General features: G+C 42.6%; 1 protein-coding gene across 4 annotated transcripts; it reads right to left on the bottom strand.

Annotated features, from left to right (window-relative positions):
• Positions 1–26,939: 26,939 nt before the first annotated feature.
• LOC126101105 (myotubularin-related protein 3) lies at positions 26,940–179,735 on the bottom strand. 4 transcript variants are annotated; one of them, XM_049911778.1, is made up of 14 exons: positions 179,582–179,735; positions 166,184–166,494; positions 163,157–163,528; positions 152,352–152,604; positions 150,798–150,988; positions 139,029–139,224; positions 138,599–138,784; positions 123,503–123,664; positions 120,506–120,813; positions 120,093–120,324; positions 109,629–110,111; positions 102,274–102,381; positions 38,687–38,877; positions 26,940–29,799 (listed from the first exon to the last, which is right to left on the bottom strand). In XM_049911778.1, exons 2-14 carry the CDS (start codon positions 166,486–166,488, stop codon positions 29,484–29,486), a joined length of 3,303 nt encoding a protein of 1,100 aa, XP_049767735.1. In that variant the 5' UTR covers positions 166,489–166,494; positions 179,582–179,735; the 3' UTR covers positions 26,940–29,483. The 4 variants fall into 4 exon arrangements, with proteins under 4 accessions (XP_049767735.1, XP_049767736.1, XP_049767734.1 ...); XM_049911779.1 differs by having other exon boundaries at positions 109,629–110,108; positions 166,184–166,497; XM_049911777.1 differs by having other exon boundaries at positions 166,184–166,497.
• Positions 179,736–288,358: the final 108,623 nt, after the last annotated feature.

Genomic DNA, 288,358 nt, shown 5'->3' on the forward strand with positions numbered 1-288,358 from the left:
ATATATCACTAAGAACACCTACAACAAAAAGAGCCTGTCAATAGCAACAAAATTAAAACACTACAAAACAGTCACTCAACCAGAAATAATGTACGCAAGTGAAACCATCTTCAAAACAACTAACACTGCACAAATAGACAAAATACTCGAAATAGAGAGAAGACTCACCAGAATGTGCATCAACAAATTGTACCAGAAAGATGGACACTGGAGAGTAGCTACAAATGAAACAGTCTACAAAGAAATAGAACCGGTAATGAGTACAATCAGGAAGTAACACATTTCATTTTTTGGACATCTAATCAGAACACCAAAGAACAGGATCATCAGGAGAATAATAGAAAAACTGTGGAATAGTAGGTGCAACATTAAGTGGATTACAGAAATCAAGGAAGATATGGATGAGCTAAAGATTACATTGGAAGACCTAAGAAACAAAACTGACAAAATCAGGAAACTGACAGGCGAACAAACCAGATTACAAACGAGAATCACCAAACAGACAATAGGAAGGGTGATTTCCTATGGAGAAAGAAGGCTGAGATCTGAGAGAACGAAGAAGTACTGGGCTGACAGGAAACTGAAAAATTCTTTGTATAAAGTTGGCTAGAGTGATCCAATGAAGGCCATAAAATGTAAATAATAATAATATTAATAATATTCTGTCAGACTGGCAATCACTGATTCTGTAGATTTCCTCTTTCTGAAACCATGCTGTGTTGGTGTAAGAACATTGTGTTTGTCCAGATAATCTATCACACATAAGCATATCCAGAATTTTTGAGAAACCTGGTATCAGTGAAAGTGGCCTGTAGTGGGGATCATTCTTATCACCTTTCTTGAACACTGGTAGCACCTTGCTAATCTTCTGTTTCTCTGGAAAAATTCTGTCTCGGAAAGAGCTGTTTGCTATGTCCAGCAATGGTGAGATTATTTGCTGACTTACTTGCTTTATTATATGATCTGATATTTTGTCATCACCAGCTGATTTCTTGGACTTTAGTGTTTGTATATTTTTCCTCAGTTCATCCTCTGTGACTGGTTTCAAGAATATGGTTGTGCTTGATTTTTTTGATAACTCAGTAACCTTCTTTTGTAGACTATTTCTTTCGAGTTTTAAATCCTCTACTGCATTTATATTGTTACCATTGAGTATGTTAGCTATCTCACTGTGTTATCTAGTTTCACTGACCTCATACGAGGGTTGGAATTTAAATTGTGGCAACTATTTATTCACAACTGATACAAAAAGTGTTACATGTTTGCACCTGTTACTGTCCTTTAAAGTAGTCACCAGCATTGTGTAGAACTTGTTGCTAGCAATGTGGAAGGCATAGTATACTATTAGCAGAGCCTGTTCTGTTGATGGTGTGAACACAGGTTTGCCTTTCTTCAGTCTGTATTTTAAGACATAGGATCAATACTGTTATGTGTATACCTTCCTACCCTTCTCCACATCTGAGACTCATCAACGCTGCGGTCAGCTTCTAACTGTTTTTCCAATTCGCCTCTAAATAATGTGAGACAGTATTTTGCAACTGTGACTTCTGTAATACTCTCACCTGTGAACACCTGCTGTCTTTGAAGTTGCTGCAGTCTTCTAGCAGCTTAATTGTAATTTGGCTTTCTGATATGCACATCTTCAAACTGTGGACCTCACAATGTGGTGGGGCAACTTACATGCATCAGTGATGCAGACAGCTGATGGAACCATATTGGAGGGTTATCTGTGGAGAGGCCAGACAAATATATGGTCCCTGAAGTGGGATTGCAGCCTTTTCAGTAGTTGCATGGGAAACATCCAGGAGGACCAATTGATCTAGCGTTGTAACGTTAACCATGAAACCCTAACAGTACTGTGGGGAAAACTTAAGCCAGATTACGTTCGGTCATCCACACATCGTGTTCTGGCAGTCTTTACCTGAGGGAGCCTTGGGGAACACAGAATGAGTCAAGTCGTGCATCAGCAACTGGGAGCTGTTGCTTCTTTATGGTATGCTAGTGAAGAATTATCATTATTGCTGATGTACTAACACAAAAAATTGTCAACATTATTTCTTGATTAGTTCGCATATGTTTAAGGGGCAATCAAATGAAAACAAGGCTGATGGAAAAAGTAAGTAAACTGTTTATTATTTAAAAAGTAATCAACATAAATGTTTATTCATTTATGCCACTGTGAGATAAGCAGGTCAATGCTTTCATCGAAAAATGTTAGCAATTGCCTTCAGAACCGTGATTGTACCTGGCGTGCAGCTTTTCGTCCAAAACAAATTGACAGCCACAAATTTCTTTTTCAGGACTGTGGAGATTGAGACTGTAAGGAGGATGTATAAGGGATTCCCAGTGAAATTTATGCACTACAGACAAAACAACCTCAGCAAGATGTGGGTGGGCATTATTCTACAACAGAATGACACTGTCAATCGGCATTCTTCGGTGTTTGGACTTGATGGTGCATTTCAATTTTTGGAAAGAGTCCACATACCAATGTATGTTAATCGCGGCACAGTGTCAAAGTCAATAAGCAGAAAGTCAGTAAGCAATGGGGCCTTGCAGTCAAAGGAAAAGGTAATCATGACTTTCTCAGAGATGGCATGCACAGCTTTGGCCTTTTTCGGTGTGTGGGGGGGGGGGGGGGGGGGCGAATATGTGTGCTTCCATTGCTGAAAGTTGCTTTCTGGCTCAGAATGGTGACCCCATGTTTCATCTTCCACAGCAATACGGGATGTGAAATGATGGACTTCATCGTGATACCATTTCAGATGCTGCAGTGATGTTGACATTATGTTAAGACTTCTGCTCCTCCATCAAGTAGTGGGGAACTCACAGTGCAAAGATTTTCCATAACTTCAGATGCGCTGGAACGATGGCACGAACAGTACCGTGACCGGTGTCAAACATGAGCTGAGTGTCTTCCATAGTCTGCAGTCGGTCATTTGTGATGGCAACACCCACTGCAGTAATGACATGAAGAACCTGACCTGGCCTACTGCTGTCTTTCAGTGATGCCTGACCACCTCAAAATTGATTATTCAATGCTAACATGTGCACATGCGACATACTGAGTTCGCCATATACGGCAGACATTCGGGCACGAATTTCACTTCCCGACACTCCTTCGATAATCAAAAACTGCACTACACCTCACTGTTCCCCTTTCCCCGAACACACGACTCACTGACCTCACATCGAGAACATCTGACAGACAAATGACACAACAGTGAATATTTGTGCTGTTCTTTCCCAATTTCCAATAGAGAGCACTTCTAGACACACACGTACCTGTGTTACCAATGTCTATGCTTTCCTGTTATGTATTCTGTCTTAATTTGAATGCCCCATTATATATTAGATGAAAAATAACTGCTTGCTTTTTTTCGTGTACTATTCAGCTGCTGTTTTCACCCAGCACGCACTTCAAACAAAGCATTTACAGTAGAACCTCATTAATCCGGCCTCGGATGATCCGACTCTCCACTTAGTCTGACCACACCGTTTCTGATGTTCGCTTACATGCACAGGCCGCTGCTACAGTCAGGAGTGGACTTTTCATCCACGACTCATTGTAAGCGATTCGAAATGGAGCCCAGTGACACGAGTGAGTGGATCAGCACAACTGACACTGACTGCACAATGGAAGCAAAATTAACTGATGACAAACTCACTGATGCTGCAACTCGAACAACCAATGTGAATGAGAAAGAAGATGAAAACAACAAAGACCATGAACATATGGCTCGAGTATCACATGTAGATGCTAAAAATGCATTTGATATAGCCCTTCAATACATTGAACAAATATCTACGTTTACCACAACAGACATTAGGTAATGCTGGAATGTCGCAAAAAACCTAGGTTGTCATCTGGTAATCTAAAGAACATCCCAGTCTTTTGTCATTCTGCTTAAGAACAGAACATTTTTTTACCGTGTGATTTCTTGGGTTTTAACAATTAAGTGCAAATCAGTTGTGTGTCAATGCAGTACTGTAATAAAGTATGTACAGATGTTAAATTTTTACTCGCAGTAACAATATCTTACTGTACAATACAGACGTATTTTACAATACAGACACTACTGTACATTACATTCCAATTAAAATTTTTTAGTATGTGAACATTTTCTTTTTGTTTTGTTACTGGAATATGGAATAATATTTCAGATAGTATTTTCAGTTGAAAACTAAAGTTGTACTGTACCATATTGTGATGTTACGGGTCAATAAAAGTGCTCCTCTGGTAATCTGATCGTCTGTTTACTGGGGTCGAGATCTATCTAACACAGCTATTAGACTCATCTGCGCACTGCACCCCGAATTCGAACAGTCTGATAAATTGTGGCTAATGAGACGTACCTTTCGTTTGGTTTCGAATACCTGGGGTTTGTTCGGTGTTTGACCGGATGTCTACTGGCAGCCTATTGTGGACTTCCGCACCGAACTATAAAACTCTATTCCGAAACCCAGAGCTGCACGTGTAGTCGGCACAAAATTATTTTTACTTCTAGTACCGCGATTACGAGCCAACAGCCTTGCCGAGGTGGTCACACTGGTTCCTGCCGGATCACCGAAGTTAACTGCTGTCGGGCTCGGCGAGCCCTCGGGTGCGTCACCGTCCGGGTCTGCCGAGTGCTGCTGGCAAGTGTGGCGCAGTCAGCCCTTGTGAGGCCAACTGAAGAAGAGCTACTCGACTTGTAATGTCTCTTGCAGCGGTCTCTCCGCGATATTTTCAGAAATTTTATAAATTATATAACTCAGTACATATCTCGAAATATCTCTTCTTATCTTACCGATTACCCTGTTCTACAAAAAAAAAAAAAAAACTTTTGTTCTATTTCTGATAAAAAATATTGTGATCCTAGTTGTATTTTGAGTGCTGAATTGAAAACTGTTTTTGGTTTTTTTCTGTCAGGGATAGTTTATGAGTAATCACAATTTTATTTCTCTTTTCAGTTTCTGATATAGTGCAGCAAACGTGAGGTGAAATTCGACAAACAAATCACATTAATGGTGGGTGGGATCCAACATATAACACAGTAACCTTCGTGTATACACTTTGAAGCATTTATTTGACATGAGAAATTACAGAAAATTGACAAACAATGAGCTACTGCCTTGTAATGCACATCACTTTTTTTCTCTTGTATTGTGAATCTTTCTTCTCTCGAATGATATTCCAGCAATAATCTGCTAACATAGAAGGTACCCACTTCCCTTCATAGCGCCTTTCTATGGTAGAAATGTCTTTATGGAATCTTTCCCCATGTTCATCCGATACGTCACTACAACTCTCTGTGAAGTAGTCCAGATGAGAGTCCATCATATGTACTTTCAAAGACATATTGCACCCCAAATCCTGATATGCTTTGATCATATCCTCCACCATTGCTTTGTAGTTAGTAGCTCTTCTTCTTCCGAGGAAGTTTTCTGACACCATCTTGAAACAGTCCCATGCGGTTTTTTCTTTATCAGTTAAACATGCTTCGAAATTTGCATCTTTCTGCAGCTCCCTGATTTGTGGGCCCACAAATACACCTTTATTTTTGCAGCTGAAAGTCGGGGGAATTTGGTAGCTAGGTATGCAAACCCACAGCCTGTTGGATCCATGGACTTCACGAATTGTTTCATCAGGCCAAGTTTGATGTGAAGCGGTGGAAGTAGTATATATTCAGGAGCTACCAGACTTTCACGTTGTACATTCTTTTTACCAACTTTCCATCTTCGCCTAGGCCATTTCTTTTTCACGTAGTGAGAATTTCGGTCTCGACTATCCCACTCGCAACTAAAACAGGCATACTTTGTGTAGCCTTGTGGCATTCCCAGTACCACAGCAATTACCTTGAAATCTGCACATATTTTCCATTTATGTTCATTGTATTTTAATGAATTTAGCATCCTTTGTACAAATTCGTAATTCTCTTTTGTCAAACTAGTGTAAGCTACTGGAACAGAGGGTATTTTATTTCCGTTATGGAGCAAAACACCCTTCAGACTTGTTTTCGATGCATCTATGAAAAGTCTCCACTCCTGTGAAATATAAGTGAAGTTCAGCACTCATCAGACCAGCAACGTCATTGCAAAATGTCAGTGCTTCGTCAGTTGAAAAATAAGAAATAAAGGCATGTTCTCTGTGCCTAAACACACTGATTTTAGTACTTTGGTGCAGTAGATTATACTCTTGTAATCTTGAACCAAGCAGCTGCGCCTTTTGTTTACTTAGTCCTAGATCACGTACTAAATCATTTAAATCTGCCTGTGTTAACAAATGTGGCGATGACTCACTCGTGCAGTGATATAGAGAACCATCATCTGTGATTTCTTCAGTACTACTTATTTCACTGTCACTCGGAATTTGACCTCGAGCTCTTGAAGGTACTGGAAGGTTGTCGGAATGCTGCACTGGCATTCTCGCTGAAGGCACATCTGGGTAAACAATGTGCCTCTTCGACTTTTTGTTTGTAAAACACTGAATTTTTGTTAGACAGAAATAACAATCAGTAACATGGTCCTTAGGCTCCCTCCACACCATGGGAACAGCAAACAATGCCACATTCTCTTTATCTTTCCACCACTGAATTAGTTTGCAGTAACATGTAGCACAGCAGAAACGTGGTGCCCATTCTTTACCTTGGTCTCCTACCTCTACTCCAAAGTAATGTTTGTATGCTTTCTGTATGACTGAAGAAATTTTCTTCCTATTTCTGGCAAAAGTGAACTTCCCACAGATGTAGCAGAAGTTGTCCGGCTTATATCGACATCCACGACGACGTGGCATTTCTGCAAATTTAAAAATACCACTTTGGTAATACACCTGTATTAAATTAATAGTAGGGAACTAGAGGAACGCTGATGTGTAAAAACAAGCAGTCGTTTTACCTTCAGCACCAGGCTCAATCAGTTTGCACACAGGAACTAAAAAATTCAATCGTGCTCGGAAATATGACAGACAGTTACTTGTCAGCCAAAACACCCACTCGTTAAGACTGACACAAATTGTGGCTAACACCACTGTCGTAAACTCGATGCACCTGTCCCTAGGAGGCATGAAGCTTTACTGCCGGGGCAGCGATCGGCTGTCGCCGTTAGAGTTAATGAGATGTTTCAGGTGGTCTTAATGACATAGGTGTGGCAGGGGATAACCTAATGATGTCTGATTCTTCCCACCTGCTGTTGCACAAGAAATTATCGTGTTCTATCACTACTGGATGTGGCAACATACCCGTATTTCTCTATAACGTCTCTGTGTTTGCCATGAATTGTGTGAATATATATATATAAACATATTACATAAAAGGTATCCCTGACAACGATATTTTGTTTACATATTTGAATTTCCCATGGTAAAATGGTCTAGAAGCACATACTTTAATATCAGAAATAGAACCCATGTCGAACAGTGTTATCAATGCAAAGTAGTTTCAAGCCCAATTATTCCTTGTAGTGTCCATTTACTCCATGGAATAGCTTCTCTGCTATCTATGTTTTCTCTTATGAAAAGAATAGGGGACTTCTTGCCGATTAGTCGTGAAAGAAGGATGTATATGTATGTATTGTTGAGCTAGTCGCCATCTTGACGAGATTCTGTATGAGAAGGAATTTAATACATGAACTAAACTAAAGTAAGTGTGTTCGCGTATTATTTAACTGATTATTATTGACAGTGTCTGCTTACTACGCTGTGTTGCACGGGATCAGTGGGGAACGTCTGATTTACACTGGACGAACCTGCCGTTTTGTATGCTCAAGATATCCAGTTACTTCAAATAAATAGGCTAACACGGTCTTACCAGAAGATCTCCGGTCTTCCCCATGTGATCACTGAAAGTTAATAATTATTACAAATGTTTCCAGGAGATCGACTGACAATTTTCGTCGCACCGAGACTTCGAAATTGCTTCACTGCCTTATGGAATTTAAGTTAAGCTCAATTTAATCAGGATACAACAGTATTGAACTGTGTGAATGTGATAAGCCTGCTTTGTCAATGAAAATTCCCTTAATATACGCATGTTTTTACTATCCTGATCAGCGAAGCTAAATCAGGCCGGTGTGAGAGAGGTTTTTAAATTTTTGATCCCACACAAAAGATATTAAAGACTGATAAGTAGCGGCACCTGTCACAAAAACTGACAACGGCCGAGAGAGTGGTGTGCCGATGACCACGTGCCCTTCCTGATCCACACCCGGTAACACCTATGGGCTGAGGATGACATGGCGACCGGCTAGTACTGTTGGGCCTCTGAGGCCTGTTCAGATGGTGTTTGTTTGTTTTATACTGTAATTATGAATTACAGAGTCCATTTCACGTTTGGTCTTGTTAGCAAATACAATTAAAAAGTATACATACCGGCAAAACAGAGTAAGAACCCCTAGGTTGCTGCACAGTCATCTGCACCTTGTTCAGTTATCAACTTAAATAAGATTTGTAACACACACTCCTTTACAATAAATCCTACACTCAAGTTGGCTGTACTGCCTCAGAACAATTATGCCATAGGATGTTACTGAGTGGAATTGTGGTAGGGATCCTGCATCTAGGTTAAAACAATGAGAGAGATTTCTAAGTGGAAAGCAGACAGAACTGATCTTTTTGATTGACTTAACTTCATTCTGGTGACACCTCAATTTATCATCAATCTGAAAGTTCAGGAACTTCATACATGGAGCCTCATCCAATTATATGCCTACTGATCTACGCCCCTGTGACCTGTAACCCATTGTGTGTGTTTTATTTGCATCTGCATAATACAAGTTTCTGAAAGATTAAGGTTTAAGCTATTGACTCTGAACTACTTGTACGCCTGTTCCATTATGGTGCTGCATGCAATTGGGCCTTTATCAGAACACTTGTCAACAGCAAATATTACAGCTATTGAATCATCCGGTGCCACAGGTAAATCATTTCTGCAGACCAAGAACACATGCCAGTCTGGCACTGAACCTTATGGCACACCATACTTCACTCTGAATTCAATCTTACTCCTGTTGTGTCATTTGCTAATTTCACCAACATCCATTCAAGGGGAAAACCTTAATCATCATATGGTGCCATTTTGGTTTCCCTACTGGAACTTTATTATTACACACACAAAGTCTTGGCAAGATCACAGGAAATGCCACCACAATAATTTTTCACCTTGACTCAGGTGAATACAGACCGTAATTAGAGACTTTTCTCCACCAGATAATTAAATATTAGACATTTTGTGTGACAATGGCATTGCCATAATGAAAATGCAGTGTTTCTGGTTGCTTTTCCAGGTTTTATCCACGATTGTGGCTGAAAAACTGTCCAGCGCAACCAAAAAAAGTAGTGATCCTTTTCGTGGAAGCACTCTGTCAATGGCTCTCGATTGGTACTGACTCATTTTGGAGTACACGAACAGTCGACTGTTCTTAGTTTCTGGCTCGTACAAATGTATCTAATTGTTGTCTCCTTATTGTGTGTTGTGTACGAATTTTTCAATTTCTCAGTCACATTTTTTGAAGTCTGGTCAAACTATTCAGGATCTGCTAGGAACAGATCTTTTCAGAGCTAAGTGTTAATGAAAAATCTAATGTAATGCAGTCTCTGATAAGCCTAAGTCTGGCAGTAAGTTATACGGTGATCCCCTCACATTGCAGTGCATTTGGCACTGCCATTCTGGAGCAACAATTCTCCCACTGGCTGGGTGAAAGAGTGATAGTTATTTACTGTGGCTCTGTTTATAATTGCATTTTAAAGCAATAATTAATATGGTGACAGTCCCCAATGCTAAAATCTATCTAGTGGAAGAATAAACCCACAAGTTTCAAAAACGTTCAAATGAGTGTGAATTCCTAAGGGACCAAACTGTTGAGGTCACCGGTCCTTAGGCTTAGATACTACTTAAACTTACTTATGCTAAGGAAAACACAGACACCTATGCCCGAGGGAGGAGGCGTGCAACCTGTGACACGGCGCCTCAAACTGCGCGGCCAATTCACGTGGCGCCACAAGTTTAATGCTAACAAGCTGCGACAAGTGAAACACACTACTCCAATCATCTGACCCTGTCTTGGAAACATCTATTTCAATGTACGAGTTTCTACTCAAATCAGTATCATTTTGGCATCCTGCACATATCTTAAGAGATTTAAGGAAAGTTTAGAAACATGTACTGTAAACTGCAGTTATGGCAAATTAATAGGAAATGCATTTCAAATTATTCACAGGGCATAATCAGACAAAATGTGTAAACCCACAGTTTCTTCCTTTGCATCTTTGACTACAATCATTTCTGGTCTGCACCCTTACAATCTTGGTTTGCTGTTTCACAGTTGTCTTCTGCTTTATTATTCAGTGATATACAACACAAATTGTTCGTTTCAGGACTGATCACAAGAGCATCACATATCAGTGAGAATATGTAAGGACTGCGACTACCAGACTGGCAAACGGTACTCACCGTACATCATCTGGTGGCTTGCAGAGTGTGGCTAGAAGTTGCAGATATAACTGTAGATTTCATTAACAAGTAATAATGAATTTATTATCACCTTTCCTTTAAATACTACGTGTTGGAACTTTTAAATAAATATGGAGGTGAGTTCAAACTTGAGTCTTTAGATGCTGTTCCAGTTTTGGAAATTTTTCTTGGAATTACTTTTTAGAGGATCAACAAGAATACTGTGACTGCAACAGATGCCAATAGTAGTAAAAACTTGCCCATCCATTAAAAATAGTCAAACACAGTTTAGTTTCACTCTGCCTTGGTTCCTATTAAATTTATCACAGGTTTCTGAAATTACTATATGATATTAATTCATATGTAGGTGGTAAGGAGTTCCAGTCATTCTGTCATTGCTGTTATATCACTGCCTCACCAATGGTCACTCTTTGATTTTTTAAATGAGATGTAACAATATTCAGTGGCTACTCTATAAATTGCATGCAAAAACTCAGTTTTATTACCTATACTTAACTATTCAAACTGCTATCCTGTACATACATTTTTTTTATATTCTTCAATGATAGGTGCAGCATTAAAAATACCGAGTGGAGGACAAAAATTTACTTGCACACACTGCAAGATATTTTATTTGCGCTTCTAAATACGCTATGGTGTCCTGTAACTGCCGATGTTGTTCAATACCCTGGAGAATATTTTAAATAAATAAAGCCATTCTAAACAAATCAAACAGTGGAGAAAAAAAAGTCAGGTCTTCTGCATTTAATTCACTAGTGCAATGAACACCTCTGAGAGTGCCACCCTTTGTAATAATGATTCATATGTCAGAAATAACTAGAGCTGCCAGGCAGTACTCACAGCAGAGGCAAAGTGGTGAAGTGTGTTGCACTGCAGTACCTGCATAGCTTCCAGAATGAGCAGTTTCTTCATCAGTAAGGAGACTGGGGCAGTTCTGGGAGGGTTAGAATGAAGGAGCACATGGTGAGGGGAGAAACCACCCCACTGTAGTCTGTTGGCAGTGCAACAGATTTTGCCACCTGGAGGCAAATGGAGACCAGCAGTTCTGTCTCATAAATTTATAACTTTAACCAAGCGAATATAGACTGAAACATTCATGAATTCATTGCAGCTGGTGCAGACAGGCAGTCTTGCGGGGTATTTCTGAAGTTTCATGAAAACTGCCTTGAGCAGCTAGTTCCAACAACCCACATCCAATGGAAATGTTTTAGACCTTGTAGATATTAAAAGGCCAAACATTGACAACGCCAATTCAGAGTGACCAAATTATCATTTCAGGGTTGGTTGCTAAAGATAATAAAGCCATCAAGAAGTCTAGGAAAATATTTATGCTGGAAAGAGCAGATAAGCAGTATTAGCATCCTATTTAGACAATGATTTGACATAATGTAGTTCCAATATGATGGGTGTAGAGGAACTATGAGAAACATTTAAACTGATTGCAAGACATGTCCTGGAGAAATGTCTGCTTGTGTCTGTGTATATGCGGATGGATATGTGTGTGTGTGCGCGAGTGTATACCCGTCCTTTTTTCCCCCTAAGGTAAGTCTTTCCACTCCCGGGATTGGAATGACTCCTTACCCTCTCCCTTAAAACCCAAATCCTTTTGTCTTTCCCTCTCCTTCCCTCTTTCCTGACGAGGCAACCGTTGGTTGCGAAAGCTAGAATTTTGTGTGTATGTTTGTGTGTCTATCGACCTGCCAGCGCTTTTGTTTGGTAAGTCTCATCATCTTTCTTTTTATATATATATATATATATATATATATATATACCTAAAAACAAAGATGATGTGACTTACCAAATGAAAGTGCTGGCAGGTCGACAGACACACAAACGAACACAAACATACACACAAAATTCAAGCTTTCGCAACAAACTGTTGCCTCATCAGGAAAGAGGGAAGGAGAGGGAAAGACGAAAGGATGTGGGTTTTAAGGAAGAGGGTAAGGAGTCATTCCAGTCCCGGGAGCGGAAAGACTTACCTTAGGTGTCTGTATATGTGTGGATGGATATGTGTGTGTGTGCGAGTGTATACGCGTCCTTTTTTCCCCCTAAGGTAAGTCTTTCCGCTCCCGGGACTGGAATGACTCCTTACCCTCTTCCTTAAAACCCACATCCTTTCGTCTTTCCCTCTCCTTCCCTCTTTCCTGATGAGGCAACAGTTTGTTGCGAAAGCTAGAATTTTGTGTGTATGTTTGTGTTCGTTTGTGTGTCTGTCGACCTGCCAGCACTTTCATTTGGTAAGTCACATCATCTTTGTTTTTAGGTATATTTTTCCTTCGTGGAATGTTTCCTTCTATATATATATATATATATATATAGAGAGAGAGAGAGAGAGAGAGAGGGAAACATTCCACGTGGGAAAAAATATATCTAAAAACAAAGATGATGTTACTTACCAAACGAAAGCGATGGCACGTCGATAGACACACAAACAAACACAAACATACGCACAAAATTCTAGCTTTCGCAACCAACGGTTGCCTCGTCAGGAAAGAGGAAAGGAGAGGGAACGACGAAAGACGAAAGGATTTCTTCCTAAAATTCACAAACCCAATAATCCCGGCAACCTCATTGTAGCTGGTTACCAAGCCCCCACAGAACGTATCTCTGCCTACGTAGATCAACACCTTCAACCCATTACATGCAGTCTCCCATCCTTCATCAAAGACACCAACCACTTTCTCGAACGCCTGGAATCCTTACCCAATCCGTTACCCCCGAAAACCATCCTTGTAACCATTGATGCCACTTCCTTATACACAAATATCCCGCACGTCCAGGACCTCACTGCGATGGAGCACTTCCTTTCACGCCAATCACCTGCCACCCTACCTAAAACCTCTTTCCTCATTACCTTAGCCAGCTTCATCCTGACACACAACTTCTTCACTTTTGAAGACCAGACATACCAACAATTAAAGGGCAAGGCCATGGGTACCAGGATGGCCTCCTCGTACACCAACCTATTCATGGGTCGCTTAGAGGAAGCCTTCTTGGTTACCCAGGCCTGCCAACCCAAAGTTTGGTACAGATTTATTGATGACATCTTCATGATCTGGACTCACAGTGAAGAAGAACTCCAGAATTTCCTCTCCAACCTCAACTCCTTTGGTTCCATCAGATTCACCTGGTCCTACTCAAAATCCCATGCCACTTTCCTTGATGCTGATCTCCACCTGTCCAATGGCCAGCTTCACACGTCCGTCCACATCAAACCCACCAACAAGCAACAGTACCTCCATTATGACAGCTGCCACCCATTCCACATCAAATGGTCCCTTCCCTACAGCTTAGGTCTTCGTGGCAAATGAATCTGCTCCAGTCCGGAATCCCTGAACCATTACACCAACAACCTGACAACAGCTTTCGCATCCCGCAACTACCGTCCCTACCTGGTACAGAAGCAAATAACCAGAGCCACTTCCTCATCCTCTCAAACCCAGAACCTCCCACAGAAGAACCACAAAAGTGCCCCACTTGTGACAGGATACTTTCCAGGACTGGATCAGACTCTGAATGTGGGTCTCCAGCAGGGATACGACTTCCTCAAATCCTGCCCTGAAATGAGATCCATCCTTCATGAAATCCTCCCCACTCCACCATGAGTATCTTTCCGCCATCCACATAACCTGTGCTCCCTGCCGCCGTTGGATAAGCAGCTGCACCAGCAAGTCGTATACTCCTAGCTCATTCATTTGTTACATAGTTTAATTCTTAATTTCTTTGCGTGTTTTTGGTACTTGCATTGTTTAATTCATAAATTTCGGGCGTATTATAGTATTTGAGAGTTGCAGCATCGTGTTTTAGTACCTGAATAGTGTAAATTCGCGTAGTCGTCTGTCTTCTGTTTTTGTTTTGAACGGCCAGTGTCGGTTGGTCACAGTCAGTGTGCTCCCTGCCGCCGTTGGATAAGCAGCTGCAGCAGCAAGTCGTATACTCCTAGCTCACTCATTTGTTACATAGTTTAATTCTTAATTTCTTTGCGTGTTTTTGGTACTTGCATTGTTTAATTCATAAATTTTGGGCGTATTATAGTATTTGAGAGTTGTAGCATCGCGTTTTAGTACCTGAATAGTGTAAATTCGCGCAGTCTCCTTCCGCCGCCGAGCAGTGTGTCAGCAGTGCACAAGTGGCAGCATACTGCATTTACTAGGCAATCTTGTATTTTAATAACCGTTTCAATTTTGTGTCGTTTTGTTTGCGCTCTCTGTAGACTAGTTCAGACGTTCTTTGCACAACAGTTTTTAGCATGGATAGGGACTGCAACTGCTGTGTTCGGATGCAGGCTGAGTTGGCATCCCTTCGCTCCCAGCTTCAGGCAGTGTTGGCTTCGGTCACACAGCTTGAGGCTGTTGCCAATGGGCATCACTGTGGAGGTCCGGATGGGGGTTTGTCGGGGACGGCCAGCTCGTCCCACGCATCCCCCGATCGGACTACGACTGTGGTTGCCCGGGATACTGCCCGCATTGAGGCTGATCCCTCACCTGTGGTAGAGTGGGAGGTCGTCTCAAGGTGTGGCAGGGGGCGAAAGACATTCCGGAGGGCTGAATGGAAGGCCTCTCCAGTTTGTCTGACGAACCGGTTTCAGGCTCTGTCTCAGGCTGATACTGATCTTCGGCCTGACATGGCTGCTTGTCCTGTTCCAGAGGTTGCCCCTCAGTCTGCAAGATCCGGGCAGTCGCAGAGGGTGGGCTTACTGGTAGTTGGGAGCTCCAACGTCAGGCGCGTAATGGGGCCCCTTAGGGATATGGCAGCAAGGGAGGGGAAGAAAACCAAAGTGCACTCCGTGTGCATACCGGGGGGAGTCATTCCAGATGTGGAAAGGGTCCTTCCGGATGCCATGAAGGGTACAGGGTGCACCCATCTGCAGGTGGTCGCTCATGTCGGCACCAATGATGTGTGTCGCTATGGATCGGAGGAAATCCTCTCTGGCTTCCGGCGGCTATCTGATTTGGTGAAGACGGCCAGTCTCGCTAGCGGGATGAAAGCAGAGCTCACCATCTGCAGCATCGTCGACAGGACTGACTGCGGATCTTTGGTACAGAGCCGAGTGGAGGGTCTGAATCAGAGGCTGAGACGGTTCTGCGACCGTGTGGGCTGCAGATTCCTCGACTTGCGCCATAGGGTGGTGGGGTTTCGGGTTCCGCTGGATAGGTCAGGAGTCCACTACACGCAACAAGCAGCTACACGGGTAGCAGGGGTTGTGTGGCGTGGGCTGGGCGGTTTTTTAGGTTAGATGGCCTCGGGCAAGTGCAGAAAGGGCAACAGCCTCAACGGGTGTGGGGCAAAGTCAGGACATGCGGGGACCAAGCAGCAATCGGTATGTTAATTGTAAACTGTCGAAGCTGCGTTGGTAAAGTACCGGAACTTCAAGCGCTGATAGAAAGCACCGAAGCTGAAATCGTTATAGCTACAGAAAGCTGGCTGAAGCCAGAGATAAATTCTGCCGAAATTTTTACAAAGGCACAGACGGTGTTTAGAAAGGATAGATTGCATGCAACCGGTGGTGGAGTGTTCGTCGCTGTTAGTAGTAGTTTATCCTGTAGTGAAGTAGAAGTGGATAGTTCCTGTGAATTATTATGGGTGGAGGTTACACTCAACAAACGAGCTAGGTTAATAATTGGCTCCTTTTACCGACCCCCCGACTCAGCAGCATTAGTGGCAGAACAACTGAGAGAAAATTTGGAATACATTTCACATAAATTTTCTCAGCATGTTATGGTCTTAGGTGAAGATTTCAATTTACCAGATATAGACTGGGACACTCAGATGTTTAGGACGGGTGGTAGGGACAGAGCATCGAGTGACATTATACTGAGTGCACTATCCGAAAATTACCTCGAGCAATTAAACAGAGAACCGACTTGTGGAGATAACATCTTGGACCTGCTAATAACAAACAGACATGAACTTTTCGACTCTGTAAGTGCAGAACAGGGAATCAGTGATCATAAGGCCATTGCAGCATCCCTGAATATGGAAGTTAATAGGAATATAAAAAAAGGGAGGAAGGTTTATCTGTTTAGCAAGAGTAATAGAAGGCAGATTTCAGACTACCTAACAGATCAAAACGAAAATTTCTGTTCCGACACTGACAATGTTGAGTGTTTATGGAAAAAGTTCAAGGCAATCGTAAAATGCGTTTTAGACAGGTACGTGCCGAGTAAAACTGTGAGGGACGGGAAAAACCCACCATGGTACAACAACAAAGTTAGGAAACTACTGCGAAAGCAAAGAGAGCTTCACTCCAAGTTTAAACGCAGTCAAAACCTCCCAGACAAACAGAAGCTAAACGATGTCAAAGTTAGTGTAAGGAGGGCTATGCGTGAAGCGTTCAGTGAATTCGAAAGTAAAATACTAGGTACCGACTTGACAGAAAATCCTAGGAAGTTCTGGTCTTACGTTAAATCAGTAAGTGGCTCGAAACATCATGTCCAGACACTCCGGAATGATGATGGCATTGAAACAGAGGATGACAAGCGTAAAGCTGAAATACTAAACACCTTTTTCCAAAGCTGTTTCACAGAGGAAGACCGCACTGCAGTTCCTTCTCTAAATCCTCGCACCAGCGAAAAAATGGCTGACATCGAAATAAGTGTCCAAGGAATAGAAAAGCAACTGGAATCACTTAACAGAGGAAAGTCCACTGGACCTGACGGGATACCAATTCGATTCTACACAGAGTACGCGAAAGAACTTGCCCCCCTTCTAACAGCCGTGTACCGCAAGTCTCTAGAGGAACAGAAGGTTCCAAATGATTGGAAAAGAGCACAGGTAGTCCCAGTCTTCAAGAAGGGTCGTCGAGCAGATGCGCAAAACTATAGACCTATATCTCTGACGTCGATCTGTTGTAGAATTTTAGAACATGTGTTTTGCTCGAGTATCATGTCGTTTTTGGAAACTCAGAATCTACTATGTAGGAATCAACATGGATTCCGGAAACAGCGATCGTGTGAAACCCAACTCGCTTTATTTGTTCATGAGACCCAGAAAATATTAGATACAGGCTCCCAGGTAGATGCTATTTTTCTTGACTTCCGGAAGGCATTCGATACAGTTCCGCACTGTCGCCTGATAAACAAAGTAAGAGCCTACGGAATATCAGACCAGCTGTGTGGCTGGATTGAAGAGTTTTTAGCAAACAGAACACAGCATGTTGTTATCAACGGAGAGACGTCTACAGACATTAAAGTAACCTCTGGCGTGCCACAGGGGAGTGTTATGGGACCATTGCTTTTCACAATATATATAAATGACCTAGTAGATAGTGTCGGAAGTTCCATGCGGCTTTTCGCGGATGATGCAGTAGTATACAGGGAAGTTGCAGCATTAGAAAATTGTAGCGAAATGTAGGAAGATCTGCAGCGGATAGGCACTTGGTGCAGGGAGTGGCAACTGACCCTTAACATAGACAAATGTAATGTATTGCGAATACATAGAAAGAAGGATCCTTTATTGTATGATTATATGATAGCGGAACAAACACTGGTAGCAGTTACTTCTGTAAAATATCTGGGAGTATGCGTGCGGAACGATTTGAAGTGGAATGATCATATAAAATTAATTGTTGGTAAGGCGGGTACCAGGTTGAGATTCATTGGGAGAGTCCTTAGAAAATGTAGTCCATCAACAAAGGAGGTGGCTTACAAAACACTCGTTCGACCTATACTTGAGTATTGCTCATCAGTGTGGGATCTGTACCAGACCGGGTTGACGGAGGAGATAGAGAAGATCCAAAGAAGAGCGGCGCGTTTCGTCACAGGGTTATTTGGTACCCGTGATAGCGTTACGGAGATGTTTAACAAACTCAAGTGGCAGACTCTGCAAGAGAGGCGCTCTGCATCGCGGTGTAGCTTGCTCGCCAGGTTTCGAGAGGGTGCGTTTCTAGATGAGGTATCGAATATATTGCTTCCCCCTACTTATACCTCCCGAGGAGATCACGAATGTAAAATTAGAGAGATTAGAGCGCGCACGGAGGCTTTCAGACAGTCGTTCTTCCCGCGAACCATACGCGACTGGAATAGGAAAGGGAGACAATGACAGTGGCACGTAAAGTGCCCTCCGCCACACACCATTGGGTGGCTTGCGAAGTATAAATGTAGATGTAGATGTAGATGTAACCTTCGTAACCTCTTAGTTCATCCCTATGAAATCCCCAAACCACCTTCCCTACCCTCTGGCTCCTACCCTTGTAACCGCCCCCAGTGTAAAACCTGTCCCATGCACCCTCCAACCACCACCTACTCCAGTCCTGTAACCCGGAAGGTGTACACGATCAAAGGTAGAGCCACGTGTGAAAGCACCCACGTGATCTACCAACTGACCTGCCTACACTGTGACGCATTCTATGTGGGAATGACCAGCAACTAACTGTCCATTCGCATGAATGGACACAGGCAGACAGTGTTTGTTGGTAATGAGGATCACCCTGTGGCTAAACATGCCTTGGTGCACGGCCAGCACATCTTGGCACAGTGTTACACCGTCCGGGTTATCTGGATACTTCCCACTAACACCAACCTATCCGAACTCCGGAGATGGGAACTTGCTCTTCAATATATCCTCTCTTCCCGTTATCCTCCAGGCCTCAATCTCCGCTAATTTCAAGTTGCCGCCACTCATACCTCACCTGTCATTCAACAACATCTTTGCCTCTGCACTTCCGCCTCGACTGACATCTCTGCCCAAACTCTTTGCCTCTGTATATGTCTGCTTGTGTCTGTATATGTGTGGATGGATATGTGTGTGTGTGCGAGTGTATACCCGTCCTTTTTTCCCCCTAAGGTAAGTCTTTCCGCTCCCGGGATTGGAATAACTCCTTACCCTCTCCCCAAAACCCAAATCCTTTCGTCTTTCCCTCTCCTTCCCTCTTTCCTGACGAGGCAACCGTTGGTTGTGAAAGCTAGAATTTTGTGTGTATGTTTGTGTTTGTGTGTTTATCGACCTGCCAGCACTTTTGTTTGGTAAGTCACATCATCTTTGTTTTTAGATATATTTTTCCCACGTGGAAGGTTTCCCTCTATTATATTCATATAATTAATTTGAACCCAACAATTACGTTTGTTATTGTCACTGTTGCATTTCGAAATCTTTCGTATCATCTTATTTTCTCTTTGTGTTTTTGCAAGTAGTTTTACTTTGTATTCACCTTCTCCTCATTACCGAATCTACCATACAATTTTATCCCGCCTATATATACTCAATAATATGTAACCCACTTCCAAACCATAACCAAAAAATTTTTTTCCGCTTTCAACACTACCGCTGCTATAAAATCCACCGTTTCCAGTTCACAAACAGTTCCTTTCAGCTATTAAACAGCCATTTAAGCTAGTTCTAATAACTTTCGACTTTTTTTCCCACATCACTGATCTCTTTTAGCCCCTTCCCACATGTTTTAACGTCATTATTTCTTCGTCAGACAATTGTTAGCCTCATTTTCACAATCTGCCACCACAAAACCACTCTTTTTATACATTTTCATGCAGTTCAATCAAAATTTTCCCGAACTGCTCCACCCTTTTACGTGTTTTGGCGGCAACACAGCCACCTAACCTTTGTGCACATTGTTGTCTACCTACACAAGTTCACCACAGGATCAACAAGCTCAGCTATAACCAACACTTTTTCGCCTTTTTTCACACCAGATCTCCAGGATCTCCAGTTGCTTTCCAGTTCACCTTTATCTCTCCCCATATATTTATATTTTTATTTTCATTTTCATTTCAGCCTCATGTTACACTTTCCACCTTCTAATACCATGTCACCCTCACACCATCCCCACAACGGCCCCATTAAGTTTTATTTACATTCCCTCCGCAAACATGCCTTCGCCCTAGCCAGATTACACTCCCATACTTTATTTTCTCAAGCTTGTCTGACATTTGGCATTACCCCCAAAGGCCTCACACTCACAGTTCCCATCTCTGGCTGTAACCCTTCTTTCCATCAGTCCCTATACCAGTTCCAAATTGAACAATCCATTGCCCTCACCCACCTAATCCTTCACCTACACATCAACTCAGCCAATGAACACACCCATCAACTCCTATCCTTAATAAAAGTCCTCAGTCTTTCCTCTCCCACATCCACACCGGCTGTTCAGAGCATCCTCCTACATGCCAACTGCAAATTAGAACCACATGCCACACTCCACCTCAAAAAACTATCCAATCTCCTGGTTTCCTCACTCACCCTTCACAACCTTTCCAGCAAACCTCAACCTCCTCTCATTGCACACAGACCCAGTCTCTCCCATCTACTCAATCTCCCACTTCCAGCTCCACTCCCCCCAAAACCTCAAAATTCCAATCAACACAATCTGGAACCAAAACACCCTAATTCAGTAGTTAACCTTTCCTCCAAACCTCTCTCCCAATCCGAAACCTCTGTCCTATCCAAAGGCCTCACCTTCAGCCCCACTCCCAGATTCAACCAAACAGCCCTTGTCAAAGATTTACTGTCCTACTCCTGTACTCTCTGCTGGAAATATCACTTTGCCACGAAGAAAAATGATTCTAATCCTACTCCTAATGATCCAACTCCCCAAGACACTATCCAAATTGAACCCTGCCTGGAACAGTTCCGTCCTCCGTCACAGCGGGACCCACCTCCTCTTCCTCAAAGTCACTCTCTCCAAACTTTCCAGGAATTTCCGACTTCCAGCCTTGCCTCAATCCTTCTTAAAAAACCTTAATCCTTCTCCCAACATCACCTCTGCTGAAGCCCAGGCCATCTGTGATCTGAAGGCTGACTGATCCATCATCATTCTTCCGGCGGACAAGGGTTCCACGACAGTGGTACTTGATCGTCGGGAGTATGTGGCTGAGGGACTGCGTCAGCTTTCAGACAACACTACTTACAAAGTTTGCCAAGGTAATCGCATTCCTGATGTCCAGGCGGAGCTTCAAGGAATCCTCGGAACCTTAGGCCCCCCACAAAACCTTTCACCTGACTCCATCAACCTCCTGATCCCAGCGACACCCGCACACCTACCTTCTACCTTCTTCCAAAAATTCACAAACCCCATCATCCCGACCGTCCCATTGTAGCTGGTTACCAAGCCCCCACAGAACGTATCTCTGCCTACGAAGATCAACACCTTCAACCCATTACATGCAGTCTCCCATCCTTCATCAAAGACACCAACCACTTTCTCGAACGCCTGGAATACTTACCCCCGGAAACCATCCTTGTAATCATTGATGCCACTTCCTTACACACAAATATTCCGCACGTCCAGGGCCTCGCTGCGATGGAGCACTTCCTTTCACGCCGATCACCTGCCACCCTACCTAAAACCTCTTTCCTCATTACCTTAGCCAGCTTCATCCTGACCCACAACTTCTTCACTTTCGAAGGCCAAACATACCAACAATTAAAGGGAACAGCCATGGGTACCAGGATGGCCCCCTCGTACGCTAACCTATTCATGGGCCGCTTAGAGGAAGGCTTCTTGGTTACCCAGGCCTGCCAACCCAAAGTATGGTACAGATTTATTGATGACATATTCATGATCTGGACTCGCAGTGAAGAAGAACTCCAGAATTTCCTCTCCAACCTCAACTCCTTTGGTTCCATCAGATTCACCTGGTCCTACTCCAAATCCCATGCCACTTTCCTTGACATTGACCTCCACCTGTCCAATGGCCAGCTTCACACGTCCGTCCACATCAAACCCACCAACAAGCAACAGCACCTCCATTATGACAGCTGCCACCCATTCCACATCAAATGGTCCCTTCCCTACAGCTTAGGTCTTCGTGGCAAACGAATCTGCTCCAGTCCGGAATCCCTGAACCATTACACCAACAACCTGACAACAGCTTTCGCATCCCGCAACTACCGTCCCTACCTGGTACAGAAGCAAATAACCAGAGCCACTTCCTCATCCTCTCAAACCCAGAACCTCCCACAGAAGAACCACAAAAGTGCCCCTCTTGTACAGGATACTTTCCGGGACTGGATCAGACTCTGAATGTGGGTCTCCAGCAGGGATACGACTGCCCTGAAATGAGATCCATCCTTCATGAAATTCTCCCCACTCCACCAAGAGTGTTTTTCCGCCATCCACCTAACCTTCGTAACCTCTTAGTTCATCCCTATGAAATCCCCAAACCACCTTCTCTACCCTCTGGTTCCTACCCTTGTAACCGCCCCCGGTGTAAAACCTGTCCCATGCACCCTCCCACCACCACCTACTCCAGTCCTGTAACCCGGAAGGTGTACACGATCAAAGGCAGAGCCACGTGTGAAAGCACCCACGTGATCTACCAACTGACCTGCCTACACTGTGAAGCTTTCTATGTGGGAATGACCAGCAACAAACTGTCCATTCGCATGAATGGACACAGGTAGACAGTGTTTGTTGGTAATGAGGATCACCCTGTGGCTAAACATGCCTTGGTGCACGGCCAGAACATCTTGGCACAGTGTTACACCATCAGGGTTATCTGGATACTTCCCACTAACACCAACCTGTTAGAACTCTGGAGATGGGAACTTGCCCTTCAGTGTATCCTCTATCTCGTTATCTGCCAGGCCTCAATCTCCGCTAATTTCTATTTTCATTTTGCTGCCGCTCATACCTCACCTGTCTTTCAACATCATCTTTGCCTCTTTACTTCCGCCTCGACTGACATCTCTGCCCAAACTCTTTGTCTTTACAAATGTCTGCTTGTGTCTGTGTATATGCGGATGGATATGTGTGTGTGCGAGTGTATACCTGTCCTTTTTTCCCCCCTAAGGTGTCTTCCGCTCCCAGGATTGGAATGACTCCTTACCCTCTCCCTTAAAACCCACATCCTTTCATCTTTCCCTCTCCTTCCCTCTTTCCTGACGAAGCAACCAGGGGTTGCGAAAGCTCGAATTTTGTGTGTGTGTTTGTGTGTTTTTTATTGTGCCTATCTACCAGTGCTTTCCCGTTTGGTAAGTCATGGAATCTTTGTTTTTAATATATTTTTCCCATGTGGAAAACCAAAGAAGAAGACGCAGAAATGTCAACAGGCAAAAGTCAGTAGAGATTTCTGCATCTATAAAAAGATCGTTGCGGGAAGCATACAGCTTCCACCATTATACCTCAATGAAAGGTCTTGTTGAGATTCTGAGTAATGCTGGTCCTGCATAAAGTCACCAAGCAGGTTGAAGGCTTCTATCCAGTCACTGATCATCCAGTCTGGTGTGGCAACGAAAAACAGGAAAAGGAAAGCTGAAATTCTAAATTTTGCTTTTAAAAAATCATTCATCCTGAAAGACTGTATAGACATACCATCATTTGACCATTACCCAGCTTCCTGTACGGAGGACTTAGTAAAGAGTTCAAAACAAACGAGTCGTCAAGTCTAGATGGAATCCCAATTCCGTTTTACAGAGAGTACTCAATGTGACTGGCCTGTTATTTAGCTTGCATTTATTGTGAATGTCTCGGCCTATGAAAAGTGTCAAGTGACTAGGGAAAAGTGCAGGCGACTCCTGTGTATAAAGAAGTGTGAAAGAGTGGACCTACGAAATTACAGACTGATATCTGTAACGTCAGTTTGCTGCAGGATTTCTGAACATATTATAAATTCAAATATAATAAATTTCCTCGAGACAGAAAGTCTTCTGTGAGCAAATTGACACAGATTTAGATAGCATTCTTCATGCGAAACTCACCTTGTGCTTATCTCATCCTGTTAACCACAGGTGAACGGCAAGAGGCAGATTCCATATTCCTCGATTTCCATAAAAGGTTTGACATAGTGGCCCCCTGCAGACTGTTCAAATATGAGTGTATGGGTAAGGTTCCTGAGTATGTGAGTGGCTCAAGACTTCTTAAGGAATAGAATACAGCCGGTTTTCATCAATGGTAAGTGTAAATCAGAGAGAAGGGCAGCATCGGGAGTGCCCCAGGGAAGTGGGATAGGACTGCTCGTTCTGTGTATACAAAAATGACCTGGCAGAGTGAACAGCAATCTATGGCTGTTGCTAATGACACTGCAGTGTACAAAATATTGATTAAATCACGACTCTAACGTTGCAAACAAACATAAAATGGAAACAGCACATAAGGATGGTGGAACGGAATTGTACACAGAAATGGGTAAAAAAGGTGAAAATTATTATTGTATTCTACTTCCAACCTTTTAACCCAGCCTCAAGCAACCGTGTGAGCAGTTACATAAACTACTCCACAGTACTTGTGGCCGGCTCCCGTGCTATTATGCTGAGCTAGGGACACCGCCACAAAACTGCCGAGTGAGAGACGCCAACTTTCTGCCACAAACCCATGAATGGGAGGATCGGATGCCGTCATGCAAAGTAGCGGCCACAACAGTGGATCGTTCTCTCACCTGCCAGCTGCCTTACCCTCTGGACGTGTCCACCAGTCCTTCCTATTGAGGGCAAAATGCTCTTTCTGACCCATAAACTGTTCACTCTGCAGGCGTAGCCAGTTTTCGTGAATATTGTATACCTTAGTGGTAGTTCTTGGGAATAAAACCCATTTTTCTCTAAATTTGGCATTTCTCAGTTTATGTGTAGGTGAAAACTCCCTGGAAGCCCACCTGAACTCCTGATACCATCCTGACATGTATGTAAGGCAAATTATGACTTCAGAGAATTTTAGGAAAGTGTAGCTCATCTATGAAGAAGACTATATATAGAACACTAGTGTGTCCCATTCCTGAGTACTGCTCAAGTGTTCAGGATCCTCACCAGGTAGGATTACATCTACATCTACATCCCTACTCCACAAGCCACCTGACGGTGTGTGGCGGAGGGTACCTTGAGTACCTCTATCGGTTCCCCCCTTCTATTCCAGTCTCGTATTGTTTGTGGAAAGAAAGATTGTCGGTATGTCTCTGTGTGTGCTCTAATCTCTCTGATTTTATCCTCATGGTCTCTTCGCAAGATATATGTAGGAGGGAGCAATATACTGCTTGACTCTTTGGTGAAGGTATGTGCTCGAAACTTAAAACAAAAGCCCATACCGAGCTACTGAGCGTCTCTCTTGCAGAGTCTTCCACTGGAGTTTATCTATCATCTCTGTAATGCTTTCGCGATTGCTAAATGATCTTGTAACGATGTGTGCCCCGACCGGGACATGAACCCGAGATCTCCTGCTTACATGGCAGACGCTCTATCCATCTGAGCCACCGAGGACACAGAGGATAGCACGACTGCAGGGATTTATCTCTGGCACGCCTCCCGCGATACCCACATTCTCAACGTATTGTCCCGCACTACATTCGTAGTGCCCCCACCCATTATACTCATTACTCGCGGCGCATTGCCGATTCCTGTAAGAGTTCGGGCACTGTTAGTGCATTCGCACAGAAGAAGATGGTCAAGTGGCCGGTGAGTCTTAACTATATATATGTCTGAAAGAACAGATACCATCTTAGTATAATCACAGCATTTACCTGGGAACCCTTGTCTATGGCCCTCCGAGTCTCGTGGACGAATAGCACGAGCTGGGTTTCACACGATTGTCTTTTTCGAAACCCATGCTGATTCCTACAGAGTCTAGTCTCCAGAAAAGTCATTATACTCGAACACAATACGTGTTCCAAAATTTTACAACTGATCAACGTTAAGAGATATAGGTTTATAGTTCTGCACATCTGTTCGACGCCCCTTCTTGAAAATGGGGATGACCTGTGCCCTTTTCCAATCCTTTGGAATGCTATGCTCTTCTAGAGACCTACGGTACATCGCTGCAAGAAGGGGGCAAGTTCCCTCACGTACTCTGTGTAAAATCGAACTGGTATCCCATCAGGTCCAGCGGCCTTTCCTCTTTTGGGCCATTTTAATTGTTTTTCTATCCCTCTGTCACCATTTCGATATCTACCATTTTGTCATCTGTGCGACAATCTAGAGAAGGAACTACGTGCAGTCTTCCTCTATGAAACAGCTTTGGAGAAAGACATTTAGTATTTTGGGCTTTAGTCTGTCATCCTCTGTTTCAGTACTATTTTGGTCACAGAGTGTCTGGACATTTTGTTTTGATCCATCTACCGGTTTGACATAAGCCCAAAATTTCTTAGGATTTTCTGCCAAGTTAGTACATAGAACTTTACTTTAATGGAAGGCATCGAAGCAATTCAGATGTGTGCTGCTAGATCTGTTACTGGTAGGTTTGATCTACATACATGCATTACAGAGATGTTTTGTGAATTCAAATTGGAATCTCTGCAGGGGAAACAATGTATTTTTTGCAAAACAATATTGAGGAAATTTAGACCAGGTAAGAAAATCAGGGCTTGCACAGAGGTGTGTGTGTGTGTGTGTGTGTGTGTGTGGGCGGGGGTGTTTGTTTCTTAGGCAACATGCTCCTTTCTATGGGTATCCAATGAGTGAACCTCATGAGCTACTGAACACTCCTCCAACTTATTTAGTGAGTAACAGAAGAGAGAACAAAATAGAATGTTGTGTGGAACACGAATTTACGTATTAGTTTTACAAAAGCAAAAACATTCAAGTTTCTCTTCACAACAAAATCAAACATAATTTCTCTAGTACAATAAATTTATTTACACTAATAATAAGTCACAAACTCATACCTGAGCCACATCACATTCATTTTCAGTATGTCTACATTATTGATGCAGCACTGCTACGTCCTTTCCGCTTATGTACAGAGTAATGTACAATGACAGTCTTTTACATATTGACAGCCGCTTTCGTGCTCAGTCCAGCAAGAACAAAGCTGTTCAGTTTATCACATTAAATTCCATCACATTTCTTAATTGAAGCCCATTCACAGAAATTTACATGACAGAATAATTACATTTTGTATCATTATTCAGTCATCATCAGAGAGGGGAAAAGGCAGCTGTTACACAGTAAAGCATCCTCTTATATTATTATATGAGGGTAAATATTAAATTACAGCCTTAGATTTTTTTGTAATACAGCTCTGCACAATGAGGGCTTATAATGCTAATGAAGAGGTCCAACAGCTAAATAACACTGATAAAGAGGTTTCCTTTAACTTACACTTACGACTAATTACCATAAGTAATATCACAAAACCACCAAACATTTTGGTATTTGGGAAGAACACAGCAATGAATAAATCTAAAAAAAGTTTTATAACACTTTCTAAAAGATTTTGAACACTGGGAGCAACTGTTCCATGACAACTATTTCTTATTCAAAATTAATGGATAACAAATGAATGGTGAATTAAAAGAATAATGTTTTGCATTAAAATACTTCGACATTAAGGAGACAGATTCTGTAGCACACCAATACAGACATTTCCAAAAATGAAACAAATGAATAAATAAATGAATGGTGGGCTCCATGTGGTTCGCAAGTCATGCAGCGACCATAAACCATAAAATTACCAAAGATGCAGCAACCAGTCACAAAATCATGTTTTATTTATTCTCTTCTGCAAATAGATTTCAACTGATTAACAGCCATCATCGGTGCTTTCAACCAATATGTGCCCTGAGTAGTAATACCTGTGCTTAAGACAGTATTACTACTCAGGGCACATATTGGTTGAAAGCACCGATGGTGGCTGTTAATCAGTTGAAATCGATTTGCAAAAGTGAATAAATAAAACATGATTTTGTGACTGGTTGCTGCATCTTTGGTAAGAATAAATACATTTTAAAATGGAGGGTCTTTAATTTGAAATACTGTTTGGTAAGCTCATCATAAAACTCCTGCAGGCGAAATAACTGCATTCCACTTTGCTAATGATAAGACTTGGACAATTTACATTTATATATGAAATAAAAGTAGAAAAATACTGATATACCACTTACTGTATTTAAAATAGAACCATATTACTGAATATTTATTGCTCGCCCCACCCCCCCTCCAGAAACAGCCTACTGTAATATGAATTACACACTCCTTAAACTTCAATTTATTATCACATACATTACCACAGCAACCATTAGACCTCAACTCTGAAAAATTTGCGAGACACGAGGCACATTACTATGACAGATGCATCAGTATTTTCTTCAGAATGCATCTGCCGTAGCACATTTAACGAAGAATGTTACCAAAGACCAGCTAGATCTTAGTGATGAAGGTTTTACACAGTAAACTCACGGGCATATAAAGTTTACAATTAACAATCTGTCATTTTCAATCAGATCAGCGTGTAAATATTCATATTAGAGGCATGCAATATTATCTAATCACAGCAAATACTGCTACCTAAAAATATAAAATTACTACAAAGAATTCTTGCATGTTTATAAAATCTTTTCTACAAGAGGCTGTTTATTTTATCACACTTGGGAAAGCTTCAGAATAAAAAGTGCCTGCACCACTAAATGTGAAAGGGCACACTGCACAATGTACACATATAACAACGGCATTATATTCTGTGTCAACTAAATGCTTTTACAGCTAACACACCAAATATAATTTCCACAGGAACTGAAACAACAAAATTAATGTTATAAATAAGACAAAAAAGTTTTCTGATCCTTTGTCTGTTTCTGAAACTACACACAGAAATAACTGCAACTATAGTACCTCTCCAATGGAACAAAATGCTGCAGTATAGAAAACAATTGTGTGATAAAAATACTTTGTGTACACAATTTTTTTACATTTGAATCATGACAAACATTCCCATCTTTAGCACCCATTTAATAGAATACTTTCATTTCGGACTGTCGGAAATGCTATTCATTTAATATTTACTTCTGTACAGAAAGGGCTTTCCCGAAGTAATATCGAAAATGGTACGACCTTTAAATATAAAATGTCATGTTACTTAAATGAAAAATACATTACTAGAGATGAGAAAATATATGTAATTCAGCAGTACTGGCATAATGTGCTAATGTGGCACAGAAAGAGACTTTCAGGAACTATATACTCTGTACAAATGTGTAAATTTTGCCCCTGCCACATCACACAGCTGCAAGATCAGTATCAAAAACTGAATGTACAGCAAAGGGGAAAACTTTTACAGAAACACAGGCATGTGTTATTGCACAGAAGTTTCTTTTGCCTAGTTTGTGCACAGTGAGCCTGGGTCACAATGGAGGAAAAATTAAAAAGGAAACAGTGCGCCTACGTGGACGCCGCCGTCACAGCCGACTTGGAGCACTTGGCAACGTGATCCGAAGCCGTGGCCTGCTTGCAGTTCTCTGCAGGTGGCCCCGGTCGCAGCGGGTACGCCCCGCTCTCGCTGCCCAGAGAAATACCCTGCTGTGGCCTGGCCAGAGAGACTTGCGGCAAGGCAGTTCGCGAAGATGGCTGTGGCACTGTGGTTTCTTGCAGACGTGCAAAGCAGCCCGTGCAAACTCGCACGGGGTCATATAATTGTTCATTTGGCAGAGGCATCACAAATTCTGAGCAGTCGTAGCAAAATATCTTCCCGCAGTTCCTGAAAAAAGATTAATTCTTATGTAAATACAGCAATATCAGTGAACGTAAAAGTGAACCTATTGATCAACTTGGAAATAATGTGGAAAACATGTACAATAATTCCAATTTCCTGTTTTGGTGTACACGTTTTATTTGAGAATGTTGAACACTTAGCACAATCCTGTGGAAAGCGTGATTAATGATCAGTCTGATCTAAAACTACCCAAGTTCTACAATGGGTTTCTTCAGTTACTTGATTTATTGCATTAATAATGCATGAGCAAAATAAGTGCCACACAAGTTATCTTATTAATATTAATAAATTAGAATATTTTATGGCAGCTGTTGTTGCTCATGCATTATTAATATAATAAATCTAGTAACTGAAGAAACCTCATGCAGAACTTGTTCTCTTTTAGAAAAGATTGGCCATTAACCACATTTTAACCAGGATTGTGCTAAGTCTATGTGTGCGTGAGAAAGAGAGAGAGAGAGAGAGAGAGAGAGAGAGAGAGAGCACCATCCAAATGTTTTTAGAGACCCTCCGTGTCATATGGAAGAATTCTCTGTGCAGTGATAGACAATTCGAAGAGCCAATGTACATACGTAGGTTTAAAGAGCAGCAGAGCCATCAGTATTCGTAACGCGTGTGAGATTTACACTATGTGATCAGAAGTATCTGGACACCCCCAAAAACATATGTTTTTCATATTAGGTGCATTATGCTACCACCTAATGCCAGGTTCTCAATATTAGTGACCTCAGTAGTTATTAGATACTGCGAGAGAGCAGAATGAGGCGCTCCACAGAACTCACGGACTTTGAATGTGGTCAGGTGATTGGGTGTAACTTGTGTCATAAGTCTGTACGCGAGATTTCTACACTCCTAAACATCTCTAGATCCACCGTTTCCGATGTGATAGTGAAGTGGAAACATGAAGGGACACGTACAGCACAAAAGCATACAGGCCGACCTCGTCTGTTGACTGACAGGGACCGCCGACAGTTGAAGAGGGTCGTAATGTGTAATAGGCAGACTTCTATCCAGACCGTCATCCTGGAATTCCAAACTGCATCAGGATCCACTGCAAGTACTATGACAGCTAGGCGGGAGGTGAGAAAACTTAGATTTCATGGTCGAGCAGCTACTCATAAGCCACACATCATGCCGGTAAATGCTAAACGACGCCTCGCTTGGTGTAAGAAGTGTAAACATTGGACGATTGAACAGTGGAAAAATGTTGTGTGGACTGATGAATCACAGTACACAATGTGACAAACCGATGGCGGGGTGTGGATATGGCGAATGTCCAGAGAACATCATCTGCCAGCATGTGTAGTGTCAACAGTAAAAATTCGGAAGCAGTGGTGTTATGGTGTGGTCGTGTTTTTCATTGAGGGGGCGTGCAACCCTTGTTGTTTTGTGTGGCACTATGACAGCACAGGCCTACATTGATGTTTTGAGCACCTTCTTGCTTCCCCGCTGTTGACGAGCAATTCGGGGATGGCGATTGCATCTTTCAACACGATCGAGCACCTGTTCATAATGCACGGCCCGCGGCAGGCAGAGTGGTTACATGACAGTAACATCCCTGTAATGGACTGGCCTGCACAGAGTCCTAACCTGAATCCTGCAGAACACCTTTGGGATGTTTTGGAGTGCTGACTTTGTGCCAGGCCTCACTGACTGTGTGAAGGCATTGCTAATTATGCATATAAAACTTTTTTCGTGATTTTCTTTAGATTTCTAGTGTTTTTCTTTTGTTCATATGGGCATTTCTAATTGTGATTATGTAACATTCTACTGTGGTTTTTAAATGTAAAGATGCAATTGTGATCATTTTGTTTCCCAATGGATAAATATGTTTCTTTCTTTGTACCTGTGGTAAAGTTTGTAAAGTTCTCTTTTGGAATATTATTAATTGTGAAAAATGCAGTCAATAACATTTATAAAAATGTAAGTGATTTACGATAACAATATAACATCTATAGACAGGGGACAATGATAGTGATATCGATAGTCGAAAGGTTGTTTTGTAGTACGTGGGATGACGGATGGTGTGTCTGTGAAGCGTGTGCAGAAAAATAGTACTGTGTTTTATGAAAAGCATACGTAATTGTACAGACCGTGATACTGAACTATCAGATTGTTAATTCTCTTTACCACTGCGGTATGTAATGCCATCACCAGCGAACTTTAAGAGCAAATAAACCGGACTGTGGAAGTGCCGCTAACAATACTTTGTTGTGGACGACACGAACAGTGCTTTTATGCGAATGAACTTTGCTGGTATTGGATTTGGGTGGTGGAACTGTTGTCTACCACATTCTATCAAGCCGTGAAAGTGAAGACTTTAATTAGCTGTGCAATATAAATGACTTTCAGTGACGTTGTCGAAGTTTGAAACATGAGAACAGAGTGGACGTTGTTTATGGTGTGCTTCACACACAAGAACAATTCTATGAACTGTGTATTTGTGGCTAAGACTATATGAATGTGACGAACTGTGTAATTATGGACGATAGCGTCACGGACAGTGCATAAAGTGTAGAGCGATGTCTACGTAATGTACTTTGAAAGGGAGGACATGTCAACAACGGTCGTATACTGGCGTCTTGTGGTTTGTTAATCACCATGGGGTTAATGATACAGCTGTGCCGGAACTTTATTGCGTTTCGCCGGAGAATATTAACCAGTGGAACTGCCTGTATCCTGCTCTCATCATCGTAAACCCCCCGACATCGTGCTGCCCAACGCAACGCTTCGTATGCAACAAAAAGTTAAGAGATTTCGCCGAACGCTATCCCCTGACCTAGAAACTTTCTTTCTCTATTAAAAGTATAAGAATTACAGACTCTATTCAAATAAATTCTTTGTTTAGTTTATGTTTGCTTTCTGCTAATGAAATAAAATTACAATCAGTGAATTAAAAGTTGCCTGGTAGTCATTGTTGAAACACCAGTAAATATAAACTTCTTCCTCTCATTAGAACTAATTCTCCTCACATGTCAAAATTACTGTAGTTATTTTATGTAGTTTTATGTATTGTTATGAGACTAGATATATGACAGTGACTAATAAGAGTATTTTGTCGCGAAATATGGCTTCGCGCGAAAATTACGGCGACCGCCATAATTGCTTGCGTTCTGACCAATAACGTAAAACCTGCTATTCCTGTATTGGTGCATTTCCTGACGTGAGTGTGAATTATAAATGTCAGCTGTCAAATCACGTAGGGACTGTTTACCAAGTAATAAAAGTTTTTGATATTATATTGCTACAAGTCATAGTATTAAGAGACACTGGTTGTACTCAAAATTGGGTAGATGTATGGTGAACCCCCCCAGTGTTCATGCAATTATTAACAGTATTGTGTGTGTTGCACGAAATTTTGTCACTTTTTGTAATTCCTTTCAGATATTGTCTTAGATGTCTTTGAAGTTTCAGAGAATATATACACAATTCTGTTGGGTCAGGTTAATTTCAGAGCAGTTTCTCGTGAATATTAGAGTTTTCAGTTCATAAACAAAGTGGGATCGTGACCAATTGAGAAGTATAACAAAGAGTGTGGTTTTCTAACTAGAATTTTGGATGACTTCACAGTTCAGATTTTGATAATTATTTTTCCTGTGGGTTGAGGTCATCACATAGGTACACCTACATCTACATCCATACTCCGCAAGGCACCTGACAGTGTGTGGCGGAGGGTACCTTGAGTACCTCTATTGGTTCTCCCTTCTATTCCAGTCTCATATTGTTTGTGGAAAGAAAGATTGTCTTTATGCCTCTGTGTGGGCTCTAATCTCTCTGATTTTATCCTCATGGTCTCTTCGCAAGATATACGTAGGAGGGAGCAATACACTGCTGGACTCCTCAGTGAAGGTATGTTCTCGAAACTTCGACAAAAGCCCGTACCAAGCTACTGAGCATCTCTCCTGCAAAGTCTTCCACTGGAGTTTATCTAGCATCTCTGTAACGCTTTCGCAACTACTAAATGATCCTGTAACGAAGTGTGCTGCTCTCCGTTGGATCTTCTCTATCTCTTCTATCAACCCTATCTGGTACGGATCTCACTCTGCTGAGCAGTATTCAAGCAGTGGGCGAACAAGTGTACTGTAACCTACTTCCTTTGTTTTCGGATTGCATTTCCTTAGGATTCTTCCAATGAATCTCAGTCTGGCATCTGCTTTACCAACGATCAACTTTATGTGATCATTCCATTTTAAATCACTCCTAATGCCTGCTCTCAGATAATTTATGGAATTAACTGCTTCCAGTTGCTGACCTGCTATATTATATGATCATTCGATTTTAAATCACTCCTAATGCCTGCTCTCAGATAATTTATGGAATTAACTGCTTCCAGTTGCTGACCTGCTATATTAGAGCTAAATGAGAAAGGATCTTTCTTTCTATGTATTTGCAGCACATTACACTTGTCTACATTGAGATTCAATTGCCATTCCCTGCACCATGCGTCAATTCACTGCAGATCCTCCTGCATTTCAGTACAAATTTCCATTGTTACAACCTCTCAATATACTACAGCAACATCCGCAAAAAGCCTCAGTGAATTTCTGATGTTATCCACAAGGTCATTTATGTATATTGTGAATAGCAACGGTCCTACGACACTCCCCTGCAACACACCTGAAATCACTCTTACTTCGGAAGACTTCTCTCCATTGAGAACGACATGCTGCGTTCTGTTATCTAGGAACTCTTCAATCCAATCACACAATTGGTCTGACAGTCCATATGCTCTTACTTTGTTCATTAAACGACTGTGGGGAACCGTATCAAATGCCTTGCAGAAACATGGCATCTACCTGGGAACCCGTGTCTATGGCCCTCTGAGTCTTGTGGACAAAGAGCGTGAGCTAGGTTTCACACAATCGTCTTTTTCAAAACCCATGCTGATTCCTACAGAGTAAATTTCTAGTCTCCAGAAAAGTCATTATACCGAACATAATACATGTTCCAAAATTCTACAACTGATCGACGTTAGAGATATAGGTCTATAGTTCTGCACATCTGTTCGATGTCCCTTCTTGAAAATGGGGATGACCTGTGCCCTTTTCCAATCTTTTGGAACACTATGCTCTTCTAGAGACCTACGGTACATCACTGCAAGAACGGGGGGGGAGGGGGGGGGGGGGGGGAGTTCCTTCGTGTATTCTGTGTAAAATCGAACTGGTATCCCATCAGGTCCAGAGGCCTTTCCTCTTTTGAGCGATTTTAATTGTTTTTCTATTTTCTGTCGTCTATTTCTATATCTACCATTTTGTCATCTGTGCAACAATCTAGGGAGGAAACTACAGTGCAGTCTTCCTCTGTGAAACAGATTTGGAAAAAGACGTTTAGTATTTCGGCCTTTAGTCTATCATCCTCTGTTTCAGTACCATTTTGGTCACAGTGTGTCTGGACATTTTGTTTTGATCCACCTACCGCTTTGACATAAGACCAAAATTTCTTCGGATTTTCTGCCAAGTCAGTACATAGAACTTTACTTTCGAATTTATTGAACACCTCTCGCATAGCCCTCCTCACACTACATTTTGCTTCGCATAATTTTTGTTTGTCTGCAAGGCTTTGGCTATGTTTATGTTTGCTGTGAAGTTCCCTTTGCTTCCATAGCAGTTTTCTAACTCGGTTGTTGTACCACGATGGCTCTTTTCCATCTCTTACGATCTTGCTTGGCACATACTCATCTAATGCATATTGTAACATGGTTTTGAACTTTGTCCACTGATCCTCAACACTATCTGTACTTGAGATAAAACTTTTGTGTTCAGCCGTCAAGTACTCTGAAATCTGCTTTTTGACACTTTCGTTAAACAGAAAAATCTTCCTGCCTGTTTTAATACTGCCGCATATCGTCATTGCGACAGCTAAAAATTGGGACATTTCATAATGAGTGGTACTAATGTACACAGGGTGTTAAATGAAAAATGTTAAATATTTTGACAGCTGGTAATACCACCGAAACGAGAAAAAAGTCCAGTAAATATGGGAGCAAAAATGTGTATCTTGAGAGATATGAACACTATTTCAGTAGAAGAGATGTGTTTCACAGTAACAAAGATGAACAAGTGCTCCTAACTCTGAAGGTATTTATTTTAGCGCCAGTGTTTACTAGACTCTTTTTCTTATTTTGGTAGGTACCTCTCAAAATATTCAACACTTTTTTTTAAATACCCTGTACATACACACTGAAGGACTTAGTTTTATGAAAATGAATATATCTTTGGATTTAATAAAGTATAGCCCCTTTGTGTTTACATTAAATTTCAGACACACTTATGTGCAAGATTAGTGAGAGGGTAGCGAATTAAGTCATTATGAATATTATTATTATTATTATTATTATAGTTGAAACTTCCTGGCAGGTTAAAACTGTGTGCCGGACCGAGACTCGAACTCGGGACCTTTGCCTTTCGCGGGCAAGTGCTCTACCAACTGAGCTACCCAAGCACGTCTCACACCCCGTCTTCACAGCTTTAATTCCGCCAGTACCTCGTCGTCGTATTACAGTTATTACTAACATTATGAAAGTATCCATTTTCTTACACACTTAAAATTTTTTCCAATAGCGGCGGCTAAGAAATATGGCTTACAACTAAGTAGACACAAAGGAGACTGTTGAGGCTTTCCAGAATGGCGATGCTAGTATAAATGACACATGCAGGAAGAATGACGTTCCAAACCCCAGTTTGCAGACGAGACCTCTTCTGAAAACGTGAAATCAGGTGACGGTTTCATGAAATTTGGACGTGGTACAGACCAACTTGCGGAGTTTGTGGACCAACCGGAGTGTCACACATCCTGCTACTTGGATTTAGCAGGAGCAAATGGGATCACAAACAGATTTAAAAACAGCATGGCAGGAAAACAGTGTTATTACAGCTTCGTGCCTGGGCATTCTGAATTATCTCTGTGCCAAACAGGAGCGACTTCAGCAGTTACAGCATTCGGCTTCAACAAAGAAACCATTTTGAGGCTACGCAGACATTCAATATGGACAGGACTAGGTATCCACAGCAGAGAAACTTTGAAAGATCACTGCACGAACACGGAAGCACCAAGTGGTGACTATAACTAGTTCAGAAAGGGCGGGAGGGAGGGGGGGGGGGACGCCACATGTGTCTGCTTTTGATGGCTTCTGTGTGCATGTGCCTCTAATGCTAGTATTTAAGAGAAACAGATTTTCTGACAATTTAAAACTGAAGCTCTACCTGGCACCAAATTTGCTGTTTCAGCCAGTGGTTGGATGACTAGTGAATTGTTTATCCAGTGAATGGAGCACTTCATTGAAACAAAAAATCCAATTCTAACACAAAGGTTTATGCAGCACATAAGCCACTAGACTTTGCATTTTAAGCCACTTGCAACTTATTACAACAAAACAGCTGACAAATGGCTTCCCACAAACCCTGATAACAATATTAGTCGCTTCTCCAAAAAAGGAATCTGGCCACTGGATCCACACATATTTTTCAGGACTCTTACTTCATGGAATCTAAATGCAATCCAGAATCAGAAGCTGGAAACGGGGAAGAAGAAATGATTGGACTGGCAACGAAAAGACTCCCAGGGAATCGAGACAAACTAAAGGAAATTAAGTATTCCTGAATCTTTCAACTTCCACAAAACAAACCTGTAGTATATGAGTGTCAATAGACCTGCAAGATATCCGCCCTTTCCCAACTAAAAATGTCTTCACTTCGAGCTGGTTCTGCATGATCTGCAAAGTCAATGAGGACACTGAAGTGATTAAGTTGACAAAATGCTGTGTAAGATTCTATTCCCTGTGTGCAAAAATAAGTGTGAAGAAAAAAAAAGTATTTTATTGTGAGAGTTGAATCGCTGATTGAGTAGCTATTGCAGAAACTACTCATTGTTAAGTCCAAAAGTAGCCTAATATTTTAGACAATGAATACACATTAAGAGTTTAAATTTATTTATTAATGTCTTAAAATTAAAATAAATATAGGTCATACCTATCAAATTTCTGTATTGCTTGCTACAGTTGCAAAAATCTTTAATGGTGTAACTGATAACCCTAGTGGTACTATTTAGAAGACCTGCTAATAAATTGTACCACTTTGCACCTCTCCACGTAATGTCTATTCTTTTAAATTGCAGAGAATTTATTTTTGAAACTTTTGCTATGTGTACGGGTATACATTCGCGCGCACACACACACACAGGGATATGTGTGTGTGTGCGTGCGAGTGTATACCCGTCCTTTTTCCCCCCCTAAGGTAAGTCTTTCCGCTCCCGGGATTGGAATGACTCCTTACCCTCTCCCTTAAAACCCACATCCTTTCGTCTTTCCCTCTCCTTCCCTCTTTCCTGACGAAGCAACCGTTGGTTGCGAAAGCTAGAATTTTGTGTGTATGTTTGTGTTTGTTTGTGTGTCTATCGACCTGCCAGCACTTTTGTTTGGTGAGTCTCATCATCTTTCTTTTTGGATATATTTTTTGCACGTGGAGTGTGACAGCCTTTTTGTTGTGCCTATCCGCAACTCAACATCTCCGCTGTATGGTGAATAGTAACTTTCATTTTCATAATATTATTCATAGTACATTTAGATAATGTATGTTAGATCTCAGTAATTTCAGAAAAATGCTGAAAGTGGTACAATTTATAAAACTTTGCCCAACCGGGGCATGTTAACAGCATTTCACCTTAACATTTGGCACAGTTCTGACAGAATGAAATTTATATGGCTGCTTCATACATTGTTGCACCTAGATTCCTCCCCATGACCCCCAACTAGCTGAAGCTATTTATCTATTTACAGTAAAACATGTTGATTCTACAATACTTATTTTTTATGTTTTCTCTGAAATAAAACCAATTCCATTACTGATTTCTGAAAAGTTACTAGACAGCGACTCACCTGCAGTGATGTTTGCGACGGCCGAGCCAGAATTCTGTGTCGCACCCCATGCACCGATTGACAGCGTGGTCGGGGACCCACAGGGTGGGCCCGGCATCGCGCTCCTCCAGGTTCTCCCACGAGACGTCAGAAGGCAGGGACTCCCCTGCTGATGGCTGTTCTCCACTGCATACCGACTCTGGCAAGGAGCCCTGCACACGAAATGGACAAGACTGACTTACAAATAGTTTTTGCGAGAACATTACGAGACATACAGAGATGATCCCGTCGAGGCAAATTCTGTATATATTTTCCATTTTAAGAAGAAAGGTAGTTGCCGGTTAAACTGGAACGAGTAACTACGTAAAGCATGCACAAAGACCATGAAGAGAATATACGGCAGGATTATTTCGGAGGAATCCACTGAAGTTTTTTGTTTTCAATCCATCAAAATAAAAATCATCTAAAATTTAAAAATGGAACCGTATCTGCCTATATACATTGCGTTACGTAAGTAGACTCGAATGGAATATCTGACATTGCAAGTTCTCTGTCAACCCACAGGTACACAAGAGCAGACATCTTAGGTAACAGCAACAACATGTGCCCAAATTGCACAGACCAAAGATGCCAGTTATTCCAGAACAAATAATGTTGGTCACATCTTGTCCCCCTCTAACTTCCTTTTCAGTTGGTATTACAATACCGATTATCCATCACAATTACATACAAGTATCTGGCTAGATATACAATAAAAATACAACAGATATACAATAAAGAGTTTAAAACTAAACTCTGAAGTTATTGTTTTACAACTGGGACTCTTTACAGAAAGTCCCTGGCAATAGCCCAATCGTTGCATTTAACAAAGACAACAGACAGGATTTGTTATGAGCGGAAAAATGGGGAGGTCATCATTAGTAACAGATGATACAAAGGGGTTGTGAATCAACAAAATATGATACAGTACAGAGAACAAAGCTCTTGTTCCAATAGCACTGCTCTTGACAAAAAATATTCACTCTTGACAGAAAATATTCATAGTTACAACACAAATTACTTATGACATCTGAAAGCTGAATGCAGTCACAGGATCCTATTCTTTGGGATATGAGTCCACTCTTATGGGAATGAGAACAACTACAATGTTTCTTTAACCTATTAACTGTCTAACACTTTTTCCTTCAATCTACATTTATTTCTGGGTTGCCTAATTGACATAGAGACTGGGGGGGAGAGAAAAAAAACCCTCAAGATAAATGCTACATTTTAGTCGATCCCCAAATGGGGATCATGGCATAATCCACTCTCTTTTTACAGTTTCTTTTTTTTGTGCCAGGAAACAAAGCATTCAATACGGAGTCTCACACTGCACACAGCACACTGCTTCTTTGCATTTTTAATTTCACATTTTCTTTCTTTCCCCAATGTGATGCATTCAATCGAGTGTCTGGTTCGAAAAGTCCTGAATTCAACTGGAACAAGTGAAATGGATGCCTTCGGGTACTATGGACATCTTCCCCATTTTGGATGAGAAGCAGCAGATGATTGAGCAGAATATGCCCTTGCCACCATCCTTCTTAACTGGAGCAGCAGAATATTTTGATTTGTGAACCAGTAGATGGCGGGAACAGTATATGACCCATTATTTGAATCTGTATCTGATTCGTTTCCCACAAATGAATTGTTTTAGATAATAGTGTCCATAATATCGAACCATTTTCTCATCAATGCTCAGTCTGTCAAAAATCTAAAATTTCATGAAATTCTTATTCAGCAAGACCATCATGAGAAAGATTCTGAAAAATTTATCCCTTTCTGTTGAGATGTGCATTATCATTGGTACATGATTTTCAGATACCTGTTGCGGATCATAGTGTTGTACACACATTCAAGTCCTCATCTTCATTCCAATATAACTGTTCCTGTGGGAGACCATGCTATCCAATGAAGACCAGTATGTCTAAGAACTGTTTTATACATTCACTGGATCAAAGGTGTGATTACTGTTCTGTGTAGCATACAGGACACTTTCAAGGGCACTTGAGTCCAGTACTCCTTGATCAAAAATCTCTTCAAAGCAATCAACTACAGACTTTACTTCCAGTGCCACTACCAAATGGCGTTATGGTGTTCAATATCTGCTATGTCAGGGTAGGTTTTACAGTAAGTTGCTTGTTTAGCTGTTCAACTAGAAGTGATATTAGCTTTCATTTTCCTCGTCCTACCTTTCTTCATTAATACGATATTCCAAGCTACCTGGGACATCAACTCTGGAATCATTTCTCAATAGATTTTCGTCGATACCATCACAGTCAGACATCTCACCTACGCGATCTGGAGGGAGCTTGACGTCAAAGGTCTTATTCACTTAACACTCATCATCAGAGAACACCAAGAATTTGGATCATTTACAATTTCTTCAATTTCCCTAACAGAAAGTGCTTTATAGGGACTCATTCTTGTGGAGAAAAGAAAAACAAAATGTTGTTTCAGGCAGGACACACCATGAGCCACAAACGGGGGACGAAAGTCAGAGAACCATCAAGCGAAAGCAAAATAAACGCCGAAAATAAACAATCGATAAACATATTATAAAACCATTTCAGAAAATGCCAGTACACAGAAGAAATTATTTACTTAATAAAATAACTTATGCTGTTTTGAAAATGTTCAACTCTTGTAACTCTGAAAAACTTTTATTTCTTCATACAAATAATTCTGTACAGTTCACTTCTTTAAAAACTGACTATCAGTGCAAAAGCTTCACAAAAGTCTAGATAACCATGAAAAATATAGTAACAATTGCCAATATAATGAAAAATGCAAAATTTCCATTACAAATCCCCAGATGGGGATCATGGCAGTTAATACGTTAATACTACACATAGACTGAAATAACTTTGTCAGTAAGGTTTCAACGAGCTGAGTGGTACATGCAGCTGATCACAGTTCCTTATCGAGTGCCACGCGCTCACTGCACTGTGCTATTCTGCCACCTTTGCAGAGTCACGTTGAGCACGCCCAGCTGCACACCGGTGTCAATGCTACCACCCCCTGCTACCACACTCTGTCTATCACGAATTACTTTATTCGAGTTACAGTTTTGCTTACATTCAACTATTGAGGATTTTTCAATGTAATTACCTGAGTTTCTATTTGACTACATACTACAATATCATTAACTGACCACTGCTGCTCTAGTCATTCCCTCTCATAAGAAATCTATTACACAACATTTTCAATGAAAATGTCTAGGACTGACTAACAACAATACTATGATGAGGATAGATTGCTACTCACCATATATAGGAGACAGTGAGCTGCAGACAAGTACAACATTTAAGCTTTCAGCCAATGGGCCTTCTTCCGAAGTAGAAAACAGCACAGATACAGACAAGCACAACTCGTACACACATGACCAATGTCTCTAGCCGCTAGGTGGTGGTATTTGGGGGGGAGGGGGTGCTGAAAAGTAGGTAAGGTGAAAAAGACTAGTTTGTGTATTAGTAAGGTAGAAGGCCATTTAGTGCTGCAGTGGGAGCAGGGAAGGGAATAGGTGGCTTGAGGCTAGTAACTAGCAAAGACTGACACCAGCGGGGTTATAGGAACGTAGGATATATTGCAGGAGAAAAGTTTATGTTGGAAGGAAGGATCCAGATCGTGCAGGCTATGAAGCACATTATGTTGGATGCGTGGTCAGCAACTGGCTAGTCTAGCTGTCTCTTGGCCACAGTTTGGCAGTGGTCATTCAGGCGAAAAGGCAGACTGTTAGTTTTCATGCCCGCATAGAAAGTAGTACAGTTGTTGCACTTAGTTTGTAGATCATGTGCCTACTTTCACAGGTGGCCTCACCTTTGGTGGGCAGGAGATGCATGTGACACGACAGGACTGGGGCAGGTTTTGCATCTAGGTCTATTGCAGGAATATGAGCCGTGAGGCAAGAGTTTGAGAACTGGGGTGGAGTAGAATTGGACAAGAATACTGCTAAGGTCCAGCTGGTGGAGGAATACCACTGCGCAATGTGTGTAAAAGATGGTGGGTAGGATATTGCTCGTTTCAGGGCACGATGAGAGGTAGTTGAACCCTGGCAGAGAATGTGATTCTCCTGCTCTGCTCCTGGGTGGTACTGAGTCACGAGTGGGCTGCTCTTTTGTGGCCATACAGTGCATATGTAGGCAGTGACAGGTAACTGGAGAGACAGGGCACAGGAAATATGTTTCTATACAAGGCCTCAGTGACACCCTTCGTAAATTTGTAAAAGGTCTGTTTGTAAATACCGATGCAATTACCTTGGATGGCTGGGGGTGTGGAAGGGACTTCTTGGTGTGGAAAGGGTGGCAGCTGTTCAAGTGGTGGGAATTGCTGACGGTTGGTAGGTTGACATGGGTGGAGGTACTGATGCAGCCATCCTTAAGGTGGGGTGAACACTGAGGATGGTGCCTTGTTGGCTAGAGGAGGAACAGGTGAAATGAAATGGGAAGAAGGTGCTGAAGTTCTGGAGGAATATGAATATGGTGTCCTCACTCTCAGGCCAGATCACAAATATGTCATCATTAAATATGAACCAGGTGAGAGGTTTTGCATTCCGGATGGTCAGGGAGGATTTCTCTAGATGACCCCTGAAAGGCTGGTATAGGATGGTGCCCATCACAGTACCACAATTTTTTTTGTAGGCGAACCCTTCAAACAAGAAGTAATTGTAGTTGAGGATATAGTTGGTCATGGGGACCAGGAAGTTGGCTGTAGGTTTGGAGCCAGTTGGGAACTGGAAAAGATAGTGTTCAATAGTGGTAAACCTACAGGTATTGGGAATGTTAGTGTAGAGACAGGTGGCATCAACAGTGATGAGCAGGGTACCAGGTGGCAAAGGAACAGAAACTGTGGATAATTGGTGGAGGAAACTGTTGGTGTCCTTAATATAGGAGGGTAGGTTATGGGTTATATGATGAAGGTTTTGGTCCTTGATAGCAGTGACTCTCTAAGTGAGGGCACAGTATTTGGCTACAATGGGGTGCCCTGGATGGTTGGGTTTATGGATTTTAAGAAGCATGTAGAAGATATGTGTGTGTGTGAGTGTGGGAGGAGAGGGGGGAGGGAGGGAGGGAGGGAGGGAGGGGGAGAGATAGATAGATAGATAGATAGAGAGAGAGAGAGAGAGAGAGAGAGAGAGAGAGGGGGGGGGAGAAAGAGAGAGAGAGAGAGGGAGAGAGAGAGAGGGGGGAGAGAGAGAGAGGGAGAGAGAGAGGGGGGAGAGAGAGAGAGAGGGAGAGAGAGGGGGGGAGAGAAGGGGAGAGAAAGAGAGAGAGAGAGAGAGAGAGAGAGAGGGAGAGAGAGAGAAAGAGAGCGCGATTTGGGGGAGAGGTTCTGTGGGATGGGAGAAGGGACTGGAAATCCTGTTGGATTTATGGAATGTGGTTTTGTGTCAGGATACATAGGAAGATTAATCTGACACCAGGCAGAGCCGTCTGCCAAGAAATCCCTGCAATTCAAAGTCACAGTGATGGAGGCTTTGTTGGGGCAGAGAGTATTATACAGTCTAGATCAATTTGAGGGTGAGGGAAAAGGGGAAGGGGTAGAGGGGGAGGGAGGCAGAGGGGCTAGGGGTAGGGAGAGGGAGATGTAGGAGGTGGGGGAGAGGGGTGCAGGAGGTGGGGGAGAGGGGTGCAGGAGGTGGGGGAGAGGGGTGCAGGAGGCGGGGGAGAGGGGTGCAGGAGGTCAGGAGATGGGTTGAGGGATGTAGGGGGGGGTGAGGGAGGTAGGAGGGGGGTGAGGGAGGTAGGAGGGGGGTGAGGGATGTAGGAGGGGGGAGGGAGGTAGGAGGGGGGTGAGCAAGGTACGACGGGGGGTGTGAGCGTGGTACGACGAGGGGTGAGTGAGGTACGACGGGGGGTGAGCGAGGTAGGAGGGTGGGTGAGCGAGGTAGGAGGGTGGGTGAGCGAGGTAGGAGGGGGGGTGTGAGCGAGGTACGACGGGGGGGGTGTGAGCGAGGTACGACGGGGGGGGGGGGGGTGTGAGCGAGGTACGACGGGGGGGGGGGTGTGAGCGAGGTACGACGGGGGGTGTGTGTGAGCGAGGTACGACGGGGGGGGGGGGTGAGCGAGGTACGACAGGGGGCGTGAGCGAGGTACGACGGGGGGCGTGAGCGAGGTACGACGGGGGGCGTGAGCGAGGTACGACGGGGGGCGTGAGCGAGGTACGACGGGGGGCGTGAGCGAGGTACGACGGGGGGCGTGAGCGAGGTACGACGGGGGGCGTGAGCGAGGTACGACGGGGGGCGTGAGCGAGGTACGACGGGGGGCGTGAGCGAGGTACGACGGGGGGCGTGAGCGAGGTACGACGGGGTGTGTGAGCGAGGTACGACAGGGGGTGTGAGCGAGGTAGGACGGGGGGGTGAGCGACGTAGGAGGGGGGGGAGGGAGGTAGGAGGGGGGGTGAGTGTGGTACGACGGGGGGTGTGAGCGTGGTACGACAGGGGTGTGAGTGAGGTAGGAGGGGGGGGTGAGCGAGGTACGACGGGGAGGGGGGGTGAGCGAGGTAGGAGGGGGGGTGAGCGAGGAACGACGGGGGGGGGATGAGTGAGGTAGGAGGGCGGGCGAGCGGGGTAGGAGGGCGGGCGAGCGGGGTAGGAGGGGTGAGAGGGGTAGGAGGGGTGAGAGGGGTAGGAGGGGTGAGAGGGGTAGGAGAGAGGTAGGAGGGGGGGAGAGGTAGGAGAGAGGGGGAGAGAGAGGGGGGAGAGAGAGATGTGGGAGAGAGATGGAGAGAGAGGGGGGAGAGAGATGGGGGAGAGAGATGGGGGAGAGATACGGGGGAGAGAGAGGGGGGAGAGAGATGGGGGAGAGAGATGGGGGAGAGATACGGGGGAGAGAGATGGGTGAGAGATACGGGGGTGAGAGGGGGGAGAGAGGGGTGAGAGAGGGGTGAGAGAGGGGTGGTGAGAGGGGGGAGAGAGAGGGGGGTGAAGAAGAAGACCAAAAGTATCAGCAATTTATTAATTACCAAGATTTGTAAAATAGCACTGGTTAAAATTAGTTTTTAAGGTCAGACTTTTTAAGATATGTGTCTCCTCCGTTTACAAGCATTCCGAAAGGCCTGAACTGTAAGAGACAGCATTTTTGTAGTTATTTAATAAGGTGACAACTTAGCAAATATGTTTAATAGAGCACTATAAGAAAATTGATGTATTACCTGAAAGATAAATTTGCACTGTCATTGTTGTTGTTCTGTAACTGAGGTATTTCGTAACAGTTGTTGCATTATGAAGTATTAACCTTTTTGCAATTAGCTATCTGTGTATTTACTCCACTAGATGAAGTAACTGTACATATTTTGTCCTAGAAGTACTGAAGGATGAAAGAACAATCCTACACTTATTCCAAACAAAATGTAACCAGTATCGGGCATTGTGACTAATCCATGGTAGGTTGGAGTTTTATACTAATTTTTATTGGTATCTCAACTAATTGTATTGGGAACACTTCCCATCAAGACAAGAACTAAGCTGAGATAGTTTTATTTTCTCTTTAAATTACGGCGTACCAATGCCCATCTAAGACTCTGTGAAGAGTGTAAGCATGTGCAATGCACATTAAATATTTTGTCTGCAACTGATCACTGCGTGGTTGTACGGAGGTATTTCAAATAAATTCATCACAATACATTGGCACACCTATTAAGTTAGTTGCAGTAGCAACATATGTCAATAGAGATATTTCTGCTAATCATTTCATTAGTATTAATGAGTTGTTATGAATAACTGCACTGCTCACAATTTTCTTTCCTTGAAGTCTAAGATCCACTTTTTAACTGGATATCCATTATTGCCCATAAATGACTTAAGACCACTGTCAACATCATGAAATGAAAATCAGCACTGATTCTATGTATACAGTGGAAATCTTGTATGTTTTATATTGTCATCTGTTTTTTAATCTGAATATTTTTTTCTCTTCTTTTACAGTAAACTCAATCTCTTATCACTACATATTTGAAACACATTCCCTTCTTCATCACCATCCCCTTTCATTCTAGTCCATCATTAATTTTCAATGCAAGTCTGTCAGTGTTGGATAAATAACAAATTTCTATTGTCGCGAGAAGCTGTCGAAGGGGTGTTTTCAATACATGGCAGCTTTCCAGCCTGTCACGCACACGACAAGACAAGACGTGGCACGACACAGTCACACGTGCTGTTGCTCCTCTGGGCAACCAGACTTATCACATTTTAACCCAACCTCTGTACTGTCCTGCAATGGCACCCAGTAACTGCTTCCTCTTTCCTCAGATTTAGTGGCACACATTTCCAAAAAGATGACAAAGCGGTTTATGAGGCAGAATGTTTCTCGACAGTCAAAATGCAGACTCCTATAATTGTAGTTTATGCTGAGCCACCCATCACTGGGATAAATGTATTGCATCAAAGGGCAAATACGTTGAGGAAGACAGACATGGTCACAGAGTTTCACATTTGTAGCTTTATTTTTTTAGTGACTGCCAGTTATCCCCCAACATAAATAAATGTAATGCAATGCAGGGGGAAAAGAAACCAATACTACTCAACTATGGAATCAGCCACTGATCATGAAGGTGCAGTACCTAGAGTAAGAGTCTGTCTCTGTGCACACTCAGTGTGGAGTGATGGCATAAATACAGCTGTGTGAAGGCATATTCAAATTTACTGGAGGAATCCTAAGGAAGTGGCGTTAGGTGTGAGATGCAAGATGTAATCAACAAACAATAAGTTGCTTACGAGACCCTTGTTTGACACATTCCAGAGTATTGTTTGTTTATCTGGGATGCTTACCAAGCAGGACTAACAGAAGAGACAGTTGAGGGGGAGGAAGGGAGGGGGAAGCAGGAAGAAGAACAAAATGAAGAGACAGTTGAGAGGGAGGAGGAGGAGGAGGAGGAGGAGGAGGAGGAGGAGGAGGAGGAAGAAGAAGAAGAAGAAGATACAAAGAGGAGCTGCACCCTTCATTACAGAATCACTTCTATTACTTCCTCCGTCACACATAAAAGACTGAAGATAAAATCAGTAATATACAGGCTTCTGCAGAAGCATATACACAAGTTTTATTCCTGCATTACATCCACAAATGGAACAAAGGAAGCGGGTAAAACGAATCTGGTGCAACATGCACCTAGCGCTCCATCAGGTGTCATACAGTGACCCGTAGAGAACACACATATCAATAAGATTTGCAACAGTAAGAGCACACAGCAAAAGAACAGAAAGGTCACTTTCAGCAGAGGGCTCACTTTTCAGTTTTTGTCAACAGATAATTAATAGGTTTATATTGGACAGTTAAAAACTGGCATTCAACACTGTATCTGATAGCAAAATATGGCTGCCCTGTGATGAATGACTTGAAATATCTCTCTTGCTGGTTTAGGATTTTATGCAGCTGCTGGCTCACTCCTTGAAGTTGAAGCTGAGTCAGAACACTTCACGAGATCTGTCACCTGATGTAATTTTGACATCATTATCTTTCTACGACATTGCAGGGCTGGTGTTATACTGATGACGATGCACTGCGGCAACCACAGCCATTACAAAACACATCCGATGAATTCGCAATTGCGAACAGTGACTGCCATCAACTGTAAAGTGAAATGACGACAATCAAAATTTGTGCCGGACTGGAACTCGAACCCAGACTTCCCGCTTATCGCGAGCGGTCACCTTACCATTTGGCTATCTGTGCACGACTCAAGGCACTGCAATATTGTATTTATCTGCTGATACTGGGCATGTGACTTTGAAACACAATGTCTGATTTGTACGCATAGTGGATGTGCGAGTACAGATCGTAGACATATGGTTGACGACATATGGAAGTTTGGGTCTGGCTGTGAGTTGTGCACAGATAGCCAAATAGTAAGGTGATCGCTCGCGATAAGTGAGAAATCTGGGTTCGAGTCCCAGTCTGGCACGAATCTTCATTGTCGTCATTTCACTCTACAGTTGATGGCAGTCACTGTTCGCAATTGCGATTTCATCTGATATCTGTACCTTTTTATTTTAATCTGGTCACCTTAGTGGATTCTCTCGAAGTAGAGGTCCTGTTTGTTAGTCAGTGCCTCTGAAATAATGTTTGCAGCCGAGGACAGGCTTGACTTCTTCATGTACTGCAGCTGGTATTGGAGCAAAAAAAGATAACTTCTACTTGTATCATGAAAAAGCATGTTGACTACTTTCCTCTTACAAACATATATTTCCTTGAATGGGTGTACAGATCATGAGAGTGACTCCTGAATTAGAGAGGAACACAACTTTTAATACTACATACACCTTGAAGACTCAACATGACAGTCAAAATTACAATATATTTAATTTATCACAAAACCATCATGTCTCGTTTTCATTTCTGGGGAGTGCAGTTGCTCTTTGATGGTCAAGCCACTGCCAAACCATGACACCAAAATATAAAAGGCTCCACCCACAGCAGATGAAGCCATTTACTTGTTGTCACATCTTGTAGTTTTCTTATATTCGAAATTTCCCATTTAATGTCTGCACATACGAAAATAAAAACCCACACACAGTTTATGTTCCGCAACTTACTCCCTACTTAATTTTATTGTCATGATCATCTTTCCTTGTACTACACAAGGAGTGTGAATGTTGTTTGCCTTAATGGCTTATAACACTTCAGCATAGTCTTCCAATAACTAAGGTATACCTACACCTATTCATTGCAAGGTTTCTCTGAGTCTGTGGCGGAGGGTACATAATGCAGCACCATTTCCATCTCCTTAGGGGACAATAAATAAATATGTATTACAGTATGTTGATAATTTTTACTTTTGTACCATCTAATTACAACCAATTTAAACACAGTTTTCTTGCCATATGCATTCCACCTTTATTCTTTGCAAAGAATCTTCAGCGGCCTGGAACTTGCACATATTTTTGCTCATACTATTTAGCTTATATTTAGGATGTTGTATATATAGGTTAGAAACAGTTCTGGCAGTTTGCTTTTCAATGATATAGTAATAATTTAAAGTTTTACTTACAGGATTCATGGATGTTGTTCTACATGTTGTGTTTTTGTTCATATGTTTCTGAAATAAAATGTTTTACAGCAATAGTCCCATAATTTTATAGCTACTCCTCATATGTAACATGTTGCACAATTTTTCTTGCAACATAGTTATCTGATATTTAACAAGGAATGTGTCTGGCTCGAACAGTGATTCAGTTTTTGTATATAACACAAATGGCATCCCAGATGGTTCGATGTGGGTACGTTACTACTCTGCTGGTTACATATAAATAGTCTCACATTACTGAACTCCAAGTAATTATCTTTGCTAAAAGTGAAAGTATCATAACAAAGCACACCACAGATACAAAAACAGAAGTAATGATAGACAAAATTATACTAAAATTACTGTTGGGTTTCCTGTATAAGGATGATCACTTAATAAACTATCTGTAGATATACAACTTTGATAATAACTGAACAAGAGGAAGGCAATTTATAAATAACATGCCAAAATTACTTGGCGAGCATCTAAGAACTTTTATCTTATATTCAACCAATAATTCAGTAACTTCTATTCTGTATGGAAGTTCAGGATTTTGTGATTACCATGTCAGAAAGTTTATTTTGTGTGCTGCTACTCACATGAAATAAGCCTTTGCAACAAATTTGAATGCAGACATACAATGTATTCCACAACAGTGTGCAGCAGCTTCCATACTTGGTGAACAACTTTAAAGCAAGATTTCACAAGTGTGATATATGGATCAGTAAAGTAACATATACACTACTAGCAATTGCTAAATATGCATCGGAACTGGCCATTTATTTGCTAATATGGGGTATCCCGACAACTGTCGGGATGCACACATCGGCTTCTTGTCGCGACTTCACACACCGAGTTCGTTTTTATTTTTTTGTACACAATACAATTACAAAACTTCAGAATATGCAACATTTATTATTTTGGATACAGTATGGTAAGAATATGAAACAGTTTTCTGAAATGCCAGTTCAAAAGGGCAACATAAAACTTTCCACTTGAGAAACGCTGATTGTAAATCAATTCCGATGTACCCGAATGCCTGGCCTTGAGCCTTCTTTACTGTTAGTGCAGACAAAACACCAACCCGCTTAAACTGAATGGGTAAATTGACTGGGATTGCTGGTGCACAGGGTGTGTGAGAGAGGGGCCTCCCCAGCTGCCGGATCTGCGACTGTACTATGCTCTGATGACATTATTTTGCAGTTTTAATCTGCAAATAGGTAACATTGCAAAGTTTTGTACAATTGTGGAGTAATATTCTCACAGACTAATAAGCCATAAATAGAACTGCTAGGAAGAAAATTAAAACACACAATTTCACAGCACAGCACAGCATTTTCTTTCTTGCAATCTTTAACAGAAACCAGCATGTTGTCATTTAGGAAAATATATAAGCCACATCCATCTGCACCTTCATTAGGGTATTATGTAAGAATTGAAAGTAAATCCATCAAGAACTCTGAATTTTTCCTAAAAATCTCTCTCCTTTTTTATATTAGTACAGAATACTGCATCTTTAGTTCCCTTGGGGGTATAATTTTTTTTTTCTGCATAATTTGTTCATTTCCATATCAAAGTAGCATCAAGTCACAAATAGTAGAGGTACTATTTATTCCTACAGTTATATTTGCATTCTCTAAAACTGTTTAAAGCTGTATACTACCTATTAACATCAGATGCAAATAGTGAAGTAAATGTGTAAACAAATTGTAGCCACATGCCAAGGAGAAAGGTGTGCTCATATGATGTTAGGCAGTTGGACTCTTACGGAAGATGGTCATTATTAATAATAATAATAATAATAATAATAATAATAATAATAATAATAATAATTATTATTATTATTATTATAATTTTAATAATAATAATAATAATAAAAATTATTATTATTATTATTTCATGTTGCTCAATGGCCTAGTGCAAATCCTTTTTTTTCCTCTTCAATTGGACACCACTTAATCAATCATTAACAAACATTCATATCACTTGCTTGACAAGTAGGTACCACTGTCCGTGCATACAGTTACTTCCTTTGCGTATTTGTCGTAAACTGACTATTTTCAGTCGATGCAAGCAGATGCAGTTGAGAGTAGAGAGTGTGCGCAAAGGTGGGATTTAATTTCGTTGACTGCAAGGGCATGCACAGCCAAAGGGCGGGCAGGAGATATGAACTGTCGACCAAAGGTTCCACAAACAATTTGTTATAGTATATATACTTAAGCCCACTGAGGTATAACTCCTCTTTCTCATAACATGACCAAATTACACCTTGACAAGTACCAAATTACATTAGAACATTCACCAGATTTGACTGCAACAAATTTCATTCCCTAATTTAGAGAGAAAGGAACGTTTGTGGGTATAATTTTCGACTCAATGGAAGGAGTTGGGCATGCTTATGAAGCATTCTTAAACAATGTTCCCTTGGAGATGTATCATTGATGCTTATTTTGTGGTTAGAGAGGATGCACTGGTGGCAATGATGATAGTGTTGTGATCTTTAATCTGAAGACTGGTTTGATGCAGCTCTCCACGTTACTCATCCTCCATGTTACTCCGTCCTGTGCGAGCCTCTTTGTCTCCGATTAATTGCTGCACACTATATCTATTTCATCTGCTTACTGTATTCATCCCTCGGTCTCCCTGTGCACTTCTTGCCCCCATTTTAATCCTCCATTAACAAACTGGTGATTCCTTCACATCTCAGGATATGTCCTATCAACTTGTCCCTTCTCGTAATCAAGTTGTGCCGTAAATTCCATTTTTCCCCAGTTTGATGCAGTATCTCAATGAAAAGTTATTTGATCTACCTATATAATCTTCAGCATTCTTACATAGCATTACATTTATATAGTTTTGAGTGAACTGCTTACTATCCTCATTTCACTTAAGTATAAAACTACATTGTGGACAAATACCTTAGGAAAGCTTTTCCTAACACTTAACTTTATATTAGATGTTAACGAATTCCTCTTTTTCAAAACCGCTTTTGATGCTACAGCCAGTCCGCATTTTGTACTGTGTTCTATACTTTGGCCTGTTATTTTACTGCCAAACAGCAAACCTCGTCTACTACTATTAGAATCTCATTTCCTAATCTAATTCCTTTTGTACAACCTGATTTAATTCATCACCTTATAACTTCTTTTCAAGACACTATTCATTCCATTCAATTGTTCTTCCAAGTTCTTTGTCGTCTCTGACAGTATTTCAATGTCCTTGGCAACCATCAAAGGTTTATTCCTTCCGCCTGAACTTTAATTACCTCTCCAAATTTCTCCTTGATTTCCTTTACTGCTTGCTCACTGTACAGATTGAATAACATTGGGGATAGGCTACGAGCCTGTCTCACTGTGTTCTCAACTGCTTTCATTTCGTGTCCTTCAGTCTTTGACTTCCATTACTGTAGTCTGGTTTCTGCACAAGTTGTGAATTAGCTTTCACACCTCGTATTTTATTTCTGCTACTGAGGTGCAACCTGTAGCTTGTCCAGAAGTTCAAATTTCTTGATGTCAGAAAAAAAAATGGTTATGTAATAGCATAAGTGGCTTAGTAACAAGTTTATATGCAAAAATGTGCCATGCCATCACTACTTGTATGTGTTTTGGACATCTCAGAAAAGAAGACATAAAGTGTTATAAAAACAAAAGAGGACTGAAAAATGATTTGTTCAGTCAATACTGAGTTGAACTTTGGCCTCTAGATGTGAAAAATACATTTAGATACGTGTTGATGTAACGACTTGGCAATTTGAGATCTGTTGCAGTATACTGTAGACTGTTCAAGACGATTTAAAGTACAACAGTTTTGTGAGCATGTTTAGCTATAATTTTGTAGCTGCTGGCTGTATTTAGAACTTTCTTCCAGTCTTCACACCAACTGCATTGGAGAAGAGCCATAAACAGTAACCAGTGGCTTTGATTAGCAAATGCACATCATCAGGAAATTGTCAAAATGTGACTGTAATTGAAAGGAATTCAAGGTAGAACTTGCGCAAGCTACCAAAAGGTGACAGAACCTAAACAACCATTATTAGTCACAAGGAGAAACAACACACTACCTTCAGAATTTCAAGGTGTGTATTCCAATCAACACAGTCAAATCTTTTTCTGAGTCTACAAATGCTATAAACATGGGTTGGCCTTTTTATAACCTATCTGCTAAAATAACTGGTAGGGTCAGTACTGCATCACAATTTACATTTCTCCAAACTGACTTTCCTCAAGGTTGACTTAAATGAGTTTATCCATTCTTCTGTAAATAATTTGTGTCACTATCACCCAGACATGACTTATTTAAACTGATGATCCAGCACATTCACACCTGTCAGTGCCTGTCACCTTTGGAATTGGTGTTATTATATTCTTCTTTATGTCTGAGGATATTTCGAATTTCTCATATCTTACACACCAGGAGGACTAGTTTTGTCCCAACAACCTCTTTAATTCGGATTAATGTCTTCTGCTCAAGCGGCCTTATTTCAACTCAAGTCTTTCAGTGCTTTGTCAAATTATTCTTGGTGTAGTTTATCTTTCAACTCATCTTCATCTGCTTCCTATTTCCTTTGTACACCCCTTCTTTAATTGCGTCTACCTTTCAGCTTTCCCTTCTTTGCTTAGAACTGGTTTGCTATCTGATCTCTTGGTATCCATACAGCTGCTTCTCTTCCTCCAAAGGCTAATTTTACTTTCTTGCAGTCAGCATCCCCTAGTTATGCATGCTTCTACATTCTTGCACTTCTCATCTAGCCATTCCTGCTTTACTTTTTTTTTTTTTTGTCAACCTAATTGGTTAAATATCTACACTCCCTTTTCCCTGCTTCATTTTTGTATTTTATCCTTCATCAATTAAATTCAATATCTCAAGCATTATCCATAGATTATTACTGGGCCTCATCTTTTCACCAATTTGATGTTCTTTTGCCTTCAATAATTCATCTATCATAGCTACTCATTCGTCTTATGGTGTCTTCCTTTCCCCCGTTTCACTCAATTATTGTCTAATGCTCCTTCTAAAACCTTAACTATCTCTGGTTCTTTCAATCTGTCTAGGTCCCATCTCCTTAATTTCCTACCTTTTCACAGTTTTAATCCGTAGTACATAAACAATAAATTATGGCCAGAGTCTACATTGCCCCCGGAAATTTTCTGCAGTTTAAAAGCTAGTTTCAAAATCTTTCTTACCGTGTCATCAGTCTGAAATCTTTTAGTGACCCTAGTATCTTCTATTACACAAATTTCTCACATGATTCTTGAACCACATGTCACCAATAATTAAACTGTCCTCTGCGCAAATTCTAACACATGTGGGAGCCCTTTCATTCCTTTCCCCCCAGTCCATATTTTCTACTATTATTCTATCTCTCTTCCTTTTCCTACTGTCGATCACAAATTATTGGCTCCTTTAGCTACCCAAATAACTGAATTCTTTCAATTTTTTCAGCTGCACAGCTAGGTGGCATATAAACTTTTGCTATTGTTGTGGGTGTTGGCTTTACATTTATCTTAGCTACAATAATGTGCTCACAATGCTGTTTATAGAGGTTTACCTGACTACCTATCTTCTTAGTCTCTCTTTTCTTTTTCACTATTAGACCTATTCCTGCATTAACTCTATCTGATTTTGTATGTATAACCCCGTATTTAGTTGACAAGAAGTGCTGTCGATCCTGCCGCTGCACTTCACCAATTACCACTATATGTAACTTCAACCTGTCGATTCCCCTAACCAATTAAATGATCTTCCATTCTCTGACCTGTAAAACATGTATTTTTTTTTTTCTGATGATGACACCCTCCTGATCAGTCCCTGCCCAGAGATCTGAATGCAGGACTATTTTATCTCTGGAACAGTTTAGCCAAGAATATGCTATCATCATCAAGCCATACACTAGAGCTGCACATTCTTGGGATGGGGGTGGGGTTAGGGGTTTGGTTGGGGGTGTGGAATGATACATGCCACTTTCTCCGTTATTTTAGCCTTTCGCAGTACCATCTTGGCAATGCGATGTTAGCTAATGTTAAGAGGCTAGACCGGGCAATCATCCAGACTGTTGCATCTGCAACTACTGGAAAGGCTGCTGCTCCTCTTCAGGACCCATTTTTGTCTGACCTCTCCACAGATAAACCTCCATTGTGGTCACATCTACGGTGCAGTTTCCTGTATTGTTGAGGCTCTGGTGTATGCTACTAAAAGATGAATACTTAAGTATATATGAAGATAATTTTTCTGGAAATCACAATTAAAATATCTTTTTCAAATATTTGTTCTGAAACCTTTACAGCCTGAATTAGCATTACAACATACAGGAAAACTGGCTGCCATTGTTCAGAGTCAGTTGCCTCAAGTGGAAGATGTGCTTGAAACAGAGCACACTTGAACGTCCCATCTGTTTGTATTGCACCCCATTAATAATTATTTTTACTCATTTTTAAGTTTTTATTTGAGTACCTATGAAATACATAAGTAATATGTACCTGAATTTATCAAAAATTGAATCCAACATTGCCTCACTTAAATTCATTAATCTGACTTTTCTTTTCATCATTCTGATTTCATTACTGTAAGTAATTTTGATGAAAACCGTCTTAATTACAAATTGTTAATAACTGAAAACTTTACTGCAGTATGTAATATGGAACTTTGACTGAGCTGAACAGTCGAGTTAAGCAAGCTGACAACTATTAGAAACACTGGAATTATGACCTTTGAATAACCGATTTCAATGTCTGTGAAACTAATAAACTTATGAAATAACCAATTAAAATTCAAATAACCTAAAGTTACTTTTACAATCTGTACCATTCTGCCTGTTACATTCCAGATTTTACTACTGTACTTTTGTTCTGTCTTTTTCTGAATAAGATCACACCTTTCCCCAATTAATTAAGTCATTGAGAATTTGCATCAGGGATCATAAATATAAAGATGGGACCCGTATTCATAAATGGGTTATCACCAACAAAAATGTACGGAATGCTTCCTTTATCCTTCGTGTCTTCCTAAACTACCATACGTTTATAAACCAGCTCGCTGTTGTATAATATAGCCCATTCAAATTGGCGAGATCTAACCTAGCCATTTTTCAAACCAAAATGAAGTTTCCAAAATCACAAACCGTTCGTATGACAGCTATTATATAGCACCCCCCCCCCCCTGAAAGTGAGAGTCCTGGCTTGGAAATCATTACAGTAACATCTATGTGAAACGCTGTTGTTAGCCGTCACCATGCACACATGTCCATGAAAGTCTGGGCTCAGATATCGTGACAGTAATACCTACGTAAAAAGTCTGTGTCCAGTAATCACACTACTAACATCACTTGGAAAGTCTGCTGCCTATGCATCACTATTTTAACATCTTGTATTTTTCATGTTCTGAATATCTCTGGTCAAAGTTCAGTTCACACTTAAACATTAACAGTGCAGTACTTCCAGATAACTGTTAGTTTATATTTTGTTTATATACTGTATTCATTTTCTGGAAGTATTTGTATTGAGTGTAGCCATGTATGGAAGTGAAACGTGAACGATAAATAGTTTAGACAAGAAGAGAATAGAAGTTTTTGAAATGTGGTGCTACAGAAGAATGCTGAAGATTAGATGGGTAGATCACATAACTAATGAGGAAGTCTTGAATAGAATTGGGGAGAAGAGGAATTTGTGGCACAACTTGATTAGAAGAAGGGATCAGTTCATAGAACACGTTCTGAGGCATCAAGGGATCAGCAATTCAGTATTGGAGGGAAGTGCAGAGGGTCAAAATCGTAGAGGGAGACCAAGGCATGAATACACTAAACAGATTCAGAAGCATGTAGGTTGCAGTAGTCACTCGGAGATGACGATGCTTGCACAGGATAGAGTAGCAAGGAGAGCTGCATCAAACCAGTCTCTGCACTGAAGACCACAACAATAACAATGTTGTATTAACTGCTCAGTGTTAACTAAATTCATTTATGTGCATCTTTATATGTCATCTTACTGTGCCCAGTAACTGTGTTATTTAAAACCAACTCTGATACTCATCTGTGATATTTTGGATGTAAAAGAGCACTGTCGATTGTCTTGCCACAGTCAAACAGTTTTGTAGGAATGTGTGGAAGTGTCTAACTGTAAAAAACTAATTCATGGAAAAACTGGAACTGGTCATCATACTACTTATAGTGAGAAAAAGGTTGGAAAAGTTGCTGTAATTAAAAACTATGTTTTGAATACTATTAAGAAGTTTTCCTATAATACAATGGATTTGATTAATGTTTGTGGTTTTTACTATTTGGAGTGGGATAACTGAAGCTACAACATCTTTGGCACACTTGTAGAAGATATCATCAAATTAGCTACATAAAAATTTTAAACATTTGACTTCCGAGTGTTTCCTTTGTCCAGAAGTCTCCACGTGCAGATAAATCTATCCCAAATTCTAAATTACTACAGTTTACAATCAAACTAAATGTACTGTCAGCACCACTTCACTGACTTTACAAACACACATGTCGCGACATACCGTGTAGTTTTCAAAGGTTATGAGTGCCCTGCAAACTTCGTATTATAGTGTCAGTAGCAGTCATCTTGTTCATTAAATCCTTCTGCCCTAATATCAGTAACTTTCTGCAAGATTAATGGTATATTTTTGAGAATTTTGGACGCTTACTTAAATTGTGGTTACCGTATTTACTCGAATCTAAGCCACACTTGAATCTAAGCCGCATCTGAAAAATGAGACTCGAAATCAAGGAAAAAAATTTTTCCCAAATCTAAGCCGCACCTGAAATTTGAGACTCGAAATTCAAGGGAAGAGAAAAGTTTTAGGCCGCACCTCTGAATCGAAACAAAGTTGGTCCATTGTAATATGAGAAACAATTTAGGTCGAATGAATGACGATACAGCTACAGTAGTTTGGTTCGAGTCGTAAGCTTAGCAGTTAAGCTTTACCAGGTAGCCATTGCTATGCGTCAGGCGCTCCGTCCGTATTTGTACGGATACCCTTCCTTTTTCACATGCTTCGTCTGGTTTGAATTGATTGCTTATTTTTCTTTGATCAGATAAGTGCCGTTGTCTTTGTTATAGGTGTTTATGTCACCCTAAGCTGAAAATGCATTACTGTACTGTCATGCATTGTTTGTCGGATTCTGATAATGAATGTTTACGGCCTATCACCGCTCGAGAGAGAGAGAGGAATCGTCTCATTAGCGAGACAATGGCAAGCGACTGCTATTTGTTGTTATTTACGCTGCTGCTTTCTTTGATAATGTTCAACAAGAACCAAAGAATAGACTGCGTATGATAGATGTTCTGAACGAGAGTTTACCGAAAATTTTTCTCCGTTTGAAAATCTTTGCAGACACCTCTTTAGTACTTTACAGTCTGCACAGAAATTAGAGTCATCTTAGATTTAAAAATCTAGTCAATTGCCGTGCTTCATTTCTGACTATATCACTATTAGACATAAGAATAGTACGAATAAAAACATGACATAATATGTATATTCTTCAGAGTTCGCTGCTGCCTCACTCTAGTTTCGTAGTTTATTAGGCAGACAGGATTTAAATGAGATAGCAGCAAACCCGAAAGAATACATGGCAAAATGTTTATATTCGTATTATTCTTATGGTGTAGAGAATACTGCATGTGATTCACAATTCATAAAAGTTCCTATTAGCAACCATCTCTTGTCACAGGTAGGAAAAAATTCAGAACGTAGAGTTGGTCTTACTGACAAACATCCCAAACAGTCTTGCCAGTCGGATTTTCATAGTACATTGAAATGCTGCTACATTTGAAGACGAACAATACGGAATTTGTATTTACTTCGTTGGATAATGTATAAAATGCAGTGGTCGAAACTAGGGGTGGAGAAAAAAGCTCGTCTTCCACCTTTTTTTTTATTTATTTACTGACACAGAGGTTTTGGCGCCAGGATTTATCTTTGTGCCTGCAAAGCATGCCTGTGTAGCGCTACATATATTCGACGGCAGAAATTACTTGCGGCGGCACCTACCAACATTTTTCAGAACTTCCGCTTACTTTGCACTCTATTCTAAGCTGCAGGCGGTTTTTTGGATTACAAAAACTGGAAAAAAAGTGCGGCTTACATTCGAGTAAATACGGTAATATAACTTGTATTACGGTAAATCGAGCTACTGCTGCATATTCAACAAATTTTGCCAGCAAAATGTTGTTCATAAAGTCATTTCTCGTAATAGCAGTGATGATTAGTGCAATATCTCCACTTTTTCCCATCAATGATCAGTTTGGTCTAGGAGAGTGTTTGAAAGTTGATATATTCAGTTAATTTAATGAGTTAAGTTTTAATTGTAATTTCTTAAATTTAACTTCAAATAGTTTCAGAACCTATTATGGTGAGGATATATAAGGGTCCAATTTTTGGTCCCGAGACAGTCAGTCCACGGCCAAGTTTCAGGCAAGAAACCTGTGTTGGTTAGATCAATAACAATGCATCAACTTGACTGTGAAACAAGCGTTACACCAACTGGTCATGTGTTAAAACAATGACAGTGACTGTTCAATTTATTTGAAAGACTGTGAAATGTGTGGTTAGGTTTTTACTGCTCATAGATGTATAACAGTAAACTATTGCAGCAGTATGTGGACATTTGCTGGCAGCCTATTAATGAGGCTTATGGAAAGTTAAACAATAGTGCATTGGCCATATAACTGTGTACTATTGGGGGGTTGTGAACAGTGAAAGTAAAAAACAGTAAAACGCAAATGTGCACCTCTCGGGCATTAGTTACAGTAGTCAGTGTCAAAATTACAAACCCCATTTTTCAGCCAGTGTAGCAATGCAGTATGTTGACACCAAGGACAAAGAAATAAAGCAGCCGAACGTCACATTTGGTGCCCCGGGTGGGGACTATTTTATGTGGGCACCAAAAACTAGGACTCATGAACTTTGACAGTGAACTTGAGTGGTTTACAGTACAGTTTTAAATTGAGGAAGATGCAACAGCCAATCAGGGCTGGGGTTTCTTGGCCACAGTAAGACAGCAACCAATCAGTGAGCGGGTTCTATGGAAGCAGCCATTGAGTACAGGAGCAGCCAACAAGCAGGCAGGTGGACACAGCTGCCTGGGTTAAACAAGACACCTCGCCAACAGAATTACAACTTGCAGCAGCCGTGCAGATGACAAATCGAGATGACAGCAGCAGCAGAGTGATTAAAAACAAGGTAATTCATAGTGAAGGCCGTTTTATATTAAGTGGCCATAACGAACAAGACAGTGTGATGAGAGACAAGGGACAACAGGAGACTGGTTTGTAGACCATGGTGGTTATAAATCAGACATGAATGTAACTTTGAATGATGGGGACGAAAGTCTTATAGTAGGTGAAATGATTAAAGCGTCATCTACACTGTGTGGTGATGTGAGCGAAATGGACAAAAACAGTACTGAAGTGGATGTAATGATTAGGGTTAAGAGGAAGGAACCTAATAGTGAAAGTCAGCAAGGGCAAAAGTTTACAGCAAATGAAAAACTGGAAGCGATGTTAAAGCAAATTATGAGTGGTTTGAGTAGTATGTGTATGAAAGAAGACATTAATACGACGGAAAAGAGTATGAAAGAAGACATTAATAGGGTGGAGAAGACAACTGACAGCATTAGAACTGACATGGTTAGCTTAAAGGATGAACTGAAGAAAGTAGTTAAATAGGAGATTCAGGTAGTCAGCTCTCATCTTTCAGAATTAAATAACAAGGTTGAGGCAGTGTGATGAAAAGATAAAGAAAGAAAGTAGTACATAACATGAATGAGAAATTAACATTGATGAGTAGTAAATGTGCAGGAGACAGAGAGAGAGAGAGAGAGAGAGAGAGAGAGAGAGAGAGAAACATTGTGGTTGACTATAGTAGGAGGGTGGAGGCATCTGAGAAATTTGTGCTGGAAGTAGAGTTGAACTTGAGAACCAAATCAATCACATTAAAAATGATTCAGAAGCTGAGGTAGAAACCAAGAGTGCAGTAATGGCAGAGGAAAAACCGGTAAAATGAAATGAAAATGTAGATTCAAAATTGACTGAAATGGAGATAAACGTAGAAGACATACAAAATCTAAAGCATAGAGAAAGTGACAGAGGGTCTGATTCTGACAGTAGCTGTAATGATGACACCAATGACGAATCCAGTAGTGTTGAGAATGGGGTATTTGAATTTATAATTGATAATGAAGGCAATGTGTTAAGTAAAGAGAGAATTAATGAGGATCTGTTGTATGAAGAAGACCACATGGTAAGCAAAAAGGAAGTGTGTAACCCTGTAATAACAGCAAGTGTACAAGGTATACATGTTCAGTGTTTAGTGGACAGCAGTAGTGATTTGAATGGCATTTCACAGGCATGTTTTGAATCTATTAAGAACACAGACGGTATAGTGGCGTTTCTGGAATAAAAATTATTGGTGCTACTGGTAAGTGATCACAGAGTGTGACACAAGAGGTACTATTAACTGTGGAATTGGCAGGACAGCTGTTGGAGTACAATTTCTTGGTAATTCAAAATCTCAGCATTGATGTAATATTTGGGACTGAGTTCTTGTGCAATTAGCAAGTAGGAGGTTCAACATTCTGTGTTGGATTCATTAAGTGGCAATAATGCTTACCCCAGCTGTCTGTCTCATTTTTCATGTTTGCTGAGGCAGTGTCATGAGAGGATGGAAGAAAGCAAAATGGTACTATGGTTAAAGAATTCTGTCAAACAAACAAGAGAAAATGAAAGGTGTCAGCATGTGCCGAGGATAATTAACATCTGAAGTAATCAGCTCATTGGTGCAGCAGCAGAGGCAATATGCAGTGTAAACCATCTTGAATACTAGATCTTAATATTAATTGTTGTGATATAATCGAAATGTTTGTGTTCAGTGCAATCAGTATATGAAGATAACTATCTGCCCATAGAAGTGTGTCATGGTACAACCATTTCTAATATTAAGGAATTACAACATAGTTGCCTGGAGTAATGTGTGTGGAAAGAATACGCACGGTTTGTATGTATATCATCCTTCAGGCTAGAATCTTACGCAATATGATGGAATACAGTGAAACAGTAGTTTTTCTAAGTGATAATTTTGTCTGATCAGTAATGAGAGTTAAGTTTGCCTCAGATTAAGGATCTTTTACTGTGGAGTGTTTTTCTGTAGAATCAATTTTACATTAGGTAAGCAAAGCATGTGTTTATCAGATAATAAAACAATAATGATATAATAAAATAATGAATAATGTTGTGGTCTTAATGGTTAGGGAGCCTGTATCTGCAGTAGGGATATTTTTTTTGAGAATGCGCTCCACTAGTTAATGAGGTAAGAAAGGTAAGTAAAATAATGGAGCTGACAGACATGATTAATGAAAACGGTAACTGTATAAAAACAAATGTGGTGTAACTATCTTCATGATCTATTTTTGAACTAGGCAACCTTGAGTATTGTGTATATCGTGCAATTCATGATACTGCAGTTGGGAAAGAGCTTAACAGATAGAGCAATATTTTAGTGAGGTACAAGTCATATAATGCTGCATTATTGGATATATAGATTATCTGAAAACTTCTATTTGTGTTCTGAGGAATTATGGGCTTAAAGTGATAACACTGGAACGAAGAACAATAAGTCTGCTGATTAACTAATAACTGCGGTGCTAGAGTGAAGTGAATATTCTGACAGGTCAACTATTTGGTAACATTTTGTGAGGATTTAATTTTCTGTTTGAATGAGAGTAGTGCTCAGTTGAGTACAGAAATGGGGCAATGATTTGGTACAACTTCCATCCCCTTAATTTTGATCTGAGTAGTAATTAAGTTACATGAGGATGACTAAATTTTTTCATAACGTAACGATTAGTAAAGCTATGCTACTGCACATCTTGAGTTTTTGCTATTTTGAAAATGGGAAATAGATCCAAATCTTTCAAGTTTAACCAGTTTCTGGCAGTTACGACTTAGAGTAATGTTTTGTAATGTAATAAGCACTTGATTTAAAATTTTTACTAGTCACCACTGTTCATACTATAGTCAATTTTAGTGCTAATTATTTTAATGTTTTGAGAACTATGTAATGTATTTATTTATGATGTAATGAATATTATTTGCCATTAGTGTTAAATACTGTTTTCTTAGACTTAAGTTAGAAGTAAAAGAAAGTGTACTAAAGTAGAGTATTTTGTCTGATTTTTTCATGCACTGTGGTGGAGGAGAACCACCTCCAAGGGAACTGATGGCAGTGCATTTCCTTGCTGACTGCCACCTGGACCTGTAGAAGGTGTGGACAACTTGGTGAGAAAATGTCTAAAAGCTAATTAAAAGTGTGAAAGTGCTTGTGAAAAATACTGAACATTGAGCAAGTGAAATTTTCTGACTAAAACGTCAACTGCAATACGCAGTGTAATATAACTTATTGCAACCTATGAGGATTTATTATTTGAAGCAAGACGGGACTTGTATCACGTGGTATGTATCTTAGAATGTAATCTTTGTTTATTTAAGGAGGACATCACTTATGATGAAGATGCCTAATTTTTATTAAAATTATAACTTGTGGATATTTTGTGCAAATGTACAATACACTGTATGTAAATATTTTATATGGAGATTTGAATTGCCCAGTTAGCTATTTGCAATATCTATCGGGTCAATCCAGTGAAGGGGTGATGTGATGAAGCAAGCTGGGATATTTTTACTTCCCCTCTTGTTTTGCCATCTGCCTCCTTAAATTCGTTTTTTTCCCACTTTTAACTAATTACCATTAACATATGTGAGTATAACCTGCACTTTCATAAAAGAGAAAGGTAGGCCCTCAGTTTTAAAGAATTTATCACCAGATCTAATCTTGTGCTTAGTTTTATGTATGTAATTGATTTTCTAATTTATTTTAACTATGCCTAGTTAGTATCTTTTGTTATAGGGTGTTTCGTAACTTAAATTCTATTGTTGTCTTATAAGCAAATATAAATTCTGTACTAATTATAAACACTTGGCGGAACAACTAATAGTATTCTTAAAGGATCTATTTGGCTCTATTTGAAAACATGGTAGCAAAGGCAGCCCTTAATTAATTCCAAAGCAATTAACAGTGTTGTCAAAAGTATTGTTTGTGTAACAATATTTGTTTATTTCATGATTTAAACAAATAATTCAGCTTAACCCTTGCAGTAGAAGAAACTGTTAAAAAGAAGGAAGTTTTCAATGTATTCAGTTAATTTAATGAGTTAAGTTTTAATTGTAATTTCTGTATATTTAACTTCAAACAATGTGTAGCTTCAGTACCTATTATGATGAGGATATATAAAGGTTCGATTTTTGGCCCTGAGACAGTCACACCATGGCCAAGTTCCAGGCAAGAAACCTATGTAGGTTAGATCAACAACAATGCATCAACTTGACTGTGAAACAAGCGTTACACCAATTGGCCATGTGTTAAAACAATGACAGTGACTGTTCAATTTATTTGATAGACTATGAAATGTGTGGTTAGGTTTTTACTGCTCGTAGATGTACAACAGTGAACTATTGTAGCAGTATGTGGATATTTGCCAGCAACCTACTACTGAGGCTTATGGAAAGTTAAACAATAGTGCACTGGGCATATAACTGTGTATTATCGAGGGCTTGTGAACAGTGAAAGTGAAGAACTGTAACACGCAAATGTGTACCTGTCAGCTAAATTATTTACAGTAGTCAGTGTCAAAATTACAAACCCCATTTTTCAGCCAGTGCAGCAACGCAGTACGTCGACACCGAGGACAATCAACAAAGAAATAAAGCAGGCGAACATCACAAGCAGCATAATATATCATTAGCATTTGTTGTAATTTCCACTATTTCTTAGTTTGTTACTATATACACTATAAACTAAGATTCCCCACCATGGTGTTCTGCCCATCTATGCAGGCTAATGTCAGGAACTACTGTAGTGTTTCTGATATAGTTTTCACTAAGATACAGACTGATTCACAAGGAAGGTTTGTGTATATTAATTTGTAATAATAGTAATGACAAGTGTGTAATGTATGTATTGTTACATACTTCATATTTAATTGGCTTTTGGAGTGGCAATGATGGGAGTTACAAGCTGGTAAACTAGAAAGACAGTATCTGGCAGTTAAGATAGACCAGAAGCTATATGTATTATAAATTAAAGTCCGACACTGTGCTTTTCTATCTGTAAGGGTAATCCGAGGAACTACTGAAAGGATTTTAATACAGTTTCACTAATAGATAGATTTATTTGCAAGTATAGATTTGTGTGTATAATTCATTACCATTATACTGGCCAAGTTGTTTGTCGGTAGATATTTAGTGCTAATCGTGCAGAGCTGGTGTGGACTGCCTGTGCAAGTCTTTATGAAAGTGCCTATGTAAATGAGAAATGAACCCAACTTAAATAGTAATTTTGTGGAGAAATGAATTTATGATTACAGCAGTGTTGAATAAGGCAACAGGAATGCTCAACGTAAAGAGTGGGAAAAATTCACATGCGAAATGTCAGACATACACACACTCACAGTTACTGGAATTCATTTCATTTATTTGTGGAAGAGATACAAGCTGCGCAACTTTATAGAAATACATAATATGGTCTTCTGCAAAATATGTTAGCAAACTGAAACAGTGATAAGCTAAATGTAATATAACACAATCCCCCCCCATCAGTCCCAAGTGCGATACCAGGGCTGCACTCTACCAGAAATCACACTGACAGTCCAGTCACTCGCTTGCATGTGAGAATTTACTTTTTCAGTGTAATAGCAGATTCTTCAGTATGTAGCTACATACGAGGGCGAGTCAGAAACTAAATCGCAAATGCCATAATCCCGGATATTGTTTTAAATTTCTCGCCAACATCTATCAAGAACGTGGTAGCACGTCACATGACAGGAAGGCGATACACTGTATTTTGTGGCCGACGCTTAGTAGTCTGCATTTACACAAGGTCGGCACGTGTGCTATAAGTGTGTACTGCCTAGGACAATGAAATTTTTGTCTGCCAAGGGATTGTCTGCAGATGACATTCGGTGCAAAATTTGTCTTGTGTATCTTTAGGACCACATTTCGTGGAAATTTTTCAACTGGAAACAGGAATTCAGCAAAGGACAAGAAAAAGTCACAAACAAGGAGTGTCCTGGCCGCCTTTGTTGTCCAGTGATACCACATTTAGGGATATTTTGCTATCTCCAGGACACATCAGCTGTGTGGGTAGCAGCAATTTAAGGAACCAAATAAATGTGTTATGGCCCATGAGATCACCGATTATATCCGCATGTTCATCACATGAATTCTATGCTGTAGGCTTTTGACACCTTGTCATCCTATGGGGTAACGGTTTAAGTTTGGAGGGGAAGTATGTTGAAAAGTAAAATAAATTTCAGGCCGGTAGAGACAGCGCTTATGTCTCTACTCCAGTTTGAGACTTTTTTATTGACTCGACTCTGAATATACTTCGTTCTGCCAAAACAGTGCTCCTCTTGGGCTAGGAAAGAAACTACAGAGCCACTTTCAAAACTCAGTCGTATTTTTTGTAGGTCACAATCCCAGGCTTTGATGCGAGTTCTCATTAGGGTGGTCTACATTGTACTGCATAAATGACAGAGTAGACACTGTTATGAAACCATATGAAGTTATGCAACACACAAGTGACTAAGTTACACATCAATTTTGTTCACGTCACAGTTTAAGTAAGTATCCAAGACCTGGAACTTTGACAGTAAGGTACCAAAAGAACATACTATAGCCCTTCCCTCTCTAGATAATCTGTAATTAAATAGGCATCTTTCAGCAGTTAACTGTCTATGAGGGTATGGTCTCCTCACGTGATTTGTTAGAGGAAAAGCTTGATATGCAGCAATATAATAAGGAAATTTGCAGTTTTCTTGCACCAAAGCTATAATTTCTGGAAGCTAACTTCCGCATTACTCTCAACTGAAAGAACTTTCTCTTGCTGCTGTCCCACGTTGTTGTGGCCACGTTCCCCAAAGTTAATTGATATAAAAGTAAAACAATCCGCATTTGAAATAAAGTCTATGAAAGGAAAGTCTTTGTAATTACAAATTATTTATGCAGATTAAGCAGGAGATTTAACTCTGAAACATTTTCTGTCTATGCTCCCAATGCAGTTCAGTAGATTCCACATTCCCCACTAACAGTCACCTGTTTATTTCAGATTTCTCCAGTTGGTCTTGGTAAATATTCAGGCTGCAGATGTTCCCATATTGTCTCAACCAGAATTCCTCAAACAGTAGTGTCTCCTCAGAATAAAATAAAAGGAAAGCAGGACATGTATCCAACTGTCGAACAGCAAGTAATGGCCCCGTTAACAAAACCAAAGTGGGAAATAGGAATGATCACCTTGTACACTTTAAATGTGTGTGCTATGAGGTGGGGGCTCATATGACACACTGAAGATGCTGTTCTAATAGCCAGACAACGGTGGCAACCAGCTACAGATTGCATTAATTGTCAGAGCAAACACCACCCGTCATCCGAGGTTTGATTGTCTATTCTGAACATTCTGGTGAGTCATGCAGGTCGAGAAGCCTGCCCCCTCATGTGCTTTAACAGAGCTCACGTCAGGCAAAACTGTCCCCAGAGCTAACTGCGGTCCCCTAGTTCCGAGTTCAGTCGAGGGCTTCCAGCACAGTCTCTGTACACTCTGTGACAAGCTAGGCTGCAGCTACAGGCAGCTCTTATTATTAAAGTTTGATTTTTTTCCTTGTGCTACTCCCAATTTGGTTCTGTTACACAAAAAAATTATTTTGTATAATTTGGGCTCAATAGGAAAAGAGGAAGGAGTGCCTCTCAACCACTGGAAATGGGTGTGAGGGGGAACTACACAAAAATCTCATTTTCATCTCAAAATTTTGTTCATAAGTAGCTCATTAATCAATAACTATTACTTTAAACTCAGCTTTTCATGTCGCTACATTAATTTCAGTAATACAATCCATTACGCTACAACCTGCAACACTTCTGTGGCAGAGATGACAAGAAAATCAGAATATTTAAAAAATGGACACGCTGGTTCAATTACTCATTTTATTTGTAAATTATTCTATGAGGTTTCTCATCATAATCATTTACCACTTTCATACTACAAACTAAAACAAACTTTCACACAGGTATAGAGAAGTGACGAAATCTTCATCTTTAGGAATATATCCCTATATCCCTGCAATCAAATCTGGTAAAATACAAAATACTCTTAACAACAATATTATGAAAAGGACGGATTGCTGCTCACCATATGGAGGAGACACTGGGTCACAGACAGGCACAATAAAATACTGCTGTGCATTTAAACTTCCAGCCAAAACATCTTTTTTTTGGGGGGGGGGGGATAATAATAATAATAATAAGAATAATAATCTTACCAAACGAAAGCATTGGTACGTTGATAGAAACAATAAAAATAACAAACACAAACACACACACACACACACACACACACACACACACACACAAATTTCAAGCTTTCACAACCCACAGTTGCTTCATCAGGAAAGAGGGAAAGACGAAAGGATGTGGGTTTTGGGTCATCCTTTCGTCTTTCCCTCTCCTTCCCTCTTTCCTGATGAAGCAACCGTGGGTTGCGAAAGCTTGAAATTTGTGTGTGTGTTTGTGTTTGTTATTGTTTCTATCAATGTACCAATGCTTTCGTTTGGTAAGTTACTAAAACTTTGCAGTGGCTGGACTGCGACTGTCTGACGGGGACAGCAGTGTATGGGTGGGGAAGATGTAGTGGTGATTGTGGGAGCATACAAGGAAGTGGTGGGGGCATGATACAGCTGCTATGTGAAGTTGGGATGAAGTGGGCCTGAGGGCAGAGGGGAGGGGAAGAAGGAGAGTGGAGAGAAGTACAGAAGGTTAGAAAGACAAGTGAGTGTATTGACAGATTAGAAGGCTGTGTAGTGTCAAAGTGGGAGGGGGAGGGAGGGTGGGGAAGGTAGGTGGGCGGCATGGAAAAGGAAAGTCTGAGGCCAATGGAGTTATAGGAGCAAATGATAGGTTGAGTTCCCACCTTTGTCATTCAGAACAGCTAGTGTTGGTGGTCAAGGAGCCAGATCATTGCAGGCTGTGAAATGGTAATTAATTGAAGCATTTGCTGGGCAGCATGTTCATCAACTGTGTGATCCAGCTGTCCCATTCATTTGGACGGACAGCTTCTTAGTTTTCATGCCCACACAGAAAGCAGAATAGCGGTGTAGCTTAGTTTGTAGATCACGTAACTACTTGCACCGGCAGCTCTGCCTCTCGTGGGATAGGGCAAGCCTGTCACTGGACTGGATTAGATTGTGGTGGTGTGGTGGAGGGGAGGGGGGGGGGATGTATGGAACACCTCATGCATCTAAGTCTATTGCAAGGAGATGAGCCATACGGCAAGGGTTTGAGAACTGGGATGGAGCAGGGTTGGACAAAGGTATTGTTAAAGTCCAGTGGGCGATGGAATACCCCTGTGGGACAGGTGTGAAAGATGGAAGGTAGGCTATTCCTCATTTCAGGGCACGACAAGAGGTAGTCGAACCCAGGCAGAGAAAGTGATTTACTTGCTCCATTTGTGATGAAGAAAGCTGGGATAATTTTTCTTCTCCTCTTGTTTTTCCATCTGCCTCCTTAAATTAATTTCATTACTTTTAATTATTTACCATTAGCAAACACGAGTATAATCTGCATTTTCATGAGAGAGAGAGAGAGAGAGATTGGCCATCAGTTTTAAAGAATATAGCACCAGATCTAATTTTGTGCTTAGTTTTAGGTATGTAATTGATTTTCCAATTTATTTCGATTTTGCCTAGATAGTATCTTTTGTTATAGGGTGAAATCAGTAACTGTTTCGTAACTTACATTCTATTGTTGATGTAGAAATAAATATAAATTCTGCGCTAATTATAAACATTTGGAGACGAAACAATAGCAATCTTAAAGTATTTGATTAATTCCAAAGTAATTGACAGTTTTGTCCAAAGTATTGTTTGTGAAACTATATTTGTTGATTTAATGATTTAAACAAATAATTCAGCCTGACTCTTGTGGTAGAAGAAACTGTTAAAAAGACAGAATTTTTGATGTATTCAGTTAATTTAATGAGTTACGTTTTAATTGTGATTTCTGTAAATTTAACTTTGAACAATGTGTAGTTTCAGGTTAGAACAACAATGCTTCAACTTAACAGTGTAATAAGTGTTAAACAATTAGGCCACGCGTTAAAACAGTGACAGTGTCTGCTCCATACGTACCTGAGTATTCTTCAAGAACTGTGAAGTTTGTGGTTATGTTTTTAGTGGTCACAGATGTTCAACAGAAAACTACTGTAGCAGTATGATGAGGTTCGCCTGCAAACTATTAATGAGGCTTATGGAAAGTTTAAACAATAGCGCACTGCCCATACACATGTAACAGTGTATTATTAGGGGGTTATGAAAAAGTGAAATTAAGGTATTGCGAAACACCACTGTGCATCTGTCAGCTATGTTATTTACCATAGTCAGTGTACAAATCACAAACCCCAATTTTCAGCCAGTGTAGCAACACAGTACATCGACACCGAGCTCTCTCTTTTTAATTTAGGAATTTAGGAATCATGAATGAGGTAGGAGTGCCTGGATTCACAAGGTTGCAGGAGGGGGGGCGGGGGGGTGTTGGATGGATGCAGGGGGGGGGGGGGGGAGTGTGGGAGGGAGGGAGGGGGAGAGGCTATGTAGTAAGTTTCAGTACGCACCTAAGGATTTGGGATTTGAGGAGAGCCTGGAGATCCCGTTGGATTTCTGAAATGGGGTCCACTGTGGCAGGATTTGTATGTGGTGTTTCTCAGCCAGGTAATCCTTGTGGTTCAAAAACCACAATGGTTGAGCCTTTGTTGGCAGGTAGGATTATACAGTCGGGATCAGCTTTTAGGTGGTGGACTGTGGTTCCTTCTCTGATGTGAAGTTGGTTTCCATGTTGAGGGGTTTGGGAAACGATGGTGGGACAATGTTTTGAGGTTAAGTAATTCTGGAATGTTAACCAGGTATTATTGGGGGTGATGGTAATGGTGGTGGATCACGGTCGGATAGAGCAGCGTGAGTCAGGTAGAGTTCAGTAATGCTTTTGGGTTGATTCCGATTGGTGAGGTTAATAGTGAAACAGCATTTCCACTGCAAGGACCAGGAGATGGAGAGAAGGTCTTTAGCGAGTCCAGCATGATTCAGTTTGGGATTAGGGAGAAAGGTAAGTCCTTTGGGAGGGACTGATACTTCTGTGTGGCTAAGGGTTTTCGAGGAAAGGTTCACGACAGTGTTTTGGGTCTGCTGAGGTTCTGGATTCTGTATTGTGGGAGGTGGGAGTTTCTGAGGTAGTGAATATAGTGAGTCTGCAAGGCAGGGTTTTTGAGGGTGTGGCAAATGTAGTAGATCTGAGAGGCAGGATTTATCGGCAACAAGGGGATGTAGGGAGGTTCGATGGAAGCCCCTGCAGAGGTGTTGGATTGTAGTAGTTCAAGGCAGGAGTAGGTCAACAGGCTGGATAAATTGAGATGGCATTGCGTATGCTTTCTCTAGTTTCTGGAGGGCCATTGTTTTAATGTGAGAGATGGGATGCAAGATTGCAGTGTAGGAGAATTTAACAGATGGAGGGGAGGTATTGCAAGGAGGTTTTTTGGACTTGGTTTACATGGTTTTGCGTACTAGATTGGTGAGGGCTATGAATGGAATGAATTTGAACAGACAGAGGTCAATGGGAAAGGAGGGGTTGCAGACAGAGATAGGTGATTTGCTGGTCAGGGCATTTGGGTGGATTCTGTGAGCTAGACAACAACTCTGGAATACAATGTTGGATTGGATTTTGGGTAGGGAGGGAAACTTATCTTTATTGGTACAGATGGAAGAAGCAAGCACCCATAGTGAAGGATTTAAAAAAAGGATAAAAATTCACAAAAAGGATGCAACAGATTAAGTATGGGGAGGGGGACAGGCAAAACCTGAGGGATAGGGCCAATAGGGGAAGTTCTTTTTGCCTTTCAGTATTGGTCCTACTGCCTCAGGTTTCGCCCCCCCCCCCCCCCCCCCATACTTCATCCGTCCTTTTTTGAGAGTTTTTCCTGCATATTTTTATGTAGTGAAGATATCTTTGTGCGTTTTTCCCCACATATTTTTACATGTTTTTATTCTCTACTATGGATCCTTGTTCCTTCCATCTGCACCAACAGAGAGAAGTTTTCCTGTCCCTGCCCCTGCCCAAAATCCAATCCCGCATATCATTTGTGCATTGTTGCCTAGCTCATGGACCCCCCCCCCCCCCCTGCCAGTAGCCTGACCATCAAATTACTCATCTCCAGCTGCAACTCGTCCTTCCACAATGACCTCTACCTGTTAAAATCTCGGCACCCCATAGCCATCACCTCACCAACCTAGTGATGCAAAACCATGTAAAATCAGGCCCAAACCACCTTGCAGTACCTCCACTCCAACTGTAAAATTCTCCTGATCTACAATTCCATATTACTGCATCGCATCTTTCGAAGCGAAACCTTAGCCATCCAGGAACTGGAAGATAAGCACAACACCACCAAAAAAATTCTCCATCCTGCTTAACACCTACTCCTGCTTTGGACTAATGCTATCTAAGACCTCTACAAGAGTCTCCACCATCCTCCTCCGCTTTCCCTCATAACTGACAAACTCTGCCTCACAGATCTACATTTACCACAACCTCAGAAATTTCCTCTCACCACCTTTCAGAATCCAGAACCTAAACAGCTCTGAAACATAGTCATGAACTTTTCTGCCAAAAGCCTAAGTCTTGCAGAAGTATCAGTGCTTTCCAAGTGTCTTAGCTCTTGCCCTCCTCAAATTCAATTGTGTTGGATTTGTTAAAGGCGGCTCTCCTCCTTCCAGTCACTGCAGTGGAAACACTTTTTTGTCACCAAACCCACTACTCAGACTTGTCCCAAAACCAATACTGAAGCCTGCCTAACAAAGTTCACTCCTCCATCCAACCGTGATTCAGCCCCACTGCTCCCAAACCAACTCCTGTTAACACACCAAAATTTATTTATCTCAAACTTTGCCTCACTAACATTCCTCAAGTCCCTCAACATGGAAACCAACCATAGATTTGCAGAAAACCTGCGATTTGCCACCTAAATATCAATCCGAAGCTTATAATCCCACCTACTGACGAAGGCTCCAACTCTGTGGTTCTAAACTGCTGCAATTACCTGGTGGAGGAACTCTGCCAGCTGTGAGATTCGTCTATCTACATATCCAGCCACAGTGACACCATTCCAGAAATCCAAAATGATCTCTAGCCCCCTCCCAAATCTTTATGCCCATCCCACAACCTCTCCCCTGAGTCTCTCTCTCTCTCTCTCTCTCTCTCTCTCTCTCTCTCTCTCTCACTCCCTCCCCCTCCCTCCCCCCTCAACCCTACCACTCCCTGCACTCTTATCTTCTACTTGCTTCCTAAAGACCATAAAGCCAACCCACCCATTGTGTATATAACAAGGGTGGAAGAATGGACGACCAAAATTACCGACCAACAAATTTAACATCAATTTGATGCAGAATCCTTGAGCATTTGCTTAGTCTCAAGGAAATTTCCTCGGGACAGAAAAGCTTCTGTCCACAAAACAGCATGATTTCAGGAAGCATTGGCCTTTTCTAATATGATATCCTGTGGACTATGGACAACATGTAGATTCAATATTCCTAGACTTTTGGAAAGTGTGAGAGATGGTGCTCCATTGCAGAGTGTTAATGAAGGTTTGAGTGTAGGGAATAGTTTTCCAGGCAAGTGAATGGCTCAAAGACTTCTTAAGTAATAGAACCCAGTATGTTGTCCTTGATGGTGAGTTTTCATCAGAGACAACAGTATTATCAACAGCAACCCAGGCGAGTGTGACGTGACTGCTCATTTTCTATATACATAAATGATTTGGTGGGCAGGGTGGGCACACAATCTACAGCTGTTTGCTGATGATGCCGTAGTGTACTGGAAGGTGTCTTCATTGAGTGACTGTAGGAAAATACAAGATGATGTATACACAATTTACAGTTGGTGTGATTTCTACCAGACAGATTTCTACATCCTATCTACCAGACAGATTTCTACATCTTCATCTACAGATGACTGATCACTCAAGAAGAAATGTCAAAGACTCTTCTGAATTCTCAGTGGAGGTTGCTAACCTAGTGTGTTGTAACACAAATGGAATATCATTTATGGTACCTGCCTCCTGTTCTGTCACCTTGAATATTTTTGAAAAAATGAAATGAAAAGAAAATGGAAATGTTAAATGCATTGAACTGTGAGGCAGAACAGTCACATGAAAACATTGATAAGATTTATGTAGGAATTGATAAAATTTCTGAAAATATCATTAATTGAATTAAACTGGCTGACAATAATAAAATAAGAGTATATTTTTAAACAATGGAAAGCCAGGGTGGAATAACTAACAGTATTATGAAGAGGAAGGATTGATACACTGAAGCACCAAAGAAACTTATATAGCCATGCGTTTTCAAATACAGAGGTATGTAAACAGGCAGAATACAGCTCTGCGGTTAGCAACACCTATGTACGACAACAAGTGTCTGGCACAGTTATTAGATCAGTTACTGCTTCTACAATGGCAGGTTACCAAGATTTAAGTGAGTTTGAATATGGTGTTATAGATGGTGCATGAGTGATGAGACAGCATCTCTGAGGTAGCGATGAAGTGGAAATTTCCCTGCACGACCATTTAATGAGTGTACCGTGAATGTCAGGAATCTGGTAGAACATCAAATCTCTGATATCACTGCAGCTGGGAAAAGCTCCTGCAAGAATGGAACCAACGACTGAAGAGAATCATTCAACATTACAGGAATGCAACCTTCCGCAAATTGCTGCAGATTTCATTGCTGGACCATCAACAAGTGTCAGTGTGCGAACCATTCAATGAAACAATTGATATGGGCTTTCAGAGCCGAAGGCCCACTTTTGTACCCTTGATGACTGCATGACACAAAGCCTTATGCCTCGCCTACACCTGCCAACAGTGACATTGGACAGTTGGTGACTGGAAACATGTTGCCTGGTCGCACGAATGTCATTTCAGATTGTATCGAGTGGATGGGTGTGTACAGATGTGGAGACAACCTCATGAATCCCTGGGCCCTCCATGTCAGCAGGGGACTGTTCAAGCTGGTGAAGGCACTATAATTGTGTGGGACGTGTGCAGTTGGAGTGATATGGGACCCCCAATATGTCTAGATATGACTGTGATAGGTGACACGTGTGTAAGCATCTTTCCTGGTCACCTGTACACATTCATATCCATTGTGCTTGCCAACGGACTTTGGCAATTCCAGCAGGACAATGTAACACCCCACACATCCAGAATTGCTACAGTGTGTCTCCAGGAACACTCTTGTGAGTTTAAACACTTCTGCTGGCCACCAAACTCTCATTGAGCATATCTGGCATGCCTTGCAATGTGCTGTTCAAAGGAGATCTCCATCCCCTTGTACCCTTACAGATTTATGGGCAGACCTGCAGGATTCATGCCGTCAGTTCCCTCCAGCACCACTTCAGACATTAGTCGAGTCCATGCCATGTTGTGTCATGGCATTTCTGTGTGCTTGGGTGGTGGGGCAGATGATGTTAGGCAGCTGTACCCGTTTCTTTGGTTAGGTGTGGGCGGGAGGAAGTAGAAGGGACAGGAGAGAATTAGAGAAGGGGAAAAAAATTAGTCGATGCATTGGCAGAACAGAAAGAATGTGTGCTATTGTAGTGGGAGCAGGAAAGTGATATGCAGGCGGAGGACAGGAACTAGGGAAGGATGAGGCTGAGGGGGATTACAGGATCGGAGAATATTTTGTCAGGAGGGTTCCCCAATGCGCAGTTCAGAAAAGCTGGTGTTCGTAGGAAGAATCCAGGTGACACAGGCTTGATGCAGTCGTTAAAGTGAAGCACTTTGTATTGGCATCACGTTCAGTAACTGGGTGGCCCAGCTACTTCTTGGCCACATTTGTCTGTGCCCAGACTTGCTGACAGACAGCTTGTTAGTTTTCATACTCACATAGCACAGCGGTTGCAGCATAATTTGTGTACCACGTGACTACTTTCACAAGTAGCAGACTGGAGAAGGGGTGGTGAGAGAATGTGTGGGTCAGGTCCTTGCATGTAGGTCTGTTGCAGGGATGTGAACCATGAGGCCAGGGGTTGGGAGCGGGGGAATACCACTGTGGGAGGGGTGGGCAGGATAGTAGGTAGGATATTCCTTATTTCAGGCTGTGACAAGAGATCCCCCCCCATGGACCATGGACCTTGCCGTTGGTGGGGAGGCTTGCGTGCCTCAGCGATACAGATAGCCGTACCGTAGGTACAACGACAACGGAGGGGTATCTGTTGAGTGGCCAGACAAACGTGTGGTTCCTGAAGAGGGGCAGCAGCCTTTTCAGTAGTTGCAAGGGCAACAGACTGGATGATTGACTGATATGGCCTTGTAACAATAACCAAAACGGCCTTGCTGGGCTGGTACTGCGAACGGCTGAAAGCAAGGGGAAACTACGGCTGTAATTTTTCCCGAGAGCATGCAGCTTTACTGTATGATTAAATGATGATGGTGTCCTCTTGGGTAAAATATTCCGGAGGTAAAATAGTCCCCCATTCGGATCTCCGGGCGGGGACTACTCAGAAGGACATTGTTACCAGGAGAAAGAAAACTGGCGTTCTACGGATCGGAGCGTGGAATGTCAGATCCCTTAATCGGGCAGGTAGGTTAGAAAATTTAAAAAGGGAAATGGATAGGTTAAAGTTAGATATAGTGGGAATTAGTGAAGTTCGGTGGCAGGAGGAACAAGACTTCTGGTCAGGTGACTACAGGGTTATAAACACAAAGTCAAATAGGGGTAAAGCAGGAGTAGGTTTAATAATGAATAGGAAAATAGGAATGCGGGTAAGCTACTACAAACAGCATAGTGAATGCATTATTGTGGCCAAGATAGACACGACGCCCACACCTACTACAGTAGTACAAGTTTATATGCCGACTAGCTCTGCCGATGACGAAGAAATTGAAGAAATGTATGATGAAATAAAAGAAATTATTCATATAGTGAAGGGAGACGAAAATTTAATAGTCATGGGTGACTGGAATTCGAGTGTAGGAAAAGGGAGAGAAGGAAACGTCGTAGGTGAATATGGATTGGGGCTAAGAAATGGAAGAGGAAGCCGCCTGGTAGAATTTTGCGCAGAGCATAACTTAATCATAGCTAACACTTGGTTTAAGAATCATGAAGGAAGGTTGTATACATGGAAGAACCCTGGAGATACTAAAAGGTATCAGATAGATTATATAATGGTAAGACAGAGATTTAGGAACCAGGTTTTAAATTGTAAGACATTTCCAGGGGCAGATGTGGACTCTGACCACAATCTATTGGTTATGACCTGTAGATTAAAACTGAAGAAACTGCAAAAAGGTGGGAATTTAAGGAGATGGGACCTGGATAAACTGAAAGAACCAGAGGTTGTACAGAGTTTCAGGGAGAGCATAAGAGAACAATTGACAGGAATGGGGGAAAGAAATACAGTAGAAGAAGAATGGGTCGCTTTGAGGGATGAAATAGTGAAGGCAGCAGAGGATCAAGTAGGTAAAAAGACGAGGGCTAGTAGAAATCCTTGCGTAACAGAAGAAATATTGAATTTAATTGATAAAAGGAGGAAATATAAAAATGCAGTAAATGAAGCAGGCAAAAAGGAATACAAACGTCTCAAAAATGAGATCGACAGGAAGTGCAAAATGGCTAAGCAGGGATGGCTAGAGGACAAATGTAAGGATGTAGAGGCTTATCTCATTTGGGGTAAGATAGATACTGCCTACAGGAAAATTAAAGAGACCTTTGGAGATAAGAGAAACACTTGTATGAACATCAAGAGCTCAGATAGAAACCCAGTTCTAAGCAAAGAAGGGAAAGCACAAAGGTGGAAGGAGTATATAGACGGTCTATACAAGGGCGATGTACTTGAGGACAATATTATGGAAATGGAAGAGGATGTAGATGAAGATGAAATGGGAGATACGATACTGCGTGAAGAGTTTGACAGAGCACTGAAAGACCCGAGTCGAAACAAGGCCCCCGGAGTAGACAACATTCCATTGGAACTACTGACGGCCTTGGGAGAGCCAGTCCTGACAAAACTCTACCATCTGGTGAGCAAGATGTATGAAACAGGCGAAATACCCTCAGACTTCAAGAAGAATATAATAATTCCAATCCCAAAGAAAGCAGGTGTTGACAGGTGTGAAAATTACCGAACAATCAGTTTAATAAGCCACTGTTGCAAAATACTAACACGAATTCTTTACAGACGAATGGAAAAACTAGTAGAAGCCGACCTCAGGGAAGATCAGTTTGGATTCCGTAGAAATACTGGAACACGTGAGGCAATACTGACCTTACGACTTATCTTAGAAGAAAGATTAAGGAAAGGCAAACCTACGTTTCTAGCATTTGTAGACTTAGAGAAAGCTTTTGACAATGTTGACTGGAATACTCTCTTTCAAATTCTAAAGGTGGCAGGAGTAAAATACAGGGAGCAAAAGGCTATTTACAATTTGTACAGAAACCAGATGGCAGTTATAAGAGTCGAGGGACATGAAAGGGAAGCAGTGGTTGGGAAGGGAGTAAGACATGGTTGTAGCCGCTCCCCGATGTTTTTCAATCTGTATATTGAGCAAGCAGTAAAGGAAACAAAAGAAAAATTCGGAGTAGGTATTAAAATCCATGGAGAAGAAATAAAAACTTTGAGGTTCGCCGATGACATTGTAATTCTGTCAGAGACAGCAAAGGACTTGGAAGAGCAGTTGAACGGAATGGATGGTGTCTTGAAGGGAGGATATAAGATGAACATCAACAAAAGCAAAACGAGGATAATGGAATGTAGTCGAATTAAGTCGGGTGATGTTGAGGGTATTAGATTAGGAAATGAGACACTTAAAGTAGTAAAGGAGTTTGCTATTTGGGGAGCAAAATAACTGATGATGGTCGAAGTAGAGAGGATATAAAATGTAGACTGGCAATGGCAAGGAAAGCGTTTCTGAAGAAAAGAAATTTGTTAACATCGAGTATAGATTTAAGTGTCAGGAAGTCATTTCTGAAAGTATTTGTATGGAGTGTAGCCATGTATGGAAGTGAAACATAGATGGTACATAGTTTGGACAAGAAGAGAATAGAAGCTTTCGAAATGTGGTGCTGAAGATTAGATGGGTAGATCACAGAACTAATGAGGAAGTATTGAATAGGATTGGGGAGAAGAGAAGTTTGTGGCACAACTTGACCAGAAGAAGGGATCGGTTAGTAGGACATGTTCTGAGCCATCAAGGGATCACCAATTTAGTATTGGAGGGCAGTGTGGAGTGTAAAAATCGTAGGGGGAGACCAAGAGACAAATACACTAAGCAGATACAGAAGGATGTAGGTTGCAGTAGGTACTGGGAGATGAAGAAGCTTGCACAGGATAGAGTAGCATGGAGAGCTGCATCAAACCAGTCTCAGGACTGAAGACCACAACAACAACATGACAAGAGATAGTTGAAGTCCTGGCAGACAATGTGATTCAGTTGCTCCAGTCGAGGGTGGTACTCAGTCACAAAGGAAGGGCTCCTTTGCGGCCAGACAGTGGGTAAGTGGGAAGTGTTAGGTGACGAGAGAGAGGGCACAGGGGATATGTTTATATACGAGGTTGAGAGGGTGATTTCAGGCTCTGAAGGCACCAGTGGGACTCATGGTAAATTTTGAGAAAGTCTGCACGACACTACAGATGCAATGACTATGGCTGGTGAGGGTGTATGGGAGGGACTGTTTTGTATGAAATGGGTAGCAGCTGCTGAAGTGCAGGTATTGCTGGTGGTTATTAGGTTTGATAGGGGCAGAGGTACTGATGTAGTCAACCTTGAGGTAGAGGTCAACATTTATTAAAGTGGCTTATTGGGCGGAGAAGTGGCAGGTGAAGTGAATGGGGGAGACGGTAATGAAATTCTGGAGGAATTTATATAGGGTGTCCTTATCCTCAATCCAAATTACGAAGATGCATTAATTAATCTGAATCGGGTGTGGATTTGGAATTGTAGGTGGTTACGAAGGATTCCCCTTTGTGGCCCATAGATAAATTGGCATAGGATCGTGTCATGTGCGTGCCCACTGCTGTACCACAGATTTGTTTGCATATGATGCCTTCAGAGGAGAAGTAATTGTAGGTGAGGATGTAGGTGGTTGTGTTGACAAGGATGGAGAGTGTTGGGACTTTGGCACTGGAAATGTTAGTGTAGAGGGAGGTGGCCTCGACAGTTACGAGCTGGGTGCCATGTGGTAAAGGAAGTAGAATTGTGGAGGGTCATTTATATTGAAAGGTAGGCTACAGGTAAAAGGCTGAAGGTGATGTGCCATGACAGCAGAGGTTTTCTTAGTGAGAGTACACTAACTGGCCACAGTTTGCTTCTACATATGTATACATACTATATGGTGCATGGTGGGGAGTACCTCACTCCACTAGTAGTCATTTCATTTTCTGTTCCACTTGCAAATAGAGCCTCCAAATGAGCCCTAATTTCTCTTATCTTCATAGTCCTTACGTGAAATGTACATTGTCAGCAGTAGAATCATGCTGCAGTCAGCTTCAAATGCCAATTCTCTAAATTTTCTCACTAGTGTTCCTCAAAAAGAATGTTGCCTCCCCTCCAGGGATTACCATTTGAGTTCCTGAAGCATCTCCAAAAACCTGCATGTTGATCAAACCTAACAGTAACAAATGTAGTAGCCCACCTTTGAATTGTTTCAAAGCCTTCCCTTAAGTGGACCTGGCGGGGTCCAAAAAACACTAGCAATACTCAAGAATGGGTTGCACTAGTGTCCTGTATATGCGATCTCCTTTACTGATGAACTGCATTTTCCGAAATTTCTCGTAATAAACTGAAGTTGGCCATTCGCCTTCTCTAAGACAATCCTTACAGGCTCGTTCTATTTCATATTGCTTTGAAGTGAAATGCCTAGATATTTAATCGACCAGAATGTGTCAAGCAGCACACTGCCAACATCTTATTTGAGAATTATGGTATTGTTTTTCCTACCCATCTGTTAAGTATTTCTAACATTTTACCACTTACCCACTGTCTGGCTGCAAAGGAGCCCTTCCTTTGTGACTGAGTACCACCCTCGACTGGAGCAACTGCATCACATTGTCTGCCAGGACTTCAACTATCTCTTGTCAAATCTTATTGTTAATATCCTTTCACCCTGAATTTCAATCCCACTCTTGAACCTTTAATTTATGTGACTTCTTCTTTGAAGTACAGGCTAAACAGTAGGAATAAAAACTATTTCCCTGTCTTACAGCTTTTTAATCCCAGCACATTGTTCTTCGTGTTCCATTCTTAATGTTCCCTCTTGTTTCTTGTAAATATTGAAATATTGTACATTATCCATCTTTCATTATGGCTTACTCATATCTGTCTCTGAATTTATAACCTCTTGCAATATGTCTGCTTGGTTGCACTTTCCCCAATGATTTTAAATATTCTCAAGAAATTTTATCCAATCTCCTAAGTCTTCCATATCAACTCCCACTACTTCTACTATCGTGTCATGACACCCCTCACATACACCTTCACTGCACTCTTTCCACCTATCCCCTCTCGCCCTTTGCATTTAATATTGGAATTCCCCTTACACTCCTAATGTTGACTCCTCTGCTTTTAATAGATGTTCTGACTTTTCTATACGCTGAATCAGGCATCTGGCAAGTATTTCTTTTTCGATTCCTTTAAATTTTTTTCTGTAGCGATTTCACCCTGGCTTCCCTGCACTTCCTGCTTATTTCATTCTTAAATGAAACAGTTCTGTAGTCCTGAATTTCCCTAAACATTTTTGTACTTACATCTACCATCCATTGATTGAAATATTCATATTTTTTATCTCAAGGTTTCTTCCCAGTTACCGTACTTGTACCTATATTTGTCAGCCCAACTTCTATGATCGTCCGTTTTAGAGATCTGCATTCCTCTTCAACTGAGCTGCCTACTGTAGTATTTTTATAAACATAAGCAAACTACACATGTAGCACAGTGAATTGATCACAATAAAAATTCTTCACAAACAAACATTTTCAAGCAATAGGTATCAAGTCACTACTTCTACTATCGTGTCATGACATCCCTCACATACACCTTCACTGCACTCTTTCCACCTATCCCCTCTCGCCCTTTGCATTTAATATTGGAATTCCCCTTACACTCCTAATGTTGACTCCTCTGCTTTTAATAGATATTCTGACTTTTCTATACGCTGAATCAGGCGTCTGGGAAGTATTTCTTTTTCGATTCCTTTAAATTTTTTTCTGTAGCGATTTCACCCTGGCTTCCCTGCACTTCCTGCTTATTTCATTCTTAAATGAAACAGTTCTGTAGTCCTGAATTTCCCTAAACATTTTTGTACTTACATCTACCATCCATTGATTGAAATATTCATATTTTTTATCTCAAGGTTTCTTCCCAGTTACCGTACTTGTACCTATATTTGTCAGCCCAACTTCTATGATCGCCCTTTTTAGAGATCTGCATTCCTCTTCAACTGAGCTGCCTACTGTAGTATTTTTATAAACATAAGCAAACTACACATGTAGCACAGTGAATTGATCATAATAAAAATTATTCACAAACAAACATTTTCAAGCAATAGGTATCAAGTAAGATAGATAGCCCCCTGGAGCACTGAAAATTCTAAAACTTCAATTTATCTACCCTAAAATGCTAGTCTCTAAAAGAATCTCGAACAGAATAAATTACTTGATGCAAGTTTTCCATTACCCATCTATGTTGAAATCTGTTTGGAATTTATTAACATCGACAGTGACGTGAAAGGCATAGTATATCATTAGCACAGCCTCTTCTGTTGATGGTGCGCATGGAGCGTTCTACTGGAACAGTTCTGAAGCTAATGCCACGAAATGGTTCCTTCATCTTCAGAATCAAATCCAAGTCACAAGGACTTAAGTCCAGGGGATATGGTGGGTGGTACAGTACTTCCCAGTCGCATCGACCGAAGAGAGCAGCCACAGCTTGCACTGTACGCGTCTGCGCATTCTCGTGCAAAATAATGGGCGAGTTTGGCAGGAAGTGTTGCCGCTTCTTTCACAAAGCTGGTAGCAGGTGATGCTCCAAAAACGAACAGTAATACTATGCATTGAAGGTCTGCTGTGAAGGAAAGTAATGCGTTAGGAAAACACCATTAAAGTTGTACACGAGAATCACCATAACTTTAGACCCCACCATCAACAGAACAGGCTCTGCTAACGGTATACTACGCCTTCCACATCGCTGTAACAGGTTCTACACAACACTGGTGACTACTTTGAAGGATAGTAACAGGTGCAAACATGTAACTCTTTTGTATCGGTTGTGAATAAATAGTTGCCACTATTTAAGTTCCAACCCTCGTACATTTGAATGTAAGAGTTAGACGTACATGCTCTCTCTGATCTTTAAGACTGCTTTAGGTCAATTATTGAAGCTACTCTATCCTGGGCTGTTTCTGCATCTCTGAATAACTACCGCAATCTACATCCACTTGAACCTGTTCAGTGTATTCACCCCTTGGGCTCAGTCTACAATTTTTACACACCAGACTTCCCTCTAATACCAAATCGACAATTTGTTCACGGCTCCCCAGGATCTGTTCTATCAATAGATCCTTTCTTTCAGTCAACCTCTGCCATAAACCCCCCTGAATTGATTTAGTAGCTCTGAATGAGTCATTCAATCTCTCCATCTAATCTTCAGTGTTCTTCTGTGGCACCACATTTCATAAGCCTTCACTCTATTTTTGTTTGAGACACTTATCAGCTATGTTTCATTTACATAGAAGGCCTCCCTCCAGACAAATACTTTCAAGGAAAGATTTCCTAACATTTACATTAGCTGTTACTATTGACAAATATTTTCAAGGGAAGATTTCCTAACATTTACATTAGCTGTTATTATTAATTTGTTTTTCAAAAGTGCTTTTGATGCTATAGCCAGTCTGCATTTTACATTCTCTCCACTTTGGCCATTGCCAGTTATCTTGCTGGCCAAATAGCCAAACTCATCTACAGTAGAACTCCAGTTATCTGGATTAATTGGGATTGGACCCATTCAGATAAGTGGGTGTTGTTGTTGTTGTTGTTTGTTGTTTGTTTTTTTTCTTCTTGAAAAAGGGTCTACATTTCCAGAATGAGATTTTCACTCTGCAGCGGAGTGTGCGCTGATATGAAACTTCCTGGCAGATTAAAACTGTGTGCCAGACCAAGACTCAAACTCGGGACCTTTGCCTTTCGCGGGCAAGTTTTAATCTGCCAGGAAGTTTCAAAGGGTCTACATATTTTAATTACAGTAATTACATACCGTATGTAAAGTACTGTATGTTGAATACGGGAGAAAATAATATTTTTAAAGAAAAAGAGGTTTTAATGAAAATGCAACACTTTTACATACATGTTACAGCACAAACCATACAGTACGGGTGCTGAAAGTCATTGCTTGCTGAATATCTTGGTCAAAGTAAGCTGTTTGACTGTCTTTATCCGTTTTTGGGCAGCCAAGCCCCACATCTGCTTGAAGTGAGAAGTCACATGTGGTCACCCTCTGGCTCACACTCCATCCACTTGAACACAGTTTCAAGACTGGCAAATGGTTCACTGGTTGATGGTCCCATGTCTGCTTCAATTTCTACATTAAGGTCATCATCTTGCTCGACACTTTCTTCTCTCACACTTTTAATAAGTTCATCATCATTTAGAATTTGAAAACCACCGTCTGACAAATCACACATAATCTATTCTGCTATATCTTCAACACTAACTTCTGAACATCCAGGAATTTTCAAAATTGTTTCTTAATTTCTCAAGTGACACATCATCCTCATCTTCTCCTGTCTCTTCCATTTCCTTTTCTTTAGTTTCTTTTTCATTTTTCATCTTTTCCTTCTCTTCTTCAAATGGTATGCCTTTCAACTTTTTCCATGCACGTTTTAATTTGACTCCTTAACCAAAGTCCACTCTTCTGCCACCATGTAACGCAATCTTTCAAAGTGGTTTTTCCTTTTTTCTTTCTTTTTTGTGGTTACCCAACACACCTTCGTCTTAGCGCTCTACCAAAAGATTCCTTAAAAGTTACCTTTTATAAAGACATTTCATGGTTTCGATAACAGACTCTTCCAGTGGTTATAACAAGCTTGTGACATTTGGCAGTAAAAAGATTGTTGTAAACTGGTCATTCTCTCTTTCCAACAATAAAAAATACTTTACTGTCTTCTTTTATGAGAGATTTTGTTGATTTTATGTAAGGGTGAAAATTTCATCATATCACTCAGTAAACAATGCTGCGGTCATCCTAGCCTCGGGTTGGTTTTTATAAAAGAGGGGAAGGTTTTTCAGATTTTGAAATGCTCTTTGGTTTTTTGACTTCCCTATCAACAGAAGTGGTATTTAACGGCTTCCCGCACAGTTTGCACAGGTCATCACCATAACATGGTCTTTACTAACTTTATGTCCTGGAGCACTACACTCCCTTTTAGATACTAAAGTGGTTTTAGACAGAGCTTTCCAAACGGGCCCGGTTTCATCAGTGTTGTACAAAAACTCAGAATCGTAGGAGTCTGCTACAACTTTAAATTTTTCAATAAAATCTGCAGCTTTGAATTCTGCTGATAACTTCCTGTCACTTAAATCTAAAACACGGACACCATGCCTGCACTTAAAATTTGTTAGTCACCTGTTACTTGTTTTAAAGTATGAACAACCAAGAATCTGAGCTAAGATCTTAGGTGTTTCACAAAGAATCAAAACTGAAATTGGGTTTCCCATAGAATGTTGCTGCAAAAACCACTTGAAAATCCTATCTTCTAATTTTTTGTTTGTTGCTGCCTTCATTGTTTTTCTTGAAGAACTTCCATCTTTGTTTCCATACATCGGCACGAAGTTCAAAAGTGTAGGTTTGCTCCTTTTAATGTCTCAAATCATTGCTTGTCTCAGCCAACCGTTTACCCATAACTCCTTTATCTGAGTGATCTACAATTTTTAATTTAGCCGCTAACAATAACGCAGCACGTTTTCTTTTGGAAGCCACGGTGAATGACACAATGCACTCACAAACAAAACAACATGTACAGTCAGCAGGTCCACAACACACAGACTGGCTAGCAATCAAAAGGAACAGTTACAGGTGGGATGGGTCAGCCATCTGCCGACAGTGACGCACCGTCCCAATAATGTTCGCACTGCACCTAATCTAGCTTCTTGGAGAGATGCAAAACAGCGCGCATAGACAGAATCATTATTTTGCAATTCAGATAATCAGCATTTTGGACAGCCATAGTTCGGATATTTGGAGTTCTACTGTACTACCATTAGTGTTTCATTTCCTAATCTAATTCTTTCAGCATCACCTGATTTAATTTGACTACATTCCATTCTTGTTGTTTTACTTTTGTTGGTGTTCCTTTTATAGCCTCTTTTCAACACACTATCCATTCCATTCAAATGCTCTTCTAAGGTTCTTTGCTATTTCTGACAGAATTACAATGTCATCGGCAAACCTCAACCTGAACTTTGATTCCCTCTCCAAATTATCCTTGTTTCCTACACTGCTCACTCACTGTACAGATTGAATAACATTGGAGGTAGGCTGCAACCTTCTCTTACTCCCTTCTCAACTACTGCTTTCCTTTCATGTCCTCCAGTCTTTGACCCTGTACAAGTTGTACATAATCTTTTGCTGCCAGAATTTTATCCCTGACACCTGGAGAATTTCAAAGAATTTATTCCACACAACATTGCTGAAAGTTTTATCTAAATCTAGAAAAGATATAAATGTAGATTTTCCTTTTTCAGTCTATCTTCTAAAGTCAGTCATATTATCCGACATCTTCCCAATTTGTCAGAAATTCCAACGTCTCCCCTGAGGTCTGCATCTGCTTGTCATTCCATCATCCAGCAAATAATTCTTGTCTGTATTTTGGCAGCAGGACTTAGTAAACAAATGGGTTAATAATATTAAAACTTGTCAGCACCTGCTTTTTTTTGGACTGGAATTATTATATTAGTTTTGAAATCTGAAAGTATATCGCCTGACTTACATATACTGCATATCAAGTGTAACAGTTCTGCCATAGCTGGTCCTCCCAAAGAACTCAACAATTCTGAGAGTGTCCTCGAATCCAGGGGTCTTGTTAGACTGAAGTCTTTCTGTGCTATGTCAGATTCCTCTCACAGTAGTGTATCTCCCAACTCATCTTCATTTGCTTCCTTTTCACTTTACACAGTATTTTCTTTAAGTCTGTGTAGCCCTTCTTTATTTGCTTCCACATTTCATCTTTCCCTTCATTACTTAGTGTTGGCTTGCCATTTCAGCTCTTGATATTCATACAGATGTTTGTCTTTTCTCCAAAGGTCTCTACAATTTTCTTACAGGTGGCATCCATTATGTTCCCATTTATGCATGCTTCGACATTCCTGCATTTTTTGCTCAGCCATCCCTGCTTTGTCATTTTGCTCTTCCTATAAATCTCAATTTTTAGATGTCTGTATCCCCTTTTGCGTGGTTCGACTGCTGCATCTTTGTATTTCTTCCTTTCATTAATTAGACTCAATATCTCTGGTATTATCCGAGGATTTCCAGTGATCACTGTGTTTTTGCATATATGAACCTCTGCTGCCTTTACTGTTTCATCTCTCAAGGCTATCCATCCTTCTTCAATTGTATTCCTTATACCTGTTGCTGTCAATTGTTGTCTAATGCACCATTTGAAACTCTTACCAACTTCTGGTTATTTCAATTTATCCAGCTCTCATCTCCTTAAATTCCTGCCTGTCTACAATTTGATAGATACATAACTCATGAAACTGATCCTCTGCTCACTCAAAAACACACTTTCTCTGTAATTGGTGATCAATTTCATGCATGAATCTTGGTTTATCTTTCAAAAGTTTATGATCAAAAACTGGCTATGTTCTTCAGCACACCGAGATGTGTTACGTCCTCAAGTTTCTAACAAAATCTAGTTTTTTTGCTTAAGATCCTCCAGTATATCTACACTGCCAATTATCAATAAAAAAACTAATTCTTCAAAGGCTGTATCAGAATTCATGATTTTTTTTCTGATAATCACTTCTCATGCAGCTAGGGTAACACTCTCACACACAGTTAAATTACACACTGGAAAATTTTAAATGAATAATATTAAGTTTTGTTTGACAGATTATGTTTACTTACAGTTATTTAATGCAAGTCTAACTTGAGAAAACAAATTTTGTATTGCAAACAAACTGTATACCAAGACATTGCTGGGTGGTGTACAGGAATGGCTCGGCAGCTCTGACCCCTCAAGCACTGACCCGTTGTCTCACCTGACCACTGCTGTCTTTTGACATAATGGATTCAAATAAGAAAACCTAAGTACACACCCACATTAGGTAATTAATTAAGTTATCAAGCACGAGTAATGTTTTGCAATGTTAATATTTTCTTCTGGATTTTCCAATTTTGAACATCCTGGTGCACCACTTTCCCTTATTCTACAAAGCTCTAATTTCTCAGAGCTTATTTTTACATGGTGTGGAACAAAACTGACTGGCAGCCAAAAAGAAGTGTTGGGAATTTCAAAGAGCACCGTGTAAGAGGCACCCTAGAGTGACTTCCCAGGCTCGTGCCATGGTGTCAGGAACTGTAAGGTCCCCCTAAATGACTCAACTGTCTGCTACATATCACTACTGATAACAAACAGACCCGAACTTTTCGACTCTGTAAGTGCAGAACAGGAAATCGGTGATCATAAGGCCGTTGCAGCATCCCTGAATATGGAAGTTAATAGGAATATAAAAAAAGGGAGGAAGGTTTATCTGTTTAGCAAGTGTAATAGAAGGCAGATTTCAGACTACCTAACAGATCAAAATGAAAATTTCTGTTCCTACACTGACAATGTTGAGTGTTTATGGAAAAAGTTCAAGGCAATTGTAAAATGCGTTTTAGACAGGTATGTGCCGAGTAAAACTGTGAGGAACGGGAAAAACCCACTGTGGTTCAACAACAAAGTTAGGAAACTACTGCGAAAGCAAAGAGAGCTTCACTCCCCAAGTTTAAACACAGCCAAAACCTCTCAGACAAACAGAAGCTAAACTATGTTAAAGTTAGCGTAAGGAGGGCTATGCTTGAAGCGTTCAGTGAATTCGAAAGTAAAATTCTATGTACTGACTTGACAGAAAATCCTAGGAAGTTCTGGTCTTACGTTAAATCAGTAAGTGGCTCGAAACAGCATATCCAGACACTCCGGGATGATGATGGCATTGAAACAGAGGATGACACGCGTAAAGCTGAAATACTAAACACCTTTTTCCAAAGCTGTTTCACAGAGGAAGACCGCACGGCAGTTCCTTCTCTAAATCCTCGCACAAATGGCTGACATCGAAATAAGTGTCCAAGGAATAGAAAAGCAACTGGAATCACTCAACAGAGGAAATTCCACTGGACCTGACAGGATACCAATTCGATTCTATACAGAGTACGCAAAAGAACTTGCCCCCCTTCTAACAGCCATGAACCGCAAATCTCTAGAGGAACGGAATGTTCCAAATGACTGGAAAAGAGCACAGGTAGTCTCAGTCTTCAAGAAGGGTCGTGGTGCAGATGCGCAAAACTATAGACCTATATCTCTGACGTCGATCTGCTATAGAATTTTAGAACATGTTTTTTGCTCGCGTATCATGTCATTTTTGGAAACCCAGAATCTACTCTGTAGGAATCAACATGGATTCAGGAAATAGCGATCGTGTGAGACCCAACTTGCTTTATTTGTTCATGAGACCCAGAAAATATTAGATACAGGCTCCCAGGTAGATGCTATTCTCTTTGACTTCCGGAAGGCATTCGATACAGTTCCGCACTGCCGTCTGATAAAGTAAGAGCCTACGGAATATCAGACCAGCTGTGTGACTGGATTGAAGAGTTTTTAGCAAACAGAACACAGCATGTTGTTATCAATGGAGAGATGTCTACAGACGTTAAGGTAACCTCTGGCGTGCCACAGGGGAGTGTTATGGGACCATTGCTTTTCACAATCATTGTCGTGCCCCTCTCATCTTTTTCTTTCTCCTCTCCATCATAGCTTCGAATTTTACCATTCTATTTCTCCTCCTCTAACTTATCTACCTTTTCTATATCTCTTTCACCCCATTCTATCGTCTTATGTCTCTGCTTGATGAGAATAACTCACAAGCTGCAAGAATATAACGAGAAAATTCCCAACTAGCAATAGGACTGACATTCATAAAAGAAAAAATATGTTCACTTTCCTATACATAGTCATTACTATTATTATTATTCTTGATTATTATAATTACTTTTTGATTGTTATAATTATCATTGTAGTACTTTTATAATCTCTAATTTTTCTGTAACATTAATACTGTATAACATGTTATATGTCCTTAATGTTCTGTAGAAACTGAAATTTGTTGAATCTGAGTATGCCTGGTTAGGTGTAAGAGAGGGCCTGAAGGCCCTAATCTTGCCAGGTAAAATAAATGCATAAATAAATAAATAAATAAATAAATGACCTAGTAGATAGTGTCGGAAGTTCCATGCAGCTTTTCGCGGATGATGCTGTAGTATACAGAGAAGTTGCAGCATTAGAAAATTGTAGCGAAATGCAGGAAGATCTGCAGCGGATAGGCACTTGGTGCAGGGAGTGGCAACTGGCCCTTAACATAGATAAATGTAATGTATTGCGAATACATAAAAAGAAGGATCCTTTATTGTATGATTATATGATAGCGGAACAAACACTGGTAGCAGTTACTTCTGTAAAATATCTGGCAGTATGCGTGCGGAACGATTTGAAGTGGAATGATCACATAAAATTAATTGTTGGTAAGGCGAGTACCAGGTTGAGATTCATTGGGAGAGTCCTTAGAAAATGTAGTCCATCAACAAAGGAGGTGGCTTACAAAACACTCGTTCGACCTATACTTGAGTATTGCTCATCAGTGTGGGATCCGTACCAGATCGGGTTGACGGAGGAGATAGAGAAGATCCAAAGAAGAGCGGCGCGTTTCGTCACAGGGTTATTTGGTAACCGTGATAGCATTATGGAGATGTTTAGCAAACTCAAGTGGCAGACTCTGCAAGAGAGGCGCTCTGCATCGCGGTGTAGCTTGCTCGCCAGGTTTCGAGAGGGTGCGTTTCTGGATGAGGTATGGAATATATTGCTTCCCCCTACTTATACCTCCCAAGGAGATCACGAATGTAAAATTATAGAGATTCGAGTGCGCACGGAGGCTTTCAGACAGTCGTTCTTCCCGCGAACCATACGCGACTGGAACAGAAAAGGGAGGTAATGACAGTGGCACGTAAAGTGCCCTCCGCCACACACTGCTGGGTGGCTTGCGGAGTATAAATGTAGATGTAGATGTAGACACTGCTAACCTGATAGCTGTATGTATGTGGGGTGCACACAGGTGCAACTTTCCATCCAGTCTGGATAATGAAAGCTGTACCCCAAAATACAAAGAATAAGGTGCATATGTGTTAAATGCTTAAGTTCTTTCCTTTCCATTTCAGGCTGCTTTAGATATAATCCATTTAAGAGACCAGACCACAATCCATACACCATTAATAGATGTATTACAACTGAACATAATCAAGGAAAAGGGGGAAATCAAGTGATCAGACTCTGTAGGCAGGTACTGCTGGTCAAAAGGCTCTTCAACAAGGACTCTGGATATTTCACACTGTTATGTTTTAGGCTGTCACGCATGAGGCTGTGAGCATATAATCTAGCCTGCCATAAATTTTAGTAACTACTCATCACATAAGCAATTATAAACACCCTGTCAGTATGAGACTATATATATATATATATATATCTAAAAACAAAGATGATGTGACTTACCAAATGAAAGTGCTGGCAGGTCGACAGACACACAAACGAACACAAACATACACACAAAATTCAAGCTTTCGCAACAAACTGTTGCCTCATCAGGAAAGAGGGAAGGAGAGGGAAAGACGAAAGGATGTGGGTTTTAAGGGAGAGGGTAAGGAGTCATTCCAGTCCCGGGAGCGGAAAGACTTACCTTAGGGGGAAAAAAGGACGGGTACACACTCGCACACACACACATATCCATCCACACATATACAGACACCTGTGTCTGTATATGTGTGGATGGATATGTGTGTGTGTGCGAGTGTGTACCCGTCCTTTTTTCCCCCTAAGGTAAGTCTTTCCGCTCCCGGGACTGGAATGACTCCTTACCCTCTCCCTTAAAACCCACATCCTTTCGTCTTTCCCTCTCCTTCCCTCTTTCCTGATGAGGCAACAGTTTGTTGCGAAAGCTTGAATTTTGTGTGTATGTTTGTGTTCGTTTGTGTGTCTGTCGACCTGCCAGCACTTTCATTTGGTAAGTCACATCATCTTTGTTTTTAGATATATTTTTCCTTCGTGGAATGTTTCCTTCTATTATATATATATATATATATATATATATATATATATATATATATATATATATATGAATATAATAGAGGGAAACATTCCACGTGGGAAAAATATATTTAAAAAGAAAGATGATGAGACTTACCAAACAAAAGCACTGGCAGGTCGATAGACACACAAACAAACACAAACATACACACAAAATCTAGCTTTCGCAACCAATGGTTGCCTCGTCAGGAAAGAGGGAAGGAGAGGGAAAGACAAAAGGATTTGGGTTTTAAGGGGGTAAGGAGTCATTCCAATCCCGGGAGCGGAAAGACTTACCTTAGGGGGAAAAAAGGACAGGTATACACTCGCACACACACACATATCCATCCTCATATACACAGACACAAGCAGACATTTGTAAAGGCAAAGAGTTTGGGCAGAGATGTCAGTCGGGGCGGATGTACAAAGGCAAAGATGATGTTGAAATCCTTTTGTCTTTCCCTCTCCTTCCCTCTTTCCTGACGAGGCAACCATTGGTTGCGAAAGCTAGATTTTGTGTGTATGTTTGTGTTTGTTTGTGTGTCTATCGACCTGCCAGCGCTTACCCAACAAAAGCGCTGGCAGGTCGATAGACACACAAATAAACACAAACATACACACAAAACTCAAGCTTTCGCAACAAACTGTTGCCTCATCAGGAAAGAGGGAAGGAGAGGGAAAGACGAAAGGATATGGGTTTTAAGGGAGAGGGTAAGGAGTCATTCCAATCCCGGGAGCGGAAAGACTTACCTTAGGGGGAAAAAAGGACAGGTATACACTCTCCTTCCCTCTTTCCTGATGAGGCAACAGTTTGTTGCGAAAGCTTGAGTTTTGTGTGTATGTTTGTGTTTATTTGTGTGTCTATCGACCTGCCAGCGCTTTTGTTGGGTAAGTCTCATCATCTTTCTTTTTAAATATATTTTTCCCACGTGGAATGTTTCCCTCTATTATATATATATATATATATATATATATATATATATATATATATATATATATATAGAGAGAGGGAAACATTCCACGTGGGAAAAATATATTTAAAAAGAAAGATGATGAGACTTACCAAACAAAAGCGCTGGCAGGTCGATAGACACACAAACAAACACAAACATACACACAAAATCCTAGCTTTCGCAACCAACGGTTGCCTCGTCAGGAAAGAGGGAAGGAGAAGGAAAGACAAAATGATATGGGTTTTAAGGGAGAGGGTAAGGAGTCATTCCAATCCCGGGAGCGGAAAGACTTACCTTAGGGGGAAAAAAGGACAGGTATACACTCGCGCACACACACACATATCCATCCACACATACACAGACACAAGCAGATATATATATATATGAGGAGTGCATCTAGTGCACAATAAGGAAAATACCACTGTGGTGTGTATAGAAGAGTGTTGTGAAAAACATAAGTAAAGCATAGTGCTGCAGATCAACTAAAAATTAGACAAAAATTATCAGTGTCTAATGCAGAAGAGCAATGATGTGCTAGCAGACGGCATTTCCCGATGTAAGCGATAAATCAACCGAAAATCACCACCACAGATGATGCTTTACCTCAATAAAGTGGAATAGAGAGAGAGAGAAAGAGAGAGAGAGAGAGAGAGAGAGAGAGAGAGAGAGAGAAATCAAGCGTTTTTGTACTTGCAATGACAGAATAAGAATACCCTCAAAGGAGAAAATGAGCTGTAACATGGAAACAAAGTGGTTCTTGACCCATGTTCATATAACACAATTTCTTCATCAACATGTGAGGAATATGTCCTGCAGTTTGTGCCATACAATTTTGTTACACCCTACACCCTACACCCTACACACACACACACACACACACACACACACACACACACACACACACACAACCTGTTGCAGAGCATGATCTACAACATGAACAGCTGTTACTTTGGAGCCTGTTTCATCACACATGCGATTTGGATTCTCCCTCCAGACACCAGTTTCTCAGCACCCCACAGATGGAAACTAGCATTACTATGTGTCCTTGAATCTCGCCATCCACCTGGCCTTAATTTATGTTAACTTCTTTGGCTTTAGCATTTCTGCACAGTAATTATTCCTTTCTTCACTCCACTTAATTTTCTACACTGAGGTGACAAAAGTCATTGGATACCTCCTAATATTGTGTCACAAGTCCTTTTGCCCAACATAGAGCAGTAACTTGATATGGCAAGGACTCAAGTTGTTGGAAGTCCCCTGCAGAAATACTGAGCCATCCATAATTCCAAAAGTTTTTTTTATGTCAGATGATCTGAGTGGCCCAACAACGACAATGATACGATTTTCAAATAATGGAAAGAGTAAAACTAACTACTTATGTGAAGGTGAGGTATCGAGCGACCCCCCCCCCCTCCCCCCCCCCCTCTCTCTCTCTCTCTCTCTGTCTGTCTGTGTGTGTGTGTGTGTGTGTGTGTGTGTGTGTGTGTGTGTGTGTGTGTGTCTCTCTCTCTCTGTCACCCTCCTCAGTTTCTCTGTAGAAACTACCCACTCATTCATATATTCACATAGCTGCAACAAGACTAATACAGAAAATGGAAATCTACCTATCTGAAATGTTATATGTGACTTAAATTTTGGAGATGGAATGTTTTAAAACAGGGGACACTCATCACATCATATACTTCTTGTAGTCTACTGTGAGTGAGGTACGAGTGCTATACAATAGGAAGGGAATTCATCTCCACTAAGATTATGAGGCAAATTTAATAGAGAATGACAAAGTTCTTAACTTCAAAATATGAACACCTACATGAAAAACTGATAAGTTATTTTAGTGCAATGTCTTATTTTATTGTAATAACTTGCTGGCACAATATATGTTTCATGCTAACAATCAAGCAATATCAACTGCATTACAACTCACCTAACTGGAAATAACATGTTGATGAATCAGAATGATGCATCAGAAAACACGGATGAGCAAACAGATCAAATTAGAAAAATCTTAAGTTCTGACCTCCACAGTTGGAAATTTCAACTGTAGAAGTCACCGTGACTTTCAAATCACGTGCTGTAGATTTTACATTTGACAAGTACAACAACACGAAAAAGATACCTACATGCAATGCTTTCCAGAGTCCATATAAAAATTTAGAGGCTTTTTCCCTCATGTCAGGTAGCAAAAATGGTTACACAGCAAGTTATAACAAGGAGATTGCTTCAAATTTGCACAGGAATGACCATGAAGATTGTGCGACACTAAAACTTTGAAAGAAAAAGGGAACTGTTCTATTTACAACATTCGTAATTATTACACTTCATACTAGTTTTTGTTCTTATCATGACATCATCTATTTTGTTCATTTTCCCTCCAACATCCTCAGAATCAGAGTGAAGGGGAACAACAACAACAACAACAACAAAATAACAACAATAAAATAAGGCAATGGTACTGTTAGGTTAAGGAAAAAATTCCACATAAAATCAGTTTCTACACTTGTAATTTTGTGCAAACAGCAGATGCAACTATTGTCTGACTTGATTTGGTACAAGAACAAATCGAACTATAGTATTCAGAACAATTTCACCTATAAATAACTGACTGAACAGAAAAATAGAGGACAGAAAGAATATTACTGATGACTAATTCAATTACCTTGTAAAAGAGGAGTTGTAACTAAGTTTCAAAAGCAAACTGATGGAGATGTGAAAAGACCAATAGAACATAGGCAATGAAAGAACAGGGTATAAAGGTAAAATAATCTAGAGTCTTGCCAAGAAAAATTGACTCCCAATATCTAGATGCACTTCAGGAATATATCAAACCTTCTGTAGATGTCACTTCAGCAGTGTATCATCAAAATGCACAGTATATTTCATAAAAGGCATTAATAATGAGCTCAAAACCAAATGCAATAAAATCTTTTCTGTATTAAAAAGTGGTTTGTTGTCTACTTGAGAAAAGTTTTCCCTACTCATGTTATTCTTCTAGTAACTTTGTATGGGTTGTACAATAAAATAAAATATCCCTACATGCGTTTGGTTTGACACCTCAGTTGGTGTCACATTACCAAGTCCTTTCTTTGTGTGTTCTATACTCAATTGGTACTTTGTCATATTTTTTTTTACGTAACTGCCCAGTTATGCCTCAAATATGACAAAACAACATAAGTTGTGCAGTCACATAATAAATATAATAAAGCAAAATGATGTCATAGTTCACAAGTAACCTTAAAGACTCCATTAATGTAGTGCTTTAAAAACACAGAAATAACACACACACACACACACACACACACACACACACACACACAGGCACCTGTTACTTAAATCCCCCCCCCCGGTAATTAATATGATTTCTACCCGTCAAGGAGGATAAGGGAACACTACCTCCAGTAACATCATGACAGATAAATAAACTGATTCAAATCGATCTACAGATTATGGGCTGCTGTAGGTATGATCTTTTTATGGTCTTAAATGTTCATTAACCAATTTCCCTAACTTTTTAACAGTCTGGTGGCAACACATGGCACGATATAATTTGAAAAAAATTATCTGGACCTATTTACGTTTAGAAACATATTAAGTTTTGTGAAATATAAAAATGGGTAACCGATATGAGCAAGTTGGGTAAAGTTAAAAACCACACATAGTACTGATCAGTCATCTTTTGGATGTTACAGCTGTTCTTAATTTCCATGGTTGTGAAGAAAAATTGGTGAAAACTGCTGCCTTACCACTGTACTTGACATGCTACTTTGAGATGTTACAAAAAGTAACTTTTTCCACAACTGCTGTTTTAGTTATTCCACATGCACGCTAATGAAATGTAAGATGATGTCGAGTGCAGATGAGAGTAATATTAACATGACTAAAAGTTAGTTACATTGTAAAAAACAATGTTTGAGATAAGTGTAAATGTGAAATCAAGAAGTCTGGAGAGCTTTCAGAAAGTTGTTGATATTCAGAGGCAGCAAAACACTAATATTAGAAACAAAAACTGTGAGTCAGAAACACAGTTTTCAAGCAGTATTTGAAGCGGTTTACCAGGTAGAAAAATGATATGGGAAACTACAAATGGTATAAAACATTTGTGCACGAGTGGTTGCAGTGCACTAGTGGAGAAAAATTGCCAGAACCGTGTAAACAATTCAAACTTTCTTCCCAGTGTCAACGACAGTCAAACCTGTGCAAATAATTCAGTAACACTTCCCAGTGAAAACAACGGACAAAAGTGTGTAAACAATTCAAACACTCTTCCTATTTCTCTACAAGTGCCTAACCAAGTGATTAAGAATTAATATAAATATAATCTCACGTGCACAAACAGGTTTAGCTTGTCCATGACATTGTTTTTGCTCGAGTGTGAGCAGATGCAGCACAAACCTTGCACACGATTTTCTGATGTCCAAATTTTCAGATAATATGCGATGTACTGCACTTTTTGAAATATCTACTACGTCTGCTACCTTGCAGACTTTCAGTCAATGATCATCCAGTACTGCTTTGTGGATTTTCTTCACCATTTCTGGAGTCGTCTCCTCATTTGCTCGACCACTGCATTGCTCATCTTGGCAGCTCGTACAGCCACGTTTAAACTCAGCTACCCAATATTTTACTGTTGTCAACGAAGGAACAGACACTCCCAAAGTAGAATCTAGCTCAGCTTTAATATTGGCTGTAGTGAGGCCTTTAAAAAAAATTGTATCACATAACGATGACCAATTTCCTCCATCTTCACAAGTCCACTCACAACATTCACTATTGATGGATGCCAAACAAATACTAAACAATGTGGCGTCTTCAAACTTGAAACATATGCTTCATAGATCATATACTTTCTAATCCAGAGATATTTTTCAATAATGAGTGCCATCTCTCAGTCAGGCCTGGTACTTACGGGACCACCCTCGTAATTCTCACTTTATCGAACTTCGGGCCCTGATGAGACAGAATTTTTAGAAAAAGTAATACTTTAATACAGCACTTGTCCAAATATAAACAGCACAAAATTATAACTGTAGGTGATATCAACATTGATATAAGGGCAAGAAGAAAAAAATAATTCAATCTGTATAGTTAATTCTTTAAAGCCACTGAACTATTACCATCTCAATGAAAAGCCCACCAGACTGAATTCGTGTCTTGATTGGTAATACACAGAGACTTTCTTGAATGTGATGTTATAGAACTAGGAATATCAGATCATGAAATGCCATAGCTTCAAACTGAAAATTAGCTCTCAATATTGGATGAAGGGAAGTGACATATACACTACTATGAGAATCCAATGTAAACAATATGATAGAACAGTTTATCTCCTAAGAGAGATTAAGTGCATAGTAGAAAATATGTGCCCCACTGTAATCAAAAGATGTCATACACATAAGCAGTAGCATACCAACAAGTGGTACACTCCACAATTTAACAAACTCGGAATACCACTATTAATTCTGAAAGCTAAGTCCCATAAAAGTGACCAGGGCAAGAAAAATTACACAAATAATAAATAACTCAACAGATCTAAAATTAAAAAAAAATGCTACGTGCAGTGCAAATGATTAGTCTATTTTATATCCCAAAAGTTAATATAAAGCAGACTCTAATGTCATCAAAAAGGAATCAATCAAGAAAACAGTATCAATATTGACAGTGATACATTCATGAATATTCTGTAAATAGTGCCAGTGCTACTGCTCCAGTTAATAATCCTACCTTAGGTGCAGAAGCCCTATTAACTCATGCAAAAGAAACGAGAGAAATTTACATGGCTTCTAATCACATTCAAGAATCAATATACAATCTAAGGAAATCCCCAACAGAAGACTATTTTGGATTCAGTAATTTCATCATACAGTGTGCAGCAAAGGAAATCAAAATGCCACTTCTCTCACAGTCTGAAAGAAATTTTCCTGGAATGCCGTAAGCTCACAGTTACAGTAAGCTTCCAACATAACTACAGACCCGTTTCAATAGCACCAATCATATCCACGATAACAGAAAACTGCATGCGTAAACAGATATACAGCTATTTTGAAAGTAACAAAATATTAAATGAGCAGTGATTCAAATTCAGGTCTCACCTAGTAACTGTAAAAGTTGACGCTTTGTGAATATCGTTTATGAAGGGTATGAAAAAAGGTTATGTATGTCTGGAACACTTACTGATTTAAGCAAAGCATTTGACTCAGTTTTATCATTTAAGCAATAGTATGCAAATAAGCACAGATCAGCCATACTTCCAATTAAAAAGAAGTACCTCACGGCTCTGTTTTGGGACTTTCCTGTTTATTGTCTACATTAATAACTTTCTAATAAGAGTATGCTATATGCTTATGGCATGACATTAATAACCACAGGTGAGAATTTACAAAGTGTAGAAGCTAACAACAGACAATTGATGCAAATGAATTATCATCACTGGTGTCAGGTCTGTGAGCTGTGCATAAACCAAATAAAAACACAACAAATAATTTTTAATCTGAAGGTGACTAAAAATGAAAATAAAAACAGTAAAACTACTTTGACTGTTCATAGACCAAAAACTGTCTTGGGAAGAACACACAAATTATCTATGTAGCAAACTAGCTCGTGTACTTCTTTTATTCCATACATTAAGGAACAGTGCGAGCAAACAGTTGTTGCCCCACTTTTATTTTTCTTTCTTTCATTCTCATCTGCAGTATGGAATACTGTTCTGGGGCAATTCCCCAGGAGCTCTAAATGCATTCTCAGACGACAAAAGAAGACAAATATTTAGTAGGATTATCACCCAGACAGTCCTGCAGAAACCACTTTAAATGTCTTGGCATAATGACATTACCTAGCCTTTAAATGTATAACTGTTGAATATAAGCCAGAGAAAACCTGTAAAAATTCAAATAGTCACTTATTGGATTTACCTTCCTCAAGACTTGCCATAGTCCATAATAACTATAAATAACAGAGCATAAAATTTTCAATGAGCTACCGTACCCAGCTTCTACAGTACCATTAAATGAATATAAAAGCGTATTACAAACTTGGCAAAAATAATGAATTGTATTCAACTGAAGAATTCCTACAAATTAATCATTACAATATATATTTTTTCTGCATGATAAAAAATCTTTTAGTTTATAAATAAACTAGTTATTTTCTGTATATGTAACTGATTATTGTACGAAACTTGACACCACTATAAACTTTGACAAAGCCAGATGTATGAAAAATTCTGAAAGGCAAATAAAATATTTTAATCCATTCTATACAAGTGGTGGTGATAAAAACACTGAAGATAACATGTGAAGTGCTGAAACGTGTGTATAAGAACAATAAATGAATTATATCTTTCATAATGCTGTAATTTTTTTTTTCCTCTCTCCATGAATAGAGTATTAAAGTAACCGAAGAAGTGTAGTTCTATCATTAATTAACATCAGCTATTGGAGAGTAATATACAACAATATATACATCAAATTATTTCCCATGGAACAAACAAAACACACATTACAGACAAAGAGAATTAGAGTGGACGGCACAAAACCAAGTCATTGTAATTGGATGCAGCTCATATGACATTTAAAAAAATGTCCCCAAGAACCAAAAACATGCAACCTAATGGAGTGGACTTCAGAACCAAAAATAAAATGAAATCTTAAATCATTAATGGATGCTTTTAATTTTCATACTACAAAGGCACAAAATCAATCATTACGGCATGCCTTCAAGATATACAATTTACTGAAAACTTTAATTTACATACAGGATACTGGGTCAAACTGAAATAGGAGACAGTAAAATTCACACCAAGAATGTTTAATGTAAGGATGAGTTGTTAAATTCTACAACATATGGAAGAGTTAAGAGAAGATTATACACAATCATCAGGCAAGGCACACAGAAATATCCATACAAGCAATCCAAAATTAAATAAAATTATGGCTCTTAACTGCTTTGTACAAGCCTAAATGACAATGGCCAATGCATAAAACTAATGTATAGAGACAATATTATTGAAAAGTACATCTAGCAATATAACATATTCCTAAGAGAAACATCTGTGTGGCACCCATGATTGTGTTGTTAGCAGAACAAAAAAGATATACGGCTAAATTATTCAGTTGACTTACTACATCATCCGGCCTCTCTATATTGGTCTGGTTGCATTGATGACAGACTTGCTGCATTAATGCTAACCTAGTTGTGTGCAGTTCCCTTTGTAGTGATTCTTCCTTTGCCTGCACAAAATGTACCATGTTCCACGATATGATTTTGTTATAGGAATGCAAAGTTATTAAAATGTAATGAACTCTTAATTAACTGTATAAGTAATATTTTCATAAAACTTGTATAGTTTAAAGCATGACTTAAATTTCATTTTTAAATATGAGATATGAGTTGATATGGACACTGATAGTCGACTACTTATACAGGGTGTTAAAAAGAGGTATGGCCAAACTTTCAGGAAACATTCCTCACACACAAAGAAAGAAAATATGTTATGTGGACATGTGTCCGGAAATGCTTACTTTCCATGTTAGAGCTAATTTTATTACTTCTCTTCAAATCACATTAATCATGGAATGGAAACACACAGCAACAGAACGTACCAGTGTGACTTCAAACACTTTGTTACAGGAAATGTTCAAAATGTCCTCCGTTAACGAGGATACATGCATCCACCCTCTGTCGCATGGAATCCCTGATGCGCTGATGAAGCCCCGGAGAATGGCGTATTGTATCACAGCCGTCCACAATACGAGCATGAAGAGTCTCTACATTTGGTACCGGGGTTGCGTAGACAAGAGCTTTCAAATGCCCCCATAAATGAAAGTCAAGAGGGTTGAGATCAGGAGAGCATGGAGGCAACGGAATTGGTCCGCCTCTACCAATCCATCGGTCGCCGAATCTGTTGTTGAGAAGCGTACAAACACTTCGACTGAAATGTGCAGGAGCCCCATCGTGCATGAACCACATGTTGTGTCGTACTTGTAAAGGCACATGTTCTAGCAGCACAGGTAGAGTATCCCGTATGAAATCATGGTAACGTGCTCCATTGAGCGTAGGTGGAAGAACATGGGGCCCAATCAAGACATCAGCAACAATGCCTGCCCAAACGCTCACAGAAAATCTGTGTTGATGACGTGATTGCACAATTGCGTGCAGATTCTCGTCAGCCCACCCATTTTGATTGTGAAAATTTACAATTTGATCACGTTGGAATGAAGCCTCATCCGTAAAGAGAACATTTGCACTGAAATGAGGATTGACATATTGTTGTATGAACCATTCGCAGAAGTGTACCCGTGGAGGCCAATCAGCTGCTGATAGTGCCTGCACACGCTGTACATGGTACGTAAACAACTGGTTCTCCCGTAGCACTCTCCATACAGTGACGTGGCCAACGTAACCTTGTACAGCAGCAACTTCTCTGACGCTGACATTAGGGTTATCGTCAACTGCATGAAGAATTGCCTCGTCCATTGCAGGTGTCCTCGTCGTTCTAGGTCTTCCCCAGTCGCGAGTCATAGGCTGGAATGTTCCGTGCTCCTTAAGACGCTGATCAATTGCTTCGAACGTCTTCCTGTCGGGACACCTTCGTTCTGGAAATCTGTCTCGATACAAACGTACCGCGCCACGGCTATTGCCCCGTGCTAATCCATACATAAAATGCGCATCTGCCAACTCCGCATTTGTAAACATTGCACTGACTGCAAAACCACGTTCGTGATGAACACTAACCTGTTGATGCTACGTACTGATGTGCTTGATGCTAGTACTGTAGAGCAATGAGTCGCATGTCAACACAAGCACCGAAGTCAACATTACCTTCCTTCAATTGGGCCAACTGGCGGTGAATCAAGGAAGTATAGTACATACTGACGAAACTAAAATGAGCTCTAACATGGAAATTAAGCGTTTCCGGACACATGTCCACATAACATCTTTTCTTTATTTGTGTGTGAGGAATGTTTCCTGAAAGTTTGGCCGTACCTTTTTGTAACACCCTGTATATATTCTGTTTGTTTCAGAGTGCTCATCATATTTGGAAGACAAACAGAACAGTTTTATAAAATACACAATTCTATTAACTGTAGTTAAACAGACTGCAACATATGTGTGCCTTAATCTCAACTGATTATGCTCATGTCCAGTTAACTGGTTCAAATGCAGAGCTATCTAATGATACACCCACTCTTATTTCAGTAATGTTTGATACCTTCAGACAGTGACAAAATAGTGGAAGCTCATTCATTTGAACAAAAAAGTCTCTAAATACTATGACATGTCAGTATTATATATATCTACAAAGGGAACTACAGATAAATAAGTTAGCGTAGTCCCCCATTGCAACGAGTTTCAATTTTACACAACTATAGACTCAACACACACTCAAATGAAATAACTTTTGAGAATGAAAACGTATGTAATTACACCTTTTTGAAAAAGTTAAAAAGATAAATTGCCATAATTGTTAAATCAGCATTCCCGTACTTGTTTCTTGGGTAGTGTAACAAAAAGGATGAACAATGACTGTGAACGAGATGAAGTGCAAAAATTATCATGGAAATTGATGGGGAGTGATTAATTAGGCAAAAGGTGGTGATAAATTTAACTTGATAAAGGATAAGCCTCTTAACACACTTGGTGTCACCATCTAGTGAATGAGCTTACTCACACAACTAATCATTTTCAAAATCATCTGACAAATATTATATTGTAGTCTCAGCACAACACCATTTTATTAAGGATGCTTATGTATTACATGCTGTATTTCTGAGGTGAGAAACAAGCAGAAATACATACAAAAATATAAATGAAGCCTACTTAAACATTGCAAATTAAGAACATTGTGCCCATCCAATATCAGTTTGAATCTTTGTGAATACGCCTCATTCATTTTCTGTGTTGAACACAAAATTTTCTTTTCTGCACAGTTTGACTAATGACCTCAGAAGTTGAGTCCCATAGTGCTCAGAGCCATTTTCTGCACAGTTTGTTTACTTCCTAAGATTCATTTACAATTTATTGGTCTGCAGTTTACAGGTACTATGGTGACTATTTTACTCACTCAAAGTGTTTCACAGCCAGCAGACAGTAAACTGAAGTAACGTGTGTTCTATACAGTAATTTCAGAGTAATATATAATTCATTTATCTGGTCAATACATAATTTCCATTTCTGGCATGAATTCGTTGTACTTATTAACTGATCACATTTTGGTCACCCTGCTCTTCTTTTGTTTTCCATTTCAAGTCTGTTCTCCTATACTACTGATATGCAACTTGCAACATGCTTGTTTTCCCCTTTGGCTAATATGCAACTTACATCACGTTTGTCTTCCCCTTTGGCTATCGTAACTTTATGAGCACATTTTGCAAACTCCATTCGTGTAAATTCTACACATGGATGACTTTCTTCCATTCCTCCTCCTCAGTGCTTGAGCATTTACAAATACACTGTTGCAAGAGTTTTGTTCCTAAATCAGTAATAATAGACCAATAAAATTAATTGACCATTGCCCAATTTCCTTTATAACATACTGAATCTCTAGCCATAAACACCCAATATAACAAATTCGTCAAATAATTTTTTATGTGACGCCAAATGTAAATTATAGGTCCATAAATGTATTTCATTTGGTAAGTACTGAAGAAATGGCAGTTTGGCTCTCCAAAGAACTGTGGATTCATCTAATGATACACAATGCTACTAATCTCTTGCTAAAATATAGAGCCAATTCACAGGTCCTAGTTTGTGTGTGTCTTAAAACCTTCTCAGTCATTAGTGAGATTTCTTGACAATCAAAGAGCGCACTTCTCTGTCACGTTCACCGGAGTGCACTCATCACACAGCCGTGCTCCGTGTGTGACCACAGACTGCTCTGTGTACTGCTGTAGATCCCCCTCTCGTTTACTCCATTTCAAAATGCTGCGAGGGAAGAATGACCGAACAACTACACAGATGAGTTCAAAGTTATCCGAGCTTACTGTTGTCGTCGTCATTTCGTGAAATGATATATGGGAGGGAGTGGTATGCTGCTTGACTCTTCTTGGAAAGTACATTTTCAAAACATTCACTGTGATGCATAACAACACACTCTTGTTACCGGGCACTAGTCTCTATGAGCACCTGAGCACATCTACGAGGAAAGAGGCCATTATTCTTTTGACTATCTACCTCTTCTGCTGATGTTATGTAAAATATCTGAGCAAGTCGAGAAAGCTAGCTTCCTCACAGACGAATTACAATACCTCAGCGACATTTTTCCTTCCATTATTGTTCTGTTGTTTCTCCACTCCAAATTGCTCTGGACACATATTCCTAGTTATTCAACAACTATCACTCATTTATTGTGCAAGTAAACAATAATGGGCTTTCCATCTATGTAAACACAAAATGTTTATGCTGAGGGTAAAACACCATTTTCTGCATTAAGCACCTCTCTTTAGGTCCTTGTGCATTTCATTACAGTCTTCCGTCATAGCAATTTCGTTTACTTGTGACAGCATCACCGGCATACACACACATATGCACAGTGTAAATTGTAGCTGTTCACAGTGTACCACAGCAGTGTAGCAGTATAGGGGGAGTCGAGACACTGAGACAGACAGCCTGACACAGAACACTCGTGGCCCACAGAGCAGGTAGGTAGCCTAGACTGGCCTACAAGGGCTCCCTAAGCTACAGCAGATGCACGCCATGCGAGAGTTTTAATATCGTTGCGTGCCACTGGCTTACTCGTGCACTTACAAATTGTAAAACTGACCTTCGTGTAAATATTATCTCATAATATTGTGAATTTTAACAGATTAAAATTAATAATTGTGTAGTTTTGTTTCTCTGGTCGTCTTACTACAAGACAACTGCTCATAAAGCTTAAGTTTAGATCAAATTGGAAACTTAGTTTTCGCATAACACGTTCAAAAGTCTTTTCCTTTCATTACCCATACAGGAAAGGTTAACTCACTAATGTTATCGAAAGTCGGTGAGGGGATGTTAAAAATCTCTCACTGCATGTGTGCAGTGTAGCTCCCGCACAGTTATCATTTACAGGGTATACGTAATGAACGGTCACTGTTGCATTACACTCCCCCCGAGGTAAATCCAAACAGAATCCCACATCTGACATCCTCTTTTTAAGACTAATGTGCTGAGCTTTAACTGCCAGGAAATCACCAATGTAGCCATAAAGCTGGTCTGACATTCTGTTAACTCATAAATTATTCACTAACTGACAATGCAGAACTGTATCTGACACCTTCCAGAAACTGAGGCAAACTGCATCAATTTGGACAGCACTATGTATTGTCCTCTGGTCACGGCTTCAAGAAATGTAAGGGGAAGAGACACTGAGAAACTGGGGCCAGAACACGTACAGAATTTGGGGACAATGAAGGAATTTGGGTGATGGAGCAAGCAGAGGAGACTGAAGAGAAATGACAAAACTACGGTGTAAACAGAGTGGTGATGATGAGAGTGGACAATAAAATAATCTGAGGATCAAGTTAGTATTATCTTCATCTCACTTTCTCCTTTAAGTTATTGGATTAATTTCACCGAATTTCAACAATAATTAATCATTAATTTCCTTATCAAATATCAAACTTGTATTATTCAAACATTACATCTGTAAATGCATTCCTCATCTTAGATATTGGTTCTGGGGTTACTACATCAAAATTCATTGTCTTTAGTCATACACCTTATTTATAACACATTTTGAAAATGTATTATCATTTTTTTTTAAATTTTGAAGATCTCTGTTTACTTCTCCTTAATAGTCAACTGAATAAACAGTATTGTGTTAAAGGCTAGACATCACAAGAAATAAACCTGGCATGCTTAGTATTCAGAAGGAGTAAAAGAAAGCTACAGTGAGGGCGGTGGCAAGTACAATACACACACACACGCACGCAAAACAGCATGTCCAGTCTTAAAAGACATATCAGATTTGCTGATAATTACTTGAACTACTAATACATTCACTACTTTTCCACACAGCATACCACAAATTAACACAAAACCTTAAATAAAACTTTTCTCTGTTACAATGTGAATCATACTGACTGGGACATTAGTCTATCAACCTAATGTGACAGAATTAACGTCTCCAATATGCTCTGTCAACTTCTCTACTCAGTCGGAGAAAAACTACATTTGAAGAACACACAAGGCACTCTGAATTTACCTGTAAATGTAGGAAAATCTGTCTAAAACCCACCTCTATTCTCCCACAACAGTCTTGAATTTAACTACAGAACATTACTCAAGTAGTTAGATATGTCACACATTAATAACACTTGTTGTTGAACTGGGAGGGGGGGGGGGGGGGGGAGGTGAGGGGGTGAATCTACTGGTCAGCATAACAGCTATTATAGACTAATAAATCACGCACCTTACAAATTTCAAGCAAATTTTATAGCCTTCTGTTACAGAACTGTAATCTCTGAAATGGGCACTGAATTACAGGAACTATACACTATGTAACTTAACGAAATGTCTGGAGAGAAAAAAAAAAAAAATAAAAAATAAAAAAAAAAAATAGAAATACAAAACAGAATTGAAGTCAAAGGGGAAGAAATTGACAATATTCATGATCCAGTTTTCTTAGAGCAGTAAAGTGCACACAGGAGTTGACAGTATAAGCTGATGAAGGAAGGTTCACTTTTATCAATATATCAAATATAAACCAATTTAAATACAAACAGCGTAAAGAAATTAGCCCTGAATCATCAGTTATAATTAGCAGTTTGAATAACATAGGGGCTGCTTATAGCTGCCATTTACCTCAGCTAAGGTCTACTCACAGTCCACATGCTTGAAGATTTCCTTTGCTCTATTATCAATGGAGCACGATGTAAGCACATTAACGTCTGTGAAGTGCAGTTTGGTGTAGTATAGAAAACTACACTAAAATATCATTTTCGAAGTGGGTCATAAAAATAGTGCTACAGTGACATAACGACTGTGAGCAACAATGCCAAAAGTACCGTCAGTAATGAAATGTTTAGGCCTGCTGCAGAAAATTGGGGCCAATATAATCTAGGGTAGGAAACTTGACGCCAAAATTAGCGCCAACCATGCTAGTCATTTCTGCAAGCATTAATATGAACAAGCCACCCAAGTAATTAATACTCAAGAGAATACAGGTGATAGGAAAATAGAAATACGAAACTAGTATTAATTAGATTTACATCCACAAGGGCCTATATAACAGCAGTAGGAAAGCAGCCATTTGAAGCCGAATATCATCTGCTTGACCTCACTATGAGATTCCATTCCAAACTAAACTCCCATAAATACCGTCAACAGTTGTTAAATGTGTAACAATAATTTCTTCATGAAACTATGTAATTGGACAACATGTGTCAATAACAATTTGTACTATTTCTTTCAGTTCCTCTTGTTTGTGAAAGAGCTATTACTTATTGAATAAGGAAAATAAGTAAGTTAATACTGAATAAACGATTCAGTTAAGTACCTTGTGGTCAGCTATGATCTGCTGTAATCGCGTCTGCACTTCGTTGCGGACATGGGCGAGCCCGTCCACATCGTCCAGTCTGCAACCCGGTCCCGATGCAGACCCGGATATTCCTGTTCCAGTATTGCTCTGAGCCGGCCTGCACTCGTCCACTGGCGTAGCTGGATATCCCGAGCTAGGCGTTCTCGAGAGAGATGAACATGGCGGAGGTGTGGAATAACGAGACGTCTTGCCACTACCGCTGGCACCCGTTCTGGCTCGGCACGACTGGCAAACGTCAGCAGACAGGTGGGGTGGTGTTGATGAGCCCGAACTGCAGGGGGTGGGCACCAGAGCTTCAGCAACAAGTGTCTCTGTAGAGCTCTCTGCAACTGCTACAGCAGTACTGCCTGCAGCTTCAGATGGAAGTGCAACGTTCAATGCGTCTGCTGACTCGCATGCTGACTCCTGCGATGGTTCTGGTATGGTTGTCGCGCAAAGCTGCTAAAAATAAAGTGTGATTATACAACAAAGCTCAGTAAAACTGATCTGCGGTATTTTGTATAAAAAAAAAAAACCTAAGTAAGGACAGACAGCTATTCACCTGAAGGCAACTGACATATGGCATGAGAAAGGAGTCTTTAGCTTGGTGCTCACTCAGGTTGGGGTTTTGGGAAGGGGGGAGGGCACCTAAACTTTTACAGGGAGAAAAAAAGAGAGCAGTAACTTTTAAAGCAAGTGACATTTTACCGTGTTGCTGCGCATGCCTTTGTGCCACTCAACAACCCTTGCAAAAACAGACATAATGTCTGATGGGATACCGCAATCACCTGTTATACAATGTTACTTATAATCCGTCTTGATTGCAGAAATGTTTATTCACATGACCGGTTTCGGTTCCTCTAGAACCATCTCCATCCAACTTTTCCATTGTTTGATAACGTCTATTTTAGTATTTATGACGACTTACTGAAATGATCACTGTTGTGTAAAGAAGTCCAAGCTGAAGGATGAGAGATGATGCACCAGTGAAACAGCTGGAAGATGCGTGCAGCGCCTAGTGTCGTTGACGGGGTCCTCCTGCCGGTCCTCTTACCCATGGCGATGGACATCAGACGACTGAATGGCTCGCAGCACAACACCGAAATAGTGAGAACCATGGAAGCAGACCATGGAGGAAAACAAGTCTACACCAGCGCCATGGATATAGAAATCGCCCTTTGTTTTCAATCAAACAAAAACGATAATTTTATTGTGTATTTTAATTTTGACTAGTACAGATTTTAACCTTGACAACTACAGATTTTAACTAAGTATTTTTAGATATAAAAGCAAATTAGAAAAATCTACTTAATACAGTATGTGCATATGTAATGTAGCAAATGTACCAGACGCCACCTGTTGTATGAGTTTTATAATTAATATAAATGACGTGCATTCTGCCAACCAATGTAATGTGACGCAGCATGTGAAGGTTGCTGTGTGTGGACGGGTTACTCCTGTAACCAAAACTGCAGGTACGTTTTGGTACATTTGATGTTGATCGGATAGGATGAAACAGGTTTGCATTTGTGAAATAGTAAATTAGTATCATTGTCATTTCAAATCTGAAGATGGTTCTAGAGGAACCGAAACCGCTCATGTGAATAAACATTTTTGCAATCAAGACTGATTATAAGTAACATAATACTCAACAATCTGCTGCAGGTGAATGTTTGAACATAATTTATGTTTGAAGAAACGGTTGGTGTTACACATCAGGAAGATATACATGGGAGCTATGAAATATTTTATGAACATGAGCAAACAAGAAAACAATTACACCCCCCCCCCCTTTGCCAAATGAATGGATCAACAGAATAATGTGCTAAGAAAGAGAAAATAGTCTTTAATTTCCAAGCAAATGTTTTGGCACTGTTTGAGATAAAAATGTTTATTATTACTTACAAAGAGTGATAAAAAAGTAATGTGAATTTTTGATTTTCTTAAAAAGTCTTTATTTATTCATCAACATCAACTTTGTCCTGTTCAAGGTAATTACACTCAGATATAACACAATTCCAATCATGGAAGCACTTCTGGAACTCACCTTTCATTACGGTTTTCAGCTCTTTCAGCGACTGTGTTCTTATCTCATCAATGGTGGCACAATGACACCATTTCATGGTTCATTGCCCTCTGGAATATAAAGGAGTCATAATGGGCTATGTTCGGCGAATAAGGTGGCTCAAGTATCATAAGAGTTTTGTTTTTTGTAGAAAACAAAAAGAACAATTCAGGTGTGAGAGGGACCATTATCATGATGCAATTTCCACGAGTGGTTATGTGATAATTCTTGTCTTCTTCACATGTGATTGAACTTGTCAAACTTTTTTTCGGTCTTGGTTCTTCGGGCAGTATCCACTGGGGTGACTGGCCCTTGATTTTGATGTCATACCCATATACTCATATTTTGTCACGTGTTATAATTTGAAGTTTTGGATCATTGTACACTTCATTCAGCGATTCCTGAGCGAAGTCTATCTAACGTTGTTTATGATCGAAACTCAATAATTTTTGAACAAACTTTGCTGCTACATATTTCACCTCCAAAACATCTGAAAAAACTGCTTGGTATGAGCCAAAAGACATTCCAACACCATCAGCAATCACTCAAAACTGCTTGGTATGAGCCAAAAGACATTCCAACACCATCAGCAATCTCTCTGATGGTGATTAACTTATTTTCCAGAATCATTTTCTTTAGTTGTTCCAAATTGTTGTCAGTTATCAATGTGCTAGGGTGTCCAGGGTGGTCGCCATCTTCACTGCCTTCTTGACCATCTCTGTATCATTTATACCCCTCTGAATCCTGTCTTATTCATATCAGATTCTCCAAAAGCCACAGTCAACATTTTGAATGTGTTGCTGCATTTAATTCCATTTTCATGCAAAATTGAATGTGTATTCTTTTATCCATCTTTCTCAGAAGTAAAAATTCGCAGATCACTCGAAAGCACTTATAAACTTTTCAACTGTCAACAATAAACTAAATATTCAAAGCAGCTGAAAGTGCAAAGATACACCAGGAAAATGTGCACCAACAAAATTAAAAAAGAAAAAATGAAAATCATATGTATAAAGGCCTTCAAATTACAAATTCTCATTACTTTTTTATCACACCTTGTATTTCTATTATTCATAAAATGAGTGTGAAAGCCAAAAATAAAGATGATACACACCACAAGATATAGTTTAAACCTGTAAGTCAAGTTAAAACATAATTAGAAAAAACTTTTCTAGAAATAGAGACCATACAAGAAATACAGTAGAAGAAGTATGGGTAGCTTTGAGGGATGAATTAGTGAAGGCAGCAGAGGATCAAGTAGGTAAAAAGACCAGGCCTAGTAGAAATCCTTGGGTAACAGAAGAAATATTGAAATTAATTGATGAAAGGAGAAAATATAAAAATGCAATAAATGAAGCATGCAAAAAGGAATACAAACGTCTCAAAAATGAGATTGACAGGAAGTGCAAAATGGCTAAGCAGGGATGGCTAGAGGACAAATGTAAGGATGTAGAGGCTTACCTCACTAGGGGTAAGAGAGATACTGCTTACAGGAAAATTAAAGAGACCTTTGGAGACAAGAGAGCCACTTGTATGAATATCAAGAGCACAGATGGAAACCCAGTTCTAAGCAAAGAAGGGAAAGCAGAAAGGTGGAAGGAGTATATAGAGGGTCTATACAAGGGCGATGTACTTGAGGACAATATTATGGAAATGGAAGAGGATGTAGATGAAGATGAAATGGGAGATACGATACTGCATGAAGAGTTTGACAGAGCACTGAAAGACCTGAGTCGAAACAAGGCCCCCGGAGTAGACAACATTCCATTAGAACTACTGACAGCCTTGAGAGAGCCAGTCCTGACAAAACTATCATCTGGCTGCTAAATGGGTCTGGTGAGAAAGATGTATGAGAAAGGTGAAATACCCCCAGACTTCAAGAAGAATATAATAGGTTTGCAGGAGAGCTTCTGTAAAGTTTGGAAGGTAGGAGACGACATACTGGCAGAAGTAAAGCTGTGAGGACCAGGCGTGAGTCGTGCTTCGGTAGCTCAGATGGTAGAGCACTTGCCCGCGAAAGGCAAAGATCCCGAGTTCGAGTCTCGGTCGGGCACACAGTTTTAATCTGCCAGGAAGTTGCAAGAATATAATAATTCCAATCCCAAAGAAAGCAGGTGAAAATTACCGAACTATCAGTTTAATAAGTCACAGCTGCAAAATACTAACATGAATGGAAAAACTGGTAGAAGCAGACCTCGGGGAAGATCAGCTTGGATTCCGTAGAAATATTGGAACACGTGAGGCAATACTGACCTTACGACTCACCTTAGAAGAAAAATTAAGGAAAGGCAAACCTACATTTCTAGCATTTGTAGACTTAGAGAAAGCTTTTGACAATGTTGACTGAAATACTCTGACTCAAATTCTAAAGGTGGCAGGGGTAAAATACAGAGAGCGAAACGCTATTTACGATTTGTACAGGAACCAGATGGCAGTTACAAGAGTCGAGGGGCATGATAGGGAAGCAGTGGTTGGGAAGGGAGTGAAACAGGGTTGTAGCCTCTCCCTGATGTTATTCAATCTGTATATTGAGCAAGCAGTAAAGGAAACAAGAGAAAAATTAGGAGAAGGTATTAAAATCCATGGTGAAGAAATAAAAACTCTGAGGTTTGCCAATGACATTGTAATTCTGTCAGAGACAACAAAGGACTTGGAAGAGCAGTTGAACGGAATGAATAGTGTCTTGAAAGGAGGATATAAGATGAACATCAACAAAAGCAAAACGAGGATCATGGAATGTAGTCGAATTAAGTCGGGGATGCTGAGGGAATTAGATTAGGAAATGAGACAAAGTAGTTATGGAGGTTTGCTATTTGGGGAGCAAAATAACTGATGATGGTCGAAGTAGAGAGGATATAAAATGTAGACTGGCAATGGCAAGAAAAGCGTGTCTGAAGAAGAGGAATTTGTTAACAGCGAGTATAGATTTAAGTGTCAGGAAGTCGTTTCTGAAAGTATTTGTATGGAGTGTAGCCATTTATGGAAGTAAAAGGTAGACGATAAATAGTTTGGACAAGAAGAGAATAGAAGTTTTCGAAATGTGGTGCTACAGAAGAATGCTGAAGATTAAATGGGTAGATCACATAACTAGTGAGGAGGTATTGAATAGGATTGGGGAGAAGAGGAGTTTGTGGCACAACTTCACAAGAAGAAGGGATCGGCTAGTAGGACATGTTCTGAGGCATCAAGGGTTCACCAATTTAGTATTGGAGGGCAGCACGGAGGGTAAAAATCTTAGAGGGAGACCAAGAGATGAATACACTAAGCAGGTTCAAAAGGATGTAGGGGGAGATGAAGCAGCTTGCACAGGATAGAGTAGCATGGAGAGCTGCGTCAAACCAGTCTCCGGACTGAAGACCTCAACTACAAGAACAACGAATTTGGAGATTCAGAGTTTGATCAGTAGTAGCTTCTGCATCGATGTGTGGATGGGGGAGGGGGAATAGGAGGGGGGAAGGGGAGAGAGAATCTGGAGACAACATGTCATACCAGATGGCTGAACTGTTGTTCAGCTTTTGGGATGCAACCTTCCTGTCACCCCAACTGATTTGATTACCTCCTCCGTAGCATCTGAATCCCATAATTTTAGATAAGTTCTGGTGTCTAACTCACTTTTATCTTCTCCCAAAATGTCATCAGCCTTATTTCTATCACTCTTTTTGCACCTTACATATATTTATTAATGTAATGCAGTCTCGATCTCTCTGCACACAGTTTCCGTACTTCTGGAGCCCTGAAGAAAGATATCTGTAGCTGCCAATTTCCTTAGTACGAAGAGGTGCATGCCGCACTGACCATCTTGTCCCACACTGTGGTGAATGTATTAACAGTCATGGTGATTATTTTTGAACTAGTAGACTTTTTTTTATCTGATTGCCCCTTATATTTAATTTAGGCAGTTTTATCTAACCCTTTAACTGAGAAGCAGCAATTCAGAATTGGAACATAACAAACTTTCTCCGTTAGTAGAAGTGTTACTTAAAAACTAATGGGAACTCTGCAGAATTATATATAGAAAAATGGAAAAAAAATAGGATCTAACAGATGATGAGTGGGGTAAAGGCAACACCACAGGGCAGTTATAACACTGCACTTGATAACGGAAAGAAGACCTAAGGCAAATCAAAGGCACGTTTACAGGATTTATGAACCTACAAAAAGTGTGACAATGTGAAATGGTGCAAGATGTTTGAAATGCTCAAGAGAATAGGTGTAAGTTTAGGGAAAGACAAGTAACACACTAAATTTACTGGGTACTTGAATTAACTCTCACTGTTTGATGGACAGAAATTTTTATTTTAAAATAATGATAGTTTATTAAAAGTAGTGCCCTTAACAGCTAAAACCTTTTCCCAATTTTCAGGTACCAAATGGGTACGGATTAAATGGGTCAAGTGGCTCTGAGCACTATGGGACTTAATATCTGTGGTCATCAGTCCCCTAGAACGTAGAACTACTTAAACCTAACTAACCTAAGGACATCACACACATCCAGGTTGATTTCAAAGTTTACTTTGCTGTCTGTCAGACATTTTATATTCCTTGGTAAATTATCACAAACATTTGTTACAACATTATGCATCCCTTTTTGTGCTAATGTATATCATTTATTCTTCTGGTAATATAATTATGTAAATAATTGTTGAATTAACACATTGTGAAGCAGCCTCAGGATGCCCAACTCTTTATACAGATGTCTACAAGATGATCACGGGTATCCACACCATATTACTCTTGCAGCGCATATTTATTTATTTATTTATTTATTTTAAGCAATGAAAACTTTCTTTCTTCTAGAAGAGTTACTCCAGAACTTTATCCCTTATGACATTATTGAATGAAAATATGCAAAACATGCCAACTTATTGCTTTGTCTCTCTCCAGGATTTACAATATTTCTAAGAGCAAATGTGGCTGAACTAAGTTGTTTTAGGAGTTAAAAAACATGTTTTTTTTCCACTTTAAGTTCTCGTCAATATGGACCACTAATAATTCTAAAGTTTCCACCCTTTTTATTATTTCCTTGCCACGTGTTACTTATCATTGGTGTAATACCCTTAGATGTGCAGAACTCAATATGATGCATCTTTTTAAAATTGAGGGTGAGACTACTCACAGAAAACCAGTCAATTATAGTTTTACGAACACTATTTAAGATTTAATATACAATATATGCCTTACTTTGAGGAAGAATTTTCTAAGAAGGTACATCTGGAGCACAGCCTTGTATGGTAGTGAAACATGGATGTGGGAAAACCGGAACAGGAGAAAATCAAAGTATCTGAGATGTGGTGCTAAAGACAAATGTTGAAAATTAGATGGACTGGTAAGGTAAGGAATGAGGATGTTCTGGACAGAATCGGAGATGAAAGGAATATGTGGAAAACACTGACATGGAGAAGGGACAGGATGATGGGGCATATGTTAAGAAATCAGGGAATGATTTCCATGGTACTAGAGGGAGCTATAGAGAGCACAAACTGTAGAGGAAGACAGAGATTGGAATACATCCAGCAAATAATTGAGGAGGCAGGTTGCAAGTGTTACAATGAGATGAAGAGGGTGGCACAGAAGAGAAATTTGTAGCAGGCCGCATTAAAACAGTCAGAAAACTGACTTGAAAAAAATAAAAATCTTCTGTTTCTGTATGTATGCTTGGATTGACTACAACACTAGTGTCATCTGCAAAAAGAACTGATTCTGCTTGTTGTATATTAGACAGAGGATTGTTTACACATGTCAGGAACAATAGTGGACCTAAGCTTAAGCCTTGGGGAAGCCCATATATGTTTTCGCCCAGTCAGAATAATGTCCACAGATTACAACGGCTGAATGAGCAAGTACATTCTTTTGGTTAGGTACAACATTATCCATTGATCTGCTATACCATCAATACCATGAAACTCCAATTTATCTAGGTGAATACAGTGATTCACACAGCCTCAGACAGATCACAGGAAATGCCAACTGCCACTATTATATTATTTAATGCTTGTAAAATTTGGTGAGTGAACATGTAAAAGGCATTCTCAACACAGCAATTCTTCTGAAACCCAAACAGTGATTTGCTGAGGATGTTATAGCTGCTCATGTGAGATACTGTCCTAGAATACATCACTGACTTAAAAATTTTTGAAAATGTCAGCAGTGAAACAGGTCGGTAGTTATTGGCACATCTCTTTTCAACTTTCTTGCAAAAGGTTTTGACAATGGCGTATTTCACTCTCTCTCCAAAAATATCTAGCGTTAGTGACGCATTAGAAAACCAGATATTGTTAATAGATGCGAAGTGCTGTTTAGAAACCCCATGCTGCTCAGACCGAAACAAATGGTAACTGGAAGTGTCAATGCCCTGTGAATATGGCACGTGAAATTACACGTACCATCACATTCTCTTGCAGGTTTCCCTCACTCAGTTTGCAATACGCAGACTGGCACTGTCATGAAGTGAATGACTTTTGTGACATCTCTGAGCATATTGTAGACGACTGTCTTTAAGTGCACGATTCAAACTGAGTATTTGAGCACTGTGGCACCCAGTGTTCACTGTCTGAACCAGCTGCAGCAGTTCATGGTATACCACAGTGACCAGCATGCATTTTGTCATTCAAAGCAAAACTGTTGTCTTTAAATCACCAAAACCAATCTCTGTATGCTGTTTCTGACAGAGCATGTTCTGCATATGCTTGCACCTACAAATGTTGACTTTCTGCAGCAGATTTCTTGAAAGCAGATGGGCAACACTTCCCATAAACAGTGTTCTGACTTGTTCAAGGCATTAAATAGGCAAGTTGTTTGCACTCCACTCAAAGTCATACACAGATACGACAGTGTCATGTCTGTACTGTCAAATAAGTCCCGTGTCGCTGTCCACCACGCTGCATTAGTACAATAGTGCCTTCTTTTTGTCAACAGTGAGAATAAATTTGAGATCAAGCATGATAACCGAGCAAAACAATAAGAATGGAAGACCGAGAATAAAGTGCTCAGATTGAAAAGCACACAAGTCAGGGATGCAGTCTTTTGCCACTATTGTGCCATCTGTACACTGAAGCAGCATTGATCAAAATAACGGAGATTTAGGAGTGGGATTAAAATTGAGGGTGAAAGGATAATAATGATAAAATTAACTTATAACATGGCTATCCTTTGTGAGAGGAACCTGTTGAATGGAATTAGTTTAATGAGCAGATAAGATTGAGCCATGGTAAATAATGGAAGACAAATATAATGAGTAGAACAAATAAGATTAGCAATAAACTTAACTTCAAAATTGGTGACCAAGATGTGGCTGAAGTGAAGGAACTTTGCTACCTTGGAAGCAAAATAACACATGACAGATGAAGCAAAGAGGAAACAAAAAGTAGACTGGCACTTGTGAAGAGGACATTCCTGGTGAAAAGCAGTCTGCTGGTATCAAACACTGGTCTTAATCTGCGGGAGAAATTTCTGAGAATGTACTTTTGGAGCACAGCATTGTATGGTAGTGAATAGTGGACAGTGGGAAAACCAGAAAAGAGGAGAATTGAATTGTTTGAAATGTGATACTAAAGACGAATGTTGAAAATTAGGTTGAATGGGCGGTTCTCCACAGAGTCATTGACGAAAGGAACACATGGAAAACACTGACAAGATGGTGGAACATGTGTTATGACATCAGGGAATAATTTCCATGCTATTGGTGGGGATCTGTAGAGGTTGAAAACTGCAGGGGACAACAGAGATTGGAATACAACCAGCAAATAATTGATGGTATTGGATGCAAGTGGTACTCTGAGAAGTAGGTGTCGGCAGAGGAGAGGAAGTTGTGGGATCCACTCCAAACCAGTCAGAAGATGGACAGTAGTTACCGCAGATTTGTACTTTTGGAAGGAATATAGGAGTCCAGTACACACTAAGACAGTATAATGAACAATGTTCACTGTCACACAGTGTGTTGATGCAGTTGTAACCAAAAGCATATCAACAAATGTTTAGTAAATAAATACTATCGGAAAATAAGAAAAAGGCTCACGAGACATTAACAGTGGAATTAACAATTAAACCAACAGTTTGCTCAAATACATATTGAAGCTCTTGCAATCCATCAACTAAGTGTGGACTTTGCTGTCTTCTGTACAAATTCAGAGAACAGTCTTATCATGTTTAAGTGATGTTGCAGTATCTAATGATTTTGATCAGACTCTTTGCAAAAATAATATAGAAATGGGTGGGGGGGGATTGCAATACATCTGATGTCTCCACGGATGAACCACCGACTGTCCCGACAACTTTAGATTAAAATCGAAATTTCTTAAAAGTAATAAATACCATAGCTTTTTACATCTTGGTAGTCTCCTTGTAAGAGGAGATGAGAAAACTGAACGAGCATTACTAACCGTTGCCTCAGATCTGGACTCTGTAGTAGATTCTTCATTTTCATCATCCTCGTCGTCAAAAGCTGCACGTGGTGCATCGATGAAACCCGGGTCTGAAGTGCTGTCCGAAGAGTCTTCATCTCCCAGGCACAAGTCGTGCATAATTATCTGCTTCTGTCTGTTGTCAGTTTTTGACACGGCAGCAGCCGAGACTTCTTCTGCAGTTACCGCATCATTCAGTCCTTCCAGTTTCCTGGGGAAAATGAAACATACTACTGTAAGTTTAAAAAAAGCTCCAATGTCATCATCTAAAAATAAAATTATTTTGTCTTTGTTATATTAAAACAGTAAATAAATAAAGCATTCACACCACCACTGTTTGAATGTCACAATGCATTGGTGAGAAGTAGGAAGTAAAATTGAAACTGACTCACAAGAGATCAACAGCAATACTGGGGTCACTGGAACGTCTCTGGGAACGGTGGTCTGCAGCTACCATCAAGTCCCCATAAGAACGTGTTTTTGGAAGAGGAGAAGTAGGCACTCCCGAGTTGGCTCCCGATGAATGTCCACTGTCAACTTGGCTCGTTACGTCTGCTCCCACAATCATTCCCCCAGAAAGTGGTACACTTGTTGAGGTAGCTTCAGATCCTGCATGAGGTGTGGCTGTGGACTCTGATGTACCAAGATACACCTCACTCCACAAAACTAGGTCCCGCACACTGAAAGATGGCCACAGTGGCTGCAAATGTGTAAATACAATTCTTTGTTATTGGTACACCACAGGTACAGACAGCAAACAATAATTAGGAGTATGTACTGATGAGAAATTAAACTGGACCAATCATATCCTAGAGCTCCTCAAAACAAGTAGTATACTAGTGTAAGTGTACTTGAACTTAAGCTTATCACTGCACAACTGAGTGGAGCAAGAATAATAGGCAGGGTTGTTATATTACCTTTTAGACATCTTGACAACAGCTTTACATAACATTTTCTCCTACATATTTCATTGTAAATATGTCTGTAATATAATTTCCGTCACACAAGTTGCTGTACTTCACTGTCCGATTTTGTGAGGACAATATTTACAGTCTGGGGAAAATCATTTCCTGCTGTAAAAAGATACTGCTTACCACTATATCTGAGCATGTTTTGGAATGTTTTTCTTTGCCTACCTTGGTTAAGGAAAACTGTAAAAAACTTAAATCTGCATTGCCAAATACGAATCTGAAACCCGCTCTTCCCAAATATGAGACCAGTTCATTGACCACACCCACTTTGACAGGCAGCATTAAAATAGTTACATGAAATATTATCGAGGCATTCATTTCTTTTCTCTTAACAATGCACAGAGTTCATCATAAAGAGCCCATTTTAAGCATTATATGAGGGCGGTTCAATAAAGAAGGATCATAATTTTTAATGGTTAAAGTTTCTCATGCCAGAATTTAATCTCATGACATTTTATTACCTTAAATTGTAACAAACGCTAGTGTTTTTTGAGGGCTTTTGTGGTGTAACTGCTCCACACAACATCACGTACAATATATCACCCTGATGCTGTTCGTAGTAAGAGGTGCCTTATTCAATACTGAGGGTCGCCTTCACGTATTGTCTTGGTGCTGTAGTCCTGGTAAGCAATGCCCTTAATTTTAACTGGTGAATTTCATCTCCATCTTCAGAGGGTCGAGAGCTGCACAACAGCTCGTACTTTCTAGCAACTCGCTACAAAATCATGTAACCATCAGTTAAGGAACTCAATCTGTATTTAACTATTCTTATAACATGTTGCTACACAGAGTGCACACATCACTTACTAGAACGTGCTCATAGCTAATCTCTTCATTGCATGACATATAGACGGTATGTAAGTAAGTCAGGGATTACTTTAGAAAGCTTCTTTTGTTCTGGTGTGAAACCATTGGTCTCCAGACCAACTCTTCTCTGGAGTCCACAGCATCCCAAGGCCGCTACAGCAAAGTGTAAAAAGACTTTTCCATTGCAGGTAAAATCACTTCTTTGTCATCATGTCTTGTTAATACACTTTCTTCCTCTATATTTGCACATAAATCCAAAAAATGCGTACATCGTCCACTATTAATAACTACTCTGATATTTTTTCAACTCCCACAAACAACTTTCGATGGCCTAGGAGGATAATAGTGGAGCACACTTTTCCAGAAAATCTCATGTTACACTACAAAACGTGCCTTACTAGTTTCACTGTCATTATTCCCGTTTTACATCTGTGGAAGGCGGGCAACCTGAAATACATTCAGAATCACCTACTGCAACAATGGAGGAGATGCGCGATGAACAATATGCGGCTTAGAAGTTCTGCTTTCATCTCAACAAATCTTCAGCTTAGACCTATGTAATGTTGCAGGAGGACTATTGAGATTCTGTTCTTCCCTACCGCAAAGCTCAAAGATGGTTTAAAGTGTTTAAAGAGTGGATATGATCAATTTAATAGGAACGTGGGCCCGGCACTCCAGTTGCCATTCTTACAGAAGAAAACATGCACAAGAGTGTCACTCCACTATGTAGCAACTGTTATGCTATGAAGTGGCCATTCTGGAAGCTAGAAACGAAAGCTAAGCACACAGTAACTAAAATGTTCTTTGTTTATATAGACCTTTGAAAGAAAATAAGTCTATCAGTCAACACAGAATTGCTGAGAAAAGCTGGTTGAGTGTCTATCACCTCCAGAAGTTTTGAACACATTATTTCTTGCACCCCCAGATCTTTGGAAAATAACTGCTGACCAGCTGCATCTCCTAACGGTATCACTTCTTAATCAAATTCAAAATCTGTTGCAGATTTTTGTATGATACATTAAGAGCTAGCAAATGCCGATGAACTGAGCACCCTGAGTTTGGCTCGAAAGCAACTCTCACTGTCACAATGTTCTCTGGGGGTGCAAACCATACTTGGCCAGTCAGACGGTTCCCTGTACAAAGCGGGTGCCGTCAACCTCAACTATATCTCATAATCACTTTCCACAATGGAACTAATCCGTCCATTTAGCTGATGTGCACATGTTCCAGGAATGAACTACGTGTTCTTACAACATAATCATTGTATTTGAAAAACATTTCATCTGCAAAACAGGATGTTCACTCGCCTAGTCCTCTGTACTATAGTAACGTATGTGGTGCTGTGGGGCAAATAACTGATCACAACTGCTGAAGTTACCTCACAGTGCTTTTAAATGCAGCAGCTACATGACAGCTTGACCAACAATGATATGAAGTGTTCTTTCAAACATTATACACTTACAATATGTAGATCTAAGCTGTTACACTTAGACGTAACACTGAAAGTGGGTCACTGTTCACTAAACAATTTTTATAAAGCTTCTTGCACTATAGTATGCAACAGAGGTACAACATTATTCAACAAATGAACTCAACTAACAAGTTACTAACCTCATCTTTTCTCGTGTACAGATGGTTTCTAAAGTTTGGAGATTTTAAAAATTTCCAAACTGAGAAAGTTCTGCCGTGTACATTTGCTTTTTCCCGTTCCTGAGCTGTATTGCAGAGGAAGGTCCCAAACAGATTTGAGTATGTATGCTGAGCCAGTTTCACCTAAAACAGAAAACAGAATATGTCAGCAACACAAATGTAAAGTTGCAGTAGATGCACCTAAGTATTTTCTTTAAAGGAAAGTTCATTGGTGCAAGTAAAATAAATTTATTTTTCTTTATTAATTTGTAATCCTGAACATCTAATGGAAGGCAGGTGCCCTTTGTGTGTCTTAGCGAACAAGTCGTGTTTCAAATAGTTTATCTTTGGTCTGAATGACATAATATGTTGGCAAGATTACAGACAACAATTAACAGTTTGGCATACACTCATTACTGAATAGTCAGTAATACTGCAAAAGCCACAACTGAGTTTTCTTTTGGAAGGTAAGGTATTTCTTTAGTCAAAATTGTTTAAAGTGGACACGAGTTTGTTTTATTATGCAAGATACTTCTGTCCTTTACTTACAGCATATATTCTGTATTCTCTGTTAGAAGCAAAATAACAATCTGGTGTCAGCACAAGTGATTAGAACTTTGACTCAGCAATTCCCAAAGGCTTGAAGATGAAGCACGTTTTCCATCAGAAAGATGGACAGTGATTCAGACACTCATGGTCCATAGGATAATTAATATGCATCTTTTAGAATTTCACGTTAAGATAGACTACACAAGTGCTGATTTCTTTATTGGTTGTTATTGAATTCAGTGCAGTAAAACACTGTCACCATGCAGCAGAATTCAAGTACACAATATCTGAAAAGAGTCGAGGGACATGAAAGGGAAGCAGTGGTTGGGAAGGGAGTGAGACAGGGTTGTAGCCTCTCCCCGATGTTATTCAATCTGTATACTGAGCAAGCAGTAAAGGAAACAAAAGAAAAATTCGGAGTAGGTATTAAAATCCATGGAGAAGAAATAAAAACCTTGAGGTTTGCCGATGACATTGTAATTCTGTCAGAGACAGCAAAGGACCTGGAAGAGCAGTTGAATGGAATGGACAGTGTCTTGAAAGGAGGATATAAGATGAACATCAACAAAAGCAAAACGAGGATCATGGAATGTAGTCGAATTAAGTCGGGTGATGCTGAGGGAATTAGATTAGGAAATGAGACACTTAAAGTAGTAAAGGAGTTTTGCTATTTGGGGAGCAAAATAACTGATGATGGTCGAAGTAGAGAGGATATAAAATGTAGACTGGCAATGGCAAGGAAAGCGTTTCTGAAGAAGAGAAAAAATTGTTAACATCGAGTATAGATTTAAGTGTCAGGAAGTCATTTCTGAAAGTATTTGTATGGAGTGTAGCCATGTATGGAAGTGAAACATGGACGGTAAATAGTTTGGACAAGAAGAGAATAGAAGCTTTCGAAATGTGGTGCTACAGAAGAATGCTGAAGATTAGATGGGTAGATCACATAACTAATGAGGAAGTATTGAATAGGATTGGGGAGAAGAGAAGTTTGTGGCACAACTTGACCAGAAGAAGGGATCGGTTGGTAGGACATGTTCTGAGGCATCAAGGAATCACCAATTTAATATTGGAGGGCAGCGTGGAGGGTAAAAATCGTAGGGGGAGACCAAGAGATGAATACACTAAGCAGATTCAGAAGGATGTAGGCTGCAGTAGGTACTGGGAGATGAAGAAGCTTGCACCACAGGACAGAGTAGCATGGAGAGCTGCATCAAACCAGTCTCAGGACTGAAGACCACAACAACAACAACAACAATATCTGAAAATTCCAGTTGAACCAGTAAGATATAGTGTAAATGTCACTCTAAGAACGTACATAACATTTTCCCCCACAAAGAATGTTAGAGGAGACAGTGTACAGTAGTAATTTCGAAGGTAGGCACATTGCTAGCTGTGTTGTTGTTGGAGTCTTGAGTCTGAAGACTGGTTTGATTCAACTCTTCTGTGCCACTCTGCTGTGCAAGTCTCTTCATCTATGAATAAATACAGCAACCTACATCCATCTGAACCTGCTTTCTGTATTCATCTGTTGGTGTTTATCTAAAAATTTTACACTCCCCCCATCCTCCACTTCCCTCCAGTACTAAACCAACTATTCCTTGATGTCTCAGAATGGGTTCTATCAATTAATCCCTTCTTTTAGTAAAGTTAAGCCACAAATTTCTTCTCTTATCAATTCTATTCAGTACTTCCTCATTACTTGCATGATCTATCCATCTAATCTTGGCACCCCCCCCCCCCCAATAGCACCACATTTCAAATGCTTCTCTTCTTGTCCAGCCACAGAGTAGAGCACCATGCCCTCAGGAAAAGTTAATGGTTGTAGTTGCCCTTCACTTTCAGCCATTATTCACAGTACCAGCACAGTGAGGTCATGTTGGCTGATATTACATGGCCAGATTAGAGAATCATTCATACTGCTTCTCCTGCAACCCTGCAAGTACGGGAAAAGCTGCTTCCCCTCTTCAGGTAACGCTTGTTTGTCTGACCTCTCCACAGCCAGCCTTCTGTTGTTGTGGTTTCATCTACGGTACAGCTATCTATATTGTTGGGGCATGACAGCCACCCAACATTGGCAAGGTCCATGGTTCATTAAGGGGGGGGGGGGGGGGGAGGCAGTGTAAAGGGGGTGGAGGGGGAGGGAGGCGGTGCAAAGGGGGTGGAGGGGGAGGGAGGGTGGGATCTAGAAAAAAGAACTTACAGAATATTATGTCTCAGGAAATGAATGTATTGTTTGGATCAGACAAAATAAATCAGTGTTGCTTCCACTACGGTATAGACACTTAACGAAGATGTTGGATGGAACCTTAACAAATATTACAATGGATAATTATTTCACAAGTTTTCTGTCATTTGAAGAACGATGTACAGCAATGGGAATTTTGAGACAAAAGAACACGGAAAGTCCACAAGAAATGAAAGCTTCCAAATCCACAGAAGTTTTATTCTCCATATGTTGTTTTGAGGACAATTAGACAACTGCTGGTTATGTGCCCAAAAAGAACAAAAATGTCACATTATTCAGTTCTCTGCCTCACAGCACATGAAAGATGTAAAAAGGAGCCTAGAGAATATTAATTCAGGATATGATTCTCTTTGGCAGAAGGAACATACATACTTTTTCAAGATGGAACAGATCGTACTAGTAGGTGTCCATCAACTGCACCAACAAAAGTGAGGTAAATAGTGGTAATAATTGTAAGTTTTGTTATAAAAAAGGCTGTAATTGGTAGTTTCGTGAACACTGTTGCAAAATAAATATAAAATTGATAACTATGAATTACTCATGGTTGTCTGATGCTTGTGGGAAAAGAAAAAAAATGCTTTAAACTCTATCAGAGACCAGGACTCAAAGTCGAACATTGCAAAGTGACTGAAGCATTACATATGAGAAGTCCTCACCTACAAAACTAATGTAATATTATTGGAAACAGAAGTGGACAAAATTAAGTATTATGCAACATTTAGATCATGTGCATCAAGAAAAGCGTTGGGTCTGAAGAAATACAGAAAGACAGGTCAGAAAAATATGCAACAAATGGAGAAGAGAAATAATGCCCTAAAAATATCCAAATTTTAATCAGTGAAAAGTCTGTAACAGAGCATTCTATGGAATCAAAAGTTCAAATATTCACAGACAGCCACCTGCACAATTTTTCAAACTTGATATCAGACTCAGCTAAAGATATCACGAGTGTGTCAGCTACGAAGGGGGGGAAAAATGAGCTCGTTATCTTGCAACTGCTGTTGACTACAAATTTGATATTGACAAATTTACTGATGAGACTTTATCTGGAAGACCGATATTGCCTGAATAATGAAAGTGGGTGAATGAATGAAAATTAAAACACTTCTGTTCCAAGTTTAAAAACTTTAGACTTCCTGCCGCCAACAGATACAAAAGAAACTAGTTTCACAGTGCATGGACCACATCTAAATTGATCTATTAATAAGAGACTTGCATCAAATACAAAAAAGCTCTTGAAACAAACTGTGAAAGCAGTGGAAACTAGTGGAAGGAGCCAGTTCCAATCATATCTGGCAAGTATTAACAATCCACAACAATTATCCAATACACAGGTAGAAGTTCCTTTATTTTGTCATCAAACTAGTTTTAAAGATGTATTACCTGCTAATGTACCATATTTACCCAATTATCTGATGAGGTTTTTCTCCCAAAATTTATCATTCAAAAAATACGAGGAAGTCTTATTTTCACAGATTAAACTATTGCTGTCGAGTCAACATTTTTACACTGCTCAATATATGAATAGCATTCGTCTTACATTTACAGATGAAGCTTTGGCTATTGAGGTTTTGTACAAATTTATTTTGAACAATTCCAAATGGTAGGACATATCAGACAATAATTGTGTTCGAATAGGCTCAAGATTTAATGCTGACACGCTTGATAATGTGTCGACCTCGCTTGAACAATCATGAGACATTTGCCTCATAGCACTAGTGCAAGGGATATGTGAGAAACTACGAACTAGCCACTGCTACAATCTAACACTCTGCTTAAAAATTGACAATTTTGTGAAACACAGCAGGAAATAATATAAACTTATAAACTTTTGTTTTATTTGAACAGGTTTGCAAGAACATGTGTGGAGCCCATTTACGTACATTTATTCTGCTTTTTAAGTAAAGATAACATTCAAAGGCATAAATCTTACCCTTCAAAAACCTTTACTGAATTCTGAACACAAATCAGTATTTTATTTGGTTATGAAAAACTAATGATTTACAAAATGGGTTGCAAATGAAAAATTCCGTCACTGTACATGTATTAGAATACTAGAGAAAATTATTACCAGCTTTTAATTAGTTTTAGAACAAGATAGTGACATTCAGACAAAATGAGACAGAAAATTAAGCCAGAATCAAATGTCTAACAAACAAAATAAGTCATATGAAATTGACAGGAATTGTCACAAGAATAAATTACAGCGGAAAGACCCATTGTGAAGGTAGTATGAATGGATGTCACCAGGCTGCAGGATGAGCGAAAGTTCTGGAAAAGGAATGAATATGATTATGATCTTTAATTTATGTATTAGTTGCTGTTCTTACACACGACCTGCACCCTAGAAGATATTGTCATCCATGTTTCACTGTTTCTCAAGCACAGCACTGGGGGAAGTTGGAGAGAGAACAGTGACATAGCTAGGCGGTGAGGGACGTGTAAAGCACAGTTTACTTGAATCCATTTGCACTCGGAATTGAACTCACTTTAAAACTGGACAAATTCTCAAAAATAGTATACATTTCTGCAAAAGATGCAGAAAGTCTAGATTGAGGCCAGTGGCATACTTAGGTGTTTTGAGTAGCAATACTGTGAAATGCTCACCATGAGGTACGGCGGGAACTACTGGGGGTGTGTCAGCTGCTTGGAAGCAAGAGACATTGTAACATTCTCAAATCAGTGTAGAGGCGAAATCTGTTGTTTGTTCAGGGAGGGGGGAGGGGGAGGGGGTGTGGGGGAGGACTGTGTTCTCGGGTCACACGGTAATCACAACCTCATAAATCAGAATGTATTTACATAGTTTGAAGAAACAGCCAAATATTTGTGACAACAGAGATAAAAGTTTCACAGCTGTCCTGTTAGGATGATGATGATAGAGATTAAAAACAAGATACCACAGATGACAGGCTGAGTAAACAAAAAGTTAATAAAGATAAAAATTAATGCAAAGAATGTCTTTTTGTTTATTTCTCCTTGTATTATCAAAATATGGACATCAATAACTGGCATAAATGTAGAATTGGTGCAATGTTAACTTTTTAGACATATCTCTGAGATACAACAAAATATTGTTACTTTGATTAGTCAGAATATCTTAAAAATATTTTTTTCTGATGAAGCCACTTTAAAAAAAATGGGGTAGTATTATACTGAGGGTCGTCTTATACTCGGGTAAACACTGTGCTCAGCAGTAATTTCATTATGCACTTGGAACACTGGAGGTCCATTTGGAGGAATGACTAGCAGTTTTTATGATATGCAAATTCTGTTAGAAAGTATGAAACCATATACATGTCTAAGTGAACATTGGCTTCCCACTGAAATTATTAATCTCCTCAAACTTACGGGCTACAAACTGACTACCACCCTTTTATAGAGCTACCAGGTATGGAGGCTCTTGCCTACTACTTCATTTCCCAAAAAATATTAAATGTGACAGAATTTTAGCCAAGAACTTCTTACATCTGAAAGTTGTCTTAAAGAACTTAAAAGAATATGATGTTAATCTCAGTGTGTATTGCATCTCTGGTACCATTAAAGCTCTGTATTCATAGGTAACTTTGAAACATTGTTACATAAATCAAAACAGAAAAACTGCAGAAGGAAGCATTTATATGTGCTGACTTCAACACAGATGTACAAACTGATGACAAATTTGCTTCACTTTTAAGAAACAATATAGCCACAAACCATCTAAGTTTAAATTTTGTCCAATGTACAAGAATAACAGCAACTGCTTCAACATGTACTCTTAATATTGTTCACAGTTACAGGAGGGGTGGGGGGTGGGGAAGGGGGGTGGGGGGTGGGGGGTGGGGGGGAATTCTAGATGTAGAAGTGCCATGCAGCAATATTTGAATTACTATAAAAATTAAATTCAGCCTGCACAACCAAAAGATATATGCATTTCAGTCAAGCAAATGTGGAGGTTGGTTGGTTGGTTGGTTGGTTGGTTTGGGGGATGAAAGGGACCAGACTGCTACGGTCATCGGTCCCTTTTTCCATAGACAAAGAACACCCTCAGAGAATAAAAAACGAGGAACAGAATAGATCACAGACGATACAGAACAAGAGAAACTGAGACAAAGACAAGACAAAACGAACTAAAACCACACAGAGTGTGACAGTGGGTGGCCGACCATAGAAATAAAAAAGGAAAAGCCAACCACTTAGAAACACATTAAAAAATCAGTTTAAAATCATAGGCCAAATGCCAGAATCAGCACAAAACAATAAAATAAAACAGAAACACTCAGATTAAATGATAAAATCCCCCTGCCCGAATAAAACGTAAAACTAAGTCAGCCATAGTGGAGTTGTCTGTTAAAAGGGCAGGGAGCGTATCAGGCAGCGCAAATGTCTGCCTGACCACAGCTAAAAGGGGGCAGGCCAACAAAATGTGGGCCACTGTCAAAGCCGCCCCGCAGCGACATACAGGAGGGTCCTCCCGGCGCAATAAATAACTGTGTGTCAGCCGGGAGTGGCCAATGCGGAGCCGACAAAGGACGACTGAGTCCCTGCGGTTGGCTCGCATGGATGACCGCCTCACAGTCATCGTCTCCTTAATGGCATGGAGTTTATTGGCCGTGATCCGATCACACCATTCAGTGTCCCAAAGCGCAAAAACTTTTCGGCGGAGGACTGCCCGCAAATCAGTCTCTGGGAGGCCAACATCCAGAGACGGTTGTCTCGTGGCCTCTTTCGCCAGACGGTCAACACGTTCATTGCCCGGGATACCGACATGACCGGGGGTCCACACAAAGACCACAGACCGGCCGCAACACGCAAGAGTATACAGGGACTCATGGATAGCCATCACCAGACGAGAACGAGGATCACACTGGTCGAGAGCTCATAAACCGCTCAGGGAATCGCTACAGATAACGAAGGACTCACCTGAGCAGGAGCGGATATACTCTAGGGCTCGAAAGATGGCGACCAGCTCAGCAGTGTAAACGCTGCAGCCAGCCGCCAAGGACCGTTGTTCGGAATGGTCCCCTAGAGTTAGCGCATACCCGACACGACCAGCAACCATCGAACCGTCGGTGTAAACAATTCCAGAGCCCTGATACGTGGCCAGGATGGAATAAAAGCGGCGGCGGAAGGCCTCTGGAGGGACCGAGTCCTTCGAGCCCTGTGCCAAGTCGAGCCGAAGGCAAGGGCGAGGAACACACCACGGGGGTGTACGCAGAGGCGCCCGGAAAGGAGGTGGAACAGGGAAAAACCCAAGCCCGCAGAGAAGCTCCTTGACGCGTACGGCGATCGGACAACCCGACCGGGGCCGACGGTCTAGCAGATGGACGACTGACTGCGGGAACAGGACACGATAATTTGGATGCCGAGGCAAGCTTAGAACATGGGCAGCATAAGCGGCCAGCAAACGTTGGCGCCGGAACCGCAGTGGAGGTACACCTGCCTCCACTAGTACGCTGTCCACAGGGCTGGTGCGGAAAGCACCAGTGGCAAGGCGTATCCCACTGTGGAGAATTGGGTCCAGCACCCGTAACGCAGATGGGGATGCTGAGCCATAAGCCAGGCTCCCATAATCCAGACGGGACTGGATTAACGCCTGGTAGAGCCGCAACAGGGTGGAGCGGTCGGCGCCCCAGCGGGTGTGGCTCAAGCATCTCAGAGCGTTTAGATGCCGCCAACACGCCTGTTTAAGCTGCCGGATATGAGGCAGCCAAGTCAACCGGGCATCGAAAACCACCCCCAAACACCTGTGGGTCTCCACCACAGCAAGGAGTTCGTCGGCAAGATAAAGCCGCGGCTCAGGATGGACTGTTCGGCGCCGGCAGAAATGCATAACGCGGGTCTTGGCTGCCGAAAACTGAAACCCATGCGCCACAGCCCAAGACTGCGCCTTACGGATAGCGCCCTGTAGCTGACGTTCAACAGCTGCAATGCCAGTAGAGCTGTAATAAAGGCAGAAGTCGTCAGCATACAGGGAAGCAGACAGAATTTCCCACGGCCGCAGCAAGCCCGTTAATGGCTATTAAAAACAGGCAGACACTTAAAACAGAACCCTGTGGCACACTGTTCTTCTGGACGTGGGTGGAACTATAGGAGGCTGCGACTTGCACGCGGAAGGTACGATACGACAGAAAATTTCTGATAAAGATCGGCAGAGGGCCCCGAAGACCCCAGTCATGAAGCGTAGAAAGGATGTGATGACGCCATGTCGTATTGTACGCCTTCCGCATGTCGAAAAAGACAGCGACCAGGTGCTGACGGCGGGCAAAGGCAGTACGGATGGCCGACTCCAGGCTCACCAGATTGTCTGTGGCGGAGCGGCCTTTACGGAACCCACCCTGAGACGGAGCCAGAAGGCCCCGAGACTCCAGTACCCATTGCAAGCGCCGGCTCACCATCCGTTCAAGCAACTTGCAAAGAACGTTGGTGAGGCTAATGGGACGGTAGCTGTCCACCTCCAGAGGGGTCTTTCCAGGTTTCAAAACGGGGATGACAACGCGACGGAAACTCCCTCTCGACCCAAAGACGGTTGTAAATATCGAGAAGGCGCCGCTGGCAGTCCACTGAAAGGTGTTTCAGCATCTGACAGTGGATGCCATCTGGCCCAGCAGCGGTATCAGGGCAAGCAGCTAGGGCACTGCGAAATTCCCACTCACTGAATGGAGCATTGTAAGATTCTGGGTGGTTGGCGCGAAACGAAAAGCTCCGACGTTCCATCCGCTCTTTAATGGAGCGGAAGGCCTGGGGGTAATTCGCAGAAGCGGAACTCAGAGCGAAATGCTCTGCTAAGCGATTGGCAATGACGTCGGAGTCAGTACAAACTGCTCCATTCAGTGAGAGCGCAGGGACGCTGGCAGGGGTCCGATAGCCATAGACGCGTCGAATCTTGGCCCAGACCTGCGAAGGAGTGACATGGAGGCCAATGGTGGACACATACCGCTCCCAGCACTCCTTCTTGGCTTGGCGGATAAGGAGGCGGGCCCGCGCACGCAGCCGTTTGAAGGCGATAAGGTGGTCTACAGAGGGATGTCGCTTGTGACGCTGGAGCGTCCGCCGGCGATCTTTAATCGCTTCAGCGATCTCAGGCGACCACCAAGGCACAGTCTTCCGCCGAGGGGACCCAGAAGAACGGCGAATGGCAGATTCGGCGGCAGTAACGATGCCGGTGGTGACCGATTGAACCACCGCATCAATGTCATCAGTAGAGAGAGGCTCAAAAGCGGCAGTGGAGGAGAACAAGTCCCAGTCAGCCTTATTCATAGCCCATCTGCTAGGGCGCCCAGAAGAGTGACGCTGTGGTAGTGACAAAAAGAGCGGAAAGTGGTCACTACCACACAGGTCGTCATGCACACTCCATTGGACAGACGGTAAGAGGCTATGGCTACAGATGGAAAGGTCAATGGCGGAGTAGGTGCCATGCGCCACACTGAAGTGTGTGAAGGCACCATCATTTAACAGCGAGAGATCGAGCTGTGACAATAAATGCTCAATGATGGCACCTCGACCTGTTGCCACTGACCCACCCCACAGAGGGTTATGGGCGTTGAAGTCGCCCAATAGCAAGAAAGGTGGCGGCAATTGGGCTACCAGTGCAGCCAGGACATGCTGCGAGACCTCAGCATCCGGTGGAAGGTAAATACTGCAGATGGTAATAGCTTGTGGCGTCCACACCCGAACAGCGACAGCCTCTAAAGTTGTTTGTAGAGGTACAAGCTCGCTGTGAAGAGAGTTAAGTACATAAATGCAGACGCCACCAGACACCCTTTCATAAGCTGCCCGGTTCTTAAAATAACCCCGATAGCCACGGAGGGCGGGGGTTTGCATTGCTGGAAACCAAGTTTCCTGCAGAGCAATGCAAAGGAAAGGATGAAGGCTGATAAGTTGGCGGAGATCAGCTAGATGGTGGAAGAAACCGCTGCAGTTCCACTGGAGGATGGTATTAGCCATGGATGGGAAAGGCGTGAAGGGACTGGGGACGCAGATTACGCCTCCGAGGCCCCTGCTGCTACAGAGTCACCACCTGGACAACAGCCATCTATTGCGTCCGAGGGACTGGCGAGATCCATGTCCTCAGCGGACGCCAGGATCTCCACCTCATCCTCAGACGCAGAGCTTGTAGGAAGCGGTGGGATGGGTGCCACCGCAATGTCGGTAGCCTTGGGGAGTTTCTTCTTCTTCTGCTTCTCGCACTGTGCCTTTGGTGGTTCAGGCTGGGAGGGTGGCACTGGGTCAGTCTCAGGGACAGACGACGACCGTGTCTCCCGACGACCAGGGACCGGCGGTTGTTTAAGCCACTTGCAGCTGTCGGCCTTGGTACCAGTCGGAACTTGAGAGGGGAGGTCCCCAAGGGACCCCTTCCTTACGAGAGTAGCCGAAGAAGTCTTACGCTTCTCCAGCTGGGAAGGGGGAACTAAAGTCCCCGATTGGTGGAGGGGTGTTGCTCCCGAAGTAGATGGAGCAGGAGCAACAGGTTGGGAAGTGCCCCCCACAAGCAAGGGGGCTGGTGGATGCTGACCGATCTTAGAGCCGATTCGTGAGGACGGGAGAACTGGCGATGCAGCAGCGGCGTAGGTTGACGTCATCGCCACAGGATGGAGCCTCTCATATTTCCGTCTAGCCTCGGGGTAGGTCAGGCGGTCCAGGGTCTTATATTCCATTATCTTCCTTTCTTTCTGCAATATCCTACAGTCTGGCGAGCAGGGGGAATGGTGTTCTCCGCAGTTAACACAGATGGGAGGCGGGGCACATGGAGTATCGGGATGCGAAGGATGTCCACAATCCCGACACGTGGCTGGAAGTACAGCGAGATGACATGTGCCCGAACTTCCAGCATTTAAAACACCGCATCGGAGGAGGGATATATGGCTTCACATCACAACGGTAAACCATCACCTTGACCTTTTCGGGTAATACATCACCTTCGAAGGCCAAGATGAAGGCACCGGTGGCTACCTGATTATCCCTCGGACCCCGATGGACGCGCCGGACGAAGTGAACACCTCGTCGTTCGAGGTTGGCGCGTAATTCATCGTCGGACTGCAGAAGAAGATCCCTGTGGAATATAATACCCTGGACCATGTTGAGACTCTTATGCGGCGTGATGCTAACGGAAACATCCCCCAACTTGTCACAATTGAGCAACCTCCGTGACTGGGCAGAGGATGCCGTTTTGATGAGCACAGAACCAGAGCGCATCTTGGACAAGCCCTCCACCTCCCCGAACTTGTCCTCTAAATGCTCCACAAAAAACTGGGGCTTGGTCGACATGAACGATTCTCCATCAACCCGCGTACACACGAGGTACCGGGGTGAATATTCTCCACTGCCTTCTTTAGCAAGACGTTCCTCCCATGGAGTAGCTAGGGAGGGAAACGATCTCTGATCAAATTTCTTCCCGTTGAGGTTAGACCTCGATCGCTTAGAGACTGCTGGTGGAGGCCCACCAGCGATAGATGATGTACCACGCTTCATTGCGGGTCATCCGCCCTGATGCCACCTACTCCGACCAAGGGCCCTCCCCACGGGAGCCACCCAGCCGCAGCAATAGCCACCTGGCAGGAGGGCCATTGCCGGGAGTCCCGATGCCCCAGGGAGATGGGCATCTACTCTTTGGCGTACGTGGGGAGTTAACGGCGCAGGCATCAGTAGAGCAATCCCTGTGTTGTCAGGGGGCTACAACCAAGAGGGTACGTGGCGGCCCCACCACAACGGACTGGCTACCGTGCTGGATGTTAAGTGACATGTGATCCATGGTCGCCGTCAGTGCAGAAAAGGGCCCTGCACAGTGTTTGGCAGAAAGTGTACGCAGGAGCGTATCCATGCCCAAGCGATGGAGAGCGGGCAGGACTGCAATGCAACGATGAATAAGATGGCGAAAGTTCTCAACACAACATGGACACAATGCACCAAGTAAGGCGCCCTTCCCCAATCAGCTCGCTCTTCAGAAAAATTTTGAGATATGGAGGTCAAACCCGACAGGGGACCATCACAATAGGCCGAAACGTTTGAGACTCCTTTTAGTCGCCTCGTACGACAGGCAGGAATACCGCGGGCCTATTCTAACCCCCGAACCCGCAGGGGGAAAATGTGGAGGTATTTATTGAAAAAACTAAGCCTCATCATGTGGTTAAGCAGCAAACACACTTCATCAAATGACAACTACAATAATTTTTCAACTGAGTTAATGAATGCTTTCCTTTTGTAACAGTGTGGACTAGTCTAATAAAAGTAGATCACAGTATCAAAAGGAATTAGTGTGTCTCTCATTCAGAAGAGGAAACTGCGTATGGCTGCACAAATTAATCCAAGCCAAGCTTCTCTTAAAGACAAAGTACGTGAACCAGCAAAGGATACTGACTGACAAGAGATTCATTAAGAAAAATTAAAGGCTGTTTGATCTGTTATGAGAAGCAAAGTTGTCAGTGAAACAGGAAGAAAATGCCCTTATTAACTAAAGATAATGACAGAGCTGTGCGCGGAAGCGTTGTCGTGATGCAGGAACCACACGCCAGAATCCGACAAAGCTGGACGTTTTCACGACAAATTTCTGCGAAGCCGTTTCATAACCTCCAAATAGAATTGCTGGTTTACTGTCTGGTTTTCCGGGACAAATTCAGAGTGTACGATCCCTTTAATGTCTTTAAAAAAAAGAGAAGAAGATTAACATCGTTTTCACAATCGATTTCACTTGTTGAGCTTTTTTTGGTCGAGGTGAGCCAGGTGACTTCCATTGTGATTACTGTTGTTTACTTTCTGGATTGTACCCATAGCACCCTGACTCATCACCTGTGATGATTTTGTTGAAAAAATGTGGATCATCTTTGAACACAACGATCCCTTTGATCTCCGGTAAGAAGCTTCGGCATGAATTTTGCTGCCACTCTTCGCATTCCCAAATCGATGGTGAAGATGCGCTGAATTGAGCTCCAGGACAACCTGGACAAGTTCTTGAGTTGGTCGATTGTCCCGCATTGATCTTCACTAATGAGATCACAGATTTTGTCGATGTTGTCTTCGCTTCGAGCAGTTGAAGGTCGACCGGAACGGGGTTGATCTTCAACCACCATTTCTCCCTATTTAAACTGAGAAAACCATCCGTACACTTGCATTTTACTAAGTGCATGGCCTACTAAGTGCATGGTCTTTGTAGGCTGTCTGAATCATTGCAACAGTTTCTGCTGCGTTCTTACTGAGCAAGAAACAAAACTTCACTGCCGCACGTTGTTCGTTAGAACTAGCCATTTCCTCGTGTCACGTCTGCACTGTACGCATACTCAAAGAACTGCCAAAGAAACCACACTTCTCACTGTTGGGTGACGCTGCTTGGCAGAATGACTTCGCAGAGCTCCTACTACAACCCTCTGGCAGCACAACCTGCTGCTACAAGTACACGATGTGCAGCATTATGATTCCGGTTACTTTTGGGTTCCCCCTCGTATGTGAATCCTTCAATGACTGCTTCATAAATTATAACAAAATTGCTGACTCACCACCAAACAAATTCTAGTATGACAAGAAGTAAATTTCTCATATTTCAAGTTTTCCCATGCTTCTAGCTCTGATATGAAAATTAGTGATGTAGGAAAAATGTGACAAACACCACAAACAATATGGCAACCATAACGTGATGTTATTGGTGATTTTTTCAAATAGGCTAACTAAAGATCACTATCACAGTTAGGTTGATATATCATATTCATTGGCTTCTCTAACTCTCAACCAAACTGTCACCTTCTAACCTAGCCTACACTTGAGGCAAAGCTACAGACCTGTCTGTCGCCGCAACGAGGTTTTCTTAGTGTCACACTTGTTGGCTTTGCCAACTCACAACCAAACTGTCACCTTCCAACCTAACCTATACCTCAGAGTAAGCTACAGATCAATGTGTTACTAGAACCAGTCCCCCCAGAAAGGTGTGTTCGAAGGGTGTAGTACTTTTGTTCCATCTAAAATTTTTGTTTAATTATATTTGGTAGAAGTTCCAATGCAATACAACGTTTGGGTAACACCAGTTATTTATAACAGAACTTAATGTCATGTACATCAACAAATATCGATTAACATTACTAAGGTAAGAAAGTAAACCTCGACAGCTTCAGTTTACACGACTGTGAACAAATGAGAAGTTTCTCACAAACACAGTCGAAGGACACTATTTGTTGTTAAACTTCAACTTGGTCTGAACCCACCCGACAAGACGTGTACATATATGTGTGAACACATAATATGTGCAGTTATACCGTAAGGTAGCTCATTTCAAATGGTGTGCAAACAGTTTGAGCAGCTCCATAACATTACTTTTAACATACCAAGTATGAATGAGAAAACTGGAAATTGCAAGGATTTTGCAGCAGTATTTGGTGTACACAGTCGAGCCACTGCAAGAAAACAGGACACCGCTCATTCTGGTCGTCGACTCCAACGGTGTGGCCACATCTGTCTGCAAACTTGTGCCCGAAATCTAGCCACTCTCGTTCACACAGAACTTGAAAACCCTAAGCAGAAAGACACATCCGATTAGAACATTATTCTACATTTTGTGAACATAAGCTATGTACACTATAGCTAACATAAATAATACAACAATGTAACTAAATCTGATCTCGTCGCAGACTCAGCACTCGCAATATATATACTAGTAGAAAAACATACTGGATGTGAAATTAGGAAACCCTATCGTAACACCAGATTTAATCTCAAATACAAATCCCACAAGAGAACAACCGATCGCCTACTCACATCCAGGGTGCGGTAATGGGGGTCGAGCAGCAGCTCCGCGAGTGCGACTATCTGCGGCGTGCGGTCCCACCCGTCGGAGCAGTGCACCAGCACGGGCCGCCCGTCCACGTGCACGGCCGACGCCACGGTCACCGCAGCGCGCAGGAGGCCCGACATGTGCTGCAGCCAGCGTGTGCCTTCTAGGAGGCTGTACCAACTGTAAAGGTACCAAACTGCTGTTAGATGGCGCAATTCAATATTAAATGTACACCTGATTGTGAAAGACATTAGGCAGATTGTTTTCTTGTTGATATTGAAACCCAAACCTCATATTCTGGCAACATAAAGGAATTTCGTGTACTGCTTTTGGCCTCCTGACAGACCAAAACTGTCCAAACAACTGTAATAGAAGAAAAAGTGCCTCTCTGACATAAAAAACAGTCAGAATTATCATCATCACTGTCCAACTAGAGACTGTCGAAACCATTTAAAGGAATTAACTCATTTTTAACTGTAGTGACTATATTCCGAAATTCTGAGCATTTGTCATTTTATATTATATGAAACCAAGCTGCTGATGAGCTAGTTTTGGGTGGAGTTGTATTGTCAATATTGATGTAGCTACTTTTATAATTATGATACTAGTGGAAAGAAAAAAATTTTCAACCAAGCACAAAGATCTCTTTGACAACTATAAAAGTTTTGTTTCTCCAACACTGGTACATAATTTGCAATAATGTATGTCAAACAGCAACTTAATCTTTGTAGTAGTTCTTGTTATATAGCTTTTCTATGTGCAGCTATGTTGTGCTTTGTTTATGAAGCATGTTCAGAAAGAAATGTTGCTACCATGATGGGCGAGTGATAGAGGGAAGGGGAAGGCCTACGCAGACTTACATTGCAGTGTCCAAGTGTAAGCCACGTGGTGTGATCCACTTCTCAGTTGTGGAATGAGTAACACCTACTGAAAGTTTTTCATGAATGAAAATGGTTTATGGCAAATGTGCTGGGAGCAGACCGAGTGTGTTTTAGTGGTGTAAGGAGTTTAGTGAAGGCAGAACAAATGTTCATGATGAACAGAGGAGTGGAAGACCTCCCATTCTGGCTGACTAGTTGGTGGTGGTGGAATCAAGGAAACAGCTGACATAGTATCACAAGAAAAATCGGGTCAGTAGTACCAGAGAGTTTCTTGAGCAATTCGATATAGAAAGTGAGGATTTTCGGAGCTCTACTGTGACTGGAGATGAAACGTGTGTGGCTCACTGTACGCCTGAGACAAAAAAACAGCTGTCACAGTGACGTTACACCAATCCCCTTGTGCCAAAAAATTCAAAACACAATTTTGGGGGAAAAAATCTGAGCCTCAGTGCTTTGGGACTGAAAACGCAGAATTTTAGTCGAATTTCTGCCTCATGAGGAACCTTCAATGCATAAAAATATTATGAGATCATAACAATATTAACAGAAGGAGAGTTGCTACTTACCATATAGCGGCAAATACTGAGTTGTAGATAGGCACAACAAAAAGACTCTCACAATTAAAGTTTAGCTTTCAGCCATTGGCATTTGTCAACAATAGACACAAGCACATGCACACACACATAAATGCAATTCACACACACGACTGCAGTCTCAGGTAACTGAAACCACACTCACAGTGTGTGTGTGTGTGTGTGTGTGTGTGCGCGCGCGCGCACGTATGAGCATCTATAGTTGATGAAGGCCAATGGCCAAAAGCTTTAATTGTAAGAGTCTTGTTGTTGTGCCTATCTGTGACTCAGCATCTCCGCTACATGGTGATATGGTGAGTAGCAACTTTCATTCACATAATATTGTTACATTCCATCCTGGATTTTCCATTGTTTGATTTTTGTGAGACCCTAAAAAATTCTAAAGGAGCATTAAACCAAAAGGAGGGGAATGCTGATGCAAAGAGTGTGCTTGTTGCACTACAACGCCTGTTCCCACACAGCCTTACTCACTAAGGTAATTTTGGGCTCATTTGGTTGGGATGTTTCGATTACTACAGTACCAAGAAATGACAATGTACATTCCAAATTCTATTGGTTGGTTGATTTGGGGGAGGGGACCAAACAGCAAGGTCATCAGTCTCATCAGATTAGGGAAGGATGTGGAAGGAAGACAGCTGTGCCCTTTCAAAGGGACCATCCTCATATTTGCCTGAAGTGATTTAGGGAAGTTTGAAACACCGTCCTCTCAATTGCGCCACATTCTATGAGGCTGCAGGTACTGTGATGATTAATATTACAGAAGTTGGTTGGTTGAGGGGGAATGCAAATTTATAAAAAGTGTAACCACATAACTTGGGCAGACAGATTAAGATATAAGAAAAGTAACTGCAAAGAAACTGTGGATAACAGACAAGACACGATTGATGGAAGTTGGAACTACAAAAAAAGTCCGGAGGGGGGGGGGGGGGGGGAAGAAGAATGGCTGAATACAAGAACACATGACACTTAAATATTTAAACCAAAAGAAAGTGCAATGAAGTTGAAGTGAAATGGCTGCAGGAATGTGAAGAAATTGTTGTTGAAGGACACCTTCAGCATACAGAAAGGTCAAACACAGTTTGGAGAAATTAAAAGGAAAGGTTTCAGCATTACGAGTACTAAGGAAACTCCACAGCTAAACACAGAGGAGAGGGTGGATGGGCAGAAAGAGTGTATCTATGTCCTCTACGAAGTTGAGGAACTGTCTGTATGAAAACTACTAAGGAACAGAAATCAACTTTTTTGGAACTTCTTTTAACAGAAAACTACCCACACAATGTGGACTTTGAAGTTTTACATACTGTTAAAAACAGAAAGCCAGCCATGTTTTACAAGAGAAAATACTACATCCTTTCTCCCTTCTGTAAAATTAACTTAAAATTGTGTAAATGCCAGATTACAATAGTAAATTCAATATTATTGTTCCCTTTTATTAAATGTAATGATTCCTTTGTAATAAAATAATTAACACACTGTATGTCACCATTTTATTGATTATCTGTATCAGAAATATCTGTGTAAGTTGCAAGTTACTTTACCTGAGGTTGCATCATTCAGCTGTCACTTGAGAATGACCTGAGGAGATTATTATTATTATTATTATTATTATTATTATTATTATTACTATTATTATCATCATCATTTTTTAATGCAGCTAAGATAATATCGGTACTCCCCCCCCCCTGCAGGTTCTGATGATGGCTAAGGAATAGTGGCTGCCTGGATCTCGCCTCAGCCTACTAGACACTGCATTACTGCTGCCGTAGGCATTGGCACAGGCACTCGGTGGTGCTACTGCCAGACTGATGACCGTAGTGTGAAAGTAATGAATCAAACCTGAGGCAATTAGGCATCAGAATAAGATTTTCAACTCTTGTCAAGGAAAATCAGTTGAAACATTTCGGTCACATTGCCAGAGGGCAATGAGCAATGTTAAGAACAGTCAGAGTGGAAAGTCAATGGCCGAAGACCTAGGGGACGTGCGCCATTGTGGTGGATAGCACAGATTAAGAACCTGAGCGAGATGGGATTGCAGAAAGCAAGTCACTGTGCCCAAGACAGAGCTCTGTGGAGGCAGGTCGTCAAGTGGCTTTCCGTGCGATGCCACTATAACCTTGTGCAAGGTTAGACCAAAGAGCTTTAGAAGTATTTTGAAACTTAGGTGAGCTTATAAGAAATGAGCAGGTCCTCTGCAAAACCAGGGAGGAATCAGATACACGAAAAACACTGAGTAGAAGATGGGATACAATGACGGTACACGTGTTGAGGCATTGGGAAATAACTTCCACAGCAAAAGATGGGGCCACAGAGGACAAAAATTATGGGTGAAGACAGAGATTGGGCAATACACAACAAATAACTGAGGGCAACATAAGTAAATACTACTGGAGATTGGCACAGGAGCGGAACTTGTAATAGACCACATCAATCTGATCAGTAGACTGACAATTAATCGACATACAGAAAGTTCAGTACACTGACACAGTGGGTCATTCACATACAGCCATCTCATGTAAGGCTATAAAAGGAAACAAAGACGCATATATAATTGAGAAATACTGTGCAGGCATCAAATTTCAAGTCAAGAAGCAAATAATCACACACAGTAACAGCTGACACAAAAATAATCGTATAATAATTCAAAGATTTTTTTAACTAATTTAAGAACAAAGTATGTGTAGTTCAGATGAGGTGAATAAAGAAGTTCAGGGTATGTGAAGAAAGGAAAGGCACCTGAGGTGTTGGATCAGTATAAATGGTTATGGCTCAAGGCAAAGTAAAGTGAAAGAAACCCATAAAATTATTTATGCAGACGACATTTCTACAAAACTCCAACAACTACAAACATATAGGCTGCTTTCTGTTTATGTAGTCAAATCAATAAAAGTGTGACTGACTGCACATTAAAAATAAAGCATTAGATTTTAACTGTGCAACTTTTAGAAGTCACAAATGAAACTGCAGAAGGGGGGGGGGGGGGGGGGCGTGTAGAGTATGAATTACTGCTCTGTCTCAAGGTTCAAAAATTTTGAGATATCTCTTGATTCAATAGGCACCAATTCAACTCCTGGAGAATGTGTACAACCAATGTGACAGCTTCCATCAACTACCATTAAGGCAGGGGGCACTACTGAACTGAACAGGAACAAGGTAAGGATATTATATACAACCTCCAGACTTCAAGGCTTTGTAACTAAGTCTTAAGAAGCCGATCTTGAGTAGGGAATTGGACAGATCACAGGTGGCGAATACTGAACATTCCATCAGATACAGTGGATAGCTGCAAATACAGAATAAGTAGTGACGGATCAAGACAAAACAAAACCAAATCCACTTTGCGTCCGTCTTGTACGAGGGTTGCCCAGAAAGTAATGCACAGCATTTTTTTCTTTCTCAGCCAAAAACAATGCTAAGAATGCGAAACATTATGTATGTATTATTTGAAGTCTCCTGAATGTGCGTGCCAAGTTTCTGTCACTTCTGACATAGCTTAGCTGCAGGACAGTTTCAGAATGGCGTCTGTAGGTGATGTACGTTATACGCAACATGCCGTCATTGAATTTCTCACTGCAGAGAAAGAAACTATGAGGAATATTCACAAATGCTTGTGAAAGTCTATGGAGCATCTGTTGTTGACAGAAGTACAGTTAGTCGCTGAGCATGGAGGGTGAGGTCACCATAAGGCAGTTCAGCGAAGCTCCGTGATTCACAGCGGCTGGGGAGACCATCCACAGCTGTCACACCTGGTGACAGCCCTGACCTAGCCTCATCAGACTTCCACTTGTTTGGGCCATTACAGAATGCCATTCGTGGAAGACATCTTGAGGACAATGATGAGGTGATTCACACAGAAGCACTGGCTCCACCACCAGGATAAGGATTGGTTCCGACGGGACATTCACGCCCTTGTTTCACGCTGCAGGAAGGCCACAGAATGGGATCGAGATTACGTGGAAAAATAGGGTGTGTACATAAAACACCATTCTTTCAGGTGTGTAATTCTCACTATGTTCAATAAAGAACTGTTGAAGAAAAAATGAAATACTTTCTGGTCAACCCTTGTAGCAAGCTGCACAGTGGTCAGCGTCTGTTCACCAGTGGCGTGGCTGAAATTTATACAGGGTGTTTATAAATGAATATCAAAGTTTTAATGCTTTATAATATTTATTATATTAAACTTACAGTTATAAATGATATGTCAAATGAAAGAGCAATCAAACAGTTTTACCAAGAACCTTATAAATGTTCAATGTGAGCACCATTTGTCACACAGCACACATCAAGTCTATAGTCGAGTTCTTCCCAAATGTTGATAAGTGTGTCTTCAGTGATTGTAGCAACAGCCGCTTCAATCCAGTTTCTTAATTCAGGGAGGTCTGCTGGTAGTGGAGGCACATACACACGATCCTTAATGAAGCCCCAAAGAGGGGGGGGGGGGAGGGAGGTGTTAGGCCGGGTGAATGTGGAGACCACGCAAAGCAAGCCCTGTCATTGGGCCCCTTGTGGCCTATCCAGTGCTTGGGTACAGTAAGTTCAAGCAATCGCGTACTTTGCTTTGCCAGTGAGGTGGTGCACCATCTTGCTGGAAAATGAAGTTCTCTGGCTCATCTTCTTCCAACTGAGGGAAGAGCTATTGCTCTAGTGCATCAAGGTAGGAAGTGCTAGTTACAGTAGGTTCACCGAAAACGAAAGGCCCATAAACTTTCCACCAGGATACGGCACAAAAACAGCCACTTTAGGGGAATCTCGTTGCATCTGTACCACCTCGTGAGAATTTTCTGAACCCCAGATGAGCACATTGTGAGTGTTAGCATGTCCACTAAGGTGGAAGAGCCTGTAATAACTGTAAATGGTAGGGACGTGGTTGTACGCGTTTTCTTAAAACTTTCCAAACAGTCGACACGGGAACTTGTAATTCATGACTAGCCTTCTGGACTGATTTCTTTGGGCTACGAGTGGACGACTCTCTCACTCGCTCAACAGTCTCTTCACTAATTCTTGGTCGTCCTGTGCCCTTCCCTTTACAAAGGCAGCCAGTACCTTCTAATTGATGATACCATCTACAAATGTTATCACTTGGACGATCACAACCGAACTTCTGCCGGAACGCACAATGCACAGTAACTACAGATTCGGTCTTTGCAAACTGCAAAACACAAAACGCTTTCTGTTCACTAGTCGCCATCTTCACTACTACTGCTGTCTAGTGGACTGCGGTGGAAACATTGTGCACTGCACTTGTGCACTGGTGCCAAACACAACTGTTTGAGTTGCTCTTTCATTTGACATATCATTTGTAACTGTAAGTTTAATGTAATAAATATTATAAAGCTTTAAAATCCCGATATTCATTTATAAACACCCTGTATTCTGGAACTAACCCTTCCAGTCTTAACACTATGAGTTCACTCGATGAGTCTACACAGCCCCACCCAATTCCAGACACAATCATATCATGGAGCAGTTTGATAATCACAATATTACCCCAGGCGGTCAGTCCACCACCAGTATTACTGGCGCAACTGGTCTTTTGGATTCTGGAGCGGCCAGGTTAAAATGCAGTGTGATTCAGCAGAGGTTGTTTGAGTCCTCTGGCCAACTTAAAACATATTTTGCAACACTTAACATACAAACACCTTTTACTACCAAGTAAACTTCATAAATTGGGAGATAAGTGAAAAGAACAGAAGATTCAAATTTTGGGACTTCAAGAAACACAAATAACAGACAATAACACTATGGATTTTGGCAATTATAGTCTTTTCAAAAGTAAAACTAATAAAAGAATACTCCCAAAGCAATTCCCACACCTGGGAGTTGCTTTTGCAGTCTCCAAAAACATTTTAAATTCAATAATGAAGGTAGAACCCATTAACAATACACTAATGACAATTTCTCTTAAATGTGCAAATACAGCATACACTTTAATTAATGCCCATATGCCAGTCAATGAGGATAAGTGTAAAAAAACCTGAAAAAGTTAATGAAGCTCAGGAAATGTTACAAAGCATCATCATGAAAATTCCCTCAAACCATGTTAAAATTTTAATGCTCAGTTAGGTAAAGAGAAAAAAATATAAGAAAATCGTGGGTGGATTTCCTGCGCATAAATGGACAAACAAAAATGACAAAATGTAGAAACATGCAAAAATTATAACCTTAAAATCATGTCAACATATCTTAAAAAGAAACAAAAAGGTTGGAAAGCACCCAATACACTTATTGTGGAATTTCAAATCGATCATGTAGCAATTTCATACCTGAACTACAAAGAAATTTTGCATGTCCAAATTAGGAAAGGGCCTAATATTGATTCTGATCATTATTTAACATGAATAAAAGTAAAAGTTAAACCTCAAAAACCCTTCAAAACAAATAAAATGTTATCCTAAAATTTGACTGCTAAAATACCCCAACTCTAACATGCAAACTTGAGAAACACAGTCCAATAATTGGCAAAGCTGAAAAGAAAAGTTCATCCCAACAGCACAAAATTTAACTCCGCTGTAAAAGAAACAAAAAGACACTCGGCAGAATGCAGCTTGTGAAACAGCATATAAGCCCAGGCATGAGGCAACCAAAAATTGGAAATACGTACAACACTTTTCTAACTGTAAGAAAAGAAACATGTAAATTAATCCAACAGATTGAAAGAAACTACGAAAATATCCAACTTTAAAAAACCAAAAAAGACATCCAAGAGAACAATACAAGAAACATTTGTAAAACATTCAAAACAAAACTGACAGGTTACCAACCTCAAAGTCTTTACTTCAAAAATGAAAATGGCAGTTTGACTCTTAACAACCAGGAAAACTGTAAGGTACTTTCTAATTATTTTGAAAAACTATTAAACTGTCCAGAACCAGCAAATAAATTCCAACCACAGTAAACTAAAAACACCAACCCTAACTCTAAAGAAAAATATTATGAGAAGGAAAGTTGCTACTCACCATCAAACAGAGATGCTGAATCACAGATAGCAAGGCCTTCGTCAAAAATAGAACACCCCCCCCCCCCCCCACACACACACACACACACGTGTGCGACTGCAGTCTCAGCCATTGCATTAAATACAAAAATGGTTTCTCAATTTAAATACTTTGGGGAAATTGTACAAGGAAACAGTCTGGAAGAAGTTGCAAATGAAGTTCACTGTCAAAAAATGACAACTGCATTCAGATTAACATAAAATATTTATAGTAAAAATAACTTTCTAAATTCAGTAAACTTAGGCACTACAACACTGTAAACAGACTGAATGTCTGTATGTAGCAGAAACTTTAATTTTAAATAGAAAGAGGGACATTGAAGAAATATTATTAGGAAAATATTAGGCCCCAAAATTACTGATGGAGAAACTTATAGGCTGAGAAGTAACAAGGAAATAGAAGAATACACATACATACCGGGTGATCAAAAAGTCAGTATAAATTTGAAAACTTAATAAACCACGGAATAATGTAGATAGAGGGGTAAAAATTGACACTCATGCTTGGAAAGACATGGGGTTTTATTAGAACCACCCCACATTGCTAGACGCGTGAAAGATCTCTAGCGCGCGTCGTTTGGTGATGATCGTGTGCTCAGCCGCCACTTTCGTCATGCTTGGCCTCCCAGGTCCCCAGACCTCAGTCCGTGCGATTATTGGCTTTGGGGTTACCTGAAGTCGCAAGTGTATCGTGATCGACCGACATCTCTAGGGATGCTGAAAGACAACATCCTACGCCAATGCCTCACCATAACTCCGGACATGCTTTACAGTGCTGTTCACAACATTATTCCTCGACTACAGCTCATGTTGAGGAATGATGGTGGACATATTGAGCATCTCCTGTAAAGAACATCATCTTTGCTTTGTCTTACTTTGTTATGCTAATTAGCGGTATTCTGATCACACGAAGCGCCATCTGTCGGACATTTTTTGAACTTTTGTATTTTTTTTGGTTCTAATAAAACCCCATGTCATTCCCAGCATGTGTGTCAATTTGTACCTCTCTATCTACATCGTTCCATGATTTATTCAGTTTTCAAATTTATACTGACTTTTTGATCACCCGGTACATGGTGATGTGAGAAAATGAAGACTTGAATTTTATGGGCACATTAAAAGAATGGCACCCACTAGATTGACAAAACAAATAGTAGAATTCTACAAAAACAGAAGTAAGGCCAAAACTGAGCCAATTAAATGAATCACTGTGAATAAGGTGGATCTTAAAGTAGTCCATATAACTCGAGCAAGAGAAACATTCAGACAAAAGGTATGTCATGGGAAAGTTGTTCAGAGGGCAATTAGAAAACTGACTGGAACACCAGGGTCTGGTGAAAGAAATAAACTTCATTCTGAAATAATGAAACAAACTTGGACACAAAGGAAGGCCAACCATCAAAAGCAACATTGATTGATTGTACCTCGCTTGGTCCTATTGGGCCCATAAGTGAATAATAATAATTATATATAACCAGAACTATTCTCAGTAGTCCTAGAAGAATCAATACTTTATGTCCTAACGGAAGACATATATGCCACTTCCATTTTGATAACAATGTCCTACCATTTGTTTGCCTTTACTGCAGATAGACTTCAAAATGTAAGGGAAGAACTCAACACTGTGAATCTGAAAGTAGACCGAAAAACCAAATAGAAGTTAACAATAATGTAAAATCAACACACAGGGAGATTATTGTACAAACTAACAATGAAATCATAGAACCCGTTGTTCGAGTTTTTTTTACTTGGGACAGTTGAAGATGACGTCTGGGTGAGCAGTAAAAAAATCAAAAGGATTTCTGAACAGAAAGTTTACAAACTACATGTAATACTGGTCTAAGTTGTGGCTCAAAAACATGTAACTTTACTGTGTAAAGTATTCAAAAAACAAAGCTGCTCTGCAGGCAATGGAGAATTTCATCTCCGGAATTACTAGAAGGCAAAAGAAACTAAAGTAAACAGGGAACATACTGGAGTTGAATACTTAACTATGACTGACTGTATAGAAAGTGAAATAGGGTGGGTCATGCAGCCAGAATAATGGCCAGGGGAACTTCGCTGCCAGATTCTGAGACACGAGATGATGACACGATAGGTGGTGGGCCAATCACAGAAGCAGCTAGACTCGCTGACAGCCGAAGGTTGGATGTGACGTGAGCAAATACCCAGAGTTCATTATGTGGCAGTGGCTGTGGCTGTCAAGCGGCTAATATCGACGAAAGCTCGTGGTGTAAACTCAGTAAGGTGGTTTGGTTTTCTAGATTTTCTTCAGATCAGTAAAGTTTTACTTAGTGTTTGTTTAGTGACAAACCTAAATTTATGAGCATTTTTACATTATTTGAAAGATGAAATTCAATTGCTGTGAGTAAGTAGTTAACTGGTAGAGCCAGATGCCCAAATCTGCCACAACTGGACTACGATCCTTAAACTGGCTTTTTGAAGACCTTCCACTCTTAAGAAGTAATACTGGAATTTAATAACAGGAAAGAATGTTGAGCAAAGTATTAACACAAAATAAGAGAAAGTCAGAAAATGAGTGCAATGTCCTATGTTTACTTCAACTGCACCACCTCTTAACAGAAACTGCCTAACAGCTAACCTAAAACTTTCAGTATTATCTCTAACTCTTGCTTATACTACACACACAACAAATACCTACAGAAGCTGATTGTGGGTTTTTGCGTGGCATCTCGTAGTCGCAATTTCTAGTACACAGCAAAAACAGTACGAGAATATTTTTCCAGAGAGAATAATGGAGCCATCACTTTACAGGATCTTGCAGGTTCTCAGACATGACAAGATATTACTACAGCAAATAAACAAGTACTAGGCACAGAAAATTATGTAAGTAGTCAGCTCTGCATTTCACTAATGGCAGCATTAGTGAGGGCAAGACATTCAAAAAGCAAAAATCTACGGGACAAAGCTGTTTATTATCAAGAGCATTAATGTTTAATAAATAATCTCCACAGCAAACGTGAACTGTGGGAAATTTCCACACAGCCATTATACATAGCAACCACCATAATAAGATTACAAAAAATAAAGAAACACTAGAAATGATAATAAGAAGATAACATAAGTGAAGTAATGACTGACAGATTATGTGTGCATCTCTCTCTCTCTCTCTCTCTCTCTCTCTCTCCCCTCCCCCCCCCTCCCCCCGCCCACTCTCTCCCTGTGTGAGTGGGTGGTGAAGGGGGCATGGCTGCTAGTGATTACAGAGATATGCACCTATTTACATACACGCATTATGACACAATGGCAGAATAACATTTCACTCACTTAGGTTGATCAGCTGCAGTAGCACAAAGATTTCTGACAGCGTGGAAGCTCTTGCGAATGGAGTGAATGTTGGCGAGATTCATGAACTGGATGTCACAACTCGGATAGTACTCTGGGCATTCACAGCCACCACCACGAGCCCTGTTAGCCACAGCTGTGGTGTAAGATCGTGCATCCATTATCAGTACCTTCTGCAATACAAAAACACACAATAGGTACTTTAATATTGACCAGTGGCAATAACAATTCTAATAGTAACTATTAGAAGCCACGATCTTCTGAAAATTAAAACACTAAAAAAAAATGTGTAACTAATAAATTATTTAATAACTGAATAAGAATAGTAATGTGAATGTACCAGATACTATGAAAGGCTTGGGAAATAATGATTTAATAGTTGAAGTGGCAACAGAGAAAACAACAAAACATCCAATACAGCAACAACTCTAAGAATGCGCTCTTGAAGTGTGTTTTTGTCTTCGTCTTTTGCACATGCTCAGTTCACGTGGGAGCTTCATTTCCAAGTTTTAAGTATATAGTGGCAATTAGTTTCTTCTTAACAGCTATTTTTATACAATTATGTTACAAACTTTAAAGATAATGCAAGACTAAAGTTGCTGATAGGTATACACACACATATGGCACCTGTCTGGTTTTGCACAGGCTTTGCATGTATCCTCGTGTGTTTCATAGTCTATAAACTACATTCAACCACAGTTTGAAATTTTCAGAAAGTAATAAATTTTTTTCTGCACTTTCCTTTAAGTTTTATCGACCACAGCATACCCTGAATGTATGTCTAAATGATGAGCATTCTGGGGGAGCATTCAGGAGGGGCCCAAAATGAATTTTCAAGATAGTTTCTTATACTTTTGGGCCGAGCATGAAATCATCACACTGTGCTCTTTCATGGCTGTAGAGTGACCTTGATTAAAGACTCCTCAAAAAATGCTTCCAATCACTACCAATTATCAACTGATATTAGAACTGGGAGTATTATCCAAAGCTGTACTCAAGTTTGTTTTTAACATTAATATTACTTATGTGACCATCTCAAGAAAGAAAAATTTAAGTCTCATATTCTATTTTCATAGTTCAGCAGAAATGAAGAACTCTTTCAGTCATCCCGTACAAGATTCTAGCATATAAAATTTGTCACTGATTGCTTCTCGTCTTTTTATAGTAGTAAACGACAGGTAACAACTTCAAGTTAAGAAAAAAGGAAGCACCATAGCTGATAAAATAGACACAGGGTTACACTGACAGCAGTTTAATCTTTATATTCTTCATTATAAAGTAAAATAGTAACCAAAAGTAATTTAACAAATCTCTGCAGAATGCTCACGTTAACTCCATTACAGCGTGAGTGTGACACACACACAGAGAGAGAAAGGGATTCATATGTTGTTTTACATACATAAGTGGCAACTTAAAATGTTTTAATGACATACAGCCTGTGAATGAATTAAATCAAGAACAGTAGTCACAGCACAAAAGGACTACAAGCGTCAGAGAGAACTTAATCTTATATGAGAGGCTTTCCTGCATGTGTACCTTTCCAGGTTCATTAGGACTGCTGCTTTCCACGTGGTTACTGCTACCATCACAGTCATTAGGAACACATGCCGAGCCATTTTCTGTAGGTGTCGACGTGCCACCCAAGTCTAGCATCGTTTGTCGGCCACGATCGTAGGCACACGCATCTGCGATAGCCTTTATCAAGTCTTCATCTTCAGCTGAACGCCACCCTAACCACCCGACCTCAGGTTGACTGCAACGAGCAATGACAGCTCCGTTTCCAGTATGCCTGAAAATTTATTAAATTACACTTATGTCCAGCATGGCCATCATTCACATAGTTACTAGTGTTTCACGGGGGATATTCATTTGATTAATTCAAGAGACTCCTTGATATCTACAAGTCAAAACAATACATCAACCTTTCATCTACTTAAGACTCACAAAAAAGCATATAGAGTGTTTCAAAAAGAAACACACAATTTAAAAACCCAATACTTATTGATAAAAATATTCTACAACACAGAATGAATTGCAAAATAATCACAAAATCAAAGTTTTAGCTATGCTAATACAAATGCTCCAGCAACAGCAAGAACAGCATTTAGAAGACAGTTAAATTTGTCATAAACTTTACACACACACACACACACACACACACACAAAAAAAAAAAAAAAAAAAAAAAAAAAAGGCACGGGGTCACATCTGTCGGTTTTGGAGGCCAAGAATGCAGGGCAGTGTCTCAGGGTCTTGCAACACCTATACGTCATTGGCCCAGAGTGTAATTGAGAAACTGATGTGCATTGTTGCCAGTGTGGTGACACTCCATTCTGTTGGAAAATGAAATCTTTGAAGTCCTCCAGAAGTTGTAGAAGAAGCCATTCGAAGATAGCTCAGCACTGGGCAGGACACACGGGGACCCTGAGACACAGCATCATGTTCTCGGCCTCTGAGATCGACAGACAGTATCCCGTGTCATTTTCTCTTGTGGAAAAGTGTGAAGGAAAGTGTGTTTGTCTCCCCTTTACTTCGTGACCCAGAAGTGAAGACCAGAATAACAGCTGCCATACTGCCTGTAAAAGCAGATACACTGTGTAAAATTTATGATGAATTTACATATTGTCTCGATGTTGTTCGTGCTGCTGCTGGTGGACAGACAGTGCATTTCTAATGGCACAGCTAAAACTTTAAGATTTTGTGCATATTTTGCAATTCATCCCATGTCTGTAGAATGTTTTTATCAAAATAAATGAAGTTTTGTAATCAGGTCATTCTTTTTGAAACCCAAAGTCTTTGAACTGAATGTCTGTGTGTGGTAAATCACATCATGAGTAACAACTTCTGTTGGAAACGAAATGCTCGCCAAAACATCCCAGTGAAGCTGGGCATCCCTTAGTGTTTGCTGGCCCTAAGACGAGATTTCACTGAACTAGCAGGGTCTACTGACTAGGCATGCTGCATACTACCTACCCTAGTAAACTGACAGTGTTTTTAAACAAGAAAACACTTAGAATGAGTGTCTCTAAGCCAATATGGATATTTTAGAAGTGAATCAGGAACTTTAATTGGCTTAACTTACCCCCTTCTATGCACAGCAGACGACTGGATGATAAACAATACACTTTGCAAACAAATGTCACAGACAGCCCAAACCCTGCTGCCTCTCAGAGGCATAACCAACACAAAAACATGCTTAATGTTGCCAGGAAATGTCGGTGAAAATTTTGTCTCAAACTAAAGTTGATCCTCATGATGTGATCTGTCACCTCAAGATATTTGGTGCAAAGTAGTTGAAACATCCTTTACGCATACATATTTATATCACAAATCATTCCCATCATTTCATATATTTATCAATAAAAATAATCAATATCTACTCACGAAGTGGTGACAGTAGAAAACACACAAAGCTTCCTGAGCCAGTGGCTCCTCCTCCAGGCAGAAGGGGTGAAGGAAAAGGACTGGTGAGGTTTAGGTAATTTGGAGAGTTCAGAAAAGTTGCAAATAACCCCAGCTCAGTGGAAACTTATTGGACAGGATGAGGGAAGACTTACCAGATGAGATTTCAAAGCCAGAGAGAGCGAAGCTTGAAGATAGGGTAATACGCAAGGCAAAGTTTAGCGAAGATAGGGTAATATGCAAGGCAAAGTTTAGTGACAAAACTTCCTGCACCTATTAATAAGAGCAGAAAGCTAACTGCATTGTATGTCGTAGTATGTGGTAGAGATGGTGGGTGGGGAAAAACTGACAGTCAGAAAATGGAAGATATAGAAAACTAAAAGGAAGTGCAGAAAGGACCAGTTATTATGAAGAAATGCTGAGACCAAAGCAAGCAACGTGAATCAAGACGAGGTGGGTGGCGAGAACTAAGGACATGCTGGAACACCGGCACTGTTCTGGAAATCTGGTATCTTTGGGAAAGAATGCAGGTGGTACATGTGGTGAAACAGGCACCGAGGTCACAACCGTCAAGTTGTAGAGCATGTTCTGCAACAGGATACTGTGTGTTGCCAGCATACACTCTCTGCCTATGCCCACTCATCCTAGCCAATACCTTGGTGCTAGTTGTACTGATGTAGGTAGGAGGGCGCATAGGGCAAGTGTTACAGTGGGGACCGCCATAGGGGTAGGAGCCACCGGGTAGGGAAATGGGCGCATGACCATTTGTTTGTTTTTAATATGTTTAAAAACTGTGACACAATATTTTCCAAAGATTTTGACCTCAGAATTTCCTCTTATGTTCTCCTGTGTGGAAATATCTTGCTTGGCACAGGGATATACTGAATTAGGTGAAACGTACGTCTCTGTTGGGTTGGTCTGCTATAACGATCAGAAATACAATATTTATCTATTTGTTTATTTACTCAAAACAAAGATGATGTGACTTACCAAACGAAAGCCCTGGCACGTCGATAGACACACAAACAAACACAAACATACACACAAAATTCTAGCTTTTGCAACCAACGGTTGCCTCGTCAGGAAAGAGGGAAGGAGAGGGAAAGACGAAAGGATTTGGGTTTTAAGGGAGAGGGTAAGGAGTCATTCCAATCCCGGGAGCGGAAAGACTTACCTTGGGGGGGGGGGGGGGGGGAATTGGAATGACTCCTTACCCTCTCCCTTAAAACCCAAATCCTTTCGTCTTTCCCTCTCCTTCCCTCTTTCCTGACGAGGCAACCGTTGGTTGCGAAAGCTAGAATTTGTGTGTATGTTTGTGTTTGTTTGTGTGTGTGTCCATCGACGTGCCAGCGCTTTCGTTTCGTAAGTCACATCATCTTTGTTTTTAGATATATTTTTTTCCCCACATGGAATGTTTCCTTCTATTGTGTTTATTTACTCATTTATTTCAAACTATTACCCTCACCCGTTACACTTATTTTAAAGAGCAGAAGAGTTTTCACAATGTAAGTACTTCTTACAGGTGGACTACAAGGAATATTAAACAGTGGTTTGTGTGAGTGTCTAGGCTTGGATCCATTTCTTTTTTCTTTTTTTTCAGTTTGAATGTGCTGACAGCTGCCTTAGTTTCCCCAAAATTGTGGCCCCACAATTAAGGCAATAATGAAAACAGGCATGATGTGCACTCTTTGCTGATTTATCACTACAGTAGGATTTTAGTGAGCAAAGGCTTTTGTTCAGTTTTGCAGTTGGTTAGTCCATTTTACATTGCTTTGCAGCCATAATCCTAACAATTTGCTTTCTGCACTGTTACCAACTGGTTCATCAATTATCGAGATAAATGGGATGTACATATACTTGTCACAGCATTGTGAAATTTTAGTGCAATTTATAAAAACTGATTACTCTGTACACAATAGCTAAGTTGTTTTATGGCAGTGTTTACTTATTGCTGCAATTCTTCCTTACTTTCCCCTTTTAATAGAATTGCGCCGTCACCTGCAAATGAACACCTATGTTTAAGCTTAGACAATCAATGTACAAAAGGAACAGATGTGGTTCCATTACTGGTTCTAGAGTTACATCATGTTTAATTAGTATGGGAAGTTCTGGCAAAATGCAAATAATTTAGCAGAAAAGGCGATCTCTCATCGAATAACATATGTGCTGATGACAGGCCCACACAAACCAGAAAGAAAACTTGCTAGCTTTTGGCATAAACTCTCGTGCTACAGTAGAAAACCACACACACACACACACACACACACACACACACACACACACACACACACACACACGTACATCCTCCCAACGCTGTGCTGGCTGGACGCACGCTGCCAGTATTGCATTTCAGCAGGTGGACTAGGGTGGGGAGGGGGGACAGGTAGAGAGGCGGGCGGTAGTAGGAGGGGTCGGGGGTGGGTAGCTGGCAGTTCAGAGGAAGGTAGCGGGTTTGCTGGCAAGGAACGCAGGCAGGGAGGGGTGGCAAGAGCACCAGCCAGGCACACGGTACACGGGTACCACAGCCAGTAGGGTGCAGCACACGACAGTGGCACGGACTGGCAAGAGGTGACAAGACAGAGGAAGCGGGAACTGGTGTGCAGAAGGTGTGGGGACACTAATTTAACGGAGATCGAGGCCTGGAAGATTACGAGAGCAGCGGATGTGCTACGAGGGTAACTCCCACCCACACACTTCAGGAAAGCTGGTGCTGGAGGGAAGGATCCAGACTGTCTGGGTTGTGAAACAGGCACCAAACTTGAGCACGCCATGCTCAGTTGCACGTTGTGCGACTGGGTGGTTAGCTTTTGTTCTCAGCCACAGTGAAAAGTTGTACAATGAGTGCAGCAGAGATGGTATTAACGTGGCTACTCCTACCTCTGATGGCATAGGATGATCTTGTGACATGACTGGAGTATGATGGGCTGGGTGATTGGACAGGTCTTGCACCAGGTTCTTTCCATCCACTTCACTCGGTCCTACTCAACTATTGCGTCACCTTCTTGGACACTGACTTCCACCTCTCTGATGGCTCCATCCACACCTCTGTCCATATTAAAACTACTAACCACCAACAGTATCTGCATTTCAACGACTGCCACCCTTCCACACCAAAAAATCACTCCCACACAGTCTGACTACCCGTGGATTTCGTATCTGTTGTGACAAGAATTTCTTCGTCCAGTATGGTGAAGACCGAAGACCTTCCTTCAGGCTGGCACTACGCCTATACCTACTCCGCAAGCAGATATCTTGAGCAAATCTGGCCAACACCCTCTACCTACCAGTTTCACCTTTTACCTCTGCCCTGTCAACCCTTGCCAATCCAGGTTCCAACGTCACCTTCGTCATGCACTGCACCCTGTCGGCTCCAATACTCGCGCATCACGTGTGTAGCAGGAACACTTGCCACCCCCCCCCCCCCCCCCCCCGGGCAAATCCTTAGCCTGCAAACCTGCTGCCTTCCTCTGAGTTGCTAAAAACCCATCCCCAACTCCTCTTACTGTCTTTGGGCTTTTATTGGTTTTGTTGTTTTGTCTTGGGTGAGAGTGCTGATGTACACTGACTTACAATATGTGTGTACTTCATGAGAGCACAACAGAAAGTAATGCCTCCATATATTTCATGTGAGAACTGAAAGTTTTTTAAATAAAACAAAATTGATTACATTCTACATCTTTATCCTTCATGTCTACATATTTATTTCTCAGCATCGTCACCCTGGCGATGGACACATTGCTCCCAATGAGGGACTAGTTTACTGATCCATCACTGTTGAATGTTAGACGTCGTTGGCTTAGCCAGAACCTCACCTCTGCTTGCACTGCATCATCATCATAGTCAAGTCCTCAATAGTGCTTTTTAACTTCTGAAAACATAAAAATTGAATGAGGCCAAGTCGAGACTGTACAGAGGGTGATCGATGACAGTGGACCTGAGGTATGTGATCGTTACGTATGTCACAGTTCTCCTGTTTGGACTGGTATTGTCATGCTTAAGGAGAGGGTAGTCCGTGTGTGAATGAACAATTTTCTCTGAGGAGTTCATAGGGTGTATATGTGGACACACACACACACACACACAAACCCTCCCATGTTTTTCCCAGTTAAAAATACATTTTTTTTCTGGGTGAATGTACTTTTTTATGGGTGAAAATATGCTACATGATGCATGGAAGTACATCTTTTCCATATTAAGTGACTATATTCTTTCCCTCGGCGCTATAAAATGTATCAATTGTTTGAGTGGTAAAGGTTTTATATACAGGCATAGAACTTCCCGGCACTCCCAGCAAAAAGCAACACATTTTGGAATGATCTAAAATGTGCGGCAACATGCACACTGCATATTTTGGTATTACAAAAGTATAAATTTGAATTCAGCGAATACAGTGCGGTAGTTTCCCAACACCAAAATATAAGAAGTGCGATGCCCATCTACAACATGGAAATGCAGACCGTAGAAGCACTCCTAATGGCCTGGCAGTGAACTTCAAATTCGGGAAAACACAGGGTGTATCGAAACGAATCATTCGATTTTAAAAAATCAGAACTATTATGTCATTTGAGATACGTGCATCAACAACGTACTGTTGGAAAGAGCAAACTCTTGAGTTTTACATGGTTCCTGCTACGTAGCAGCAGTGTGCACCCACACCAGTTCTAGTAAAAATGGTGTTGGAACAACAGAAAGTGTTTTGTGTTCTACTTTTTACACAGTGTGGGTCAGTAATAACTGTTCAGCGTGACTTTCGTACTAGGTGTGGTGTGCATTCTCCTACAGCACAGAGCATCAGACAATGGCACGAACAATTCCAATAAAAAGGTTGTTTGTGTAAAGGCATATCGCTGTCCGTCCGCCAAGTGTCCGAGTCAGACGTCCAACACATCCTCCGTATTTTCACAAGGAGTCCGCAGGAACCCATTCACCATGCAGTTCAACATGCCCCTGATGTCTGGCATGTGTTGTGTCGACGTTTTCACATGAAATATTATAAAATTCAGCTACTGCAAGCTCTTTGTGAAGGTGACAAACAACAACGTGAGGCGTTCTGTTATTTTGTTCTTGGAAAGATGGAGGATGACAGTTTTCTTCCACACTTAGTGTTTAGTGGCAAGGCAACATTCCATTTAAATGGAAATATGAACCATCATAATGTGAGTATGGAGTACGGAACAACCATATGAAGTTGTACAACATGAGAGGGACTGTCCAAAATTTAATTTGTTTTGTGCAGTTTCACGGGAAAAGGTGTACGGTTCGTTTTTCTTTGCTGAGAACACTTTTATAGGAAGCACATATCTCGATATGCTTGAGAACTTTCTTTTCCCACAGTTGGAGACTGATTCAAATGGCATCATTTACCGACAGGATGGGGCACGGCATACGGAAGTGTGGGAATTTGAAATCATCTGAATGACAGATCGATCGCAAAGGATCAAATGATTCAGTCTTTCATTACTGGCCTCCAAGGTCAATGACCTGACTGTATGTGATTACTTCTTATGGGGGTTTCTGAAAGAGTCTGTTTATGTGCTTCAGTTACCAACAACAATGAATGAACTGAGACATCGCATAATGGCAACTGTGGAAGCTGTATCTCGAGACACGCTTGCTGCAATGTAGGAACAATTTGAATATTGCATAGCTTCTGGCGAGTGTGGTGGTGACCCGGAGAGACGTCGCATTCCTCCTACGTTTTGGAGATGCACAGTGGTGACACTCCTGGCATCAAACGGTGGTGAGCCATTGGGTACGACTTCAGGTCACGGCCTGTAGTGATTGAGGGAACTCCGACAGCACAAAAATATGTCAGGAACACCACAGGACATAATACCTCTGAAACGACCGTATCACGGTGCCAATTTTGAACACGACAACATTCGTGGACACACAGCACATGTCTCTACGGATAGTCTGCGTGATGTTGATGAGAACCCACAATGTCTCGCATGTGAAGCTATCATCCTATCCATTACACAACACAGCCAGACAATGTAATACAACTTTTTCAACATTACTGAGCAACACAAAAAATTCTGAAATTTGTGAATGGCTACAGTGTGTGATACCTGGATCTTAACCTACATAACCATACTGATGGCTCCAAGAAGTTGATCCCGCCCCTGGGAGGCTTCTCCTTGTTAGTTTCCATTTTGTAATCACCAACACATCACACTCCCTCTGAGCTTGTCATGTCTCCTGCATCCTCCTCTCCTTCTGGGTGGTTCACTTTCCTGTCTGTCAGTGTAACAGTCCACAGTCCTTACTTCTTTCTCTTAAGGACAGTCATTTTTTGCTCTCTGTTTGTGTACAGTTCATTGCAGTACTTCACTTTTTTGAATTTTCGCCATATGTATGAAAGTGGAAAGCCTATTGCAAATGTGAACCTTTCCCCATCTGTTTAGTTGCAGACCGTGTACGGCATATTCGTTTCTTTCCAGCTGTGCAAATTCAAAGTTCATCTCTTCCTTCATAAATCTGAAACAGTACTGATTTTTTTCCTATCGTGAAGTAATTCACAGACTTGATTTCGCCATTCAGGTCTTGGGTGTCATGTCTGAGAGATTGATACTGTATGTTGTTGATATTGGGTTAGTTCAGTGTGATTTTAAGAGAATTATTCTTGTTCCCCAAACTCTTTCAAATGCTCACCAATGTCATTTGAGCCATTAATAATTATTAATGCAGCCTTCAATAAGAAGTTCTTAGTTAATTTGTCCTCATTCTTCACAATTTCCTTGAATGGTGCACAATAAACTAATTACCTATCAGGTCCGGCAGTAATTTTCCACAATACCATATCTGACCATTTATGATAAGAAATTTGTCTCGTTAAGTATTTTTCAACAGTGCACTAAAATATTGCTTCCTAACATTCGACACATAATACAGATCATTACACAAATTACTAGCACTTCAAATTTATCGTGTATTGCAATTTGTTTGCTACGTTCTTAACTAGTAGTTAATTTAGCCCTAGCAGCAGACACATTTTCACACGCATCATAACTTGAATTTTTCACTACAGCTAAACCCTTCTTTTTTGCAGCAGGACACTTATTTTTGTAGTACTTTCACAGTTTCATTTTCACTTATCACTTTTTACCACTTATCAGAAAACAGTGATATTTTAGGGCAGAAAATTCTGTGTATTTTGCTTCATCAGTGATTCACATTTTGCTGCTGACTGTTTATTAATATCCATTTCAAGCACACTTGTGATAAATTGTAGGCTGGATACACATTCACTTAGTATCGAAATCACGTCCTTACAATTTGCACACACTTTCTCTTTGTCAGCAATATTCACTCCCCGTAAAGAGATGCACGATATACTTTCACACTGGCTGTCACCATGTTGTTGATTTATATAGCCAAAATAAAATCACTATTATGACACAATGTCAACTGAGGTTCACAAAACAAACAACATAATCAAATATGTACATCAATCAGTGATAGACTAAACAAATATTTAACAATAGTAGTTGTGTTAGTCTTTCGCTACCACCGCTCAAAGCAAACAGGACATTAGTCAAGATATTTATACACAATATGGTGAGGGAGACTGGACTACAACAGTTCAGTGATGGGGCACGAAATGAGAGAATGCATAGAATGGTGCAAGTGCCATACCCATTAAAACCAGAATCCAAAAACTGCAGTGGTCAGACACAACATAGAGGGGTTGGGGAGAAGTCGATAGTATAAACACTGCAGTCTCCACCAAATAACTACAGAGGTTCGAAGTAATGATGCGGGAAGCTGCAGAACTGAAATTAAAGAAAAGTGTGTGACAGGCATGATGGCTTCGTGTTGCCTGTGAATGATTCACAATCTTAAGGAAGTTAATGAGGATGGAAGCTGTCACAGGCAGCCTAAGGAACCACAGACAGCACAAACACATGTACAGAAGACAACTCGGCAAATGGGAACACCAACATAAACAAGAGTCAAGATTTGCAGTATAGCTTTTGGCTATCAAACACAAAATAGTCTCTATTGATTTCTACAAGGAATTATCTAATTAAAAAATTTCATTTATACATTAAAAACAGGTTTCCCATCTAATACAATGGGTACAGTTTGACAGAGCACAGTACTGCAACCAACTAAGTTCCGAAAAGTGACTACACATGTTTGGACACTCATGTTGTAGAGTGCAGGTCAAGAAATGATGCCAAGACCTCAAAACCCACAGAATTTAATTAGATACTTTCATTCCATCTCTGAAACTGACAGCTTATTTGAAATACACGAAGACCATTTGATAAAACCATCTGTCATTCGCTTCTCATATTCTGCACCTTATGGTTGCCCATTGCATGACACTACAACTCTCCACACACTGTAAGTTTATTTTTGTTTTTGTTTGCCTGTATAAGACTGGCAACTGCTGTTTATCTTCATGTTGGTGTTATAGGTTTACTGGTGAATAGCTTTTCATTTGTTTGAAAAAAATCAAACAATGGAAAGTCCAGGTTGGAATATCAATAATATTATGAAAAGGATAGATTGCTATTCACCGTAATAACAACATGTTGAGTTGCAGAAAAACATGACAAAAGGACTGTTACGTATAAGTTTTAGCTCAAAGCCATCTTCAGAGAAGAAAAACAGTTGCAGTCACACAAGCAAGCACCCCTCACACATACGACTGCTATCTCCGTGTGTGTGTGTGTGTGTGTGTGTGTGTGTGTGTGTGTGTGTGTGTGTGTGTGTGTGTGTGTGTGTGTGTGTGTGTGTTCGTTTCTGAATAAGGCTTTGGCTGAAACCTTATATGAAACAGTCTTTTCGTCATGCCTGTTTTCACTTGATTGGGTAAACCAAATTTATTTTCTCACATTTTGGACATTACAAAAAAATATTACGAGCCAATGTAAGCAATTAAATAAGTAAGACATTTCAAAAAGTATGTTGCAAATCACTAGGCTCCTACCTCCAGACGACTGCCGGGACACGCCTCGCACTGCGAAACCGTGCAGCACCTTCTAGCGTATCGTCAGATATGCACGCAGGCACGAGCAGTTGTCGAGGATATGACGGACACAGAGAATGATCTGCATTCGCTTGGGAGATACGCCATGCGCCGTGCACATCAAACTGTAGCCTTTCTACTTCAGCACGAAAGGTGCAGCTCTGCGACGGAGACGGCCCGCCGAGGCGTGAGCTCGTTTCCTCCCCTCCGGCCTCGTGAGCCCAGGCGTAGAACGCAAAGGCGAAGAACTGTTCTATGTTCTTCGGTGGGGACGTCAATCTGTGTAGACGTCGGTACCATTCCAGACAGTGTTCGTTAGTAGAAAAAGTGCACCTGCAGAACAAATTTTAAGCTATAATCATCTGGAAACTAAGACAAGCTGTATAAGACATCGAATACAAAAAAAGAATACAAAGTCAAACTAAACTGAATAATTCACAAAGAGACAGATGAGCAAGAGTCACAAACCTTCAGGAGCAACAGTTCCCAGTACAGCCAATGAAAACACTCAAAAATGTATAACGCTAGTTCCACCTTTCTAAGCTCCAAGTTTTATCTTTATGGAGGAAACGGGTATTGATAGTGTGAGGGTAGACACAGTGGGCAGATGCGAGACATGTTACTAAAACACAAACTAAAAGGAATCCACTGTGTACAAGGAGAAAGAGAGCCCAGGATGACATTCATCGGTAGAACATGATGACATTCACATCGGGGTCCAAACACATCGTGCCGACACAAGGATACCTTCACCACCAGGTCTCTGAAAGTGCCCTTTCGGCAAGCGACAATCACTGTCTCTTGTAGTCTTCAAAATACTCTTACCCTGCCATCATCTCGCGCCATGCCTCAAACATTTGATGCCAGTCTTGCTGGGACCTTGCCAATCTCTGTGCCCTGTGATACGGGTGAGCAGAGGCACATATGCAGGGTGCTGGCTTCTGTACCCCACAGTAAGTGCCCTTTGTGGGTGTGGTTGGTAATTTCACTGAGCAGTCATTGTCGCTATCATTCCGAGAACTGAACTGGTGAGCAATTTTCTGTAATGCGGTCTATCTCCTCACTGTTACCATCCACAGTAGTCAATGGCGACTTCTGCCAACAATAGTTTGTTTCCCAACAGAAAAGATTACTACAATTAAGGTTTTCCCCACGCCCAGGTATGTACAGAATACCCTTTACATGGAAGTATGTGCAAACTCCAGTACTTACTCCACCTCAAAGACACAATGGATGTGCTGGGCACCTGTGATCAGTCTGCAATAAAATTTCCTGATGACTGATATCTTAACGGTACATGGACTGACAACATCTCACTTGTGTGGTAAGCCAAAATTATTCCATTTGTCACTGCTACAGAATTCTCTCACTGGCTTAATACGTATTATGCTACAGCCTAAATTCTTTCGTGGTAGTAAGATAAATTACCCAAAGAATGGTATGTGATTAAAATGCTTTCCAGTACATCTATCTGCACCTCACACTCCAACAAAAATGTTATACTTAAAAGCTTCTTCAAAAGAACAAGAGGATTACATTAAAGTCAAAGCTGCTGTAATAAGGCATGTTTACAGAATTGGCGTTTAAATTTATACCTATTACGATGGACAGGTAATATAAAAAATAAGATATTTAGCAAATAGGCTTTTTGTAGTCCTACGAAATTTACAAATTAACAATATATTACATATGACAATTTTACTTACAAGAAGCCCAATGAGTGCGAGGTCGCATGTTTAATCTTTAGTGGCAAACTCCTTGGTAGTTACAAACCATGCATGACATTCAGCTAGGCATACACTCTTAAAGAATGCATATAGAATCGTAATTTGTGCAGTGGCTCCAAGTGGTACGAACTGCAATGTCACATACTTTTCTGGAGGGATAGTTTGCTCTAAAGGAGTATGATTTTTACACACAGACCAGGAATCAAGCAAAAGCAAGTTATTTTGACCAGCTATTGGCCAAAAGCAGCACTCGTACCATAGTTTGAGTTCTCTTACACCCATTTTCTCACTCTTGCTTGCCGTGACATAAATATTCCCTACTGCTCTTGCAAGATCACGTGCATGAGAAAGAAGCATTGCATGCAGAGCACCTCCAACTTCACACTGCAAAATAAATAACTTGCAAGCCAATTTACCATCCAGATTAAGAGTCAGCATAACTGTGTAGGAATGCATTAAGATACTGATGTTAGTTGATAGTGATACAACTCTCTTGGTACCTCTAATTTCCAGGGTTCATTTCATATGCATTTCCTCTTCAAATCCTGTTTGTTTGGAGATGGAAACAGATTCCTTACTGAATGATGGGATGTTTGTTTACATCATTCAAAAATTTTCATGCCAATTCCACTTAACACCCATTTCAATAAAAAGTTACACTTGTTAAGCAAGTATAGTTGTCACTGCACTCCTCATGTACACTGCCTGCACAGCTGAGCGTATAAAAACCACATATTTTGATAACTTGTCTTGCAGAAATACTAACATTTCATCCGCCACTTCTTTTTTACTCTACAAAATTCTTTGGCTTCTTTTCTGGTAAAGCGTCAACTTTGACAACTGCTGTTGTAGATATAATGCAATGTTTGTTTTGTTTATCATTGCCATAGCAGTGTTTGTACCAACACCACAAGCACTGTAGCAGGGTTTTGAGTTACTCCTCGACTACATAGTTCAACGACAGTCCATAGCTTCGTGCTGTTCTCGCCATAGGATACCTCCACTCCCGCCCCATTGCCATTAGCTGCCCATAATGTTGTTGCACAGTAGACAATACCTGGGGCACCAAATGCTGTAAACATTACTGAACTTCTGCAACATAGCACTCAAGAGGCTCCTTGTTAAAGGTTACGTACTAATTTTCACAATTGTCTTTTACAATTTTTCAGCGTAGTGTAAAATATTCACAAAGTCACCAGTGATTGGTACCTAGCTGAGAGCAATTTATAATTTACAATGTCAACAAAATTAAATAACTTACCTTACTGAACGTGCATCTTTGCACGCTATATGTAGGAAAAATATGTCTCTCACTTCGAGGAGTTCAATGAGTCCAAGTGGAATGTTATAGGAGGTGTCTTTAAGCTGTAGATATATTCGGTAGTTGGAGAGAGCTAATACACCCTCAGTCGTCCGTCCAATATATTCAACTGATTCACCACAGATGGGTTCGTACGGAACAGTCAGTTTCTCGTCCTCAATTTCTGGAGAGGACTTGGGAAAAAGCTCACAAGCTCTGACGTGACAGAGAGACTGCAGGCTCGAAGGCTGCTCAGAGCCATCCATTGCCACCTGCTAATGAGAGACAATGCATCATTAGATACACAAAGCAAACTGCCACACCAGTGAATAATCCACTATTTTGACGTTGCTAAATTAGTTATTTCACAAGGTACCCGTTTCCCTCAGAAAAGAACTGAATTTACTTATGGACAGTAAAAAGTACTCGTGCTATCTAATGGCATAATCTTCAGGCGCAATGCAGCTAAGTTCAAAAAAGTATACTTCACAGAAATATTCAGCAACAACATAGTGGTAAGTCTAATAAGAAAGTTTGCAGAAGCTTCTTTGGGGACCTCTGAGTTCTTACACTCTCTTGCCAACTCCCTCGTGCAATCAGTTAACAAATTCACAACCACAATACTTGAATCAAAATAATTTCCACACAGGATGAGACATTTTTTGGATTCTGAATGGTGTTTTACATTCTGGCGCAAAACTCCATAACATGTTGTAGGTAGACCTTAGGAAGTACCAAATATACAAATGTAAACTAGAAAGAGAACCTCATCATCCAATCCTTCCACAAGTTAACAGGATATTTGGACTTGGGGTTGTAAATTCTAATTACAACTCAGATTAAACAGGTTTTAACTTTCCTAGTACATAAGCACAGTCAGGAGGCTGTGCTGGATGGGTGGAAGGGAAAAGGAGACGAGAGAAGGCGTATTTAGTGCGGTAGTGGGAGCATTGATAAAATTCTCCTGCTCTGTAATTCCAAATTCCTGCATCCTGTCACCCAGACAAACTCTTGCCCTCCAGGAACTACAGCAGCATGCATACCACCACCTCAGAAAACTCTCCTAACTGCTTAGCTCCTGCACCTGCATTGGTCTGCCACTATCCACCACTGCTACGAGAGCCTAAGCCAAACTTTCCCCCCTCATTCTCTAGTAGCCGACAAACCTTCCCTCGCAGACCTACTACATTTACCACAACCTTGGAAACTCACTCTCACTACCATTCAGACTCCGGAAGCTAATCAGACCTGAAACACTGTCATGAACCTTTCCTCCACAAGTCTCAGTCCCACAAAAGTGTTACTTCTTTCCAAAGGCCTTAACTTTTGCCCCACTCCCAAATTCAATCATGTTGGACTTGTTAAAGATCATCTCTACTTGTCCCAGACCCTACAGTGTAAACTCCTATTCTCCACCAACCCTACCAATCTGACTCGATCCAAAACTAATATTGAACCCTGCCAAACTCAGTTCACTCTTCTATTCAACCGTGATATATCCCAACTGCCTCCAAATCACCACCTGTTAACTATCCAGAATTTCCTAACCTCAAACCATGTCACACCATCATTCCCCAAATTCTTCAACATGGAAACCAGCCTTACAATCACAGAAAGAACTACAATCTACAACCTATAAACTGAGCAACCCTTATTATCCTGCCTGCCAACAAAGGTCCACCATTGTGGTTCATAGCTACAGGGGTCACCTGGTGGAGGAGCTCTGCCAGTTGTCAGATTTATCCACCTACAAAACCTTCCACAATGACCACATTCTAGAAATCCATTAGGATCTCAGAGTACCCCTCAAATCCTTAGGTCCATCCCAGAACCTCTCCCCTGAGCCTTTCCCTCTCTCCTCTCACGACTCCCCAAATTTCTTCCTTCCACATGCTACAAAAAGTCCACAAACCCAACTGCCCAGGACACCACACTGGCCCACATAGGGAATCGCTGCTCTCATGGATCATCACCTCCAGCCTACACCTTTAACCTACCCTCCTATATAAAGTCACCACAACCAGTTCCTCCACCAACTCTCCACAGTTTCTGCTCCTGTTTCTTTCCCATCTAGCACCCTGTTGGTCACTGTCAATGTCACCTCCTTCTACACATGGCCTTGCAACTACTGAACACTATCTTTCCCAATGCCTGACTTACTCCAAACCTATAACCTCCTCCCTCGCCATCTATACCAACAATATCCTCACCCACAATTATTTCTTCTTCACCACCACAAATAGATAGTACAACGATTGACATCCATATGGCGCCATCCTATACCAACCTGTTCATAGGCCATTGAGAAGAATCCTTCCAATCACATACAATTCCAAAATACTCACCTGGTTCAGATTCACTGATGCTATCCTTGTGACCTGTACTAAAGGTGAACTCAACACCTTCTCAACCATTCATTTCATATGGTCCTCCTCAACCCAATCAGCCACCTTCCTAGATATTGATCTCTACCTCGAGAATGATTACATCAGTACCTCCAAACATATCAAATCTGCCAAGCACCAGCAATACTTCGACTACAGCAGCTGACACACACTCCATCCATACCAATAATCTCATTCCATACAGCCTAGTCACCCAAGGTTGTCTCATCTGCCAAGGGTCTCATTGAGGCCTTTACAGACCGAAATTACACTCTGAACCTTATCCAGAAACTATCTCATGCCTAGTCTATCCAGCCATCTACCACCTCCCACATACTCAATGTCCGGCCACAAAGGAGCATTCCTCTTGTGACTCAGCAGCACCCAGGACTGTAGTGACGAATTCTTGTCATGCCCTGAAATGAGGAATATGCTCCCCAAACATCCTACAGTGGCATTCAGCCACCAATGAGACCTATGCAATATCCTTGTCTTTGCCTGTTCCATGCCTGCTGCCATCCCCTGGCCTCATGGCTCTCTAGTTTTTGTAAGTTGTAAATTCATTCAGTCTGTAGTACAGGAGTCACTCATTTGTTTTGTTTTCTTTTGAAGACTGCTGTCAATTCATTTAGTAAGCCAGTTAGTAAGGCTCCATCTCTCAGCTGATACACATCTACAGAGTAGAAAGTTACATGTTTATCTTTTCATGCCTTTTCTTCTCAGTATATTTCTAAAACTTCGTTTGTGTTTCCATTCAAGAAAGGTAAGCTCGCATTTTGGAAGTATAGCTTAAGCAATCTGCAGTGCAGTTTTCATTTCTTCTGAATAGCCAGCTACATAATTTACACTGAGGCATCAGCATCCATTGGTGACAAATCAGGAGGGTAGCAAGTTGCACATCTAGGATTTGTCTGTGCATATAGTTTACTTTTTCAGTTAGCCTTAGTTTACATTTTTTATCCTTCTATAATGGGTAGGATGTGTGCATGCTGTGTGCGGACACAGGAGGAGCTGATCACAGTTCACGAACAGCTGAATGCGTTTTTGGCTATGGTAAGTCACCTTCAGGATTCTGCCTCTGAGTGTAGCGGTGGCAGAGGGTCTGGTGCATAGCAGCGGACACCTCAGATGTCACTTGGTTAGCCCATGGGCTCTGCTACTGAGACACCTCCTAGTGTACCCAATGCTGTGGATCTCCCTCACAGCAGAGTGAATGTCAGGTGCTAACATGTTCGCATCACTCGAGGTGGAGGGGCAATGCGAAGATTGATTGCCTGGCCTTGCCCCTTCACTCTGTGAGTGGACAGGTGACCACTCCTTCAGCAGGGACTAAGCAGGCACACAGAGGGAGGGGTTTACTAATTATCAGGAGCTCCAACATTTGGCGCGTTATGGAGCCCCTTAGGCTGATAGTGTTCACGGCTGGAAAGAAAGCCAATGTGCACTTGGTATGTCTGCTGGGGGTTTCATCGGAGATTTGGAGGCAGCCTAACCTGCGGCTATCATGCATGCAGGGTGCAGTCATCTGCAAGTTGTCACTCACGTTGGCACCAACAATGCCTGCTGCATGGGTTCTGAGGCCATCCACAGTTCGTAAAGGTGACTGGCGGAAATAGTGAAGATTGCTGGCATCATGCGTGGAGTGCAAAAAGAGCTCACAATCTGCAGCATTGCTCCTATAATTGATTAGGATTCTTTGATTTGGAGCCAAGTATAGGGTCTCAACCCAAAGGATTTGTTGATTCTGTGACAGCCTTGGTGGCTGCAGATTTCTGGACCTGTGTTATCTGTTGGAGATTTGCAGGACTCCCCTTGATAAGTCATGGGTCCACTACAAAAAGGAGGCAGCTACTTGGGTAGCAGAGTACTTGGGAAGTGCACATGAGGGTTTTTTAGGTTACGTGGTAGTTTGATGAACACACACCAGTTGATACACAGCAGCAGAAGTCACATTGCATTCTTAGTAATGACACTTAAGACTCAAAATTTTATCAATCAATTGTCAAAGTAGTCATAATAAAGATCCCAAATTAACTGCCTTCCAGAAAAGTTCTCGTACTCAAATTATTCTCGGGATCAAGAACTGGCTGAAACCCAAAGTGGAAAGCTCCGAGATATTTATTCAACCATGGAATGTACATCGGAAAGACAGATTAGAGGCCGTAGGAGTGGGAATGTTCATTACGGCTGACAAAAATACTGTCTCTATTGATGTCAAAGTTGAGTGTGACAATGAAGTTATACTGTCATGTACATCATGTCTAAGTGAAACCAAGTTATTGTTGGATGTTTTTATTGGGCACACGATTCTGCTGTGACAGTTCTAGTCATTCACTGAACATGTATAGACAGATGCATGTAAATACCCAGATCATGCATTGCTAGTTGAAGGCGACTTTAACCTACCAAGTATAGATTGAGATGTCCATGGATTCACTGCAGGGGGTACAGACAGACAATCATGCAAAGTACTTTTGAACACGTTTTCTGAAAACGTGTCTTGGGCAGCTAGTTTGGAAGCCCACATGCAACGGAAATTTCTTAAGACCTTGTAGCTATAAACAAGCCAGACCTTATCGACAAGGTCAGTAGAGAAATGGGAATTAGCGCCATGATGTCATTATAGCAACTATAGTTACGAAAGTTAATAAATCAGTCAAGATGGGTAGGAGAGTATCTCTACTAGAAAGAGCAGATAAAGAGTTTGTTAGCATCGCACTTAGACCGTGAACTGGCATCACTTAGTTCCAGTAAGATGGATATAGAGGAATTATATGCAAACATTACAGGGATTGTAAATTGTGGTCTAGAGAGTTATATGCCTAGTAAGTGGATTAAGGATGTAAGAGAACACCTTTCAATAACAAGATTCGGAAACTGCTGAGGAGGCAAAGGCTGTCGCACTCTTGGTTCAAAACAGAATGCGCAAATGATGACAAACAAAGGTTACTAGAGATTCATGTATCTTTGAAAACATCTGTGTGTGAAGCATACAACTACTACCAACGTCATATCTTAGCAGAAGATCTGGCAGAGAACCCAAGAAAATACTGGTCCTAAGTAAAATCATTAAGTGGGTCTAGGGCTTCCATCCAATCACTTGTTGACCCATCTGGTATGGCAGTTGAAGATAGCAAAACGAAAGCTGGAGCTTTAAATTTAATATTCAAGAAATCGTTCACACAGGAGAACCATATGAGCGTGACAACATAGAAATAAGCATACCTGGGATAAAAAAACAACTGAAAGATTTGAAAACAAATAAATCACCAGGTCTGGATGGAATCCCAGTTTGATTTTACAAAGAGCACTCTATGACATTGGCTTCTTTCCTAGCTTGAATTTATCATGAATCTCTTGCCCAGCACAAAGTTCCAAGCAACTGGAAAAAAAAGTATAGGCGACTCCTGTGTATAAGAACTAAAGAATGGATCCGCAAAATTACAGACGAATATCCCTGACATCGGTTTGCTACAGAATCCTTGAACATATTCTCAGTTTGAATATAACAAGTTTTCTTGAGACTGAGAAGCTTAAGTCCATGAATCAGCATGGGTTTTTAGAGCACTGGTCATGTAAAACTCAGCTAGCCCTTTCCTCACACTATATACAGCAAACTGTGGATGAAGGGCAACACGCACATTCCATATATGTAAAGTGTTCGACACGGTGCCCCATTGTAGGCTGTTAAAAAGGCACAAGAATGTGGAACAGATTCACAGATATGTGAATGGCTCAGAGATTTCATAAGTTACAGAAGGCAGTATCTTGTCCTTGATGGCAAATGTTCATCAGGGATAAGTACATCATCAGGAGTGCCCCAGGGAAGTGTGACAGGACCAAGAATATAAGATACGAGAAATTAGGGCTCATACGGAGGCATATAGACAGTCGTTTTTATCTCGTTCTATCTGCAAGTGGAACAGGAAAGGAAATGACTAGCAGTGTATAGGATACCCTCCGCTATGTGCCACAAGGTGTAGAAACCCCTGCAATAGATCTACAAAATATGACCCATATATCTTTCTCTGACACCTACTCCAATCCTGTCACATCCATCTCCTATCCCATTACAGACAGGGTCACCCGTGAAAACAGCCACATGATCTACAAATTAAATGCAACCACTGTACAGCTTTCTATGTGGGCACGAAAACAAGTTGCCTGTTCGCATGAATCGCAACTCCCAAACAGTGGCCAAGAGACTGCTGGACTGGTAGTGAATTGGGAAATACTAATTTCACAACTGATAGCCACATAATATTTTATGAAGGCTGTCAAAAAACAAGTAAGCAAACACTTTTATCATGCAATTTATCTACCAGTCTTCTTGCTAGTCTTCTTTCCTTGGATTTTCAAATTGAAATTTAAACATGCATAAGCAATTCAACTGAAGCTGACATTTACTACGTGATCACATTATTATTTTTTGGATACTGACACCTTCTTGGTGTTTTTTGGTTTTAATTTTAGGTAAACCATGATCAAAAGCCACATTTCCTTCAACACAAAAACTCTACAGCTCACATTACAAGAATCACTAGGAAGAGGAACAAACAACAGATTCAACCATTAATTTTCTCTAAGCAGGTAGTGTATGAGACAGCTTTAATTTATAATTATATGAGACCTTAGTGTCAGCTAACGTGCTGTGGATAATGCTAAAGGACACCACTTCTAAGGGTTTTCTGGAGAGTATCAGCGGCCACAGTGTACCGGACGATTAGACACTGCACAAAAATTATTTGAAATAGGTATATGAAATGATTATTGCTGATACTAAAACAGGTTTGGTGACAACTAGATCTGGCTTTCAGTTGATAAGACCATTGTCAGTTGTGGCAGATTTACAGCTAATGTCATGTTGGAGAAATTAGATTTCATGGCACCAGGAAACCCCATCTATTCCTGAATACAGGATTGGAGGAGACGAATCACAGTACTGTGACCCACACTGCCAGGGGTTCCCTACACTCCAATTGCCAGGAGAAGAAAGGGATAAGAAATTTTTGTTGTTGGTGACACACGTGCTGCCCATATGTTAAAAGCAGGAAGAAACACTGATAGAATTATATATCAATTTGGTAATTGCACCTGCCATGATGATGATGATTATGGTTTGTGGTGCACTTAACGTCGAGGTCGTCAGAGCCTGTACAAGTATCCAATCTTTTCAGTTCCAATCTCGCCACTTCCCGAATGATGACGAGATGATGAGGACAACACGAATACCCAATACCTGGGCGGAGAAAATCCCTGACCTGGAATCGAACCTGGGATCCCGTGATCCAGAGGTAGTAACATTAGCCACTAGACTACTGCACCTGCCATGCTGATGGTCTACACCATATAGCATCTGGCTCTTGGCAGCTTTATATTATACCAAACACTACCAAAAAGTCAGAGTTAGTAGATACAATCAGCTCTAGTGACTGAACTTTCTCAATTAAAGCCACGACAGCCCTTAAGAAATAATGAGAATGTTGCACCCTTGGCATTTTTAAAAGCTCACTTTCAGCATCCACCTGTTGCAATTCAACACACAGAGTCCACATCTCTACCAATGAAAGATGCTGCAGACGTGATCTCTGAAGTGCAGACGTATCTGATGGAAATACCTGGCTCAAAGGATACAGCACATGTCACTACATTGAGGAATATTCTTTCAAGGAATCTCGGGTATGAAGAAAGTGTCCGTAAGGATCAGAAATTGAAAGCAGACTGCAATGCGTCAATGAAGTACGCACCGCTGATCTCTTCTGCTGTTGAGAGATCTTTCTTGGCCTACAAAAATGAATTGAGACAGAACAGAAAGAGTTTTTCTATACAATGCTTACAAATTTGGTTAACTGTGTACTGCAATACCAAAAGCACCATAAAATGCCTTGTTAGTTTTAGCATGGATTATTGTTATACACAGGTATACATCTCAAGTGTGTGGTTTTTATGTATCATGCAAAAAGAATTTTTCAGTAAAAAGACTTTTCATAAAATATCAACAAAAGAGAATAGTTGTAGCACACGGGTAAATATCTCCATTGTTTATGCATTTTTTCAAGTGCTGATACAAGAAACAGTTAACATTTTATTTTGCATGGAGGACTAGTATAAATGTGTCAAAATTTTAATAATGCTTTCTATGTTGATATGAGTGTTCACTATAACATTCCAAAAAGGCTAAGTAGTTTCTTTAAACCTAACAAGGGCTACTCCAAGAAAAAAAAAGTTAAAATTCATTTCACAGTGCATTACCCAATGTTGTCGATACAGTCATGCTGCACAGAATAGCAAATTTACAGACACACAACTTCCTGAATTACACAAAACATAGTTTTCAAACAATCAGACCTAACAGGATAGCAGTGGAACTTGTCACATATATTATGTAAATGCATAAAACATTGTACTCTCTTATAATTTCTTAGTGTATTTGTTCAATACGATTACAATACATTGCTAGGAGATTGTTTACTACCCTTCATCTAATATCTGTTATCTTGAGCTTAGTACTTTAAATTCCCATTTCATATAGTGTGGCAAATAAGAAAGGAAATATACACTTCTGATGTATTGCTGTTTTTTTTAAATCTGTTATGGGAAGGAAGATGGTTGAGATTGACATAAACCTGTGTATTAACTATGAAGAGATTAACACTACAAAATGCCTGACAAGAACTGACTACTGTTGAAAGGCCATATTAATGTGTACAACTCATTATATTCAGCACAAATGTATAAATTTTGGTAGGAGCTTCCTGAATATCTGAATCTATGATAACCAATGTCTGGCAAGCTGAGAATAAGAACAGATTATGAATTGTGAACAGTTAACCATTGTACAGTATCTGTATTCTACAGACAAGATTTAACAATCCAGTGTGTGTACTGGGCATCCCATAAAAATGAAAGGGGGAAATTTGTGCGCTGTCCTAGCCCAGATCTATGAAGATCATAAAACTAGTGCCTTTAAAAAGGGATAAAAAAAGAAAAAACCAGTGGAATGCTTTGGCAAAGGCAACATCCCTTAAAAAATTTATGAGCATTCGAAGTTGTGGCATTATATAGACACAGTGCGCTACAAAATGCTTCCATAATTCAATTACTTCAGTAACCATTGTGCTGTTGCACGTGATAAAAAAGTTGTTGATTGAATATCAAACTATGAGATATCTTTAGACATGGCACCCATAAACTATTATAGGGTTGGGGGAGGATCACTGATAATTCGTGATAATACATTATGATTATTCAAGCAACTCACATGAAAACTTTTGCAGTGTTCAAAAAAGCAGTATATAATTTTCCACTAATCCAAAATGAAAAAGTTATGCCACAAGAGCGAAAGCATCTAATTGCATAACAACCATTTACTGAGAACAGAACATTTTGCAACGATCCCGAGCCCACAGTTGCTATGAAATTTCAGAATGACTCCACGATGCCTGCAACTGTTAATTTTTGTTTTATTTTTGTATGGTTGAAAATGGATTAGGGCTGAAAACTTGTAATAGTACGGAAATAAAACAAAAGTAATAATTGCAAGCATTGTGTAGTAATTATACAATGAGTATTTAAGTTACTGCCAAATGATTATGAGGTGTCATTGTATGTAGTCTGGTATGCTGTTACACTTCTAACAACAACTGACATGCTAAGACACTTGACTCCATGTCTGCAACTGTAAAGCCTGGCCAAACCCTTACATTTTTAGCATTAATGGAAATTTTAATCCCTCTTAAATAAGGGTTACACTTATAGCACCAGATGATTGCTGGTATCCAACTTGTTACACAAATATTGCAATATACACATGTGTATTGTGTAACAGATTTTCATGCAGTATAAAGAGCATTAAAATACTGGCAGATGTCAACTATAGAAATACGTTACACCATCACAAACACTCAAACCATTGTTGCAGGTTAAGAGAGAACTTAGAAGTTGGTAAATAAGGGATGAAATATTGGGTGATAAAATTCAAAGAATTTCCTAAATCCTTTTTTAAAATATTTTCTCTACTAATGACATAAAAATAGAACCACATGATTACTTTATGGAAAACTGTTGTTATTCCTGTATTTTTACTCAGTAACTTACTTTTTTTCCTAACTGTATACTTGTAATATTGTGTAAAATGTAACTGCACGCTGCTTTTGACATTTTATTCTTAACCTATTTACCAACATTAATTTTAAAAATAATTATTGTTGTTACTGAAGTAACTCTCCCTCATGTGTGATCTTATTGAAATAAGCTGAAAGGATAAGCAAATGACCAAATAACTGTTCTCTGGTACTAGGGATTCTTGCCAGCCCTGTCTTGGATACCACACAACCACCCCTTTTGGCTCAAAGAATTCATTACAAAAATAACCAAAGTGATCTCTTTAAAAACCAATGTCTGCGCAAGTGTTTCATAATGTATAGCATTTTCACTTAGACATCTGAATGTAATACAGGTAATGCACAATCACTGCACTCTAATGCCCCTCCATGAGCAACTACTGACACTGTTACGGCTAGTGGTAGAACAGCAGTCTGAAGAAACACATACAGAAAATCCAGGATGGAATAACAATAATATGAACGGGCAGATAGCTACTCACTACACGAGAAGGCACCGAGCCACAGACAAGCTCAATGATTTATTGTTACTACTACTACTACTACTACTATTATCATCAATATGTATTCCCAAAAATCAAATGTTCTATGATTTTATTCTCGTATCTTCAAATTTCATAAATAATAATAACAATAATAATAATAATACAAAGAAACACAATCGGTTTCTGGAGCATTTTGTAATTTCTCCTTACTGTACATTACTCTAAGCATTTAGCACCCAGCTCATGTACACCCCTAATATGAACTTTAGTGTAAAGGTTGACCAAACATGACCCTTAGCTTTCCAAATTTCTTCCATTACTAACTAACTCTCTTCAAATAGCTCTTTCCAGTCCAAGGAATCATCTGGACAGTATCTGTTGTTATATTTAAGTATATCTCCACTTGAGACAGCAGGCTATACCTGCCTTTTTCCTGAACATCTCTATTTCTTGTTAAATTTATTTCTTACTGACTTCTTGAAAATAATATATCTTTCACCAAGCAGCACAATTCACAGATTCAATACTATGATTAAGAACAAGATGCATAAAGACTTAAAGGTAATTATTTTGGTCCAGACATGGTACATTAGTCATGAAGACATGTCAATAAATTGTTAGAACCATGAAAGTTATGCTGCAGTTAAAGTACAGTTTAAGAGGAATCTGAAGGGCTTACTAGTTGGCAAGTCTACTGCACTGATTAGGCTTTTTTTAAGCAAAAACAACTGGTGCATCATGAATAACATCCAGTAAGGTGAATGCAATATAATATTCAACTACTGCATGCCTTAAGTGAAATGATATCAGTATTTATAAATTCTGTATTTTTCACATCTGATAATGCTTGGTTATAATAGCTTTGGTATTGTTTTATGTTCTTAATACATATGACAACGAAGGATGTCACCTTGATAATGAAAAGGATTTTTAATATTTACTTGCCCCATATTCTTTAGCACAACTTAGCATCTGTGAAACGGTCATTACGTCTAAATGCCGTAATTATTGTGGAAAATACATATTGCATATGTTTTTCTGACATTGCACAAGCAGAAAGCTCTCCTTACTATGGGCCTATGGAACTAACACATCTAATAACTTCTTGGTTTAGGGAATCTATATTTTTTGCCAACACTCTTTAACAATATAAACTTCATCAAGAACACATATAGTAAACTATGATGACAATATGCTGTTTCAAACGCTATATTTCTGATCAAATTCCAATTAAAGCCACTCAATATTCCGCCATATGCATAGGCCTACTTAGTAAATGAAACAATATGTACGGATTTACATGTTTTGAAACAAGTATTTCGTTGATCAAAACTACGTCAAACGTGATGAGTCTTCCACATCAAAGACACCATAAACTTCACAAAATTTATTTGTTTACCGCAGTTACATTGCTTCATATACACTATTGGCACACTCCATTATGCATGTTGATTAATAATTACTGCATCGTGCAGGGCAAGTTACTTGCAACCAAGTACTCCTGATGCGTAATGGGGCGAAATAAGATTTCGTATCTTATACAGATAAAAATGTTAATCTGATAGTTGTTTTACCGGTGATGCGAACTTTCCTCCTGTTTTGCTATTATCATACACGCCAGGCATCCTATGAGTCCAACGATTACAACTATCAGATAACGTATACAGATAAATTATCTAAAAAGGAGTACCTGCTGTCCACTAATCACCTTCATCCTTTTAATTCAAAACATGCTTCAAACTGGATATAATACGGCACCAAACATAATCCACTATGAACACAAACTCAAGTCCAGATGTATGGCTGTAGTTCAAAACCATAAGGCCTATACACTGCTTCTAAAAATACGTATCAAACACAATATGTTCATACATACGAAACTCACTCTCTGCGTAAATGTACTTCTCCCCAAGAACTGTCCAGCAATTTTAGTGTATTTATGCTGTCAATTATCTATGATCGACCAAAAACGTTCACCCACGAATACCCATACTATTTATCCAGCAACGCCGGCAACGTCTATCAAGTGCTTCACTCCGAGAGCTAGCATACGCAACATTGCGAATTGGGAAAAACCTACCTTGATAGAAACATAAATAAAACAATGCAACCAATGTTATTGACAGGACCTGGCAGACACGCCTACTCGATTATAGTCCCACTAACATTGAAATGTCATCTACAAATACTTTTGTAATATAAGGCCACACTTGTTTTCTCTGAGCATTAACACAGCAACGCGGAAGAACATTTAATCATAGACTACAAACTTTTTTTAAAAAAACTTCACATTCACTAGGTAACAAGTAATGTCCTACATTTCCGAAACGTCAAATCACTTCGCAGAGCCACTCAGAAAGTACTTACTCGTAGCGAATGTTGAGCTTGTAAACTCCTATCCGCTTGATACAATCTCCAGATGCCTTTAAATGCGTATATATAACAAAATAATTCAAACAGTATTCACATTTCATGAAAATTTACAGCTGATTTTACAATGAAGTTGTTATAATGGCGGACCATCGTGACGTCAGCTGATTATGGTGGTTTCGATACTTTCAATCGTTGTATATCGATATAAGCTTTTGTGATTTTTCAGAAACGAACGGTACTAAATCTAATGTCTGCAATGAAGTAGCATATTCTAACTCGAATTTCATCTGTCTGATTTTGATTAATGAATAGCCAACTTTTTTATGTATGCTATTTTCGGCGGAAAAAGAATTTTTTTCAGTACTTTAAGCTGTTACATTACCCAGTTCTAAGCTAAGAAGGGAAAGCAGAAAGGTGGGAGTATATAGAGGGTCTATACAAGGGTTATGTCCTTGAGGACAATATTATGGAAATGGAAGAGGATGTAGATGAACATGAAATGGGAGATATGATACTGCGGGAAGAGTTTGACAGAGCACTGAAAGACCTGAGTCGAAACAAGGCCCCGGGACTAGACAACATTCCATTAGAACTACTGACAGCCTTGGGAGAGCCAGCCCTGACAAAACTCTACCATCTGGTGAGCAAGATGTATGAGACAGGCGAAATTCCCTCAGACTTCAAGAGGAATATACTAATTCCAATCTCAAAGAAAGCAGATGTTGACAGATGTGAAAGTCACCGAACTATCAGTTTAATAAGCAACGGCTGCAAAGTACTAACACGAATTCTTTACAGACGAATGGAAAAAAGTGGTATACCTACGTTTCTAGCATTTGTAGACTTAGAGAAAGCTTTTGACAACATTGACTGGAATACTCTCTTTCAAATTCTGGATGTGCAGGGGTAAAATACAGGGATCGAAAGGCTATTTACAGTTTCTACAGAAACCAGATGGCAGTTATAAGAGTCAAGGGGCATGAAAGGGAAGCAGTGGGTGGGAAGGGACTGAGACAGGGTTGTAGCCTATCCCCGATGTTATTCAGTCTGTATATTGAGCAAGCCTTAAAGGAAACAAAAGAAAAATTCGGAGTAGTAATTAAAATCCATGGAGAAGAAATAAAAACTTTGAGATTCGCCAATGAAATTGTAATTCTGTCAGAGACAGCAAAGGACCTGGAAGATCAGTTGAACAGAATGGACAGTGTCTTGAAAGGAGGGTATAAGATGAACGTCAACAAAAGCAAAACGAGGTTAATGGAATGTAGTCGAATTAAGTTGGGTGATGCTGAGGGAATTAGATTAGGAAATGAGACACTTAAAGTAGTAAAGGAGTTCTGCTATTTGGGGAGCAAAATAACTGATGATGGTCGAAGTAGAGAGGATATAAAATGTAGACTGGCAATGGCAAGGAAAGCGTTTCTGAAGAAGAGAAATTTGTTAACGTCGTGTATAGATTTAAGTGTCAGGAAGTCGTTTCTGAAAGTATTTGTATGGAGTGTAGCCATGTATGGAAGTGAAACATGGACGGTAAATAGTTTGGACAAGAAGAGAATAGAAGCTTTTGAAATGTGGTGCTACAGAAGAATGCTGAAGATTAGTTGGGTAGATCACATAACTAATGAGGAGGTATTGAATAGGATTGGGGAGAAGAGGAGTTTGTGGCACAACTTGACTAGAAGAAGGGATCGGCTCGTAGGACATGATCTGAGGCATCAAGGGATCACCAATTTAGTATTGGAGGGCAGTGCGGAGGGTAAAAATCGTAGAGGGAGACCAAGAGATGAATACACTAAACAGATTCAGGAGGATGTAGGTTGCAGTAGGTACTGGGAGATGAAGAAGCTTGCACAGGATAGAGTAGCATGGAGAGCTGCATCAAACCAGTCTCTAGACTGCAGACCACAACAACAACAATTACATATTAGCGCCAATGGTCCTGAAAAACAGATGAAGTCGTTAAAAGTGAACAAAGGCTCAGAGCACGTTGCAATCCCTGTCAGAGTCTATGTCCCATTCGCGGCCGAGTTATCCCCTTTCACTACGGTTACATGCGACACATCTTCCGCAAGACGAAAACCGAATTTCGGAAACCGCTTTTCGGTGTCGTGCTCACACGTTAAGGTTTTAAGCGGATTTGCTAGCCCACTTAAATACGGCGTCCAGTTAGATGAGGTGTAAAAAGCTTTAGTCTAATTCATTTTATTGGTAGAATGCTAGGGAAATGCAATGTGATCCAGCCCAGAAATTGCTCAAGGGTGAGTGACCCGTAACAAATAGGAACCGCAGGGGATATTGGATGTACATAGAGAAGAGCAGCATGAATGGTCACTGGTTTTTTCGACCTACGGGAGAGAGTTGCTGACCTGATGAAAGAAATGAACTGGCAGACTCACGAAGATAAACCGTCCCGAGATAGTCTACTGACGAAATTTCAAGAACCAGATTTAAAAGAAGACTCTAGGAATATACTACAACTCCCTACATATTTCTCCCATATGGATCGCGTGGATAGGAGTAGATTAATTACAGCACGCACAGAAGCTTTTAAACAGACATTTTTCCCACGTTCCATATGTGAATGGAACGGGAAAAGCCATAATAACTAGTAGAATGGGACATACCCTCTGCTGTACACTTGACAATGGTTCACAGAGTCTCGAAGTAGATGATGTATATGTAGATATTATACTTCCAACCAACCATTGATCTCTGTAACCATCAACTAAGCAGAAAACACTTTCGAGGACACTTTCTAATAACATTTGTTGCTTGGTGAAACTTGGTTCTAAGTTCATTAAAGATATATTTGAGACATGGGCATCACTGCCATCGAGGGGGTAGGTGACGATTGGGGGGAGGGGGGGACGTGTCCCCACCCAACGCTCAAAAGTGGTTTCAATTTTTTCTGTCCTAGTCGACAAGAAATGACATTGTTCAACAAATATATCCAATTTCAACTGATTGCACACACTAAAGTTGTTTTGTATTGAAAATCAATGGTCTGCAAGATTTACTAATGTGCCAGTCAATCAAATCCATTTATATTAGCCAGTAAAAAAGATAGTATCCAGCTTTTAATGAATTGTGTTGGTACGACTATAACTGATGAAGGAGTGGGGTAGGTAACTAGGAATCTGTTTAGTTTTGTTGTAAGTTTGTAGAACGGTTGGACAGGAGACAGATGGCTAACAACCAAACGCCTCGCAACATTCACTTACAGTCCAGTTATAGTATCATAATGCCTACAGCCTTACCACAGTGGTAACACTAATTCCCATTAGACTGTCAGGCTTGGCTAGCAGCTCTCCCAAGCGTTGCTGGAATCAGGGTGCACTCAGTCCAAAACTGGCAACGACCAGGAGAGCAGTTGGTTTACCACATGCCTCTCCATGTCTGCATCCAGTGACGCATATGGGCTGAGGATGACACGGCGATCGGTCGATGCGGTCGGGTCTTCTGAGGCCTCTACAGATGGAGTTTAGATGAGTTTTTAGTTTTGTGTAGTAATAAAGTTATAGTCACTGCATGGATCGAGAGGAAATGCTATGGAGAGAGTTCAAGGCAATTCGTCAATATTGTCTTTTTTAGAAGGCAAGGGAATGAAGGCATGTACATATTCATTACAAAATATATTCCGATTTACTCAAATTTACCACTACTATGTAGTAGAAAACCTAGTTCATAGGCATTTGTCAACTCATGTAAATATAATGCATAGCCTCTTTAAGTTCTACACACACATTACTAGTTCTACACGCATTACTTTTCCTTGATTCTTCACCACAAAAAGATTTATAATGAACTGGCAATTTACTCACCACGTCTTCGAAAACCACGCATTGTGAATTTTTGGAGAGTACTCAGGGAAAGTAGTATGTTTTATAACGATATGTTTACGTAATGTGTATACATAAACATACAGTTATAAATGTCCCCGTTCGTAGTCGCTAATTATAACAATATGTTTACTTTTGTGCTGTAACATATAGCTATAATCAGCGGTGGAAATATATTTGCGAACGCCGGCCGTGTGCGGCTGTTTCTTGTTGGATCGTCTGATCAGTCGGAAGTTGCATTGCAGAGGAGAGTAAATGCCTATTCAAAATATAATTATTTTTGGATAGCTCAACATGAATTTCCTAAGGGACCGTAGTTTATCATGCATTTACCAGTAGAATATGGCGCGGAGAAAATATTTCGCCGCATACAACTTCCGTCCGATTTCGACGAAAGAATTCGTGACTGTGAACTCTTTATTTGGCAGAAACATAAAGAAAATTAAATAACTTCATGAAGGAGTGAGACATAAATTCTATATTAAATAAATAGTCCATACACCAATTCCATTTAAATCTGAATTTATGGCAATTAATAGATGAACTTACACTGCAATGAAAGATTTAACATGGATGCCGTTTTGACTGGCACTTCTCTTCTCGTAATAAAAATAATTCCTTTGACGTTTTCACATACACGTCGCACAATAAATCTACTGCTATGCAGTATTGCACTTTTAGTATTGCACTTTTACTTTACACTAAAATAATATTATTTTTAACGATAATAATACGGCGGCAAGACATGCGCGTCCGACACAGGTTACAAGAGAAAAATGAGTAAGTGTTCATCGAGAATATCTCGTACATCCAAAAAAAAATGTGTAAAAGTGTTCTTCTTCAGTCCGCTTTTCGCGCCGCAGTTTTCAAAGTCAATAACTCACTGCATCTCTGACGGCGCTTCGACAATAAACATGTTACGTCACAGGTCGTTCACCTTTTACATTCTCGCAACATTACTTGCTAACTGTAGCTGTTGCCGAGCGACTGCTCGATTAGTGAATGATTTAAAATGATAAGGCAATCACATAATGTTACAGTTTCCAGTGTTCTCTAGGTTTTAAAAGCGTAGGTCTGTACTTTGAACCACAAACTACACTCAGGTCGCAAAAGTCATGGGATTGCGGTATATATATATATATATATATAGATGTCATTTGTACTCAGGTGAGTCATGTGAAAAGGTGTACAACGTGATTATGGCCGCACGACGAGAATTAACAGCATTTGAACGCGAAATACTAGTTGGCAGCTAGATGCATGTGATATTCCATTCCTCAGATCGTTAGGGAAATGCAGTATTCCGAGGTCCGCAGTGTCAAAAGTGTGCAGAGGACACCACACTTCAGGCATTACCTCTCAGCACGGACATCGCAGTGGTCCACAGCCTTCAGTTAACGACCGAGAGCAGCGGCATTTGCAGTGTCGTCCGCACTAACAGAGATATCTGGCATCTCTAACATCGATCAGTTGTAGAATTTTGGAACACGTATTATGTTCGAGTATAATGACTTTTCTGGAAACTAGAAATCTACTCTGTAGGAATCAGCATGGGTTTCGAAAAAGACGGTCATCTGAAACCTAGCTCGCGCTATTCATCCACGAGACTCAGAGGGCCATAGACACGGGTTCACAGGTAGATGCCGTGTTTGTTGACTTCCGCAAGGCGTTCGATACAGTTCCCCACAGTCGTTTAATGAACAAAGTAAGAACATATGGACTATCAGACCAATTGTGTGATTGGATTGAGGAGTTCCTAGATAACAGGACGCAGCATGTTATTCTCAATGGAGAGAAGTCTTCCGAAGTAAGAGTGATTTCAGGTGTGCCGCAGGGGAGTGTCATAGGACCGTTGCTATTCACAACATCCATAAATGACCTGTGGATGACATCGGAAGTTCACTGAGGCTTTTTGCAGATGATGCTGTGGTGTATCGAGAGGTTGTAACAATGGAAAATTGTACTGAAATGCAGGAGGATCTGCAGCGAATTGACGCATGGTGCAGGGAATGGCAATTGAATCTCAATATAGACAAGTGTAATGTTTTGCGAATACATAGAAAGATAGATCCCTTATCATTTAGCTACAATATAGCAGGTCAGCAACTGGAAGCAGTTAATGCCATAAATTATCTGGGAGTACGCATTAGGAGTGATTTAAAATGGAATGATCATATAAAGTTGATCGTCGGTAAAGCGGATGCCAGACTGAGATTCATTGGAAGAATCCTAAGGAAATGCAATCCGAAAACAAAGGAAGTAGGTTACAGTACGCTCGTTCGCCCACTGCTTGAATACTGCTCAGCAGTGTGGGATCCGTACCAGATAGGGTTGATACAAGACATAGAGAAGATCCAACGGAGAGCAGCGCGCTTCGTTACAGGATCATTTGGTAATCGCGAAAGCGTTACGGAGATGATAAACTCCAGTAGAAGACTCTGCAGGAGAGACGCTCAGTAGCTCGGTACGGGCTTTTGTCAAAGTTTCGAGAACATACCTTCACCGAAGAGTCAAGCAGTATGTTGCTCCCTCCTACGTATATCTCGCGAAGAGACCATGAGGATAAAATCAGAGAGATTAGAGCCCACACAGAGGCATACCGACAATCCTTCTTTCCACGAACAATGCGAGACTGGAATAGAAGGGAGAACCGATAGAGGTACTCAAGGTACCCTCCGCCACACACCGTCAGGTGGCTTGCGGAGTATGGATGTAGATGTAGATGTAGATGCAACACTTCGTGAAATAACCGCAGCAATCAACGTGGGACGTATTTGTTAGGACAAAATTTGGCATTAATAGACTATATGACAGCAGACGACTGACGCGAGCGCCTTTGCTGACGACACGACATCGCCTGCAGCGCCTCTCCTGGGCTGGTGACCACATCGGTTGGACCGTAGAAGACTGGAAAAGGCGTGTTCTGGTCAGATTAGTCCCAATTTCAGTTGGTAAGAGCCGATGGTACGGTTAGAGTGTGGCACAGACCCCACAGAGCCATAGATCCAAGTTGTCAAGAAGGCGCCGTGCGAGCTGGTGACGGCTCCATAATGGCGTGGGCTGTGTTGACGTGCAATGGACTGGACTGGGTCCTCTGGTCCAACTGAACCGATCACTGACTGGAAGTGGCTACGTTCGACTACGTGGAGACCATTTGCAGCCATTCGTGGGCGTAATGTTTTCATGGCACTGCGTCGTGTTACAGTTATTCACGAATGGTTTGAAGATCATTCTGGACAATTTGAGCGAATGGCTTGGGTTCAAAATGGTTCAAATGGCTCTGAGCACTATGGGACTTAACATCTATGGTCATCAGTCCCCTAGAGCTTAGAACGACTTAAACCTAACTAACCTGAGGACATCACACAACACCCAGTCATCACGAGGCAGAGAAAATCCCTGACCCCGCCAGGAATCGAACCCGGGAACCCGGCCGTGAATGGCGTGGGCAGCCACATCACCCGACGTGAATCCCGTCGAACATTTATGGCAAGTAATCGAGAGGTCAGTTAATGCGCAAAGTCTAGCTCTGGCTACACTTTGGCAGCTATGGACAGCTATAGAGGCAGCATATTTCTGCAGGAGACTTCCAACGACATGTTGGATCCATGTCACATCGAGTTCCTGCACTACGCCGCCCAAAATGAGGTCCGGTCCGGTGTTAGGAGGTAGTCCAGGGCTTTTGTCACCTCAGTGTACATGTCGCCGACAGTGGGGTGTTTGGGCGCGACGGAGCAAGTGTGTGTGCCTGTCTGTTTTAGAAAGTGTGCTCTCTCTCTCTCTCTCTCTGTGTGTGTGTGTGTGCGTGTGTGTGTGTGTGCCTGTCTGTTTTAGAAAGTGTGCTGTCTTTCTCTGTTTTCTCTGAGATGTATGCTGTTTCACCTTTACATGGTCAAGACTTCTTATTGCTACCGTATACAGAATAACTGTTGTGAACAATAAAATCTGTTATAGTATTTGCTTCTGTGGCCTCAGTGGCTTCCAGTCTCGGATCCCCATGTCCTCTTCTCACATTCCGGTGGTAGCAGGTAGCGTGGTTATCTAGCTAAGTGGGCGATGATTTACGCGCTTGTAGTAACCAAGTGCTTTACTATATTTGATGTACTGTCGCAGTGCTTGAGTATCCTTCCTATTGCAAGCTTGTACTGTTTCAGATTGTACAGGGTGTCCGAAAAGTCTTTCCCTGATTACATAAATTGATAAATCAGGCTAGAAGTAAGATACAAATATGAAACTGGTGTCTAACTGTTTACAAACTATCAAAGATTTTTTTCACACATCAGTAAACTTCCACATGAGCACCCTTGGTAGCACGTAGCACATCTAGGCGATATTCAATTTCCGTCCACACATTAGCCAACATCACTGGAGGGATCGATTCAACGACTGTGGCTATCCGTTGCCGCAGGGTTTCAAGGTCTGGTACACGTGTTCGGTAGACCTCGTCCTTGACATAACCCCATAAAAGGAAGTCTAATGGGGTTATGTCAGGAGAGCTTGGAGGCCAAACCGTTGGCCCATCACGACCAATCCGTCGCCCAGGAAAGATCATATCGAGATAGGCACGGACGTCCAAACCCCAATGAGGCGGTGCACCGTCTTGCTGAAACAAGACACCGGGGTGATACTGAAGCAGCTGAGGAACAGCATACAGTTGCAACACGTCCAGGTACACTGCAGGTGTGATGGTAGCCTCAGCGAAGAAGAATGGCCCGATAATTCGGTCGTACAATAGGGCGCATCGAACGTTCACCTTTGGACTGCCTCTGGTGCACTCCATGACCTCGCCAGGGGGTTGTGAACCCCAAACGCGCACATTATGGCGATTCACTACTCCACTGACAAAAAAGGTCGCTTCGTCGGAAAAGGCAATTCGTTCAAATGGCTCTGAGCACTATGGGACTCAACTGCTGTGGTCATAAGTCCCCTAGAACTTAGAACTACTTAAACCTAACTAACCTAAGGACAGCACGCAACACCCAGCCATCACGAGGCAGAGAAAATCCCTGACCCCGCCGGGAATCGAACCCGGGAACCCGGGCGTGGGAAGCGAGAAAAGGCAATTCGTCTGAGATAACCATCATCGTCCTCAATACATGATAGCATATCGACCGCAAAGTCATATCGACGTGTACTGTCATTGGGCAACAAGGCCTGAACGATTTGCACTTTGTATGCACGAAAGAATGAACGTTTGTGTAAAATGTCACGGAGAGAACTTTTTGGCATCTGTAATTCACGTGAGGCCCTGCGCACCGACTTCTTCGGACTTCGCAGAAAAGACTGCCTTACAGCTTCCACCCTGTCTGCTGAGGTTCTTGGTCGACCAGGTCAGCAACCGATCCTGTGTTCTTGAACCTCTCATACCAGGCTTTAATGCTCTTGACGTCAGGTGGATTCCTTCCAAATGTTGTCTGGAAGTGTCTCTGCACTGTGGTTGGTGATCGTGTCTCGTGGTACCACAGCACACGCTGTGCCTTCTCCTCATTCGTTAACATGGCTTCTTGGGCACTGCACCTCATCCGCTACTTACGTACTGCGAACCTAATACAAAAAAACTTTGATAGTTGTAAACAATTCGACACAAGTTTCATATTTGTATCTTACTTCTAGCCTGAGTTATCAATTTATGTAATCGGGGAAAGTCTTTTCGGACACCCTGTACATTGTGGGAGTAAGAAGTGTGCTGGGCGCGACTAATATAAGGAAACAGTGCCTCCAGTAAGAATTACGAATGAGACAGCGGGCCGAGGGGATGAGTGTAGCCGAGTTGTGCCGAAGTCCGTGGACTGCCTCGAGCGTACCAGCTAACGCCACCGCCTCACCCACTGGGGAGGTGAGTTCAGCATGCTCCTCGAGTAGGGCGCTGCTCGCATATGTGCAGGAAGATGTTGCTGCGTTTAGAAGTGAGTTTGCCTGCCGTAAGCAAATTTTCCAGCTACAAGCTATATTAGACTGTCTGGCTCATAGGGTACAGGATGTCCGTTTAACTAATAGCGGTCTCAGAAACTGTCTGAAATTCAAATGTGGCAAGAGGAGGTATTACCTGTTCTACAGCAAGCGTATTTCCTTAGTTGGCAGGACGAGGACGACAGAGGACAGTCGGGCGGTAGCGATGTGAATCAGGGATTTGATTGTGGTGGACAATTTTGGAAGTTACCTAACCCATCCCCTGCTGTTGTTCATGGTGTTCAGCGGCTGTCAGTGGAAGGCGCCGAACAGGTGGTACAGTGTTTGTGGTCCGTGGCTAAACTACAAGTGCAACCTGAGCTGTTGCAAGTTTCCTGTAGTGTTATTTTCCAATTCATCATCATCATCAGTTATCTGCTATATTAGCAGGTCCTTTGCCTCTCCATTTTCTGCTATCCATTGCTTCCTTCTTAAGGCTGCTGTATGTTGTACCGTCCATCATGTCATCCAGTATCTGGAATCTCTTCCTTCCTCGCTTCCTTTTCCCTTCTACATAATCTTCTAAAACTGTTTTTATCAGTCCGTCATTCTTTCTTAATATATGCCCAATCCAATTTCTTTTTCTTCTCTTTATTACATCTAGTAACTGTCTTTTCTCTCCCACTCTTCTCAGTACCTCTTCATTTTTTACTCTGTCCATCCAACTTATTCTTTCCATCTTCCCCCATGTCCAGATCTCAAAAGCCTCCAGCCTTTCTCTGTCTTTTTTCCTCATAGTCCATGTTTCAGCGCCATATAGAAGAACACTCCATACAAGACATTTTATGAGTCTCTTTCTGAGTTCTCTGTCCAGACCGCTGCAGAAGATTCTCCTTTTCTCATAAAACGCCTCTTTTGCCATTGCTATCCTTGTTTTAATTTCTGTGGTGCACTTCCAGTCGGTGTCTATCCTGCTTCCAAGATACTTAAAATTTTGCATCTGTTCTAGTGTTTCTCCATTCAGCACAATTTTTATTTCCTTATTTCCTTCTAGTGCCAATACTTTTGTTTTCTTTGTGTTAATTTTCATTCCATATTTTTTCCCGTTAGTTGCAATGGTGTCCACCAAATCCTGTAATTCTTTTTCCCCTGTGGCTAGAAGGACCATGTCATCAGCAAATCTCAAGCACCCTACTCTTCTTCCTCCAATTTCTACTCCTTTGTCATCTAATGAGCATTGGTCAATCATATTTTCCAAGTACAGGTTGAAAAAAGTAGGTGATAAACAGCATCCTTGTCTTACTCCGTTGCCTAGTCTGATCCAGTTTGTACTTTCTCCTCTCACTTTAACTGAAACTTTTTGATTAAGGCATAATGAGTTTATTTCCAATTGCTTTGCCATTAATAGTTGGTAGTGGAATAACTTTGGAAACCTTGCAGATGTTTCTGAAGAAAATTGTATCGGAACATGTAGAAACTCGTAGGAGGAAGTAGTCGAGTGACCTGCTGTATTCAGGCCACAAGCATGTAGTGAGTCAGTGGGTGAACACGTTGACAGTGTGCGGATAGCTGTTGCGGCCCTCTGTGTTGTGGTTTCTGAGAACGATGGTGTGGGCAGAATTCTTGATGGCTTGTGTTCGGATAACCGTTTTAGGATACTGTTTTCCGATAGACCTCAGCCTTTCGCGGATCTGGATAAGTTGGTGGTGGAGATTGAGAATATCTGACACGAGATGAAAAGGTGAGCAGTCAGGGAGCTAACTCTTGGGAAGTAAGTTGTGTGGTAGGATCGATTGACCAAACTAAGGGGCAGGGCGTTCCGTATGGAGCGTGTTTTCGTTGGGTAAAACAGGAGCATTTTGTACAATACTGTGGGGTGCCACACAATAGACACCCCAACAGCTGGCGCCACTGAACAGGGCACGGCCGTGTGGTCACGCATCTCCACTGTTAGGCTGTCACACAGCTTGCACGCAGTGGGTGAGTTGCGTTCGCACTGCGTGTGCGCTGATCTCGGCTCTGAACCAGTGTGCACTCTGTTTCATTCTGGAAGTAATGCTTCGTTGGTCGATATACTGGTATTGTAGATTCCACTAATCAAGGGGATCCTTGATTTGCCAACTGTTAAGAAGAGAAGTTTGTGGCACAACTTGACTAGAAGAAACGATCGGTTAGTAGGACATGTTCTGAGGCATCAAGGGATCACCAGTTTAATATTGGAGGGCAGCGTGGAGGGTAAAAATCTTAGAGGGAGACCGAGAGATGAATACACCAAGCAGATTCAGAAGGATGTAGGTTGCAGTAGGTACTGGGAGATGAAGAAGCTTGCACAGGATAGAGTAGCATGGAGAGCTGCATCAAACCAGTCTCAGGACTGAAGACCACAACAACAACATCAACCAAAATTGCTGGTCAGTGGCTGGTTATCCAATATAGGTGATAGGGCAGGCCCGATTTGAAGTAAATATTTGTAAGTTAGCAACGCCAATAAAGGTTTTGGTGGTAAGTGGGTTAGGTATGAAGGTGTTGTTAGGCTGCATATCAATCCAGAAAACTGATCAGAGTCCAGTGTGGCAGGTGCTCTACAGACTTCCACTCTCTAACATCGAAAAACTGCGCAAAATTGTGAACCAGTTGCTGGATGATGCTGTTGTTAGACCGTCGGTGTCACCCTACGCGGCTCCGATATTTTTGCTCCCGAAACCGATTAGGGAGGGGCATAGGCCTTTGGTGAGCTATCGTGTGTTAAATAAGGTGATTCTGAAATCTGCAGCACTGTCAAAGTTATATATGTTTTACCTAATTCGCAGGAGCCGAGATGTTTACTGTGATGGATCTTTACTCTGGTGGATTTTAACTGAGCATACTATCAGACACTCCTTACTGAGGAGTTCAAACTAGTAACAGCATTTTGTGCAGATTACAACCTATCTGAATTCAACAGTCACAGGTGCATGTGCTGTCGCATGTGTTAGACTCGGTTCTGGGGTATATGAAGTCCAATTTCATGTACAGTTATCTGGATGATGTGGTCGGGCATAGTAAGGGTCTCGATGAATACTTGGACCATCTCAGGCAAGTGTTGGGCGTCTGAGAGAGGCTGGACTTACGGTTAAGTTCTCAAAGGTTAACCTGGCCCACTGGGAATTTTCCTTTTTGGGACACTTGACATCAGCCGAGGAGTCCAGTGTGATCACACCCACCACAGGCTATCTGTAGGTTGTTAGATCCTTACGACAAGAAAGGCATTTCCTGGGTTATTGGGATGGTAAATTTCTTTAGGAGCTTTAACCTGAATTTTACTCAGTCGGCAGACCCTCTCGTTCAGTTACAGAGAAAAACTGAAGGGTCCAATTGGGGTGACTCAGAGCCAGCAGCTTTTGACGCTTTAAAGCCATCACTGAATAATCTCCCATATTGGGCAATCCTAGTTTTAATTCTCCTTTCGTGTCACAGACCAACAGGTCGAATCCAGGCCTTGCGGCGGTTGCCCTTGAGGAGCTTGACGGAGAGTGGAGGCTGGGCGTTTCGTTGTGTTGGAGTCAGATACTTGGTGTACGAGTTGGAAGCTCTGGATGTCCTCTTTGCACGGGAAAAATTCAAGTTTTACTCGGGGCATATCAAGTTCCACCTGGAGTCTAATGACTAAAAAATGTTCAAATGTGTGTGAAATCTTATGGGACTTAACTGCTAAGGTCATCAGTCCCTAAGCTTACACACTAGTTAACCTAAATTATCCTAAGGACAAACACACACACACCCATGCCCGAGGGAGGACTCGAACCTCCACCGGGACCAGCCGCACAGTCCATGTCTGCAGCGCCTTAGACCGCTCGGCACTAATGACTAGGCTGTGTTGCACCTGGGCTGTGCAGATAAGGGTGTTTCAGTTTGAGGTGGTACATATTGGGAGGGGGTGGGGTGGGGGGGAGAGAACCAAGTGACAAATGCAAATGCGTTGAGCCGGATGTTTCAGGAGGCTTTCGATACACCCATACAGGATGAGGCAGCTGATCTCTCGTGGTCTCTGTGGTCCTTGTTGAAATACCAGCTCTGTTTACCAATCTAAAGCAGAGGGAAAAGGAAGGTTCAAGGTTAGGTGGGATTTGGACTAAGAGCGAGCAGGGCGACAAGCTGAATGACTACCCACTCAATGGGAAGAGAAGATTTGTTTGCAGACGAATTATGGTGGTAAACTAAAGGTTTGTCCTCACTTTTTTTCCGTTTTCCGTCGTTCGTTAGTTGCTTCAAAATTCATGTAGGTATGTTCCGTTTTTGCAACTGAATGAAATGCATTTTTTTTTGCCTTATGTTGTATTAAATGTGAATGAAGAAATACCGGATATCGGCCAGCTGGAGTATGGGGACCGAATGAACACGTCTCCTGGAACACACACATGGACTGACAACGGCGGAAATCGTTAAGTAACACCAAACGATACTTCAACCTCACGCAATTTACGCTACGAAAGTTGTTTCTATTATAAAAAAAACATTAGAAAAATAACATAGTAACATATTGTAACTAGTCAACAAAATTCTTCTGGGTTTGAGGGCGCACTGTCAACTATAAAATTCCGACGTTTCGGCGACTGTTGCAAGGCGCCGTCCTCAGGGTGTATTGCCGGTCGGAATTTTATAGTCGACAATGCGGCCTCAAACCCAGAAGAATTTTGTTGACTGTGACAACGGAACGGCCGCGGAAGCCTACGTTTACATATTGTAACTACTACACAAATCTTTCATTATACGTATAAAAAGCAACATGAATTACAGGCCACTGAAGATACTTCATAAATAAAATAAGCGGAACGAGTATGCAAAAAACAAACTGCCTTTCATACAGTTGCAGAGAGGAACATACGCACCCAAATAAAGGTTTGTCTGCTGGAGAGCCCGGTGTCAGCTGTTTTCAAATATTTTCGCTGTTCGTTGTCTGGGGGTCGCCTTGGCTTCCACAAGGCGAGATTCAAAATTAGGGGACAGCTTTCGTGGAAAGGTACGGACACTGTTGTTCAGAGGCCGGTAGCGCAATGAGAGGAAGGGTAGAAACCTCAGCCAACGCGGGAATTAAGCAGGATCTGTTGCAGTGTACCGGCGAGTACCAGCCGATAAAAGGGCTACCTATTGATTGTTTAGCACCCCTGGCCTGTACCAGAAATGTTAATCATTTCACAATTGTGGTGGTTGACATTGTAAGGGAATGACTGCAGCCCATCATTAGTACACTGTGTCTAAGTTCTGTTCATCTCGCTTTCAGTACGGATGCACGGGTTATCCCGGTTCTTTCCCTGCCGCCAGTCGGCTGTTCAACGACGGCCGCAAGACCCTGTAGTGACCTATTTCTGACAATCGATCCCTAAAAGTGTACAGTGCTTCATAAACATTCCGTGAAGTGTTAATTTACGTGCAGTGATATACAGGGCTATTACAAATGATTGAAGCGATTTCATAAATTCACTGTAGCTCCATTCATTGACATATGGTCACGACACACTACAGATCCGTAGAAAAACTCATAAAGTTTTGTTCGGCAGAAGCCGCACTTCAGGTTTCTGCCGCCAGAGCGCTCGAGAGCGCAGTGAGACAAAATGGCGACAGGAGCCGAGAAAGCGTATGTCGTGCTTGAAATGCGCTCACATCAGTCAGTCATAACAGTGCAACGACACTTCAGGACGAAGTTCAACAAAGATCCACCAACTGCTAACTCCATTCGGCGATGGTATGCGCAGTTTAAAGCTTCTGGATGCCTCTGTAAGAGGAAATCAACGGGTCGGCCTGCAGTGAGCGAAGAAACGGTTGAACGCGTGCGGGCAAGTTTCACGCGTAGCCCGCGGAAAATTGGCTCATGCCACAACTGGAGACCGACAGCGCCGACTTCATCTTTCAACAGGATGGTGCTCCACCGCACTTCCATCATGATGTTCGGCATTTCTTAAACAGGAGATTGGAAAACCGATGGATCGGTCGTGGTGGAGATCATGATCAGCAATTCATGTCATGGCCTCCACGCTCTCCCGACTTAACCCCATGCGATTTCTTTCTGTGGGGTTATGTGAAAGATTCAGTGTTTAAACCTCCTCTACCAAGAAACGTGCCAGAACTGCGAGCTCGCATCAACGATGCTTTCGAACTCATTGATGGGGACATGCTGCGGCGAGTGTGGGAGGAACTTGATTATCGGCTTGATGTCTGCCGAATCACTAAAGGAGCACATATCGAACATTTGTGAAGGCCTAAAAAAACTTTTTGAGTTTTTGTATGTGTGTGCAAAGCATTTTGAAAATATCTCAAATAATAAAGTTATTGTACAGCTGTGAAATCGCTTCAATCATTTGTAATAACCCTGTAGTTATTCTTTGACTTAGCTTTTGTTAATTATTCCGTGCTGTTCATGTCTACACAATTCATTCACGTGTGTAGTGTTAAGTTATTGCTAAATATATGTGGGAATAAAGGAATTGTTTTCTCCAACACCCACATTTGGTGACCCCGAAGTGATCTGAGCACGCATTAATAACGCGTTTGTCACAATCAGAGGCAAAACGGCTAGAGAAGCTACTGCGCACTGAAGAACTCTGAGGTCGCACTCCATCACAACTCTTACGACGTTTGCGCACACTGGCACGTAACACTGCAACTGATGATGTGCTACGAAATAAATGGTTGTCTCGGTTGCCATCAGATACTCAATAAATTCTCACGGTATGTGCGGGCTATTTAAAAGCACTGGCACAGACGGCCGACAGGTTAACTGAAATGTATCCCACATCAAGTGTCTCAACGTTAACGCCACAACAACAAAATTCGCCCACAGTGACGCTAGTCTCCCTACAATCACAACTGGCAGAGTTGACCGCACAGGTAGTTGCATTACAAACAACGCACAACCGCCAACGGCCACGCCGCCGACGGTCACGAAGTCGCAATCGATCACCATCACTGCAGAAACTATAGCTCAAACATTTTTTCGTGGTTGGATTGCCCGGTTTGGAGTTCCACTGAGAATTACAACTGATCAAGGACGACAATTTGAAGCCTACGTTTTCAAAGCACTGGCTACGTTATTAGGTACGAAACGCATACGCACCGCGGCATACCACCCCGCATCAAATGTCACGGTTGAGCGTCCTCATCGACAGTTAAAGGCAGCACTGAGACGTCACGCAACACCGAATTGGACAGAGACACTACCTATCGTAGTTTTGGGTCTACGAACGTCATTCAAAAGTGATCTGAAAGCAACAGTAGCAGAAATGGTGTATGGACAAACGTTACGCCTACCTGGAGGATTTCTGCACAGCATGGCAGATGATACAATCACAGCCTCAGAATTCGCCACAAGATTAAGAGAGCATATACGCCAATTGACACCAACAATGCGTAGAAACCAGCTTGGAAGACACTCGTTCGTTTTTGCGGAGCTAGACAATTGCACGCATGTATTCTTACACAATTTTACTGTGCGTAAACCAGTGCAGCCACCATATGACGGACCATATCTGGTAGTCGGTAGGGATACCAATACTTTCCGCATAATAATTAACGGTACACCCACCACAGTTGCAGTGGACCGTGTCAAGCCTGCATTTCTGGACGCTACAGACACCACAGCTACCACTGAACACAAACCAGAGGAGACAGGAGAAGCTACAAGATGTGTTCCTGTACCCCATGAACACCACAACGCTCAGCGAACACCAGTCACTGCAACACCAAGACCGACGTCGAGGACTACTACACCACTCCCTGACATAACCACTGACACACGTGACGCACCGCCCGGTTTCAAGAAAGAAGTAGTTACAAGAGCTGGACGGCCTGTGAAATTTAATCTGCGGTATCGTTAGCATTAAAGGGGGGAGTCATGTAGTGACCTATTTCTGACAATCGATCCCTACAAGTGTACAGTGCTTCATAAACATTCCGTGAAGTGTTAATTTACGTGCAGTGATATAGTTATTCTTCGAGTTAGCTATTGTTAGTTATTCCGTGCTGTTCATGTCTACACAATTCATTCGTGTGTGTAGTGTCAAGTTACTGCTAAATATATGTGGGAATAAAGGAATTGTTTTCTCCAACACCTCCTGGGAGGTACGTGCTGCCAGCACCCCTACCCCAATGTGCTTTGTTATGCTCTGTTTCTCTGCCAGCGCTGACCAGGAGTCGTTCTTGTCTATCAGGGTAACCCAGCCGAGTTTTGCACCTGAGTGAACCCAGCTCCACATTTCACACGCAAATGTTGTCTCCGCCAGCTCAACTCCATGACTTCCGTCATATATTTCAAGATACAGACATCCATGTAAAACTTCCGTTGGAAACCTGGCTCAAACCAAGTATTCTCACCTAAATCTACATCTTTCTAAGACGCAACAGATATAACAGACGAGGGGGTGGAGTAGGGACGTACACGCACTCCGATTTGTCGCCTACTGTGCTATACAGCCGGCCGCTGTGGTCGAGCAGTTCTAGGCACTTCAGTCCGGAACCACGCGGCTGCTACGGTCGCAGGTTCGAATCCTGCCTCGGGCATGGATGTGTGTGATGTCCTTAGGTTGGTTAGGCTTAAGTAGTTCTAAGTCTAGGGGACTGATGACCTCACATGTTAAGTCCCATAGTGCTCAGAGCCATTTGAACCATTTGTGCTATACACATGCCTCAACAATGAAGATAAACAAGTGGAATGCATGTTCGTACACATCAAATCCCGCAACAGAAAGTGCTTGATACAGGTCCTCTAAAAATCCCCTACAGTAGATCGATTTCCCTGCTTCTCAGCTCCTCTTTCAAGTCTCGAATCGGCATACGAGCGGGAAAAAAAAATGTTCAAATGGCTCTGAGAACTATGGGACTTAACTGCTGAGGTCATCAGCCCCCAAGAACTTAGAACTACTTAAACCTAACTAACATAAGGACATCACACACATCCATGCCGGAGGCAGGATTCGAACCTGCGACCGTAGCGGTCGCGCGGTTCCAGACTGTAGCGCCTAGAACCGCACGGCCACCACGGCCGGCACGAGCGTACATTTATAGCTGGTGACACTAACATAAATTTTCTATACAACAATCCTTCCAGTGTGGAAGTGGACGCTTTCTTCTAAAAACATGCCTCTACTTCAGTTTACTACTACCAATTGTACGAACAGTAGTCAGACTCTCATAGATACATTTGCAGCAAAACCCCCAGGGTAGAAATTGTTCTGCGGGTTTTGCTGCAAATGTATGTATGAGAGTGTGACTCAAATTTCTGCACTTGACATGTCCGCCCATGATAATTTTCGTGACGTACTAGCTAGAATGTCTCAGAAAGAAACCGCGACTGACTATATAACGAGACTTGAAACACATTAATTTATCTGAACTTGAAACTGAGGTGCAGGAAATAGTTTGTGGGACGTCTTCTATTCCCTTCCCGTCCGTCAATGAAAAGCTTCGTGGACTTACGAACAAACTTGCTCAACTATATGAGAAATATGCTCCCCTAAATACGGGAAATGTAAGAAGGAAAGCTGCACCTTGGCTAACTGAAGACCTGAAACAGCTGCTGAATCTCAGAGACGCTACATATGTGGCATACAAACTGTGCCCCATTCCTGAAACTTACAAGCAGAAGCGGAACAGCGTCACTCGAGCTGTCATAAATGCGAATCTGAGGTGTGCCCACACAATAACCAACAACAGAAGCAGACGAGCTGTCTTATGGAAAAAATCTACGTGGCCTTGGAACAGGCAAAGTAAAAGCTGCGGCTGATCCGACTGTCACAGTTGAAAAACGGAAATGGTTCTCCCCATTACCTACAACCACAACATAACCACAAACGAAACAGAGACACATCGATCACTCCCTGGTGCTAAACGACCGTAGCCACGAAAAATTCTGTCGTAAGCATGTTACTTGTAATACCATCAAAAAGCGCTAATGAGTATGGGATAGGCATCGGACACGATGGCACCACACAGTCCAAATGATGAAGCGTGTTATTGACCCACTACTGTCCAGTATATCTTCAAACATTTCCTAACCACAAGTGTTTTCCCTGAGGCCTGGAAACATAAACTGGTTACGCCACTGCCTACAAAGGATGTTGCCTGATTACCTAGCTACTTGCATTCTTCCTCCACTGTCCAAGGCTTTAGGACATACAGTTAATGACCAGACAAAAAGCTAGCTACTACAAACAGCCTATTAGACGAATACGAACCAGGTTTTCGTAAACATCGCAGCAGAATTTCTGCCTTAATAAAGGTAACAGATGATCTGAAGCTTGCCATGGACGCACAAGAGATGACTTCTTAGACTTCAGGAAAGCCTTGACAATGACGACTCGTCAAATGTAGCAGCCTAAATTTCTCGCCAAGAGCAGTGCAGTGGTTTCACTCGCGCCTGATCTCCCCCCAGCAACGCGTTATGTCCAGCACCATAAAGTCACAGTGGGGGCCAGTGACATTACGCGTCTCCCACAAAACCAGAAGACACCTGTCGACAATCTCAATACCGACCTGTGTGAAGTATCAAAATGGGCGTAGGATACAGGGTTAGAGCTCAACCCATCATTCTAGGCTCATTGTCCGATACTATCAGGAATACTTAACGTTTTTAGCCTTAATGGGAGAAAAATCAGCATCTCTCCTTCAATAAAGATTCTAGGAGTAATGATAGAGGAAAATCTAAACTGGTCTGAGCATGTAATTGCAGTGTCCTAGAAGGCATCGGCATCTCCCCATGCCTTGCAAAAATATGAAAAGCTTTTCCCTTTTGACCTGAAAGAGAATCTTGTACAAACACTTACAATGTTCAAACGTGTGTGAATTCCTAAGGGACCAAACTGCTGAGATCATCGGCCCCTAGACTTGCACTCTACTTAAACTACCTTAAACTAACTTACGCTAAGGACAACACACACATACACACACCCATGCCTGAGGGAGGACTCGAACCCCCCGGTGGGAGGGGCAGCGCAATCCGTGACTTGGCGCCTCAAACCGCTCGGCCACTCCGCGCGGCTCAAACTTCCAGTTATTGGTAACAGCGAAGTTATCCTGGAAAGGCCTTTCTCAGGAAAGCTAACGGCGCCTGGAACTGGTTAGAATGCCTGTGATCGTTACATCTGATGTTCGACTTTTTGATCACATTTCTACATCTACATCTACATCTACAATTATACTCCGCAAGCCACCCAACGGTGTATGGCGGAGGGCACTTTACGTGCCACTGTCATTACCTCCTTTTCCTGTTCCAGTCGCGTATGGTTCGCGGGAAGAACGACTGTCTGAAAGCCTCCGTGCGCGCTCTAATCTCTCTAATTTTACATTCGTGATCTCCTCGGGAGGTAGAAGTAGGGGGGAGCAATATATTCGATACCTCTTCCAGAAACGCACCCTCTCGAAACCTGGACAGCAAGCTACACCGCGATGCAGAGCGCCTCTCTTGCAGAGTCTGCCACTTGAGTTTGTTAAACATCTCCGTAAAGCTATGACGCTTACCAAATAACCCTGTGACGAAACGCGCCGCTCTTCTTTGGATCTTCTCTGTCTCCTCCGTCAACCCGATCTGGTACGGATCCCACACTGATGAGCAATACTCAAGTATAGGTCGAACGAGTGTTTTGTAAGCCACCTCCTTTGTTGATGGACTACATTTTCTAAGGACTCTCCCAATGAATCTCAACCTTACCAACAATTAATTTTATATGATCATTCCACTTCAAATCGTTCCGCACGCATACTCCCAGATATTTTACAGAAGTAACTGCTACCAGTGTTTGTTGCGCTATCATATAATCATACAATAAAGGATCCTTCTTTCTATGTATTCGCAATACATTACATTTGTCTATGTTAAGGGTCAGTTGCCACTCGCTGCACCAAGTGCCTATCCGCTGCAGATCTTCCTGCATTTCGCTACAATTTTCTAATGCTGCAACTTCTCTGTATACAACAGCATCATCCGCGAAAAGCCGCATGGAACTTCCGACACTATCTACTAGGTCATTTATATATATTGTGAAAAGCAATGGTCCCATAACACTCCCCTGTGGCACGCCAGAGGTTACTTTAATGTCTGTAGACGTCTCTCCATTGATAACAACATGCTGTGTTCTGTTTGCTAAAAACTCTTCAATCCAGTCACACAGCTGGTCTGATATTCCGTAGGCTCTTACTTTGTTTATCAGGCGACAGTGCGGAACTATATCGAACGCCTTCCGGAAGTCAAGAAAAATAGCATCTACCTGGGAACCTGTATCTAATATTTTCTGGGTCTCATGAACAAATGAAGCGAGTTGGGTCTCACACGATCGCTGTTTCCGGAATCCATGTTGATTCCTACAGAGTAGATTCTGGTTTTCCAAAAACGACATGATACTCGAGCAAAAAACATGTTCTAAAATTCTACAACAGATCGACGTCAGAGATATAGGTCTATAGTTTTGCGCATCTGCTCGACGACCCTTCTTGAAAAGTGGCACTACCTGTTCTCTTTTCCAATCATTTGGAACCTTCCGTTCCTCTAGAGACTTGCGGTACACGGCGGTACACCAGCATATGCACCGCTGTCCTGGCTGGTGCACATAAGAGCACGTATTTCCATACCCTGTCTCTCTTCTCTGTCTCATCAACACTGTCCCCTCAATCTTAACGCTCTTGTTTGAACAACATGGCAGAAACACCCATTCCAACAAAAGCAAAGTCCTTTTTGTCCCAGTCCATCTGTAAGGCGTCAGGCAAATCCAACACCTTCCATGAAAACCCTGACATGATAACAACTCCGACAGTATGTCACATAGTTCCGAATAAATCCTGACATTAAATTAACCAAAGCAATACGATCAACGAGTGAGCAAATGGAATACCACAGATTAACACAAGAACGCCTAAATGCATGTCATACCTTCCCACCGTGAAACAGACGCAGTTCCGAGGGGAGAAACGAGAACAGAAGCCGAGAGCGGAACCGTGTTAAGCTAGAAGGCCCTACGATCAGGGACGGACAGCCACATCGCCGGCTGACCGCCAGGACCACCCCCCCCCCAGCCAATGTTAAAAGATAGAGCCCTCCAGAAGAACAGTATAGATCTTACGATAACACTAAAAGGGCCACACCAGCTGCAAGTTTTAGCGCGAGACTTTTTCGCGTCTCTGTTACGTTGCAAACGTTAAAAACATTGTCCCACCACGAAAAGCATAACGTTTCTCATTGGATAGACAGAAGTTTTGTAGGCGAAGCTTAAGGTTAACATTGAGACCCTGATTGGTCAGTTGAAAACACAGCCAGATAGCTTTTTTAAACCAACTTCGGTAAATTGTAGTAAGGAGAGGTTAGAAAGAGTTGTTTCCGAGATGGCGAGGTGTCGAGCTGTGCCGTCCGCCGCCCCCTGACGCTGCCTAACCAACGACAAGGTAATGAATGCACGCGATGCCGCATTTTTGAGCGCATAAGGCTTCACTCAGAACTGCAGAAGTCTCATCTGTTACATCACCTTTTTACGTAATACTAGTGTCGTTCGTCAATTAAATCTCATGGTGTTCACATTTGCTACTTGAAGTAAAAATCTGAAACGCGATGATTTTTCTGTTATATAATTATTGAGAAGCCACATCAGCCACTGTAATTTACGACAAGTTAGATAAGTAATGAAAGATAATTGAGGGTCACTGTAGACCATTTTGATAGTTTTCTCTTTTATGAAACTTAACTTAAACCTAGATTATACATGTGATATGGCATAGGTCATCCTTCAGTCAAAAAAATGGCTCTGAGCACTATGCGACTTAACTTCTGAGGTCATGAGTCGCCTAGAACTTAGAACTAATTAAACCTAACTAACCTAAGGACATCACACACATCCATGCCCGAGGCAGGATTCGAACCTGTGACCGTAGCGGTCGCTCGGCTCCAGACTGTAGCGCCTAGAACCGCACGGCCACTCCGGCTGGCCTTCAGTCCATTGTAGAACTTGGAAACCCATTCAGGGAATATTCGTTCACATTTTTGTTGAACGCAGTTGGTTTTTATCATCCTGAATTAAAATATTTCCCTTTATCAATAGTGCAATTTATAAACAATGTTTTGTGAGTAGAATAAAATTTCCAATGGTAAACTTAACTGCTTTTTCGACGTTATTTTACCAGCTAACTAAAAATAGGAAAGCCTTGAACCCCTTCCACTAAATTTAGTTAGTATTAAGATTTTTTACATGGAGTGCAGTGGAGCTGACGCTGAAATCATTAAGTATTTGGTTATATCATCGCTAGTCTCACTGAACTCTTCTGAACTCTACATGTCATGTGTGGTCTGGCGTCTCCTTACCAGCAACAGGTCCCAGGTCCAAACTAGTCAATTCCCTAAAAAACACGCTCAGAGCGTCGTTGCGCGAAAGTGGTAGGGAGACACGACTCAGAACAAACAGACACCACGCAGAATGTTATACATCGTTCAGTCACTTTCTCGGATTGGTCAGTAGCAAGAGCCCGACTCAGAAATAAGTGCTCGCAGTTTGTTAGAGAGAACTGAATAACATCTCCACCTTCAGGAGAGATTTAATGGCTGGAATGTGAGAAGAAGACTTGCGGACCTGGGAGTGGAAACCACTTGTAACACCTCCGATTTATAATTTCGACCTGATCCGATCGAATAGCAGCCCAAATAATAAATAATTAATGTGACCGTGTACCTAATGGGGCTGGCAATTGGAATTGTCTGCTACGGAGTTGTTACTTTCCAGTTTGTCCTTCTCAAATGCTGTAATAATGAAATGTCTGGTAACAAGAAGAACACCAACACAGCTTCACTAATCAAGAACATATATTCGTCTCAAAAACACAAAAAGAAGGAGACAGCCACTGCCTTCGTCATACATATCTAATTACGGCTAATCTCAGCACAGGCTTCTTCGTTATTCATTATCGTCACACGCTAATACAATCACTGCAATCCAACACTGCAATCCAAAATGATGCCGGCGCGGTAGACGCGAAACCAAAATATCGGCACTGAAATTATCACTGACCACTCTCGTAATTATACTTCTTCACTTTCCTCGTATTATCCTAGCACAAAGGGGTTAAACCGCGGCGATGGCCACTCCCTTTGTCGGTGAAACCTTGCATTACAACAACTGCTGGCTTCCGCACAGCACGGCCCGCCACACGGGACTGACCCAACTCTACAATCGCTCTCGCAACACGACACTATCGATAGTTGCCCTATCGACCTGTGCCGAGTGCAAACTTATAGTAAGGGCCTACGGACCCCCTACACACTGAGCCCACACGAGAAAACACGAAAGCTGCAGTGTCGCCAGCACAGCACGCACCACAGCCGTCGGTAGGTCGACGACCCACTCCAGAGGCGGCACACAGCCCAGCGAGGAGTGGTACGAGCCGGCGCTGCAGCAGAGCGCGAAGTTCCGAGCCAGTTCGACTACGGTCGAGACCGTCTGCTTCTAGCGTGTCCCCACCAGCCCGTCCTCACTCAACACTCGAGTGGGAACTGTCAGCTTCTGGAACAGTAGTTGAACTTGAGGTCCTGCTGCCCGAGCCCATTTGTACAAAGTTGAGTATGCCTCAATAAATGTGCGTGTTATCGCCACTAACCGCTATCAGTGTTCTCCTCTCGCAGTGTTTCCCTCAGCGCATAGTGGCGACAGTTGAGGGCGGCGACGCGTAAAATCTGCTTCTGTGGCTGCATCACAAGTACGATACAACAGTAACAATATTTAATTCTCACAATAAGTACTGCGTGTACGGTAGCAATAGGTACTCTGGAGCATCTACAGTTGAAACAACATGTACACTACTGGCCATTAAAACTGCTACACCACGAAGATGACGTACTACAGACGCAAAATTTAACCCGCAGGAAGAAGATGCTGTGATATGCAAATGATTAGCTTTTCAGAGCATTCACACAAAGTTGGCGCCGGTGGCGATACCTCCAACGTGCTGACATGAGGAAAGCCTCCAACCGATTTCTCATACACAAACAGCAGTTGACCGGCGTTGCCTGGTGAAACGTTGTTGTGATGCCTCGTGTAAGGAGGAGAAATGCGTACCGCCACGTTTCCGACTTTGATAAAGGTTGGATTGTAGCGTATAGCGATTGCGGTTTATCGTATCGCGACATTGCTGCTCGCGTTGGTCGAGATCCAATGACTGTTAGCAGAATATGGAATCGGTGGGTTCAGGAGGGTAATACGGAACACCGTGCTGGATCCCAACGGCCTCGTATCACTAGCAGTTGAGATGACAGGCATCTTATCCGCACGGCTGTAACGGATCGTGCAGCCACGTCTCGATCCCTGAGTCAACAGATGGGGACGTTTGCAAGACAACAACCATCTGCACGAACAGTTCGACGACGTTTGCAGCAGCAGGGACTATCAGCTCGCAGACCATGGCTGCAGTTCCCCTTGACGCTGCATCACAGACAGGAGCGCCTGCGATGGTGTGCGATGGTGTACTCGACGACGAACCTGGGTGCACGAATGGCAAAACGTCATTTTTTCGGATGAATCCACGTTCTGTTTACAGCATCATCGTGGTCGCTTCCGTGTCTGGCGACATCGCGGTGAACGCACATTGGAAGCGTGTATTCGTCATCGCCATACTGGCGTGTCACCCGGCGTGATGGTATGGGGTGCCATTGGTTACACGTCTCGGTGACCTCTTGTTCACAGTGACGGCACTTTGAACAGTGGACGTTTACATTTCAGATGTGTTACGACCCGTGGCTCTACTCTTCATTCGATCCCTGCGAAACCCTACATTTCAGCAGGATAATGCACGACCGCATGTTGCAGGAGCTGTACGGGCCTTCCTGGATACAGAAAATGTTCGACTGCTGCCCTGGCCAGCACATTCTTCAGATCTCTCACCAACTGAAAACGTCTGGTCAATGGTGGCCGAACAACTGGCTCGTCACAATACGCCAGTCACTACTCTTGATGAACTGTGGTATCGTGTTGAAGCTGCATGGACAGTTGTACCTGTACTCGCCATCCCAGCTCCGTTTGACTCAACGCCCATGCGTATCAAGGCCGTCATTACGGCCAGAGGTGGTTGCTCTGGGTACTGATTTCTCAGGATCTATGCAGCCAAATTGCGTGAAAATGTAATCACATGTCAGTTCTGGTATAATATATTTGTCCAATGAATACCCGTTTATCATCTGCATTTCTTCTTGGTGTAGCAATTTTAATGGCAAGTAGTGTATTTCGGAGGAACCAACAAGTAATGACCGGCTTTAAAACTTTATACCCTGTTGCAGACACACGTAAATTAATTAATTAATTAATTAATGCTTTCTGATACAGCAACCCCATAATCATCAATTACTTAATGGGGTTAATACCAAAACTGTTCAGTTAACTCTTTGCACAACTGCAGTATCTTCAATAACCAGAGCCTAACCTTTACGTTTAAAAACCAAAAATCGCTAGCAAGGTTGAAATAAATTATCCATACAAAGAACACCACTGGCAAACCAATCAATATATCACGAACAGTGAAGGTGACCCCGGCGCGCCCCTGGGACTCGGGTGGTCCAACTGGCGACCCCACTGGGCGCCACTCTACGAACAGGCCGTCGCCCCACCGCGGAACTGGAGCGTAACGACACGACGAACACAGCACACTTTCTAAAACAGAGAAACACCATTCAGTTTCTAGGCTGGTGACACGAGGCTAAAACACGTACATAAATGTCCCCGCAGCCTTACCTTTTAAACATCTATGGTTGATGTACTCTTTTCGTGCAAGGCGAAAATTACTTTGTTACACTTACTATAATGGCTGGCTCTTTGCCTTTGTTTTCAATGAGAACATTAACAACAGGAGTACAACTATTGACTGCGCGAAAAGAAATATTCCGCAGTTAATTTCGCTAGTGACGAACCTCTTGCGCGCCGGCCGCGGTGGCCGATCGGTTCTAGGCGCTTCAGTCCGGAACCGCGCGACTGCTTCGGTCGCAGGTTAGAATCTTGCCTCGAGCATGGATGTGTGTGATGTCCTTAGGTTACTTAGGGTTAAGTAGTTCTAAGTTCTAGGAGACTGATGACCTAAGATTCTAAGTCCCATAGTGCTCAGAGCCATTTCGAACCTCTTGCTTTTAGAAAATACTAGCACTTATGTCGATGAGGAGTAGATTTATTTTAAGTAACTGTGTATCTGCAATTTATGAAGTGTGCATTCTGTGTTTTTTGAAGTCCTTGATGTATGGCAAGAAAATTAGAGTTTTGTAATGTATATATGATGAAAGCAGAAGGAATATGGAAATTTTGAATTATTGTAATATGAATATGTTTATGAAAGAACTATGTTTGTTAAAAGCTGTTTCATGCTTAGGGGACTTGCATTAGTAACCTGTAAGAGCTGTAGGGAAGTCCCTCCGCAACATAAGTGGCATGGCGCGATGTAAAAGGCGGGTTTGGCGGTCGAACTGAGCTGCTCATTTGTGTGAACGGCACGCAGTGTGTGTGGCTAGCCTTAGCACGGTACACCCCGGCGGTGCTAAGACAGGCAACAGGAAGCTACGTTAGAAGGGCTTTGGCTCGGATGTGGATCTGGCTATTATTTGGTATTCACGGAATAATGGAATGGCTCTAATGTGTTGAAAGTCCGACGCCAAGAAGAAATTTTGTAGAGCATTCGCACATCAAGAGCCGTGAGTACAGTTAGCCGCCATTTCGCCTGCCTCTGATCTTCGCCACTGCTTCACAGACTACATACATTCAGTTACGAAATGTATATTGTCATGGACCAGTTAATTTGTGTGTTGTTTCAATAATAATCACACAAAACGTCAATTCGTGTTCGAAACCGCAACTTCAATCCTAATCACGAACCTACGCAGGGTCCTCACCTATCTGTCACTAAAACCGAGTATCCTGATTTAAATGAACAATTCTGGCATTTATGTGTTTAAAAGTGATTTTTTGTCTAAAGTAAAATGAGTAACATAAGTTAAAGCAAGAGTAAAGCTTGGATGCTTTGTTTATGGACTACTCCAAGTGAAACTGTTAAGGTAGGAAGTTTAAGTACAAACATTTAAAGATCAGTCATTAGGAAAATGAAAACCTTAATTATTTAAAAGCTAACACCATAAAAGTGAAGTTTGATAGGCTTTTGCTAAAGTATCCTTAGTTTATTATAAAATATAGTTTTGTAGGATTACAGTGCACCATTGTGTAAATATTATTGCCAAGAATATCTGCTTCACAGGTGATTAAAGTACAAGTACGCATAAATCTTTAATGAACCGATTTGCCGTAGTACTATCAGAAGTGAAGTTATGCACATTTTCAAAGATAGTGTAGTTTTGGTACCCATCATGAATGGCTCCTCTTTGAAGTTAATTAAGTCGAGTGTTGCATTTTACTACCTTTCAAAGTAATTTAAATGAATGATTAGCTTTTAGAGATAGTTTTTATTTTTGCAATAATCAAAGAACCTTGGGTAGTGAAACTATAACATTTTATGGGCCCTCATCATATTGTCCTCCTATTAAGAAAAAAATGAACTATTACTGTTAGTAAGGAAAAGTGCTATATGCAGAGGAGCTTAAACAGTGTATTTAAGATATTATTCACCTTTATTTGTGTTATTCGTGTCAGTCTGAATAGAAGCCCCTCATGTCCAAAATTAGTTCTGCACTTCATGCAGTGATGTTTCAGTCTTTTGATTAAGTAATGCTATTGATTGTGGCCGTCACTAGTATGAGCTCGGTGCAGTTTTGCTCCCCATAATTTACTGGTGTGTGTGTGTGTGTGTGTTATTGGTAACTGCTGCTGTACACAGTACAGAGTGCACTGTGTCAGTTTGTTTGCTATTCAGAGGGAAATCTCAACAAAAGTAACTTCAATAACTAATACCCAATTTTATCAAATATATATTTCCAAATTTATCTGCCTAATTAGGCTGGCGACCGTTTATTACTTTTTTTATTCACTTATAATTGTGGAAAGGAAAGTGCGAGTATTAGTTGAGGACCAATTGGATGAAAAACAGTGTGGGTTTAGGCCTCTTAGAGGTTGTCAGGACCAGATCTTTAGCTTACGGCAAATAATGGAGAAGTGTTATGAGTGGAACAGGGAATTGTATCTATGCTTTATAGATCTAGAAAAGGCATATGACCGGGTTCCTAGGAGGAAGTTATTGTCTGTTCTGCAAGATTATGGAATAGAAGGCAAACTTTTGCAAGCAATTAAAGGTCTTTACATGGATAGTCAGGCAGCAGTTAGAGTTGACGGTAAATTGAGTTCATGGTTCAGAGTAGTTTCAGGGGTAAGACAAGGCTGCAACCTGTCTCCACTGTTGTTCATATTATTTATGGATCATATGTTGAAAACAATAGACTGGCTGGGTGAGATTAAGATATGTGAACACAAAATAAGCAGTCTTGCATATGCGGATGACTTAGTTGTGATGGCAGATTCGATTGAAAGTTTGCAAAGTAATATTTCAGAGCTAGATCAGAAATGTAAGGACTGTGGTATGAAGATTAGCATCTCCAAAACGAAAGTAATGTCAGTGGGAAAGAAATATAAACGGATTGAGTGCCAAATAGGAGGAACAAAGCTAGAACAGGTGGACGGTTTCAAGTACTTAGGCTGCATATTCTCACAGGATGGCAACATAGTGAAAGAACTGGAAGCGAGGTGTAGCAAAGCTAATGCAGTGAGCGCTCAGCTACGATCTACTCTCTTCTGCAAGAAGGAAGTCAGTACCAAGACAAAGTTATCTGTGCACCGTTCAATCTTCCGACCAACTTTGTTGTATGGGAGCGAAAGCTGGGTGGAGTCAGGTTACCTTATCAACAAGGTTGAGGTTACGGATATGAAAGTAGCTAGGATGATTGCAGGTTCTAGTAAATGGGAACAATGGCAGGAGGGTGTCCACAATGAGGAAATCAAAGAAAAACTGGGAATGAACTCTATAGATGTAGCAGTCAGGGCGAACAGGCTTAGATGTTGGGGCCATGTTACACGCATGGGAGAAGCAAGGTTACCCAAGAGACTCATGGATTCAGCAGTAGAGGGTAGGAGGAGTCGGGGCAGACCGAGGAGAAGGTACCTGGATTCGGTTAAGAATGATTTTGAAGTAATAGGTTTAACATCAGAAGAGGCACCAATGTTAGCACTGAATAGGGGATCATGGAGGAACTGTATAAGGGGGGCTATGCTCCAGACTGAACGCTGAAAGGCATAATCAGTCTTAAATGATGATGATGATGATGATATAATTTTACCACTTCTGTCAACTCCCAAGGTTAAGGTCCGTTTGGTTTTACTGTCAACTTTACAAAATTCGAAAGTATAGTCCGATACCCATTTCCATTAGACACACGCACGGGCGAACTTTGAAATCCTCTCAGAGGGCAACATTAGCGTGTTTCACGGCACGTTAGTGTTATACGTGGCTTTTCCCGTGACAGAACTAAAGGTTCAGTTATTAGGGAATAGTGTTATAACACAGCAACGATTACCTCAAAAAACACCACCTTTCACAGCACAAGAGTATCGCATAGTTAAACGTTACCGGCAAACAACTTCCTTTACAACTACCACTAACCTTCATTAGGTAAATCGACACAGTACTCAGTGACCCAGCAGAAGAGCTACAGGTTTAAAAACATAAAGAACAACGCAAATGAAGGGACGTTGTCAAAAGAAGTCTAAACCATTAATAAGTCACAACAGTTCGGCGAGTACAGAATAATAGTAGCACCATTCAGCTTAACGGCTCACAACCACACATCACTGATAACCTGTCACCACACTGCCAAGAAATTTGGGGCACATTTTAACGAGGGTGCTCACCGTTTCTGACAGTGAAGTCCATGTGTGCTGGAACATACGTAGATGAGCAACAGGCACACACACACATTTGCTCGATCGCGTCCAAACACCCCACCGTCGACGACAATCCACGTGTGTTCCTCTAGAATGCCTCCCCCACACACTCAACAGCCAGCGTCTCTGCGGTCATTCCACTTTAAGTCACTCCGAATGACTGCTCGTAAGTATTTTTCGGGAGTTACTGTTTCTGGAGATTTGTCACCACTAGTATAATCGACAGCAGAGCGTCTCTATTTACGGACGGTATGTTACCTAACAGTATTAACGTTCAGGATCGACCGTCAGCCCACACACCAGTTGGCGACCCCCACAGGCCTTCCTCCTTTTCGCTACAGTCTTGGGGCATTCCAGCCTTCCTGTGGACTACAGTATCTCTTTGCGTACTACCGAAATAAGCTTTACATCTGTCGATTTTGTTCCGTTATGAACGACGTGTTGAGTTGTGTCTGCAAGGATGTCCTGTATCCTACCACAAATACTCGATAAGTTCGTATGTCGTTCTTTAAACAATAGCGCGGAAGTGTATCGAATGTCTTCCAGAAGTCGAGTAACGTGGCGTCAACACGCCACGCCCACCCCTGTCTGCGGCGCTCTGGATTTCGGGGGCAGTCGGAACGACGCGAGCTCCACAGGATCTCTGTCTGCGGAATTTTGCGGATTTTTCTAGAGATTTTCGTTCTCCACAAACATCAAAATGCCTTAGCACAAAACATTTTCCATAACTCCACAGCTGATTGACGTCAGCAATATGGACATATAAGGACGATTCCGTGATGACGTTACTAATTTTCAGGGGTGATGGAAAAGTGTAAATCTATCAATATGAGGTAAGGGGCCCATGGTCTGGGAATGACCGAGTCGAAAGCAATAAGCGAAAACTGTTATGGTGCCTCTGACAGTGGAATACTTGTACCGATACTGTTGTTACTAAGTTCAGAGGTGGTAGCGTGGACAAAAACAAGAAAAGAAGTCTAGTAAACGCAGGTCCTAACATGCATACCTTAAGGATTATGCGCAGTTGTTCATCTTCGGTACTGTGGACGGCGTCTCTTCTACTGAACAACTGTCCACAGGTGTTAAGGCATGCATCTTAGAGCCTATATTCACTGTTATTTTTTTCTTGTTTTAGTCGATGTAACCTTCTCCACAAATATGGAAACCAAAGACATTGCAGTATAAGAGATGTGTTTCACAGTATCGAATATGAACACGAGCTCAGATTCCTTAAGGTATGCATTTTACAGTTCATGTGTCCGAGACTTTTCTTCTTGTTTTTGTCCCTACTACTACCACCTGAGATGTTTGTATTTTACCACCTCCGCGTTGCAAATGTTTTGACTTTTGTGTGAAATGCCCAGTCGATGCGCTGTTGTTTTCACGTCAATTCTACCAACATTGAGAGTTGTTTAGTTCTCGGGGTTTTGTAGAATTCCTGGATTCATGTCTCGTCGCTGTGCAGCCTATGAAAAGGATTGCGGAAGACTCCCAAATAAATTCCTAGTACAGCGCAGTTTTAATACCAATATATTTCCAGGACTCTGGTGTCAGAGCCTGGTGAACTGTACCGGTTACATCAGATGTACCCAAAGTTGACATCAAACCACACAGTGCTCACAACAATCAACAAACGAGTGAGCCTACAATACATTTGCTCGCAACCCTAGCCGAAAAACGAGTGCCCCAAGGCGCCTGCGTGACCTCTATTTATACTTTTGTTAACAATTACCTACAATGAAAATTACAATTTTATGTAAAATCACAATTAAAAGTTAAACCGAATATGAGATACACATTGCTAAAAATTTACAATCTCAGTGCTGAACAAGGTGAACCTATTTTCAACTTAGTTACGAGTTAATATAACTTTTTCTGACTAATTATGTTACAGGTAACAATTACATTTCTAAATTTGTTTATAACAAATCAACTAGTGCCTGAATTTTAGTGCTAACATATATCAGAGATTCAATTAGCATGCTTTATTCATATGTTCTATTTAATTTGCTGTAGTAATTTTATAATGATAGGTTTACTGGTACATCCTGACCATGTGCTACATTTCTTTCGGTTAGTTACAGTATTAATTTCACATTTATATTGTGTTTTTCACATAAGAACAATGTTAATCAGCAAAGCATCATTTTCGAATTATATGTATACTGAAATAGTGGTTATTTTTGTATGTAATTTGGAAACAGGTCACTTTACAATTGGGCAATTACGACTGGTGTTTATCTTTAATGCTCTCCGAGGGGTTCTGATAGGGCAATGAGATACAGTAATATTTCACACCACCTCTGAAAGTCGCCTACTCCACAGTCTTAGTAACAACACCATCGGTACATGTGCTCCATCCGACTCCGTCTTTTCTAGAAGAGTGTCCCTTACCTCAGACTGGGAAACATTCATCCTTCTCCATCGCCTCTGAAACTCTCTAACAAGATATCAATATTGGGGTCACTCAAGGAAGTGTACTGGGCTCAGTATTGTTTCTGGTGTATATAAATCATTTCCCACAACATTTCAGCCATGGAGAGAAGATATTGTTTGCTGATGACAGCAACATAGTAATCACCAGAAAGACACCAGCACAAATGCTGGAAAATTCTACTGAACTGCTGGGGGATGTTCCCGAATGGTCTCAGGAAAACAAAGTAACTCTTGACATAAAGAGAACAAATACAATATGCTTTAGAATCAACAGAAAACAGAGTCCCTTAAATTTAAAACTAGATAATATCTCCATAGATGATGTACCTACAACAAAAGTCTTAGGGTTGTACATAAAACAGCCAAATGAAGTGGAATGAACATGCTACGAAACTCTCGAAAAAGATATCCACAACACGTTATGCACTCAGAGGTCTTGTATCCGCATGCAGTAATGAATGTCTGAGAACTGTATACTTTAGTTATGTTCATTCAGTAATCATTTATGGTATTATTTTCTGGGAAAATAGAACTCACAATTTACAAACAGTATTTAAAATGCAAAAGAGGACAGTAAGAATTTTAACGAAAAGCAGTAAGCTGGCCCATTGCAGAGAACTTTTCAAAATGTTAGAAATTGAATTTATATTCCAACCCATAGTGTACATCAAGGAAAATATAGAAAATTATAGCACAAATAGCAGTTTTCAAAACTATAATACAAGAACAAGTCACTGTCTTCACCTAGACAGGAAGAATAAACATAAGACTCAAAATAGCTTTTTGTACGAAGGTGTAAAACTGTACAATAAACTGTCGCAGAAAATAAAAGAAACGGATAACATGTACTGCTTTAGGAAAAATCTTAAATTGTTTTTGCAGGAACACTGATTTTACACTGTAAATGAATTCCTTAGTACAGAATGATTGTAAATAACTTATTTTCACAATATTTAACTATATGTAACGTTTCGATAAGGAGCAAAAATGATTGTAAATAACTTATATGTCACAATGTTTAACAACATGTAACAACAAACTGTATAAACATATTAATGTACACAAACTGACAACATCCATACATTTTAAAATGTCCACGGATGGCTAAATAAATAAATAAAATAAAATAATAATCACGGTATCTCCCTGTCATTATGTGCATTTCTTCCTATTAGATGCCACACGTAACTCAACCGTCTTTTACTAACGACCAGTTGTAGCTGATTGGACTGTGGTTTGAAATTGCGATCTGTGTCACTCACTTTCTCTATTCCCCCACGACACGTTTCGACGTCTTACGCCCTAATCTTCTGGTCGAACAGTGGATTACATTACACTTTTGTTTGATGAATATAACAAATTGCCCGTTTTAAACTACATTTCGCTACAAATAAGGTACGATGTACACATTTTATCGTAATATGGTACTGTTGTTGTTGTGGTCTTCAGTCCTGAGACTAGTTTGATGCAGCTCCCCATGCTACTCTATTCTGTGCAAGCTGCTTCATCTCCCAGTACCTACTGCAGCCTACATCCTTCTGAATCTGCTTAGTGTATTCATCTCTTGGTCTCCTTCTACGATTTTTACCCTCCACGCTGCCCTCCAATACTAAATTGGTGATCCCTTGATGCCTCAGAACATGTCCTACCAATCGATCCCTTCTTCTAGTCAAGTTGTGCCACAAACACCTCTTCTCCCCAATTCTATTCAGTACCTCCTCATTAGTTATGTGATCTACCCATCTAATCTTCAGCATTCTTCTGTAGCACCACATTTCGAAAGCTTCTATTCTCTTCTTGTGCGAACTATTTACCATCTATGTTTCACTTCCATACATGGCTACACTCCATACAAATACTTTCAGAAATGACTTCCTGACATTTAAATCTATACTCGATGTTAACAAATTTCTCTTCCTCAGAAACGCTTTTCTTGCCATTGCCAGTCTACATTTTATATCCTCTCTACTTCGACCATCATCAGTTATTTTGCTCCCCAAACAGCAAAACTCCTTTACTACTTTAAGTGTCTCATTCCCTAATCTAATTCCCTTAGCATCACCCGAGTTAACTCGACTACATACCATTATCCTCGTTTTGCTTTTGATGATGTTCATCTTATATCCTGCTTTCCAGACACTGTCCATTCAGTTCAACTGCTCTTCCAGGTCCTTAGCTGTTTCTGACACAATTACACTGTCATCGGCGAACCTCAAAGTTTTTATTTCTTCTCCACGGATTTTAATTCCTACTCCGAATTTTTCTTTTGTTTCCTTTATTGCTTGCTGAATATACAGATTGAATAACATCGGGGAAAGGGTACCACCCTGTCTCACTCCCTTCCCAACCACTGCTTCCCTTTCATACCCCTCGACTCTTATAACTGCCATCTGTTTTCTGTACGAATTGTAAATAGCCTTTCGTTCCCTGTATTTTTGACCCCTGCCACCTTCAGAATTTGAAAGAGAGTATTCCAGTCAACATTTTCAAAAGCTTTCTCCAAGTCTACAAATGCTATAAATGTAGGTTTGCCTTTTCTTAATCTAGCTTCTATGTTAAGTCGTAGGGTCAGTATTACCAACTTACATCACTAATGAAAGATACAGAAAAACTTGTAATATAACTTTTACATTTTTACAAACATAATCGTTGTAAAAAACAAAAAGGGAAAACCTGTAAAACTACATCTCAGAAGTTTGTTTGTTAAAGTTTTGGTTTTATGATTTGTGAGTTGCTTTTGTAATTTGGGACACTAAAGGATAGTACACTTGAGAGAGTTCTAAAGAAGTTCATTGCCACTGTGTCAGCTTTGTCATTGTTTGCTGCACATGTTTCCTGTCGCGAATAAAAATTTCAAGTTCTTCATAGAGGTTCAGTTTGTTGGTTTTGTTTAATTTACGAAATATTATTAGATTATTGTCCTTGGTATCAAAAAAAAATTTGGAAATTGAGTTCTCCTTGAGGATTTCTTGTGCCTGACTGCCAGTGTCTGTTTAATGTTTGGCAGAAGACTTGGATGCGTCTCGCTGCTTGAGTCTCGGCCCACAGTTCCCACCACAGGAGGAGCGCCTGCTGCTTGCTTGTCGCACATACCTACACTTTGTGAAGTTCCTCTTTCTTCAGCAAAATAAAACAGACCCGCTACCGGCAGATCGAGTAAACGTATCCCAAGCATTACCTGCAGTGCCGCAGCTGACACAGCACCAGCAGCTGCCGCCCCCTGAAGAGCTACCGCGTGCTGCACCCTGCACCCTGTCATCTACCCGTACGAGCAGAGGTCCTTACACATCAGAACTCGCACAGGTAGCATACTTTTGGCGAGTCTGGGACTCTTGGTACACATTTGTGACGTCACCTGACTGGGGCGTTGGCCTAGTGACGAGATTACCCTTATCAGTCGGGTCATCAATGTCATCATCGCTGTTAACAGTGATATCATCATCCTGATCAGTAACGTCATTATCATTATATATGTCAAGCCACACCTCCCTTCCCCCTCCCCTCCCCTCCCCTTATCACCAGCCAATCATAACGCAGTATTCTAAGTCCAAGATGACAGAAATAGTCCAACAAAACACCTCCCTTCGCCCTCCCCTCCGTTATCACCAGCCAATCATAACGCAGTATTATAAGCCCAAGATGACGGAAATCGTCCAAATGCGTAAGTAGAAAATTTAAAAAGCCCGCCCCCCCCCCTTTTGCAACCAATTATGCAGTGCGGTAATCATTCTTTTTAGGCAACCATAGTTTGGGAAAATCTAAGAGGGCCAAAATAGCCCAGTTGCGGTAGTGGGAAATTAAAAGTGCCTACCGATATCGCCAGCCTATCATAGGGCTGTAAGTCTGAAACGTGTTTGTTAGGGCTATTATCTTGACAGAAGATTACCAAATGAAAGTTAACCATTAGGTTGTTACTGCTGTTCCTGAAGGCTGACGCTGAATGAAAGGCTCTTGCGAAGTTGGCATCATCTCTCTGACTTTGGTTTACTTCCTCGCGTCAGCTTCTTTGCTTGTTCCTCATTGATTAGCACGAACAACATAAATCACAGCGAAGTAAAACAGTAATCTAATTTTGAGCAACGGTATAAAGACTGGCAAGCGACCTGATGTAGTGTATATAGCATTCAGATGTGTTGCACGTAACTTAATTCTGACGTGATTAAACACTAAACGGACTTGCCGTACAACACCTTCGTCTCTTTCTCATATACATGCTGTGGTGCGGGGAAGTTACAGGAATGCTTGGGATCTTTTTGTGTAAACATTGAGTTTACTAATACAATATTGTCACGTAGAAGAAGGTGTAATTAGATAAATGACGAACACTAACTTCACTTAACGAAGGTTTATTCAGCGTTTGCACCTACAAGAGCGCGGAGCGAACTTCCTCCGGCCAGAACACATACGGTATACATAAGGTTCCAGAACATGCCAGTAAAATGATTCTTGACACTTGTGAACTCGAACCGAATATAGAAATTAAAATTTTACAGTACAGGTGAGTTTTGAACTCACGACCCTCCATGCAACAGTCTTAGTAACATAAACACTATACCACAGTGAATGTGGTATAGTGGTAAACCGACTCCCTGCAATCTGCTGTCCACTTGCTGACGTCTCAGCTACTGTGTTGAAAAATAACTAACTGCTGAGTCAGGGGCGACGAAAGTCTTGTTTGAATTAGATGATGCTTCCTTCCGTTCACAGTTGTGTAGTGAATGTGGATTTTCCAGCGTCGGACAGGTCCTCTTACATATACGAGGTGCATTCAAGTTCTAAGGCCTCCGATTTTTTTTCTAATTAACTACTCACCCGAAATCGATGAAACTGGCGTTACTTCTCGACGTAATCGCCCTGCACACGTACACATTTTTCACAACGCTGACGCCATGATTCCATGGCAGCGGCGAAGGCTTCTTTATGAGTCTGTTTTGACCACTGGAAAATCGCCAAGGCAATAGCAGCACGGCTGGTGAATGTGCGGCCACGGAGAGTGTCTTTCATGGTTGGAAAAAGCCAAAAGTCACTAGGAGCCAGGTCAGGTGAGTAGGGAGCATGAGGAATCACTTCAAAGTTGTTATCACGAAGAAACTGTTGCGTAACGTTAGCTCGATGTGCGGGTGCGTTGTCTTGGTGAAACAGTATACGCGCAGCCCTTCCCGGACGTTTTTGTTGCAGTGCAGGAAGGAATTTGTTCTCCAAAACATTTTCGTAGGATGCACCTGTTACCTCAGTGCCCTTTGGAACGCAATGGGTAAGGATTACGCCCTCGCTGTCCCAGAACATGGACACCATCATATTTTCAGCACTGGCGGTTACCCGAAATTTTTTTGGTGGCGATGAATCTGTGTGCTTCCATTGAGCTGACTGGCGCTTTGCTTCTGGATTGAAAAATGGCTCTCTGAGCACTATGGGACTTAACATCTATGGTCATCAGTCCCCTAGAACTTAGAACCACTTAAACCTAACTAACCTAAGGACAGCAGACAACACCCAGTCATCACGAGGCAGAGAAAATCCCTGACCCCACCAGGAATCGAACCCGGGAACCCGTGCGTGGGAAGCGAGAACGCTACCGCACGACCACGAGCTGCGGACTGAAAAATGGCATCCACGTCTCATCCATTGTCACAACCGAAGAAAAGAAAGTCCCATTCAAGCTGTCGTTGCGCGTCAACATTGCTCGGCAACATGCCACACGGGCAGCCATGTGGTCGTCCGTCAGCATTCGTGGCACCCACCTGGATGACACTTTTCGCATTTTCAGGTCGTCATGCAGGATTGTGTGCACAGAACCCACAGAAATGCCAACTCTGGAGGCGATGTGTTCAACAGTCATTCTGCGATACCCCAAAGCAATTCTCTCCACTTTCTCGATCGTGTCGTCAGACCGGCTCGTGCGAGCCCGAGGTTGTTTCGGTTTGTTGTCACAGGATGTTCTGCCTTCATTAAACTGTTGCACCCACGAACGCACTTTCGACACATCCATAACTCCATCACCACATGTCTCCTTCAACCGTCGATGAATTTCAATTCGTTTCACGCCACGCAAATTCAGAAAACGAATGATTCCACGCTGTTCAAGTAAGGAAAACGTCACCATTTTAAGTATTTAAAACAGTTCTCATTCTCGCCGCTGGCGGTAAAATTCCATCTGCCGTACGGTGCTGCCATCTCTGGCACGTATCGACGATGAACGCGGCCTCATTTTAAAACAATGCGCATGTTTCTATCTCTTTCCAGTCTGGAGGAAAAAAATCGGAAGCCTTAGAACTTGAATGCACCTCGTACAGACGAGAAAAAGCATTACGACCGCCAGCTCTTCAGCGCATCGGTCCACGTCTGAAACTCAGTACAGCGGCAGTTATGCGTTGGCACGGATTTGGTAAATGCCCGGCACAGGCGCGGTATTCAACGGGGCAGTTGTTTGTAGGCGTTCAGTTGGCTCCCGACAGCTTCCAGACGTCTTGCAGCGCGTTCAGACCAGGTGAATCTGGTGGCAAAAACGTCGACGTGACTGTGTACCACAGAGTACAGGAAGTGTATACCGAGAATCGGGGGCTCAAATATGTAACAGTGTTGTTAAGAAACTGCATCGACCTGTCAAAATTGAGTTTTCTTCTCTGTCCCTGTCCTCAGACAGTATCCTGAGCCCTGGCTCCTCTCTGTGTAAACGCAGTAGCTACGTCATCAATGGCAACGCGCTATGCGCCCGACGATTTTGGCCGCCATCGCTGTGCGGCAGGACGCGCACTACAGCACTACTTCTGTAAAATATCTGGGAGTATGCGTACGGAACGATTTGAAGTGGAATGATCATATAAAATTAATTGTTGGTAAGGCGGGTGCCAGGTTGAGATTGATTGGAAGAGTCCTTAGAAAATGTAGTCCATCAACAAAGGAGGTGGCTTACAAAACACTTGTTCGAGCTGTACTTGAGTATTGCTCATCAGTGTGGGATCCGTACCAGAGGAGATAGAGAAGGTCCAAAGAAGAGCGGCGCGTTTCGTCACAGGGTTATTTGGTAAGCGTCATAGCGTTACGGAGATGTTTAGCAAACTCAGGTGGCAGACTCTGCAAAGAGAGGCACTCTGCATCGCGGTGTAGCTTGCTGTCCAGGTTTCGAGAGGGTGCGTTTCTGGATGAGGTATGGAATATACAGGGTGATTCAAAAAGAATACCACAACTTTAAAAATGTGTATTTAATGAAAGACATAATATAACCTTCTGTTATACATCATTACAAAGAGTATTTAAAAAGGTTTTTTTTCACTCAAAAACAAGTTCAGAGATATGAAACTTCCTGGCAGATTAAAACTGTGTGCCCGACCGAGACTCGAACTCGGGACCTTTGCCTTTCGCGGGCAAGTGCTCTACCAACTTAGCTACCGAAGCACGACTCACGCCCGGTACTCACAGCTTTACTTCTGCCAGTACCTCGTCTCCTACCTTCCAAACTTTACAGAAGCTCTCCTGCGGACCTTGCAGTCGTGCTTCGGTAGCTCAGTTGGTAGAGCACTTGCCCGCGAAAGGCAAAGGTCCCGAGTTCGAGTCTCGGTCGGGCACACAGTTTTAATCTGCCAGGAAGTTTCATATCAGCGCACACTCCGCTGCAGAGTGAAAATCTCATTCTGGAAAGTTCAGAGATGTTCAATATGGCCCCCTCCAGACACTGGAGCAATATCAACCCGATACTCCAACTCGTTCCACACTCTCTGTAGCATATCAGGCGTAACAGTTTGGATAGCTGCTGTTATTTCTCGTTTCAAATCATCAGTGGTGGCTGGGAGAGGTGGCCGAAACACCATATTGTGGAATTTGCAGCTGTCTGCTAGCCCTGCGAGTCGATTTTCCTGGGCTGCGAACAAATGCTTGCTGTATGCGTGCTGCATTTTCATCACTCGTTCTCGGCCGTCCAGAACTTTTCCCTTTGCAGAAACACCCAATCTCTGTAAACTGTTTATAGCAATGTTTAATACACAACCTATCAGGAGGTTTAACACCATACTTCGTTCGAAATGCACGCTGAACAACTGTCGTCGATTCACTTCTGCCGTACTCAATAACACAAAAAGCTTTCTGTTGAGCGGTCGCCATCTTAGCATCAACTGACGCTGACGCCTAGTCAACAGTGCCTCAAGCGGACAAATGTACAACTAAATGAAACTTTATAGCTCCCTTAATTCGCCGACAGATAGTGCTTATCTCTGCCTTTTGTCGTTGCAGAGTTTTAAATTCCTAAAGTTGTGGTATTCTTTTTGAATCACCCTGTATTGCTTCCCCCTCCCGTGGAGATCACGAACGTAAAATTAGAGAGATTCGAGAGCGCACGGAGGCATTCCGGCAGTCGTTCTTCCCGCGATCCGTACGCGACTGGAACAGGAAAGGGAGGTAATGACAGTGGCACGTAAAGTGCCCTCCGCCACACACTGCTGGGTGGCTTGCGGAGTACAAGTGTAGATGTAGATGTAGTAGGATTCCGGCCTTGTGACAGTGATTGTTACCCTGCTGGAAGATGGCGCCGCCGCCAGGAAGACATCACGCATGGAGGGATGCAGGTGGCCGGTAATAACGCTGACGCAGCCCACAGGTCCCAGGGAGTGGCGGACGTCCGCCCCGCGGCGCCGCCCCCGCAGATCGCCGGCCGACCTACCTTGCGGGGCGGGCCAGCCCCCGGCCGTCGCGTCGTGCTGTGTGACGAGACGCGGACGTCTCATACACTCATACCTCACAGACAGGAGTTTCAACACCGACGTGCAGGGCAAACAATCGACACGACATGGTATACAGGCAAGAGTCCCCCAAGGAAATATCCTGGGGCCCTTACTGTTTAACCTCTACATTAACGACCTCCCAGCTACACATAACACGACGGTAGCAATCTACGCGGATGACACTGCCATCCTTGCGCAAGATTGGAAGCCGTCTAACATTAACTCACGACTACAGACTGCGCTCAGAACGGCGGAGCCTTGGCTGGTGAAATGGCGTGTTAGAGTAAACGTCGACAAGTGCGAGGCCGTTCTGTTCACTAGACGACCGAAGCAACTGCGCAAACATCAGCACTGCAACCCAATAACACTACACACACGCCCAATACGTTTCCGCGAGAAGGTCAAACACCTCGGTGTCTGGCTGGACAGGAAACTACTCTGGGGGGACCACATTCAACACGTGACCAACAAAGCTAACGCGAGACTGAAACAACTCTACCCTATGCTTAACAGGCGTAGCACACTGAACAGGAGGGTGTCTAGGTCCGTGTACATGACACTTATTCGACCCCTGATGACGTACGCAGCCCCTGTCTGGGGATACGCTGCGCCAACTCGCCTGCGCCGTCTGCAGCTCATACAGAACAAAGTACTCAAAATCATAAGCAACGCTCCGCGCTACACACGCATCGCGGACCTTCCCCGGGAATACCGGCTAGATACTATCTTGCAGGTATTCCAAAAACTCTCCACGCGACTGTACAATGACACGAGACACTCGCGCAACCCGTTTATCCTTTCTCTGGGTAACTACGACCACAACCATAGATGGAAGCATAACAGACCAAAGACATTACTGGTTAGGAACTAAATATCTATGGTCCATAGAACGCTAACACGACAGTACTGGCGAGCCCCTGCAACACAGCTACTACTGGAAACCCAGATGTGCGACCAGCCGAAAAACAGGCAACCGCAGGGAAGCCGTACTGTACACAGCACGCAAACCAGCCACACACACCCCCTACACCGTCCGTGAGCCGATCTATGACCGATCGCCCACTAATGTACAACGACCTTGAACTGTTGCAGGGACGCAGCAACTGCAGCAAGCGCCGCAACAAGCTCCAGCAACGACAAAGGTAACGATGCACGATACCTCGAACTAACATAACCGCACCTTGCATGCTCTGTCGCAGCTAACAAGCCGCTACTGCCCTTACTACCCGTCCTACTGTCGCAGAGGTTTTTCCCCCTTCGCTCTTGACTTGGCACTTTTTTTCCTCTGCCCTTACAACCGCTACCCTTCAATCGTTTTCGACCACTTCTATCTCCTGATGGACCATGTTAATGAGTAATCTTACCCAGACGCATGGATAACATCACAGCCCGCATCCTGTGACGCCTGATTCAAAAACTAACATGTTATACGGAGGTGACAGTAGAACTTTTGGTTTGCTCACCACGTTGGTGTGGGCGTGGAGGGGCCCCATCCTGTTAAAAAAAAAGACCTACACCTCGCCGCTCATCGCCGTTTCAGGGTCCTCCTGCCACTTTCCACAGATGCTCGCGACGACAGCTCGGGATCAGCCGACCAGTCTCGCCGTCTCTGAGACGCTGTTATTGTTACGTTTCGTATTTTCTTATATGTCATCGATGGAATCGTCTGGGGTTGTCAGCCGAGTCACAGCGTCTCGTCGTCGCAACGCTTCGACGGGTTTCCCACTCGTCATCTTCAGCAGGCAAAGTGTCTGGCTCACGTGCAGTTCGTTTGTCTATAGCTGCTGCAGTGGCGACTCCTCTGATGACGGCCCGACGCGAGACCCAATGGCGAAACTCCGGGAGGGACGCGACGGCCGGAGAGTGTGTATGGTTGGGGGGGGGGGGGGGGGGAGGGGAAGGTTGGTCCACAGTGTCCTCGAGCCCCTGCTCTGCCCGTCTGTCTGCCTGTTTCACCCACTGGTCCCACATCATAGCGTTGCTGCCTTTTGATTGCTAACGCCACACCCCACGTCGAACTCAATCGGAAAGCGCTGCTCTGCTTGACAAAATCTTCATACACTCGTATTTCCACTACCTATTAAAGCTGACAAGTGCGAGAATTATCGCACAATCAGCTTAACAGCTCATGCAGCGAAGCTGCCTACAAGAATAATATACAGAAGAATGGAAAAGAAAATTGAGAATGCGCTAGGTGACGATCAGTTTGGCCTTAGGAAAAGTAAAGGGACGAGAGAGGCAATTCTGACGTTACGGCTAATAATGGAAGCAAGGCTAAATAAAAATCAAGACACTTTCATAGGATTTGGCGACCTGGAAAAAGCGTTCGACAATATAAAATGGTGCAAGCTGTTCGAGATTCTGAAAAAAGTAGGGGTAAGCTATAGGGAGAGACGGATCATATACAATATGTACAACAACCAAGAGGGAATAATAAGAGTGGACGATCAAGAACGAAGTGCTCGTATTAAGAAAGGTGTAAGACAAGGCTGTAGCCTTTCGCCCCTACTCTTCAATCTGTACATCGAGGAAGCAATGATGGAAATAAGAGAAAGGTTCAGGAGTGGAATTAAAATACAAGGTGAAAGGGTATCATTGATACGATTCGCTGATGACATTGCTATCCTAAGTGAAGAAGAATTAAATGATCTGCTGAACGGAATGAACAGTCTAATGAGTACACAGTATGGTTTGAGAGTAAATCGCAGAAAGACGAAGGTAATGAGAAGTAGTAGAAATGAGAACAGCGAGAAACTTAACATCAGGATTGATGGTCACGAAGTCAATGAAGTTAAGGAATTCTGATACCTAGGCAGTAAAATAACCAATGACGGACGGAGCAAGGAGGACATCAAAAGCAGACTCGCTATGGCAAAAAAGGCATTTCTGGCCAAGAGAAGTCTACTAATATCAAATACCGGCCTTAATTTGAGGAAGAAATTTCTGAGGATGTACGTCTGGAGTACAGCATTGTATGGTAGTGAAACATGGACTGTGGGAAAACCGGAACAGAAGAGAATCGAAGCATTTGAGATGTGGTGCTACAGACGAATGTTGAAAATTAGGTGGACTGATAAGGTAAGGAATGGGGAGGTTCTACGCAGAATCGTAGAGGAAAGGAATATGTGGAAAACACTGATAAGGGGAAGGAACAGGATGATAGGACATCTGCTAAGACATGAGGGAATGACTTCGATGGTACTAGAGGGAGCTGTGGAGGGCAAAAACTGTAGAGGAAGTCAGAGATTGGAATACGTCAAGCAAATAATTGAGGACGTAGGTTGCAAGTGCTACTCTGAGATGAAGAGGTTAGCACAGGAAAGGAATTCGTGGCGGGCCGCATCAAACCAGTCAGTAGACTGATGACAAAAAAAAAAAAAAAAAATTAAAGTCCGAAAAGTCCGAATCCCAGAACCCGTTGGCGCAGCACGGCGCCTTTCTTCAGAAACGCACGTGCGACCTCCGCCGGTGCTCCGCTCTGCCATCTGACACTGCTCCGCTTGGCTCCCCACGTGTTGCGTACAGCGCTGCGAGCTGAGCCGTCTGGCCGCTTCACCGCCCGCCACACTCGCAGCTGACGCTGTAGACTCCTAAGAATAAACACACACACTAACGCCCGAGGGAGGACTCGAACCTCCGCCGGGACCAGCCGCACAGTCCGTGACTGCAGCGGCCTAGACCGCTCGGCCAATCCCGCACGGCCGCGCTGTGAAACTGGGTGGCGAGCAGGGATCTGCGTTGCGCCGGAAAGTGGCAACTGGTGACGCTTAGTTACACGCCTGTGTGTCGGCGAACCTGACGTTGTCACGTATGGTGATAATGCGACACAGGGATTCTTTTTTCGCCATGCAGCGAAACCGAGAATATTTTGTCCACATACGTGTAGAACTTTGAGAGGCAGTCGCTTAATCTCGGCCACCGCCTCACATTTCAATCCCGTTTTGATGCAAAACAATCTCGAGTTTCAATGTCGTTTTTCTGTCGATAAATGAGTGGCAACCAGGTTCAGGTGTGACGGTCGTACGGTAATTTCTTTCCAGCCGTGTCGGAGGCTCACGCCTAACCGACCGGCAACCCTCCGAACAGCTGCGCCACCCGTGCAGCCACCGCTGCCCCTGCACGCCTCACAAGGGAACCTCCCCATCGCACCCCCCTCAGATTTACTTATAAGTTGGCACAGTGGATAGGCCTTGAAAAACTGTGTGGTCTCACCGCCAGACACCACACTTGCTAGGTGGTAGCCTTTAAATCCGCCGCGGTCCGCTAGTATACGACGGACCCGCGTGTCGCCACTGTCAGTGATTGCAGACCGAGCGCCGCCACACGGCAGGTCTAGAGAGACTTCCTAGCACCCGCTCCAGTTGTACATCCGACTTTGCTAGCGAAGCTACACTGACAAATACGCTCTCATTTGCCGAGACGATAGTTAGCATAGCCTTCAGCTACGTCATTTGCTACGACCTAACAAGGCACCATTATCAATAAATATTTAACTTGTGATGCCTGTACCGTCAGAGCGATGTTCTCCAATTATGGATTAAAGTTAAGTATTACATCAGCTATGTACTATTTTTGGCTAGTATAATTCCTTGTCATTTTCCAGACCTCACGCCAGCCTGCGTGAGCTTAAACGCGTGCCTTTCGGCTTCCTCCAAATTCCGTGAATTGGCTCCTGCCAATTCACAACAAACTGAACACAGATCAATCGAGAAAACAGGAAGAAGTTGTGTGGAACTATGAAAAAATAAGCAAAATATACAAACTGAGTAGTCCATGCGCAAGAGACACAGCATCCACGAGAACGTGAGGTCAGGAGCGCCGTGGTCCCGTGGTTAGCGTGAGCAGCTGCGGAACGAGAGGTCCTCGGTTCAAGTCATTCTGGAGGCGAACCACGGCCGAGTTCTACCAGCAGTGCCTCATGGTTGGTTGGTTGGTTGGTTTGGGGAAGGAGACCAGACAGCGTGGTCATCGGTCTCATCGGATTAGGGAAGGATTGGGAAGGAAGTCGGCCGTGCCCTTTCAGAGGAACCATCCCGGCATTTGCCTGGAGTGATTTAGGGAAATCACGGAAAACCTAAATCAGGATGGCCGGACGCGGGATTGAACCGTCGTCCTCCCGAATGCGAGTCCAGTGTCTAACCACTGCGCCACCTCGCTCGGTAGCAGTGCCTGAAAGACGCACTCGACGCACCAGCAGACGACCAGCAATACCTGCCGCGAGTGAGGAGAATCGAGGCAAAACTCCTTCAAATAAAGAAACAGCAAATAAGAGGCGTCCTCACCAGAAGTAAAACATACGGCGAGGTGGATGAAGAGCCACTCACCGTGCACCACCTAAATAGGGAAAGGGAGAGAGGCGCAGGAAAGTGCGTAAGTGAGCTTCAGGACAAGCAGGGAAAGACGCTCACGACGAAAACGGAGTTAACAAAACACATCGAGGACTATTTCCGAGACACGTTCCGTCGAGAAGCGACAGACGACGCGGCAACTGCTGAAATCCTCCAGCAGACGAGGAGCGTGCTCACAGACGCAGACAGGGCGTTGCTGACAGAAAATGTCGACGTGGATGACATCAGAGAAACGCCGAGGACCAGCGCCAGAGGAAGAGCACCCGGCGCCGACGGCATCCCGCTCGAGTTCTGCCTCGCATATTGGGACGTGCTAGGAGCGCAATTCGCAGAAATGGTGAACGAGATACTCGATGGGGCGAAAATTCCACCTGGGCTGACCGAAGGGACCATAACACTCATCCCTAAGAAGAGAGCCGCCCGCCGCATTGAAGAGTATCTTCCGATTACGCTCCTCAACGCCGACTATAAAGTAATAGCGAAATGCATCGCAAACAACGTGAAATCGGCGATCAGGAAAGTCATCAGTCCGTGGCAAACATGTGCGGTACCGGGGAAAAATATATTTGACGCCACACGCACCTGCAGGGACATAATAGCACAGCCAGCCACCACCGGAAGCGCAGGTGCCATAATTTCGGTGGACTTCAACAAAGCCTTCGACAGGATCGACCACAAATATCTCGTAGAGACACTAAACAGACTCTGGTTTGGGCAAAAATTCATCACAATCATCCAGAAGATACTAAGTACTGCGAGATCGACAGTAATAATCAATAGTTGGGAAACAAAACTGATAAAACTGGACAGATCCGTGAGGCAAGGCTGTCCATTGTCAATGGCTCTATTCTCTATAGCACTGGTCCCGCTGCTGCGGAAACTCACAAACGACATCAGAGGCTTCTCCGTATGAGGCAAAGCAGTAGCATGTATAGCCTACGCTGACGACCTAGGCATCTTTATTGAAGACCAGGAAGATATTGGGAGAGTAGAAACTATCATGAATACATTCCAAAAAGCGTCAGGCGCCAAAACCAACCCCAGAAAAACAGTGCTACTGCCGATAGGGAATCAACGACTCAAACCAGACAGCCAGTGGTATAAAATAGCAGAAAGCCATAAAGTTCTTGGAATATATATACAGTCTTGTCCACTTAGAATGGCCGCATACAACTGGAGGGACGTGCTACACACCATAAGAGGTCTCTCCAGACAGCACGCGAACCGGAAGCTAACAGTCCACCAGAAAACAGAACTGATAAACACGACGATCCTGTCGAAAGCTTGGTACCTGGCGCAAATCTTAAGCATCCCGACAGAAATGGCGCGAGCACTAACGAGCGCAGTGTACTACCTGTTGTGGCGTCGAAATATATTCAAAGTGGCGCAAGCAACGTGCTCGCTGCCAACGAAAGGAGGGGGACTAGGTCTAGTTGATATAAAGACCAAATGTGCAGCCCTTCTACTGAAACGAACGCTCGCCATCCGGGACAAAAACCCTGACAGCGTCACAGCCAAGATAATTGGAAGATACAAACCCGCATCACAAGAAGCGCCGGTCGACACGAGGCACATTCCCTTCAGAATGCGACACGTCAGGCTGCACTACGCCAACAAAAGTTACGTTCCGGACACCGTGGCGAACCCCAGCCACAGAACAACCGAGAGAATATACTGGGCCCTCAGGGGGAAGCCGGCAAAAAACAAAATTGAACTCCCGCAATACAATTGGAAACAAATATGGGGGAACGTCTCGGAAAACGTGTTGCCTAAACCTGCGAAGGAGACATGGTACAAAATAGTCAACAGAACGGTACCAACCAACCGAAGACTGGCGGAGATAAAACTCGTCGCAAGTGACAAGTGTGACGTATGTGGCATGACCGACACCCTCGAGCACCGATTCACGTGCGGGAATGCCATCAACATCTGGGAAGCTTGCCAGCAGATGGCGGCCCACATCGACAGAACGGCGCCGCGAAGCATCACAGTGGAAGCAATCTCCGCCCCTGACTGCAACCCACTTCCACGGCCCGAGCGACTGGCGACTCTCTGGATCCTCGCCACGACGGCACACGCCATCGCAGCGCGGAGGCAGCCCGACCAGCTGGCCTTCCTGATGGACCTCTGGGAGGAGAACAAGACGGCCCAGCAGCACAGGCGAGAACTTCAAAGACTTCCTGCAGATTCCACTGCAGACAGCGACCGCCAGAGTCCTCCCCAGCCTGTGACCCTCAGCACCGCCACCACCCACTTCACCACAAGAATAACGCGTGCAGTGACAGTGAACAAGTGCAACACAAAAGATAAAGTGCTTTTTCTTCTCGCATCAAATAGTGAAGTATAGTAGTATAAACTGAAATCAGTGATACAAAGTGCTTCTCACCAAACATCTGTCATGCTCGCAGCCAAAATAGTGTCAAAAGTATGCATAGCAGTACTACAATTTTTTTAAATTAACTTTTCTTCCATTATTTGTACTATACTGAATAGGAAACAAGCACTACTTAGTGGAAAGTGCCAACTACTCATTATTATTATTAGATTTTTTTAATGATTTCCTTTACTTTGAGCCTATAAAATTCTATTGATTACTCACACTATCCTTTCTGCTTCTCTTATGTAATATGACAAAATTTTCTCTCTTCTTCAATTTAGGTATATTCTGTAGTATATGTAAAAAAGGTTTCTTCCACTTCTGCTCCACCTATCATGGTGACGTTTCCCTCATACTGTCCCACTTAACAGTGTAACTAGAGGAGGAGATCAAACCAGAATACACAATGTGCCTGTGGCATCACAAGTGCATCACATACAGAAGCATAAACTCAAAATCAATGCATCGATGCCAAATATAAACTGTTATGCCTGTCCTGCAATGTCTACCCCCTCAAAAAAAAGACGACAAATGGCCATGTAAAAGGGTTTAAGGAATAACAATAAGAGAAAAACGAAAAAGGAAAATATGAAAACGAAAACATATAAAATGACAGTAATATTAACCAACACTAGAAATATAATAGATTAAAGGGCTCCGGAACGCTCTATACTTGCAATGTTAAAATAACGCTTATAAATTACATCTTTCCTCACAAAGTATTTGAGGTAGGAAGTTGAACTTTTTACAGATTATTTATTGGAATATGGGCTACAACTTAACACAGGGATTTTACAAAATTTTAGTTCAGTTATTAAAGATGATTTTTTTTCAATTGTAATGATAATTCACAACATTTTTTTTGCAATTTTTTATTTATATATTCAAAAATATACAGTTTTTTGGAAAAAGGCTGTGTTAAATTATGCAGAAGGTACTGTGCAACATTTACTGAAAGTTTGAAACAAATATGTTTGGAAGATCCTTAGAAAACATGTAATTAGTATGAGAAAATAAAAGTTTTGGGAATCGAGCGACAAAGATTGGATTAACTTTTTAGTGCATTCCAGGTCCATAGGATGGATTATATTCATCCTCTGCAAACTCCTCCTCCAGCTTCCTCTTGTTCCTCCTCCTGTTTACTCTTGCTTGTATTTCTAGACTCTTTACAGCCCTGTCTGCAGCCCGAAGGCGTTCCTTGTCTAAAGCAAGCATCGCTCGTACCATGTTACAACCTATCTTCATTCCCATATTTCTAAATACCTTGCACCTTAAAATGTTGCCATCATTGAAAGTCGCAACAGCATCATACACACCAAAGTGAAGTGTTTCTGTTCCAACAAATACAGTCTCGGGGATTCTCGACCATATAACACTATTTACACTTTCATTGGGGTTTTGAGTTTTTCCGTGAATACACTTTTTCAACAGTTCAGGTGCTGCTAAGTCTCTGAAAATAGGTTTAGCCACAACACATACTTTATCTCACATCACTAAAATGTACCTGATGAACACGGACGTTAATAATAACACCATTTGGCAGCAGTTTAACAGCGCCACAGTGGGTCACGCCCATGTAGAACACATTTCAAAAAAAATTAAAATAGTTGTAGTCTTCGGAATTGAACAAATTATATATCTATTAAAAGGTAATAAACTGCAGATTAAGAAAACGCAAAAAAGTAAAAATTGAACTTTTCATGATTTTGAGGCTTTCCGGAGCCCCTTAATAAAATAAAATGTCTTTTTTTAAAATGTATCGTTGTTAATATATTTAAATAAATATATATGGTTACAAAAAAAGGTGAAAAGTTTAATTTTTTTATTTTCAGACAATTATTATCCGTCCGTCCGATGCGAGGTAACTGCGCCGTAGTATGGGTTTTCTGCAAGTGAAATACTTTGTGAAAAGATTCTATGATTTTGCGAAGCTGCACAGGTACACAGAGCAGTATTGTTTACGTGATCGTGTGTCAAGTATCAAAGTTCAGGCACTCACACATAATCAACTTCACTCTCCAAAATTCCAGGACATGTTCAGATTTGCTTGGTCACGTGCAGGATTTGACGGTCTACACACGGAAAAATTTGAAAAAGGTTGAAAATAGATGTTTTGACAGAGAACAGGGAAAACTGTGCGACTGTGAAACTGTTGCATTAATGTGTTGCAGTTTATGTGACAAACTCTTATGTTTTCATCACTTTTTTGGGAGTTATTATCACATCCACAAGAAAACCTAAATCGGGCAAGGTAGAAGAATCTTTTTGCCCATTCGCCAAGTGTACAAGTTAGGTGGGTCGACAACATATTCCTGTCATGTGACGCACATGCCGTCACCAGTGTCGTATAGAATATATCAGACGTGTTTTCCCGTGGAGGAATCGGTTGACCTAAGACCTTGCGATCAAATGTTTTCGGTTCCCACTGGAGAGGCACGTCCTTTGGTCTACTAATCGCACGGTTTTGCGGTGCGGTCACAAAACACAGACACTAAACTTATTACAGTGAACGGAGACATCAAGGAACGAACGGACAGATCATATCTTTGCGGAAATAAAGAAAGTATACTTTTCACTCAAGGTAAGACTTGAACCAAGGACTTCTCGTTCCGCAGCTACTCGGGCTAACCACGGGACCACGGCGCTCCTGGTCTCACACTATCCTTGATGTTGCCTATCTTGCGCATGGACTACTCAGTTTGTATATTTTGCTTATTTTTTATAGTTCCACACAACTTCTTCCTGTTTTCTCGATTGATCTGTGTTCAGTTTTTCAAGGCCTGTCCACTGTGCCAACTTGTAACTAAATCTGAGGGGGGTGCGATGGGGAGGTTCCCTTGTCAGCATCGCGACTGTGACAGCCGGCCACGGGGAGGCGAAGCCGGCGCCTCCAGCGGCGAGGGTACGGAACTGGTGCCCGCAGTGGAACACGGGGCTGCAGCAGGCGGGTCTCTAAGGCGGCGCCAGGGCTGCGGTAGCAGCACCGGTCAGCCACGTGCAGGGAGTCCCTCCTGGTCCAGGCGACGGGCGGCTGGCGTTCAGCCCCACCTTGTGGTCCGTTTCTTTTTTTTTTATCATCAGTCTACTGACTGGTTTGATGCGGCCCGCCACGAATTCCTTTCCTGTGCTAACCTCATCTCAGAGTAGCACTTGCAACCTACGTCCTCAATTATTTGCTTGACGTATTCCAATCTCTGTCTTCCTCTACAGTTTTTGCCCTCTACAGCTCCCTCTAGTACCATGGAAGTCATTCCCTCATGTCTTAGGAGATGTCCTATCATCCTGTCCTTTCTCCTTATCAATGTTTTCCACATATCCCTTTCCTCTCCGACTCTGCGTAGAACCTCCTCGTTCCTTACCTTATCAGTCCACCTAAGTTTCAACATTCGTCTATAGCACCACATCTCAAATGCTTCGATTCTCTTCTGCTCCGGTTTCCCCACAGTCCATGTTTCACTACCATACAATGCTGTACTCCAGACGTACATCCTCAGAAATTTCTTCCTCAAATTAAGGCCGGTATTTGATATTAGTAGACTTCTCTTGGCCAGAAATGCCTTTTTTGCCATAGCGAGTCTGCTTTTGCTGTCCTCCTTGCTCCGTCCGTCATTGGTTATTTTACTGCCTAGGTAACAGAATTCCTTAACTTCATTGACTTCGTGACCATCAATTCCGATGTTAAGTTTCTCGCTGTTCTCATTTCTGCTACTTCCCATTACCTTCGTCTTTCTCCGATTTACTCTCAAACCGTACTGTGTACTCACTAGACTGTTCATTCCGTTCAGCAGATCATTTAATTCTTCTTCACTTTCACTCAGGATAGCAATGTCATCAGCGAATCGTGTCATTGATATACTTTCACCTTGTATTTTAATTCCACTCCTGAACCTTTCTTTTATTTCCATCATTGCTTCCTCGATGTACAGATTGAAGAGTAGGGGCGAAAGGCTACAGCCTTGTCTTACACCCTTCTTAATACGAGCACTTCGTTCTTGATCGCCCACTCTTATTATTCCCTCTTGGTTGTTGTACATATTGTACATGATCCGTCTCTCCCTATAACTTACCCCTACTTTTTTCAGAATCTCGAACACCTTGCACCATTTTATATTGTCGAACGCTTTTTCCAGGTCGACAAATCCTATGAAAGTGTCTTGATTTTTCTTTAGCCTTGCTTCCATTATTAGCCGTAACGTCAGAACTGTCTCTCTCGTCCCTTTACTTTTCCTAAAGCCAAACTGGTCGTCACCTAGCGCATTCTCAATTTTCTTTTCCATTCTTCTGTATATTATTCTTGTAAGCAGCTTCGCTGCATGAGCTGTTAAGCTGATTGTGCGATGATTCTCGCACTTGTCACCTCTTGCCGTCTTCGGAATTGTGTGGATGATGCTTTTCCGAAAGTCAGATGGTATATCGCCAGACTCATATGTTCTACACACCAACGTGAATAGTCGTTATGTTGCCACTGTGACCCGTACGGGGTTACAAATACTGAACTATATCACACAAAACCGTCATAACTTCTGAACAGTTTGCGCTAGGACGTTCAAACCGCAGGGTTGGCCGCGGGAATAACCATGCACATGCGCAGGCGCCTCGTTGTCGGCCATTTGCACGTGAAAACGTCACGGTACAGAGTGCCAGAGCGTATAGCGCTTGCGAACACGTACTATGCGACCAATAGCGGGAAGTTTGCGACCCATTTCAAGACGAAGACAACCGGTCCAAGTGTGCTAACCGTCAAGAATTCGATTCGCAAGTTTGAGAGAACGGGTAGTGTTGGCGATGACAGTGTTGCCAATGTCGGTCGTCAAAAAAAGGGGGAAAACGACTGAAAACTTCGAGAATACACGCACTGTGTTGCAAACTGGCTTAAAAGGGGCTCCGGAACGCCCTATACTTGCAATGTTAAAATAACACTTATAAATTACATCTTTCCTCATAAAGTATTTGAGGTAGGAAGTTGAACTTTTTACAGATTATTTATTGGAATATGGGATACAACTTAACACAGGGATTTTACAAAATTTTAGTTCAGTTATTAAAGATGATTTTTTTTCAATTGTAATGAAAATTCACAACATTTTTTTGCAATTTTTTATTTATATATCCAAAAATATACAGTTTTTTGGAAAAAGGCTGTGTTAAATTATGCAGAAGGTACTGTGTAACATTTACTGAAAGTTTGAAACAAATATGTTTGGAAGATCCTTAGAAAACATGTAATTAGTATGAGAAAATAAAAGTTTTGGGAATCGAGCGACAAAGATTGGATTAACTTTTTAGTGCATTCCAGGTCCATAGGATGGATTATCTTCATCCTCTGCAAACTCCTCCTCCAGCTTCCTCTTGTTCCTCCTCCTGTTTATTCTTGCTTGTATTTCTAGACTCTTTACAGCCCTGTCTGCAGCCCGAAGGCGTTCCTTGTCTAAAGCAAGCATCGCTCGTACCATGTTGGAACCTATCTTCATTCCCATATTTCCAAATACCTTGCACCTTAAAATGTTGCCATCATTGAAAGTCGCAACAGCATCATACACACCAAAGTGAAGTGTTTCTATTCCAACAAATACAGTCTCGGGGATTCTCGACCATATAACACTATTTACACTTTCATTGGGATTTTGAGTTTTTCCGCGAATACACTTTTTCAGCAGTTCAGGTGCTGCTAAGTCTCTGAAAATAGGTTAGCCACAACACATACTTTATCTCACATCACTAAAATGTACCTGATGAACACGGACGTTAATAATAACACCATTTGGCAGCAGTTTAACAGCGCCACAGTGGGTCACGCCCATGTAGAACACATTTCAAAAAAAATTTAAAAATAGTTGTAGTCTTCGGAATTCAATAAATTACATATCTATTATAAGGTAATAGTCTGCAGATTCAGAAAACGCAAAAAAGTAAAAATTGAACTTTTCATGATTTTGAGCCTTTCCGGAGCCCCTTAACAAACTCGATCAGCCGAGCTGCACAGCAGGTGGGAATCAGCCGGGAGACACTGCGACAAATTGTTGTTGAAGACTTGCATCTCTTTCCACACAAAATTCAAAGTCATCAACCGTTAAGCCCCAGGGCAGTGGAACAGTGGTTGTGTTCCGCCAACACTATTGTCCACAGAATTGACGAACACGACTTCGGTGTGAATATGGTTTGGTTTAGCGACGAAGCCTACTTTCATTTGGATGGGTTCGTCAACAAGCAAAATTGGCGGATGTGGCTCACTGAGAATCCGCATTTCGCGATCGAGAAGTGTCTTCACCCTCAACCGGTGACTGTGTGGTGTGTAGAGTCCAGTCACGGAATAATCGGTGCCATATTTCTCGATGGCACGGTGACTACCGAACGGTACATGATGGTTCTGGAAGATGATTTCATCTCCGTTATCCAAAGTGACCCTGATTTCGACAAGATGCAAGACGGAGCTCGACCCCATCGGAGCAGGAGAGTGTGTGATGTCCTGGAGGAGGACTCTGGGGACCGCGTTCTGGTTCTCGGGTACCCAGAGGCCTCTGGCATGGGCCTCGATAGGACGGCATGTTCTCCGGACATGAACACATGCGACTCCTTTTTGTGGGGCTGTATTAAAGACAAGGTGTACAGGAGTAACCCCTAAACCATTGGTGAGCCACTCAGGAGGTATTCGACAGCGTCGATGTTCCGACACTTCAGCGAGTCATGTAGAATTTCGCTACTTGCATGTGCCACATCATCGCCAATGACTTCACGCATATCGAACGTGTCGTAACCTAAATCTGAATACCTGTTGTGACGTTTACATGCTGAATAAAGGGTGTGCACGCCGTAGATTGTAACTAATTCACGTTTTTTTCATATAGTTCAATAATTGTCACCGCGTAGCTTTGTTCAGTAACCTTCGCACGTATTGCGTTATTCTTGTTGTTATATTCTTGACCTTTGTGTCCATACCATCGAAGCAGATTTTTTTGTCCAGTAAAGTTATTACATCCTTGATATCGTTTGCTGTGTTGCGGAACGCGACATTTCAATTTCGTGGCACCCCAAATTTTGTCTCATTTGATAGAATAAGAGACGATAATCTGAATCATACTTCTCGTTCAATACTTTTGATTTCACCTACATTATTGTGGCTCTGTTACCACCAAAATAACCTAGTCATTACGGCCATATGAATTAACAATTAATTCACACGCCACTAAGTTGATAGCGTTTCCTGTTGCGTAGCACACTTCTGAGCTCTAGGTTCGTGGGGGAGCTTGCATCGCAGGCTGCATCCATAGAGAGAGGGACTCAGATTGGATGTGTCGTGTTGTCTGGAGGCCAGCAGCGTCCGTGGTTTCAGGTGCGTAGTTTTGAGAGCCGTTTCCTCAGAGAGTATCTCAGTTAGGTTAGCGATGGCTGGTGCTGGAGGGAATTCGATGGCGACTGCGTCTACCTGTTCACAGAACTTTCCACCAGGTTGGAAGCCGGTGGTGGAGAGTGCGTGTCGAGACAGTTTCACTGTGTCGTCGTCGAAGTGTCTGTCCAGCAGTCATCCAGCGGTACTTGTGTGAAGCGAGGTGTGACGTCACAGCTGATCAGGGGATCGCTCTTCTCCAGACGCATCTCTTGAAGCACTTTGACAAACTGTCCAGTTCTTGGCGTAATGGGCGCAGTGATGAGCGCGAAATGTGTCAGTAGCTGCGCCGAATGTTCGTCTGTGCCATACTTTGGCGAATTGGCAGTGTTCACTACCAGGCGTAGTGGAACTCTTTCTCTGTGTATTTCTGGTGGCCATAAAAGCCGTGGTGGGACCGGAGCTGTGCGGCCTGGCACGGCATTCTGAACACATCCTCGTGCAGCCACGAGTCGCTAAGGAGTGAGATGGTCTTCTTCATCACAGCTGGTGTGGGGTCCTCCTGCACTTGCTAGAACGCCAGATCGTGTAGCAGTATCTCCGTATCAGGCCAAGAGTCATCTGACCATGACAGCACCATGGCACTGAATTTGCCAGCTGCCGGGACGGCGGTATCGTTGTCCTGAGGGGTGGCATATACACTCCTGGAAATTAAAATAAGAACACCGTGAATTCATTGTCCCAGGAAGGGGAAACTTTATTGACACATTCCTGGGGTCAGATACATCACATGATCACACTGACAGAACCACAGGCACATAGACACAGGCAACAGAGCATGCACAATGTCGGCACTAGTACAGTGTATATCCACCTTTCGCAGCAATGCAGGCTGCTATTCTCCCATGGAGACGATCGTAGAGATGCTGGATGTAGTCCTGTGGAACGGCTTGCCATGCCATTTCCACCTGGCGCCTCAGTTGGACCAGCGTTCGTGCTGGACGTGCAGACCGCGTGAGACGACGCTTCATGCAGTCCCAAACATGCTCAATGGGGGACAGATCCGGAGATCTTGCTGGCCAGGGTAGTTGACTTACACCTTCTAGAGCACGTTGGGTGGCACGGGATACATGCGGACGTGCATTGTCCTGTTGGAACAGCAAGTTCCCTTGCCGGTCTAGGAATGGTAGAACGATGGGTTCGATGACGGTTTGGATGTACCGTGCACTATTCAGTGTCCCCTCGACGATCACCAGTGGTGTACGGCCAGTGTAGGAGATCGCTCCCCACACCATAATGCCGGGTGTTGGCCCTGTGTGCCTCGGTCGTATGCAGTCCTGATTGTGGCGCTCACCTGCACGGCGCCAAACACGCATACGACCATCATTGGCACCAAGGCAGAAGCGACTCTCATCGCTGAAGACGACACGTCTCCATTCGTCCCTCCATTCACGCCTGTCGCGACACCACTGGAGGCGGGCTGCACGATGTTGGGGCGTGAGCGGAAGACGGCCTAACGGTGTGAGGGACCGTAGCCCAGCTTCATGGAGACGGTTGCGAATGGTCCTCGCCGATACCCCAGGAGCAACAGTGTCCCTAATTTGCTCGGAAGTGGCGGTGCGGTCCCCTACGGCACTGCGTAGGATCCTACGGTCTTGGCGTGCATCCGTGCGTCGCTGCGGTCCGGTCCCAGGTCGACGGGCACGTGCACCTTCCGCCGACCACTGGCGACAACATCGATGTACTGTGGAGACCTCACGCCCCACGTGTTGAGCAATTCGGCGGTACGTCCACCCGGCCTCCCGCATGCCCACTATACGCCCTCGCTCAAAGTCCGTCAACTGCACATACGGTTCACGTCCACGCTGTCGCGGCATGCTACCAGTGTTAAAGACTGCGATGGAGCTCCGTATGCCACGGCAAACTGGCTGACACTGACGGCGGCGGTGCACAAATGCTGCGCAGCTAGCGCCATTCGACGGCCAACACCGCGGTTCCTGGTGTGTCCGTTGTGACGTGCGTGTGATCATTGCTTGTACAGCCCTCTCGCAGTGTCCGGAGCAAGTATGGTGGGTCTGACACACCGGTGTCAATGTGTTCTTTTTTCCATTTCCAGGAGTGTACATACAGTCCTGCCTTCTGCCGCTCACCGACCGTTCTTCAACGTTTTGAATTTCACGTGCAACACGGAGCTCTGCTCTCGGAGAAATATACAAAGAGCAACTGTTTTATACGCAACTGATTCAAGTTCGGCGCACATTTTTGGATATAGCGCCTAAAACCTGTGCAAAAAAAAATATTGCCACGTGACGAAGCACTTGAAACATTAATACATTTCTAATACATAAATGGCGCGTTCTCTACACTCCGCGCATATACAGGGTGTTTCAAAAATGACCGGTATATTTGAAACGGCAATAAAAACTAAACGAGCAGCGATAGAAATACACCGTTTGTTGCAATATGCTTGGGACAACAGTACATTTTCAGGCGGACAAACTTTCGAAATTACAGTAGTTACAATTTTCAACAACAGATGGCGCTGCAAGTGATGTGAAAGATATAGAAGACGACGCAGTCTGTGGGTGCGCCATTCTGTACGTCGTCTTTCTGCTGTAAGCGTGTGCTGTTCACAACGTGCAAGTGTGCTGTAGACAACATGGTTTATTCCTTAGAACAGAGGATTTTTCTGGTGTTGGAATTCCACCGCCTAGAACACAGTGTTGTTGCAACAAGACGAAGTTTTCAACGGAGGTTTAATGTAACCAAAGGACCGAAAAGCGATACAATAAAGGATCTGTTTGAAAAATTTCAACGGACTGGGAACGTGACGGACGAACGTGCTGGAAAGGTAGGGCGACCGCGTACGGCAACCGCAGAGGGCAACGCGCAGCTAGTGCAGCGGGTGATCCGACAGCGGTCTCGGGTTTCCGTTCGCCGTGTTGCAGCTGCGGTCCAAATGACGCCGACGTCCACGTATCGTCTCGTGCGCCATAGTTTACACCTCTATCCGTACAAAATTCAAACGCGGCAACCCCTCAGCGCCGCTACCGTTGCTGCACGAGAAACATTCGCCAACGATATAGTGCACAGGATTGATGACGGCGATATGCATGTGGGCAGCATTTGGTTTACTGACGAAGCTTATTTTTACCTGGACGGCTCCGTCAATAAACAGAACTGGCGCATATGGGGAACTGAAAAGCCCCATGTTGCAGTCCCATCGTCCCTGCATCCTCAAAAAGTACTGGTCTGGGCCGCCATTTCTTCCAAAGGAATCATTGGCCCATTTTTCAGATCCGAAACGATTACTGCATCACGCTACCTGGACATTCTTCGTGAATTTGTGGCGGTACAAACTGCCTTAGACGACACTGCGAACACCTCGTGGTTTATGCAAGATGGTGCCCGGCCACATCGCACGACCGACGTCTTTAATTTCCTGAATGAATATTTCGATGATCGTGTGATTGCTTTGGGTTATCCGAAACATACAGGAGGCGGCGTGGATTGGCCTCCGTATTCGCCAGACATGAACCCCTGAGACTTCTTTCTGTGGGGACACTTGAAAGACCAGGTGTACCGCCAGAATCCAGAAACAATTGAACAGCTGAAGCAGTACATCTCATCTGCATGTGAAGCCATTCCGCCAGACACGTTGTCAAAGGTTTCAGGTAATTTCATTCAGAGACTACGCCATATTATTGCTACGCATGGTGGATATGTGGAAAATATCGTACTATAGAGTTTCCCAGACCGCAGCGCCATCTGTTGTTGAAAATTGTAACTACTGTAATTTCGAAAGTTTGTCTTCCTGAAAATGTACTGTTGTCCCAAGCATATTGCAACAAACGGTGTATTTCTATCGCTGCTCGTTTAGTTTTTATTGCCGTTTCAAATATACCGGCCATTTTTGAAACACCCTGTATTTCTTACGTCTATGTGATTTCAAAGTCTGAACAAAAGTACAGTGATGTGCCAAGGTTGAGGAGGAAAGTAACTCGTATCCTGTGTCACTGCCGAGGAATATAGCTCGATGAAACGTTCACCATGCAAAGAAAGAGGTGTCAGCGCGGCAGAGGAGGTAACTGAAAGAAATACACAATGAGGCGTGCACAAATTATGCTTTTACTCGAAGGGAATAGTTACGCCGATCACGCGCAGTTCATGATCCCCCACTTGTGAGGTAACGGGCGAGTGGTCGCGTCCCGGAAGCATTCCACGTTCAGAGTTGGCGGCCACCGCTCGCGCCGCTGGGCGAACCGCGGCTCGGCTCCTTAGCAAACTGCGTGGTGCCGGACAGCGGCCGGACCACGGGCCGCACCTGCCGCGTGGCTGGGGCTTCCGTAGTGACGCTGTGTCGGCGAAGGAGTGCCGAAGATGGCGGACCGTGTGAAACCGTCATGGCAGGCATTTCACTGTTCGTATAGAAACTAATAGTAGCCAGATCAATCATGATACCTCAAAAAGAAACATGTTCATTACTATTATTTCCACGACGATTCTGATGGTGTAATCAGATTCTCAGTGTCTTTATAAGCTTAAAGTTTACTATCTGACGGTGAATTATACAAGTAAGACCCAGCAACGGATTTCCAAAATCTAAACGCTTCATCCGATTTCGTCGATCGTCGTGTCGTTAGAAAGCTATTAGTGTAAACCTAAATTGGTATGAATTGCAGCCATGTAAGGTGAATAGTACATGAGTTATTCGACGTCAAAGTGGCCGATTACTATCGATCGTATCAGGTCATAAGTACTCCACAGTTACACGAAAAAAACCGTAGCAGATGCTTGTAATGGTTGAAATGGCTCTGAGAACTATGGGACTTAACTTCGCCGGCCCGAGTAGCGGAGCGGTTGTAGGCGCTACAGTCCAGAACCGCGCGACCGCTACGGTCACAGGTTCGAATCCTGCCTCGGGCATGGATGTCTGTGATGTCCTTGGCTTAGTTAGGTTTAAGTACTTCTAAGTTCTAGGGGACTGATGACCTCAGAAGTTCAGTCGCATACTGCTCAGAGCCATTTGAACCATTCTTTTGACTTAACTTCTAAGGTCATCAGTCCCCTAGAACTTAGGACTACTGAAACGTAACTAACCTAAGGACATCACACACATTCATGCCGGAGGCAGGATTCGAACCTACGACCGTAGTGGCCGCGCAGTTCCAGACTGTAGCGCCTAGAACCGCTCGGCCGCTCCGGCCGGCTAACCGTCTATGTCTTTGTTTATATCCGATATATACTATTCATGAAGAAATTGGTTAAATATTTACCGTGTGTTAGAAGGAACAGAGACATTAGGCTCCTGGCCTACCTTTAGCTTCTTTTCTTTTGGTATATGTTTATTTAATTGTTTATGTGTTTAATAATGTGTGTTAGAGCGTGTTTATGGTCCAGCCGTAGGAGTATTTGTTTAATTTCAAGTTATTTAAATGTAAATCCAGTATTCTGTATGTGTTTCAATACGTTTCCGAGTGCACGTCGGCTTGGAGACATGGAGAGAGCGCTCTAGCGAATCACAGCTCTCGTTACTAAGAGAGACGTATGGAGGCGGAGTACGGCACTGGACACGGGAGTGAGTGCTGGACGCGCAGAGCACGGCGCGACGGACGCAGGGTCTGTGGAAGGACCTGGGAGAGTGGAGCGGTTTGCGGCTGACGCGAGAGAGAAATACTTCGGAGTGCCGACTTGTGAACTTGTGAGATTTCCGTGGTTTCTACAGTGAAGACGTACTGTGCGTTCAGAAGTGAATATCTCGCGAGATATGTTGTCGTTCATAACTAATTACGTGCAGTAGGAATCTGTTGTTTCTCTGTTATTGAACTTATATTTTATTTAATTGCTGGATCATCGACACCAATAAGTGTTTTGCAGAAATATACCGCATTCTTAAATGTACTTCTACTATCGTACTCTTCCTTTAAAGTCTTTAAGATGGTACCTGCAGATTTTATTTAATTGCAATCTTTCATTTATAATTTTATATGTTACATTCATAATTCGCAATTGCCGAGTTATAGAAACCTTCGACCATTCGACTCATGTGTATATCCATATTGTACACCTTAGACTCAGCAGTATTTGGCCTGTAATGCGGCAACTACGTATCCCAGCCCCTAGACATGGAAACCAGCCAAAGTATTATTTGAAAGCGCGCACACTGTACAACAGAAAAGGCAGCACACGGTTGTCAATAGGCCGTGTGATGTTGAGAGACGGCAGTGCGTGCCCTGCAACACGGTCCCACGCTGACCACAAGGTTGGCGAGCAGTTCTTGTGGCAGGGCGCAATGACCCCCGCGAGCGCGGCTCACAGCTGCTGCAGGTGCTGCGGCAGTAGGTCTCCCTGACGCACGCTGCCCTTGTTCGACGGGATTAAGTCGGGTGAACAGGCACACTAGTCAGTTCGCCGAATGTGCTTCTGCCCCAACAGCTCCTACGCTGTTATCGTTCGATGCGATCGCGCTCTGTCATCCATAAAGCTGATTTCGTGGACAAAAGCACTTTTGAAAGAATGCACATCGGGAAGAAGCGCAGTATACAATAACGCTGAATGGTGCGTGAACTGTATTCAAAAATTTGGTCAGTGTGCCCGTGCAACATAATGCCGTGCCACACCATAAAAGCTGGACCAACGAAACGATCTGATAATGCTGCACATAACCTCAAGTGGCGAGGTCAGAACACGTGACGCACCCACCAAAATTGTCCAACAGCAGCGTTTCGCTGTGGCGAGGCATAACGCTGCGCGGATGTGCTGACCTCCACATCTCGAACACGAGACAATCACCAGTGAGCGTTACTTCCTCATGGGCGTCTTTTGAGGGATGCACTGGGCCACCTCTTCACTTTCGTGGACGAAACTGTACGGCCTCATCGAACAGCGTACATAGCTCTCAGAATGAGAGCATATTCGGTCAGTGGAGTGGCCTGCCCGTTCCTCCAGCTTACATCCCATCGAGCACACCTACGATGCGTTGGGGAGACATACGAGGTGCATTCAAGTTCCAAGGCCTCCGATTTTTTTTTCTCCGGACTGGAAAGAGATAGAAACATGCGCATTGTTTTAAAATGAGGCCGCGTTCATTGTCAATACGTCCCAGAGATGGCAGCACCATACGGCAGATGGAATTTTACCGCCAGCGGCGAGAATGAGAACTGTTTTAAATAATTAAAATGGCGACGTTTTCGTTACTTGAACAGCGTGCAATCATTCGTATTCTGAATTTTCGTGGTGTGAAAACAATTGAAATTCATCGACAGTTGAAGGAGACATGTGGTGATGGAGTTATGGATGTGTCAAAAGTGCGTTCGTGGGTGCGACAGTTTAATGAACGCAGAACATCGTGTGACAACAAACCGAAACAACCTCGGGCTCGCACAAGCCGGTCTCACGACACAATCGAGAAAGTGCAGAGAATTGTTTTGGGGGATCGCCGAATGACTGTTGAACAGATCGCCTCCAGAGTTGGCATTTCTGTGGGTTCTGTGCACACAATCCTGCATGACGACCTGAAAATGCGAAAAGTGTCATCCAGGTGGGTGCCACGAATGCTGCCGGACGACCACGCGGCTGCCCGTGTGGCATGTTGCCAAGAAATGTTGATGTGCAACGACAGCATGAATGGGACTTTCTTTTCGTCGGTTGTGACAATGGATGAGACGTGGATGCCATTTTTCAATCCAGAAACAAAGCGCCAGTCACCTCAATGGAAGCACACAGATTCACCGCCACCAAAAAAATTTCGGGTAACCGCCAGTGCTGAAAAAATGATGGTGTCCATGTTGTGGGACAGCGAGGGCGTAATGCTTACCCATTGCGTTCCAAAGGACACTACGGTAACAGGTGCATCCTACGAAAATGTTTTCAAGAGCTAATTCCTTCCTGCACTGCAACAAAAACGTCCGGGGAGGGCTGTGCGTGTGCTGTTTCGCCAAGACAACGCACCCGCACATTGAGCTAACGTTACGCAACAGTTTCTTCGTGATAACAACTTTGAAGTGATTCCTCATGCTCCCTACTCACCTGACCTGGCTCCTAGTGACTTTTGGCTTTTTCCAACAATGAAAGACACTGTCCGTGGCCGCACATTCACCAGCCGTGCTGCTATTGCCTCACCGATTTTCCAGTGGTCAAACAGACTCCTAAAGAAGCCTTCGCCGCTGCCATGGAATCATGGCATCAGCGTTGTGAAAAATGTGTACGTCTGCAGAGCGATTACGTCGAGAAGTAACGCCAGTTTCATCGATTTCTGCTGAGTAGTTAATTAGAAAAAAAATCGGAGGCCTTAGAACTTGAATGCACCTCGTATTGCAGCACGTCCACATGTGTAATGACCACTCAGCGCTTGTCAACCACAGTGGTGCAGCAATGGAATGCTCCTCCCCCCCCTCCCATCCCCGCCCCCACTACAAGAACTGCTTAACTGCTTACCAACCTTGTGCTGGCATAGGCTGGCACCAGCACTCCGGGTGGCAAAGAAATTCTGAGAGGATCGATAATAGACGCCAAAGCAAGAGAGCCTAACAGGAGAGAGACCAACGACAGGCTTGCAAGAAACGTGCCACCAACGCCCTATCGACCGCCAGTATTTAGATCGCCGCCATGGACCAGAGGGCCAGTCAGTCAGTCATCCAGTGACTCACCGAGTCTCCAGTCACAGCACAGTTGGAGTCGCAGTTGCAGTTAGCTATCCCTCTAGCTAAGAGTCAGTCAGTACGTAGTGACCAGAGCAGTGTTGTAAGGTGGCGTGGTCTCCTGACCTTCGTTCCTTACATATTCCGTCCTCACAATCGTATTCTGCACATCAAGACGCTTCATTCGAACCCAAGCTCGATAAGGTAGTCAGTTTTGCATGAATTCATGTAAGTGATACGCAGATCTAATAAGTAAATCGCAAGTGCGCACCGAGGTTGAAAAAGTCGAGGCTGGCATACGCAACATGACGGTCACAGGAATTTTCGTCCTACAGAGGCAACCAGCCCGCTGGGAGGCCGACCCCTTCAGAGGGGTGAGTCAACACACACCTACTTCGGCCGGAGCGACCGCCCAGAGAGAGGACAGCTTTTTCCAGAGCTACGGGATGACGATCCCCGTGTTCGACTTAAAAGCAAATTCCGCTACATTGTGTTGGAGCACACAGAAGACGCATTTTTTGACGGACCGACTGCATAGTTACGGAGTTCTCAAAGGAGGACAGTATTTGCCTAATGGAGATGCTACACGTTTCTACATTGGTCGACTTAAACGAAACGTCATTCTCCCATTTAAAAGAGCAAAGCTGACTGGCGCAATATTTCTGACGCAAAGAGCCAGAGGAGTGATGGAAGACAGCGAATGATATACCCTTGCAATTTTTCCAGAAAAAGGGGCCGTTCCGTTGTCGCTCTTGGAGCAAGAACTCGTAACGAGAGCGAGTGCGCTCGTACGTGCACACGAAGAGTGAGGAACAAAGTCTCTCCTCAGTACTTCACTGGGAGAGCACCTCTGTCATTAGCGAATCGGAGTGACACTCTACATTGAGTCGCTCGCGATTAAGCGTTGTTCACTGTGTTGGCCACCAGACTTACTGTGTAGTGTGAACACGGACAGAGTACTAGTTAAACACCTGCGAGTGAATATTGAGTGGCATTGCAATGGACTGGTCATCTGACTGGTGTACCACGTCAATAGTTACACTAGCGGCGGATAGGAGTCCTTGACTTCATCGAGGCGTAGGGAGAGTTCGATTGGCAAAGGTCAATGCAGATAAATAGTTGTGTTACTTGTCAGCAGTGAGCGACGCAGGCAGCAGTAATCGCAGCTCACGGTATTGTGCACAACAGCATATGCGAGCCCCATCTGCCCTCCATAACAGTACACTCCATTACATTTCTCATGCAACAGCTTTGACCATACCTAGAAAAGTTATTCAAGCTGTGTAGGCACGGCGCTGACCCATTCTGCCGAGTACATAACATTCTTAAAGGAAAGGGAGAGAAGAAGCTTTCCATACTTTGTAAAATAATAGCATTCCTATCCATGAGAGGCAATCTACTGTTCCGAAAAGAACCCAGTTCAAAATGGTTCAAATGGCTCTGAGCACTATGGGACTTAACATCTGAGGTCAGCAGTCCCCTAGAACTTAGAACTAATTAAACCTAAATAACCTAAGGACATCACACACATCCATGCCCGAGGCAGGATTCAAGCCTGCGACCATAGCGGTCGCGCGGTTCCAGACTGAAGCCCCTAGAACCGCTCGGCCACACCGGCTGGCAAAAGAACCCGGAAATTTATTATTTTATAAGAAAAAGTTTCACTTGATTTCTCAGAATTTTTCTTGCAACAAATAATATTTTTCGTTCGTTTAATGATTTTCTTACACTAACTAGCAATACTCCAGTACCAAGTATTCCACTACTTACGTAAGAATATAGAATAGAATATTTTTGTGTCTTTTCCTTACAGCGGACGACTCCAGTAGATATTTGTTGCTGAATATTTTTCAAGCAGTTCTTGTTGGTACATTAGGGGCGTCTGTCTGACTTCTGTAGTAGTGTGAGGTGGAAATTGTTTCTTGCAGGAGCCAAAGGGTACTTGTTCGATCAATCCACTGCGCAACTTGACAAAATAAAACCCACACACTCACAGTGTACTTAGGGACTTGTACTTCACGAGCACTGAGGCTATCGTGGACTATTATGGAAGAGCTTGTACCACAACATCTGGACTATCTGAAGTACGTAACTTCTTGCTCTTATGAATAAACAACCCTGTTAATACATGCGAGCAGTTTGTGCTATAGAAAGAGGATACCGGCAAACCAAAGAACATTCTCTCCTTGCTTCCCATGGTACAGTGAAAACGGGACGACACAAAAAATGCTTGTGGCCAGCATGCAACCAGATTGTAGGGCACGCACTGCCGTACGTGGTGGTGACACCTCCCCCCTCCCCCCCCCCCCCCCCCGTCCTATGGCACTGCAGTTCCTTCTCTAAATCCTCGCACAAATGAAAAAATGGCTGACATCGAAATAAGTGTCCAAGGAATAGAAAAGTAACTGAAATCGCTCAACAGAGAAAAGTCCACTGGACGTGACGGGATACCAATTCGATTCTACACAGAGTACGCGAAGGAACTTGCCCCCCTTCTAACAGCCGTGTACCGCAAGTCTCTAGAGGAACGGAAGGTTCCAAATGATTGGAAAAGAGCACAGATAGTCCCAGTCTTCAAGAAGGGTCGTCGAGCAGATGCGCAAAACTGTAGCCCTATATCTCTGACGTCGATCTGTTGTAGAATTTTAGAACATGTTTTTTGCTCGAGTATCATGTCGTTTTTGGAAACCCAGAATCTACTATGTAGGAATCAACATGGATTCCGGAAACAGCGATCGTTGTGAGACCCAACTCGCTTTATTTGTTCATGAGACCCAGAAAATATTAGATACAGGCTCCCAGGTAGATGCTATTTTCCTTGACTTCCGAAAGGCGTTCGATACAGTTCCGCACTGTCGTCTGATAAACCAAGTAAGAGCCTACAGAATATCAGACCAGCTGTGTGGCTGGATTGAAGAGGTTTTAGCAAACAGAACACAGCATGTTGTTATCAATGGAGAGACGTCTACAGACGTTAAAGTAACCTCTGGCGTGCCATAGGGGAGTATAATGGAACCATTACTTTTCAGAATATATGTAAGTGGCCTAGTAGATAGTGTCGGAAGTTCCATGCGGCTTTTCGCTGATGATGCTGTAGTGTACCGAGAAGTTGCAGCATTAGAAAATTGCAGCGAAATGCAGGAAGATCTGCAGCGGATAGGCACTTGGTGCAGGGAGTGGCAACTGACCCTTAACATAGACAAATGTAATGTATTGCGAATACATAGGAAGAAGGATCGTTTGTTGTATGATTATCTAATAGCGGAACAAACACTGGTAGCAGTTACTTCTGTAAAATATCTGGGAGTATGCGTACGGAACGATTTGAAGTGGAATGATCATATAAAATTAATTGTTGGTAAGGCGGGTGCCAGGTTGAGATTCATTGGGAGAATCCTTAGAAAATGTAGTCCATCAACAAAGGAGGTGGCTTACAAAACACTCGTTCGACCTATACTTGAGTATTGCTCATCAGTGTGGGATCCGTACCAGATCGGGTTGACGGAGGAGATAGAGAAGATCCAAAGAAGAGCGGCGCGTTTCGTCACAGGGTTATTTGGTAAGCGTGATAGCGTTACGGAGATGTGTAACAAACTCGAGTGGCAGACTTTGCAAGAGAGGCGCTCTGCATCGCGGTGTAGCTTGCTCGCCAGGTTTCGAGAGGGTGCGTTTCTGGATGAGGTACCGAATATATTGCTCCCCCCTACTTCTACCTCCCGAGGAGATCACGAATGTAAAATTAGAGAGATTCGAGCGCGCACGGAGGCTTTCCGGCAGTCGTTCTTCCGGCGAACCGTACGCGACTGGAACAGGAAAGGGGGGTAATGACAGTGGCACGGAAAGTGCCCTCCGCCACACAGCGTTGGGTGGCTTGCGGAGTATAAATGTAGAAAATGTAGATATTATAACCCATGTTCCCTCCGTTCTAATGCCCAGGGGACCTTTATAAATCGCAGTGACTTCAGTGTAATTGCTGTCTTTGAGTAAAAGTGCCGTTTCCGTTCGTCTCATTGCATATTTCCTTCAGTTACCTTGTGCACCGTACTGTAGCAGTTCTTTTTACGTAAGCACCGACTTCCATCGATGCTTGGCAGTGACACATGATGCGAATATTACTTTCGTCCACAAATTTTGCACGCCAGCATTAAAAGTTTCCTGTTTTCACGGAAGAAAAATACATCGTTTGTCCTTTTCCGCACTTTTTTCCCATGGAAAATATTTTATAATTTGCGACTGGCGTCGGCTACACAGGCAAAATGCATCAGAGGCAGAGGCGTTGCTGATGACCGCCTCAGTTCCCAGCGTCCGTGGTGCCGCAGCCCACACGACGACGTGAGGGAAGCTGCAGGGAACCAGGCGGGCGCGACCCTCCTCGGAGCGGCTCGCTGCCGCTGACCCGCCCCCTGTCCGCCCTCGCGAGGTCCGCCCAGTGACGTAGAGCAGCGTGCGGCCCGTGGCCCGCGGCCTGGAGCCCGCACGCCCGCCGTCCTCGGCGACGGACGACCGACCCGTGACGTAACTCGCTGGCCGACGAACGCGGAGGCAGCGCGGGTCAACGGCCCGCCGGTCCATCTCGTGTGTACAGCGGCCGGTGCGGACGAGGCGGGAATACGACACGATCTTCGCACACGTTCCACTCAAATGGTTCGTCCAAACATTAATAGGAACGCTGAGGTTCTGCTCAGTGACGTCAACGGAAGGCATCTGATCTGACGTTCGGATACGTCGTGCCGCAGATCGGCAGCCAAGGTAGCTTACAGCGTTTACAAAACGGAAGTCATTGGGATCGTCATTGATTGATGGAGTTGTCGGATGTCCTCTTGAGGGTTGTACTGCCAAATTCTGTCCGAGTGGCGGCTTAGATGGTCATAATGCCGAGAAGGTTGGAGGACCCTGCCCATAATGCTCGAAACGCTGTCAACTGGCGAGAGGTCCGGTGACCCTGCTAGCCGAGGTCAGATTTGGCAAGCACGAAGACAGGCGGTAGAAATTCTCGCCGAGTGCGGGCGGCCATTATCTTGCTGAAATGTAAGCCCAGGATAGCTTGCCATCAAGGGCAACAAAACGTCGCCATACCACTGTGGTGTAAGGCTTGAAATAAAACGGCCATTTTTGAATAATAAATGAAAAGAACCAGTTTGCTTTTCTTCTACAATATTACTTTTATTGTAAACCGGTTTTCGGCTTACAAGGCCATCTTGAGACATTTTTTTTACATTTATGCTTTCAAAGTTCTGTAATTCGAATGGTATCTAATAAGTGATTTCGTGTAATGTATTAAATCTCATAAAATTTATGATTCCATCTGTGTACTGGTAGGTCAAGCTTGTCCAATAGATGTTCGCAATATTTTGCATTTACAAATGAAGCCATAATTAAGAAAATTTAGGTTAGCATTGTTATCTTTCAGTATTTTATGTAATATGGAGGCATCAAGGGATCACCCATTTAGTACTGGAGGACAGCGTGGAGGGTAAAAATCGTAGAGGGAGACCAAGAGATGAATACACTAAGCAGATTCACAAGGATGTAGGCTGCAGTAGGTAGTGGGAGATGAAGAAGCTTGCACAGGATAGAGTAGCATGGAGAGCTGCATCAAACCAGTCTCAGGACTGAAGACCACAAGAACAACAACAACAACATATGCCAGTGTCAGCATAAAATAAGCAAGGTTTTGTGGATAGTTACTCATAAAATTGTTAAACTTTTAATCGTTAATTTAATAAATTTGCACTGTAGCTTTGTTGACTTGATTGTTAAGAGACAAAATAAATAGTAGGACCACAAGGCTCAAGAGGGGTCAGCTGGACACAGTTTTCAGGCGCAACCACTGTACTGTACGTCTGTGCAATAATCTGTTGTAATACAGTATTGTGAGTATGCAGCCTGTTATATAGAGTGGGCTCCCACTAACAAGAAGTGGCGCAGTTTGTCATAAATAAACCAATTTAAAACGATTTGGTACCTGGATTATTTCGTGGAATTCACACAACTTGATCCAGTTAGCAGATGAAATGGACCGAGGCAACGACTATTTCAGCAGCAACAACCGCAGCGGCGGCAGGAAGCAGATTACTCCGAGTTACACCGAACTAACATACGTATAAGAAATCAACTAAACTATGTATGTGTCACTGCAGAACTAATTACTAAAGTCTGATGTTTTGGAAACTGTTGTAGCAGTAAACATTTACATTTCTCTCAAAGTAAGTGTTTGAGTGGTGGAGGCCAACGTGATCAGTAAGAAACACCCCGATGATCACACGTTCCTTGAATGTCTCTGAAACACAAGAATAATTTTTGACGTTTTTGTGGTTAAATCAAATAATCTCTTTTCGATGTTAAAAAATTTCGCCCCAGCAAAATTTTTACTGCCTCCCCACGTAACGTAACAAAGAAGTTTCGTTACAGGGTGCCGCACATAACAACCGGTCTGGTCCTCCTACGAAAAGAAACGGCAGCCCAGACCGTTGCTGCTGGCTGTGGGGCCGTGTGGTGGGCGACATCCAGGTGACTATCCCCCACCGCCGTCCAGAACGTCTGCGGCCTGCAATCTCACTGACTGGAGCACAATTGTGTCCAGTGACTAGTCGCACTTCCAACCGAGCCCCGATGACCAGCGAGAATCTGCCTGGAAGCACGTCGGCCAGTGGTGGAGTACCTGCCTGTTCATCTCGGACGTTACTTCTTTTTCTCTCGTGGAAAAGGTATTCTGGAGTAATTCGAACACAAAAGTTTCTTCTTTCCTTCTGGCAGTCTGTGGCTTGTATTCTCATACGAGTTGTTAAACTGTTGATGCTGTTATTGCCAATGTGAAATAGCAAGCAATGGTCCGTTTAATAAGGAAGCCAGCAGACCGGAATTGAAAATTACAGCACTGCAACCTCGAAGATACTCTGTTCATTAATCATAACGAACTTCCTCTACACAAGAGACTTTACGACTAGGCTTGCTTTGTTGCGCAGAGCCCAACACGTGTCCCACTAAGTCGCCTGGTTCCTTTTCAGATGCGGAACAATACAGAGCGACACTCTGCTGCAGTTTCAGTTGTTTTGTTACGTTGTGTTGTCTCGCAACACACGGTGGTGGAAGTAGCGTGTTAAGACATCCCGGCCAAACTGGTTCCAGTTACTTCAAAGTATTTTCTCGTAGGAAACAGGGCGTCTTTAGTGTAAGGACCCTCACATCAATTCTATGCGCGTCTGTATAATATCCTCGATACCAGCTGAACACGCGAGCTGGATGCAATGCTACCTCGATTATGAGCTTTGCAGTTTCTAGACGTCAGGTTAACCAGAACCGCGCGTTTGAATGCGCCGTACGACACTTTCAGACACGACCACGTCCAGTGGGCAGAGTACACCATTGCAGCTCTGTGGTGACCAGGTGTCGCCTGCGGTGCTCCTGCTCGCTGCGCGGTTTGCGAACTGCCACTTTGAGATATTTGCCAACGCTTTCCTACTGACGACAGCGCATGTGCGTCCGCCCAGCCCCAACCACAAACTGCTGCAGCCCACAGCGATCGTCTCTGGCTGTGGTAGTAAACAACACGCCTGCCAGCGAAAATACGCCGAGTCACTTATTTGCGGTGCGAAAAACTAGGGGCTTATCACGCCTCCTTGAGTACCGCCCGGCGTTAACGCCTTCACGATAACCTCTCCTCATCTAACTCTGCGCCCCCCCCCCCCCCCCATCAAAAGCATGGGCAGCAAATTATTACTCCTCACTATCTCGGTTATTTTAAGCATTGCCTCATTCAAATGGTTACGATATTCTTTATAGCGAGAAGCATAACTATCAGGTCAGATTGAGGGAGGACATAGAAGCAATTCAGAGGCGGGCTGGTAGATTTGTTACTGGTAGGTCTGATCATCACGCGAGTGTTACGGAAATGCTTCAAGAACTGGGGTGGGAGTCTCTGGAGGAAAGGAGGAGTTCTTTTCGTGAATCGCTACTGAGGAAAATTACAGAACCAGCATTTGAGGCTGACTGCAGTACAAATTTACTGCCGCCAACTTATATTTCGCGGAAAGACCACAAAGATAAGATGAGAGAGATTAGGGCTCGTACAGAGGCATACAGGCAGTCATTTTTCCCTCGTTCTGTTTGGGGGTGGAAGAGGGAGAGAAGATGCTAGTTGTGGTACGAGGTACCCTCCGCCACGCACCGTATGGTGGATTGTGGAGTATGTATGTAGATGTAGATGTAGACTAGGCATGACGCACTCTTACTAATTCCAGAGACAAAGATTTTAGAATGTAACCGTGCCACCGAAGCACGCAGCGACCCATTGCAGTCCGTCGTAAAAACGGCAGCCATGTACGAGGGACATTCAATAATTAAAGAGACGAAGTGATATAGAAATGGAATAGTTTACACGAGGAATTTTGTGCTTTCATGACGTTAGATTGGCATCACCGGGGCGAGATGGGAGCGGTTGACGGATAAAAACTGTTTTGTTGATTAGCTCAATACTGTATTTAACGATGGCATGTCCTCTTGAAGTTTCCACATTAGCTGAACAAAGTTTTATCCTTTTTTTTTTTTTTTTTTTTTTGCTTACTGAATGCGAAAAACCGGCTAAAATCTTTTCTCCAATGAACGGCGGCAATTTTTGTAAGCGGGCAGAAAAATTCGAACCTCAGTGGCTGACGACAATGCTCGCCGGAAAAATCACGTTGACTCTCTTTTGGGGTGCCCAAGGTGTTGTCTTTTATGACTGTTGAGAGGATCAGCGTACAATAAACAGCGACCACTGCTGAGACGTGGCGATGAACAAAGCCAGCGAGGAGAGAGAGAAGTCGCGGATGTCAGACAAAAGGCGCCGTGTTGGTACACGCTCCCACACCGCCCAGGTGACCCGAGAAATCACTGGAAAACGTCATCCTCCACAGAGTCCAGACTTGGCTCCTTCGGATTTTGATTTGTTTCCTGCCCCCAAGCAGGCATTAAGTGCCAACAAGGAGGAGGTCAAAGAAGTTGTGGAAAAGTGGCTGAAACGACAACACTAATACTTCTTTGGACGTGGTATAAAAAAACTAATTCATTCTTGGACAAGTGTATTAAAATCGACGGGAATTACGATGAGAAATAATAGAAGTATCATTCTGTGAAAATGCACTCTTTTTACATCATTCTTTCTCTCGTTAATTATTGAATGTCGGTCGTAACTAGTGCCACTCGGAATTTATTTTTCAGTTATTATTAAAAACTTCAAGGCTTTTGAGTTTCGGCAGGTTCGCCTCTTCCTGAAGCGGGGTTCCTGACTGGGAGCAACTGGCGACCGAACCTGAGGTTCACTCCCAGCAGAGGCTCTGCGCAGTCCTGGCGGAGGTTGGGGCAGCTCAGTGCAGCAGTGCCACCGCATTTTCTGTGCAGGAGCCACGCCCGTACGTGTGTTATAACATGAGCAGTACACGGTGGACGCGAGTTCCACTGATGAAATTTCGGAGGTAGTTCAGGGATGTCTTCCGAGCATTTTGTTATAATGGAGCCACGGTCTATGGTGGTGGAAATGCTGTGACGCACACGTAGGCGGGTGAGTTATTTACTGGGCCGCACAGAGCTGGTGTGAGCTGGGGCAAGCGACCGTCGGCCTCTAGGCTGAGGGTGAGTCGAGGCGCGGGGCTGGAAGTGGGCGGCAGGCACCACGGCAGGGGCGCTTGTGGGGGTGGGGGGTGGACCGGACTGCACAGCAGGTGTACCGCGGATGGCAGAGTTTAGCGCAGTCTGGAATACGACTAATTAGAGCTCCTAGAAATTCAGTAAATAACCACAGTCATAAACCTGAACACACTGGCGATCTCAGAAAAATGAGCCACATCTTCATATCTACTTTGCAAACCACCACGAGTTGCATGACAGTGGGTATGTCCCACTGTACTAGTAATTAGGGTTTCTTCCCGTTCCATTCACGTATGAACCGCATGTAGAATGATATTCCGAATGGCTCTGTGCGTGCGGTAATTATCCTAAATTATCTTCACGATCCCTATGTCACTAATACGTAGCGGATTGTAATACATTCCTACAGTCATCATTTAAAGCCAGTTCTTGTAATACTTCTGGCTTATTCAGCCATCATATTAGGCTCCAGGAAGCTATTCCCAGGGCAGGGGGGATGCAAGAAGCATAGAGATGACGCAATGTGGTGTGAGCTACCGGTGACAGATGTTAGGTTCGGTACCATTCCCGCGACAAAGACCGCCTGCATGACGCTCCTGCTCTGTGATTGGCTGCTGTGTTCCGTGGTAGGGTGCCAAAACGTTAAACTTTTAGCACTCCCGTCTTCAGGCCACGAGTGGCCAACCGGGATCATCTGACCGCCGTGTCATCCTCAGTGGAGGATGCGGATAGGAGGCGCGTGGGGTCAGCACACCGCTCCCCCGGTCGTTATGATGGTATTCTTGACCGAAGCCGCTACTATTCGGTCGAGTAGCTCCTCAATTGGCATCACGAGGCTGAGTGCACTCCGAAAAATGGCAACAGCGCATGGCGGCCTGAATGGACACCCATCCAAGTGCCGACCACGCCCGACAGCGCTTAACTTCGGCGAGCTTACGGGAACCGGTGTATGCACTGCGGCAAGGCCGTTGCCCAAAACGTTAAACTTTACTTGCTATTATTAATTAAACCTGTCATCCAAATTACTCCATTTCATTAAATAAACATCTCTCAACAGCCAGGTATCAATCAGATATTTCAAAATTATTAAAATCAAAGTATTACTAAAACAAAAGACTGACGATATTACTGCCGATGCACTTCGGTGGCGTTCGGGTCACGCCTTGCTGGCTTGGCGCGCGAAGTGTCTCGGGCAGTCCTGCTCTGCAGCTCTGACCGTTCCAGTAGACAGACATGTTGTCTGTGGCAGGATGTATTTCGTGTTATTTTAGCGAGATATAATGACTGTGGAAGGATGTGTTCAATACGTTGTGATCAAGAATAGTTTCTCGTGTCTATATCAATAAAAACGAGAGTGGCATCCCAAATGAGTTATAGATTATTCGTAGCAGCAGTTCCTTGCGAAGTTGATTTCAGCCTCAAGAAAAAGAATCCACGAACTGCGTGCTGTTTTCTGCGCTGGGGACATCATCATCACGAAGACAGCAGGTTAGTGAAGTGTACAAGAACTTACGTATTCCACACAGGGCAGTCGAAACAACTAGGCGCCTCACGTGTACTGCATGCACAGTACAAATGTGGTCAGTGACACGTCATCTGCAGTAATGCAGAGGAGGTAAAGAAGGATGAAAGTATTAACACTATCTCACTTTTATTCCTTTTTTTTTTCTTGCCGTAAACTTTCTTCGTAGACTTTCTCCAGATAATTTACGTCTGTCTTCAAGAGTCTACCAGCTCAGTTTCTTCACTATCTCTATGGCACGCTCGCACGGATCAGACAAACTTGTGACCATTCGTGCTGCCCTTCTCTGCCCTGTTAGTCCTGTGCGACCGCTACGGTCGCAGGTTCGCATCCTGCCTCCGGCATGGATGTGTGTGATGTCCTTAAGTTATTAATGTTTAATTAGTTCTAAGTTCTAGGCGACCGATGACCTCAGAAGTTAAGTCGCATAGTACTCAGAGCCATTTGAACAATTTCTTAGTCCTGTCTTGTGTGGGGCCCACACACTTGAGCGATGTTCTACACTACTGGACATTAAAATTGCTACACCAAGAAGAAATGCAGATGGTAAATGGGTATTCATTGGACAAATATATCATATTAGAACTGACATGTGATTACATTTTCACGCAATTTGGGTGCATAGATCCTGTGAAATCAGTACCCAGAACAACCACCTCTGGCCGTAATAACGGCCTTGATACGCCTGGCCATTGAGTCAAACACAGCTTGGATGGCGTGTACAGGTGCAGGTGCCCATGCAGCTTCAACACGATACCACAGTTCATCAGGAGTGGTGACTGGCGTATTGTGACGACCCAAGTGCTCGGCCACCATTGACCAGACGTTTTCAATTGGTGAGAGATCTGGAGAATGTGCTGGCCAGGGCAGCGGTCGAAAATTTTCTGTATCCAGGGAGGCCCGTACAGGACCTGCAACATGCGGTCCTGCATTATCCTGCTGAAATGTAAGGTTTCGCAGGGATCGAATGAAGGGTAGAGCCACGGGTCGTAACACATCTGAAATGTAACGTCCACTCTTCAAAGTGCCATCAATGCGAACAAGAGGTGACCGAGACGTGTAACCAATGGCACCCCATACTAACACGTCGGGTGATACACCAGTATGGCGATGACGAATACACGCTTCCAACGTGCGTTCAACGCGATGTCGCCAAACACGGATGCGACCATCATGATGCTGTTCACAGAACCTGGATTCATCCGAAAAAATGACGTTTTGCCATTCGTGCACCCAGGTTTGTCGTGGAGTACACCACTGCAGGCGCTCCTGTCTGTGGTACAGCGTCAAGGGTAACCGCAGCCACGGTCTCCGAGCTGATAGTCCATGCTGCTGCAAACGTCATCGAACTGTTCGTGCAGATGGTTGTTGTCTTGGAAACGTCCCCATCTGTTGACTCAGGGATCGAGACGTGGCTGCACGATCCGTTACAGCCATGCGGATAAGATGCCTGTCACCTCGACTGCTAGTGGAGGCCGTTGGGATTCAGCTCGGCGTTTCGTATTACCCTCCTGAACCCACCGATTCCATATTCTGCTAACAGTCATTGGATCTCGACCAACGCGAGCAGCAATGTCGAGATACGATAAACCGCAATCGCGATAGGCTACAATCCGACCTTTATCAAAGTCGGAAACGTGACGGTACGCATTTCTTCTCCTTACACGAGGCATCACAACAACGTTTCACCAGGCAACCCCTGTCAACTGCTGTTTGTGTATGAGAAATCGGTTGCAAACTTTCGTCATGTCAGCACGTTGTAGGTGTCGCCACCGGCGCCAACCTTGTGTGAATGCCCTGAAAAGCTAATCATTTGCATATGACAGCATATTCTTCCTGTCGGTTAAATTTCGCGTCTGTAGCACGTCATCTTCGTGGTGTAGCAATTTTAATGGCCAGTAGTGTACAATCGATCTCCCCAGTGACTTGTAAGCAATCTCCTTCGTAGACTAATTGCACTTCCCCAGTGTTCTACCAATAAACCCACGATTGAACCTATGTGACCACTCCATTTCATATCCCTGCGAAGTAAGAGTTGGCCGATTCCAACAGTGACTCACTGACAGTACTAGCCATACGATATTTTTTTTTAATTTTTGTTTTGTGATGCGCACAATTTTACATTTCTGAACATTTAAAGGAAGTTGCCAAACTCTGCACCACTTTGAAATGTTATCAAAATCTGTCTGGATATTTATGGAGATTCTTCCAGATAGTAATTCATCATAGATAACTGCATAACCTCCGAAAAGTTTGATTTTACTATTAATATTGTATGCAAAGTCATTAACATACAACATTAATAGCGAAAGTCCGACACACTTCCCTGGGGCACACCCGAAGTTACTTCTATATGTGACGACGACTCTCCATGCAAGATAACATGCTGTGTCGTCCTATCGAAAAGGCCTCAATCCAGCCACAAATTTCACTTCGTCTCCCATATAATCATACCCTGACAATAAGTCTAGGTGTGGTGCTGAGTCAAATGCTTTTCGGAAATCAAGAAATACTGCATCTACCTGACTGCCTTAATCCATGGATTTCAGAACGCCACGTGAGAAAAGTACGAGTTGGGTTTCACATGATGTCGTTCTGTTCGAGACAGATCATTATGTTTGAGCTCAGAATACGTTTATAAGATTCTGCAACAAATCGATGTTAAGGATACTGGGCACTAGTTTCGTGGATCACTGCTACTACCCTTCTTGTAGACGCGTGTGAACTGTGCTTTCTTTCACGAGCCGCGCACTGTTTTTTGTTTTTTGTTCGAGCGATTTACAGTGGAATATAGTTAGAAGAGGTGCTAAGTCAGCCGCAAATTCGGTGTCGAGTCTGACAGAGATTCTATCGGTGCCTGGAGCTTGGTTCAATTTTAACGATTTCACCTGTTTCTCGACACCACTGACACTAGTACTTATTTCATTCATCTTTTCAGTGCTACGAGGATTAAATTGGTGCAATTCTCCTGAGTTTGCCTTTGTAACTGAACATTTGAAAACGGAGATATGTATTTTTGCTTTTGTTTTGCTCCCTTCAATAACAATCCCTGGCTCATTCGCTAGGCACTCGACGCTAAGTTTGGTGCCATTAAGAGCCTTGACATATCACTCGAATTTCTTTGCTTTTTGTGAAATATCATTTTACAATATTCTGCTACCGAAGTCACTAAAGGCTTCAAGCATTGCTGTCTAGACAGCCAAATGCGTTTCATTCAGCATCTATCTATAGCCCTACACTTTGTTTTACACCTATTATGCAATAACCTCTGTTCCTTCAGAAGTTTCTTTACAGTGACTGTATACTATGGACGTTCCCTCCCATTATGAACTTTTCTATGGGTTACGTATCTATCCCACGCATGGTCAACTATTCTTTTAAACTTGAACCATAGTTTCTCTACATGCTCCTGCCCTGTGCTGAAAGTTTCAAGTTCCTATCTGAGATACGACACTACCGATTTTTTTAATCTAGTTTACTCAACATATACAGGGTGAGTCACCTAACGTTACCGCTGGATATATTTCGGAAACCGCATCAAATACTGACGAACCGATTCCACAGACCGAACGTGAGGAGAGGGGCTAGTGTAATTGTTTAATACAAACCATACAAAAATGCACGGAAGTATGTTTTTTAACACAAACCTACGTTTTTTAAAATGGAACCCCGTTAGTTTTGTTAGCACATCTGAACATATAAACAAATACGTAATCAGTGCTGTTTGTTGCATTGTAAAACGCTAATTACATCCGGAGATATTGTAACCTAAAGTTGACGCTTGAAACCTCCGACGTTCAGTTGCGTGTTGTAACAAACACGGGCCACGGTCGGCGAGCAGCATCTGCAGGGACATGTTTACGATGACGACCGTATTTACGAGTGTGGCTGTAGTGCACTGTTGTGGTTTGGTCTAGCTGTCGCAGTGTCCGCATGTAGCGCTTGCTGCTATTGTTATTCTGCATTCGTCTCCGCACGCAGACCAACTGCAGTACACCGTGTTACCAGACGTCTGTCATAGTGTAGTGTTGTAGGAACTGTGACCATGGTGTATTCGAACTCTGAAAAGGCGGAGATGACACTCATCTATGGCGAGTGTCGACGAAATGCAGCTGAAGCCTGCAGGGTGTATGCAGAACGGTACCCGGACAGAGAGCATCCAACGTGCCGCACATTGCAAAACATCTACCGCCAACTGTATGCAACAGGTATGGTCGTAGCACGCAAACGGGTCCGTAACAGGCCCGTCACAGGAGAAGCGGGTGCAGTTGGTGTGTTAGCTGCTGTTGCCATGAACCCACACATGAGTACACGGGACACTGCGAGAGCCGGTGGACTGAGTCAAAGTAGTGTCATGCGCATACTGCATCGTCACCGCTTTCACCCGTTTCACGTGTCGCTACATCAGCAATTACATGGTGATGACTTTAATCATCGAGTGCAATTCTGTCAATGGGCATTAACAGAGAATGCCTTGCAGTTCTACCTGTTTACCGATGAAGCGGGTTTCACAAACCACGCGGCAGTGAATCTACGGAACATGCATTACTGGTCCGTGGACAATCCTCGCTGGCTCAGACAGGTAGAGCGATAGCGACCGTGGACTGTAAATGTATGGTGCGGAATCATTGGCGACCATCTCATTGGTCCTCACTTCATTGCAGGGGCCCAAACAGCTGCAACATACATCGCGTCTCTACAGAATGATCAGCCAACGTTGCTCGAAAATGTCCCACTGGAAACGCGTCGGCGTATGTGGTATCAGCATGATGGTGCACCTGCACATTCCGCAATTAACACTAGGCTGACCCTTGACAGGATGTTCGACGGGCGTTTCATAGGACGTGGAGGACGCATGAATTGGCCAGCCCTTTCTCCTGATCTTACACCTCTGGACTTCTTGCTGTGGGGTACGTTAAAGGAGAATGCGTACCGTGATGTGCCTACAACCCCAGAGGATATGAAACAACGTATTGTGGCAGCCTGCGGCGACATTACACCAGATGTACTGCGGCGTGTACGATATTCATTACGCCAGAGATTGCAATTGTGTGCAGCAAATGATGGCCACCACATTGAACATCTATTGGCCTGACATGTCGGGACACACTCTATTCCACTCCGTAATTGAAAACGGAAACCACGTGTGTACGTGTACCTCCCCCCTCATGGTAATGTACATGTGCGTCAGTGAAAAAGACCAATAAAAAGGTGTTAGCAAGTGGACGTAATGTGCTGTTCCAGTCTCTTCTGTACCTAAGGTCCATCACCGTTCCCTTTGGATCCCTACGTAATTCGGTGCTCTCCGATACACACGATCGAACAGCGGAGGAGTGGTACTCAAGCGTCAACTTTAGGTTACAATATCTCCGGGTGTAATTAACGTTTTACAATGCAACAAACGGCACTGATTACGTATTTGTTTATATGTTCAGATGTGCTAACAAAACTAACGGGGTTCCATTTATAAAAAAAACGTAGATTTGTGTTAAAAAACATACTTCCGTGCATTTTTGTATGGTTTGTATTAAACAATTACACTAGCCCCTCTCCTCACGTTCGGTCTGTGGAATCGATTCGTCAGTGTTTGATGTGGTTTACGAAATATATCCAGTGGTAATGTTAGGTGACTCACCATGTATATCGTTCTGCGTGTTTCAGTTGTCCTTTGTTCTTTGGTTATCATTTTTGGTACAACCGCGTCATGGTCACTGGCACCAGTTTCGATGTGGAACTCCTTAAAGAAGTCAGGTCCATTTGTTGCATTAGACCCAATATATTTACATCGTGGGTGGGGTTCCTAACTATCTGTTCTAGATAGTTTTCAAAAAGGCATTTAGTTCAAAAAATGGTTCAAATGGCTCTGAGCACTATGGGACTAAACATCTGAGGCATTTAGTAATAGAAGGCATTTAGTAATGTTTCACAGGATGTCTTATTACGCCAACCATTAACAAAAGTGTAATTCTCCGAGTTAACTGTTGGAGGACTAAAGTCTCCGCACATGATTACACTAGGGCTGGGAAACTTAACGTACAAGTGAACTGAGGTTATTTCTAAAGTTTTCGGTTACGCCAGGAGATGTTTCTGTTGGACGATAGAAGGATCCAATTACCATTTTATGCCTACACCTGATTCTGAGTCTTGCCCAAACAACTTCAGATGCAGCTTAAATTTCTATGTCGGTCGATTTGAGTTTTTTTTCTACTGTGACAAATATACCAACTCCATGTACCATTTCCTATCCTTTGGATATACACTTAAATTTTCCCGAAAAATCTCACTGCTATCAATGTCAGCCTTCAACCAACATTCTGTACCTAGTATTATGTGACCTTCACGGTTTCTCATGAGCACTTCAAACTCTGGCACTTTGTGCATCCATATCTACATCTACGTGATTACTGGATTGGATTGTGTGGAGGAAGAGACCAGACAGCGTGGTCATCAGTCTCATCGGATTAGGGAAGGACGGGGAAGGAAGTCGGCCGTGCCCTTTCAAAGGAACCATCCCGGCATTTGCCTGGAGCGATTTAGGGCACTCACGTAAACCTAAATCAGGATGGCCGGACGCGGGGTTGAACCGTCGTCCTCCCGAATGCGAGTCCAGTGTGCTAACCACTGCGCCATCTCGCTCGGTACGTGATTACTGTGCTATTCAAAATAAAGTGCCTGGCAGAGGGTTTAATGAACCACCTTCATGCTGTCTCTCTACCGTTCCACTCTCGTACGTCACGCGGGAAAAACGAGCACTTAAATTTTTCCGTGCGAGCCCTGATTTTTCTTATTTTACCGTGATGATCATTTCTCACTATGTAGGTGGGTGCCAACAGAATGTTTTCGCAATCGGAGGAGAAAACTGGTGACTGAAATTTCATGAGAAGTTCCCGTCGCAACGAAAAACGCCTTTGTTTTAATGATTGCCACTCCAATTTACGTATCATGTCTGTGACACTATCTCCCCTATTTCGCGATAATACAAAACGAGCTGCATGTCATCCGTCAGTCCCACCTGATGCGGATCCCGCATCGCACAGCAGTACTCCAGAATAGGATGGACAAGCGTGGTGTAAGCAGTCTCTTTGGTAGACCTGTTGCACCTTCTAAGTGTTCTGACAATGAATTGCAGTCTTTGGTTTGCTCTGCCCACAATATTATCTATGTGATCGTTCCAATTTAGGTTATTTGTAATTGTAATCCCTAAGTATTTAGTTGAATTTACAGCCCTCAGATTTGTGTGACTTATCGTGTAATCGAAATGTAGCTGATTTCTTTTAGTACTGATGTGAATAACTTCGCACTTTTCTTCATTCGGGGCCAATTCCCACTTTTCGCACCATACAGATATCTTATCTAAATCATTTTGCAAGTCGTTTTGATCATCTGATGACTTTACAACACGGTAAATGACAGCATCATCTGCAAACAATCTAAGACGGCTACTCAGATTGTCTCCTATATCGTTAATATAGATGAGGAACAATAGAGGACCTATAACACTTCCTTGGGGAACGCCAGATATTACTTTTGTTTTACTCTTTGACTTTCCGTCTATTACTACGAACTGTGACCTTTCCGACAGGAAATCACGAATCCAGTCGCACAACTCAGGCGATACTCCGTAGGCACGCAGTTTGGTTAGAAGACGCTTGTGAGGAACGGTGTCGAAAGCCTTCTGGAAATCTAAAAATATGTAATCATCTTGTTGCGATTAGTTCAGCAATTTACTATTGGGATTTCAAGACTCTCACGTGTGGGAGGCATATCTTTCGATCTTAAGACTGACGCTTCCTGGTTTCTTACAGCTATCGTTATCTGTGTTGGGTGGCGAGTAACCTGCTCTAGAAAACCCTTGTGTGCACCCCACATACAGTCAGCTACCTGAGTAGCAGCCTCTGATATGTAGTGCGCACTTGACCCATTTAGGGGGAGCCTACAGTTCTCAACCAAGTCCAGGAAGTTACAGCCTAGCTTGTCACAGAACCTACGAAGTCTCTGGCTCAGTCCTTCCACTCGACTCAGAACCAAAGGGTCACGATCAGTACTGGGGCCAAGGCTGCAAATTGTGAGCTTCGCTGAAACTCCGTGGGCCAGGCTGTTGTTCCCAATCTTCTCTGCCAGTCGCTGGGATGACCCAGGTATGGAATCGGAGCGCAGACGACAGGCATTGTTTGTTCCAATGTACACCAAAATCTGCCGTTGATTGCTCCATGTTCCCTCGATGACTGCCGGAATAGCCTCTTCAACATATTAAATGATGCTCCCAGGCATAGACATTGAGTGCAGCTGGTGTCCTTTCCTGTCCGTTCCTGCCATTTCCCTAAGAGGTACCATCATTTGCCCTACGTTTGAACTGCCGACCCCTGCGCTTTTGCGCTCGCCTCCTCTTGACAACGGACCTAACGGATTTCTAGAAAACAGGAGAAGGGAGTCCCACTGCCTCGGTTTCACTTCCAGTGTAAGACAGCACCCCAATGAGCGCGTCGCCGGAAAGGGGTGAATACCAGAGCTGGGAATTTGTTTGGACGGCTGATGCTCACATTGCCTTTGTGCAAGAGACAACGCTCCTGGAAATGGCAGAGTGTCAGTCAGGATGACCAAGCTGCAATTCCTTGAGATTCGACAATAGCTCGTATGAAATATTGATGCATTTGCGTTCTCAGATAAATGGGGCACATCCAGTGACACAATATCTCAATGTCTTTAAAACTACAGAAGTTAATATTTCACAATGAATGAACATTTTCATAGTGACCTTCTGAATTAACAACTGCTGACCGCTTCATGCGATCTCAACAAACGTTATCTCAGAGGACAGCATTGCACTGTAGTTATCATTCCCGAAATGTACGTCTTTGTATCTATTTTATTTATTGGTTTACTACGCCTCTGACACCTTTCTCCCTATGCAAATTTTTGTCATAACATAGTGTTCTCCACATTTACACAGCAAATGAACACACATTAATACCTCATACTGTCGTGGTGTGTTGGGGCTTATGGGCGCTCAACATCGAGGTCATCAGCGCCCTGACACACATTAAAAGGAACGAATGTGGACAGACCGAAGAAAACTAAAGCGCACACTCAAAGAAAGCAGGAAAAGAAGGAAAATGCTACATAAGAAAGTAAAACCTAAGGAAAGGGGAAACATAGCAACAAGAATGTCACAGGAAATTGTTATTGGCTGGCCACTTACATAAAATATGGGCGAGCTTGTCACACAGTGAGCAAATTAAAATCCTCTCCCTAAAATCTTTATAAAAACATTTGACAGGGCACAGAACTTTAAAACTTTAACCACAATCGACCGAGTGTTGCCTAAAAGAGATGGCAGGTCCGCTGGCAAGTCAGCCGCGGCCCGCTGGTCAGAAAATAAAACGCAATCCAATAAAACGTGGCGCACAGTGACCTGGACGCCGCAAGCACCACGCATTGGAGGGTCCTCTCGCCGGAGCAGGAAGCCGTGCGTCATAGGGCTGTGGCCTATCCGAAGCCGAGTGGGGAGAACCTCGTCCCGTCGATGGGGCTGAAAGGAAGTACACCACACACGCGTTGTGGGCTTGACTATACGGAGCTTATTGTCAGTCACTTCCAGCCACTCATCCTCCCACCGACGCATGACCCGCGAGCTCAACAGCGAGGTGAGTGCGTGCAAGGGGATAGCACACTGAGATACTTGTGGGGCGAGACGCGCCTCCTTGGCTGCGAGATCTGCCCTTTCATTCCCAGCAATGCCGACATGCCCCGGAACCCAGCAGAAAGCTACAACCTTCTCCAGTCGCTGTAGTCGGAGGAGGGCATCCTGGATGGTCTGGACAATTTTGTCTGCCGCATACAAACGTTGCAATGAGTGAATGGCACTGAGTGAATCGGAACAGACAAGAAATTTAGGAGAGGAAGAGTGTCTCATCTGCTCCAGTGCCCGCAAGATCGCAAACAATTCTGCATCAAAGACAGTAAAAGTCTGAGGCAGTCGGACCTTGAGGACACGATATGGAAAAACAACTGAGCAACCAACAGAATCCCCTTGTTTCGACCCATCCGTAAAAACAGCTACATAGTCGTGGTGCTCAGATAAAATGGCAGAAAATGCTGCAGTAAAAACGGTGGCAGGAGTGCTATCTCTCTTGTACTTTTGTAGATTTTTTATGAAGCTTTACTATTTTGACTTTATTTAAATGTTGATTGCAAGTGGTATTATTTAAAAGCGGTCGATCGGCTGTGCTAAGTGACAAAACTATTGTAGAGAGTGCCAGGAGACGCTTCTGTCAGGCAGGCATAAATGGCTGTTTTACTCTGTGTTCATCTGACGTGAGCGCACTTCCGCAATAGTACTGACTTATTTACTTATGAAACAAACTATTGCTCGCATTTTTGTAAATGATCTGAGTGTAACAGAATGTATATGACATTTCTTTACTTAAATATTGTTGTGATTTATTAGTTTAGTCTGGGAATTGCCCAGCCTGAATCACATCATGACTGTAGAGCTTGAGAATGACGTATGTTTGGTGGGGATGGCCTTCAGCCAGTGAGAGACGGGCAGTGGCGGAACACCGCTGGAGTCCAGTGGAGATGGAGACCTCTCGAATGAAGGGCTGAAGGGAGCGATGTTGGACACTTTTATGCGACTTCTAGAAGGATCTAGAACTGCCTGGGACAACGGGTGTCTGAGTCTGGGCGGAGAACGGCCGCTACCGTACTTTAACTTCTGAAGGGACTCTATATTTCGAAAAGTCTGCATATGCTCCAGAGTAGGACTCTATTTCCACTTAATTTACGGAATTGAAAATAGATAGCGTATGAGTTACTATTCTTTGTATCACGCGAGTGAATCATCATGTTGAACTCAACGTAAATTTACTGCATTTGATACGGGTATTGTCTGTCTGTTTTTGAAGTGAATATCGTACGACCATTTTCCGTTTATCTGAGATGTTCTTTCTTGAATAAACATTATTCAGCATAATTCTCTGTTGACTACATCATATACACACATTAGAATAGAAGTCTTGTTTTTAAATTATTGATTTAACTCTTATTTAACATTTCTGTGTATTTTATTAATTGGCAATTCTAGCCAGTGCATAGACCGTTGTGCTGCAAGATCACAGCTGCAGGTTATTATTTGCCACTAATTAGCTGTGGGGGCACGAAAGCAGACGAGCGCGACTCGACTCTGCGGCTGCATCGAGCTGTTCTTTTGAAGCAGAGACGTCCACAGTCCAGGTACCTAAAGCACGAGAAACCGCAGGTAATGACGCAACTCAGCAGCAGTAACAGGAACAGTCGCACACCTCTGCCTATATCACTCTCTCGTTCGTAATCCACACATCGAATAAAACAATAATATTTTTAATATCTTAAAAACTACATAAATTAATATTTTACAGCGTCTAAATATTTTGACCACGAACTTTAGAATTAACAACTTTTAAACACTTGATGAGATTTCAACAAACGGTATCTCTGATGATAGCATTGTTCTGCATCTGTCTTTCCTGAAAGATACGTACCTGTAACTATTTCATTTATTGATATCTTATGTTTTACATCTTATCAAAAATGGTTCAAATGGCTCTGAGCACTATGGGACTCAACATCTTAGGTCATAAGTCCCCTAGAACTTAGAACTACTTAAACCTAACTAACCTAAGGACAACACACACACACACCCATGCCCGAGGCAGAATTCGAACATGCGACCGTAGCAGTCACGCGGTTCCAGACTGTAGCGCCTAGAACCGCTCGGCCGCACCGGCCGGCCAGTATTGAAAAAGCAAAGCAATTAAAAAGTGATCGGTTGGAGGTGTTAGCTGACACGAGTGCCAAAAAACCCAAAACACTCTTCTAGTTGTTTAAACAATATCTTAACAACATTTTGTACTCACTTAATGTGAGTGGACATACGCAAGACTGCGCGAGACACATGCGCTGCCTCTTTATTTATGCACAAACTAGTATTTGTATTTATTGTAACTGGTGTGAGAGTGATAGAATGTCTCTAATATTTTTTTGAGATAAATGGTTGTATCTTCGTCATAAGCTGCATTAAGAAGTATCTCTTTTATCTCTTGCTGCCAACTAGTTGGGATACCTACGTCCAGTTTCTAACCATCCGTATCGTAATTGTGAGAATACAGGCGACAGCCCACGTACAAAATATTGCACCTGCCCTGACTGTAGTTCAGAAGGGCCACAGTGCCGCATTGAACGTCGCTGCAGGGGCGGTTTTTGTAAAAGATGGTTCAAATGGCTCTGAGCACTATGGGACTTAACATCTATGGTCATCAGTCCCCTAGAACTTAGAACTACTTAAACCTAACCAACCTAAGGACATCACACAACACCCAGCCATCACGAGGCAGAGAAAATCCCTGACCCCGCCGGGAATCGAACCCGGGAACCCGGGCGTGGGAAGCGAGAAAGCTACCGCACGACCACGAGATGCGGGCGCGGTTTTTGTACACAGGCTGTGGCCTGTGTTGTCACAGCTATCGTACGGATGGTTTGAAACTGGACGTAGGTGTCCGGAAGCAGTCACCATCAAGAGATACAAAAGATACTTCTCAATGCAGCTTATGACTGAACTGAAACCATTTATCACAATTATAAAACAATTTACCGACCTATTTTCGACCTGCAGCATGCTGCAAGTTCAGTCACAATACACTACTGGCCATTAAAATTGCTACACCACGAAGATGACGTGCTACAGACGCGAAATTTAACCGACAGGAAGAAGATGCTGTGATATGCAAATGATTAGCTTTTCAGAGCATTCACACAATGTTCGCGACGGTGGCGACACCTACAACGTGCTAACATGAGGAAAGTTTCCAACCGATTTCTCATACACAAACAGCAATTGACCGGCGTTGCCAGGTGAAACGTTGTTACGATCCCTCGTGTAAGGAGGAGAAATGCGTACCATCACGTTTCCGACTTTGATAAAGGTCGGATTGTAGCCTATCGCGATTGCGGTTTATCGTATCGCGACATTGCTGCTCGCGTTGGTCGAGATCCAATGACTGTTAGCAGAATATGCAGTCGGTGGGTTCAGGAGGGTAATACGGAACGCCGTGCTGGATCCCAACGGCCTCGTATCACTAGCAGTCAACATAGGCATCCTATCCGAATGGTTGTAACGGATCGTGCAGCCACGTCTCGATCCCTGAGTCAACAGATGGGGACGTTTGCAAGACGACAACCATCTGCACGAACAGTTCGACGACGTTTGCAACAGCATGGGCTATCAGCTCGGAGACCGTGGCAGCCGTTACCCTTGACACTGTATCACAAACAGGAGCGCGAGCGATGGTGTACGCAACGACGAACCTGGGTGCACGAATGGCAAAACGTCATTATTTCGGATGAATCCAGGTTCTGTGTACAGCATCATGGTCAGCTCTTGTTGGCATTGACGGCACTTTGAACAGTGGACGTTACATTTCAGATGTTTACGACCCGTGGCTCCACCCTTCATTCGATCGCTGCGAAACCCTACATTTCAGCAGGATAATGCACGACCGCATGTTGCAGGTCCTGTACGGGCCTTTCTGGATACAGGAAATGTTCGACTGCTGCCCTGACCAGCACATTCCTCAGATCTCTCACCAACTGTAAACGTCTGGTCGATGGTGGCCGAGCACTTGGCTCGTCACAATACGCCAGTCACTACTCTTGATGAAGTGTGGTATCGTGTTGAAGCTGCATGGGCAGCTGTACCTGTACTCGCCATCCAAGCTCTGTTTGACTCAACGCCCAGGCGTATCAAGGCCGTCATTACGGCCAGGGGTGGTTGTTCTGGGTACTGGTTTCTCAGGATCTATGCACCCAAACTGCGTGAAAATGTAATCAGATGTGAGTTCTAGTATAATATATTTGTCCAATGAATACCCGTTTATCATCTGCATTTCTTCTTGGTGTAGCAATTTTAATGGTCAGTAGTGTACATTGCAGCAACATTCATGGCGTCACTACTGCGGTCAGTCCCTGCAGTAACATGTGGCTCCTGCAGACTTGCAGTATCAAAAGAACAAGACTTTACTGGCCAGAACATTGCAACGTTACTGGGGCGTTTTGGTTACTCGCAAATACTGTGACATTAATAGTCAGTTGAGAGCAGTCTAATTACCAGAGGGCGGTCATACTACCTCACATTTTTGTAAGACTAATCTCTAAAATTTAGGGGTTCGGTTGAGCACTGCTGCTTTAAGCCCTTATAGAAGCTTCGGATACTCATATGGCCTGCCTAATGGACAATCAGTCAATATCTTATATAAGTGTTAGAATACAACGTTCAATAGAGGAAGTAAGAAAAGGATTACTGCTTACCCTAATGATGTGGCCTAACCAGACACGGTTAATAGTTAAGCACAGAACGCATAAGAGATTAGTTAATTGACCTAGCAGAGAAGGAGGGAGCGTTCGCGGACGACAACGAATATGAGCCAGCGGCGTTGGGCAGTGCACTCAACCACTCAAACTGTGCTAAATTCCTGAAACTGTGTTAAATTCCTAATGGTCAGTTAGTTCAAGCAAAAGCATGTACAGTATGGTACAGAATCGTGAAGTTCAGTCACTGACAGCTATTGTTGCACTTGCTGTTCAAATATTTTTCAAGTCCGAGGTTATTACACTACAAATATTACCAAGTCGTGAATAGGAGCACACCGAAATGATTGTACCTCTGAACTAGGATCTGAACACACGCAGATCGCTGGCTACTCATTCCTTACTGAAGTCCTTCACCACGTAGACATGCTCACTGCAAGACCACCAACCACGCTCCACTCGCCTGTCTGGAAGTTCCGTCCCGTCACACAACCGCCACCCACCTGCCTCTGTGACGGGAAGCACGGGGCACGTAAAATCGCCCAGAGCTGTGGCTTCCTCACAGCGAGTGAGAAAAGTACGGCAGAGCAGGGCGCGTCTCCGGGACGTGCAGCATGGCAGAGCTGTTTGGAACTGTCGTGACTTGGCAAGACAGCCAAGCCACTATGATTGGTAGCCGAAAGGCACGCGTTAAGCTCACGCAGGCTGGCGTGAGGTCTGGAACATTTAAGGAAGTTAGACTTTAGCCAAAAAAGGTCGTAGCTGTTGGAATACTTAACTTTAATCCATAGTTGGTGAACATCGGTCTGGCGGTACATGCATCACAAGATAAATAGCAAATGATAATGGCGCCTTGCTAGGTCGTAGCAAATGACGTAGCTGAAGGCTATGCTAACTATCGTCTCGGCAAATGAGAGCGTAATTTGTCAGTGAACCATCTCTAGCAAAGTCGGCTGAGGTCTTGGGGTGCGGACAGGGTTGCGTCTCCTTCAGTTTTATGGAGCTTTTGTGCGTTCACGGCTGGACTATGGCTGCACAATGTATGGGTCAGCGACGCCATCTTATTTGCGGATCCTTGACGCTGTCCACCATGCTGGGATTCGACTGGCCACAGGTGCTTATCGGACCAGTCCCGTACCCAGCCTCTGTGCTGAGTCTGGCGAACCGCCACTTACCATCCGGCGGCAGCTCCTGCTGGTGCGCCAGGCTTGTAAGTTTCTTGCCTGCTCACCGTCATGTTGCCCATCCACCTCTGGAGCGCCTTTTTTCCCGCCGTCCCCGGGCTACGTTGCCGTTTGGGATCCGTGTGCAACGTGTACTAGAGTCCCTCGGTGTGGAGTCTGTACAACCCCAAATCCAAGGTTTTAACCGCCTGCCACCCTGGTTACTGAAGAGGCCCGGAGTGATTTTAGATTTATTGCAGTACAAGAGAGATAGCACTCCTGCCACCGTTTTTAATGCAGCATTTTCTGCCATTTTATCTGAGCACCACGACTATGTAGCTGTTTTTACGGATGGGTCGAAACAAGGGGATTCTGTTGGTTGCTCAGTTGTTTTTCCATATCGTGTCCTCAAGGTCCGACTGCCTCAGACTTTTACTGTCTTTGATGCAGAACTGTCTGCGATCTTGCGGGCACTGGAGCAGATGAGACTTTCTTCCTCTCCTAAATTTCTTGTCTGTTCCGATTCACTCAGTGCCCTTCACTCATTGCAACGTTTGTATGCGGCAGACAAAATTGTCCAGACCATCTAGGATGCCCTCCTCCGACTACAGCGACTGGGGAAGGTTGTAGTTTTCTGCTGGGTTCCGGGGCATGTCGGCATTGCTGGGAATGAAAGGGCAGATCTCGCAGCCAAGGAGGCGCGTCTCGCCCCACAAGTATCTCAGTGTGCTATCCCCTTGCACGCACTCACCTCGCTGTTGAGCTCACGGGTCATGCGTCGGTGGGAGGATGAGTGGCTGGAAGTGACTGACAATAAGCTCCGTATAGTCAAGCCCACAACGCGTGTGTGGTGTACTTCCTTTCAGCCCCATCGACGGGACGAGGTTCTCCTCACTCGGCTTCGAATAGGCCACAGCCCTATGACGCACGGCTTCCTGCTCCGGCGAGAGGACCCTCCAATGTGTGGTGCTTGCGGCGTCCAGGTCACTGTGCGCCACGTTTTATTGGATTGCGTTTTATTTTCTGACCAGCGGGTCGCGGCTGACTTGCCAGCGGACCTTCCATCTCTTTTAGGCAACACTCGGTCGATTGTGGCTAAAGTTTCAAAGTTCTGTGCCCTGTCAAATGTTTTTACAAAGATTTTAGGGAGAGGATTTTAATTTGCTCACTGTGTGACAAGCTCGCCCATATTTTATGTAAGTGGCCAGCCAATAACAATTTCCTGTGACATTTTTGTTGTTATGTTTCCCCTTTCCTTAGGTTTTACTTTCTTATGTAGCATTTTCCTTCTTTTCCTGCTTTCTTTGAGTGTGCGCTTTAGTTTTCTTAGGTCTGTCCACATTGGTTCCTTTTAATGTGTGTCAGGGCGCTGATGACCTCGATGTTGAGCGCCCATAAGCCCCAACACACCACCACCACCACCACCAACTGAGGCGAGTGCTAGGAAGTCTCTCTAGACTAGACCTGCCGTGTGGCGGCGCTCGGTCTGCAATCACTGATAGTGGCGACACGCGGGTCCGAGGTATACTAACGGACCGCGGCCGATTTAAAGGCTACCACCTAGCAAGTGTGGTGTCTGGCGGTGACGCCACAGGAACAGCCAGCGTCCACGGGGTGGGTGCCGCCTGACGGGCACAGCCCCTGAGGTACTGCGGCTGTAGAGGGGCGCAGCGTCGGCTCAAACAGGGGATGCCGAGGTGACGTCTCAGGAAGCGGAACGGGAACACGAAGCTGGGAGAAATGGTTCAAATGGCTCTAACAAGGGAACCTGCCCATCGCACCCCCCTCAGATTTAGTTATAAGTTGGCACAGTGGATAGGCCTTGGAAAACTGAACACAGATCAATCGAGAAAACAGCAAGAAGTTGTGTGGAACTATGAAAAAAATAAGCAAAATATACAAACTGAGTAGTCCGTGCGCAAGATAGGCAACATTAAGGACAATCTGTGCCCCGGAACGCCTGGTCCCGTGGTTAGCGTGAGCAGCTGCGGAACAAGAGGTCCTGGGTTCAAGTCTTCCCTCGAGTGACATCTTTACTTTATTTGCTTTCGCAAAGTTATGATCTGCCTGTTCGTTCATTGACGTCTCTGTTCACAGTAATAAGTTTTTCTGCGACCGCACCGCAAAATCGTGCGATTAGTGGACGAAAGGACGTGCCTCTCCAATGGGAACCGAAAACATTTGATTGCAAGGTCGTAGGTCAACCGATTCCTCCACAAGAGAACACGTCTGATGTATTCTATACGACACTGGTGACGGCATGTGCGTGACATGACAGGAATATGTTGTCGAATGGCGAATGGGTAAAAAGATTCTTCTACCTTGCCCGATTTAGGATTTCTTGTGGATGTGATAATCACTCCCAAAAAAGTGATGAAAACATAACGGACGGACAGATAATAATTATCTGAAAATAAAAAATTAAAATTTTTTTCACTCGAGGGCAGCCTTGAACCGAGGACCTCTGGTTCCACAGCTCCTCGCGCTAACCACGGGGCCACACCCTCCTTAATGTTGCATATTTTGCTTATTTTTTCATAGTTCTATACAACTTCTTCCTCTTTTCTTGATTGATCTGTGTTCAGTTTTTCAAGGCCTGTCCACTGTGCCAACTTGTAACTAAATCTGAGGGGGGTGCGATGGGGAGGTTCCCCTGTGAGCACTATGGAACATCTGAGGTCATCAGTCCTCTAGAACTTAGAACTGACCTAAGGACATCATGTCGCGTCGCAAGCGTGGGTATTGCAAGGGATTGAGCGACACGGTTCGTGAAAGGGATTTAGTCGGCTGACCTTAGTGAGAGGGAGACTTTTTGACCTGGCTAAGATGTGGAAATCCCCGGTGTGGAGGTACAAGGCTAGGAATTAAAGTCTTGCTAAGTTTAACAAGTTGCAGTTTATTCCGAAGAATAACTGCGTGCTGACTGCATTCGCAGGAAGGCCAAGTCTAACACAGAGACAGTGACTGATTCCACCGTTCCGACTGCCTATACTAGAAGCTCTGCAGTACTTCCTAGCGCCCTACGTCAGAGTCCCGCGGCTACGCCCTAAAGCTGTCGGCACACGGACCGTGCATCCGAACGTTGAGCGTTGAGCGTGCCGAGTCTCTGACGTCATAACGTGGAATACCACGTTCGGGAGTCTTGCCGTACGTGCAGAGCAATATCTGGCATGTCAGATATTCTGAGCGTGCGTCTAAGCGTTGACCAATGAGATGGCACAACGCCACCTACGTCACACGCACGCCGTCTCCCTTCAGTACAGAGTTGTGAGGCGCCATATTGGCACTCATTTCAGGCCTATATGTATATATGCCGTTTCTGAGCGCCATCAAATTGAGAATCACTGGAGAACCCGTTGTTAACTGTGTGATTCGTTCCAATAAAATAATGAGAAACATCATATTCGTGGCAAAAGAATTATTGTAACATTCGTATTGTGAGAGTAGGCTATTCGAAGCTAGCGACACACTGAAGATTTACCCAAAACGCATTGTTCTTGGTACAATTTGTTATAATTAAATTTCAATTAGCAACATATCTAGGGTTAAGGTTTTCTGCACGAGCTGAGATACTATTATTAGACCGCCACACTAAGTTATTGCTGTAGCGTAGTGACTAGCGTCACTGCCCCCTCTAAATTATTTTGGAGGGGCGGTGGTTCGTGTCTTGCCACTTCCAAATTTTTTTCCCTAACATTCGCGTTTTTATTGGGTTCTGATACTTTATTATTAGTTTAATATAAGTATATACTATAATATTTGATGTTATGTAAATATAAGTTCACCTTTTTTTGAGGGGTGACTTTGTTCGAATGGCTTAATCTACAGGACAGCTTGCGCTACTTGTATAAAGATATTTTGCTCCTTTTTGTTTAACGCTTCGTAATTCACATGTTACCATGATTCTGCTACTGGGTAGGAACGGTGATAAAGTAAGACTGTCCTTGGGGTTTTACTAAAATGTGGGAATGATGAAATAATGTTTATCTTATGCGGAGAAGTGTTCCAAATGTGTACCGCACTGTTTGTAATGGAAAGTTTATAAGCCTGTGTCCTTATTGATTGGACACGGTACTTTCCTTTTCGTGGACGATGGAGGAAATGTGCGTTTTAACTGAGCTGACGTGGGCACTTTACACGCGCCCGTAGAGTAAACAGAGTGGTTTACGAACTAGAAACATCCCTCAACTGCCGTTGAAGTGCGTTGCTATCGCATCTACCACGTTGGGGCCCACGTACCGTATGCACAAGTCGCATCGTTCCTGAGCGTTCAGCAGCACGTTGAACTCGGCACGCTCAACGTTAACGTTCGACAGCACGGTCCGTGTGCCGTCGGCTTAACGCTCTCCAGCGACTGCCTGCGGCTGCCTGCCTACAGCCCGTCCCTCAGCCCACGTCGGCTGCGGCTGCCACGCTGACCGCTGTCGCTACCTGGAGCCTAACACCGAGAGACGCCGGAGCGGCGTTCTCCCGAGTTTTGTTAGCTCTGCCCCTCCGACCCCGCCAGCGCTTGGAATGACGTAGCGTCGAAGGCAACTTACCCTTGTTTGGTAACGTTTAAGTATTATTGTTGTTACTGTTCTTCAGAGGCTGGGTGGAGGGACAGAGGTGCCTCTCGCAATATCGTCACGCACTGCGTCCTGGGCCCTTCATTGGCTCCTCATGATGTGTTGCGGTCCTCACCAAGGGCCCTCTTTCTTTCTCTCTCCGATCCCACACTTCCCTCTCTAACCAGAAGTTTTCTGTTGATATGTCTAATTGCCTACTACAGAGCTTCTTTTGTCTCTTTAAGGAGTGTGTTTCTTTTCGTATCACGCATAGCTGCCCGACAGTTTGGAATTCCGCCTCGGTTCTCCAGCTGTGTTCCTTTATGACCCCTCTGCCACGCCCGGCATATAGCTTACATTTTAACTCACCTAGTGTTTACGGACTGTATTTAGACTTCCCTTGTTCCTGCGATTACAAATATCACACACAGCCATGCCCGAGGCGGGATTGGAACCTGCGACCGTAGCGGTCGCGCGGTTCCAGCCTGAAGCGCCTACAACCGCTCGGTCACAACGGCCGGCTCACGAAGCTGCGACTGCACTGCTGCACGTGACGTGCGACACGCGACTCGGTGACACCAACGTGAATGTTCACAGAAAGGTGAAGGCGCCTCCTATTGGTTCACGTAAATGTCTGAGGGCCGCCAGTATCGAGCGAACCGTATTGGCCGGCACACGAAGGAAGCCAGACATCTCGCAGTCTCGAGACTAACAAGTAGTTTAAATGATAAACCACGTGTAATTTGACTATTGTAGAGAGGTCAGCGTCTTGCTAGAAAACATCTTACAGATCGGCACACACAAGAATTAGTATTCCTCCAATCAAACTTACGCAGCGCCGAAAAACGAAGGACTCCAATTTTGCGTTTTGGAAGCCCACTGCGGATAATCACTTCACTTCCAGAATTCTTCACTTCTGCGCTTAGAGAGCTTCACATCCAGACTCCTTCAGAACTACTGCTCGTCCGGCAACAGAGTCGTGCATGCGGCTGAGTACCGCACACTTGTCTGTTCTGAGTCGATGGCTGATGGTGCACCCGCTTCAGCCACCACCTGCAGATTCAAAGCATGGCGGGACCCGGGTGCAACAGCAAAGCGAATTGTAGGGAGAGGCGAATTCTTCGTGACGACGTTCAGTAATTCCCGTCTTCATTTTGAAGACAGATTCACAGTCACAAGTTCAACACACGTTCAACTCCAGCAATAGATGCACACGCATATCCGTCAGATTTCTATCTCTATGTACTAAACTGTGGCAGTCACGATGTGTCCTCCGTGGGTGTAAATGTTTTGTTCCGATACGCGTTGCTTTGAACTACCATACAGATCATATATGCCAGTTTGTCAAGACATTTGTCGATTTCAGTTCATGTTACATTCGCTTCTTATGAAATTTGTGTACATATGAATAATAAACAGTTCATTGAGATCATTGTTTGATTTAGTAGCCAGATGCATTCCTTAGTAGTTAATTTGATGTGTTATGATTTACTTGTACCAAATACCACCGGGCCAAATTAACTGATCTCCTTAAAGAACTCCACTCACTCCATAGACGAGAGCTACACACAGTGTACGCTAACAGTATGTTGTGTAAAATGGCAATAGGAATTTGCGTCTTTATTGCGATTTCATCGCTGTCATTAGTTTTTCTGTACCATGTCCGGCAGTAGCTTTCATATTTTTTGCGAATAGTCTAAACTTTATTGAGACTTATCGCACGAGGCGGGGCGGTTCCATTCTCCCCCCCCTCCCCCCTCACCCCCTCCCCCTCCTCACGGCCACCGCCACTTCTCGTGGCTCACGCCCGATCCAGCCGCTTACGGCGACCTGTCAGTTGCGTATTTCTCAGTCAGACCTGCCGTTTTTTTAAATACTTTGTACAGCGGACACTCCACTCGTAACGTTACTAAATATTCACAAGAAACACACTACTGGCCATTAAAATTGCTACACCAAGAACAAATGCACATGGTAAACGTGTATTCATTGGACAAATACATTATACTAGAACTGACACGTGACTACATTTTCACGCAGTTTGGATGCTTAGATCCTGAGAAATCAGTACCCAGAACAACTACCTCTGGCTGTAATAGCGGCCTTGATACGCCTGGGCATTGAGTCAAACGGAGCTTGGATGGCGCGTACATGTACAGCTGCCCGTGCAGCTTCAACACGATACCACAGTTCATCAAGAGTAGTGACTGGCGTATTGTGACGAGCCAGTTGCTCGGTCACCAATGACCAGACGTTTCCAGTTGGTGAGAGATCTGGAGAATGTGCTGGCCACGGCAGCAGTCGAACATTTTCTGTATCCAGAGAGGCCCGGACAGGACCTGCAACAGGCAGCTGTGCATTATCCTGCTGAAATGTAGGGTTTCGCAGGGATCGAATGACGGGTACAGCCACGGGTCGTAACACATCTGAAATGTAACGTCCACTGTTCAAAGTGCCGTCAGTGCCAACAAGAGGTGACCGAGACGTGTAACTAATGGCAACCCATACCATCACGCCGGGTGATACGCCAGTAAGGCGATGACGAATACAAGCTTCTAATGTGTGTTCGCTGCGATGTCGCCAAACACGGATGCGACCATCATGATTTCTGTAAACAGAACCTGGATTCATCCGAAAAAATGACGTTTTGCCATTCGTGCACCCAGGTTCGTCGTCGAGTACACCATCGCAGGCGCTCCTGTCTGTGATGCAGCGTCAAGGGGAGCTGCAGCCACGGTCTCCGAGCTGATAGCCCATGCTGCTGCAAACGTCGTCGAACTGTTCGTGCAGATGGTTGTTGTCATGCAAACGTCCCCATCTGTTGACGCAGGGATCGAGACGTGGCTGCACGATCCGTTACAGCCATGCGGATAAGATGCCTGTCATCTCGACTGCTAGTGATACGAGGCCGTTGGGATCCAGCACGGCGTTCCGTATTACCCTCCTGAACCCACCGATTCCATATTCTACTAACAGTCGTTGGATCTCGACCAACGCGAGCAGCAATGTCGCGATACGATAAACCGCAATCGCGAAAGGCTACAATCCGACCTTTATCAAAGACGGAAACGTGATGGTACGCATTTCTCCTCCTTACACGATGCATCACAACACCGTTTCACGAGGCAACGCCGGTCAACTGCTGTTTGTGTATGAGAAATCGGTTGGAAACTTTACTCGTGTCAGCACGTTGTAGGTGTCACCACCGGCGCCAACCTTGTGTGAATGCTCTCAAAAGCTAATCGTTTACATATCACAGCATCTTCTTCCTGTCGGTTAAATTTCGCGTCTGTAGCCCTTCATCTTCGCGGTGTAGCAATTTTAATGGGCAGTAGTGTATTTATAAGAGTGATTCCTTGCTGAATGGCAGCTTGGATGGGGCTTGAGAAAAGTACAGCACGGTGGGTAACTGGTGGGACTTTCCCCCAAGCATAGCTGAAAGGCCTCAAATAAAATACATAAACGCCTTCAAAACTCCGTCCGAATAGAACTCAGACGGAAGCCCAACAGAACCGACCGACCGCCGTGTCACCCTCAGTTGTTAGGCACGACTGCATGCGGATACGGACGGGCGCGTGGTCAGCACGCCAATCTCCCGGCTGTTGTCAGTTTTAGTTCTTCCAAGTGAACAAGCCCAGAATATTGTTGCATTGTAAAATGTTAATTACATCCGGAGATATTGTAACCTAAAGTTGACGCTTGAGTACCATTCCTCCGCGGTTCGATCGTGTGTATCGGAGAGCACCGAATTACGTAGGGATCCAAAGGGAACGGTGATGGACCTTAGGTACAGAAGAGACTGGAACAGCACATTTCGTCCACATGCTAAGACCTTTTTATTGGTCTTTTTCACTGACGCACATGTACATTACACAGAAAGAAGTCCAGAGGTGTAAGATCAGGAGAACGGGCTGGCCATTTTATGCGTCCTCCACGTCCTATGAAACGCCCGTCGAACATCCTGTCAAGGGTCAACCTAGTGTTAATTGCGGAATGTGCAGGTGCACCATCATGCTGATACCACATACGTCGACGCGTTTCCAGTGGGTCATTTACGAGCAACGTTGGCAGATCATTCTGTAGAAACGCGATGTATGTTGCAGCTGTTTGGGCCCCTGCAATGAAGTGAGGACCAATGAGGTGGACGCCAATGATTCCGCACCATACATTTACAGTCCACGGTCGCTGTCGCTCTACCTGTCTGAGCCAGCGAGGATTGTCCACGGACCAGTAATGCATGTTCAGTAGATTCACTGCCCCGTGGTTTGTGAAACCCGCTTCATCGGTAAACAGGTAGAACTGCAACGTATTCTCTGTTAATGCCCATTGACAGAATTGCACTCGATGATTAAAGTCATCACCATGTAATTGCTGATGTAGCGACACATGAAACGGGTGAAAGCGGTGACGATGCAGTATGCGCATGACACTACTTTGACTCTGTCCACCGGCTCTCGCAATGTCCCGTGTACTCATGTGTGGGTTCATGGCAACAGAAGCTAACACACCAACTGCACCCGCTTCTCCTGTGACGGGCCTGTTACGGACCCGTTTGCGTGCTACGACCATAACTGTTGCATACAGCTGGCGTAGATGTTTTGCAATGTGCAGCACGTTGGATGCTCTCTGTCCGGGTACCGTTCTGCATACACCCTGCAGGCTTCAGCTGCATTTCGTCGACACTCGCCATAGATGAGTATCATCTCCACCTTTTCAGAGTTCGAACACACCATGGTCACAGTTCTTACAACACTACACTATCACAGACGTCTGGTAACACGGTGTACTACAGTAGGTCTGCGTGCGGAGACGAATGCAGAATAACAACAGCAGCAAGCGCTACATGCGGACACTGCGACAGCTAGACCAAACCACAACAGTGCACTACAGCCACACTCGTAAACACGGTCGTCATCGTAAACATGTCCCTGCAGATGCTGCTCGCCGACCGTGGCCCGTGTTTGTTACAACACGCAACTGAACGTCGGAGGTTTCAAGCGTCAACTTTAGGTTACAATATCTCCGGATGTAATTAACAGTTTACAATGCAACAAACGGCCCTGATTACGTATTTGTTTATATGTTCAGATGTGCCAACAAAACTAACGTGGTTCCATTAAAAAAAACGTAGGTTTGTGTTAAAAAACATACTTCCGTGCATTTTTGTATGGTTTGTATTAAACAATTACACTAGCCCCTCTCCTCACGTTCGGTCTGTGGAATCGGTTCGTCAGTATTTGATGTGGTTTACGAAATATATCCAGCGGTAACCTTAGGTGACTCACCCTGTATATCCAGAATGAGATTTTCACTCTGCAGCGGAGTGTGCGCTGATATGAAACTTCCTGGCAGATTAAAACTGTGTGCCCGACCGAGACTCGAACTCAGGACCCGAGTTCGAGTCTCGGTCGGGCACACAGTTTTAATCTGCCAGGAAGCACTCTGTATATCTTTCGCAGAAAACCAGTCAATGAGACTTTTAAGAAGACTGTTTACCATTTCTTCTGTTGCTGTATGTGTGATTGGAGTGATTACAATACTGGTGTGATCTACATAAAAACTAATTCTGCTTGTTGCATACTAGACAAAAGATCACTTGCACGTGTGAGAAACAATAGTGCATCTGCGACTGAGCCTTGTGTAACGCAATACATGTTTTAGTCTCCCTGGATTACATTGGTTAAATTACGAAGTACAAGTTTCTGGATTCGTTTGTTTAGATATGACATTATTCATTAGTTGGGTACACCATCAAGTCCATGCAACCCCGGTATGTTCAGAAGAATGTTGTGATTCAAACAGAGAAATGCCTTAGATGGCTGGCAGAAAATACGAACCGCTGCTATTTTGTTATTTAAGCCTTTAAAATTTGAGTGGAGAAAGTGTAAATAGGATTCTCGGTTGAACAACCGTTCTGAAAACCAAACTGTGATTTGTTGATGATACTATTATTGCTCAGGTGGGATACTATTGTAAAATAGATCACCTACTCAAAAATGTTGAAAAATGATGTCAGCAGTGGAACAAGCAGGCAGTTACTGACTTCTCTCCCAATACCTTTTTTATGGGAGTGTTTAACAGTCACATAGTTCAATCTCTGTGGGAAAATACCTTGAGTTAGTACGCATTCTATCAGTATGCTGTATTCAGACTGTGAGCTGGTGTAAGATATGATAGTGTACGTAGCACGGTCTAGTGAAGAAAAGTGGCAGGTGCTTGGTACGCTAGCGAATTATACACTCCTGGAAATTGAAATAAGAACACCGTGAATTCATTGTCCCAGGAAGGGGAAACTTTATTGACACATTCCTGGGGTCAGATACATCACATGATCACACTGACAGAACCACAGGCACATAGACACAGGCAACAGAGCATGCACAATGTCGGCACTAGTACAGTGTATATCCACCTTTCGCAGCAATGCAGGCTGCTATTCTCCCATGGAGACGATCGTAGAGATGCTGGATGTAGTCCTGTGGAAAGGCTTGCCATGCCATTTCCACCTGGCGCCTCAGTTGGACCAGCGTTCGTGCTGGACGTGCAGACCGCGTGAGATGACGCTTCATCCAGTCCCAAACATGCTCAATGGGGGACAGATCCGGAGATCTTGCTGGCCAGGGTAGTTGACTTACACCTTCTAGAGCACGTTGGGTGGCACGGGATACATGCGGACGTGCATTGTCCTGTTGGAACAGCAAGTTCCCTTGCCGGTCTAGGAATGGTAGAACGATGGGTTCGATGACGGTTTGGATGTACCGTGCACTATTCAGTGTCCCCTCGACGATCACCAGTGGTGTACGGCCAGTGTAGGAGATCGCTCCCCACACCATAATGCCGGGTGTTGGCCCTGTGTGCCTCGGTCGTATGCAGTCCTGATTGTGGCGCTCACCTGCACGGCGCCAAACACGCATACGACCATCATTGGCACCGAGGCAGAAGCGACTCTCATCGCTGAAGACGACACGTCTCCATTCGTCCCTCCATTCACGCCTGTCGCGACACCACTGGAGGCGGGCTGCACGATGTTGGGGCGTGAGCGGAAGACGGCCTAACGGTGTGCGGGACCGTAGCCCAGCTTCATGGAGACGGTTGCGAATGGTCCTCGCCGATACCCCAGGAGCAACAGTGTCCCTAATTTGCTGGGAAGTGGCGGTGCGGTCCCTACGGCACTGCGTAGGATCCTACGGTCTTGGCGTGCATCCGTGCGTCGCTGCGGTCCGGTCCCAGGTCGACGGGCACGTGCACCTTCCGCCGACCACTGGCGACAACATCGATGTACTGTGGAGACCTCACGCCCCACGTGTTGAGCAATTCGGCGGTACGTCCACCCGGCCTCCCGCATGCCCACTATACGCCCTCGCTCAAAGTCCGTCAACTGCACATACGGTTCACGTCCACGCTGTCGCGGCATGCTACCAGTGTTAAAGACTGCGATGGAGCTCCGTATGCCACGGCAAACTGGCTGACACTGACGGCGGCGGTGCACAAATGCTGCGCAGCTAGCGCCATTCGACGGCCAACACCGCGGTTCCTGGTGTGTCCGCTGTGCCGTGCGTGTGATCATTGCTTGTACAGCCCTCTCGCAGTGTCCGGAGCAAGTATGGTGGGTCTGACACACCGGTGTCAATGTGTTCTTTTTTCCATTTCCAGGAGTGTACATTCAAAGTTAAAACAGATGAATATCAAAAAAGAAGAAGACTGCAGCAAGAAAGGGAAGTCAGCAGGAGCTAGAAAAGTTTATTAGGAATTAGAGGCCGCACCTTCAAGTCCTCACGACCACTGTAGATGGGGAAACTTGACGCGATCGGGATCAAAAAGCGGCTTCCCGAACAGTGCGAATACTCGAGAGTCTACCGAAGATCAGTGAGAAAACAACTGCTGATACAGAGAAATTTTTGTTAGTTTAACAGGAGCGTGGGTGGAGGGGGGGGAGGGGGAGGGTTGGGGCGCCCTGTGCCCTGTTGGGCGCAGTGACGCCAGCAAAACTGCGCTGCTCTGACGCGGTGGTCGTCTCACGTTCAGAGAAAAAAAAAGTTCAATTCAGAAAGATTTTCAGTAAGCTCGACTACGAGGCATGGACAGAGTAGACCATTAGTACTCCGATTCTAGTAATGTAGTACACATTACAGTTATATCGAGCAGTTATACTTTGTTTTCTTGAATAACTAAGTACAGAGTGCGAGTATCACAGCCGCAGCTGATCCAGGAATACCAGGTCACAACTCGTACATAAAACAGCACGTCTACCCAAAGTGTCGTAACCCTGACGTTTAGTTTCAGTGGGGTAGGGTATGGGCTCTTAGGATAGACGTTCCGAGAAGAAGCAAGTAGATTCAGCACTACATAGTCACTCTGGGAATGAGTCCTTCGATATTTGTACAAATACAGTTCGTGTTGTGCAGTACACATTAGGTAACGAGACTACATGTTTAGGTTTTTTCAGCAGCAGTAAACAAATTTTCGGCATAACTGTCATTCTGTACTGCGAGCGAAACAAACCCGTGACCTTTAGTACAGGGTAACAGCCAACCACGAACACCCACAGCTATGTTATTGACCACAAGCTGTGACTCACTGCGAGAGCATAACATTACAGTTCATTCACAGTTTCTCAGTAGCGTCATGGGACGAAGTTAGCAACTTGCGTTATTAGCAGTAAATTCTATGAGTTCGTTCCACTTCGTATTCCTAAACAGTACCAAAGCCAGGTATTTGTAAGCATGGCCTGACTCCACCAAGGGCAGCCATCAAGTTGGTATTACCACCATAAAATCAATACCTTGGCACCATTTTCTTGGGGATATGCTTTTGTGACGAGTGAGAAATGGGAAAGGGTAATATGTAAGAAGCAGAAGGGAAATGAAGAAGAAGTACAGGGTGAAGAAGAAAGGGGGATGATTGTAGGATGCGCGTCGCACTGCTGGCCAACAGTTCCGGGAGACTGCGGCGTCGAATCGCCTGCGGTTCGCCTTCTCCAGTTGTTGGGCAGGGGCGCTCCGAGAGGAAGCGACGGAAGCGCAAAGGGCGCATTTTGCATTTGTTTGTTACGGCTCTGCAATGCTCGCCCGTCGAAGAATGAAGAAAGAAGTGCCTTACTGTTGCAAGTAATGCGATTCTGAACTGTGTGTTTTTCATGTTTTGAGTATGTTTCAGACAAAAAATAAACACTGGAATGTATAGCTTTTTGATCATTGCAAAATCGTGTTTATCTCAATAAAAGAATGTATAGGCTAAGGTAGGGATGAGCGTTAAACAAAAAACCGATACCCGTTGATAGGGGGTCAGGGGGAGGGGTGTAAAGTCGAAGTTTGCCCTGGACGCAAATGTCTCACCGGAAAAATGAACTTGAAATGATTATTAACACAGTTAGTATATAACTGGTTTCTTCTCTTTAATTTTAAGAAGTGAAGGAAATATATCAATAGTATGAGAATAAGTTTTGTAATGGATAACTGCAATCATTCTACCAGTGGTCCAAAACAAACAAATTTTGTCAGCGTAAATGAAATTATACGTCAATATACTTCCCCCAGTTGGCACACGCAATTGTTCGTTAACTGAAAATCTGCAGAGAAGATCGAACTTCTGTGATTAATGAATGTAATGATCATAAATTAGTTTCATAAAGTAAAGATAAAATTATGCAGCCCAAGAGAACTTGACATAAAATACGCAAGCTTTTGTAAACAATTTCCGTTTGTAGTGTGGCATCGCTATGGTCACAGGTTCGAATCGTGCCTCGGGAATGGATGTGTGTGCTGTCCTTAGGTTAGTTAGGCTTAAGTAGTTCTAAGTTCTAGGTGACTGATGACCTCAGATGTTAAGTACCATTGTGCTCAGAGCCATTTGAACCATTTTTTCTGTAGTGTGGCATGGGATCTATAGCCGCTATCGACGTAGGCCAGGTCACATGTGACGTATCTTTCGCTATATTTTCACACAAAGAGTTTAAATCAGGTACTATGGAGGATTTAAAGATGTCCTATGAGGCAGAGTTGTGACACAAACTACTGTTCGTTCAGCATATTTCGAAACTCTAATCCCAAAAATGGACTGTGGACCTCTACGTAGGAAAACGACAAGGCAACGTTATTCTTCAAATACATGCAGTATGTCTAAATAGTTGGCACCTGAAACCGATTTTTCTGCAACTAAAGAAAATTTTGTTGTTGTTGTTCTGGTGTTCAGTCCAGAGACTGGTTTGATGCAGCTCTCCACACTACTCTATCCTGTGCAAGATTCTTCATCTCCCAGTACCTACTGCAACCTACATCCTTCTGAATCTGTTTACCCTCCACGTTGCCCTCCAATACTAAACTGGTGATCCGTTGATGCTTCAGAATGTGCCCTACGAACCGATCCCTCCTTCTAGTCAAGTTGTGCCACAATTTTCTCTCCAATTCTGTTCAATACCTCCTCATTAGTTATGTGATCTACCCATATAATCTTCAACATTCTTCTGTAGCACGACATTTCGAAAGCTTCTATTCTCTTCTCGTCCAAACTATTTATCGTCCATGTTTCACTTCCATACATCGCTACTCTCCATACAAATACGTTCAGAAACGACTTCCTGACAAATCTATATTCGATGTTAACAAATTTCTCTTCTTCAGAAACGCTTTCCCTGCCATTGCCAGTCTACATTTTATGTCCTCTCTACTTCGACCATCATCAGTTATTTTGCTCCCCAAATAGCTTTCGAAATCTGGTGCTACAGAAGAATGCTGAAGATTAGATGGGTAGATCACTTAACTAATGCGGAGGTATTGAATAGAATTTGGGAGAAGAGAAATTTGTGGCACAACTTGACTAGAAGAAGGGATCGGTTGGTGGGACATGTTTTGAGGCATCAAGGGATCACCAATTTAGTAGTGGAGGGCAGCGTGGAGGGTAAAAATCGTAGAGGGAGACAACAGATGAATACACTAAGCAGATTCAGAAGGATGTAGGCTGCAGTGGGTACTGGGAGATGAAGAAGCTTGCACAGGATAGAGTGGCATGGAGAGCTGCATCAAGCCAGTCTCAGGGCTGAAGACCACAGCAACAACAACAACATTAGAAAATTCAACACGTGTAGGGATATCATTTACTTTGGTTTTGTGATGAATAAGCCTCGATAGTGAAGCAGTCCTGCTCTGTCGAAGGGCTGCAG

This window comes from Schistocerca cancellata, chromosome 9, assembly GCF_023864275.1.
Source record: "Schistocerca cancellata isolate TAMUIC-IGC-003103 chromosome 9, iqSchCanc2.1, whole genome shotgun sequence".
Lineage (NCBI taxonomy): Eukaryota > Metazoa > Arthropoda > Insecta > Orthoptera > Acrididae > Schistocerca > Schistocerca cancellata.

Excerpts from the sequence above, each read along its gene's own strand:
- LOC126101105 (XM_049911778.1), bottom strand. The coding sequence starts at position 166,488 with ATGGATGGCTCTGAGCAGCCTTCGAGCCTGCAGTCTCTCTGTCACGTC. Across the intron at positions 120,814-123,502 it reads TGTACACGAGAAAAGATGAG|CCACTGTGGCCATCTTTCAG; the intron begins GTTAGTAACTTG and ends ACACATTTGCAG. Across the intron at positions 29,800-38,686 it reads CGTCGCAAACATCACTGCAG|GAACTGCGGGAAGATATTTT; the intron begins GTGAGTCGCTGT and ends ATCTTTTTTCAG.